The sequence below is a fragment of the Symphodus melops genome, assembly GCF_947650265.1.
Source record: "Symphodus melops genome assembly, chromosome: 6".
Lineage (NCBI taxonomy): Eukaryota > Metazoa > Chordata > Actinopteri > Labriformes > Labridae > Symphodus > Symphodus melops.
In genome coordinates this window covers 12,584,698-12,873,055 of record NC_136696.1, presented here as the reverse complement: position 1 = coordinate 12,873,055, position 288,358 = coordinate 12,584,698, and the positions used below count along the sequence as shown (strand labels likewise).

General features: G+C 38.7%; 1 protein-coding gene across 3 annotated transcripts; it reads right to left on the bottom strand.

Annotated features, from left to right (window-relative positions):
• Positions 1 to 58,450: 58,450 nt before the first annotated feature.
• On the bottom strand, positions 58,451 to 225,632 carry lrrc4ca (leucine rich repeat containing 4C-a). Of its 3 annotated transcripts, XM_079347034.1 has the most exons (6): positions 225,482 to 225,632; positions 179,669 to 179,771; positions 167,481 to 167,556; positions 116,862 to 116,998; positions 79,034 to 79,107; positions 58,451 to 63,955 (listed from the first exon to the last, which is right to left on the bottom strand). In XM_079347034.1, the coding sequence occupies exon 6, from the start codon at positions 63,902 to 63,904 to the stop codon at positions 61,958 to 61,960; it is 1,947 nt and encodes a 648-aa protein (XP_079203160.1). In that variant the 5' UTR covers positions 63,905 to 63,955; positions 79,034 to 79,107; positions 116,862 to 116,998; positions 167,481 to 167,556; positions 179,669 to 179,771; positions 225,482 to 225,632; the 3' UTR covers positions 58,451 to 61,957. The 3 variants fall into 3 exon arrangements, with proteins under 3 accessions (XP_079203160.1, XP_079203161.1, XP_079203159.1); XM_079347035.1 differs by lacking the exons at positions 179,669 to 179,771; positions 225,482 to 225,632 and adding an exon at positions 221,335 to 222,190; XM_079347033.1 differs by lacking the exons at positions 116,862 to 116,998; positions 167,481 to 167,556; positions 179,669 to 179,771; positions 225,482 to 225,632 and adding an exon at positions 108,273 to 109,964.
• Positions 225,633 to 288,358: the final 62,726 nt, after the last annotated feature.

The window sequence follows — 288,358 nt, the reverse complement described above, 5'->3', positions numbered from 1 at the left end:
TAATCAGACTCTGTCATCTTCTCAAAGCTCTATGTAACCCCAAATATATTGTGGACTACACTTAAATATGTAATCCAAAGTCACTTTGTCCCTTTTTATTACGCAGAGCTCCACTGAGCTAGTCCATTTTAGCTTCACACTACCCTTCAGCAAAATTGCATCTGAGCCTGGACTGTTATAATAACTGGACTCTGTTCAATGTGACATCAAGTGGATTTACTCCGAGCCCCTGATAGATGTTGAGAGATATTTTCATTGTGATGCTTTGGGTTGACTAAAACAACCGCTCAATTTTACAGATAGTGTCTGAGTGGTAGGTCACTGCTTTCCTTCCAATCACAATGTGGCAACCACATTCCTATAATCAAGACCTCGGCCAGTCATCGACAGTTTAAGTAAATTTGCTTTCTCAGCAGCATAGAGTATGTCGATATGTACCATTCCTTAGCTCAAATGTGTTTCAGCAGAGCTGATTGCTGATAGCCTATTGCCCTAAAGCTGCAGCTGGTGTAATAAAAAAAAGCCTCCTGGAGGAGTCTCCAGAACATTACCTAGCAACTTCAAGCAACTGTCCTCCTGAGAAACAGGGAGACAAAAACACTTGTCTTTTCAGTGATTTCTTAGTCTATTTCTTGCTGCTTCAACAGATATGTTTTCAGTTTCATCATATAAAACAACATGGAAAGACTTACCAATAGAAAGCTACGCTGGAGGCATTTTCCTTTCATTTTCAGTATTGATTTTTTAAAGGTGGAGTACAAACAAGAGGGTCTTGGCAGTAATAATAGTGGGGCCAAGGGGACAATGGTAGATTGATAAAACATATAACTCACACATATCACTACAGGACGATTATGTAATAATAATAATCATCATCATCACCAGCATAAAGTTCTGAACCCTATTCTGCAACATTAGTTTGAAATGCCCTTCATTAATGGCTCTAAGAAAAAAGAAATGAACTTTTCTTTTTGGTCTTAACCTTTTCATACAGACAAAACTATGATTTCAGAGTTGTTCTCAAACTAGGGTATGGTTGCAAATGTATGACATCATGTTATGCAAATGTTAAGGTTTGAGATTTAAATCTTGCAACGTGCACATTTGAAAAGAGCATTGTGACTAGAAGGATACAATTCGATAAAAAAAAAAAGAAAAAAAAAAGGTCTGGAGCAGTTTTTATGACGCTATTAAAATGCAATACAAAACTCAGAAAGAACTACTGTGTATGAACATACAAAAATTGGACTGAGTGGTTTCCACTGCATGGGCATGTCAAATCACTGGCTCAAATGTATGCCTGACTTAGCTGTGTTCATTTTTGAGGTACTAGGAATGGAGTAGCAGATATCTGGACACTTACATACAAAGATGGAGACAATGGGTTTTCTAATATGTATAATAAAACATGTAATTAGTTTATGAGTCCACGTGATGCTGTTTGTGAAGTCTTTGGCCATTTTTGGCTCTGGAGACTCTGATTAAACTGTCTGCAAGTGTTAAATTAACTGACTCATATAGGCACAGACAAAGTGTTTCTGTTTGAGTATTAAATAATATGGACAGTTTTCTTTTTTGAACAAAATATTGACTCAGGGGTCTGAATATTTGATTTTTTCAATTAGACCTTCAGCCTTTTACACACAGCTGACAATCACATTTATAAAAAAAACAAACAAATGACAAAATAACGTTTTCAGCACAAATGAACAGTTTTGGGTTTGTTACCAGTTAGTCTACATGACTAGAATCTTTTTTGAGTAAATTTCAAGATTTTTTTGTTCTCCTTCACTGTTGATCGTGGTATTTGAAGCACTGCGGATCCATCGACCAGGCTCCCACTCCATGCAGAGCTAAAAACAAATACTCCTCTGCACTGACGCCAGCAAGACCATCTACTGCTACATTTTCTGCAGAGGAGACAACAAATAATTTGTAAGAGAGCATAGCTATGGTTAGCTTGACTTTTGTAATATTCTTTATTGAAAAAAAAAATGTTTCACATCTTTGAAAATGTTTATTTGGTCAAATCTCCCTTTTTTGAAGTTGAATCAATAGGCCAGTAGGCCAAAGATAAACAGAAATGTTTATAAGCTTGTGTCAAATCTAATCTGTCAGATATCTTCTGATTTACCATTAAAATGACTGACAATATCATCAGACATTAAGGATACATGCTATGTTGAAGTGCTGGCTTCTGTGACAACAATATGGCAGCCAGTATGTCCTGCTTCTAAGTTTTGATTGGTCCAGAATTGTCTACATTTGTTGACCAGAGAAGGTAGGCGTTATTAAGGCCTCCTCACATGGCCATTTTATTTTCCCCTCACCTTGGCCAGGCAAACTGCAAACCAACAAATGTTGCAACAATGGAAGCAGGCAAGCAAACTGGTTCAAATATAACTAAATCTGAAAGCCTCTGCAAAAAGGTTCCAAGACCATAAACATCTTGAAACTAATAGATAGATAGATAGATAGATACTTTATTATAATATAAATATTGATGATTTGAAAAATCGAAAAAGGTTAGAACTGACTCAACTTGGAATGCAGGAAAGTTTTAAGACCAATTTCGAGCTGGTTAAACACTGAAGCTTCCTTGTCCGCGACATTGAAACCTGCATGCACATTGACAAAGGGAAGAGGGTTTGGGAGCTGGTTTGGGGGAAACAGCGCTCACCAATATTTTGGATTTGGACTGCAACCCTCATTTTATATGCTTGGTGGCAGTGTTACATGTTGCTCCTTTAATGTCATATCACAAAATGCAATGTATATTATTCTGTACTGTGATAGTAGGAAAATGTGCTAATTGACAGGGAAAAGTGAGTGTATATTGTTTTAAGGATTTCTCTGTCTCTCTTTTTTCCATGCAGAACTAAACAATATGGACTTGAATAATAAGTTGAGTGCTTGTGGTTATATAACCGTTTTTTGAAACTTTACCAGTTATACAAAGACTCGAGGAAAAACAAAATATTTTATTGGGAATCATCTTGGGATAATGTACAAAACCTTTGCACAAACCAGCCAATAAACAAACAACGAATAAAGAAAACAAATAGTGATATCACTCTTTCACTAGCAATAATGATTAAACTTTGACATCAATCAAGAGGGGTTGAGAAATATGTCAACCAGAAATGAAGGAATATGTTGGTCAGTCAACCAGTTAAGCTTCTCATGTTTTTCCTGGCCAAGAGATAGGCTGCTTTGTTGGAGCAGGCTTTGCAGGTTCAATGTATTTTTTCTTTTTTGCAGATACTGCTACCGGCTCATTAAAGCCGGGGCTCCAGCCGGCGTGAATACTCCTGAGGAGGGAGGCACTGGAGCAGAGGCCTGACAAGAACACTATATTATTGGGGGAATAAAGAGCCTGTAGTTTTGAGATCATCACGGAACAAGATTTTTTTACGCTTTTATAAAAGAAAAATGGCATTTTACATAATATGACACAAATTCGATTTAAAAATTGAAAAAGGCTGCTTTTCTGTCACAATATATTATGTAAACATAACTTAATTTATCTCAGTGTTAGATGCCTGCCATTAAATATCAACCAGATGCCTTCATCCACAGTGAAGTGTATTTATTTTTGTAATGTCTTAAAGGTTAGTTCTCTACAGTGGAAATGACCACATGTTAAGTTGATTTTACCTGCTAGCACATGTGTATTGATTACATATCATATAGGTTACAGACCAAGCAACTACAGACCAGCCATAATATTTCAGCTTTTAAAAGAAACCAAAACCAGATGTATTGATCTATAACAGCAGTTCCACACACTGGTGGAACATGTTTATGTTTCCTACCCGAATGGAAACAGGCTATTTCACCTGTGTGTTAGGCCTATGAGTTATTAAACTTTCATGCTGCAAAGAGGATGAAGAAAACTACAATTCATACCTCAGTGCTCGGATAGAAGTTGTAGTTTAGAGCCTCTTTTAGTGCGCAAACAAGCCTTTCACTCAGTCTTCAATCCAGTCAGTCCCACTGAGTAGTTGCACACATTAGGGAAGACTAAAAGGTTTGATCCCCCAAGCAGTTGTGTCCTATTTAACAGAAGCGCTGACAGGGCATAAACGTTGACAACTGCTATTTTTTTCCCAGCAGGAGACTTTTCAGGTGTTATATCACCATCTTAGCAGCAGAATCACTTTGAACGGAAACTGGTTTTACCCAGGAGATTTGCCTTGCCTCTATTTTCCCACATTAGTTTCTTAAAATATGTACAAGCTCTTGAAGTGTGACTAAATGGAAATCTGAATACACATCAGCTTTGCGATTGCAACCTTGCTTTGCAGACAGTAAGACATCTCAATCATGTGAGATCAAATAGGCATGTAGGCTAACTGCCCCTTTAGAATAACAATCACCAAAGAAGATGTTTAAAATAATCTCACTGAATGATTTGAAATGGAGAACACCAACGCCTGATATCAGTATTAAGATGATAGTGTCTGAGGCTAGGGTTTCTAATGATTCCTTATGACTCTGGAATACCATCTATTTCTTTTTATGACAAGTTGCAAAAGATTCATTTTGGTATCCTTGAGTGTTAATGGTGAAAATGCTTTAAACGGATAGACATTCAAGGGAACTGAAATAGCACGTTTCTTTTTTCTTTGCTCATGAGCCAAATGCTTGTAGAACCAAATGTCCTGTGGAGTTAGACAAATATGCCCAGAAGCTGACCTCAGGCTGTCTGGAAATGATCTACCGAGGGGTACCAGGGACCTAAATGTCACAGACAGTCATGGGTCATGGGTGCTGTCACTGTGAGCCACAAGGGGCTGCCTCTTCTTCATTTCAACAACCTCCCCGCAAGGTGTCACTTGGGTGGTGCTTTGTGTGAGTAATCATGCCCTGCTACAGGTTTTGTTTACACACAGCTTGTCTTGTCTCATTACATCATACCCCCAAAAGTTATCCCAATGTGGTTCACAATATGCATGGAAAAGTATCCCCCATTTTTTGATATTGAGTGCTTGCTTCTGGTTTCATGAAACTTGACATGGGAACAAAATGCATGGAATAATTACTAAATAATAGCACAGTTGTAATCTCTAATCTTATTTCCAAAAGCCCTCAAATCATGAGCATAGTCTTAATTCAAATGTTTGTTCTCTGACACTGACGGAGCATAAAGCACTCCATAGTGATTAATGTTGTGTTTTCTTGTCCTCATTTGTCTTGTTAGAGTGTGAGAGTTTTGATGGTTTTCCTGGAATGCCTAAATGTGCACATTCAATATTCATTGCATGTCCTCAAACCCCTGTCACATTAAAAATGAACACACAAATCAAAGCAAGTAATGCGTGATTATTACTTTCATACATCTTAATCCTCCCAGAGCATGATGACTGATAATGTCTTTGAAACATTTAGCAATACAGAAATATGAAAGAGAAAGTATTCATTTGGATTATGTATTGTGAAACAGGAAAACAGATCATTAGCACAAGACTGTGTCTTCAGATTCCTTTATTTCATTTTGAAGGATGGATGGATGGATCAATAGATGGGTAGGAGTTAGGAAATACCTTGATATTGATGGGGTGGATCTGGGGTCGTTCACAGTTGTTGACACAGCAGAGTATAAATGCCACTTATCCCACAAACAAGGATCCCCAGTGAGAATTTGCACTCTACTGTGCCCACCCTCTGTGCATTTAGTCACTTCCTTTGGGTCTTCAATAAAGTGTGAAATATTCATGAACAAAATGTAAATGTTTTGAAAACTGGGTGCAGATGATTGAAATAGTCCTTAATAATTAAGATTAAGGACTAAGGATTAAGGAAATCCAAGCAATTGTTTGTTAAGTTTGTTATTTATTACTCAAGACATAATTCTCATGCTTTTACGCTAAACATCCTATGTGTATCAGTATTGAAGCTGGTAGGATAAACCCACTACACCCTACTTCTTCTGGAAGAACCCTACAGTAGCTTCACAACCTGGCTGTTAAGCTTCTGCCCCTCAAACTGCATTTCTCAGCCTTTTCCTTTCATATGCCGTGAGTTATATGAATTAAACATTCAACAACAAGACTCCCACACCAGAACACTTTGTCAGGCCTTAAGTTAGTGCAAACTATTTCCTGTGGCTCAAAAACATTGCCCTCCCAGATATACCTGCATCTCTCAGTCATTAGAGCTCTTTAGAATGTCTGACTTCTGTCTCCTGATAGATCCACCTCCTTTGCATTTCTCTCCCTCACGGACAAACAGAATTACTACATCCCTTTGCTGATTTTGTTCTGAATTCACTTGTCGTCTTTACCTTTCTATTCCTGTGGCTCAGCTTTTCAACACCTGGGGCCTGTACTACAAAGCAGGATTTGGAGTTAGCAAGGTAACTCCAAACCTGGGTTTTTAATCCTACAAAGGTTGTTCACTTCTTACGGTAACTTACACTGCACACCTAACCAGCTCCAGAGCAGGTTATGTTGGAAATAAGAGCTCAACCTCTTCAAATCTCTGCCCACTGACCAATCAGATTTTGGAGATCGTGGAGCTTCCGGAGCTGATCAAGAGGGGGACGAGACTTCATCTGTCCAACATGATTTTACATTATAGTCCAATAAGTTAAGTGTTAAGCAGACTCTCTCAGGATTGTGATAGGTTAAATGAAGCTAACATCACCCTTTTATGTGAACACGCTCTTATAAACTCTGAGTTCACCGAGCAGGTTGATAACCATTTTTATGTGACTGTTAAACACCATCCCTTTTGTTTGGGTTAGTGAAGCCAGATTAGATAATTTGGCTACCCTAGATAACATCTAGGTAACATTTAGGGTAGCCAAAGATACCCTAGATGTTAAACTCGCTTGGTTATGTCGCCATGTATAACAGACTAATCTGACAACCTGACAGAATATGCCTCAATTTGCATGATGGGTCCCTATCTATCCAATGTTTCAGTTGCTTGATTGATGGCAGCACCATGTAAGTGAGGACTATTACCAGCTACCCATACATTGCTCCCTATTGGCAACAATTGTGCCCTGACTTTCGCACACTTGAATTCCTCTGTTAGACTTCTAATAGAGTATGTCTTTCCCATACAATGCCACACTACTCAAGCAACCCTAGCCATTTATTTATGAATACATTATTCCACCTATGATATCAGTGCTTCATTAACTGTCAGTGGCCACATTCTGTATGTGCTTTAAACAAATGGTCACATTAAGGATACATTTAGAAAATGAATGACAAATTGTTCTTTCAAGGAACAATACTGATTTAACCTTTGCAACTCAATTCGTTCAGACCATGATACTGATGATTAATTGATAAACTTGTGGAGACAACAGTGAAAGATGTACTCTGACCACCACGACAGCTTGTACAATTCTTGTCTGACTCTATTTTTAAACTCTTTGCTTTCAGTAACCTTCTTGTCTTTTCATGCCGTCTACCACACATAAAGTAAGCCAGAAGCAGAAAAGAGCATCTGGCAGAGTTGTCGAAATATGCCAAGCAGTCCCCAGTGCCTCCGCAATAAGTAAAGAGATTGTTCAAAGAGTAAAATCACAAACAGGATGAATCATTGTTTAATGATAACCAGTGCACAGGATGCTGTTGAAAAAGTGAACAAATGTGAAGGGTTGAAATTAAAAGCACAAAGATATACTTTAATGCAGATGCATACAAATAAATACAATCTAACGTGGGCAAATGTAGAACACATTTAAACTCTAAATCTCCCATGCCCCTTTTTAAAGATGGCAGAGACAATTGTCAAACTTGATCATGAAATATTCATTTCAATGAAGCCTTTTAACCTCCACCCTTTGGCCGTTTATGACCACCAATCATCCAGTCAATTGTTTGAATCTAAGTGGTGAGCAGGAGGTGTCCAAGGAAGAGGTTTCAAGGCTCTCACTATAACGTACACATGACAAATGAACTGCAGCATTTTATGTGACTTTCATGAATCAAACAATAATATCTACGGGGGCATAGCTTTGCAGAACGTAATACATGATGCACTGATGCTTTTTTCTTTATGCTCTTAGTGACACTTAAATAGGAACACGTTATTCATTATTCTTGAATGCATTGTCCTTCAGCTTCTTTCTCTCACTACTAGTCCTTTTAAATTTACATTATTGTTTATAAAAAGATCAAAATGATAAACTGAGTAAATGTGAACTATTACTAGCGGAGAAATGTGTGTGAAGAGAATGCAAAACAGTAAAGCAACAAACAAAAAAAATCCAATCTGGACGATTACTGAGGAAACTTCTTTTTTTTTTTAAGCTGCACTCACCTCTTGGGTTGGTGTAAAAGAGCTATCTCAAATTGCTCTAAATTTCATCAAAAAGCCTCCATAAAAGAAAAATACTGTCATTGTAAAATGTAGTAATGCAGCTTATACCAATAATTAAGTGAAGCACCTCTGTAACAGTCTTTCCTGTGCATACAAATGACCACGTTATTGTCTTCTTTTGATCAATTACTGTTTTTAGTTAATTTATTCAAGCATGGCCATATTTTATGCATATTTATGCAATTAGCATATAAGGAGAATCAGAATATATTTAAAAAGGGTTTAAACATGCCTGCTTGTATAACATTTCAGTTTATGACCTTTGTTATATTAACACCACTAATCCTACAAACATGGATTCCTGTTAATAATCTAGTCAACTCTGACCTCCCCCTGTGCACCCAGTCATTTTCCTTATCAGTTTTCAATAAAGTATGCACAATTAATAACACATTGCTTTTAGCAAAGAGCTCTCAACAAGGAAGTGCTGGATACAGGTGAAAAAGCAATACAGTTTTACGTGATTGGGAAAAACTTAGGGCTAGGCTTATGGCTAAGGTTATTAACACTTACTGTATCATTCAAAGGACCAATATGATAAATATATAGAAGTAATTCATTAAATCACCTTACCACCATCGGACATTAATGTTAATATTGGAGATTCTTTTGAAAAATTGGAAGAGGTTTGGACTGGCTAACCACTGAAGCTACCATGTTCATAATTTCTAATATGGATAGTATTGGAAACAGCTCACCACTATTATGTAGTTTCATAATGGAAGATATAATAGTTTTTTAACTGTAATTTAGTATGTATTTAACAGTGGCTGTTAAAATGTATTTTGCATTTATTTGCTCATTTCCTTTTGTTTATTGCAAGCACAGATTAAGGTGTTTATTTCCTTCCTACATTAAACTAGCGATAATTTGTCCACAGCATCACTTCTAGATCTTACATATAAATTGGTGAAGAACAGTGTAGTGTTGTTAATAGTTAGGAAATAAAATCTTTAATAAGACTCTCATGAAGTTTAAACTTCTTGGAACACTAAACACAACCCACCACCCATCTGATGGAACACATGCTCAATATGTGCTTTAGAATTAACTTGAAAACAAGCTCTGTCAGCAGTCTCTCCACTTGTGTATTCAGATCAGCTTAGCCATTCTGTATGCATACCTTCAAAACTTCAGACAAGCAGATCATGGAGAGGCCCTCAGCCAGGCATAACAAGGAAGAGCTGTCATACACCTGACACTGATGTGCCTGTTGCCCTGCCAGTTGGGTCTCTTGTAATCTCTGACGCTCCAAAGGGAGTTTACTGTCCAACAGAAGAAAACAGTGAAAGAAAGGCACTGTTGTTAAATGCAGAAAGGTTGAATCAAGTGGCTTTGCACTGAAGATAGCAGCGCTGCGAAACAATATTTCTCTCATCTCTTTTTTCAAATTGGATGGTATTCAACTATGGAGGAATGCTTTAAATTGCACATTGCATACATGTCCAAATACCTCTCTTGCTTGTCCGTGTGGGTTTTTTTTAATTTTTTTTATTTCTATAGGTCATGAAAAGATAACTTTTTTTTTATTTTTTTAAATTTTGATTACATCAACGTACATTTTCTATTTTCACATGTATACACCACTTTTATACTTACCTTCTTGTACTGGTTGAGGCTGGGAGATTTCATGTTGTTGCTTGTTCCTCCTCTGGCTACTCACTGGTCAAGCCATGAAATCCTATCATTGAAGCATCTTGTTTCCATGCCATCAAAACAACCAGACAGATTTATTTATCAATTTCTGTTTTCATTCCTGGCTTGTCATTGTTCCCTATCTTCATCAAGAGATGGAATTAGAAGGACACACATTGTCTTCTCAGAAGATTGAAGTTAGGTGTCTTAGTAGTCTTTCATTGATCTTTGTGTCAACATTCCACCATATACCAGTCTTTGATAACTGCCATATAGGAATAGAAACTCCTGAGCTTTGACCCATGTTTTCATTTCATTTCATTGCTGTCTTTTGTGTACTGCTGTGCAGGTTTCACAGACTTCCCAAGGGCTTGGGAATCCCATGTCAAAGGAGCATTTTAAATGTTGTCAAGACCATGACAGAAAGCATGACTGTGCTGGGCCCCAGGGACATTACTAGCTCTGATGTCAGTGATTAAATCTACTGTCTTTTTTATTTGCTTCTCGACCAAGCTTTGTATTTCAATCAGGAGAGACTTAATTAAGAATGAACAATTATTTATTACAATGAAATGTGCAACAATTGTAGAATGAAATGTGCAAAGTCTTTTGGGGGCTAGACTCCGTCATGACGACTTCATGAGCTCCGAGGGGTAGTGAGGCCGACGCGGGATAGGATGCCCCCCTGTGGAGTCTAGACACTGGTGGTGGTGAAAAGGATGGAGGCTGAGAAGAGGAGTGGGTTTCAGCCGGGGCCTGGACTCTGCTGAGCTGGAAGGAGGTGACTGGGGTGGAGGAGGGTTGCGGCGTATGCCTGCAGCTACGGGATGACTGGAAGAGAGAGAGTTTTTAAACTATTGACAGCAAGCCATTGATTGGTAGAGAAAGTTCGTGGCAGAGTCTGGTTGGTTAATTCCAGGATGATACACGCCCATGATCACCTGCTTGCCAGAGAGAGATACAGGTGGTAGTAGGGGGTGTGGTTTAAGAATGAATGAAGAGGTGAATGAATGAAAGAATAACACCAGTCTTCCTGTCTGAACTTACGCTGAGCTCCATTTCAATCAGGAGAGACTTAATTAAGAATGAACAATTATTTATTACAATGAAATGTGCAACAATTGTAGAATGAAATGTGCAAAGTCTTTTGGGGGCTAGACTCCGTCATGACGACTTCATGAGCTCCGAGGGGTAGTGAGGCCGACGCGGGATAGGATGCCCCCCAAAATAAAGTGAGAAAGACAAAGGTAGAATCATTATAGGTTTTACCTTATGGCTGCCTGGAGTCTGTGGGAAACATTTATGAGTTAGATGATGAACATTGATTAATTGTTAAATACGATCAGAGAGTATTCACCCTGTGTAGTTATTGTATGGTGACTTACCTGATCATGCGCCAGTCTAGGTTCTCACCTGACGTGGCTTTGCATGACCCTTTTAAGCTGCCCTATAGTCGTGTGGCACGCATGTTGGGCTCGCCGGCCGCAGACAAGTAGCCCGGCACGACTACTGTACCTGACCTATAGCCATCTGGCCCGGCGTGTATTGGATCTGACAGACCCGACACGTGGCCAGCATGACTGCTAATCTGCCCTGTAATCGTGTGACCTGCATGTAGGGTTCAGCGACCGCTGACATGTTGTCCGGCACGAAAACGAGGACTGACCAGCCGCCAACCGACCTGCGCATCTAGGTCCGTTTGACCGACACGTGGCCTAGAAGACTGCTAGCCGCCCTTAGTCATGTGGCCCGGCACGTAGGGTTCAGCGACCGCTGACGTGTGGCCCGGCATGACTCTTAAGCCTACCCTGTAGCCATCTGGCCCGGCGTATCCGGGGTCTGCCGAGACCCGATACGTGGCCAGCATGACTACTAAGCTGCCCTGTGGTCATGTGGCCCGGCATGTTTGGTTCGGGACCGCAGACATGTGGCCTGGCATGACTCTCTAATGGTCTGACATAGTAGCCATCTGGCCCGGCGTGTATTGGATCTGTTAGACCCGACACGTGGCCAGCATGACTGTGAGAAGAATGAAGACTGTAAATGTGACGCCCGTGATTTAGAAGGAAGTTAGACTTAACCTTATAAAACATCATGAAATACACCACCACCAGTTATATGTTTTCTTACCATTTGATAGCGCTTTAGTCATCTTTGGCTTACCGAACCGCCAGATATCTGGACGAATATAGGACTGGAAGTCAGGGGAAGATCATCATCCGAGTTGTCGAGGAGAAAAGAACACCTGGATTGACTGCTGATGTGGAGCCGACTATTCTAATGGAATTAGCTGAATAGCCATGAACTTAACTTAGTGCAATGTGATTCAATCAGCCAGCGCAAGCAAGCTAACCAGAGCTTCATGAGCGAGGCAGCATACTCAGAAATTCTTTTAGGTGCTACCATGGCAACATGCGTGGAAAAATAGCTGTAGATGTTAAAGTCATGAAGAAGTGATTATGAAACATTTGTAATCGTTAATGATGTAGAATAAAGAAATACAAGATGCATAAAAATAGGAGTCGAATCTTGATGCTCAGGAACCTGTGATGACAAGGTTGAGATGCTGCAAAAAGCAAACCATGTTAGCATCCTTGGTACACATGTAACTGCTGACGAAGTTTGCAGGTCCAGGAAGGTCTGAACGAATTTAAAACCAAGATATGGAATTTCAGTTTTATGATGGATGATTAGGATTGTATTGGACATGACTTATAGCAATGAATGACCGTCCTGCTGCCATGATGACTGAGTTCTCGTTGCTGTTGCGATTGAACGATTAGGATGCATTGTACAACTGAATAGTTGTAACCTGATTTATGACAAAACAGACGAGTTCATCAACAAGCGTTTACTCGGATTAATAACAGTTTACAAATCTGCAGTCCATGCTGAAGCTGAGACAGATTTGACTGAGACAGAATTTTCGTAATGTGCAGACCCACCGAGTCATCCGATTTGTGTTCTGATTAACCTAAATGTAAATGGCCTGTAGACAATCATGCCGATGCAGAGTGTAGTTCCCCCCAAAACCTAGAGGGATGCACTGAAATAAGATGAAGGTTTAGCATTGACTTTATGAGTAGACACAGCCCGCTGGAATTGATGTTAGAGAGACGCGATTGTAATGCGACCCGCTGAATGAGGTCAAATTACCATGACTAGTATGAAGGGGCTAAAGTACCTTTTGCTTAAATAGTAAGTTAGTGATTTCTGATTTACTTCGGGATTACATATTCTTGCATGAGTTCATCGGTCTGCGGAAGTTGCTTCCGACCACGTGCCAAATAGTGTGCCTTAACTGGACGACCACCTACTGTTCGTACTTGCAACGCTTATAATTGTGATGCAGGTCAATTGAGCTGCTGGTTGGTATATGTGGAGAAGCCAGAGCTGGGAGCCATGAGCAGAATCCTATATGGCTGGTTAACTACTCCTTGTTGACTGACAATATAGTGAGAACTCCATGTGTGCTTTAATCTATGATTATCATCACCTAAATTAGGTTCAACACGCATGCTAAATCACTTATACTTTAGCAGTAGTAAACTACTCTGTGCGGACTCATTGCTGAATTAGAGAGAGCTCTCACAGGTTTATCTGCCAGCCGGACAACTGCCGGAGTGAAATGACATTCAATTATAACACAACTATTTTTGAATTACCGCGATATCTGGCCATTACCTGGTTTAAAGACTGAATTAGAACATTTTTAGAGTGCATATAGCAGAGATCGAGTATATCCTGTGTACTTGTCTCTCTTAGTCTTGCTGTCCTCCAAGAGAGCAACGCCTGAGTCCCGCTAACTCTGACGATGACTGAGCTGTAATTACAGGATCTACATTTGGTTTACAAGGGCTGCCCAGCCTCTAGTCCCTTTGTGCATGAAGTTGTTAAACTGCAGATTTATAGACAGAAAAACACTACGCTCGCCATTAAATTTGAATGTCTTGAAACATTTAAGATTATGGTAATGTACAGAATTATGCAAAGTGGGGCTATAAGCCTACTCGGGTGCAACTGCTAGCCTGTTAATGTGACGATGCAGTTTGAGTTGTTTTGGATTCATGCTAATGCCCGATGGCGACATCTAGTGGATTAGAGTGACCATCCTTCTTCTGAACGAAGCACTTGAAAGTCTGTAGAGACTTCTTTGTCTGCATTTACATTTTATCTGCATTTACGTTTTGAAGTATTTCAGCATATCCCATTCAAGTCCATTCTAATTGATAGTGTTTGCATGAACTAGTCAAGCTGCGTCAAGTTTGACCCTCCTTTAGCAACATGTATTCGAATACATGTTCCGTAACTTGAAATCAGATTTAATTTGGGTGACAAACGAGGTAAATGATCATGCCAAGTATGGCTTGTTAGATCAAACAGATTACTCATAATTGATTAAATATGAATTAATTCCAGACGTCATAATGCAAATCCTCACAAGTATTTATGCCGCCCTAGTATGACTAAATCTGATGAACGTTGAAAAGACACAGCAATATGTTGAATATACCCAGGCATAAGTAAAATAAAAATAAAATGGACTACTAGCCTGTTCATGCTGGAAACATATTCTTGAATGACTGGCATCCGTGCTATAAATAAATTAATAACACCCTGAGTAAACGAAAAGTCTAACATCTGAGGACAAATCCCGTTGTGCAGTGATTAAAGGGGACTTTTAAAGAGCTTTTCTGACAGATCTGAGTTTAAATGGTTAAAGGAATAGAGCATGAAAATTGGTTCACGAGAATTACGCTTATTGTGTAACATATATGATTATTCTTACTGCTAAGATGCCATTAGTTCACTACTCCGACCGTTTATTTAAATAATTGAAAATCGTTTAAAACGAGAGAGGAATGCATTTGTAATTGATGCCACGAGCCCCGACGCACGTGAAGCTGAGCAATTAACTGATGAGCAGATTGATCAGCCGATCTAGCAGAATTTCATACATGACTTATTGGGCCGAGTGGCTGACTGACGTGATACTGTGTGAGACATTACATGAAAAGAAAGTAGTCTTTCTCAGCTGATGAGAAAAACGGAGGAATATGCGCTGTGGCTGCAGCTCGTTGTAACCGGGCATTCCTGAGTATGCAGGCTGATCACCTGCGCTGTCACACACGTGAATTGCGTAAGGGGCCGGGTCGTGATGAACCCATTAACGCATATAAACAGTTTTGATTAGTTAACCACGGTTTAAGGATTAACCCGACAATGTAATTATGTGTTTTCTCAAGTTATTGTGACACAAACAAGCTTAGTCGTGCCAACCATGATGCCCGCTTCTTTACGAAATAAAAGTTAACAAGGATGTGCCTGAGACCGCTGTAAACATGATGATGTTTTTACTCTGCCTTTGACACCAAGCTGCGGGGGCCAGCAGCTGCGTGGATTAATGCAGCATGAACATTATTCTTGAAGCAGGCTGTATTTTGAGTGAGAATGCCGTCACTGTGAAATGAAATATAAGCGACTGTGAGAGACATGATGCAGCTTTGAGGTAGTTACCGAACTTCACAGATTTTGGATGATGAGGTTGCTTCCTGCTCCTGCGTGTCCTTTCATTGCCCGTGAGGCTGAGGTCATTCGAGTGGAGATGACTTTCTCCTTTTTGAGTTGCATCTGATTTAGGCAGCGTCTCTCGCTACCCGCAAATTCAGCATGAAGAGCGTATTGCGGCGTATGCCTGCAGCTACGGGATGACTGGAAGAGAGAGAGTTTTTAAACTATTGACAGCAAGCCATTGATTGGTAGAGAAAGTTCGTGGCAGAGTCTGGTTGGTTAATTCCAGGATGATACACGCCCATGATCACCTGCTTGCCAGAGAGAGATACAGGTGGTAGTAGGGGGTGTGGTTTAAGAATGAATGAAGAGGTGAATGAATGAAAGAATAACACCAGTCTTCCTGTCTGAACTTACGCTGAGCTCCATTTCACAGTCAGAACATGTAACACCTCCCATTAAAACTGAAACAATGTGCTTGTATATTATGTAACATTAGTAGTTACAGTTTGAGAAACATAACACATGATACAAAAAATTTATATTGCTATTTTTTCTCTAAATCAACAACATAAAATGCACTAGATCTATAGTCACAACGTTGCATAGACACATTTGTTTTATTAAAGGTTCAACAACAACTGTTCAGTAGGGATGTATGTCCACATTATTGAAAAAAAGTCTCAGTAAATCAATTATGCAAAACACTTAATATGGTAAATATATATTACGTTAAACTCTTAAGCACATATGTATGCTATGACATCTATAAATTTGGAGGCCCAGATTTAATACTAAGAAACTTTGACGCTGCTTTGCAATTGTGAGACTATGCATTCTTTGTCAAACAACAAATGAGTACAAGGTAGCCTCTGGCCTGGTTATCAGCAAAGAATGCATCACTCCTGTAGAAATTTTCTTCCAGTAGTCACTGGACTACACTATTACAACCCAATAACTGCTACCACCAACATGCAACCTGCCAGATTGGGTTGTTCATATCATCACAGAAATAAATACATAAAAATCTGATCTGCTCAGCTGTCCATATAATGATTATATAAGCTCCATTACAACATCATGATGAAACATTGGGTTGGTAATTGGGTGAAATAGGACAACAAATGAACAGAATGCTATAGAGTATGTGTTATGTGGCAAGGAGGAGATCACAGTAACACAGATGGCAGCAGAACAGAATTATTTCTCTATAGCTCCTTGTCTATAACACCAGACTTGTGACATAAAGTGGCCAACACCGAGGCAAGGGAGGGAGAGCAAGAGTAAAAGAGCATGAATAATCTCAAATACAGGGTCAAGCTAGAGCAGAAATTCACTGGTGCTCATCACTTACATGTTCACCGCAGAGACGGCAGTCCCCAACTATGATGTTTGGAAGGTCCATATCAGAGGGAGCATCTGTTAAAGTAAGTAGCACAGAACTGCTGCAATTATGGATCCTATCCATTCAGATATGTGACATGGGAGAGCGCCATTACAACGATGTGTCCAACGTATGGCACCAAGACGAGGGGTTGCAGCCGTGTCAGGATGAAATCGATTCACATCGGGGGAATAAATGGGCCAATCACTCAGACGGTCAGTCATATTGAGCGGGTGGCAACTGTCCACGGGCTCATAACAGTTAAGAGACACATGAGAGAGTGCAGATTATATGACATATAAGTCCACATGGAGGCCGCTGTGCATTACAGGTGTGGGTCTCAGTGTGCATGAAGCATGTGAGTTGGAGTTCCATTACTTGAACGGGTGTCTCCCTGTAGTAGGTACATCAAAAGGACAATCTTTAGATGTCATTCCTCACACGTTTATTTCATTCAATAAGCATCCATATTTTTGTAAATTCTTCACATGTGCAGAGATGCTTACGTGAAGACATTACTTAAACTTCCTATATTGTGATTTTATCAAGGTTATATGCCTAAGTAATCGGCCATTAATCTAAATGAAAGGTAATCAAAGGCATAAGTAAAGACATTGTCAAAGTTTGACCTTCTAGAATCCCGGGTGACGCTTTTAATCATTATGTTATTGGATTGCCTGCTTTATTCCTTTTCAATAAGTAGATTTTTCTTACAAACACATTTTCCTCCACTCCCTCCCACCAGCCCTCCTGTCACAGGGAACAAACGGACTCTGAAAACTGATTACAAGAATCAAAATACAATAAGTCTCCCTACTCATAAAAGTCCAGGTGATACATGTATCATTATTTATTTGCTCAAGTGCTGTGGTTGTAGGGGTTAATTTGATGAATAATGAGCCCGGTTAAGCACAGTTACTGATAACAAATTACCTGCGTGAGTAAACATAAATGGCCAAAAAAGCTCATTCTGATAATGGAATGTCAAGATCATTTCAAATACTTCCTTCCTTGAAAATAAATAGGACGACAAACAAGAGGACATAATCACTCCCTGAGGAGAAATTCTTTATTTTTTTTTAACTCTGTCAGAGGACGTGCTACTTAGGGCTTTTCACACTACAGTATAGCACGTCCTGATATTACAGGAAGAGGTGTATGTGTGAATGCAAACAGCCAGATTTTTAGTTTTGATCTCACCCTGTTTATCTTGCCAGATCCCGAGTATTTGTTTTTATTCCACAAAAAGTCTGAGTGAGCTGATGTGAGGATGAAGCATGGTATTCTCCAGGGAACTCACCTTGATCTAATGGGAGGTGGGAGAGACGTTTACATACTATCTGGTGTTTGGTACATCGAGTGCAAGCATGTGATTGCTTCGATCTCCGCGCATGTAATTAAATGGCTCTATTATAATGTTTTGTTTGTCAGTATGTTGTTCTTCACTGCTCTGTTGATGGTGTGATTTGGTTTAACTACATGTAGCATTAATCTAAAGGCAAACATTGTCACTATGGCGCTGTAAATGAATCTGTTCCTTTGTTGGCTAGTCTGCGTCTTTTTTGTTTTACATCGTGAATCCTGTCTTACCTAAGGAGACCCCTCACCCCCCTCCTGTCTGACAGGGATAGTCTCTAACTGTGAGGTGCATATGTAAACAGAAAGCTAGGAGAATGTCTGGAGCAGTCCTCCTGAAATTATTTAGATGTTTTCAGGAGTGCTAATGTAAATATGGCTATGTACAGTTAAACAGGGCAGGAATACACAAACACAATGCTATACACATGGACTAATAGAAAGAAAAGCCACAATGTACAAAAAACAAACAAACATGCTCAGACCTCTTCCTGTTGCCTATTAAGCAGGTGTAATCACACCGACTTGATGTCAGCCAACAAATAGAGCTATTTATTATAAAATGTTTATCTTAGCACTACAAGCGTGCAAAAACCCTTTTTTTTGGTCATTTAATGCTTTCCAGGTCAAAGCCTGGAATGGCCTTCTGGTATTTTTTTTTTTTTTGGGGGGGGGGGGTTATTTATAGTGGTATTGGTTAAACTGAACGCTAGCTTACTAAATTTTTTTTTGATTTTTTAAAATCCCATTCCATACATACAATTTGTAAAACAAATTCCCTATCATTCACAGCAGTTACATGAGAATTTATAGAAACTCTCCTTGTTGCCTTTGAGGCTGTTTCTTGAACTCAGTCACAGCAAACAGACTCCTTTTGAAAAGTAGCATTTAAGAACTACAGTGGGATGCTTCGATGCATACAGATTAAAGTCAATGGTAGTGGTACGCCTTGACTGTGAGTACACTCTCTGTATCAGGTCTGCCAATATGCTAACAGCTTTCAGAGGGGGCCATTGAATCATGCAACACCTGTTTTGGATTGAGAAAGGGCAGCTACTGCTCTGTTAGACATTTGCCTGCTGAGACTCAGATTTTCTGGAAGACTGACGGTAAGATATGAATGCAGTTTTCTTATTTATATATCAAGCACATTCATATCACAAAGCAGTCTTTAGAGATATCAGAAAGAATCAGTAAGCCAAACATGATATTTCAAACCACTGCTGCCTATTCACTTATCAAATAAATAACATTCCTGCCAGAAACAGTTTTTTTAAGTACTGAACAATGGTGAACACATCGAGGCTGTTGTAATCCTTTCCTTCAAAAATGTTGTCTTGACAATCACATTTCTTTTTCAAACAATAAGTGCTGTGAAATAGGAGTGCATTGCATCCCACAGCACAATCTCATTGCTTTGTGGCAAGGAAAGGTGCAATCGGGATAGAATTGATGGATTCGTGGATCTCTCTCGTTTCAGTTTGTCTCTGCAGAACACAAAACTAGACTTGGTGCCAGCATGTTTTAGCTAATGATCACCTCTGCAACGTGGACCCCACACTGTAAATTTCTACTGATGGCCTCTCGAGCAAGAAAAAACTAATATGTTGAGACAAGATGCACTGATTAAAACAGAAAAGCAAAAAAAGCAGCACAAACAAAAGGTCATCAAATAAAACCAAGGTCCGAATAGGATGGTACCTGGGTCTAGATCAGGACCATGGTCTGTCCTTTGTTAATGCCCATTCTAAAGAAACAAGGAATTGTTATGTTTAAGTTATATAGAATCAGTGTCCAAGCATTTATTTTATCTTAGAAACCAACAGTTAACTTTTTTTCCATTAATCTTTAAAATATTTCAACAATTACATGGATTATGAGAACATTAGTACACAGTGTGTGGCAGACAAGTTATCCCTAATAATCTGTGATCTTTGACTTGCTTGCAATGACACCACAAGGTTAATTGTGTACGTTGGTGATTTTAGACTCCATAAGGACCCCATGCAATATCAAATGGAGTCCCCTTCAACCAGTATTCATTACTATTAAGTCTGCCAGTATCTTGATACCTACTCCTCTGGCTCTTTCTGTTCCAACCCCCCCGGACTGATAATTACTTTTCATTTTCCATCACTGAATGTTATTAAAAAACTTTGTTTTTTCAATAAAAAGCTGTATGCAACACATAGCAGAGCGGTGAGATGGGTACCCACTTCAAAATGTGTATATTTTGAGCCACTGCTGCCGTCATCATTGGTATCCCTACTAGCCTGGGGCCCCAAGCAGTTGCCTACATTGCCTGTTGACAAGCAGTGCCTCTTCATGTGTCATGGATTTGAATTGACATATATTTTAATCAATCTACTATTTATATCTCAAATTAGTCATGTCTTCCATGGGCTTAGGCCCTGGTTTATTTTTTGAGAAATATGGTTCAAACTTGCTAAAAGTTAGAATGACCATTATCTGACCTGTTTGGTCTGTGAAACAATGAATATGAATTCAATTGGTTTAATTTTCTCATCTGCCAAGCCAGAAATGAAACAGAGACATGTGACACAGTCATTTTGTTGGCCACTTTATAGTCTCTGAGTAATACAATTAAGATTACAGTAATTAAAAGGGAAGGTATTCACCAAAAATACTGGCACTGCAAGGGATGTAGGCAGGAAGAAACCTGTGGCATGTAACAATTAAACAGCTCTACATCTAACATTAGTGGTAGAATGGACTGACAAGAGTGAAGAAAAAGGAAGGATGAATGATTAACAAGCAGTGCCCACACACTCATTAGATAGTTGAGTAACCTTGTATCTCAAGATCTTGGCAGGAGGCACTCAAGACTGCCTCTATGGATAAAATAAATATAGCCAGCACATCTACATTTTGACATCTAAGGAGGAAGATTAAGATGCTTTAACTCTCTCCACTTTGGGCATAACAAAATCAAACTTTACAATTGTTTAATAATAATCCAGGAATCTTCAATCAAATACTTGAGAATGCATGCAGGGTTGAATCCCACAGTGAACACAACTTGGATTTGAACCAGGAACAATCTCTCTATGAGGTTACAAAACACTGCAGCACCATGCAGCCTTTCCTCAATACTGGAAGTACTGTATATAAAATCCCTTAATTATATGCTGGAGTTTCTTTTAAAAGATCCTTACATTGCTGGATCTTACTTAATCAAAGTTAAACAAACAAGAAATCTGCACATGAAAAGCATTACATGGATTATTTTGAACTGTTTTGCATTGCAATTAATTAAACACATACAGGAGCTGCATTCCTCAGTCTATGCCCTGGGATCTAAAGCAACAATATTAAGATGATGCATTCAGCTTTCTTGATAAAAACTCAAAGTCAACAACAAGGCTATTGCATTGAGACAGTTGTAGCCTAAATATTTGATATTGGACTCAAAATTCCATCTCTCTCAGTTATCCACTGATTCTTAACTTCAGATAGATTACCGCTGAGAGTTTTACGAAGTCCTGTTGGGAGGCACATCCAAACCACAGAGGCGTCTCCTATAACTCTCTTGTGGGGACACTGAACTGAGAGTTACAATTCAGTTCTTTGATCCTTCACCTCCACATAAGACAATTGACTGAGACCAGGTCAGAAGACCTCCTTTCTGTGAATTAATCAACATTGACAAAAATCGTAAAATCTCTGGGAAGGAACCTCGTCTTTGGACCTGGACATCTTCAAGAAGCCATAAAACTGATAAGAAACGTTTGGGTTCATCAAAGTCAAAAGACTTTAGTTTGTGTATCAAATAAATGTCCATTTAATTTCTGGTTTTCATATCTGTTTGTCTGTTGAAAGTGACAGTTTGATATGACTTATGTGTTCATACGATCTATATTTCTCAAGTTAAGTATTTAAGAATTGTTTAAAACTTAGTTCTTGGATTTAACCCTCCTGTTGTCCTCATTTTCTGTATACACCCCGTGTCCTCCGGGTCAAAATGACCCGTCTTCACTAAACCCCTAATATAAGCAGCTTAATTGAATTTAAACACCAAATTTCATCTTGTTTGAAGAAACAACTTGTCATTCACCACAAAATGTGTGAATACCTGAGTTTTCCCCCTTCACTTCATTTCTATAGGTTATGAAAAGAAAAGAAAATGTGCAAAAAGGAGTTTTGAATGAAGTTTTATTCATCCCAATGACTCAGTTTCTTAATTTTCTCTTTCTTTCTTTTTTTTTTCTTCAGTGAACAATTTAAGACAATATACAATACAAAAATATGAAAAATAACATAACCCATTGAACTAATTGCCACATGTAGGGCAGTATGCAAGTGCGCAGCCTTTGCAGATATATTTCTTACACCTGCAGCACACAGTATGTGTTTTACAGTCCTTCTTTTGAAGGCAGAACTGACATCTCTTCCTCTTACTTGCCCTAGCTGGGGAAGTGGCTGTGGTAGCTAGATCCTCAGGTTGATCAGGAGCTCCAGCACTCTGAATAGCCTTCACAACTGCTGCTGAGGCTTCTGTGCGAGGGACATGCTTCCTTCTTTCAATGAGTGGAATTACAAGTGCCTTTCCCAGCTGCTCCAGGAACACCCTCCTCTTGTTCTACTTACAAGACATCCAGGTCGGGTTGATCTCCCTCCAAATCACAAAGGCATTGTAGGAGGAAACATCAATGATGTTGTGGAAGATGACCAGGGGCCAGCGGGCAGTCATCCTTCTGCAGCTGTATGTTCCAATCACCTTATCTAAGTTGTCCACACCTCCCTTGTTGCGGTTGTAGTCTAGGATGATGACTGGTGGGAGCTCAGGCTTGTTCTTTCGAACTGTACCAACCATGGTGATCTTCCTCTTCAGGAGCTGCTGTCCAAGTTCATAAGATGTGAAGAAGTTGTCACATGTGACATTGTGACCCCTCAGTCCCTCTGTCACATCAAGCACAACTCGCATCCCCTGGTTCTTCTCTGGGCATCCACTAGCCGTCTTCCCGGTATAGATTTGCATTTTCCAAGCATAGCTTGATTTGGCATCGCAATCATCTTTATGGTATTTTGTTCTGCATGCCTGCCGTGTTGGTCATATGCTGCTGAGGACCATGTTATTTTGCCATTTTTTGAAAGGAAGGTCTCTCTTTCAGCTTCAGGGTTTTCTTCTTCTTCTGAAGATGATTCATCATGCTCTGGGTTGTATTCCTCCCCATCTTCTTCTTCTGATACATCCTCCACTTCTTCTTCTGAATCAGAGTTGTCTTGCTGGACATCTGAAAAAATCAGCTCTAGAGCCTCTTCAACGTTATATCGCACACTCATGGCTTCGGCACAGACAGAATTCGGGGCCCTGTCATCTGCAGCACCTTTATAATCTCTGGAAATCCACAGAGAAAGAGCTCTGCAGTCTGCGAGAACGCCTTTGTGTCATTTACTTCTGCTACTGTCTTGTTCACGTTTACTGCTAATTGATCTGAGACTGATCAAAGGCACAGTAGTCCGCGAGAAGACCACTTCTGCAACTGCTTGACGAAAACAACTAAACATTGTAACATTCTGTGGCGTGTAAATAACTCTGTGACCTTGATTTCAACTCTTTTTGTCTCACGGGTCATTTTGACCCGAATACCATCTTTGTACCTTTTTTTGTACAGCTTACATGGAAATGTGAATAAAAGCAACATTTCACTTTTTCTACTGTTGGTGCCAATCTAGGCAAAGTCATAAAATTTCAAGTTAAAAAAATATCGTTAAGAGGATTTTTTGGGGGGTTTTAACACAGTGGCGGGTCATTTTGACCCGAAGACAACAGGAGGGTTAAACTGAACATCTTCCTCCCATCTTGTGCTCAGTATTTTCTAAGGCACATACAACTTTAAACATATTTAAACTCTGTATTATCTTATTGCACGTTATATAGAGGGTAACATTATCTTTTCTATGTTTTCATATGATTGATCTATGATGCATTTCTTCTGATCAATTGATTAACAGTGTACTTTGAATTACAGATTTCAAGAATATTTTCCTTAATGTTCAGAGATGACTCTCACAGTGTCTAAAAACTCAGAATATTCATATTTAGTTAAATATGGTGACATCATAAAGCATTTTATTTACTTTTATTCTTCTTTGAGTTTAGTTATAAGTAATTCAACTCTTGAGCTGTTGGATCCTTGTCTCACTATGGGTGGAGCAAAGCCCCCCCTTTTCTGCCTGCTACAAAGGATGAGACAAGAGGGGTTGAAAAGAGTTCTGTCTAAGTTTTTGTTGGTGTGTTGCGTCTTGTTTATGTCTTCTTTTTTTTTTTTTTTTTTTTTTTTTCGTCTTTCTGATTCTCAAGAAAGTGAACTGCTGGTCTGATCACTTCTCTCAAGATATCAGTGTTTTTGTGTTTTTATTTTTAAGCCACAGGTAACTTCACATCGTTTTTATTTTTGAAGTATTTTCATTCATCATCTTTTCTCACTCAGTCCAACTAGGTTTGGCCAACAATTGATTTCGGGTCAGTTAATTTTTGCAAGAGTTGAATCCATTTTTAATCCACTGCTGAGCTGCTGAGTGAGACCCTCATTGGCATAGTCAGTCACAACATTGGTTTTATATCACTTCTGAGTATAAATGACCAACAAAGCCATTGGAGATGGGAAATAAGACAGACATTTGCTAAGTTAAGAAATAGACTCAGTACCTTAATGGAAATAATATAGAGCCAAATTGTTAATACAGTTGCAGGAAAACATAAAACTGCCATTTTAGCACAAGAAAAAATAAATAAAACCTCTTGAGCTGGTGATAACAAGTGACAGCAATCTGGTCGGTCTTGAGTGTCCCATACTGTAGCCCTTATGTGTCCATCTGGCTCCTCCTGTTTGGGTGAACATGTTGTCGTGATTTTGACAGCAGAGCTTAAGCTGCAGCCAGTCATTCATACATATCTCTTACTTAGCTGTAAATTGGAAACTGTGTTTAGATAGACACAGTTCTTGATCCGGATCAAGCATCATGGCAATGATGAAGTACATCAGAGATCCAAAAACGGACAGCACAAAATATGAGTTATGTTCTTTAAGTTTGTTTTAAAGACAACAAACTTGGAAGGTTAATAAAATATGTAATCGTTTTGTCTCTTAACAGAAAGACAGATGGCAAGAGCTTTATTTTTTAAGCGATTTACATTTAAGACGGAACAAATTTGGTATTTGTCTCTAAGGATTTGCAGAAGTGCTTGCATATGGTAAGAAAGCTTCAGTTTAAATGGCCAGTCACAGTACAGTTCTCTTTCAAAGAAACATCAACTCGATGTATTCCCAGCAGGGCTTTTACAACTCCCGCTCCCACTTCATACGGTGCAAATATTTATATGCTAATGTTTTATATACTGCTAAAATTACATTTCATACAGTGCAAATCTTTATATTTCTATATCCTGCTATGGCTTACATTTCATACTGTGCAATAGCTATTCTGATATTTCTGCTATATCCATTCATTTTCATTTAGCTGCTAACTGTAAATGAGTCCTACAGTACCACACATCCCACCATACCTTAACAAGAGTCACTTTTTTATCTGTGTGCACTTGAAAGTGAAGCCAAGAAATCTTGTTGTACAATTTGTATAATGACAATAAAGGCATTCTATTCTATTATTATTCTCATAGAATAATCTCCATTAAGTAACATATTATTGAAATAATAATGCTTTAAAACAAGGCTCAAATAAATGGTTACTATTGAACAAAAAGAAAAGAAACTGTTTCAGAGGTCTTGCTCAGGCAATAACTTCTCCAAAGAATGAGTCTTTTTCTTGGACTACTTGTGTAAAACACAAATGTAAAGACTTAATGTTTTCATTAATGTTGATCTTGGTTTACTGTTTGCATTAAGCCTTTTAGCCTGTACATTTGTATTTGATTGCTTTATCTTTTTTTCATCCTAATATTTGGTCATTGTCAAGCTTTGTGACTTTCTCAGTGCTTTGTTTTCTCACTGATTTTGAAAGTCCATTGGAAATTGTTCCTGAACTTGGACATATTTGAATATATACAAAAAAAAGGAGTAACATATTGTGCACTGCAGAGTAGAAAATAATTAAGCACCAAAAGGAGAAATGGTTTCAGTATATAACCCCCCCCCCCCCCCCCCCAAAAAAAAAAACAAAAAAAAAAAACACTGTATTGTGCCATGAGTCTGGATTCCCCGAAGAAGTGAGGTTATGTATTGTCATTATGAAATGGTTTTATATCAAGAAGGTATTTCTCGTTTTTTTTAAATTGTCTTTGCATTTTGGTCACATCCTCCTTTCTTTTTTAATATTCTACTGATGAAAGTAAGTGTGTCATGGAGCCTATACAAGATAAAACAGATGCCAGAACCAATTATCAAGATTTACATTTACATGTTATTGACATTTTAAATGACATTTTAAATGGTATAGGCCATCTGTCAGGAGGATATGTTCCATAATGTGCATCAATACATTCATTGTTGCTCCATGTGATGACTTGCACTGAAATTCTACCAAGTTCCGTCCTCAAGATTCTTTTAAACCACTTATTGTGTATAAGAAGACTTGTTACTTTTACCAACATGTATGCATCGCCATTGGCTACATTGTCAGATGTTGATGAGCCTCTTGCTACATGGAGCTGCTTAATTTTTCTGCTTGGTTGCTGTGAAACAGGGTTGCCTACAATTTCTGTAATTGTAGATTTACAAAGATACAGTAAACTTTTGTACTGATCGTTAAAATTGTATTGTTGGTTGGGCCACAGTAATATTAATAAGAGGCCTATAATTTTTCTGGGGTTCTTTGTGTTAGTCACTTGCTCATGTACAAAACCTTGATGTGATGTTGTTTGTCCATGAATTGCAAATTGAGCACCAATCATGCAATTGCCCTCCCAGCCTTTAACCGCTCAGTCACACTTTATCTTGTCTGAATGTTTTAACTACCTCATAACTGCCTGTCTACTTCATCAAACTGAAAGACGTGGGGTGTTATTGATGTCCACAAACGCTTTCATCCATCACCCACTGAACATATGTGCATTTGTCAGTGAATCAGTTGCTGAATATTTACATTTCCCAAGAATTAAGGAATATGCCACCTAACAATCCTTAGAAGTAGAGGCAAGTTTTAATCTTATATTCAAATTATTTTCTTAAAAAAACTCAGAATGTTTTAGTTTCTGTCCATGAAATGGAGCTTAGCATAAGTTCAGACCGGAAGACTGGTGTTACTCTTTGATTCATCCTCTTCACCACCACCAGTGTCCAGACTCCATATGGGGCATCCTACCCTGCATCGGCCTCGTTACCCCTCAGAGCTCATGAAGTCGTTATGATGGACTCGAGCCCCCAAAAGACTTTGCACATTTCATTCTACAATTGTTGCACATTTCATTGTTAATAAATAATTGTTCATTCTTAATTAAGTCTCTCCTGAACTGTTTTCATGTGCAACAGAATGAAATTAAACTTTATTTTATCTGAGACTACTATAAATTGATCAACAGTTTCCTGTTCATTAGCATGGAATTAGTAACAGCAGCAGTCTATTTGTGTATTTAACCCCCTCAGGGGAAGTAATACTTTTGGTTATTGTTGATATGGATCTGACATATCAATTTGTAACTATAACTTTCTGTATATTTGGGTAAAATATGTTTCAATGCATAAAACATGTAGAAACCTACAATGACTGAACCAATGGCGTTATTAAAGTTCTGTCAATGTGTCAATATATTAATTGCATTCCTACATGCCACTGAACACCCACTCCATTTTGTTAGCTTTGTTTGCCATTATTGTTTTCACTCTGCAATAGCAAATGTAGATTCAGCTCAATTATGTAGACTAGCTCCTTATATCAATGCTCCATATGTCCTTTTGCTCAAACTTGAAATCTGATATGTACTGTCGGTGGCAGAAGAATGACTGACACTGAGTAAAGACAGCAAAGGCTACAGAAAAAGCCTGCATGACTTGCACTGAATATTTTTGATTCCAACAAACTGTAATTTTTCAAAATGTATTCATCATTTTATAAGTTAGGGCAATCAACAGTTATAAAGCAGTTGTATTGTTTGTGGATTGAGAAAATACAAATGTCACTGCCTTGTAGTGTAGTTCTGATGTGTTTGTCCTTTCTATTAATCAAAATAATTATTAAAAGAGACTTTTAATTTGTGATAACAGTCAGCCAAAAATGTCTGCTCATAACAGTCCTGCATTGAAAGAATATGAAAACCTTGTGTCACTGACATAGAAGACTGTTGCTTTAGGACACATGAACGAGGCTTAAAGAGTTTTTTCAACTGTGTCCTATAATGCCTTGTTCGATAAATTGCTTCAGAATTCCCATGACCCCTGACCAATTGACAGATTGACCCATACTGGCAGCTGGTCTCGAATAAAACTCTTTCACTCTCTTGTTACGCTTATGCAGTCAAATCTCCCCCTCCAGCTTACTCCTTCTGGCCAGTGTTGTCTCAAGTTTCTGTTTCACTTCATCTCTCTTCCCAGAATTTTACTCTACCAGTAATAATTGCCCCGGACAAAATCCCTTGAAAATCTGTGAAAAGTGTAGCGATAAAAGCAACGCTGGTGTTGATGCAGTGAAACCTTGCTTGCATGATGCCTGGAAAAGCCATTTTACAGCATTTCTGGCACATATTTCAAGCACACAATTATTTTGCTTTGTACTGCAGCTGCACAATGTATATCTTAAACAAGGGCTCAATCAGATGCCATAAATACTACTGACTTTCTTTTCATGAACCTATAATATGGCAGTATGATCAACCTAATTTAAAAACATTGGGGTCGCCGGTAGCGCAGCGGCAGTGTTCGCGACCCCACGTATTGAGGCTCAGTCCTCGCGCGCGGGCGGCCCGGGTTCGCGTCCGGCCTGTGGCCCATTTCCCGCATGTCTCTCCCCACTCTCTCCCCCCTTCCGACTCTATCCACCTTCCTCCATCTATAATAAAGGCATGAAAAAGCCAAAAACAAATCTTTAAAAAAAAAAAAAAACATTAAGTGCATTATGTTTATAAAATGCTTTACATGGTCTGATGCAGTATTCACACTGGATACTGTGGAAGGTAGATACATTAAATTTAGTACACATTATCACAGCCCAAATGATTTTACCAGTGCAGAAATAAAGGCTTAAATGTTTCTTGTAAAAAATAAAAAATAATAATAAAATCAAGAAAAACCCTTCTATTAGTAGGGTTGCACTAGATACAGATTATTATTATGTACAAGTTCACAGTATTATTATAATAATATTGTTACTGTTGTGTGCAAATGGTAGATGTATATGTATTATTGTATGACTGTCAGTAGCTCATCTCAATAGCTAAAGATTGAAATAATTCTTCATTTTTTCATGACTTGAAAAATTGCATTCTTGTCCCTTTATCAAGACATCTTTTTGATGTTTTTTCTCCGCTCAATGCATCACATTGTGTGGCACCTGTTTTATTATGCTGAATAAACATACAGTAGATGGTTAATTCTCAACTGATTTTTTTTATTGATGAGACAAATAGATGATCACAATTAGTAGAAACCTGATACTATTTGTAAACATTATCCTTTATATTATTATTTATTGTTTTCTTTTTTTCTTTTTTTTTACCGTTTAAAAGTGAAGTTCATCCTTCACAGATATTGTTAATACCTTGAGTGATTATGATAAGGAATGAAGAAGGGAGGACAGCAAAAGCCATGAGAAACCTCAAGATTAACCATTAGCCTACATTTGCTTCACTTGAATCCCAAAAGCAATGGCTATTTTGAGCCAACTCCTCTGACATTGTTGAGAACCATTTATAAAACAGTCCTAGGTCATCTTTAGTATGAATTATATTAAGGTAAGCGTTTATTAGATAGTAAGCCAGCCAGAGTGAAGAATCTTACCCATTTGCTGGAGTTCCCAGTATTCTTGAGGCCTTTCAGTGACAGCTGTGAACTGTTCAGAATGTGATAAAATGCTGTGGCTCAGCTGTTCTGCATTAAAACTGCAAAAAACAACAACAACTGAGTGCACCACCATGAAAAATAAAGCACTAAGGGCCTGATTTATTAAGATCCCTCATAAAGTGTACTAAATTGCGTGTTCACTCCAAAAAATTGCACGATTGGTTTGTGAGCATTTTGAGGGTGATCTTAGAATATTTGCGTCAATGACAACCGGTACAACCCTTGTGGAGGTGGCAGTCGGCCTATTTAAGTTAGGCTTTTATGTGTTCTATTAGTTTGCGTCACGTGAAGTTTGATTGAAAAGGATAAAGTAGGTATTAGTGGGAGAGCCAAAAGAGCATACTTTAGAGGTATAGCAGATAAATCAGAATATTAATAAAAACAAAATTGGCTTGGGGTTGCAAGCTATGTCCTCTGTGGCACAGGCGCACCACTTGGGCCATTGTTGCGAACCAGACAGCTGGCCAGCACTATGTCTGATCGGATGTAAATGCCCTGGCAAGAAGTATCGAAGCAGTGGTGAGGTCCGTAGCAGCAAGGGGCTGTAGAGGGAAGAGACGAGTGCAAACTCATCAGCAGGGCGAGAGACAGGCAACCAAAGAAAAAGTAAATCCCTCATTTAAAATAATGTTGCTAAAATGAGGGAAATATGTATATTATTTATTTCTCTGTCTTTTGAGACATGTTAACACGTGTGTCTATGTGGGGGGGAGCAATCCCTATGCCTTCTTTTACTGTGCCTGTATCTCCTCCTAACTGCACCATGGTGTGCATAACAGATGGATAAGACACTGTCACAATCACCTTCATTTTTGCCTTCCTTGGTAAATCACAATTCATGTACTAACTGAACTTCTTTTCATTTTCTCCTCCCAGTATTTTTCACGGTATAGGGCAGAAACACCCCATATTGCATATGCATTATTGCAAACATACTAAATGGACAACACGTGTTGTTTTGCTCATATGAAAGACACAGTCCTCACTGCGTGCCATTAATAGATCACATTTTTTGCTGGAGGTATGAAGTTTGCATGTTTTAAGACACACAAACCTTAAGTAAATCAGATCCTAAGTGGACTGTGGCGCTTACTGAGGGATCTAAGAAAGAAGAATCATAACACGGGACATGATGGAAAACTGTCCATTGTGCCAATGGGTGGTATACACATGAGGTTTGCTTTGATGTTGAGAGTCATGTGAGATATGTAGCTCAGATGTAAATCTTGGGACACATCATCAGTGGTGTACCTTTGAATCAGGGGGTGATTGGGCCTTTTAAAACCAAAAGAGGTGAGACGGTTCATACAAGCAAACACTGAGTCAAGTCAAATCAAGCTTATATAGCACATTTAAAAACAGCTTCAGCTGACAAAAGTGTTCAGTTTGAGATCAGTATCAGAACTAAAGATGCACTGATACCACTCCTTTACAAACCAAGTACAAGTACTTACATTTGGGTACTCATCGATAGCGAGTACAGATACCAGTACTTATTAATGCCAATAAAATGGAGGCATAATTTTGTTTTTAAGGCAAAAAAACAACTGGCTGGTTGGTCTGCTTCACATTGAAAGGAGCCAGTTGAGTTTGCTGGCCTTTTGGGTTTGGTTAACCCAGGGTTCTCTGGAAGCAGCTGACATGTACCAGGTGACTCGAAAGGCTGTGGCTTCGAGGGTTTCAAGCAAAAATCCAGATGTGGGAGGAGTTCGGGGAGGCCTTGGAGAAGGACTTTAGGTTGGCCACAAGGATATTCTGGCAAACCATCCGATGGCTCAGGTAGTTAAAGTGGTCCTCACAGTAGTAATGCGCCAGGTGTGGATGAGATTTGTCCTGAGATGATAAAGGCTCGAGATATTGTTGGGCTGTCATGGCGGACATGCCTCTTCAATGTGGTGTGGAAATCTGAGACAGTGCCTGTGGAGTGGCAGACTTGTTGGCGGTTCCCCTTTTCAAAAATGTTGCAGACGAGGGTGTCCTTTCCGGGAAAAGCTTACTCTATCTCCAATGTAAATTTTGTCCTGGCCGTGGGGCAGTGGGCCAGCTCTTCACCCTTGAAGGGCTCCATGGGGGGCACTGGAATTTGCCCATCTAGTCTACATGTGTTTTGTAGATTTGGAGAAGCCTTTTGACCATGTCTCTCCAGAGATGATGTGGGGGTTACTGTGGGAGTATGGGGTCCAAAGTGGAAGCTGTGTCCGCATCCTCAGAGCATATTGGTTTCCGCCAGGGTTTCCTCTTGCTACCGGTCCTGTTTGTGATTTTCACTGACGATGGCTTGGCTCAGCCTTAGAGATATGGTGAGGAGCTCAGACATTTGGAGGGAGCTCAGATCGGAGCCGCTGCTTCTTTGCATTGAAAGGAGCCAGTTGAGGTGGTTTAGGCACCTGTTAAGGATGCCTCCTGGACGCCTTCCTGGGTTGATTTACTGTGTCTGCTGCCACTTGACTTGAACTTGAATAAGCGGTGGGAAATGGATGGATGGATAGGTTCCTGTTTAATGTTAAAGGTTGTAGAGTATCATTGCAAATGATAGTACACAACAGGCTGTTGTAGTACATGACAGTCTACAGGGTTGTACATATTGATATTCTTGCTCAACAAATTGCACCCTCTTTTTTCCTTGGATTACTGTTGGGAGTTTACTTAGCAGCTATTATTTTGAAACCTCCCAATTATGTGAAAACCGAAACAGTAATTAATTTTTATTTAAACCATTAGTCTGTAAAGAAAATCACCTTTCTGCTTTTTGAAAGTAACAGCTCTTTCTTTTGCCTATACATCATACTGCAGATTGAGCTATAATGCATTCTGTTTTTGTGAGATGGGATATCTGCCTAAATCTTTACCATGAGGTCTAGATGTGTGGGAGATATGGAGACTCCAATCAGCACCACTTGTCTTTGACTGCATCTGCAGTTGGATATATCACCCTCCTTGAAAAGCACTCTGCCTAAAAAAATCGCAATTAAACTTCTTATTTTTTTTTTTTTTTGCGAAGTTGAAAGAACCAGCACCTTCAAGTGGTTTTTAGGCTCTAATACAGGCTTTTCCAATCCTGTCGTCCTGATCCCACAAAGGGTTGCATGGAATTCAAATGGGGACACCCAAAATTGTTGTTTTGGGTGAAAAAAAATATAGTTCATTAAAATATATTGAACATAGGCTACAGTGTTTGTTTTGTAACAATTTTGTGTTATTTTCTGGTTACAAATGTTGGAACATACAGATATGTCTGTCTGAAGTTTATAATCTGTGGGGTGGGCAACCACTTTTCCCTTAGGGCCATACTGAGTTAGATCAATCGGCAAAAGGCCACACATTGGACAAATTAATTGAAACGTGAAACGCTTGTACACGTTTCTGAATTAGGTTAAACAGCATGAATTTGGTTTTTGCTTTATTTACATTGTATGAAATTGAGTGAGTAGTGAGACATTTTACGAGTTTAACTGTGTTGTTTGTCTTCCACATAGCGTCACACAAGTTTAATGTTAGCATGCATGTGTGTAAGCATGTAAAGATGTTTAGTTAAGTACTATAAGATAAATAATGAGAGTTTACGATAATAGTCATGATTAAGTTTTACCTGTTTATTCATCTTATCTAATACTTGTGCATTTGTATGTCAGAAAGTAGTTGTTTTTACATTAAAAAAAGAGAAATAATATGAATGTTTTAGTGCTGTGGTTTTGTCGAAAACCTGACTAGAAGACATAGAAACAGTTTCTCAATGTCAAGAAGTTACTTAACTGCTGGAAAACTGCTTTTTTTAAATTTTACTTAACAGGATACTTCACCCATTTGCATTAAGCTTTGTATCAGTTGGAAGCTACTGTATGCTAACAAGCTCTGTAGAGAAAACTGATAAGTCTCTTACAGTAGACTTGATTGAAGCATGCTTCTCCTGTAAAGAACAGGGACTATGATTACACAGAAAATCCGCCGTGAAAGGAAAGCTGACAACATAGGAAAGTCTGTGCGACAGCTTGGAGAGACAGCTGGAGAGAATAGACCCCACTGGGGCGGTCATAGGCTAGCTACCCATGGCAGTAGTCTCCAACACTTTAGTTTGTTGGAGTTTAGTTTGACAAGGACCAAGTGCTGTTAGACATCACCAACAGTCTGGAAAACATCCACAAGACCCTTCTATCAGGGAAGCTCTGGGGCCTGCAATTTGGACTTTTCCTTTGGCCACTCACTATATATGAACTCCCAGTAATGACTGTAGAGAAGATGGAGCAAACCATGACATCATACATGAAGAAATGGCTTGGCGTCCTATGCTCTATAACTAACATCAGCGGGTCCTTGAACTGCCTATCACAAGACGCATCGCAAAGTACAAGTGGTCTAAAGTAAGACTTCAGATGACTTTAAAGGAATCCAGAGACCAAATCATCAGCAACGCTGCTCCACTACTGTTGACTGGACAGAAATAGACACCATTCAAAGTGGTGAATCATGCTACGTCAGCCCTGAGGCACAGCAATATTGTAGGGCTGACCAGTTGGGAAGAGGAGGCTTTGGCCTTACAGCAAGTAAGCCAACTTGGCGTAAGGCCTCAACATCATAGAGGAGGAAAATGGTGGTCGACGAGGTGCGCCATCAAGAGGAGGCAGAAAAAGAGCAAAGGCTGTCTCTCTTGTCAAGCATGGACAATGGATGAGGTGGGAAGCCCTGTAAAGGAGAACGCTCAGCTGGAGGGAGCTCTGAGAAATGGAGGCAAGCAACATCAGCTTCATCATCAGAGCCTGACTCTTTCTTATGGAGAGTCTTATAAATTTATAAGAATGGTTGCTTCTAATCCCTTTTGATGATTTGTATTTATTAGAATGGTTGTTTCTTATGATGACTTGTATCTATTTGAATGGTTGTTTTTTACCCTTTTGATGACTTGTATCTATTTGAATGGTTGTTTCTTACCCTTTTGATGACTTGTATCTATTTGAATGGTTGTTTCTTATCCTTTTGATTATTTGAGTCCCTGGCCATTTGTAGTCAAAGTAAGTATTGGTTTGTGTGCATGTAAAGCACTTTGGTCAGCTGAAGCTGTTGTAAATGTGCTATATAAACTTGATTTGACTTGACTTTTGCTTGGATTCCCAAGATTTACATCTTTCCCATGTCTGAGATGCAGCTCTCACGCCACTCTCAACATCAAGGCAAACCTCATGTGTTTTACCACCCATTAGCACAGTTTTCCATCATGTCCCGTGTTTCATGATTCTCCATTTTAAAAGAAAAACAAATGAAGTACATTCAGAAGTCTTCATGAATCTGCCAACTAGCTAGTGTGTGACAGCTTTGTAGCCTGAAGCACTTGCTCTGGTGAGCTGTATTCTCTAGATCAGTGGGAGTGGCCTGCAGTGCTGTGCCTTCTGGGAGTTGATGTATTTGATTTAAATCAGTTTAAAATACTTTTTGTACTATTTTTCGGTCAAGAAGGCACCCACATAAAAAAATAAAATAAAATAAAATTCTACGACATAAATGACCGAATTGCACTACAGATTCATGTTTCAATATGTGAAATGTCCCATTAAAAGTAAAATATTTGATATAGGGCCTGTAATTGTTAATTAGTGTCTTGGCCAGAATGTTTTTTTTTAGTTGTGGCTTGATGACTGCTAGTAAATTTTTGCATACTGTCCTCCTTGATTTTAAGGTTGGTCGGATTAAATTGTGTCATGGGGCTTTTGTTGGATTTGGACACATCTTATATCCTGGTATAGAGTAACTAATATTTTGTTTACTTGTCTGTTTTTTTTCTTAGTTTTTTTTTTTCAGTAAAGAAGGTGGAAATTCATTACTGGCCATGGTAGAATTAAATTAAGATGCTACTGACACAGGAGGGTTTGTTAGTCCCTCAACATTCGCAAACGGGGCACATGCATTATTATTGTTTGCTAACTACAGATACGAGAAAAACACAACACTATTTCAATTCATTTCATTCCTGACTAACGAACTAAATATTTAAATGTATATGTAAATCCATTAACCAATTTGAATAGATGTCTACAGCAGCAATGATACACTCCTAAGATTTACATTTTATAAACTCAAGGTATACTGCATGATTTCTTGTGGTTGCATGGTTTTGGTGTGAATAGATGCTTAGCTGATACTCCGAATCACCTAAAGTGTCTTATTTAGATTACCTTTACAATCTCACTGAAACAGGCTGAAAGTAAAACTAAGCCCATCCATCTTATTACAAATCTATAGCTTTCAACATTAATAGGTTTAGCTCAGTGTAATCCAGATTTTTCATCTGTGCCTCCTAAAACATGCAAATCCTGTTTTGACCGAAAAACAACAACTAGGGTTAAGTTAGGGTCTTGTAAACAAGGAATGCATTGCAAAGCTAGATTATGAAGTGCATAACACTTGCTATGCTGAAAGAGTACAGGTTTTAATGTTCAGCTGTAGAGTTGTCTTCACATGGCTTTACAGTAGAACAGCATTGACCAACTTGAGGTGTCTTTGATGAAGTTAATTGGTGATAACAACCCTCCTGACACAACAGCCTCACAATACATTGTGTATTATGTGATTCTTTGTTGATTTCTTTGTTTGATGTAAAAATAGAAAAGATTTTTCCTCTTTACTCAGACATTATCCCATCATTTCCCTTTAGCTGGTTGTTGTCGAGTAGCTATCGGATAATATTTTGGGAATAAAATAAATTATCAATTGATTAAAAAAAAATGTATATAAAAAAATTATTGTCAGCATGCAAGCGACCATCAGCTGACCTGGCAAGGGCCCCAATGCCAACCAATCATTATCACACACACAAAGGCGGTTTATTTAACCACTATACCTCTCACTCCTCATCACATCCACTCTGCTACTAGACACTGCTGTGCAATTCTCCTTCCACCACCACAGCCTCCACAGGTTTCAGTCAGCGCATTTTATATTCAAGGATGAATGGCTTGCTTGTTATGTCTGCAAGATGTCAGTATCATTACATGCACATTCAGGTTCTTTTCTGCATGTCCCCATGGGGGAAATTAAAGAGTTGCACTCTCAGCAAAATATGTAGTTTGCTGCACTGATACTGCTAAAAGTTAAGAGCAAAACCAATTCCACCAAATACAACTATAATTCAGTCAGGACCACTTTGTCAAGGAGAATACTTTGACGCAATTACGTATATTTGGCGGTATGGCTCTGAGGGATCTCCCTGCCCTTCAACGTGCTTACGTTGGAAGGCATTAGGCAGGAATAGCACACATCCCTGCCATTCCCGCGCATGCAAGGAACGCCATAAGGCAGGGAGATAAGCCGCAACCCCCAAAACACCATATCAAGCCAACGACCCTGGCCTTCCAGGACTGTGTGGAAGAGCCAGCAGGAGGTGATAAATACAAGTTAAAGTGAAATAAATTAACCAATGAGTACGAGCTACCTTCTAATTGAATACATTTGAGAAAGCCTAAAGTGTTGGATAAGTCGATCATATGCTTCAACACTTATTTAAAGCTAGCCGATGAAAGCGCATGCATTGCTTTGAACATCTAAATAGCGTGATACTCCGGCGGGAGATAGCGTGGCTTTGAGCGACACAGTTGCTATGCGAAGCATTTGACACACCACTAAACACCTTTAAATGGGTTTTTAACTTAAATACCTCTGATTAGTCTTTCAATCGAGGAGAGCTGCATTATTAACTTAGAACATTTGGCCTTTTGCTATTGAAAACCCCCAAAACCAATGGAGGAGGCAGCATCTGTATATAGCTTAATGGCGGATGAAGATTCAAGCTTGTCATCAAAGAATGAGAGCCATCCCAACTGCACAGAAGGGACCTGAAAAGCAGCTTGGACCTGCTGCCTGCATGAATTTAACCACATCCAAGAGTTTCTCTACAACGCCTTTGCAACGCTTTTATCCAAGCAACTTCAATCAGAGTTGAAGTACGGTGCAAGCAAGAACCTAGAAAGAGGAAACAATGTTAGTAATTGAATACTACAGCTTACAGTCTGAACGGACACAGAGACGACACAGGTGCTATATGAAGCAGCCGTTTCTGCTCCTGTACGAATGTAGTGAGCAGAATGGTCATCTGGGTGAAGCCCACATAATTGGCCAAGGAGGCCAAGAGTGAACCTAGCTCTGGATAGCAATTTCCCATTAACTGTGGCAAAGAGTTGCTCAAAATAGCTGGAATGGCTTCTTTAAGCAATCTGGCAGATGAAGATTCAAGCTTGTTATCATAGAAGAATGAGAGCATCCCAACTGCACAGAACGGACCGGATGCTTTTTGTACGATAATCATGATTTTTACAAATGATTATGTTTCCAAGAGGCATAATGTTGCTGCATAAAGTACTGCCCAAAAGCTCCTTGAACCAGACCTGTAATTAATAAAACAATAATTAGGAGCAAAGCAGCTCAAGCTGGGGGAATTGCAGCATGGAATTGACCCCTGATGCAATGTGGACTGCATATCCCAGAAATGTCCTCTGATTCGTGAGGTCATCCACCGTGTGGGAGTGACGTCATCGAACCGCGACTTTGCCGACCGATTCTGCCTCGAAGTTGAGGCAAAAGATGGAGAGGATTCTAGGGCCTGGATCCTGAAGTTCATGCCGGCAAGTGACAGTGCTGGATGCTGGCTGCCCTGACAGGACTGGAGTCCCTTCAGGACTGGAGAATTAGAGCTGAAGTCCGGGAGACGAGCCCCTGTGGACGGCGGAGCGGCTACCGGAAATGAGATGGCAGCGGAGTTGCGGGTGCAGTTCTTTTTCTTAGTGGATATTTAAACCCACAAGTGCTAGAGCAAATGGAGCTGGCTCTCTTCAAGAATGGCTCCCTCAAACTCAGAAAGCAACAAGCAGATAGAGCAATTTTCAAAATTCGAGACAGTCAAAATAATAGAACAGTAACTAAGCAAGATAGAATACAATCAACATTTGAATCTTTCTACAAGAAATTATTCTCTAAAATGGCAGAAGATAAAGAAAATGAAATCAACTCTTTCCTAGACACACTGGACCTTCCTGTAATGACTGAAGAGCAAAATAACCAACTAGGAGCTGAAATTACCATGGTCGAAATCCAAAATGCAATTAAGAGGCTAAAAAACAACAAGTCCCCGGGCAGCGACGGATTCACCTCAGAGTGGTATAAAGCTCTCAGGGAGGTGCTCGCCCCCCTACTTCGAACAACCTTTAACTGGGCACTCAAAAAAGCCGAGACCCCCCCAAGTTGGAAGGAAGCAATTATATCATTAATACCTAAAGAAAATAAGGATAGACTTGAATGCGGATCATACAGACCTATCTCAATCCTTAATGTTGACTATCGTATCTACACCTCAATAATGTCCAAAAGAATGGAAAATATTCTTCCAAATATTATAAATAACGACCAAACAGGATTTATTAACAGACGACAAACTCAAGACAACATTAAACGTACCCTGCATATAATGAGTCATATACAAAAATATAAAGAGAAGGCAATGATTATTAGTTTAGACGCCGAAAAGGCATTTGATTCAGTTAGCTGGTTCTATCTGTTCAAAGTGATGAAAAAATTTCAATTCAGTGATTTAATAATAAATAGCATCAAGGCCCTTTATAGCAACCCAACATCAAGAATAAGAATAAACGGCTATCTGACAGACCCATTGACACTAGAGAGAGGAGTACGGCAGGGCTGTGCTTGGTCCCCGCTCCTCTTTGCCTTGTATTTGGAGCCATTAACCCAACATATCAGACAAGCAAAAATGATTAGTGGTATCACAATTAACAAAGTGGAACATAAAATTGCTTGCTACGCGGATGATATAATTTTATTTTTAACCAGACCTGAAAAATCTATACCAGAACTTATGCATTTTTTAGATAAAATTGGCCCAATGTCTGGTTATAAATTAAATATTGAAAAAACTGAAATTCTCTCCTATTGGCACCCACCTGAAAATTTCAAAAAGAAGTATCCATTCAAATGGCAAACAGAATCCCTTAAATATTTAGGTGTAACCCTGCACAAGGACCTATCGAAGATTTTAGAGAAAAATTATAACCCCCTTTACTCAAATGTGAAGAAGGATCTTGAAAGGTGGAATCTCATCCCACATCTCAGTCTAACAGCAAGGATTGAAACCATAAAAATGAACGTTCTACCCAGGTATTTATACCTATTCCAAACTCTCCCAGTTTCTATCCCAAACCGTTTATTTGCTGAATGGGACAAAGCAATTTCAAGATTTATATGGCAAGGACAGAAACCTCGTATTCGTTTCAAAACATTACAATTATCAAAAGAGAGGGGAGGCTGGGGCCTTCCCTGCCTCAAAAACTACTTCATTTCTGCTCAAGTTCGCACATTACTCTATTGGTGTGACCTGGAATATGTAGCCAAATGGAAGGATATAGAATGCAGTGTGGTTACAGAAGTCCCCCTACAAGCGATACTGGCAGATGACAAACGACTTGAATCAATAGATAACTTGGAAAACACATGGATAAAATCCGTATTTACAATTTGGAAAGGACTGATAAAAACATATAAATTGAATAAAGAAATTAAAGTACTGAGCTGGTTAGCATACGACCGAAATTTCATACCTAACAGTATTGATTCCAGATTTAGGATTTGGATCACAAAAGGTATAAGGGCCTTTTTCCAGATTGTAAAGGATAACCAACTTGAAAGTTTTGACACACTACAGAATAAATTTAATTTGGAGAAGGAAGATTTTTATAGGTATTTACAAACAAGGAATTATTATAATCAGGCTATTAGGCAAAACACAGATCAATACAATCCACTAATTGAACTTTTTGTAAAAGCATACAAATCAGAACTTACAAGAGGAATAATATCAAAGCTATACAAGAGTATTACTAACCTTAACAGGTATTCATCAAAATATATTAAAGACACATGGGAAAAGGAAGCAGGACTTGTTATAATGGATGAGGAATGGGAACAAATATGTACATCTCAGTGGAGAAGCACAAAATCACATGTTTGGAAAGAATTTTGTTGGAAAAGTGTCTCACGTTACTTTATAACACCATGTCAAAGTGCACATTTCTCACAGGGAAACAGTCAATGTTGGAGAAATTGTGGTTGCCAGAGAGCACATCATTACCATGTATTTTGGGAATGTCAGATTCTTCAAAAATATTGGTGTGATATTAACAATGCCTTAAAGCATATTTTCCAAGTTTATATACCTATGGATTTTAAAACTATGTTTTTTGGTAACAAAACTCAAGCAATGCAAACAATAGATGGATATCTCTGGAATATACTTTTGGCAGCAGGCAAAAAAGCTATCACAAAGAAGTGGAAGGTGCAAAGAGAACCAACTCTCCAGGACTGGGCCCAAATAATGGCGGACATTTACACAATGGAAAAGATTACCTTCACAGTGAATCTAAAGATGGACCTTTTCGATAAACATTGGAACAAGTGGGAAAAATATGTTAAACGGTATATGCCTGACATTGTATAGAACATATTTTTCAGGTTTCAACTGACAGAGCTACCTAACCTTGATATAAATGTTTTGATTTGGTATTTTCTATCTATCCTCTTTCTTTATATAGATATTTCAAATATTCACCTGAACTACTCCCAATTTATGACATACAATGCTACACTTGTTCTGTTCACTCTCTGGATGTTTGTTTATAGTTTTTATTTCTTCATACAAAAAATGGGAAAGAGACACAAAAGGAAATGGAACATTTTCACATTTGTCATTCTCTGAGAATTATTATTATTAACTCAGTATTCACTGTAAATGGCAACTAAGATTTGTTAATGTCTCTTATCTTTCAATAAAAACATAATTAAAAAAAAAAAAGAATGGCTCCCTCTGCTTCAGATCGTGGATTTTGTGAGTCATAGAAACAGTGGATCTGTTATGGATCCTGATCGTGGACGGGGACCAACATGACGAGCAGCTAGGTGAGTAGCAGGGTCTTCACTGACGGCTTCAGTGTTGCAAATGCGGTTGCAAATGCGGCATGTAGAGGGAGCAGAGAAGTGTAGGCGGGCTAGAGCAGTTTAAATAAGGCGGCGTAAGAACTATTTAGCCAATAGGGTGCTTCAGCAGATCAGCTGGCCATCAGCTGATTAGGCTTGAGTGAGATCAGCTGACACGAATTCTAGCACAATATTAAAGCGTGACTCCGTGACCTGCCGGAACTTACGTGATACTTCATTAAGTGGTTAAATCTATGACAAGAGTTTTTTGTGACTGAAAATCTGTTTGCAGCCTGGTACCAACATTTAGATTTTTGTCTTTGTGGCCATACACTGTGGTGAACTGTACCTGTCGTAACAAATGGCTGACTTTACTCAAGTGTGATATTTTTTGAATTACAAACTACTATCAAATCAGTGTTTAAAAGGCGAAAAGTCAATTACGATCTTAACACATTTTAAATTGAATGTTCATGAATTTAAAGGTGCGAACTCATTAACATGAAGCTTGATGATTATGTCTAGTTCATGTGGGAGGCACAGACTCTGTGTTAATGGATTTGAAAACACGAGCAGTGTCGCGCTTCATTACTAATTCATGTGCTTTTCACTGTGAAAAAATAATAATATTCAGATAACTTGTAAGCAAATGTGCTGCATTTCTTACTTGATAGACCGGGACACATCAATTTAGCCAGCTGACCCTCTGCACTCCTTTTGGTTGCGTATAAACTCCTGACTTTAGGGCGCAGGACCGAATGCCCAGGATGAGGACTAAAAGAAGCATTATATCCTTTATGTCACACAGTATCCCGCTGCTTAATAACCTCTGATTATACAGAATGAACTCTGCACTTTATTTAACTTGCTACTAAAATACCTCTTTTAATCATGTGAATGCTTTAGTTTGTTTGTATGTGCTATCCTGTAAATATTTGTTTGTATAGTGTTTTTGCTCTCTGTGCAAGACAAATTCCCCTGGGGGCAACAAAGGTTTCATTCAAATATAAACTGATTCCCCATATCGGAAGTGATGTGTGGTAAGAGCCAACATTGTGCAGTTGTATTCAGTGATTTAGGTTTAAGCTAAAAAGGGCAGTGATTACACAGAATGCCTGATTACATTTAGCATTTAGATGAATAAAACAGATATTGCTTCATAAAATGTGATACTTATTGCCAACTAATAAACTTACTGGAATGCTATTTTCAGTAAAATGTCAGACATGGATAAAAGACGATGCAGTTGGAGGGTTACAGTCTGATTAAATCGCTTAAATGGCATAAACCCAATCATCTGTGAATCGTGAAGAAGTACTTTGCAACTTGCTCAGACAGTATAAGTCATGGAACATAAAAAAAGAGTTACTTAGAAATAGAGTCCTTATTAGTAAGGAAAAGTTCTTCTGAGTGAGCCAGATCATTTGGCTCAGCTAACCAAGAAGAGCTCTTTTGTCTTCCAAACGGCTCTTCATCTTTCCACATATCACTTTTATAATTCAGCCAAATTGAGTGCTGTTTTGACTAAGGGTTTGTATGTGCACACATGTATCACTTCAATGATTCAGTTCATCCTTTGGACTGAAGCATGCAAAAGTAATTGCTGTGGTCAATAGTTGTTGTATTAACTCCCTCCTGTTCAGCATACCTGTCTATGAGTGCGCTGCTATGCTGCCCCTCCCTGCTGGTGGTATGATCCTTTTCTATCCTCACATGATTGGTTGCACAGCATGCACATGAAATTCAGTCGCTGCATGCATCTAGCACCTGTAGCGTAGAGATCATATCATTCTACCTTTTATTACTTCACAAAATAAAGACTTGTAGGTGGTAGCTGGCTCCCATTGTTCACTTTGAACTGGCTCATTTGCATACAGCACTCGTCCAATGTGAAACCTGCTATAGGCAAAATATAGCTATAGCTAAGGTATAAATGACAACAAATAAAGTTGAGTAGAACTCTAAAGGGAAATGTTTTGTAAAGAGCTGTGATTATTAACATGAAAAAAAAAAACATGACACTGATGTGCTGCACAGACAGTTTATAGCTATTTCTAATATCCAACTCTTTTCCCTTGTATGGTCTTTAAGTAAAGAGTCTATACAGTATAATATACTGGATAATATTTGATAACATAGAACACAGGTTGGTAGCAACTGAAAATAAAAAACAGCTCAATGTCTCATAGTAAGGTGTAATGACAAAGGCTGCTAAAGCAGATTAGTGCTCCTTCGAAAAAAGACAAAAACAAAAAAAAAAAAACAGGAAACTACTTACTGCGTATACTGAACTATTTAACCTACTTTTGGTGCTGTTATTTATAAAGCCAGACACGATTGTTGTTACGCATGTCAGAAGTTTCTTGTTGCGTACACAAGAATTCCTACAGCAAACTTTCTCACTTTTAGGTCTGCCCTTGAGGCCCACACACCCAGCTCTAAATGATAGAAGCAATTTTAATCTACAACACTGGAGAAATTATGATATTTTTTTTTGTTGACACAGAAGCACTTGCTTCAAATAAGGATTTGAAAAAACGTTGTATTGCTGAGAAAGGGCATATTCATTGATGGTTTGTTTGCACTTTGATAAGGAAAATCATCTGAAATCTGATAAAATACTGAAGGATAAACACTGTTTTTTTCTTCTTCTTTGACATGTTAATGATTTTATTTGTTGTCCATTTTGCAATATGTCAAACGATGTATTGAACAGTTAAGTGACATTTCTGCTCTTGGTCGTTCGTCTGTAATCTTGATTAAAGTTCTGCTCTAAATCAGCTGTTAATTTTGGTTATACTTAGTTGACTTTTGTTTAATTCCTTTTTCAATCAAAGGATCAGCGTGCAAGTGTAAAGGCCTCGACACATCAAGGAGATCTTCGGCAGTCAGTCCTAATTGGTATGTCGCTGAGTGATTGTTGCCCTAGTTTTTCTGGTCTGTCCGCCATTGCTACTTGACATTCCTTGTCTGCTTCTTGTCGAATCAGCATTTTAACTTTTCAACAGACATCGTTGTTGTTTTGAAGTACCTATATTTCAAGTGGGGACTGACAGCAGTGTGAAAAAGGTCTTCTCGTGTCACAACAACTGACAAGCGATGCCTGCTGGCAAGGAGATAACATGTCGTGGTTGGCCATTGGTTATATTCTGCGGTGTGTTCAAGTGTAACTTTTCGGCCAAGGCAAAAGGCGACATGAGGCAAGGCCTAAGGAGGAAGCCTCTTGACCCATCAAAGGGGAAGAATTAAAGGTTAAAAGGCATGGTAATGGTAGGTAATGGATGCAGTAAAAAAGACCACCTAATAAGTCCAAAAATATCCACCAAGTACATAACTTCAGATTTAGATTTAAGATTTGCCAAAGTGAGTTTTCCTCTCTGTATTAGTGGACACTTACTGGCCATTCTGAGCATCATCACCTCTGAGGGAAGGCCAAAGTAACAGTCATGATTATGATCTTGTTGATGATTTTCTGTCCCATGTCTTGAAGGCCTGTGTGTTTCGAGACCACTTTTACGGAAGTATCCTCCTGAGTAAAACCTCTTCACTCATTGGCTTTCTGGCCCTTACTATAAAAGATAACACAAATATAAGCAGTTTATGATTGGGAATGACATATAGTCTGTCTGAAAGAAAACTCACCTTACCAAATAACATACATTGCATTAATAAGAACAGTTAGAGGTTTATGTCGGTTTAATTTCATACCTTTAGGAGAGCAAAAGCCTATTACCTTGACATTCATCTTCCAAATACTTTTTGTTCCTGCACTGATCCTTAGATTAATGAATTGGCAAAGTAAGGAAGTTTTTACCCTGCAAGACCTGACCTTCAAATATGTGCTTTCCATTTGCAGAAGTCTCACAGTTTTACAGCAGCATGAATGCTAAACAAATACTTGTTTATCTTATAAATAGACCACACAGGGATGACCTGATGTTCGGTTAACTGAAAATACTTGTCAGTTCAAATGGCTTAAAATACATGCGATATCTTCTTTTTTAAAATATGGTTACACAATGGTTAATTAATGGTTACTGAACTCCAACTTGACCTATTAGTTAATGGGTAGATGGTGATCAATCCATAGTGCTTGTAAAACAAGGAACTAATGGTTAACTTAATGGTTTTAAAGGTACTTAATGATTAGTTAGTTGTTACTTCATGGTTAATTAAAAGTTACTTAGTGGTTACTTAATGATTAATTAAAGGTTACTTAATGGTTACTTAATGGTTACTTAATGGTTACTTAGTGGTTACTTAGTGGCTACTTATAGATTAATTAATGGTTACTTAATGGTTACTTAGTGGTTACTTAATGGTTACTTAGGGGTTACTTAATGGATACTTAGTGGTTACTTAAGAGAGAGTTGTTATGTTTGATGGGTTCCGGGTTAGCGGGACATTGCGTTTTGACCTCACTTGCTGTACAGTGTAATGAATGAAAGAAAGTGGAGATGTGACGGATCTCTGTCTCTTGTCTCCTCACTCACGCACACCACAATACCAAGTAAATAATAAATGTTTGACATGCAGTACTAGTTGTGGATCTTAGCATAAGTTTTAACCACAATAAATGTTATACAATGGAATTTACCACTTTTTTAAAGATAAGTAGCCACACAAAATACATACAGGTGCAGGAGAAAAAAAAGTATGAACTGCAGAAAAAGAGGAAGGTTTATAAACTGTTCAGCTCCCAATGAGCAACTTTATTGAGGGCAACAATTCGATCCAAAGACCTTGAGATTCTTTGAATCGATAAGTTGCCCTTAATAAAATTGCCCATTGGGAGTTCAACAGTGTGTTTATTTCTCAGTCTCATGACATATGGTCTAGATTTATGGTGGGTCAAAAATGTGTATTTGTAAGCTTTAAAAAAACAGCTTTTTACTACTGTGTGTCACTTTCACTTTTCTTGCCAGCTAGTTAGAGACTCATAATAATTCCTACCACATTCCTAGCACCAAAAAGCAGACAGAAAATGTGGGTTTTAGGCTGAATACATTGGAACATATAGTAGCTGCGGTGTGCTAACAAGTTTGTCATGTCATCAGATTCAAAGTTGATAATTGCATGACTATGGTTAATCAATTTCCCTAACATTTCTTCATCCCCCTCACCTATCTTATAAAGGAACTTCCAAGTAAGTAAGCATGAGCATGGTCATATTTTTTATTTGACTATCCCAGCTGCCAGGAAAAAAAGAAGAGTCTTGAATGAGACTAAGCATCTCATTTACCAGTCATTATAGCAGGCTATAAAATCGCTATCCCACTATAGCCTTAGATTGACAATAAGCTCCAGCAGCATCAAATCACTCAATGTGTAACATTATGCAAGAGTATTATACGCACATATATTTAGAATCCCTTAAGTTGAATTTATAACCCTTGAATAATTCAACACTGTACAAATGGTCATCATTGTCAGTGTGCAATACTCAAAAGATTTACATGACTAATAAATTCATTTTTTTCAGTCATACAGGGTAACAGAGACATTGTTACGCGTATAAGCTCCAATGAGGAAATCATGCAAAAAAACACAGCTCTCAGTGGGATTTGGAGAATGTATGACTGTCTTATAAAATCACGTTTTAGATCTGAGAGTGTAAGTGAGAGGGTAATGGTGGTATGCTCGCACAGTGCATGCATCAATTTATGAACAAAATCAATGGAATGTTTTAATAGGCAATAGTGGAAGCGGAAGGACTGCCAGTACCCTATAAACCGTCTCGGAATAAAACCAGATCACAGAAAACCCTGAAATCTGGATGAATTTGAAACATTTAGCAACAGTGTTGGACAATATGAAACTGTAAACCTGTTCTTTCAAGCACAGTTTAAGGATCAACATTAGTATGCGTTAGGCATGGTTTGGCTGTTGTTAGGGAATCCAATGCTGTGTTCAAAAGCCCTCAGTCATTCCCTTCTCGCTGTCTCGAGTTATATGTCGACTAATCTCAGTGATAACTTACATTATACTGAGTGTATTTTCACAAATCATTCATAAACAATGAATAAATATAAAATATGGAATTCTTCATAAATGATGAAACATACAGTTACTCGCTACAAAACTCATGTTCACATGTTCACAGACTCTTGGCTCATGACTAACCTTTCATCACTGACAATCTTTTACTCTTACAGATCGTGTTTGCCTGAGAGCAAGGAAGTCAAACACCACTTTCTGTTTGTGAATATCTTTAAACCACAATGCATGATGGTAAGTATTGCTTGGATGGTGACAATCAGATACAATTAATGAACTATATAGAGTAGGTTTTTGGACATAGATAGTTTTAAAAGGTGTTTAAAAAAATAAATAAAATCAAAGAGTTTTACAGACTTAGCACTCATCAAGTTAGCTAAATTGTTTACAGTTTTTAATTGCCATGACTGAAAGTGGACGACATGATGTCTAAGTCCAAAACTCTTTCATTAGCAAAACCCTATTTGCTGACAAGCCATTAAAAATGTACATATTTTCAAAACTGTGAACGTAGTTTTAAAAGAATTAGAAATAGCTCGGGACATGTGGTTGTATCTTAACTCAGATTAAATATAATCCCCTTGGTTTGATATTTTTTCAATTTGTCCTGGAAGGGTTGCAAAATCGATGGCCCCTGTCTTTTCAAGTGTTCTTATTTTGTGTTAAGATGAAGAAACGTGTTACCTCTCCCTATTAGAGTACAAGATGTAACTATCCAAAGCATTATAATCTACAATGAGACAAAGAGAAGATACCACCCACAATCTGCTAATCACCTGATTAGTGAAAGTTGTGTCTTGTAGCTCCCTCACTGGGACCATGACATTGATTTTTAAAGCTATACAGCTTACATGCAGCTGTGCATTTCCATACCACCCAAAGATCTCCGCCGTATGTGGTTCAACTTATTGATCGCATCAATTGTGAATGTCAAGGAAATCTTGTCAGCTGCACTGAGGTAAGTTGCATGTTGGTATTATAGCTGTGTGAGGTTTAGAAAGACAACATGTCAATCAAAAAACTCCAAGAGCAGACTCTCATACTGATCAGAGTTCTGTTTAAAATACAATAAAAGAGGGAATATTCTAACTTTTTTCTCCTACTAGCACACTTAGGGCCTGATTTACTAAACTTTTGCGTGTATTAAAATGTGTGCAAACTTGATACCACCAGCAAAAAATGTGCTATCTGATCTACTAACAGCGTGCAGTGAGGATTGCGTCTTTCATATGAGCAAAACACGTATTGTCCAAATAGTACGTTTGCCTTAATGAATATGCAACACGAGGCGTTTCTGCCTCCGCGTGCAAAATACTGGGAGGAGAATATGCAAAGAAGTTAAGTTAGTACACGCAATGTGAATGTGAAGCCAGGCAAAAATTGCGGTGATTGTGACGATGTCTAAATTTAACACCTTTGAAAAGAACGTGCTAATCCAAGAGCCCCAGTGCACTGCAGGCTGCAGTTAGGAGGAGACATAGGCACAATAAAAGACGTGTTAACATGTTTAAATGACAGAAAAATCAATGGAATACACTTTTATTTTTTTATCTTGCTTCAATAAAGAAACGCACAGCGTCTGCATTCTAAAGAATTTCAACATTGACACTTATGTCATCCTATTTCCCTCTTCTTGCCAACATTACATTTTAAACGGGGCATTTCATTTTCTCGGTTTGCCTGTCTCTGGTGCGCTCTGGAGCGCGCTCGTCTCTTCACTCTACAGCCCCCTCCCCTGCTGCTGCGCTGTGAGACGCTTGAATGGGGGGCTCACCATGCTTGTACCCCCAACTTCAGTACTTGTGGCATTTATGTCCGATCAGACAGCGCTGACTAGCTTCTAGTGCGCAACGATGGCACGAGTGGCACACACAATGAGCGCCAGTGCCACAGAGGAGTCACACCTCGTGCGCAATGTATGACAATTAATTCAAAAGAGGGAGGGAAGAAAAGAGAGGCTGTGTTTAATACCGAGGTTTTCTTTTCAGCCACTTTTTCCTTTTGTTATATTCACATTTATCTCCTATTACTTGAAAATACTGGACGTTCATTTGCCCTTTAACTAACACCTATTTTGCGCTTGCAGTCGTCCAGCTTTCCAGCCAAACTCTCTGTGACGTAAACCAGTAGAACGCGCAAAAGCCTGACAGATATACTACCGCCTCCACAAAGTTTGCGCCTGACGTCACTCACACAAATGTTCTTAGTAAATCACCCGCAAAACGGCCACAAGCCAAACGTGACAACTTTTGCAATGAACACGCAATTTAGTACTCTTTAAATGAGATCTTAGTAAATCAGGCCCATTGAGTGATGTTTTGCACCATTTCACCACCAGCAGGAAAAAAAACATTGTGCAATTATTTGCTATTATGCAATAGCTAGTTGCTGAATTTATTGATGCCCCTTAGCTTTCCAATAGAACCAATATTAATTTAAGGGTCATATTTCAGGTTGTTTCTCAAAAAGATAACATGAGTTTAAGGTTTGTTTGTTTTTTAGTTTGTTTTGTTCAAATGAAAGGCATTGACCTGACAAAGATGAGTAAGCAAGTGGCGCACATCAGTTGAAAAATGTATCAGTGTTCCCCACACCCCTTTCACTAACAAAGACCACAGGAAATTTTTTTTGATTAAGAGTAGTTTTTTGTAATATTCCTGGCAGAGATTGATAATTTGGATAAGTTTGGATAATGATCGAAGGTGGATAGGTGAAGGGGGTGGAGAGATAAAGGTATGGACTGAGGAATAAAGGTGGTGGTTGAGGGTGAGAGGGTTGGTTAAAGGTGGAGAGTTGAACTTACTAAGGTAGGGGGCTAAGGTTTGAGAGATGACATTTGAGGGATAAAGAGATTGAGGTAAGGGCCCAAAAATGAAGGGATGAAGGTAAGGGTCCAGAGATGTGGGAGGGGTTTAAGGGTCGGGGGTTGAATGGAAAAAGAAGGATAATGAACTGGTGTCGGCCAATTCAGGTACAACGTGAAGAAACCTGAGGGGTCGAGACTAAGGGTGTGGGAACCAGGTTTTTGTTGCTCTCTTTATGGACCCCCATGGTTTATGTATTTATCGAAAAAAGAAGAACTGGATAAACATGGAGGGTTTTGTGAGGAGGGATGTAAAATCAGCATCAGAGAAATAGAAGTGGATAAGGCATTCTTAGAATACATATAAAATGAAAATGGGTTGTGTTTGAAGCGTGATATGTTCATGAACCAAGTTTTAAAAATCGTATTCAAAAACCGATCTCAATCAGTACCATTTTCAAAAAAACTATTAGAATAGTCAAGGATGATTGATGTGTAAAGTAAAACTAAATCAGAGCAACACATTAACTCTGTTATTCCTTTCGCGGTTTATACTGTGCTGCTTTAATTGAGCCCTTTTTAGTTTAAATTAAAATATGTTATCTTTTCATCAGTCCATAATTTATTGTCTTCCTTGAAAATGTTTTACTTTTCTTTTTTTTCCCTGGATAGTGCCATGCATATAAATGTCTCTTTGATTAAATGAATAAAAGGACTGTCACCCATAGCTGCAGATCTGGTGAAAATGTTAAAGAAAAGGTTTCCGTGCATGGCTAATTCTCGGCATGCTAAACAGGGTTAGTCAGTGCATCCCTCTATCTGCAGTTTCCACGGGAACACAGACACAGAGCACTGCAGCAGCTGACGGCGCCTCCAGTTATCGCCCACACACAACAAGGCCTAGGCATTATGAATGTGTTTTGTGTTCATGTGTGCATATGTGGATGCAAAAAAAAAAAAAAAACATCCGAAGGGGCAGTAGGAGTTTATATGCCTGGTTACCCACGCTGGGTGGTCACTTAGTTCAGCACACATGTTGAACACATCCTCAGGATTTATTTTCTCAGAAAAGGGAGGTTCAATGATAGAGAGCAAGGGATGATGACAGCAGCAGAAAAAAACCAACAACAAAAAAACCAACAAACTTTGAATTGGGGCAGAATCGGCTGTAAGAGAGACAATGGCCTTGATGAACTTGAAAGCCAAAATGAAGTGAAAGTTGAGATGTGTAAAAACAGAACGTTATAGTAGGCGACAATAATGCTTTAACTACAATTTAAAACCAAAGCGCTTCCTAGCCCAAACTGCTTGAATCTGGCTTAAGCTTGAACAAAAACACATACTACTTTTCACTTTCCCTTCAGTTAAAGAAGAAACACTGTCTAATTAGAAATGAGTTGCACAGCCATTTCTTTGCATTAGAATGTTCTGCAATGCAATGAAGGATTTTTCAAAGAGACCCGTTGTCAATGATGCCAATCAACCTCTGTACTGTAAAGAGGATTACATTTCCGATTTCTTTCACAAATCCTTCATTATTATTTAGCATGGCATATGTCCATGTATATTCATTCTTTATTGTTTCCCCTCCCCGCCTGAAGGAGGAGTTTTTATTGGTTTCCCAAAATACAATTCAACTTGTTAAAACTCAGTTTAGCGGTTTTCTTGTAACCTAAATTTGCATGCCCTTCATATGATTAAGTTATACACATATATTTTTATCATTAAAATAGCCTATTTCCTCATGTTTTATAGCACAGACTTTAAGTGACTCACAGGCTAGGATGTGAAACACTGTGTGTCTGAAATTTGCACGTGAGTTAAGCACGGATGACGTCAATAACCCTGCACAACTGGCTGTAAAAATAACTCCCATACCATACATAACCCCACTTGCACTTTGTTTAGGTGACTTAAAGAGCAGCCTAGCTAATGAAGTGATCAGGTGCTGGTCGTGGGGCCTCTTCTCCTCGTCCCTGATGTGATTCCACCTCTCCTGCTTTGGTCTAGTTTAAATGGTAACCATTTTTGCGGTTTGTGGAACAGCTTGGTAGTCATTATTGAATGTGTACAGTATGCCATCAGATTACAGCACAGAGTGTGCTTAGCATCATGCAAAAGTGCATCATCTGAAACTGTCAGAAGCCATACTCTGCCTAACTCACTTTTGGCATCAAGCGCCCTAAAATCTGCTTTTCAAATATTTTTAGTCAGCCATCAGACACTGCCTTGCTGCTTTTTAGGTACCATTTATACATCTGCCTGATATGATTAGAATAACTTCAGGACATACTGACACACTATGTGTAGAAAAAGGAGGCTACTGAAGAATCGTCATGTCAAGAAATCTTTGCTCTAATTGTTGGGCCAGAGGAAGCAGTCAATCAGGGACACATAAAATGTCATTTTATTTAATCTTATATCTATAGGTTTCTGTACCGTCATTACGCCACCAAATGTTTGTCATATAATCCTCTGATTATTGTGTGTTTCACATCAGCTAACACAGGCAGCTCTGTGACCTTTTTTAAACTGAAATTATGTTCTACATATACTCATTTTCACTAGCCATAGCATTTGGTATTTTCAAATGTTTTTCCTTCTCTCTATTTGGATCTAATCTTTTCTCAAGAATTTTCTTATTAAAATGTCTTTTTAAGGGCCATCTTGACTCACATCACAGTGACGATAACATCTCTATAGATGTGAGGTAATCAGCTAACTGAGAGATGTTACTAACTCGTTATTAACGTTGTCTTTGTCTGTGACATACTTTTCCTGCATTGCTTTTTTTTGGTAATGTAAGAGAAAAAACAGCACAAATAGCGAACTGGCATAAAGCACCCATTAAATGACTCCAGCCTGAGGAGCAGAATAAATAAGAAAATGAGGAGTTTAATTGCGCATTAGTGAGGAGCCAGTGGAACTGGCTCTGGGCTGTGTTCTGAATAAGGAACTATTATGAAAACTAACCTGTCACACGCTTGAAAGAGCAGACCAGTTGGCATACATGTATACATTGTAATGTCTCCTTTTTGGCCTCAAGGAGTAGACTGAAAGCTGCAATTTGTTTATTACTGGCTGGCACAAAAGTGATAGAGATGAAAAATGAAAAATGACCTTTTAATAGACGTTTAAGCAAACTATAACAGAAGTTTCTCAGTGTTTTTTTTTCATGTCAACGCTGGCTTCCTGTCATGACAAAATCATGATATGGGTAAACAATGGTCGGTGTTATCCGAAAAATAACAACAACTTTTTCACAACAGGTGCAAAGGAGAGCGATGTGTCCAATGAAAAATCCTGCACATCTTGTCTAACTTACAAACAAACGTTTATTGGCATCATTTTGGTACTAGAACTTCATCAGATGAACACTTTGTCAAAATGGGCACGAGATCTTACCCTTTTCTAACAGTTTAGATCTACAATTTTCACAATGAGAAGAATGTGGAAACAACATATTTCTTTGTCTCTCTGAGGATGATTTGTTGTTCATTCTGTTCCTGTTTAAACGTAATGTTGATGCAGCATACTCTTGACTGGTAGAGTATTTGAGACGGTGCAGAGTGTAGTTGCGCTGCATGCTCTGGAGACGGATCCTGGCACTCCCGCTGTGTGAACACACTGATTGACTTGATTGCGCAGTGCTGATGGGAGGAGCATGTGTATTGTGTATGTGTATGTATGATGACATGAGGCCTGAATCTATAAATTAACAAACAAACATTAGCTTACTTGTTGAGACTGTGCCCATTTTGACTAACTGTTCTCCTGATGAAGTTCTAATATAGAAACATTCCCAATAAATGTTTATAAATGCATATTTTTCGAGGTCTTTAACTATTGTTTTGGATGCATATTTTACTAGCTCTTTAATTATTGGTTTTGATATTTTACTACCTCTTTAAGTATTGTTTCTGATGCATAGTTTTTTTCTACACTCACATCTATTTTAATTTTCTTCTGCTATCCTGCTTTGCTGTTGTAACACTTTAAATGTTATTTTATCTTATCTTTGCAAGTTAAGACAATGTGCAAGAGTTTATCTTTAAATATTCTCCTGCAAACAATTTAACAACATTTGCAACAAGTGGTTTGTCACCACTTGCTGGTTAATAAATATGATCATAGGAGCATATTACTGTTCATCATTTGTCTATGCAGGAAATTGCCCTCAATTAACTTATTGTGTGGATGTTGACAGCTTTGTATTCCCACATCACACAAGCATTTTAAATGTTAATATTCCTTTTGATTTATGATGTGTGATGCAGCTTTAACCCTGATGAATACAGCTAATCAAAGCACTCTATTGTGGAAACAAAGCCATAACTTAATTTCAACCTCTCTTTTCATTCTTACACAATTACAATCAAACAAAAATGCCAAACTGAAAACGATGACAATATTAATGATACAGAGTAAAGGCAGAGTTGTGGGGCTTGTGATATTCCAGCAGATATGATGGATTGGTTCTGTGATTGAAGGGTGTAGTAACCTGAAAGCTGTCTCTCCTCTCTTTCTGTATTTGTTGCAGTTAAGCCATTATAGATTCTATTATTAAACCTATGCTTAGAAGTAATCCTGAGGCTTTGATACCTAAATTAGTAAGAAAGTAATCCCACTAATTCACAAAAAAAAAAAACATTTAACACTATAAACTTGTTTTGTCTCATTGAAAACATAATGATTAAAAAACAACATTTTATTTAACTTATGAATGGAAAAGTTCATTTATTTTCAATCATATTGGTTTGTCTTGTGCTTAAATCTGATCAGAATCAACTCATTACACTTCCTGATACAGTTTCATCAATTCTCCTCAAGCTAACACACTAGTATAGTCTTTAACTTCTACTGGTTTCTGGATAGATAGATACATTATTGATACCAAGGAAAATTCAAGGCTTCCAGTAGCAGTACACAAGACATGCATGACATTTTTTACAATAACCAACAACAACAGTTTGCTAGAACACGTTTGCGCGAGCAGACTTTGGATCGTCGTAATTTGAGTGTTGTGCAATAAGAAACATTTCATTTTGTTGACGATGACACACTCGTGTGAAAGGGTTAACAGACGGAAATCTTCAGCAGACCCGGGCTCATGATGAAACAGGCTTAAAATGGGATAGGGGGAGATGGGACAAGATGCAGAAAGAAGGATAGGCTAGGAAAGGGAGGGAGAGATTGGTTGTTTGTTCAGGCCTTCCTTACCAATAGTCCTGAGAATCCTAAGAGAGCTCAGGAGCTCCCAGAAAAAGGAGAGGTTAGTAACTTGAATTTAAAGATAGTGACATGCAGTAATAAGATATGAAAGCAGAGAGAGAAGAGTTCAAGGTGCCAGTTTCCCCAGTAGTCTTTGCGTATAGCAGCATGAGTTGGTCTGCACCAAAAGTTTTAAGTCTATTCTTGAAAGTACATATTGTGTCTGCCTCCTGGACCCTGACTGGTAGAGGGCTCCAGAGGAGCGGCGCCTGATAACTGAAAGCTTTACCTCCTATAGCACATTCAGAAACTGTAAGTACCACGAGCAGGCCTGCATTTTGGGGGTGCAATGTTCTCGACGGGTAGTACGGCACAATTAACTCTTTAAGATATAATTGGTACCTGACAGTGTGATGGAGTCACAGTGTGCTTTTTCCCTGCCATAACAGTGACGTGATTGCAGCAGACTGCGACTGAACACACCTCTCTGCCTGGTGAAGGTGCTGTGCAGACGGTAGTGGGCCCTTGTCTGTTCTGTTCAGGGTCCTTCACTCTGCCACCGTCACTGGAGAGTCCAGTTCTAGTCCAGGTGTCAAGGCAAGGCAAGTTTATTTATATTGCACATTTCAACAACTAGGTAATTGAAAGTGCTTTACACCAGACATCCAAATTGCATCATGCCAGGATTGAAGAACAGTTACAAGACAAACATACATCACTGAATGAAATGTTATTAATTCATGTAGTACCTCACTTTTGCTGCTGCTTTGCATTTCACGATCCAAAGATGAATAGTAGTGGTTGAGTTACTAAATGAGTAGGTAAACAAACACTACTGCAGGTGGAATCCTTTTCAATTCGATGTTAGCCAAACAAGTACTTACCTGTCTAGTAGAGGGTGTATGTGTAGTCAGCTTGGCACAAAATCCTGCGTCTTGTAAATGCTGTCATAATATATTCTCCAATTTTACCTATATCATCATATGCCTTAAAATTCTGTTATTTGGTCAATTGTATGTAGAGTTTTACTTTGTCCAGCAAAAGTCAATGAATAATCATGATATATGATAGGGCGGCAGAAGCTCAGTCTGGAGCAACTTAGGTCTCTTCATTAGTGTTTATAGGATCCTGTCTGTGCATGTTTCTGCGTTTCAGCCTGTGTGTGTAGCATGTTCAACAACAGAGTGTAAAATTTTATTTTCTCCTCGCAGGCTACATGAATAATATCTTCTTCTTCTGAATGCAGAATGCAGACTTCCTGCATCTATGCATACATACAAAAGGTTAATTGTATTTAATAATATGGCAGAATTAACACGTTACCGTGAATGAAGTAATTGTCCTATCAACCCTGTAAGCTGCTGGTTATGAATATTAATATGTCACGACCAGTGACAGTACATTAATGGTACTTGCTGCAAATTAATTTCATTTAACACCAATTTGATCTAAAATCAAATATTGTACAGCTACACGTTAAGAACATGTCATCACTTTATTTCACCATATAAACAAAAGAAAGCATGACCACCATGTATCAATAACAAGCATGGAAAGGTAAATACTAGGGGTGGGACTTGATTAAAAAAAAAATGTAATTGAACTCAGGGCTTTCTAATTAAGTAATTGAAATTAATCGCATTTTAAGTGCATCAACATATTTGCCATGAAAAAAGCAACACTTCTCAATCTAAATGGATTTTGGTGGATGAATGAATGCAATGCATCCAATTTTACTTGCTTCTCAGTTTCATAAAGCTGTTCCTGTTTGAAATAGTTGTTCTGCATAGCAGCAGGAAAGTTGGATCACACGTTGCTATCTGTAGCACATTTTCTAACCCCTTATCTTCTACCACTAATAGTGGTCCATAGTCTCGAGCAATCAATTTAGGGAGTGAATTTGTAAGTTTATCAGAGGTTGAATTTTGGTCCTGAAGCCAGTCATTTGGTCTAGTTTGGGCTGACCAAACTAGACCAAACTTTCTTGTTTGTACATTTGGCGGCGCGAGCGCGGGGCTAGTGCAGGCAATGACAAACAGTTCTGCACTGTTTATGAGGCAAACTGTGATTAAATGCGTTAAAAAAATGTAACACGTTATTTTGTTGTAATTAATTAATCAAATAACCATTAAAGTCCCACCCCTAGTAAATAATAATAATAATAATAAACCACTAATGTGAGCTTATTAATTAAACAAGGTATGTTGTTCTCACGTGTATGGAAGTGAAATTTGTTATATGCATTAAATTCAAAGTTTGAGAAATGTGTAGATGCTGCTACATACAGTTCTTGTGTTCTGATGTTGTGCTGTTTTATCTTGATGTGTACTGTATACCCTCATCGCTGGATGAAAACAAGAATCAGACAATACAGAAAAACAACAATAGTTTATTTGAACCATATTTTGTGTATGAACTACAAACTCTGGTCTCTATAAGCGATCTCCATATCTTTTAAAGGTCATTAAAGAATGCTTACATGAAAATCAGTCTGGTGTTCTTTAACATCATGTTTCTCTTGTTGCACTTTTTAGAACAGGTTGTTGGCACATGTAAAATTTATTTTTTTTTCTTTTGTTTTATCCTCAAAATGTGTTTTTATATAAATCTACCACTAAAACGGCATTCAATCTCTGAAACAAAACCAAAAAAGAAATTGGGAAAACAAATCAAAAAATATTGACCAAAATATTTAGATATCTTACATACATGAGACAGCTCGACTAAGATGCAACAAATTTACGACTTGAAATTTTCAGACAATTTACCTCCAACTAAAGGCGGAAAGGGAAGATGGTTAACTTTCTTACATAAACTGAGTAAAACTGTGATCCACATCCCACCACTAGGGACCCAAACACAGACTAAATGACACACACCCCGGTCAGTCTATGTTTACAAATGAACCAAACTCTACAGAAGTGCAATTACAAACAGAACAGTGTATAGATGACAATTAAAGTATAGTATGAGGTAATCACGAACCTTGTTTTGCCTGGACTAATTATACTGGAGGACCTCATAATTAGGACTCTACTAACCACAGCTTTGATGTGAGAAGGACATTCAAAGTAAAAACAAGGCGTGTGTTTCTCTTTGATTTACTGAACAATTGTCAGAGTTATTGTAATTATCAATTTATCTTGTAACATACAGGTGTGCTCCAAACTGACAGTTATTGTCCTGCATTTGTATCCCAAGTGATGATGGAAGTCCAATGTATGGTTTTTGCTTCAGCCACAATGAAGTCATAATCCTGAAAATATACAGGAAAAAAATAAATAAAATAAAGAATCCAAATTATCTCTGTATGGCATAGCATAAAAGGAGGTAATTTTCTGCAGAGTTTTTAGATTACCGCCATGGATCATTGATAAGAATAACATATGCAGTGTTTGTGTTACATACGACAGAAACCCCCCGGTGATACAGCTCCTGTGTGAATAGGGCTTAAAACTATAATTTTGTTGCTTCATTTAAATGTATTTTCAAATCCTAGTAATGGGATCAATATTTACCTTCTCATTCATTGCACCTGCATAGGAGTTGTACTATTAGCAGATGGGAGGGTGCCTGTTTTGGAGGTTAAACTGTTTTTATTTCATCCGTGAAAACTTCAAAGATGTCTGTACGAGGTCCATGGCTAATTCCACCTGACCACATTTTCTTAATGAATCTTCATTATTGAATGTGAAATGTTACATATATTATTAAGCTTTAACTGAACTGTAACAGAAACTTGCAGGTAGGAACTGTAACAAAAACATCAAAGCTTATGAGACCCTCATGTCAGACAGACATAGTACAGGTTGGCGGCAGTAATGGTGTGTTTACAGTTGAAGAAGGTTAGGTAAATTATTCAAATGTATCATTTAATTCAGCTATGTAACTGTCTTTGAAATCCACTGAATCCACAAATCCAATAGGATCACAACCTCTGTAAATGTCAAATGTTGCACCAACCCTTTTTCAGTCTTTAGGAAATTAACGTTTTAAACTTACAACATAGTTTATCCTTTAAAAGACCATGCCGCCATTTACATCAGTAGTTGTATGTGGCATTCTGCTCAGTCTAATTGATGTCCAAAACTCCTTCTTAAATGGCCAATTAAAATGTTATTGAGCTGACCTCTTTCTGCATTTTGAGAGGAGTAAAACTTACTCAGAAGCCAAATTTATACCCAACACCCCCCAAATTGTTGGATCCACCAAATGCCTGCCTAACTTCTGCTTTTGATCAGATGCCTGTTTTTTTTTGTTGATGTTCTTTTTAGTCATGGTAGGTGACTGTAATGGTTTCGAGGGTATGGGTGTCTGGAGAGCTGTGTCCACCCACAGCCTGCGGGCACATCAATTAAAATGTAAATTGTGATGTCGCTAAGGGAGAGAAGCAGGTGCATCCTAAACATCTGGTTAATGCCAGATCCCACACATTCACCTCTAAAGCCTCCCACTGCAGTTAAGGGCCAAGTTTTGTGACTGGCTGGGGCAGGGTGTGAATATGGGGCCGCCAGAAAATGCCCATGTCGTGTGAGAATGTGACATGCAAATGACAAGCGATGTGATCAGACAGCTGCATAAAGGGGTTTATACTCTTTTTTCAGTTCATCGGAGGGATTCTGATAGGACTCGATCCTGCAGTACTGCAGATGAGGTACAGGCTGCCAGTGTGAATAGGTGGCTTCAAAGCAATCATCTTTGTATGCAACAGTACAAAGAATTGTAAGGTAAAGGTGAGGCATGGTATAGCTGGTGGGCTTTTTCAACACTTTAGATGTACAATTTTCAGTTTTACAGTTTTCTGAACTTTATATGTGTCTCAATTTCAATAAGAATAATGTAGACTTGCAATTAAATCATTTTAAACCCAATTCTGTCTGAATTCCATCAGTGTGTTCGGGGATATCAGAATAATTTGTAACTGAACTGAAAATGAGTTAATATTTGGTATCAAGTCATTTTTAACATATCCACTTGAAAGACACAGACAAATATGAGCTTCTTTCATAGTTAATCAACAGAAACAGAATTTCATTTTTAACTTAAATGTTCTTATAGTGCGCCTCAACACTTACAATAGCAAAAGGCAGGACATTTTATCCTCGCTAAAGATTCTCAGTCCATAGAAAACAGAGCAGGAGTGTCTCATATGTATGTGACAGATATAATCAAAGAGTGAGTTGTGATCAAATCTACTGACTGACAGTTGTGTAAAATAATGAACATGCGTTCATTCATCTCCGTTACAGATGGTAGCAAAAAGATCTCATCACTTAATCCACAGCTGGAGAAAATCACTAATGTGCTCTAGATTCCTTTGATTGACATGGGCAGAATGAGGTTACTCTCTCATCTGATCCCAAGTCTGCAATTTCCAAAGATTAACATTTGCTTCAGGAGTTCTTCTTCGACAGATGTCTTCACAAAGAGTTTGAAGGCATATTAGTAAACCGTTACTTTGATATAACAAAAAAAGAAGAGTGACTTAAATGCTGGAAAAATAATGCAGAATACAGTTTTTTTCTTGATTTAACCACAATAGTTTTTTTTTCTTAAATAAATAACTTCTGTTTTGTAAAGACACTTTTTGAAACAGTAGACATACCCTAATTCCCAAAGTCAATGAACAAATATCACCAGCCCCTGATTTGCCAAACACACGATTATGTTCCTTTATTTTGGGCCATAGTCCTCACAAACAATCATCTATAAAGTGTGTTCACCAATGTCTTTATGCTATTCCTTCAGTTTTATATTGTCTCGTTTTGAAAAAAAAGAGTGTTAGATTTGGGTCTCTTGTACGTTGTCTTTTGAACTGGCCCGAATTAACAAAGGTTCGTGCACTGAGCTGTGTATGGAGTTGAGAGTTGCATGGTTGTATGCAGTCTTATAAGTGTTATAGTGGTTGAGGTGCTCGTGCTCAAGAGGAGGCAGTGTCAGGTGGCCCTCCATGCCTGGGCCTCCTGTTACACAGTCCTCATCCACATTGATGATCTCGATAGTGCGTGTGGGTGCATGATGGTTTTGCTGGTGGTGCTGTTTGCGCATCTTGTAGAAAATGATCAGCATGACAGCTGCCATAAGTGTGATTGCAACAAAGCAGCCAATGATGATCTTAGTCGTCTTCATTACCTCATCCAAGCCGTTCAGTGAGCCCTCCCCACCAAGCTCCGTCACAGGGATTGTGTAAGTCTTCTCTGTGGCACGAGTGGAAAATGGGGTCCGCACTGTGGTAGTGGTGGTTGTAGAAGTGGGCGAAACAGAATCCCATGTACCAGCAGAGGGAGTGGGGGCCACCTTCTGTTGCACTATTGTGGTGTAGCCTTCATTATGCGGCGTCTCTATGGTCTCCACTGTGACGGTGGTGAAGTAGCTGAAACCGCTGTTCTCTGTGGACGACACATTGAGCGTTGCAGATGCTGTTGTGTTACCAGCAGAATTACTGACCATACATGTATATGTGCCAGTGTCCTGCATGGTAACATTGGTGAAGTTCAGAGTGCCATCGTTCAGAACAGAGATTCTGATCTTGTATGCGCCATGTGTCATGATGGAACCATTGGGCGTAATCCAGCTAACAGAAGTCAAGGAGCTTGCTCTGCATCTCAACTCCGCAGCACTTCCCTCTGTCACATTTAGATCCGTGGGAGGCTCCACAATAACAGGAGCATAACAGTGAAAGTAGTTCTGGTCCAGCTCACCGATGTATCGTCCCTTATGGTGGGATGGTGAACTGCAGCGGGCACAGCAGCTTGTGTTCGCAGGTACCATCTCCTTAAGCCACCAGCTTAACCAAAGAATGTCACAGTTACAATTCCACGGGTTGTGGTGCAAGTGCACCCTCTCAAGACGGTGCAAAGGAGTGAAGAGATCATGGGGCAAGAGGGTAAGGTTGTTATGGGCCAGATTGAGCTCCACTAGCGACTGCAGGTCATCAAAAGAGTTTCTTTCTATGGTCTGGATCTGGGCATGCATCATCCATAGCTTTTGCAAATGGATAAGCCCTTTGAAGGAACCCGGTCGAATGACAGATAACTGGTTACCCGACATCTCCAGCTCATCCAGCTTCACCAGGGGAATAAGGTTAGGGATTTCCTTCAGATTGCACATTCCCAGATTTAAGTACCGCAGATTGCTCAGTCCTTCAAATGCTCCCTCAGAGATGTAAGAGAGCCGTTTGAGCTCCCCAAGGTCCAACCGCCGCAATGAAGTCACTCTGTTGAAAGCATAGGAGGGAATGCTCTCTATGGGGTTATTTCTCAGCCAAAGCTCCTTTAGTTTGGACAGGTACTCAAACGCCCCATTTGGGATAGTAGTGAGGCGATTATCAAAAAGCTCCAGAGTGTTGAGGCTAGCCAGCCCATTGAAAGCTCCCAGCTCAATTTTGCGTATGTGGTTTTTGCTCAGTTGCAAAATCTCCAAATGTCTTAGGTGCTTGAAGCTGTCCACCTTTATGACCTGAATGAGATTTTCTTGTAGATTCAGGTAGCGTGTGTTGGTTGAGATGCCATCAGGGACTTCCCGTAGGCCTCTTCTGGTGCAGATGACTTTGCTGAACTGGTTGCTGCAGGAGCAGACGGAAGGGCACGTCTGAGCACGTACCAGCCCTGCCACCACGAGCAGCTGGAGGGCCAGGAGCAGCACAAATAAAGGGTCGGACAAGGCCCGGTTCCACCTAGGACCTCGCATCATCTGCTGCTGCTGAGAGGAGGTCATTTTGTTTAACATTCATAATTCATTGGCAGGTCTTTCACTCTTTGGAAAGAGGATTCTGGCACACTGTAATAAAAAGAAAGAAGAGACAGAGATATATTAGTTTCTGGAATTGTAATTGTTGATGCTGCAAAAAAAGGCAATTAAAAAGCATTAAAAGATTAACAAGTAACTGAATCTGTTGCACTTACATATCACAAATACATGTTCTACATCTATGCAGTCATTCTTTTTCCTTTTTTTGTTTCTGCGTTTATGTGTCCTCATCAGTCTCTCAATCTTTGTCACATTAAATGAAATTGTGATGAAGCCACAGCAATCTGTGCTGTTTCATTGCGTGAGGAAGAATGTAGGAAAGAAAAGCAGCCAGGATTGCCGTGTAGTGTGATTTATATTTTAGACTGGGGGGTTCATAAATAATAAGAAAGCACGCCATCCGCCAGACCTTCAATTGAGTCAAGATATCTGAAAATGTCTGATTACAATCCACAGTTCCTCAAAGGCAAATACGTATGAGACTGGGATGTCAAATAAACCAGCCAAAACGGGGGCAGAGAATTTGTTTGAGCAGTTTTTTAAGTATCAGTCAGAGGAAGTTGAGGTAACACAATAATGCATCATTGATTGAGAATTGTAGGAAAGATGATTGCTATGGCAGTTTCGGAGTTTGACTAAATAACAGATGTTTAACTGTTGTGAATGTTATCGCCCTGTCCCACTCAATCATTCCAGTGTTACCTAAACTGGATAAGTTTTTCATGTTTATGGTTGTACAGTAAGTCATGGTTTAGGGAGGTGCAAGTGATACATTATAAATGATAAGCAAATGTAAGAGACACCAACGAATCCCAACTACCTGGGAGGTAAACCATTAATAAAACCATTCTTTTGAGAGTACAAACTTAGAAATTCAAAAGTCATAAACAAAGTCATAGAAGTTGGATTTTTGAAGTGTGCATCAATTAAAACATACATACATAACATAACAAACATAACATGTATCTTAAAGTAGTTATTAAGATGGTCCTCAAGAGTAAATACTGTATATACTGTACATGTGGAGATTGGAGAGCGCAATGCAGCCTATTGGTTAGTGTGTGCAGGCCTCGTACCCAAACTATAGAAGCAGGGCAGCCCGATTTGTATCAGACCTGTATGTAATTACCTGCTGATTCCTGACCCTGTCCACTGTCAGATACAGCAGCCCAGTCCATCTTTAAAAATTAAAAAAAGTTTTTTATAGATGTGAACAATTAACATATATGTTCAGCTACAATTAAAGAGGGCAACATTTTAAAATTAGCATCCAAAGATACATATTCCACCAGTGCAATGACGTGCTTCCCAACCTTATGTTTTTCATATTGTTTTCAGAATACATCCCTACATATTCATTTTCATCACTGTCACAGAAAGCAGATTTCCCCCCCTTTCTAGGAAGCATTCTAGGCAGGTCGGTAGTGAGTCACAGAGCTAACACAGATATAGAGAAACATTTATAGAGTCTTTAATCTACCCGACCTGAATGTTTTGAATGTGGGAGGAATCTGGAGCACATTCAGAAAAATCAATGAGAACATGAAGAGAAAAAAAAGTAAACCGAATGCAGGAAAGGTCTGGAGTTTCATCTTGCAGTTAAATGACAGTGATAAACACTGCTGTCAGTGTGGTAGGGCTACAGATAGCTACAGTAGACTTTAAATTGTGTTATGAATAGAAGTATTAAAATAAAGGTTTTAATTCTTAAAACAGAGTAATCACAAGAGTGCTTCGAGACGAGAGTTATACTAGGAGCGTGATTGAGCACAGATCCAGCAAATAATGCACATACATTTCTGCATTAACATGAAGATTAACTCTCATATCTTTGCAATGTGACAGCATCAACATATCGGCTGATTTTGTCTGAATAGGAAAAATCAGATGCATGAATGCTATTGAGGGATTTCAGTATTTTATGGTGCTAAAATATTTTCAGTAGAGTCAGAAACTGACAGCTTTTGACTTCAAAATGAGCAACATTGTAACTCCTGATTAATAGCTTGATGACTGACTTAATTTATTCTCCTATTAATAAAATCTAATTCCAAGCATTTAGGGTGGAGCAAACATGCAGTTGAAAGACATCACACACCATTATTAGGGCAGCTCCTATATAAAATGGACTTTGGTATAGTTCCGAACAACATAAAAGTTTTCTGTTCACTTACTCAGAAGTAAGTTCCTCCAGGGCACATACTAAGTGAAATTCTGTTAACAATACAAACAAACAAACAAAAAAAAAAGAAAAAACCTGTTTGTAATATACCTGTTTTACTCAAAAGATGAAACTTTAAAAAAAATATAAAAATCAGCAAAACAGAATCTAAATCATGTCAGCCAAAAAGACCATTTGCAAAGTAAAACAATACCTCCTTCTGCTGACAACAAAAGGAGGGAAATTGAATTTATGCGCAGTGAAGGAATTAGATGAAGCGAGACAGGGAAAATACTCCTCTCCTAACAGACTATTAACTGCCTGTCTTTGTCAGGTAGAGAGTATTACAGTAAAGAATGGCCCAAGTTAACACAAAAACGAAGAGCGAGATCTGCAACATTTCTAAATGAACTCCTCATTTATGATGCTGAAGAACTTTTACACTAAATGCATAACTCTGCACATGGCTCTATACTTCTCCCACCACAGATGGCTGCAAGTTAAGCAGTTTACACATGTAACATTAAATAAGACATACAAATCTATCACATATTTTCTGGAACTCTGTTTTAGTTATAAGTTATTATTCCTGTCCTAATTTAATTGCCAGTTTGTAGGTGCTAAACCATAGTGTAGTATAAGGACATCACACATTCCCCAAAAATGTCCTCATCAAACAAACATAAACATTATGTCAATATTAGAAATTAAAAAAAATAAAGCGTATGTGATATCTAGGCCAAGGGCGGTATCAGTTTTGAGATTAGGGGTTGTAGTGCACAGCTCGCACCAGCAGGGGTTAGCTCCTATGTAGAACCCCGTTACCATGGCTACTATGACTGCAGAGCTGATAGTTCTGCTGGAAAAGTACCGGCTAACAGCAGAGTGGAGGGGAGACTTTTTTTTACACCTTTTCTTCCTCGAGGTCATAATCATGCATTTACAGAAAACGGGCATATATTGTTCCGTAAATGTACATTTTCAACTCAGGCAGCGAGCTCGCAAGCTCTTGGGTCAGTGCCTCTGGTTGCCTTCACAACATCACTGCAGAGACCTCAACTACCGTACTGTAGTTAGTAAGTGCAAACTGCTGAAAATAAAAACAAACAGAACTAAAAGTGCAACAAAACAAACAAACAAAACAGCTGCACACAAACCTAACGTTGTTCACATTACTGAACACAATAGAAATCATCATGCAGGAAGACAGATTTTACTTAATAACTTTTATCAAAACCTCATATACCATATACAGCAGTATAATTTCATATTTTACATTATGAAAAAACTATGAAAATAAAAATGAAATACTGCCCAAGCCTAGTGATAAGGATCCTTTCGTCCATTATCTTTACCACTTTTTCAGATCGGCGTCGGAGGGGAGCTGAAGCTAATTCCAGCTGTCATTGAAACTGTGGGAGGAAGCCGGAGTAGAGAGAACCCACGCATGGACAGGGAGAACATGCAAACTGCACACAGAGAGGCCTTTGTGTGACGGAGATTTTAAATAGGAGCCTCCTCACTGTGAGGCAACAGCGCTACCCAATGCACCCCTGTGCAGCCCCTATGTGATATACTGTCTCTCACTAATACTGAATGGGGACATAAATGGAGCCATAGTCCAAAGTCAGAGTGAAGCATTTGTGATGTTTTTTCTGCTCTTGAAAGGTGCTATATAAATGAACTTTTATTTACTTACTTACTTACTTACTTCATGTATAATGGGTTGCAATATTGTCTAGCACTATTTTAATATAATTGTCAGTCAACGACTGTGAATGTGTCCAGGTAAAATATGGACTCAAAACTGTTTCTCTACTGATAACAGTACATTTGTAACAAGCAGTAACAGTGTAGCCTGTATAATTCAAGTACTGTGCGGAAAGAACAAACAAATCTGCCAGTTTAGAATCTTGTGTACCATGTTACTCCTTGTATCAGGCTACAGTGACATTAATTTAGCTTTTCCAAGAGGTTCTGCCATTGGACCATTTAAAGTAAACTATTGGAAATTTCCTTTGGCAGCCATGGAAACAGAAATGTAATTCTTTGCTTGGCACTATGTTTAGCATTATTCTTGCCGCATAAATGCATCAGCTATCTTGTGAATATAGCTCATATATATCATCAAAAGTACACAATCGCTGTAATTGATAACAGTTTGAAAATAGATTTTGTTTCATCTTCAGTAACATGGTGATGTTTTTAAAATTGAATAAATCATCAGAAAACATTATAGTGTCCTTTCTCAAAGATGGTTTTAAGTCTGATAATAATCCAGCCAACTCATCTGGAGGGAACTTAAAGCAATTTAGCTGAATGGTTACTCAAAATGCATTCAACACTTGACCAACTCAAATTTTACATTGTACGCCTTATTTGTGAATTTTAACTCCGGTTAAAAATTGTTTTAACACATCAAAGTCAATCAACAACCTAACAATATCACCATGTCTCAACATTGTGCGTTCATAATTTTCCAAAATGCTTTGTACTAACAAAGATGAAAGTACTGCTGTCATTTTATGCTCACCTCTAATTTGGAAACAGTGAATCTGCATCTTTGACGAACATATGGGGTTGATGTGTGGATGCATTGTAGAAATGAATAAAAGCAGATCATCCTCCATCTGGCTTTTGATCATTTATAACGCAAACATGTGCATTCATAAGTTATAGAAATGAGGGGAAACTCAGTCTCTACTGATAACCAAAAGTGACAGTTCCATATTACAGCTCTACAAAAGCAGTTCTGTGATTCCGTGATTCCTTTACCTTCCTATTAAATAACAGAATTACATTGAACTCTTTGAATTCATTACCAAACTTTGCTGCTTGGTCTTAGCATGACACTGGGGTGATATGGTCTTATACTTTCATTTGCTAGCACCTCTTTGCAAATGACACACTGGCTGTGGGGCATCATCAGAACAAATGCAAACTTCAGGTAGTCAAGGTTATAGTTCCTCCTTTCTCCTCTTTCCAGTGCAGTTAGATCAATTCCCATACATCACAGAAGTTAGCAACCCAAATGTTTACACTTGTCCCTCTTTCATGCTGTGCTTCCCATGAAGTCCCCTGCAACTCCCTGAAGTGGTTCATCTCAGCAGTTGAAAACTACTGCCTTATACTGTGACAGGATTTCATTGGTGGCATCTCTCAACCATTGAACTGTGCTACCCTTTTATAATAAATGATTTTTCCTAGACATTATAAATTGCAGGTCTTTTATTATTTTATCAATCGTACAACATGAAGTAGGTCTAGTGACACCACTGACTGTCACAAAGCACTGAGTGATTATTTTCCTCCGCTCTTTTTGGGTCAACAAACATGCCCTGCCTTAGGTTTTTACAAACACATTCATGGCCTTATTTGAAAGGTGAAGGAAATAAGACAGAACTCGCCTCAGGTTTTTCTTCATTCAGTCGATGCTTTGGTGCATGTTGAATATGAACTTTATGGTGAGGGGTGGCTGACAGAAGCGTTGACATTCACACTGCATGGACAAGCAAGGCAGAGGGATGGATAATAAGAGATGTAGGCTACAGAGAAAGACATGTGTGAGACAAAGGAAGGTCTGCATGGTTGCCATTGCTAGAGATAGAAAGTAAGAGATATTAATTAGACTTAAATCAAATCAGGTCACTTCTTAATACTGCCAGGAATCTTACAACTGCTGCAAAGATAAACTAAAATTCTTCATTGATTCCAGTGTGTGAGGGATGCCCACCACTCCTTTCCTTCTCTCTCCAGCTTTCAAGAAACAGCTTACAGCACAAATCATTGATTGACTGCTTGAGCGTAGGCATTGATGTATTAATCATATGATACATGGAGTCATATTTAGCAGCTGCATTTTGCCACTGTTTGTCCCAGCCTCAGAGTTTAAACCGGGTTAGGACAGGACATCCTCCCCTTGGGCCAGTGTCAGATACTGCTGCTTGTTTGCTGAAAAGGTTGTGTAATGTGTAAAAGATGGAAACCTCGAGTCACCCTGTATAGTATCGTCCTGGATCCTTTAAATATAACACTTTTTTTTCGCCATAGTTCTGACTATTTGTCTTCATATATAATGTAATATTGATGTTATTCATATCTACGAAACCCAATCCCAATTATTCTCAAAGTATGTACGTATGTTTTTTTTTTCTGCTGATGGTCTTTCATTTATTTATTTGCTATTATCTCACAATTTTCAAATTCCCTACAGAACAGCTGAATTTATTTATTTTTACTCCCATTTTTAAGGATAAGCAAGGGGAATGAGGAACAAACACTGGTCTTTCAAACTAAAATGTTTGATTCTGAGGACCCTCCACATGAACCAGATAGGGAAGGCCCAGCAGACACTCCACTTCCTCAGGAAGCTGAGACAGGCTCACCTCTCACAAACCCTGCTGATCAATTTGCGTTGAGCCAACATCGAAAGTCTCTTGGTCTACACTGTGTGGTTCAGCAGCTGCACAGCAGAGAACAGGAGGGAACTACAGCTGGTTGTCAACGTGGCAGAGAGGGTGATTGGGACTAACCTCAAACAGGCCAGCTCCAAAGGAAAGCCAGCTGTATTATAATAGTTCCCACCCATCCTGGACAAAGTCCATTTTCCAACCTCTTCTGTGGAAGGAGATACATGAAAATTGAAACTACAGCCCAACCAATTAATCAGCCAGCCGATAAAATCGGCCATAATAGCATATCAGTATCACAAATGTTATGGCAGAATTGAGCTGATATTACTAGATTTATTCACCAGTTAAATAGCATTTCATTTGAGTTTTATTGAATTACACTAACAGTTCTCCCCCACCACAGGGAGTGTTATATAGAACACAAGCATTATCACTCTCCAGAGTGTCAAGCGTTGATGCAATGCTAAACAGGCAGCAGTCTATACTGTGCAAAAATAAATAAATTAACACCCAAGGTCCAGACATCACTGATATGATCGCCTCCCTCCGTTTCATAATGTTGTTAAATTATTGTTTCCATTATCACAACAGGTGAGCTTAGGGTTGAGATTCGTGTTAGTAACTTGCAAGAAAATCAAAGAAAAGAGAAAACACAGGCAGCATCCGTTGAAATAACAGGACTTTATCTCCCATCATTGATTGTTTGTCTTTGTTCTGTGACTCTTAGCAGACTGTTAACGTCTCTCAGGCTTGTTAAAACAGTTTGTTTCATCACTGTCCAAAGTCCAAATCTTAACTGTGCAAACTATGTAGACAACTTTTTTTTGCACCTTGTCTGTTTTTTGAAATATCTCAAACTGTTGCATATAAATGGAATGAATTTTTTTTTGCGGAGCAAATGGAGAGGGGGAGACCCGTCTCTGTCATTGGTCTGTGGAGGAGCATATACTGTTGCGTAGAATGAACACATTATCCCAGTTCGACAATCTCTTTGCTATGGCAAATCATCAACACACTCAAATCCTTCATGATATAAGATTGTTGTATCACACACCGATAGATCAACAAAATACATGTGTACCTCTATATCCTTCTCTATAGATCAAATAGAGATCGAAGAAAGATATTTGCCAAAAGATTGCTTTTTTTGACTACTTAAAATTGATAACAGTATCAGCCCCAAATACATTACATCAGTCAGACCCTAATTTAAAAGGACAAGAACAGACAGTTTTCTTTCCACTGGCAGTTAAATGGGCCAAACCTTTAATATTGTCTTTACAATATTATTATTACTATTATTATTGCTGTGCGTCTGTCTGCTGCTGCTGGCTAGAGCTGCTAGATGTTTTTTTATTATTATTATTGTTTTAATAGCATCTATTCTATTCTAACTCAAACTGATAATAATTGATGAACAATCTGCTGCAAATATAACCTCGTTCAACTCCTCTGCATGAACATTCTGGCAAACTGTGTGCGACAGACAAGTAATTAGGCAGATTATTTAACCTGTAAATCAGAATGCAGATTTATTCATGTATACGTACACTATTTAATAATGCATACAAAGGGACACTTTTGAATCCTATCCGACGGGGTGGAGGACAAAGGCTGAGCTACTGGAGCCTTAATTCCCAAAGCCTAAGACACAGATCAGTGCACTGCACATTTTTTAAGGCAGCATCAAATGAAGTGTTCACAAATGTTGAAAGAGAAAGAGAGAAAAAAACCTTAAGATGGTCACACTGTGGCTCTTTTCAGTATCTTTTGTTTTCGCCAGCCAAGTGAAACAGACAAGCCGAGTACTTTGAATTGGTGCTAACTAGCCAAGTGAGACAAACTGACAGCTGCTCCCCTGCCCACAGCCTGACATGCTTCCACTCACAGCTTGTCTGCCTCATCCATAACAAGATGGTGAAATTGATTTGATTCATCGAACAAACACTGATTTAAGCAGCGTTTGCTGCAAGACATTTTGTTAGGAAGTTACAACACAATAGAAGCCTACCCTTCTTCTTTTTTTTTGTGTTTTTTTTTTTAAATCGCTGGTAAAAAAGAAAATCAGTGTTGTTTCTTATGTCTGCTATATTTCTAACTGAAAAAGGTAATGAATGAACAGGATAGTACAATGTGTTTAAGTCTTAAAGGGTAGAAACAAACTCCCATTGTTTAATAAAGACAGGCATGAAATGAAAACACATCTAAACATGTGAATATCCAGAAAATATCATTAAAGCTCACTGTTCTAAGGAATGATTTCCCTTTGTTGGTTGATTTCAGTTATACCTGGGACAATCAAAGCTTTAAATCCCATATATGTGTGGATGAGTTTACGTGTGAGGTTCTGCGCTCCAGGGATTTGCAATGTTTCCCCTTATTTGCTTGAGTCTGTCACCTCACAAATTGAGTTTTGCATGACAATGGAAGGAGCAGAAAAGGTCTTAGCCAGCTCGTTAACATCAACATTCAGTTCTAATTGGAAAATACACAATAAAGGGGAAAAAAGCCATTAGGAAAGAGAGATGCAAGCTCATCTAATGAGCTGTTGTATAACCTCAGCTAGGAGTAAGCATCCTGTCTCAGCTGGACTGCCTAGAAGTGGATTTAACATGCAACTTAAAGTAAAAGCATTCACAGAATTGTGTTTAAATGTTTCATGTTACAATGAGAATGGAATGCAGAAGCCATACTTTAAAGGATATCAACTGAAAACACATTAACTACATCATCAACAGTGCAGTTTATTTGTTCTCCTTATGAATTTGGATTCCTTTGTAGAATGTTTTGTTTTTGTTTTACCAGAGAAGATAGGCAGTACCCCCCACAGGGCAGTTTTGCTCCTCTGTTTGCCTGACAAACAACAAACCCAACAGGTGTTGCAGCGATGAAAGCAGGCAAGCCATAACTTATTCTACTTGACCTAAAAAGCCTCTGACCACATGACCAGAAATGTGGTAAATCAAGGATGTATATTGGAGATGCTTTCCAAAAATAGAGAGAGGTTTGAAAGCAGAACGATTACAAGACTGATGCAGAGCTGGATAAACACTGCAGCTTCTGTATCCGCGACATAGCAACCTGTGTGCATATCTACTCTGGAAGGGGACAGCTCTCTTCAGTGTTTGGAATTTGGAATGGAATGCCAATGTTAAATGATATACATAGCCGAGCAAAACACAGTCACAACTCCATATAAAAAGAACTGAGTGTGACCCTTTATGAAAGATTTCAGTCAGTTTCTAACTCTGAACATTGCCTCTAACAAGGTTTCCACTGTACTCTCAGTTCATTTCAACACACCAAAGTGTAAAGCAAACTGTTTAAAAGACTGTGTTCATTAACAGCCTTAAATGAACGTATTTAGTTTTAAGGCTCGAAAACAAATCCTCATAAACCATTAGGACACTGATGGAGGTACATTTAACTGTTACTGTTAAAAGGAAAACCTCTTTACATTAGAGACAGTGAAGCTGCAGTTAATGGTCCCCAACAACAGGAAAAAAAACTTCATAAAATCTCCAATGTGCAAATAAATGCTGAAGCTAACTTTTGAACTTCAGTTACAACAAAAAAAAAAAAAAATAACTTATTCATGTTATGGTCTTTCTTTGTACAATTATTCTTATTACCTAGTGGAGGGGATTTTTTTTGTCCTTGTGTGCATATATTATGATAAAATTATTCCATTTATGTCTGCAAAATGTTTCCCTGCTCTTTAATTTAGGGTTAGTGTTAGGGTTTTCCCTTTCAAGCTCCAATGAATGAACTTCATTTCTTTAAATGTCTTCACCTATATTCTACTCAAAATCGGGCTTACTCTCAAGACCAGTCTTGAGACCACTTTTTAAAGGTCTCGGAATCATTTTTTCTTGTCTTGTACTCCATATTTTAAATCAAGACCATCACTTAGGATATTTTTCCATGTGATCATTACTGTTATTAGAATGAAAATACTGTATTCTAAAAGAACAAATCACTTCAATTCATTTCTAGTATCCCCTGTCACAGTCAAAGAGAATGACATACCTGCTAAAAACAAGTTGATGATTTTTCTTTGATATTTATGGTCTTGGGTCTTGTCTCGGTCTTGCCCTACCTGTGTCTTGGTCTTGGTCTTGGTCTTGACTAGGTCTCCGATCTCTTGTCTTGGTCCCAATTTATGTCGCTATAACACTTCCTACACTACCAATAGTTTTAAGTTAAGGTTGTCAGTCACAACCTGCTGTCATCTCAAAGTTACTGGAAACCTGTCATTTTTTTTGTCCCCACAGGGTCCCTTAGTGCTCCATAAAACAGACCATAAAAACCCTCACGGTTCACAATGACACATCTTTCTCTATTTCTGAGTGAGGCCAGCACTGGTGGTGATTCTTTACTTCTGACTCAACCTTCAAGTATCTGCTAGAGAGGCTGGTGTGTCATCAGATAAGGCAAAGATGAGGACAGAGTAAGATGACTGCAGGGCATCGCATTTTGGAATCAGGTATACGTGCCAGTTCTGCACAGAGACAAAGCAATTGGCCTCCCTCTCGGAGACAACATGACCCCTGGAGAACCACATTTTCCTGATAGATGAGCCGCAGTAATTTCAATTGGCCTCTTTGGACAGAATCAGCCCTCCAAAAGCTTGTTTATGGCTTCTGGCCTTGAGAGTATATGCAAGGATATATACACATGTGCATTAGCTGAAACACACACAAAAAACACCTGTACTAAAATACAGACTGAACATACATTCATTGACTTTCATGAACACATACAGTTTAACTTCAAATTGAGGAATCCATGCAATAACTGCTTACTAAAAACAACCATGGTGACTATGATTTCTGCATGATGTTAGTCCTTCCTGCCAATTTTTACATTGTTCTTTTATTTGTGGGGAAGTCCATACTAACTGCACAGATTTTTAACACTGTGCGTCCATGTGATGAGTGTGCTTTTCACAAGCCGCGTGTGATAGCCTCCTGGATTCACAACAAGCAGTTGTTGGTGGTGGGGGCTTGTGGGTGACAAGAGGTATTGATAAAATCATCCTTCACCCTGTGAACATTTCAGAGCGGCTGTGGGCAGAAAATGGCAGCTAACTACTCTTCAAGGATGTTACGATAGAGGAGTACGTCTGTAATACAGCTAGCTGTCACTCCGGTGTCTGTTTGAGGTCAGGGTTAGCATGCATCACTTTGAGTGTGACCGAGTCGTGCAGAGGTCATTCTGAGGCTGCGAACCCCCGAACATCGAGGCAGAAACGGTCTCCTTGTGATTGTGTTTGGTGCTGGAACATGTGAGATAAGAGGAGCATGACAAGCACACTGATGATATCGACAAACTAGAGGGAAAACTGGAGGCTATACAGTGTCAGCAAAGACAATAAAACAAAGAGCCTGTAAAGATTAAATGTGTGAATTTAGTCAGTGGGCTTTGAGTTTCATTCTTGCTGCTTCATAATCTGCATGGACTTGCAGTCCAGCAGGAGACTAATGACTGATGAATAGAATCAATACTGTTTCTGGGTTGTTTTTTTACACAAAACCACAGAGCTGAATTATACTACTCCACCGAGTCAATGAATTAAAAGAGAAGAACTAGAGGTCGGCACAAACAATACACCTCCATTTGCCTTCTCTGAACACCTGACTGCTCTTTACATCCGTTCACTGTTGACATGTTCAAGGACTCTCGCTTATAATATATTTCTGATTGATGTGTCAGTACACCTGAGTAACAGCAGCTACACTGAAGGTCAGCTCTACAGAGGATCTGCTGAGAGATGGTCAAGAGTCAGAAATTGCAGTATACACAGCAATAGTAACTATTGTTATAATAGTAAACAATAGGAGTGGGGGGACCTCTGGTGGTTTGGAAATAATGGATTATATAATGGATGCTTGATGGGAAGATTTATTTTATTTTATTTTTTTAATTTCAATAGACAAAACTACATTTAACCTGCAAACTCACACACACAAGGGAGAGCAATGCACATTTCACCTCACAACATTCACATTATTTGCTGCACTTTCTGCAATAATATTTCAAGACCACTAATTAATCCGGCTGACTCATTGCAAATGAAATAATGCAAGGGCAAAATTAACTAATAAAGAAGCTCAACATTCTAAAAAAAAACACAGAGGCCTTTAAAGCATATATTTAAAAGTTTCAGTTGTGATAGTCGTCTGATAAAGTCACGTTATGATAAAAAATGTTTCTCATTCAATCCAAGGTCTGTGACCCTCTGTTTTTCTTCAACGTGTTGCAGTATTAGTGAAAGCACAAACACAATCTTCTTTTCAGCTGGGCTGGATAAAATAAGGAAAACACACCATGAAAAGCAGCTATTCATGTGAGTCATTTCAAATGGGTTCTTATGCTTTTAAGCTCTGTGAGGGCATCTGACAGTCACCGCTTGTATATATTAGTTTCCAAAGCAACACGAGGAAACTGAAGAGTTATATAGACACCTGATAGACTGCGAAAAAAAACCCAAACTCATAACAACTCCAGAATAATTTACTATGACGGGGGATAATAGACAGAAAATTTACAACAACATATGTCCAATGCAGACATACTGCATCGTCAGCCTGGAGACGAATGCTAGCTGCAAAGAAAAGCAGCCTGACACTGCCACAGTATGGTTCACACCAAAAGTGGAACAGACATGTAGTGGAAGATACATGCATGAGTTGCAGCAGGACCGTTCACACCAGAGGCGTATTTCTCAGTGCACTTCAGTACCTCTCTATGAGATTTAAAAACAAAGTGTCTGACACAAAGGTGAAATGTCTTGTGAAACAGTGTGAGCAGAGGTACCAGTATCGAAGCACTGCTGAAAGTCATAAAGTTCCTCCTATTTTTCCTCTTCTATAACCTTATACCAGACTTTCTTTTTCATGTTCCTTTTACTCACTCGTGCATGAAAGTAGCCGCATGTCATTTCTCATTTACTGCTGTGCTGTGATTTGGCAAAGCCTATAAGACCCATGAAATATTTATCTGTCCTTGTCTATCAATCATACAATATTCACAACACTTTATTCTGAAGTTACAGAGAAGAGAGCTGTTTTGGAAATATGTTCCTATTCCTGGATATGCAGCAACGCAATAACTGCATATGTTGCACTGCATCCTGTTTGACAGTATGACTTCTGTCGTCATTGAATTTATATCGCTCCCTATCAGTCAACACAGTTGTGAAATGGCCTAACTTTTCGTCCGTATACAGTATCTCTTACCAAGAAAAGACACACTCATCAGTGAGGTGCAGAAAGGCTCGCCTTAAGAGGAGCCTGATCCCTGCAGTTATAGCGGCCCTAAACAAAAGGCCTTGCTGAACAGGCCAGAGTGGGAACTCCTGACTCTTGTGTAAATCTGTTTGTGTTATACTTTGTGTTTTGTGTATGTTCTTTGTGTGAATTGTCTGTTTGGTCAGTTATGGTGCTGTAAAAAAAAAAAGAATTTCCTCATTGTGGCAACAAAGTCAACAAAGTATTTTGACCAATTCTTCTGCAAAGGTTTTATATTGGTAAAGAGTCAAAGGATGCCAAAGTGATACCCAGAACAACATAGTCATTGGTTAACCATGGATGTGAATCTATAATAGTATGATGAGCCATTTCTTTGGAGTCATTGTGTTTATTAATCGGTGCACGATTAAGACATATCCAAAGAAAGTTAGGCTGGACCCAATGTGCAATATGGTGCTAATGCTTTCCCTTTATTTTCCAAAAAGATCATTAATCTAGACAAACTGCCAAGTCCTCTCAATGGATCATAAATTAATCACTTACGGATTGAACATGAAATAAATATATTTAGACTGTTGATGAAGCTCCTTTTGCTATAGTATGGTCAAACTATTCATTAGCGTTATACCCTGACTCCTGAGATGACATTTCAAAATGAATGTCGGAGTTGACTGCCCCTTCTTACTCTACATTTAAAGATGTATTTTCAGGTAGTAATTTAAAATGGACACAACATTATGTCCATAACAACTTGGAAGGTGGTTAAATCATTCGGTCCTTGAATAGCTTAAATAAATTGGAATAAATAAATAAAAGCGCACAGTTGTTTCCTTTAGCCATTCATTTACTTTTCTTGCAAAATCCCTTTCATGATCACAGGACGCAGGAGGCTTATCCCAGCCCACATGGGGCTGAAGACACGAAGCACAGTAGTGATTTATAGTTTCCAATCCACCAGAATTAGACACCTTTGGACTATGCTGTGTTCCCACACTTTAAGAAGTGTAGCAGCAGTAGTGTTCTGAGATAATAAGGATGATTTATATTGGCTGAAGGAGGCCGTTTTCAGGGAAAGACTGAGAGAAAAAAAAAAAAAAAACAGGACTAAAAAACTGTGGACTATGTTTCTTTCTCAAATGGTGGAAAATGATTTGGTGAAAAGAGTGATAGAGTATGCCATTTCTACTTCATGTCAACTAAAAAGGCTTAAGATTGTTTTTTCTTTTTCTTTTGCAGATGTGATCTCGGTTAACTTTTGAGTTCTATCTCATTCACTTCTTACCTGCCAATTCAATCACACTTCCAAAAGGTTCCTGTCATCCTCATGTTAACTTCCAATCCACCGTATCACTGTCCCTGAAAACACAAGAGTGAAAACTGTGAGAATACTTAACGGCAGATAACAGGTTTGCACTGATACAGTTCGTGGCCACTCTTGAGTGCAGCCCATGAATAATGCAGCATTTTGGAAAGATGATGATGCATCTACTTGGCTACCAAAAAAGACTTTTTTTTAAAACCCTAAGGAAAGAGTACATCTAATTCCAAATTCTCTTTACTGTTTCTAAATAATCATTGAGTCATCTTGTTAGTTTTCCTTTTAACTGCTTCCTCAGCAGTCTCTGCTTCTGCTGATCTTTTAGTGCAGTGGTTAACCTCAATCTCACAGGAGGGGCTTCACAGTATTCTACTGTACTGTAAATCCGAAGAGCTCGTTCCGGAGGGACAAGGGGACAGAGGAAACCATGAAGCCTTCCAAGCACTCCCTCGTAAGCACACAAATGTATCCTGTACACACAAAATCATGTACACATGACAGAGAGGACAGACCCTGCTGAATAAATTATAGAGGACAAAAGCTAACGGAAATAAAATTTCCCATCTCGCGTGCCCTCCATTAGTGCAGTGCTGCAACTAAGTGGATATAAGTGTGCCTTTCATTCATAGGAACACAGTTGTTTGGGCCTATCATGACCCCATCCTTTGGCTAATGATAAGGATTGTGTCTTATTCATTTACCCAGTGAATATTGTTTCATAGTAGAATGACAAGCATCTAGTAGTCACAACCATCCAGCAATACCCTACTCTGATGGCAACAAAATCTTTAAATTAGAAAATTAAAATTAAATCACGGTTGCTTTGAATGAACCTGTTAGAGAAAAAAAATAAACGTTTTGGGAAAAATGATTCAATAAAAAGTATTTGAAGTGCAATGATGTCACAGCTTTGGGACAGCTGTGGTTAAGTGGTAGTCTGTCATCTTTCAATAAGAAGGTCGGTAGTTCGATCCCCAGCTCCTGCAGCAACATGTTGATGTGTCCTCGGGCAAGACTGTTAACCCCAGTTGCTTCTGCTTCTGCATGTGTGTGTGTGTGTGTGTGTAGGTGTGTGTGTGTGTATGAATGGATTAGTTAATGGTGATGGACACTACATAGCAACCTCTGCAATCAGTGGTTGAATGTTTGTGAATGTGTAAATGTAACCTGCAGGGTAAAAAGTTCTTTGAGTACCCGGAGGACGAGCAAAGCTAAGCTATAGGAGCTTAAGGCCATTTACCATTTAAAGTCAGTGGAGACATCATGACTCTAAATGATGCAGTAACCTACTAATGCTTGGCCCACTCTTTATGTCTTTTTAAATAGTTTCTTTGCAGCAAGTACAACATAGAAAATATATTCTTCAGTCCGCTCCACAACTCTTCTGTATACATTTATAAATTCTACAGAATACTACAGAAAGATATACGGGAATATGATGGAACAATGACACTAACACAAATGAAAAAATAATTCCAAAGCTGTACGGGAAACATGTTTAGAAGATGACCTAGTTTATGTGATTGACAAAAGCTTTACAAATTGTCCAACAAAATGAAGTGCTGCACAACAAATTGAAAAAAAAAAAAAAAAAAAAGAAAAAACAAACTGCCCATCGCTCTGTGGCTGAAACTTCACAAAGAATAACAAATTATGCCCACAGATAGTGATGATGGATATGGGCTTTGCTGCTCTAATCATTATCATTGTTGTTATTATCAACAGCATCAATATTGCACCTCTCATACACACACAGGCACAAAACAGCCTCTGGCTTTCCTCCTACTTTGACAAAACACTTTATTATTCCATTTTTCAAAGCATGTCTGGAGCCAGTGTTGAACAATGTGTCTAAAAGATGTATGTTCTTTCTAATTAAAAGGAAAGAAGTGAAGCTACACTCAAACATTCAGGTAGTCGGGTCTGTTAGACACAGCTGCTGCTTCAATTTTATTCAATTATTTATACAATAAGGGAAGAGATGTGACAAAGTGTGATTCTATGTACAGTACATATTCTGTGTTTTATCATTTAACCACATCGTGACACTGTAGTACCATGGGATGACACAACTGATGACATGCATGACATGACATGTTTGTAGTGAACTAAAAGTGTTAAAATGATATAGAATGAGGCACTAGAAAATATATGGAATATGAAATATAGACACATTTTAGTAACTATATTTTCAAAATAAAATATACATTTCCATTGTGTAGCATCAGCAACACTACACTTTTTTCTTAGTCTTTTCACTTCTCAAGCATCCGTCCAATAAACTTCCTGTTCTATCCCTACAAGAACGAAAATCAAAGATCTACTGAGCCATTTGTTCTCCTCCTTTTTTTTTTTGTATCTCCGATGAACTCACAGCGATAAAGTCTCTCCCTTAAAGACTAGTGGTTCAACAAATCAAGACAAATGTTCATGCTTTATGCTCTAGATCACAGCTCTTTTTGACCCACAGGTCACACTTCATCACCTACTGGAAATGACCAGAAATGCACATCAGGCCAAATGATGTGGCTGCACGACCACAACATTCAATTAAGATCTTGGGTGGGGGGTGGTCAGTGTGGTTTGGCGGTGTGGTGAGTATAGGCTCCCAAAGGAGCAGTAAGTGCTGAAATCAGCTCAGCTGGGCCTGCCATTTGTCATTAACTAATGGCAAATCCATCTGTGTCTGGGAGAGGGTCCACACAAGACAGATACGGAAAAGGGGAACAAGGATGGATGTGTACAAACTGGTGAAATGTTAAATACTATTTCTATTGAAATAAACATTCGTTAAATGACTACACCATGATTCTTTAGTCCAACTGATTTTTCTGGTATAGTCAAAGAGATCACATCCAAAAGAAAAAAAACAAACATGAAATCTCAGATTTTTGCTTTTTCATGATGCGAATGCACAGAGAATTCAAGCCTTATTTTCCAATTATAAAAAAACAGTCATAGGAAGACGATGGCGACTCGATAAAACAAATTAACAGAATCTCACAGAGGCATTAAGATGGGATACAGTTATCTGGAACAAATAATTGCGATTTTGTAATTATCTCAATTACATGAACTGTGACTTAATTCAATTAGAATGCGGCTAAATCATTACTTTCATATGATTTTAATTAATACACGTCTAAGCTTTGTACGTCAATTGTGTGTAGACAATATGCGAGCTTACAGGGCTTTTCAAGCATATTCTGTTTATCTGTCTGTGTGAGTGTGTGTGCATGTTTGTCCATGGCAGCTTGTGTCTGCACTGTATTATAAATTTATATATCACTGTCTCACTGTGACTGACAACCAGACTTTATGGATTTTCAGACACATGGATCCATGTGTCATTTAGCTGAAACGATTCAGAAACAGTGGACTTTTTTTTTGCCAGATTTTGTTATTTGCAAACGACAAAATGGCATGAGGTGAGATTGATTTGAGTCTAACGTTAAACATTACAAAAGAAAAGAAATAGCCATTTGGATGGCTTACAACAGCAATGACTGATTCAAAGCAGTCTAACACATGTCGAATTGTGTTTAACTTAAAATCAGTCAGCTCTTGATCGTGTTCGTTTTTAACCAAGGCTTCTACAGCCTCAGACAGCACAACCATTTAAATGTGTGCTGCACCAAAGGGAAACTTAGAGAAACTCGCTGCAGAGTGGAATTAGTGCAATCAGGGGAGATATGGAATTAATATGTCTGATTAAGTGCCTGACTGAGTTAGCATTTAGAGTCCAAAGAGAGTTCAAACAGGGATATGAGATTATGCAGGATCTGTGCAAAGGAAGAAAGGCTGAACATTTCAACTATAAAGAGAAATATAGCAAAAAGCACTGAAAAGGAAGGAGGTAAAATGATGACAATTTTTGATTGGCTCTTTGATTTACTCAGGCCAGTCCCTTATCTTTGATTAATCATTCTTGACAAGAAAATGTCCCGCTATTCATCTGCCATTGAAATGGATTCTGGATGATCATGGTGAAATGATGTCTAAGGTTTCCAAATTTTACACACCATCTGTCAGTCGCTCATGATGGGTGAGGTAATTGGTTTGGCCCCATCAAAAATGTAAGCCTTTTTGACTCAGACATTGTGGTCTGCTTTCATCAAAACCTTGTCATGATGGATAAAAGACCTATAAGAAGATCCCTACATGGATGAGAGACTTTCAGAATGACACAAAAGAGGATCCATTCAGAGTGGAGGCAAATACGGACACAATATCGAACTCAAATGGAGGAGGGAGAGTCAGGCAAAAGGTAGCATGAGGAGAAGCATGGAAGATGAAAGACACAGAGTGCATGCTTATCCCCAGAGAGGGGAAGGAAGAGAAGTAAATTACCAATATCAAATCTCTACCTTGAAATATCTGACTCTTTTATGAAAGGCTGGCAAAAGCTTTAGAAGAAAACTTCATGAGAATGGATGTCATGCAACCATTTGGGGTAAAAAAAAAAAAATAGCCTACCATGCTGAGCAAAAAGCACATGTAATAGAATTTTACAAAAATACAGTATAACTTAGTCTGCTTATGAGGAACAAAACAAAATAAGTCCAAAAAAGAGAACATGTGAAATGGAAGAAGGCGAGATGAGGAGGAACAAACACAGTGCTGCAAAACCTTGGAGTGGCAAACAAGGAGAACCTGAATTAAGAAGAAAAGCCAAAGTGATATATGGAACTCTTTTTTCGTGGATTAGTGTGCTATGAGGTGAGAGAAACATGAGATAAATGAAAGAAGAGGAGATAGGATGGCTGGAGAATTCTTTTTTAGGGGGGGATTATCATTAATTTCATTTCCTGGTGTGATGGACATCATGGTGAGTCACTGGATATGTCTGTCTCCTTGAGATGAGTGCTGATGTGACTAGCATGCTGCACTTTCAAAGGAACATGGTAAACGAGATAAATATTTTTTTTCATTTCCACCCTGTGGTTCTCTCTTCAGACTTCACTCATTTGTCTCTATCTTCAGGAATAAAATACTGGGCTTCAAATGTTGGACACTTAAAGATTCATGCCTGTTTCTAATTATGCTATAAAACCAACTCTGAAAATCTGGATCATGAAGTATTTAAACACTAAGAGCATGCAACTCCATACAATATTAAATGGTCTGTTGTGTCAGAACAAGCATTGTCACTTCAGTCATTATCAAGAACGCCTGCAAAATCAAAATGTTGTTGAACAGGACCAATAACTCAACAACAACTGGATTTACAACACATTCCTTCATGGTTCAGGTGATGATCTCAGTTCTTTGGGGACATTTTCTTTACATCTTCGGAAGTTCAAATTTCACCCTGCATATTTTCAAAGGATGAACTCATTTTGGTAATCCAAAGAAGTTTTGCTTGTATTAATATCAAGCCCAAGTGTCAGGTGGTTCACCAAAAAAATACTTTAAAGTGTCCTCAAAACAGTTTTTTTTATTTTTATTTTTTTAACAAAGCCTTCCACAGAGGATAGACCTGTCCCATTTCAGATGCATCATAAGTGTTTTCCCTTCAAAGAAATCTCATTTTGAATATAAGATGCATTAAAATAAAAACACAATTTGACTTATTTTAAATGGCAGTAAATAATCGTGGTCTCTTGACTATGAATCTTGTTTAAAGATAACAGCATTTCTTTGTTACATCCTGAGAAATAAGGCTTAACTTGCAGGTGTGTCGTGGTTGCATGAAGGAAATAAACGTGAAACCATTCACCCCTTCTGAGCAAACTTGGACAACTTCTTAATAACTGCATCTTCTGACTTTAGTGATCCCATGAGCTTTCCTGTTCTGCCCTCCTTTAACCTAGAAAATGAAAAACATAGGATTCATACTGCAATATGCTAAATATATTCATGATTCCACAGAGATAAACCTATTTAGCTTTCATTATCCTGACATGTTTGCGACACAAGACCCCGAGGACAAACTCAACATTAAACATTTTCTTCACCAAGTTCTTTTAAGTTGTACGTTTTGATGACGATAGTTAACAGTTACCAGAGACAGCTGCGGGGCTTTAGACTTTGCTGTTTGTTTAATTAATGTGTGCATCTACACCATTGTCTTTACAGTATGCCTGCTTGTCATGTTTTTGATGATGATTCTGCTTTGAAGAAACTGACTCATCTCCTATCTTCTCATGCTACTATACTAGCTGAAAAAATGAAAAATAAATGGGTGCAACCAAAAGTGCATGCATCTCATTTTTACTCAAAATCCATCTGCACACATTTTTCGTGTGACGAAAATCGCAAAAGACATCATAACTCAGCTGTGAACCGTGCAAGAGGGATGGAAACAGACGTGTAGCTAGCTCATTCTTTGTTGGGCTCGACGCGTGGGACCTTAAGCGGATTTACAGCACGATATCAGTCCGAAGCAGAGCGTTCATTACAGGTATCAGGAGCTCAAGTTGATAACAGAGTTAAGAAAGAAAGTGCTGACATGCTACCAGAGAGAAGAGGTAATATAAAGTTCAGATTAAAAAGCTGAATATTATCATGCAAAACTCAGGCAAGGAAAAGAAGAGATAAATGGGAAGAAGAGAAACTGAGCATCTGTATCAGAATATAAATGTGTCTTCTTGAGCCATGTTATAAAACTGAAATGTAAGGGAGGAACCTGTTTCCAATTTTCCCCCAAGGGATTATGACAACATATGAATAAGTGAGGCACGGACTTAGCTGTTTGCTGCCTGCAACCATAGTGGAATTAGATTAAAAACAAAGTGGAGTTTTATTTTGACATGTGCAAAGTAGACATTCAAACCCTGACATACACATAAGAGACATCCTTTTTCCTCTGCTCATATTTTTGCATGAAAGCCCAGGGAGGAGCATCAGATAGCAACCATCGCTCGTCATGCTCAATCGGCCATGAGTATCTCTCTCTCCTGACGAGGCCATCAGCCTGACAGCACTTTCCAGAACAATCTTCCACCAGACCATTCTTAGGCTTCAGTGCCTGGTAGCACCAGCTGCTATGCTCCGCCAGTCGTGCTCGCACTCTGAGCAAATGCTCCGTGTGCGGAAGAGATAGATAAATAAATGTTCAAGTAAATGTCCAAATGTACAAAAGATTTACGTTACTGTGTATTTTGAGACAGGGTGATATCACATGATTGAGGTTGACATTTACTCCATGGATGAAAGTGGAATGACGAACCACTACCCTACCTCGGTTTGTGAGTCGCATTGTAGCCAATAGAGCGTAGATTGACAGAAATATAGATGAAGAACTTAACAAAGGGTAATTGATAGTCCTGTTTTTAAAGTTTGTTCACTTTACTGTTCACAAAGAGGGTTATTGTGCATTATCAGAATAAGCTATACGAAAATGTGCATAAAAAGTAAAACTCTTTCTTACTTCTTCTAAGAAGTAGTGGATCGAAATATGTGAAGGCCATGTGTACTCCACTGTTTTTACTGAGGGTTTTATATCAATACATGAATCATTTATGCATCCTTTCCTTGTGCAAAATCAGCATGTTGGTCATCATCATCCTCAGTAAATATGGACAAAGTGTGATGTATTTGGGGGAATAATATTGAGTTAAAGACGGGGGATAGAGAGATTAATACATGGAAAGCGAACACAGCTCTTGGGAAAGCGCTCTTTCTTTCTCAAAGGAGAGGGTGGCCATCTGAAGAGGTTATTTATTTTTCATCTGGAAATGGATACTGAAGAGCGGTAGGGGGAGAGCCCCAGTGGAATTACTGACTGGAGATGTAGCCTCCTGGGGGCGACTGTCTCTCTCGTCTCCCTCTTTCCCCTTCTCCCGCTCACTTTCCATCTCCCACCTTTCTGATCTTCACCGAAGAGCTGCCACTGTCTCTCTGGGAGAAGAAGAAAGATGAGAAGGAAAAAAAAAAAAAAAACACAAGAGCTGCTCATTCTCAATCCCATCTTTGCCTGCCTCACAGTCAAACTCGATTCTTCCCACATGCAGTCTTGCACAGCTCTGCTCTGCTGTGCTCAGCTGTAACTGTGTTGGGCAGGCTGAGCCGAGTTGTTCTACAGGCTCCTCCCAGGTTTGTGTGTCTCTACGTGGGATGCATAGCTTCTTATCCCAGCCCTCCTCATTAACAGCATTCCCATCACACTCCAGTCATTAAAAGAGCCACTTGTCCTCCCCCATCCCCTCTGGTGTTTTCCTTTCATCCTTCCTTTTTCTGTGCGCGGATGAACCCGTGACGTGAATGTCTTGGATGACACCTTTACTCCATCAGGACCGGAGTGAATTATTGGGAGGCAGAGAAGTGGGGCTCCGTAAGCTTTGTAAGGCTGCCTCTCCATGGCTTGTTCCAGGCACTCTTGTGTTGTCGTGGGAGCTCATGAAAGGCCGCCTTCCTGCTCCCTATTTCTCTTAATGAACAAAGGTGTCAAATGCATCCTTACATTCAGGCCGTTTGGGAGGTTCCCCGTGGCTGCAAAAAGTCAAGATGCTAAAAATATAGAGTGCCGGAGCAAATATGCAAGGGGGCTCATTCTTTCATTGGCCTATGTGAGGTAATCCTAGCATCCAGGGAGGGATCCAGCTCCTGTGTCAGCACAGGTTGTGAGGAAGCACATAATTAAGATGACACTGTTGCCCCAGTACAGTAAAGTGCTCCTCCGCAGATCAGCTCCTCTGTAAGAATCCTTACCTGGCGAGTGCGTGGTACCCCTGGAGTTCACCATTTCCACATGACTTCTTTCCAAAGTCAGACTGATGTGCTACAACACAAACACTATCTCCACTATCTCGTTTTAAAAGCGGCATAGAAGTAAATACAGTATTAGTGATGATTAAATTAACACATACTTTGACGATTCTACAAAGGGAAGACAAGTAAGAACCAGCATGTATAGTAGAGTAGGGTCTGTGAAGGGACGCTATCTTCATTATTTCTCAAATAGAAACAAGCCCAGCTGCTGCTAATCTCATTCACAACAGTAAGGAGAAAATGGACTTGCCGCCTCTCAATGCCACAAGCTAATAAGGGATGGAGAAGAAATCAAATTTGCCCCCGTTCCTCCAAACACCCCATGCAATAACCTCCTTATTTTCTCCCCCTTCTCCTTTTTTTTGTCTCTTCCTCCCCTCTAATTCCTTTTCACTCCATCCCCCTCCCAGTTAACTTCATTGGGTATGAAGTCAATGCTGAGGATGCAGGACTAAAGAGAAACCAGCATCAATTAGACTCTTAAGTACACTTTATGTTTTTGTCGCCCCACCTCCACCCATGCCAAATGTAATTACTCCATAAATAAAAACAAGAGCTATGGGAAAGCACTGAACTTTAATTATCGAAGCAAAACCTCAGCATGGGTCAGTGCTCTTTTCCCTCTCATTCACTGTGAGCTCACATGCAGCACACGTGCTGGCTTTGATCTGCTCGCTCACGGATGCAGATTTCATAAAATCAGTCTCTCTTTGAAATGAAAGCTGTATGCTTGTAAAAATCTTTTTTTTTAATTTTTTTTATTAAAACGTATTTTCTCGCACGTCCTTTTCTTTGCTTGGTTATCACTAACTGTATGCTAAAAAGAAAATGATCAAACTGCTTTGATAACTCAGCTGAACACTGGAGACACAGTGGGAAACAAATTAGACATGATAACTGCGATTGTGTTTCCCCTCTATGTCCCTTGGATAGATGGGGTGATGTGTGTCTGTGAGAGGGCAAGACAGAGTGAGACAGAGGGGGGAGAGAAAGTGTGAGACAGCAGCTGTGATTCTCCTCTTTTTCTTTTTTGGGAGGACTGCCAGGTCAGATGGCGTGGCACGACGTGACCTGTGTAAAATGTTGCTGTCGCTTGCCAGAGCTTTCTTTTTAAATTGCCATGGGTACATTTCCCAAGACCTGGACTCACAAATATGTGCACGATCTGGATGGAATACCCTCAGTATCCTTTAGTTTAAATCCATGTATCCCTTATCCAGAGTAAGCTTGAGAAATGTTTTTGCATAAAGCATTTCATGGCTGAATAATGGCAACAAAACGTCAAACTAGAAGTAAAGGTTATTAGCTTTTTATTCTGCTTTTTTCTTTCTTTTTTTTTTACAAGGCCTTTTTTCTCACTGTGCTGTTCCAATAAATAACAGGTCTCAGGAATCATTAAGGAAAACCTCTGATTATTCTCCATTATTTGTAGTGTCTCAACCAACGTTGCTGGGTTGTACACAAAGTGCATTCTTGAATCTAAATACAGTATTTAAACACTGAGCAAGGCTAGTTGGCTTCATCAGTAAAGAGCACTCCAGGATATCAAGGACATCAAGCAAAATGAGAGCGACGGTATGAAAAAGGAAGCGAGATGAGAGGATAAAGTAGGTCATCAGTCTGCTCTCACAGGTCACAAGATAAGCTCGCTGAAATATCCTTGTTTACACGCTGTGTTCAAATTCGGATATTGACGACCTTTACTTTCTAATGGAGTTGAGTTTTTAATTATTTATGGGTCCAGGCAACAATATTTGATAACAGATTACTATGATAACTTCGTCTGTGAACATTACAGTTGATTTAAGTCTTTTGACGCTATCTTAAAAATGAGATAATATTTGATTTGATTCGATTTCAGGAGTATCGACTGTAGTTTGATTTCTTTCTGATTCAGGGTTTTGCTCCACAAGATTTTTTGCTTGGAGATACCATCAATAGAGGATTATTGCTAGAAATAAATATTCAAGTAAAACTTAGAAGACATGAAGAGGAGGTTTCAAAGACTAGATTATCTGAGTCATCCCAAAAATGTACGATTCCAAATAAGAAACGTCTCTTCCTTCTCCTTCCTCCACTCTGATTTGGTTAAAAATCCATTAGATTAATGGAACTATTCCTAAATGTTAACCCAACATGCGTGTTTGGCATGAAGGAAGGGGGCCGTAGTTGGGCATCAACAAAGCTGATAGTTTCCTAAACGTTACCATACTTTAGGGAAAAGAAATAAATCTTATTTGTTTTAATAATAATATAACATGATCTCTGAGCCCATGTGCTGAGGCTTTAGTCGCCTCCAGTTTGACTCCAAACCCCCAAACATTGACGCTTGTCACTTCCTATTTTCTCCTCTGTGTCCTACTCTATCCTGTCCTCCTCTGTGTTAAAAAAGAATATATTTAACATGTTGACAATCATCTAACTGGGAATTAAAATGAACCTTTCTTGGTTCCAGTTGCTTAGAACAATACACAAGAGCATTTGATGACTTCTCCTGATTGGACTTTTTTTTTTAACTCTTTATTCTTTTCATGTCTTCTCACCATTCTTTAAATACTAATTTACTTTTTAAAAGTTAATGGTTGCGGTTCAGTGTGGATGAGGTACAGCTTTTGATTGAGTATGAGTTAGTTGAGTATGTGGTACTTAGCTTTGAACCACTTCAGTGACAAATAGTCTCTGGATGAACCAAAGAGATACATCCTAACATGTGGAAACATTCGTTCTTCCATCTCTCATAGAGTCTCATAGTGTCCTTTGATTACTTAGAGCAGGAAATGACGCATGCAAAATATTCTCACACATGCACCATCCTCTGATTTTCTTGTTGAAAATGGCCTGTTATACAATTGAACTACAGTGAATCATTATACGTCGGTGTCGTCTCCTGGCAGTTTACATAACCAAGATTTAATAATAGAACAAGTGCACGGATGCTCTCCCACAATACTACTGGTGCTCTCTGACCAAGAATTGTACTCAGGTTTGTAGCTCTATTTCCAGAATGATTCAGGTGGAGAGCCATAGAAAACCACTGAGAAATAAATACAGTGAGAGAGAAAGAGAGAGAGAGAGAGAAAGAGAGAGAGAGAGAGAGAGAGAGAGAGAGAGAGATGAAACGAACTGAGGAAGTACATTTCCCCTGCCACATGCCTGCCGCTCACCCTGCCGAGTCACAAGCGTCTTGGCCTCTGTGGTTTTACAGATGCAGAAATGTCCCAGGGGCTTGTGAATTTAATTTGGCATCAAAAAGCATGAATCAAAACAACACAGTACACAGCTTTGTTTCAGATTTGCTCATGAGACAGGGTGCTGGTTCAGTCTGAACTTGAACACAGATCCCATTACAGAAGAAGCCCGAGCACTCAGTGATACAAGCTGTACACAGCACTCAGAACTGCGCCTGCAACAAAGCGTCGTTAGAGAGTGTGACTTCAGCCAGTTATCTTACATACTGCGTGTTGTGAAGAGAACAAACTGACACACACACAAACACACCAGCACACGCAGTATAACTATGTGACTGGTTTACAAATGAACAGGAAGGCATTACAGATTCCAGTGTGCCTTTAGATCTCAGCCCACGCTCTAAGTTTAAATTCACAAATGATTTGCCTTTCTTGACCAGCCTTTCACGAATAAAAGATCTGTTATATGTATGACGGTTCAAATGTTCAAAGGGTGTGTTTTTGTGTAGGACTTGGCAACGGTTTACCTTGTTTCCTGGCAAATTACTGGCGGACAAATTACAGAGCTTCAGCTGGAGACGAACAAAAGCCTGACTGAGGGACACGCTCAGCTGGCAGACATTTAACTTTAGCTGGAGAACCCGACAGTGCATGCGTTTGTGTGTGTGCATGTGTGTAAGAGCGAGCCGAAGAAAGAGACTTCATGTTAGCAGTCACATCACATCACAGTTTGCAACCACATTGATTAAGAGAGCCACCATGCAGACTAATTTGGGCATGGAGCAGACTAAACGATCACTTTCAGCTGCTGATTTTGTGAGAGACTTAATTGTTTTCCTGCACGTAAACACAAGAAGACAGAGTGTTCGTTTTTTCTATGCGGCTCTAATACTTCTATTGATGTTGTTCATGTTGGCATTGGCTGAATAACGTATGCAGCATGCATGTGTGGTTACAACCCTGTAGACATGTATAGTAATGTGTGTGTGTGTGTGTGTGTGTGTGCGTGTGTGTGTGTGTGTGTGTATGCCTGCCTATCTCTGTGTTGTTAAAGAAATGTCGAATTACATGTTGCTGTGTTTGTGTGCGTGTGTGTGTGTGGGGGGGTTATTTATCTCTCTCTATTTGAGGATGCAGTCCTTTGAGAGACTGCAAGCAAATTCTATTGTAAACTCAGAGCTACTGAGGGATTGCAAGAGCCAAAGCCATCCATCAGAGCTGGACATCTCCCCCATATGCAAACAAATAAATTAGTGCACTTGCCTCCCACCGGGCCCTCGACACTGCAGAGTAAAATAGGGTGCACTGATGTAAGCAGAGAGGTGAAGGAACGCTGTATAATAAGATGAAGATTAGAAAACCCTCTTGTGGCCCCGGAAGGAAAACGACAGGCAAATGTAAGGATAAATGAAGAATAAGGTCAAGTGAATTGGATCTGTGAAAATGAGAGAAGGCCGGGACAGAGCGTTAAAACTCTTCACCTCTTTTGAAGTGTATCGTGCTGAAGACAGTGTCGCTCGTAAGATCTGTGGTTATCCTTTAAAGGGTCTGTAATCACTGGAAGTGGGTGCATGAGAACCACACAGCTGTGTGATGCTTTTTCTTCTTTGCGACAGCGCACTGCTGTCGGCCTCTAGGAATGATTAACCCAGAAGGGCTTAATATAGAAAGAGAGGAAGGAATAGATGGGAGAGAAGGATGTGCAGGGAAGAGAGGAGGGCGTAGAGGACGTTATTGTTTTCTGTGGAGAGTGTACTCTTTACCTCTGCACATGCAAGCATCGGTCGCCACCATTAAGCAATCTGTGTGCTAATTAATCATGCACTATAATCAGTCAAAGGGGGTGATTCACTGTGTGTTTGTGTGTGCATCATGTGTGTTAGGAAGAAGGAAAGCACTAAGAATGAAAGAGACAGACTGTATGTTATTTGCTGTTGCAGTGTTATTGTCTGTGGTTACAATGTTCATGCAATCAGGTTTGACATTTAGAGTATCCAGTGCATCTGCTTTCCAAATTGCTTCTTTGCAAAACACAATACAGAGTTCAATGTATGTTTTTTTGCCTTTTTAGTTATTATTTTATCTCTTCTATAAACTAGTTTTATTGATTACATCCATCTGGATAACTGAATCCATTTCTTGAAATGGTTAGTCGTTGAAATCAGAGCAATGACCAAAGCATAGTACATGTCTGGTCTCTGGCTGAGCATAAAAATCTACAGGGTTGCAGTTAAAAAATGAGTAGTAGCATTCACAGTGATTGGAGAAGGATTGCCTGCATTGCCACCAAGAAGAACAATCAGGATCTGCAGCTATTCAGGCTAATTGTGACACGGTGGCAATGGCAGCAGGGGTGGGCCGGGTTAGCATCTGACACAGAACACCAGCCAAGCACACTAGCTCACATACAGCCATCAGCACTAATCTCCTGCTATGTGCTAACAATAGCACTGATGTGCTTGCGTTCTGCAGTAGCTTTGCTCTCCCCCAAGCCTGCCTTGTTTGTGCGATGCCCCAGCAGCCAGCCGTCTTTAGCCTTCCCATTACCAAGGAACAGTGGAGCTGAAATCAGCCAGGGTATTGTCACCCTCCTGCAATGGCTGAGTGATTGAAGGCACACACATGTTACTGGATTTAGCAGCACATGAGCTGGGAAATGTGGTGAATGTGGCTAAACCAATTACTTTTCATAAAGGACACTGAGATTAGCAAAAGAGAAAAAAAAAGTAAGGTAGGATAATGGAGAGAAGAGGGTAAGATTTAGAGCTTACTCAGTGGACAGGATGTAAGACTAAAAAAGAGGGGGACGAAAATAAAGACAAAGAGAGAGGGGGGAGAAAAAAGCAACCTTTAAACACATTATTTTTCAATCATTACTGTAACAGTAATGATTCAGATGGTTCAATGGTTCAAAATGCATGCCCTCTTTATCATTGCTTTGTTTCTTACTGTATTATACACAGGAGCTCCATATTGGAGGACCAATATCTTTTACTTTAACAATTCAACTTTTGGAGAGAACATTGTTTTTTGTAAAGGGTACACACATCATACAACAAGAGCTTCCATAGATGAAGTTGGACTGATGTTTGTGTCTCTTTTGACCCGTTTTTTAAATAAATTGACAATATGAACTGAGACGCCTGACCTGTTGCCCTCGGCATCAACACGTTGTTTCTTTGTACCAAAATATACTAGTTGAAACAGTTTATGATAACAATAAGCCGCTACATATAATTCATTGGGAACATTTGGCTGTAATGGTTAAGTGCATAATGTATTACGCACTCAACTTTATTAATCCCATCCTAATAGATGAGCTAGAAGTGCTTTCGCTTATTTGAAAAATAAAAACATTAATGAATAAATGTAGGACATCCCCCCCCCCCCCCCCCCCCCCCCCCACCCCACCCCCCCCACCCCCCCACATGCTTTTCTGCAGTTAAATGATTTCTTTAACTGGCATAATAAATGTGTTTGTATTATTGTGGCTCTACTGTTTATGTACTTTATGCTACCCAGGATCACTCTTTTACCATACCTGCACTGTTGGACCAAATTTATAAGTATATGTAGTCTAGCACATTTGTTAAGGTCTTTAATTCATGTAACAGCCCTTGGGCCTTGAGCCGAAAACATGGCAAATTACACTGAACCTCAGAGGCACTATAAAAGGGGAGGGCTCCCCCCACGCTATGTCAAAGTGTAATTCTCAATTTTAACACACTCCCTCGAGCTTTCTTTATTTTTCCCTCTGTATTTTTTTTTTATCCTGCACCTTAAAGACAGAATCTGGGTTTAATGTTTGAGATCTAGAGGCTGCTGCAAATTTCATCTAGCATTATAAAAACAGAAACTGTCACTCAAAGAGCTGCTAAGTCCAGAAGCAGGAGCTACATTGTGCCAGACAGCTCAGGACAGAGACAGATTCCCATTCCTGCTGAGCTGATTGACAGCCAAAGACACATTTAAGGAAACTGGAACAGCGATGCCACTAAGGTTGCCACCTTCCAAGCAGAAAAATAAAGGACACCCCCACAGCAGTACACCACTCAGCAGGGCCCGATTACCACTGGCCCAACGGTGGGGTGGGGGTTGTTTTAATAAAGTATTAAGAGTCATAAGCTACTTGCAGTGCTTTACTGACATTTAAAAAAAAACGTCAGTGTAAAGGCAGATACAAAACATGCACAATTAAATGCACATGACACGATTGTTTTTGTAGTTTTCTAATGAAATCATGAATAATACTATCAATATGGTTTTAAACTATTTTATTATTGTATTAATGAAGTGTCTATTGTTGATATACAGATGTTGTATTGATAGTGTATCGCCCAGGCCATAGTGTGTCATGGGTTGGCTTTGTATGTGATATATTTCAGAGTTTTGAGTTCCGTTTTATTTATTTACTAGTGTTGTTACTTTGTGTCCTCATGCCCTTCTATGTTGTCTGTAATATTGTAGCCTGTTTTCGTGTTTATATTTCTTAGTTCAGTCTTTAGTGTTTCCTGAGTTTTAAGTTGCATTCTAGTCTTCAGTGTTTCTTTGTATCTTTGTGTCCTACTGTTAGTATCGATACTTTTTTTTGACTAGCCTCAGCCAGACATTTCAATGGTACACGGTGCGGGGTGTCAGAGGCAGCCGCAAATATGTTTCCTACTGACTTCTATGACTTTCTCTCACCTAATCACTGACAAGCTCTCATTGTTCATGCCTAAAACAAACCAAATAGCCTAAACCAACGGCCGCTATGAGTAGGCGGTAAATAACCGTAAGAGTCTGAATGTGGCAGAATGATGCTGAGTTCAAGGAAACTTAGAAATACAGGACAAACTGCAACATTTCAGTGCAAAATATGGGACGATTCCGTATTTTACGGTATGGGTGGAAACCCTATGTTATATATGACAGTAGGTTAGCAAGCATCTGGAAAGTGGACATTAACCAGTTGTCTGATATTAAAAGCAAGTCTAAAACACCAACAGCCATAGTACCACTTTGATTCAGTTTGATTAATTTCACATTATTTATAAAAGGACTTGCTACTGGATGACTTGCCGGCATCGGACCAGAGTATAGACCAGTTAAGTGCTATGCTTGATAAACTTCTTAAAAAATGTTTTATAATAATGATAGGACACATTCCTTAAATTACAAATTATATAGGGGTCGCCGGTGGCGCAGCGGCAGTGCGCGCGACTCCACGTATTGAGGCTCAGTCCTCGCGCGGGCGGCCCGGGTTCGCGTCCGGCCTGTGGCCATTTCCCGCATGTCTCTCCCCACTCTCTCTCCCCCTTTCCGACTCTATCCACTGTCCTCCCTCTATCAATAAAGGCAAAAAGGCCAAAAACAAAATTTAAAAAAAAAAAAAAAAAAAAAATTACAAATTATACTGAGATTGAAATTGACATCAGAGACACTCTGTTGACCTAAATACCCCAGAGATTGTATAACCCATGTCAAGGATAACTAACTTCAAATGCTCATACTACTGTTTCATGCTTTAGGTATTGCCACTCATACATTGTCCCATTTTGATGGTCACTTTTATATTAATTGAAATAGCTAAACCATACCATACTTTACTTTTACTACTACATTGTATGAATATATTTGTACACGTAGTAATGCAATTAAAATGTATTTTTATATGTTTTGAAATTCTGTACTTTAAATTTACATTAGCCAATTGGGTTATATGATTAGCTAATAAAGATTGCATAATTAGCCAGATAGCATGACTGTTGTTTTGGAGCCCTATGTAAGATTGGGCCATACCAACTGTAAAGGTATAGATGACAAGTGTTTTTTCCTTACTGAAACAGTTTGTCAATATTTTAAACATCTTTTTTGACAAAGTCATACTTTACATGACTACAAAACGACTCATCTATGGGACAAACAGAAGGAGGTTAAAATGTTTTTATATGTAAAAGTAATGTAAAGAAAAGGATCATAAAGGATGAAAAGCTTATAAAAAAATACAACAATAATATATGAGCGATTTTCATTCCACTTCAATAATTTGAGCTGAACTTCCCCATTGAAGCATAGAAAACAATGCAGTGCTTGTTAGCATGTTCTAGCATTGCTCTATCCATTTATCTGGATTAGGGTCCACTTTGCAGAGGCTGTAGTCACAATACAGCAGATCCTTTGATGTCTGAAAGAATGAGCACTAAAATGGCAGAACCATCTTATGAAGATTTGTTCCCCCATTTCACCACTGAGAACACTAGATCTCCCCTAAGTCAGTGAATCTCTCTTCCTTCACAATGATGAAATCCTCCATTGTCGGGTTAGATGAGGATGGAGGATTCTCTCTTTTTGGGGAGATATTACCGTCCTCATACGCTTCCTCTATTTGCCCTGCAATCCATTTAAGTCTATTTGCATTTTTTGACATTTATGAGGGTGCTCCCTGTGCTTGCCGTTTAATTTATTTGACTTCTACAGCTCATTTACAGATTGATAGCTGCCATTCTTAAATGGCTTTAATGAATGCCTCATCATGGACACAAAAAGTTACTGTGCTGGATCTGTGAGAAACTTCACAGAGCCTCTTTCATTCTTCATTAAAATCTCATTTGTCTTTGGCAGACAGAAGCCAGTGCAACACCCTCTGCTTTTTTTATGCATCGCTTTACTTGGTACAAGGAAACACAATTTTCCATTAAGGTTCATCATTCAAAACTGAACACCAAAGGGAAACAAAAAGAAGAAGAATAGGGAAGAAAGATTAAGAAATTGAAGGGGGGAAGGGCTTGGTCAATTGTTCTCACTTGACACACTGAAAAGAAAATAGTGGGACAGCAGGTCCTACACATTGCACAATCAGGATGTGACACTCGTTTGTCCTTCAAAAGACCTTTCTCTGCTTTTTCAGCTGTATCCATTGTCATCCTGTCCACACTACATCAGGAAGAACTTGTTCGGTTTCTGCTTCTATACTGACATGGTTTTATCCCTTTTAGCTGTAAGGGACACCTCACATTCATTTGACCTCTTTTAACTACCAAACTCCATATTCCAATTCAGGAACTGCTTTTAAAAAAATGGTGCGGCAGAATTGTGCCTAGGAGCAGAGACATGAAATATGATGTTGAGGACATTATAAAGCCCTTTAAAGATTGAAACACAGAGACATGACGCTAATGCATACAAAAGACTCTGTTTTATGCTCTGATTAGTGTTATGCAAATGCGGAGCACACTGGATGGGGGTGGAGGAAGAGGAAGGATTGTTTGCCAGTGACCATAGGGGTCCCACCTGTTTCATCAGGCACAGAGGACCCCTTTAACCTGTCCACTCTGGTCTAGAAAAAGAGAGCACACACTCACACGCACATCTCCCAAAGGGCTTAGTCATCCTCTGCAACAACAGCTCATTGTGAATTTGAAACGGGCAATTTAAGATCGGCCACCTTGTTTCAAGTCTTTTTTTTTCCTTCTCTTTTTCAATTTGATGTTACAGACATTTGGCGGCAGATTACCCCACAAAACTTGCCTGCAGATCAGATGCACATTTACAAAACCCCTTTTCATATCAATGGCATTGGCAAAAGGGAGGGATACACATCAGTGTTTCCCCTATGTTTTCTTCTGGGGGGGTGGTTGGCCTCCCAGGACTACTAATGTCGCGGAGCGCACTTGTCAATGCTGACAACGCTGGTGGTTGTTAGTTTGGACACATTTATCTATACTGAGCTGAAACTAGACAACGTCCGTAGAAACGCTGCTTCTCCTACTTCCTCCTGTTAGCAGTATAGCCACATCAAATACTTGGTTCCTAGCCCCCCCTAGCGTCACTGATCCAAGCCCATTGGCTCGTTGTAACAAGCACAAGCTCCCCTCAGTAAGACTGCTTTATTCCTAATATGGTAAAAGAGGCGGAAAATATCAGAGAACAAAGCGGAACAGCTGACCAATTACGAACCAATACGAATGAACAGAGAAAAGTCAAACAGACATTAGAGGTCTGTGTGCTGAGGTACGGTAAGTTAAAGGGGGCCGTACTGCGTGTGGTGGCTGGCGCTCCAGTGTGTGTGTGCGTTTGCGCTGAAACGTATGTTGGTGTGTCCCAGCCTGCTCCGCGATGCTCACATTCATGACAGCAGAGAGAGGAGCAGTGAACAGTAGCTGCAGCTACATAAAAGATGCTTGTAGCTCCTTTTTTGCTCCGTGACGCCTGAATTTGTTTCCAAGTATTAAAACATTTTTTAAATGTGTTTCTGCTTTCAAGTAGATGCTAAATTAAGTTGAGAAAAGTTTATTTGAAAACAGCACATGCATAGATATTACATAAAAATAGCACATACATAGCACATCAAACGGATGTTGTTTTCTGTCACCGACTGGTCCTATGAAAATCAAATGCTTGCAAAAGTTTCCTAGGTATGTATTGAAAGTGCATCAACCGGTAGAGGAATAAGGACGCTATTTTGGCTGAATTTGGAGTGGAAGCGGTTTGATGCAAATTCGCGAAAATAGGCGTCAAGAGGTTAATACTCAAAGCATATTGATGACTTTTTGGTAAAACGAGGCAATGATAAAGGAAACACTGCACACATCATAGAACAAGCAAAACCTGCTTTTCAGGAACATAAAAGGATACATTGAAGTAGAGCTGTCCACAGTGATGAACCTTTATTCCCAGCACCCACGCGTTCCTGCATGCACACACACACACACACACACACACACACACACACATCATACACACTAATAAACTTCTGCACCATACAGTCCCAGAGAGAGGCAATCCTCACAGCTCATGAATATTACACTGAGCTGGATCTGGGTCATTAATATGACACAGTCGTTACACTGGAGCCCAATTAGCAGTCAACATAAAGCCTGGAATGTTCCCCTGTTATAATACATAATCACTGTATCACTGCTATAGACTCCAGAGCAGGGAAGGATCAAACCACACAATCAAATACAAGAAATATCAAGGACTCTTCTTTAGAAAGCTTGAATACATGTAGAGGTCACGGCTGCTCATGAATAATGCTCAAAAAACATTTGAAGTGTTACTTTATTCACTCGCTTCCACACAGCGTGAAATGCTCAGCTAAAACCCAACATTATGTAATGTTTTGGAAACAGACTTGTTAGACCACTGACCCTGCAGCCAGAAAAATCCATCAAGCTAAATAACTTCTTAATGGGTATTCAAACATGACTACACATTTTTGGCAAACTGTACCAACAGAAAATCTGACCACCGCTAAACACTAACCAGAATTTATGCAAGCAGACTAAGACAACTTTTTTTAATGCAGCAATGTCATTTACGAAACCAAGGAGGATACCTGTCAGGGTTAAGCGTTCAAATTCAGCTAAGTTGAGGAATGACAGAAACTCAATCAAATCTAAAGGGGTTTGATGATGAATTTATTTGAACTAGTTCATATCTCATATCAGACAATCATGGCTAGTTCATGTTAGCCTCATCAAGAGGTTGTATGCAGTGTCTAATATATATGTTTCCTTGCTGACTTTCAAACCCCTGAAAAATAAATAAACTAAAAATCATAAGCTGCAGGTGGATGAAATCCTGTTGCACTTGTGTTCCACGTGATTTCTAAAGATATTCAGTTAAATATTTACGTGCCTTTGAAAGAAGGCACATTTGTCTTGTTTCATAAATTTTGTAAAATCAAGTGTGATATTTTTTGATTCCCGTCCAAGAACTTTGCCTTCCAGAAACAAAGAAAATCCTGGAAAATGTAGATTTGAATATTAAATTAAATGACCCAAGCTTCCCTCTGAAAATGAAAACTATTTGTAACTCATAAAGACAGCATTACTTTATAGGATACTTGTGTGGTAATAACCATGCAGTAGATTTTAAGCTTAATGGGCCAAGTATGGGTACACATCAGAAAAATATTCACACTTTTATTTTATTCGTAAATAAATCAATCAGTAAATCTGCCTCAAGGAAAAAAAGTGTAAACAACACAATGAAGACGTGTTGAACTAAGTGATACTGTCAGATGACCCTTTAATTCGCATGTTTGTGTTTCATGCACTCACACAATTCAGCAAACTTCCATCAGTTTTGTTTAATTTAGTTTAATACTCTGACGTAGGTTAATCCATTTTTTTTATTTTTTGCTGCCAGTGATTCAATTATGTTAATTTATTCACTAAAAGGAAATACATTTTGACGAGGCCTTGAATGTTCCCATTATCTCTCCTCAGCGACAGACGGGCTGCAGCCAAAATGCTGTGGAGTCTGGCAAAGGCTGCAGGAGGCTAGCCACTGGGCTGTGCTAATGCAAACAACACACACACACACACACACACACACACACACACACACACACACACACACACACACACACACACGTTTCACTCCTCCCATCAAGTATAATTTGCAATCTCCCTACTGACTCCTTTGAATGCTTATATGCATCAATTAAAAGTTATTTTGAAATCAAAAGAAGTATAACTAGCTGACATACTGATTATCATTTGTTGTATATTAAGAACTTTCACCATCTGGTTTGTAAAAAAATATGGTTAATTGTACTATTTGTATTTATTTCTTTGGTTTTCATTTTACACAGCCACATTATTAGAACTCAATTATTAGCAAATGTAACATACGTTTGAAAATTAAAAAGGCTGTGACATCCAAACTTTTTTATTTAATTGTCAACAATATGAAAAAAAACATCTTTTGTTTTGGCTTTTTTTAATTTTCCTCGCCCTGATTCCTGACAAGCTGCCTGTTTGGAAACACGAGCGAGCGTTTCATTACATGAGGGCAGCATCTGTTCAAGATTAATTTGTGTTGTGTTGGTGGGAGATTACCCATTAACAAGGCATGCACGAGCTCTCTCAGGGCCCTTCTCCTGCAGCTAGAGCATCTCAGTGCCCAAAGTGTGTCTTCTCCTCCCTCACAGTAAAAACAGCCAACTGACAGCCTCTGTCACAGGGCCCTGACCTGAGCAGAGAAACATACTGGTACCTCGGCAGACTCCACGGAGACAACTAGGATTAAATCAAGTGTAAGTCTATCCTTCTCCGATCAAAACTATCATCGTAGGGCAGCCTTGCCTACATGCAGGTGCCAGGATGAGTGACACATTAGGGTCAGAGACTAACAAAGTGAGTGGGTAGTGAGAAAAAAAAATGAAGAGGCCGACACTCGCAATGATGCATGCTCAGACAAGCACATATTATGTTCACATGCATGCACAAGTGCCCATGAGTGAAAACAGATAAATAATTGTAAGCAAAGAGCACTGTGTGCAGCATACCCAGAAATCAGGACATATTTTTAAGGGTTTTTTTTAGATGTTCTAACAGTGGGAGACGTTCCTTGCGTAGGTATTGGAAATCTGTAGTCTAAGACACCTTTTTTTTTTTTACACAGAATGATCAAATATTCAATGTGGTTACAACTCGCAGTCTGTAAATGTATGACTCCTGACCGGAGTGTGAGCATGCTGTGGGACCGCTGTGGAACTCCGACTGATGACCAGACTAATGCTATAAAGCCGAACGGAGCTACTGTGTCATTGGCAGCCTGATGAGCCTTATGAGCTAAGAAGCAGATCTGAGAAACAGACGGCAAAATTTCGACCCAGATGTCAAGATCCCAGACACTTTCTCTTCGCCCGTGGGTCTGCAGAAGGCAAAGGTTTAGGAGGGCCAAAGCACGCGCCTTTAAGACACAGACATAGAAACATACACACTTAATTCCTGTCATTACAGTTTGGGGTTTTGGGGGCCTTTTCTGTTTTGATCGTTGCACTTTATTCGTTGTCACATTATTGCAATGCACATACTCTAATAAACAAAAGCATCTTAAAAATAAAGTGCAATAATGAGACCGAAGCCAACATTTTAATTTCCTCTTGTACTCACTATGAAGGTGATTTAATTATCTTCTGTTACCTGTTTTTGAATATTTCCCTTTATCTGTATTGCTGTCTTTAGCAGAGCTTACCATGTTTTCTTTTGAAAGAAATGCTACGAGATAATAGTTTGTTTTTCCCTAACCAATGAACCTCCTATCACCTGTCACAGCATTTTAAGACTGGTGTACCGCTGCTTTGTCAACCTTGCTCAGGGTCAAACCTCGATGAATACAACTGAAATGCATTGTTTTTCACTATTGCAGCTTTAAGAAATAGTCTCTAAAGGCAACTGAATATGTAATTTCATTTTTTTTTCCTGCTAAATTTGATTCATGCACATTTAAAGAGCTATGAGGTTGGGACTGATTTCTTGCTCTTCTGTTTCCACCCTCTTCCAAGGTTTCCTGTACTCAGATATTTTCACCTGCAGAAAACAGAGTGCTGATAATTAAGTGGATCCTCGCTAAAATTTTATTTCATTTTTTCGTTGCTAAGCCAAGTACAGAATCTTTGCAACTCCCCCTGCAGATAAAACTTGCAATTTAATATGGACAAAACAGCAAAACAAAGAAATGCTTCTTCTCCTCTGGGAGAAGCCCATCAGCTCGAGCAGGTCAAGTATCCCTCTACAGCTGCAGGGCATTTTCTTTCATCTCAAAAATATTCCACAGGATAAAAGGTAAGGAGTGCATCCTATTACCTGCACATCCGCATGCCTGTGTCTACTACTGTGTTACACGGCTCCTCTTTGTCTCCCCTCTCAGATGGAGAATGTGACTAATGTAGTTGACAGGAAACCAGCTAAGAGTGATGAAAATTCAAATTACTGAAGCAAGTTAAGAGTGTCATTTCCGAGGGACTAACAGTCGGTGCAATTTTTAAAATAGCCTTACGTATTAAATACAGATTTCTTTCTTGTTTTGTAACAGAAGGCATTGACAATCTCTAATTTTGCTAGAGGCTCATGCGCTGCTGGGTAATGCTTCATGCATGGCTCTGTTGCTATGCGACCACTTAAAACCTATCTGAAATGTCTCTTGTTAAAATGTTTTAACTTTTGAGTTTTTGAAGCACGGAGCACCCAGCATTCACAGCTTACTCTAAATTCAAATGTCAACAATAAAAGATTGAGAAGTCAGCACTGGAAAGGATGGTCTTATATCTCATATCCTGCCTTCAATTTTCTTTTTATTGTCCTTTGTTTTTGTGCCATATGAAATATGAAAGGAGGACATTCATATTGAACACCTACAAGGAAGAATTCAAGAAAGACTGAAGGAAGGCAGTAAGTGATGACCTGCCACATTTTTTCCAGCCAGTTTAACCTTTTAATTTAATTTGGTGGGGGGATTCCTGTGGTCGGCAGAGCTGGTATCACTTGAAACAGATTCAGATCTCAGATAAAGCATGAAAATCTTGCAATGTGTTTTTGTAAATGCGTGTGCGAGAGGGAGAATGTGTTCGCGAGTTTTAGCCTTGTACTTATGCAAGCTGTTGTTAAAGGAGCCGTGAAATCGTCCCTTCATTGTGTGCTGCCACTTTCATTTTAGCACCATGTGACTTTACAGTGAGGTCAAGGGAAAGAAAAAAAAATGAAGGTGAGGACTACTAAGTCAGAAAGACAACCTCTTCATGACTGGCAAGGTGGGTGATGCAAGGCAAGTGGTGAGTAATGATGCACCTAGAATTCAGGTTGACGCCCTAAGCTGAATTTTACGAAGGAGGCGAGGAAACAGGGGGAAGGCAATGGAGTTAGAAAATTCTTTTCTAGAACTGAGTCATAGCAGCAAAACATATTTCAAGGTGTATTGTTCTAAAATAGCAAAAACACAAGCACAGATCTTGTATTGTTGCCGTGCAGAACATTTATCCACATTGCATTTAATCCACTCCTGTTCCTTCGATAAGAGTGCCAGTCGAGAGAGAGAAGCAGAAAAAAAAAAAAAAAGAGCTCCCTGGCCACTAGAATGACAGAATGGCACTTTTATGATGTCTCCCAGATTATTCCCCTAGATGGATGGGCCGAGTTGGAACGCCAATTGATTAATCCATCGACTGACGGAATGTGCTGCGGCCGTCCCTGTGCTCAGCTGTTCTTTCCCTGGACGCAGGATTTGGCCAGACATGCTGGAAAGGATGACTAATGAAGGAGGCTTCTGAAGAAACCGTCCATGACTGTCTGTGTATATTTTCTGGGCCCAAGATGCATGCTTGTGTCTGACTGATAGACTAAATTAGATTAGAAAAGAATAACAAAATAGACTCAGCAGACTGGAAAATGAACCCTCCCTTTTTTCAACTAAAGACTACAAATGGATGCTTTTGTAACAAATTGCTGCGTGTTTTACAGCCAACCAACCTGACCACAACACTGTCTTGATCTCTTCAAAGCAGTGTCTGCGTCATCGACCAGCAGCACAGTTGAAAAGAGGTGAGATGGGTTTTTTTTTTCTCTCTTTTCACATTCATAATGACTGCCTGTGATGCACATCAACAACACTATGTTAGTTATCATCCTTTCAAAGCTTACTCACTCTTGGCTTATGACATATCTTCACAAGGTCAGTCCCCTGAGGATGACTCTCGTTTTCCAGCAAATGTGAATGACTGACAACAAGCAGACCGAACTCGTGTTCAGAAGCAGCAATCGTCATAGTCTATGCACTTTTCTTATTTTCAGCGAAACTCACCGTTGCTTCTGTCCTGTCCTCAAACTCCATCTACTTGAAGAATCTGGGCTGTGAGAGTCGACTACGCTGAATGACTTACACTGTGTAGAGAGGGCAGGTTAACATAGCAGAATGGAAGCTTGACATTCAGCATTGTGACCCTTATTACAGGTGTCTACTCAAGAAATTATATCAACCAACCAACGTCGAATTTACCGGACGACTTTCTTCATGTTCACTGTTCTACTTTATGTGATTACACTAGGTTCCTTCGCAGTAGTCTGCTCTTCCAAACTATAGCCTGCTTTACAAAAATAGCAGACCTCAGAATGCTGCAATGACCTAAACAGAATTTATTATTTACCACAGTTGACAATAGAAAACTGTGTGCAATGTAAATGACATTAGTAAGCAAATTTATATTTTTTGACATTTGTTCTGTTCAATAAACTTTGTCGCTGAGCTCAAATAAAGTCAGGATTATGCTTCAACCCATCATCTCCCTATGACACTGGGTACTGGAATCAAAGTTCATGAATAAGCTAAAATACTTGGGAATCACAATTAATACAGAAATACTTTGTTATATTTATAATCCATTTAGCCATGCCTCCATATTTTTTTTTACAAAGGCTCACCTCCACCATTACAGGGCTTCCAGATCCTCCCTGGCCCACCACATCAGACTTCCTACATTGCACCATTGGTCTTCAATAACAATAGGCAAGAGAGTAGATAATGGATCGCTACAAATTCTCTCTTCTCTCATTGAATGAAACCCCCTGAGAGACTTTATACCCAGAAGAGAAGATGAGAAATGTAGAGGTAGCTCTATTATTGATACAAGACCCCAGCAGTGAAAGAAATGAATGCTAATAGTGTCCTAAGCCCGGCTTTACAGAGATTAATCCGATTTGAGGAATGAACATTTTATTAAAAAGGCATAAAGTTCTGGCCCTGATCTGGACTCAGTCACAGGCTGAGGAGAAGAAAAAAAATGACAAAAGGCAATGTGGGAAGTGGAGAACATGGGTATACAGGCTGTCGCTATGCACAACCCTGGCACCTCTTTGCAGTGGTGCCCTTTTCCAGCTGACAAGTTCATTAATTTTCTGACACAGCTTTTCAGAATGATTTGAAATAGATAAGTCAGACAACAATGGCTGGATAAATTGGACGTAAAACAGATGTCTGTGGAAGCAACATTATCAGCTGAAGACTGAAGCAGCAGGAAGTCCCTCTCAGTCCCTGTGCTGCACCTGCTCTCAGGCTGTTTCTCACTGCTTAGAGGGACTAATAGGGACACGCTGGGGATACAGCTGTTGTCACTCTAGCATAGTGGAATAAACAAACATTGATCCCTGAATAAGTTCCCTGTTGAATCAATCAGATTTAAAGTCTTTTTTATCCTTATACTTTTATGCAGCCTATGATTCCCAAAACCTACAGCCCACATTCATCCCCACGAGTATATCTACAGGGATAAGGTTTGAAAAGTGTTAAATGGGGAAGAGAAAAAAAGTCTCTCTACTTATAATTCCTATGAATCCCTCTGCACCAGTTGCCAACAAACAATCTGGGGACTATGTAGGGAGGATTTATCATGCCTCAGCCTCTGACAGGGCAGAAAAACATAAAAATCAGCGGTCTAATTTGGCTCCCCAAGGTGGTGTCACTCCATCATTTGGAGGGCTTTTCTTTCAGCGGGTGAATAATGTTTGCCATGTTTCCCACTTTCACAGGTGAGAGATGCAATCCATTGTTTGTCTGGAGAGTGACAGCTACCTCTATTTATGCTTTTTAACACCGGTACTGCTTCATCAGCAACATGACAGACATCTATTGTAAAGCTCACTTTTAAAATCCAACACTTGCGATATGTTTCAACTAGATAGATAGATAGATAGATAGATAGATAGATAGATAGATAGATAGATTGATAGATTTTTACAAACATCACTCTTCATGCATACTTAGAGAGGATTACATTTAGCAGAGGCTAAAATGGCTCAGATTTTTCGGTCCACGTTTCAGCACCACGTAAGAAGGACAGCTCCCTCCCATGCTTCCACTGGGGCCATGAACAAACAGCCTTCTGTGTTCACCATGCCAAGAAAAAGGAAAGAGGACTAGATCCATGTGTGAAGACTTAGTTATTAGCCATACATGCCATCCTTGAATTCTATATTCAGGACTAAATATTTTATCTGTCAGAAATTTCCCCATTTGGATCGCCATAGCATACACATATTGGTGCTAAATGTGGCAGATTTTCAGATACTGTAGTCTCTGGAGAATATGCAGTTAGGTAAGGGAAGGTGGATGGATTGAGTGTCTTATGCATGTGTAACGAATAGTTACGCACTTTTGCTGTACTTCCAATGAAACATCATGTACAAAACTCTTTTTTTTTTTTACTTATTCTTTTCTTAGTAGGCTCTTAATGACACGCACTCAAATCAAGGGCTGAAAAGCAAGCACGTGCACCGACGTGAGCGCGCCCATCTTTTCCAGCTCCAAATGAGCGCGTGATCAGAGATATTTTAGATAGAGGCCGCACTGTGAGTGACGATTAAAGCTTGGGTTAAATTTGCCCTGATGTGGATGTTGTCCCTGGAAAAACAAATTAGAGAAGATAAGGTACAACGGTTTGACAGCAAACTACAAGAACGAACAGAGAGTTGCAGTTGGTTTAGCCTACAGGGACCAGCAGACAATCAGACAAACACGTTTTTTTTCACATACAAACTTACATGTTCATAAAGACGCCTTGGTCTTCGGGATTTTTTCTGCTTCTGATGGAGACAGGTTCCTGCTCGCTCCCTCCACAAAACTGCATCCAAAAACATCCGCAATTCTTAGGCGATTTTGCATTGACGATATTTTCTTTTCAGACACATTGTGCTACTGCTCTCAGAACGACTTGGTATGTAATCCACACATCAGTCTGCATGAAATAGATTCAACTCACACAGCGACACAGCCGATATTTCCTCCTTTTTTCAGGATACACAGAACACAAAGGCGCCTACAAGTGCCATTGTTGAATTTACTCTCCCGATGCAAAGAGACACCCACTTGGGATTTAGATTTTCTCAAAGAGATCAGTTAGGTCAATGGGAATGGGTAATATTGTTTTTTTTTCTTCTTTGAAAATGTTAAAAAGAAGCCGAAGAGAACCTCCTCTGGTCAATTTCCAGCTGGATCCATCCTGAAAACCCCGTAAGCACACTGCAGAGTGAAGCAGACCACCATCCATACATAGAGGGGCAGCAGTGGGGTTATTTTAAAGTCCCATTCGTTTTTTTCTCCAAATGTAACTTTTCTTCAAGTCTCTTGTCTTAGTCATCAAGGCTACTGAATCTGATTAGATTTCACCTCACAACCCAGTGCGGATTCCAAGACGCTTATTTTTTATCTTCCCTCCTGGTTGTCTCGATGAAAACAGTCCCGCAACTGAGCGATTTAACTGTTATCCTATACATCGGGGGATTTGAAAACTTGCAAAAATTGATGAAAATCTCTTTTTTCAGCTTCAGCGTCTCCATTGTAAGAGAAAAATATGCCACATTCGAGATAAAAATCCAGCAGATATCCTCAATAAGCCTTTAAACCACCGAAGGAAGCAGTCCTTGATGCAAACAGTCGTTCCGTTTTTCTTTATTCCCACGTTTTTGCGCCGATTCGCGTTTTTTTAGACTATCTGGACGGGAGTTATAGTTTACCAAAGGTAGGCATCACTTCTGCGCCCTCGTTCCATCCACGTACGCTTTTCGCCGATTCAAAGTCTCGCGGAACCATCAATGAGACACACAAACGGGGGTAAAATGGGTTTGAAGGGTTATCATCCACAGATTTCTGTTCGTCCGAGTCCTGTCACCTCCTCTTCTGTCGATGCAGGCTGCTTGTGCTCACAGGTGATTTTGTTCCAATGCGCGCAGGCAGGCTTTGCCCTTCCGTGCGCTTTACCATACCTCAGTGCTTTCTTCATTTACGTACATCCCTCCGGAAAAAAAAACGCAGCAATAGATGGACACTGAATTGATAAGTACACGAGGGGGTCTTCATTTAGGTTACCTCCCACTGACAAGCTTGTTCACCGAGTGAGTCTGTTCATCCAGTCACTGCTGGTGCACCGGAGACGCAGTTTCCCCTCTTCAGTTTCAGACTTCACATTTCTTCACGGGAACTTCTGGGGCTGCCAAAAGATCTCTACTGCAGGGATCTCTCACGAAAGGCTCGCTTTTAATAATAAATATTTTGCCTTTGCCCTTCTATTTCGCTAGTCAGTTTTAAAGAGGCAAAAAAAAACTACAACAACAATGTAAATCGTTTTTTAAGCGCGCATCAATTTGTGTCCGTGTGCGCGAGAGGAGATAAAAGGAGAGAGGGGTGTCGACAGATAGACAAGAGACAAATTCTCTCTATGTGTCTTTTGCAAATGAGACACGACTGCCACCTACCGGCTTCCGTTGCCTGCTCGTTGCATGATAGTGGCCTCAGGCTGATTGTCGCATAGGATTACTCTCCCATGAGAGACTAAGTTGTGTTTATATAGGGTTATGCATACACCATATCTATTTCAGCTTGAAAACGCTGCAGGGTACAACATGAGACGTATAAGCCTACATAATTGTTTTATGGTGACGACATGGTAAGCACACCATCACAGTTAAATGAACACAAGCACATGAGAGAAGTGTGACCGTTTGACAGTCCAGAATAGTTAATATTAGTAGATATATCTACTTGGTGATGTGTGCTACTCAATATGAAATCACATGCTTATGTTATATAAGCACATATATTTTGAACATTGTGTCTAACACAGAAGACTTCAGCACTTCAGAGAGATTTTTGCATCCACTGGTCATGTCATAATAGATGCGAGAAAACATTTGAATGCCAGAGCAGGGATGTGTCCATCGAGCTGTCAACATCCCATCTCATTTCCCTCAGTGCATCATTCATCCATCTTCATAACTGTCGACCTGCCTGTCTGTGCATCTACCATATGGCAGTAAAGAGGACCAACCTAATTCTTTCCAGTTGAAGTAGACATCCTTAACCGCCAATTTTACACTCCATTCTTGCCTCAGATTTTTTTCCAAACCAGCAAATGAAACTTATTAAACCCACTTTGCTCTTTAAGATCATTGGGCAGTGTTTTTGTAAAACATCCTTTCGATCCATAGCCTTTCCATGCAATTGACATGTAACTGCCAGGGTCACTTCTGAGTGCTTACTTCCGTAATTGGTGTTATGTTGCTGTATGACGGCCTGGCCTAATGGTTTTGATTTAACGCTTTTTCTTCTCCTGCTGCTGGGAGTTAGTAGTTCTCTGATGATGCAACGTCGTATTTGCTGTGTGGGAACCATCAGCCAGCAGAGGTCCTTTATCTTGATTTATGTAGCTTCTGAGACCAGAGTCTTTGCTGGCCGATACACCTGCTTCCTTAAAGTGGAGCATTTGAATATACAGATTTTGTTGCCAGATTTCATCCCTAAACTAGTCATTAAGTCCCACTGTTCAGCTCATTAAACGTTGTTTAAAATTCAGCTGTGAGAGTCCTGACTGAAATCTAAGAAATACGACCACATTGCTTAAACTCTTGAATCTTTACACTGGCTACCTGTTACTTAGAGAATTGATTTCAGATATGTCTGCTTGTGTTTAAGTCTCACTGTGGTTAAGCTACCCTAATACATCTCTGACATGCTTGTGACATGTGAACAGGACTCCAAATAACATCTGGTGTTGGTGCACTGGCAGTCACAAGAGATAAAACAAAACACAGTGAAGGAGTGTTTAAAGATCAGATACTATTTGACTAGCCCTGACTCTGACCACCTTTAAATCCTTTACATTTAGAAATGTGACTGTTCTAGACTGCCAAACCTACCCTCTATGTCTTCTGTTATTATTAATGAATGATTCTAATCAATTTCTAGGAGATCTATTATACTCCCTTTTACCATTCATTATTTAAGTCTTTATGATTTATGAGATGCACAGCTTACAATCCTCCTTGTTTATCTTGTATTGGTGTCAGTCAAATTGCTAATTTCAGCCATTACAAACTGTTCATTTCAGGTTGTGTCACAAGGCCCTTCTCCCCAAGGGGCCCACTATCCTCCGATTGGCCAGCTCTGCTGTTAGTCGCAGAGAAATTTAAGTTGAGCTTCCACATGGGCATGCACTCAATGCTCAATGGTTTGAGTATGGAGAGCCAACATTGTAACATAGTATGTATATGTATATGTGTATATATATATATATATATATATATATATATATATATATATATATATATATATATATACACACACACACACACACACACACACACACACACATATATACATATACACATATACATGACGTATCATATATGTATCAGCATAGTATATGTCCTACAATTTGTTACTACTGCTCCATTTAATTGAAGATCTGTGTCTTCAATTTTGGTTTATTTCAATGTGAAGAACTTGAACATGACTTGAATTTATTCTGTATTGTCGGGATGATCCTATAGTACATATTTCTTTTTTTAAACATAACTCAGTTTGTTTATCGACTAATTCTGAGCACCAAACTGTTACCTGCATTTCAGTGCTGGTTTGACTGTAGTAAAAACTGAGAAAGAAAATAATCAGTGGCATTATATTCAAGTATTGATTTTTACCTTGGAGTTATTTATTCAGTGTTTTTTTAGGTTTTACACTACACTTTAGATTTTGAAATGTGGATTTTACTGGGGTGTAATTGCAGATTCCCAATGCCACATTTTGATGGCATTAGCGGTAGTATCTGATAGTGTTGTTGGTATTGGAACGTCTCTAGTTCATTGTAAAATTCTAAGCTTGCTTCACACATTAAATCAAAAGCCTTACTGAAGCAATCAGAGGTCACACTCACAATTGGACCGCGATAGCAAAGATCACCCTGTCCTTAGAGAAGCTTAAAGTGCTGTTGTGCTGCCATTGTAAACAATGTGACCTTGTTTCTGAAAGGGCAAGACACATACAAGACTCTTGAGGGCAGTTGTTCCTGGAGGAGCAAGGACAGGTAAAAAAGCTTACTTAAGGGAATTCTCCAGTATAGATTATTGGTTAAGCGCTCAGGATCCTCGTAAAAAATTAACAAAAAAATGATTGCCAGGACTTAATAACGAGAATCACAGAAGCAGAGGTGTTAGAATAAGCTCAACATGATTATATATTTTCCACATCATGCTCTTTAGAGTCACTTTAAGAAGGCCACCCGAGAAAAAAACATCTGTTTTGACAGAGAAGGAAGAAAAAGCAGCAAGATGCCATTCAGAGATGGTTTAAGGCACTCAGATCTCTTCCCTTCCCTGAGTATTTTGTTGTCAGGGTCTGAAAAATACAGGATTCAATTAGATAATGTAATAATCATGTTGGTTATGCCATGTAGATCTCATCCAGTAACCAAAGGAATATGTATGTAAACATGGCATGGGTTGATCAAATCCTTACAACATAAGCTTAATGTTAAATACATAGCCAGTTAGAATAAACCGTCCCTGGAAAAAACTCTGTCAAACTAAAACGCTGATAAATCATTTGAACACTTCAACACTTCACTTCACCCCTCTCTCTGGGTGATCTTCTCCCCAAAAATAGTCACCTGCTCGGAGACTGTGTGAGAAGGAGGTATTGTGGCACCTTCAGCCGCCCCGTTTTAAAGGAGGATGTGAATACATTAATAATGTGTGTGGTTTTTTTTATTTTTTTTTATTTTGAGATCTGGTATTTATTATTCATGATGTTGTTTTGGAGGGGTATGAGACATCACTACTGATATCCTGCAAGGCTCAGAGGCAACACAATAATGTAGTCAAGTGTGTATTGAGACGGAGAAGCGAGTCTGCAGGCCTGCAAATGTTTCACAAGTCGTTCCTTTCTATTCTGCTCCAACGAACTGAGTGGACTCTTGTGTTTGTAATGTTTAATTTCCATTGTACTCTCTATAAAAACATACTTTAACCTTCCAACATTGCTTATTTTATAAAGTCAGTGAAGGAAATTTAGCAAATAAATATGTGATTGTGTTCGCTGAGACTCAAAGCAATGCATCAGATTTCACAGGCTTCATAACTAGGTGCATCAATTTGTTTGCAGTCCTTTAATCTCCTCTTTGATCCAGACTCATCTCTTACTGTACTTCTTATTCAAGTCTATCTTTGGCCCAAAGGGCCCGCAATCGAAGAATTAATTCTTAGCATGCATTCCGCACTACTCCTGGCTCAGATTCTCCTGTAACAACCCTTGATCTTGGGTAAATTAAATAATTCAAAGCATGCTTCACCGTCGTAAAAGGCCCTAAGCAACTTCTATTGCATCATAGAAGAGTGGGAGAGGCAGGATGACTGGCAAAGTCTTGGATATTGGCTGTGGCTCAAAGCAGCTGTATCATAAGATGAGAAGGTCCACACACTCAAGAGGGAGGAATCAATCAACGATCATAAGGTGATCAAGATATAACTTATTATAGCATGGAGACTATCATCTATTATCATCTGACAGTGGTGTCCTTAAAATCTAACAACATGAGTAACACACACATTCTTAAAATCACATGCAAACAAATTTCCAACTGAATGCTTTAATGGCTGGTTAATATCCAATCAAGCACACATCCAATAAGGAAGTCTGCATCAGTACATAGAAACATCTCTTAATCTGACTGCTTGTGGGGTGCGGTAAGACGTGGTTTAATACAAAAGAGAGGATAGTGATAATTATCTTTATTATTGTCACAAACACTCCAGAGTTGATATGTGGCCTGATTATAGATATATTAATGCCTTGGCTCTCTCGCTTTGATTCATAAAAGAAAGGGTGTTCCCCTGAGAGTCTCATTCTGTTCCTGGATTCATTCTGTGGTGAAGACTGAATTAACAGTGTTTTGATGGTGTGGGTAGCAATAGTGGTTAGTGCAACTGGCCCTACAATAAAGTTGTGAGTGAAGCTGTAAATGATCAAGTTTTGAAAGAATGTAATTCAAATAAAGAGGCTGAGTGAAATGTTTCATTTTTTTCTTTGTTTTAAAGAATTTAACCTTTTAGGTCATTTATTTTCTCTAGTTTCTGCAGCTATTTACTGTAATTTGAACGCAACTCGCAGCTGGACAGTGCATTTATTGCAATCACAGTCATTCTAACCATATTTTTGATTTTTTTTTCCTTTGGCATTTCATGGGGTAATGTATCACAACTTGTCCTCTTACATCCCCCTGCTAGTGACAACTTTTGTTTTCTTAATTTACAGGAAGATATTTGGATTCATTCTCAAAAGGTCCCACGCAGGCTAAACAAGGAAGCGTTAAAACACACCACGTGATGCGTCTGAACGCATCACGTTATCAGAAACCAACACAAACCAATGAGATTACGTTCTTAGCAATAAACCTCCCCTTAAACTTTCACGATTGGTTGCTGGTAGAAAGGAAGAGTCCTTATTTGGATTACATAGTGTTGTGCAGGAAAGAGAGAGCTTTACAGAGATATCAGTCATGACGAGCAGCCGTGACACAGCACGTCCCGTTAGAATGCTAACTTTCGGACAAATTTACGCAAAATCTAACGCCACGACGAGACAAAATGTATTAAAATATACACATAAATGTATTATTTGGATATTTTCTTTATGGTAGTTTGAAAGATTACATGTTCAGTGACTGAATAAGTTCAACATCTCAAAAATGACCAGTGCATAAAAAATGGGTGTTTTTCCTGCCGTGTCTTGCCTTGAGAGAACATTTAAGGGCAAAGACTGAGCACCGTAGAAATATTGCCAAACATAAAGACATTAATGTATTTGCTCGTGTTTGGCCAAATGGTTAAAAACAGGTCTAACAACTATGGTCGTCAAAATTCAGGCATTTGGAAACATTTGTGGGAGGTTTGGTTTCTGTAATGCGTGGGCATTAAGCAAATATGTATTCCTTTCAGCCTGCGTGCAACTTCTTTGTGGGTCATGTCTGAGTGCAAGTATCACAATTTTGTGATGCAAAGATGATGTAGGCAGTTGAAATGTACTGTGTAAAATTTGATGGAGAGAGAACCAATACACAGAAATGATATTGGTGCTGCAGAGCATGATGAAATGTGGTTAACTACAATTAAAGTTTTATCCAAAAGATTTCATTCTGTATGAATGTCTGTTACTATGACAAGTCAACCTGAACATGGTCAAAATGGTGGAAAGGTTTTGTTTTCCAAGATATGTTCACATGTCCTGCAGGCTTATTTGAACACAAAGTTGATGTAAATATACACAATTCAGACCAATTCCCTTGCATTTAAGGATGAAATTGAACATTCATTAGACAGGCAAAGAGAAGGTGAAAGATTTGAACTCGTACAAGAAACACTATACTCCTCTTCATGAATTGAGATGCGTATTGCATAGACAAAGCCCTCTATGCTGTTTACTGTAAATAAAGAAAAGGTTTAGCATGGGTGATCGTATAATGCAGCGGTCTTAACAACCACAACCATTTTTTTATTCCAAAAATAAAGCCTGGATTCATAAATCATTAGCACTTTCCTCAATCACCCATCACACTTTTTACAACCGCCAACGATTTTTTTAACGTCCTCATCTCAAAATGTAGACCTCTGCCTGAACATTCATATAATGTTTTTATCTGCTGTACATCCATCAATACACATCTTAAAAACGTTTCTTTGCTGTGTCACAAGAAAGAAAGATGCTTTCGAACCTCCTTTGTGAAGGATGTTGCCAGTCAAGCATGACTGGCTGTTTCCTCCACTGGTAAACCGAAGCACAGGGAATTGTGCAATGCATGAAAAAAACTTCAGAGGGTACATAGCTGCTTGTTGTAGAAATTTGAAATTACTATTTCACATTGAACATGCATTTTGAGTTTAATTTATGATGGCATAAAAGCGAGACATCCTTGGATAGTTTACATATTAATTAACACACGAAATGCACTGCAAGGTTAACAGTGTTCTCACTCAGAGCCAACTCTGTGCCCATTTCCTGCAACTATCAAATGCAGTTCAGTCTGTGTCACCCTCCATTTAGAGCACAGAATTAGAATGCTGTCCATCGTTTAACAACTCTCTATTCCTGATAGAATTGTCTATTAATGCACAGCCATTAAAGGCTTACAAAGTTTGCTACTGAGAAAATCTTGACTGACAATCGGAGGATAAAGCTTTAAGCTTGACATAAACCTTGTAATCCCGTATCATAGCAGATTTAGACTGGGAGTAACCTCACTTTCAGCTTGTTTATCTCCTTGGCTGTTTCATGCAAAACAAGCGGTGCTCCAGACAATGGCGTACCTATTCACATGTGAGGCTGGGAGCAGATTTGCAGCATCTGGATGTGACAGCGGATCCCCTTTTCGTCTAATCCTCCGAGTGCTTGTCTTTCTGCTTTGACACATGGGGATGGAGTGGGCCATCCATTCACATCCTGCCTGCCATAGGGCAGATAAACAGAGAGAGAGAGAGAGGGAGAAAAACACTGAGTAAATGCCCATATAATCTACAAGAAACATTAGAAGGGACTGCATATTTTATCAGCTTTGTCTGCTGCCAATAATATACCGCTTGTACTTAGTGGCATGGAGGTTGATTAGCTCTTATATTAAGTGTCCATTTAGATTGGTATTGAACACACACACAATGAGAACAGCGTAATGCGTGGGAGCAAGAGAGCCTATGATGTGTTTTGGAGAGGGAAAACTGTTTTTTGTTCTTTTTTTTTTTGCTTTTACTGAATAAAAGCATATATATATATATATATATATATATGTACACACACACACAGATATATATACATGTGTGTATAAATAAGTATTTTCTAATGCTTTTATTTAGAGTGAGGACAGTGGATAGTGTTTGGAATTGCAGGGAGAAGGTGGGGGATGACCTTTGGGAAAGGAGCCACAGGGCAGATTCAAACCTTTGTCGTCCGCTCGGAGGACTTAAGCCTCTGTACCTGGGGAGTGCACAACAACCCCTTGGCCACTGGCGCACCAGTAGTATATAAAGTACAGTTTACCAGACAAAATATCCTTGAAGAAAAATAGTCCAAAAAGAGCTTTTTTGGCCTTGGCAACACATCCCCTTAAAAATGTTTGAACTCTTTTTTTGGAACTCCATGAGACTGACTCTGATTACTTCAATTATCTTTCTCCCAGAAAGGTAATTTAACAGTATGGTTAACTACAGACAATAGGAATCAGTGAGTGGTAAATGATGACATTCATAAGAGCTGCTTGTGCTAATGTCTTATGGGCAAGCTAACAGTATTTTAAAGAGATTAGCGAGATGAGCAATAGAATATGGAGCCAGATGTGACATAGCATGAAAAAGTGTGACCATTAAACACAGTGGCTGACTGGAGAGTAATTCCCCACCTCTGATCTTTCTGTGGCTACTAAATAGTCACTTCATTATTACTTTTTAACCTTGTTAACCATTCAAATAAATCTGACAAATCAGATGGTACGTGTAAAGTAACCCTTTCAAACTGCATCAGCAATAAAGAGTTTGGTATAATCACCACAGATGGCTGGTGTCATAAAAACTGTGTAGCTCAAGTTTGGATGGTTTTAAAAGCTTTCTATTGCCATGGAAACAATGTCAGGGTTGTGGTTAATTGAAGTATATCAGGTGCTTGTATTTATACAAACCTTCAAACTCACACTGACTGATAGACAAGTGTTTTGTTTTGTTTTTGCAAAGGAGGCCTCAGCAGTCATTGCATGTCATGCAGTTTTAACAAAGTGATTTTTGTCTGCAAGTATGAATATGATAATATATAAAATAAAACACCTAATTACTAGACAGTTGTAGCACAATTCTTTACAATAGGTAACACTTTATCTCCCTTAGCTTCATCTGAAGGACTTTAAGCACTTTGAACTCTGATGGTCACTTTATACTTGTATCAAACAGCCATTGTTTATACTGATATAAACAATGGCACACACACACACACACAAAATAAATCACCCCCTCACATTATGATAAAATTCAATCACACTGATCTGTTATTGTTCTGTCTTTAAAAACAATTTTGTATATCCAGCTATAAGGCAAATGTATTTCTGGAGTCCAATATATTCAAAGCGGCCTGTAATACATGTCCACACTCACATCTACTGAAGGGGTGTGTGCTTTTCAATCTGAATATACATTACTTCTGTAATGGACAATCAATATGAGGAATCTGACAAATACTTAATAAGGGCTGTGGGCATTTTGTATAGTGTTCCACATGAAATCATAGGCCTGCTTTTAAGCCTTTTCTTTGTAAACCTTAGCTGATGAACCCTTATATGCACCAAAAAAAGCTTCTGGCGAAAAAGAAAATAGAAAATAATAAAAAGAAAAACTTTTGATCTCTACCACTTGGAGCACATAAATAAAAAAATAAAGGAAATCAAACACTGTGTCTTTGCTTGGAAGAACACTAAAGCGGGCTGGGTAAACAGGTTTAGTGCCAACAAACTTTGAAACAAGAACAAAAAAGTGTGATGTGTAAACCAAACTTTTGGAGGTTTTTTTTTCCTGCCTTGCAAATTCATATCAGTTGGAAATACAGTATACTGTTCCACAGTCTTTGCATCATTATTAAAACATCAAGAGTTAAAAAAAGAAGAAGAAAAGAAAAAAAGTATTGCATATAGTGCACATTACTATGACATAATGTGCTATTTCTGTTGAGCACTGAAAACATTCTCTAATATTAAACTTTTACCAGATATGTGTGCATTGTGTGTCATCTCGCTCCAGCTGTCTGGTAGCACCACCGCTCAACTTGAGTCACGACAAAAAGAAGTTGAAGCTTATATTCAAAATCATGTAAAACAGCATGAGATTTTACTATATGTGCGGTATGAACATAATAAAAAAAAACACATAAGGTTGTTTTTGAAAACAACTAAGTTAAAGTTAAGGGGATTTGCTCGGGTTTAATGTTGGTTCAACACGTGACTTCCTGTCCCACTCGATCTGCTCTGTGGCAAACTGATGACATCTGACATCAGGCAAAAATAAAAGTTTTGCATACCTGCTGCAAAGCGCTCTGCGGCTGCTGGAGCTGGGACAGAGCTTAGACGCAACGGAGCCAGTAGAACCAGTGAAAGTACACACAATGACTGAAGTGAAACCTGCCGTGGTGCTGTGGAGTCATACAGTTGGTGAATTCGGTTGAATTTAACAGTAATGCAGGGACAACATTTCAAAGTCGCCCTGACAACATTGCACTCAAACATCAGCTAATGATTAGTTGAAGTAGGAAGAAAGTTATGAATCTAATAGTGACTACACGAAACATTAAAACCAAAAAAGGAATAAGCAACAGCAAATTAGAAAACAGTAACAAAGAAAAACACACAATCAGACAAACCATGTAAAAAATTATCTCTGAAATTCATCAGGCACAGCTTTGTTTTGCAGACACACAATGCAGGAGCAAGTAGTTTCTACTTTACATATAATCTAAGTGGATGAGCTTGAAATGACTGTGTGCACACCGGGTGAAAAACCTGTCGACACCGTGTGACATGCAGATACCCTGAACTGAAAACTGTGCCCTGTTGACAGTGTTATGCAAGCCAAATGCTTACCCAGCTACTAGCCAATGATGTTGTCCTCTTGTGATACTGCTGTTCCTCAATAACCATTTACTGTATTGTGAGATACATGTATAGCTCTTTTGTTCTATGCACAGCATTTTGGTCTGATGTTGTTCAAATAACCTGTGCTGCTTCTTATGTACACAAAAACACTTATTTATTCTGGTACAATTCAATGAGGCTATGAAGTCAGATCAGTTTGAATGGAGTAAGTAATAGTTGTACAGCTTGTGTGCAGTGTTAATCAGTATGTGTAGATACTTTCTGATGCTCCGTAACCAGTATCAACAGACTTGACCAGATTTTCTGCTGAATTACTGCAATAATTGTTGATTCTTTTCATCCAGTATTAATGTACCTACTAATCCAATGATACACTGAAAGCATTACAAGTCAAGTGTGCATCCTGTGCACTTCAGCTCATCAATAACTGCATCTCAGTTAAGGACTTACACCTCAATTTCATAATTTGTCGGTATCAAGTCAATAAATTAGAGAAGTAAAACTCAGGTAATATATTTCATTGTGCTTAGAAAAGCAGTGGAGACATCTTGGGGTGACATTCAGAGTCAATGTTTATCATTAGTGTTAGTCCTGGACTGTAGGAGCCGAATGTAAGTGTATTTTAATTGCCTTTAATTTGTAACAAATTTTTTGTGTGCGCCCTCCATAGGCAGAGTGGCGCGTCTATAAAGTGGAGCACAGAGCACACTTGGGAGAAGACGGGTCACAGCGCACACCGTCATTGACTGCAGGCTCAGCAGTCATGTTTAATGATAGGCATTACATGTTTTTTAGGTTCTTTGATTCAATTCATGTATATTTTTTGTTTGCTTTCATTTACAATAAAACAATAAAACTATCAGCAACAACTCTCACTGGATTTTTTTTTGGATCAAGTCTGTGCATTTGATGAACAGTTCCCGTTTCTTCCAAAGTGGTAAAAATAAGAAGATGTTGGAGAGGATACAGGACAAACCTGATTTTTTGAGTTTTTGCCACTTCATGGACAGAAGATTTTGATTAACGTTCAACTTATATTTCATAGTAGGACTTCAAGTGTCAAGGTGAGTGGCCCAATGCTCATAGAACATATACAATGAATTTGCTTCCTCTGCAGTCGGCCATCACCGCCAACACCATCACAACGTCTTTATGTGGCTCTAATGCATTATTTATGAACATCTTAAAACATCATTTGAAACAGCACTTTACCAAACTCTAAAGCAATACCATAAAAAAAAATCCCTCTATAAAAAAATAAAAATAAAAAGCAGGATAATGCTCGGCAAATTGAAAATAAAGCGACGTAAGAAGACCAAATGCCTTCATACATAAAGTTGTGTTAGTAGTGACAGAAAGGCTATGGCTTTATAAAACAATGAGACTGCACATAGATGAGGATTGGAAGGATGTGATGGGGGCTATAGCAGTAGAGTCAGCACCACAAACAACATTCTGATACAAGAATTGGGTGCATGTAGAAAGCTATGGTTTGTACTATAATGTAAGGAATGATGTTCCTTATGATAACTACAGGTTCATACCTCCTACTGTTGGCCTGCCTGGTTTGATGGGACAATGAATATAAATAGTTTAAAAAGTCTATTCTTCCCAAAAGTGTATCAACTAAGTACTACAACTGAAAACTGGTCCTCTGTTTAAACTATTCCTCTATTTGAATTCGACAGACTGCAGAATAATATAGATTTTCTCCCAGAATCAGCAGGCTCAAATACATTAAGGACCAGATATACACTCTATGGAGACAGTTCCAATGGCTGACTGCAGGTCAGTCAAACCTCTTCCTCTGTGGTTCTCTAGCCTCTCTTTCAATGATTTATCCACTGAAACACACACACACACACACACACACACACACACACACACACACACACTCGTTCAGTAAGTTTTTCACACTTAAGAAAGCAGATTTGTTTAATACTGTTGTCCCACAGCCACAGCTGCAGTCATGCAGGACTTTTATATAAAGCAAAGCAATGAAGTTAGATTTGCAAAGTCACAAGCTGAATCACTCCACCACAGAAGTCCCATACTCTTACAAGAATCCAGCAGCACTGCAATAGAAACACAGCCTCAGTAATCTCCAGTCTTCGTGGGTAATGTTCTTATTTCAGTTTGGTCTATGTGTCCTTATGTAACACAACCAGTTACACAAATTGAAGAACATTGAGTATTGAGCAAGTTAAGTAGCATGATGGGTCTCACAAGTATAATTGTATTTATCTGGGTTTCTCAATCTTAATCTGTTTGTGAATCCACTCCGTGATGTCACCTCCGCACGTCCATTAGGAGGATAGATAAGATCACAACCTGTGTCTCACTTTACTGAGCTCTAGTTTAAAGATAGAAAGGGACATTGGAGAGAAATCTTGTCTTTGTAAATACATGTCCAACAGTTTTGGCATACCAGTTGTGTTTAAAACAGCAGCAGAAGTGAGTGATGTGCTAGTGAAGCAGTTGTTATCGACCGGCATCTCCAGAAGCCTAAACTCTCCCAAATCCTGTCATGCCCTGAGCATTTCATGAACACACACCTTCTCCTCCTCCCTAGTATAACTACGATCAGGGTTTTCTTTTTATTAGAACAGATGTGTTCGGCTGTGGCAAAAGAAACTTTGGTGTTTTCCCTGACTATCGTGTTGTTCACCCAGCAACTTGCGGCACTGATTTGCATGCCCCTCCCGCTCTATGCCCTACCCCGTGGCAAGCTCAGTGCACACTGCATCTGATCTGAAAGGCCCTTTAAACAGCACACAGTACAAGAGAGTAAGGTACAATGTACAAAAGCGGGTGCATTTTGTTGGTAATCCTTCATTGGTCACAACATGAATGTTACCTTTTAACTCAAATTAAATTATTGCGCTGCAGCAGAAAGGATTAGTACATCTCCTCATATGTGAAATTGTTGCAGGATATAACGGACACCCACATGGCTTGAATCATTGACTGATCCCTGTTAACAGCAGGGGGCCCAGCAGGTGGATAAACAAAAACCTCTCATTGGATTTCTTGAACTTAGTCAAGAGGATGGGCCAGTAGAGATCTAATCCTGTGTGGGAGCGGTTTTTTTTTTTTTTTTTTTGCTTTATGGTCAAGAGATTGATCTGTTTAGGGTCTTCCCATAGACACTGTCCCATTGTTCCATTTAAAACCTTCTTGTAGATACTTCCTGATGTTCTGTCTCTGTATGAACAATGAAGCATCCTGTTCAGAGACCTTTACTGATGGTGGGGAAGGTCAGTGGATGGGATGATGAAGTTACAGGTGGTGTAGATAGTTTAATGTTGATGAAGAGGGCTTGAATGTCGGTTACATAAAAAATCTGCGGTTGAACTCAAATCAGTTGGTTCAAACTTTGCCCAAACTCACGATGAAGTTCCACATATTAGTTGTTCATTTTTAAAGAATCTTTTATTCCAAATTGTTTCTCCAAAAAAGTTATTTACAGGACATTTCACTGTGCAGGTGAAGGGGTCGGGGGGGGGGGGGGGGGGGGGGGGGGGTGAAATCTAAATATATATATATCGTTCTGATATTATTTCTTCCCTGAGGTGAAGCCAAACATATGGCTTCATTACATGCTACATTACTTCTTTATTTATTTGCCTCTTTCACTCCCGAACTAATAAACCTTTTGAAATATCCCTCATCATTCTCTCTGCTTCTCCTTGCTCAACACAAATAACCTCAAGAGATTCATAATGAGCCATAATAGCTTACCTGTAGTGTAGAAACTTAATTCCTATCTTGAACAACAATGTTGGCGGACTGATAATCACTACACGGTGTGGGGAGACACTCCACAGACATTATCTTGAGGGGCCAGTGCCTTGTGAGTAACAAGTAGTTCAAATCAATATCACCAAATGGCAGCTTGCAGATCCACATAATGAGACGGAGGCATGGGGAGACAAGTGAGCTCTACTTGCACAGACAGATGATCGGGAAGTGAGTGTTTTGAGCCTGCCTCTTGCCATGTTTCACCAACATTCATTGCTTTCTTATCGACTGGCAACCCTACTCTCAATGTGAGGATTGACTAGCAATTGCAGGTAATCCATGGTATAACAAAACAAAGCAGATTAAAGACAGCAAAGAGCAGAAGTGTAGCGTGGAATGCTAATGAGCGTTATCATCTTTTACTCCGTGCTTTTGTCTGCTCTGATTAAGAGTCCTCTCGCATACTGATGGCTCAGACGGCTGCATGTCGACAACTGTTTTATTAATTTTTTGCTTTTATTGTAACTGACCCTGGAAACCATCACATACAATGGAACCTAAAAATCATAATGGTGTATGTAAATATTACATAATGGGATGATTTAGTTTTTTGGACTTCAGAAAGTCAATGACCTTTTTTTTTTGTCTTGATTTTTAGTTAAATTGCAGTGTAAGAATTCTGTCTTCTGTGGACGGAAATAATTTCTATTTAAAATAATATTTAGCTCTGACAGTTACCAATGGGAAATCATTATCATCCTCTGTGTTGGGTTGTTCACGTTTTTGTTGTTTGCAACCTGGAATCGCAATGCAATTAGATTGAGAGAGAAATAAGGAATAAGGAATAAAGAATTGTCAATTTGTGCCCTGTCTATCCATCCATCGATCCAGACTTTCCTCTCCCCAGCAACGTGTTCCAGGGTGTTCCCAGACTAGATGGGATATATAATCCCTCCAACAAACTCTTGGCATACCCAGGGGTCTCCTTCCAGTTCCAGAAAACCTCCATACGTAGTAGCGGCCCTACTCTGAACTCCACCAAATTTGTCTGAGCTGCTCACGAGGGGTGTAATGGCAAACAAAAATGTTGGTTTTGGACAGTTCTCAGTTTTGAAGATTCGGTACAGTATAGGGACCTTTTTTTCTTTATTAGGAACTTTTAGAATTTTGCTTGCTGTCTGTGATGTGCTACTGCTTTTCCGCCTGTGTGGGAACAAAGATTAAAGCACTTTTGGTCCGTGTGTACTCGAATCGGTCCAAGTGCAGAAGCCCTGTACTGAAAATGTCCGCTCTGGTCCATTATGGCTTCATGCACCTTCGTCCGTCAACACAGAGCACGGCCGGACAGCTGTCGTGCTAAGACAAAGAAATTACTTAAGCAATTTAAAAGATTCCCTCATGACAGTGTGAGTTAATACGATGTATGTGGTATAAAACAACATGAACCTTGTAAACACAAACATAAACACCTATGGCCATTTTTCAGAAATGTCAAAACAGATTGTTTTATTCTGAAAACAAACCAGATGTTTTAATGTTGTTCTGGTGACTGACTTTCCATCCCCATTGTTGTTTTCTTTGCTAAATTGGTGCGCCGTTCTCCAGCATCCGGCAAAATTGGAGCCTTGCGTATATGCTACAAAGAGCTCTGGAGCTGAGACGGAACATTATTGTAGTTTGTAGGTTGCTGCCATGACAGGCACTGACGGTCACTGACTGCAACTCCCAGCAACCGCTTGTACAATGGAAGCTTTGAACATGGACCACTCCAACTCCATGTCCCCAGCTTCCCCCGGGATAGGAGAGAAGTTCTTCCAGAGGTGGGAAATGAAGACTTTTTTGACTAGGGATACCCTACCTAACACATTATTCCAGTAAGTTAAGCTGATACATTTTTGTTTCAACACACAAAACAGCATCCAGCACAAGTATGTAGAGGACACAGGTGCCTTAGATGTCATTGTGTGTTACTGTTTCCTTAACACCATCATGTTAGCATGGGGCTATTAAAATCACAGGAAACTTAAGAACAAAATACTGACACTGACAACACTCACATTGTGTGGTTTGTGACAAGAGGCAGTGGTTTTGCAGTGTTGTTTTCTTTATTCAATTATGTCTTCAAGTGGGGAGTATCAATTGATTAGTGTATATTGGCATTATGCCAAATGAAAACAAAAAAACACCCTCACTGTCTTATTTGAGCAAGTGCTCCTTTACACTTACCCCCAAATATGATGAGTGGACCATACATAGAGCTGATAGTACACATTGGCGCAGAGCAAACTAAGATGTGTCTTAAGTAGTGAATGAGGCACTTGGCTAAAAGGAAATACAGAAAGTATGAAAAAAATGCTGAAAATCAAAACAAAAAAAACGACCAAATACACATTGCACACAAAAAAGTCATTTCTTTTCTTGTTACTATGTTTATTTGATAAGATCAGAACTCTTAATTTAATCTGATTAGTTATATTCCGGAGAAATTATATCCATTTTATCACTAGATGTGGTACCTGTTATATGTAATGTTTGAGTAATCAGAGATTTATTTCATCAAAAGTGAGAACCTGTTAACGATGAAAAATTAAATGAAAAACAAAGCTGCAGAGCTAAATAACCTTCCTTCATTCAAGCGCTTTATCTGTACACTAATTACCTTAACATTAGTATTTGCACTTACAAAATAGCTGTACAGTAGCTCAACAATTAAAGCTACAACAAACATAATTTGTCTAAAGATAAAATAGATAAACCCTGCTGTAAAAGTGTGCTTATACCTTCTGTGTACCCTGAATCAGATCACATTTAACTGGAAACAAGCATGTTAGACTTGTTGTATTTGTTTCCAAACCAAAGGAACATGAAAATATAACACTGCAGAAACACAAAGAACAACAAATCACAACCTTAAGAGCTTTGCATTGTTTTGTTTAACGTGGTTTGGACATGTAGTTTTGGTTTGTTGAAAAAGAAAACAAATTGTCTAACAAAACAGCAGATGCTACTAATTTGTTGCCTATAATTGTTCCAAATAATTTTGGAACTGTAACAAGTCTCTTTCTATTAAGACTGCCAATTAGCTCTTTGTGTTAGCTTTCAGATGGCAGAAATACTTTTTGTAACTTTGAATCTATGCAGCTTAGAGTAATTGTCACAAAAATCAACAAAACCTTCCTGCTTCAGTCAGCTTGCTTCCATATAGGCTGTTAATGGGCCTTTTTTTTAACTTCTACTCAAGTGTTGTTGAATAAATCAGATAAGGTTTGATCACCGGGTATAAAGGAATGTTTGACATGCACAGTATAAAGGATTTTGTTTATGCTTACATTTACACCTGATACTTTATTAATATGTTCTACTTTAGGTGTGTGTGCTTTAATCTAATGGTCTGACTTTTTAGTTGAAGGTATTTTGTGAAGAGGGCTTGCAGGAGTGGTTGCACATTCCAACACGTTTGATGTGGCCCTTAACAGTCAATCGCTCACCAATTCTTACACAGGTTTAGTGAGCCTTGATAGTTAATCACCTAAATGGTCTTTTCCTTAATAGACTAGATGTCAGTTTATGATAAGAAAGGGGCCAGGTAAAAAGTGTCGTCCCCTACAGATTTGAGAAAGGATTCAGCAGTTTGATGCACCAATGAGAGAAGGGAGCATCAGGAGACACATCATTTGGAAAGATGCCCCAATCGGAGGAAGGAAACCGCACATTCTCAAATGCATAATTTGGTTAGATATTCTCTGTCTAGTGTATATAAGGGTTCATGGAAAGATAGTCGGGGCTCAGACTTCGTGGACTGATCCAGCATCTGTCTGTCGTCAGGGACACGTAGTGTTGAACCCAGAGACTCTGTAACTTGTATTCTTAATTCATTGGGTTAATAAACTCTGTTAACCTGAAAGAGACGTCTTTAGCCGTTCCTCTCATCCCATCAAAAGAATGCGGAGAGATTCGAGGTCATTATTTAAAGGAGTCAGATTTGTATTTACAACATTTAGGAAAACACTTTTTATCAAGCAACTTTTATCTAACACTGGTTAAAATCACTCTTAACACACCTTACACCACAGGAGAATTGTTCAAGATAATCTTTTGAAAAACAGATTATCAGGCTTTTGCTAACTTTGGTAGGAAGGGGGAGATCAGGCCCAATTATGTTGTAGTTTTTACCCTGCTTAAACTGTAAAAAAAAAAGTGCACTAGACAAGCTACACCATTTTTTGTAGATTGCCACAAATTATTTGAAGCTGCTGAAGCCAGTAGTATAAAAAAAAAAATCAGAATAAGTCAGTCTTAGTTTAAGCCTAACAATAAGAATTGTACTTTGTCCTCTGATTACAAACCAAGTTCATATGATTTGCTGCATTTGCATTTCTATTACATTATTGTCATTAAAAGGTCATATTATTCACCTTTTCAACTAGTTTAAATAGGTCTCAGTGCTCCCCAAAACATGCTTGTAAAGTTTATTGCTAATAATGTACTCTGCTCCAGTGTAGTGTAAAATATTCAATTGACTTAATATAACCTAGTCTTTTATAAAAAATATAAAAGGGGCACCACAAGAAAAAACTTAGTTTAATTAGTTTATTAATTATCAATCTCGGAATTTTGAATTCGGAAGCAACTTAAATCAAGAACGACATGGAGAGGTAGATGACCATGAAATGGTATAGTGCAGGGTTTCTTAACCATGGATAATATGTTTGCATCTGTGGGCCGTAAGGGCCGTGATCGTTGGCCTGCAATATACTCTCCGACCACCAGAGGCAGTATCATCAGTTAGAAGTACCGGTAGGCCTACATCACGAGCAAGTATTCGTTGCTCTTTCGGCGGCGACATACACGATGTATCATATCAAGGTTCTGTTTTAAAAGACGATACAACGCCAATAGCTGCTGAAGCACATAGCCGCCGTCATTGTTGTTTGTTCTCGACTACTGCGCATGTCCAAATGTTTCGTCTTACTGTCACAGCGTCTCCGTGTAAACGGGGCCTGAATCTGAATGGAAACGTAATTGAGAGGTTCTTAAAACGAAAAAATAATGACGGCAACGGGGGCAGCGCTACACAAAACAGAATGCTCTTTTTAATTTCACCAAATCTACCTAACTTCATTGAGCACCTAATTTTATTGCTTTTGTTGCTAAGTTTATATTGTGTTACTTATTTGACAAACATGCACTAAAACATGGTTTTATATGAGCAAAATTAATTAAATGATCTTAACTTGTGCAAGGTTTTATGCATAATTAGCCTATGTATAGGTTGATATATTGATTAAAAAACATACAAATGAAGAACAGTATTCATTATTACAACATAGTGACACAAATAGCTATTAAATAAAAATGACCGCAAAAGTTAAATCAGAACCATTCACTTGATTGGGCCCCAGACTACCTTGCCCTGAAAATGTTGGGCCCCAAGGTCAAAAAGGTTAAGAAACCCTGGTATAGTGTGTATTCTAACTCGTTAAGTATGGTATCCCTGTAAAACGTACGTATAATGTGAAAACTTAACACGGTTGTTAGGGGTAAAAAGGGGTTAGGATTTGGAGTTTGGATCCAACTTCCATTGTAGAGTTAACACTTTCAAACCATTGACTTAGACATCAAGTTTTTCTTGTAGCACACAGGAAAGGTTGTAAATGCTATGCTTGAGGTCAACCCAGAATATTCCCTTACACCTGTATTGTATAATGCCTAAAAACCCCTCTATTTCAGCCCAGGCTTAGAAAAAGCTGTTGTCTGTGTCTGTAGCTCGAAATGCAAATGAGCTGGGATTGACCAGGCCTATTACAAATGGCTTGTGTGGCTCAGGCTTTCTTGCACTATGCCCAATTGTTTACAATAAGGAAAAGCAGCATTAGAGGACAGAACATACACGCTGTGGGAGTGTCCCCCACCTATAGGATGGGTTACCTTTGTGACATCACAAAGGGAAAATCCCCTGTTTGTGCACATTTTTTCTATAAATAGGGGCAGGCAAAATATGCAGAGGACAGACTTTTCCTCAGAATTTAGGGTTTTGTAAATAGGCTAGAGGCACATGTTAGTGTTAGAAAACTATGGTGAAGGGCATTTTGCACAATGAACAATGCACATGAAATTTTAAGATTTCCTGAACTTTTCGTAGCAGCTGGAAAATCAATAAAAAGCATATTTATCCGTCTCTTGAGCCATATGGCTGTACAGACAGGCATGCATTTTATCATAGGATGCAGCCTGTGGTTTTTAGAGAATTGCAGCTCCATGTTTTTCTATTTTGACATTTTGGATCTTTTTTTACATTCTAATTTTTAATCATAATTGTGCTAGCAAAGACATGGAATGATGAAACATGTTAATCATCAATGGACAAAAAGCAAAACACGAACACTCTGACAAGAACTGAACTGTACATGATCAACATGAAATTGTTGGGCGATCTGAGATCTGATCAACATGACCCATCTGATGCAGCACGTCTGCAGGAAGGAAAAGTATTACTGCCAGATGGTAAAAGAAGAAACAGGGGACAAAAATAGGCGGTTTTACTTAACAAAGCATATAATTAAATAAGAAAAGGAGAACATACTCAACGATCTGGCCCCTGTCCCTGACAACACATCTTGCAGTGGATATCTGTTACACTCAGCATGTAAAACCAATTTCTTGGCATTCCCTTAGAATCCAAGAAGATCCATCTGTTTTAATTATTGGTTTTAAATTCAAGATGTGAGAGAAACTTTTGTATACTTGTTGGGTAGGACAGATAAACACTGTATGTGTTTATTCCTGCCTAGTTTGACAATAAATACAGTACAAGGTTGATTCAAAACAAACAATATCAGATTTAATAAGAAAATGGGAATTCATAAAGGAATTGTAATGATATATGGAACACAAGTAGAAGTGGGAAGTTTTATTGGCATTAGAGTCTAAAGAAAAGCGTCAGCGTTCCTTTAGTATTCATTCTATTCATTTAACAATGGTACAAATAATACTACAGCATGTTCAAATAATTTAAATGAAAACTAAAAGCTTTTCAGAATGCTTCCATGAAAACTTATGTCTAAATAGTCCTATTTTGTTTGTGATATTATCATAAATCGGTGCTTTTACAGCTCTTATAAAGTACTTTAGTGTTTTGTTCTGAAGCAGGTTGGTTTGTTCTAATTCATTTCTTACAAGATTTCCCAACAAATTAGCAAATGACTTTTGTTTGTTTTTTAAAGTTTTCTGGGAATTCCTTGTCTGTAAATGTAAATATCATCCAGGTCCTGTTTAATTCCTGTTATTACCATACCTCAACCTGATGAAATAAATATTTTTCCTGCTCTCAAGTTGTCCTTCTACGTTTGTGTCTGTCTTTAAAAAAAAAAAAAAGCTTTTAGCTCACGATACAGAAGTAAAATGTGACTTTTCTCCAGACCTGCATCAGCTTGTTCATACCTGCGTGATAAGATGAGAAAAATAAGAATCCTAAGTGAACAACAAAGTTCAAATATAGGGCACTTAACTCCAGGCCCTGGATGGTTGGAAAAAGTAATCCAATATATTCATTTCAAGAAATAAAACGACTGATTACTAAAAACTGATCAACACCAATAAAAGCTCCACCAGAATGTTTACTGAGTCTGTCAGTTGAACATTTGAACTTTGCTTTATTAGTTTTTTTCTTTTTTTTAATCTTACTATCGAGCTGACAGCAACGGACCGATCAATGCATGAGTGTAACTTTTTTACTTACTCACAGCACTTCACGAGCAAGGACCACGCCACAACCACGCAACAGGATTGATTTCAAAATTTTACTTCTGGCTTTTAAATGTTCATGCTCCATCCAGAGCACTAAGGTCCTCCAACCAGCTGCTACTGGACGTGCCCAAAATGAGGCTTAATACTCGGGGCGATCGAGTCTTTTCTGTGGCAGCTCCTACACTTTGGAATAAACTACCTTGGAATATAAGATCTGTCGCCACAACCAGACAGTTTAAGACATTTTATGCCTATGTTGCAGACGTTGTAATGATCGTAATGGAATGTGGGCTGCTTTGAGAATGAAGAGTTCATGGGTTGGTATTAACATTCATCTGAGCAGAATCTGCATGATTAGTGGGGAATGAGGACATCTTTGAAGCTAATTTGTGTAGAAGTGTGGATTTCTTTGACTGTTCATGCCCCCAAAAGTATGGCTGCGATGATGATCGTGTAGAGCCCAAATGGAGTATAGATTAAATCCTAGTCTTATTTCTTATGCATACATATCTAATTTCACAGGTATTGCTGAGGACTACAAAATCTTCGAGTGAGGCGACGCTGCGCTTGTCAGGAAGGAAAGGGGGAAGGATTTATTATCTTCAGTGATGTATGCATGTGCGTGGACAGGTCAACACACGTGATGACACTATTGATGCCTGTGATGTGTGAGACATGTGAGGCTGAGAAGAGGTCTATGATAAGCGTCTTTTTCGTAAGTACTTCCTTGTGGCCATGTCTGCCTGATTCAGGATTCTGGACATGGATCGAGAGTTTCCGTTTCTGTGAGAGCAGAGTGAAGATTGTGGCTATGTGAGGAGCTGTCAGCAAGTATGTCTCTGCTTGGATGAAGGCTATGAGTGAAGCCGTTCTTTTTTTTCTTTTCCTTTTTTCTCGATGCGATAAGAGTGCTGCAAGGTCTGTCTATGAATCATCGAAGAACTGAGACAAAAGGTGTAGAATAGGATAGCTTAGTATAAGCAGGCTTGTCTGATGATTGGAGGTGTGGTTTAGGCGTGCTACTGTAACCTAAGTTAATAAATAATTTACTCCCTTTGCATGTGTTGAATACATTATGATTCAATGAGTGGATGTTTGTTCGACAGTACATAAGATATTGCAATACAAATGAATTCTTGCTCAGTCCTTAGGGTAATGCCAGGGCACTTCCTGAGTACAGCTGAGGTACTCTTGAGCAAGGCACGAATCCCTCAGAATCACTCTAGTGTGCTCCCTGTGTAGCAGTGTGTAGCTGGCCCACTCTGACGTTTCTCCTTTAATCAGTCCCTTCAGGAAGTCGCGACGTTGCAATCACAACAATTCACCCGATTCAACCAATCCCCGCGATTTCTGAGCGAACTTGCAATTTTCTCCAATCACTCCAACTTTTCTGCACATTTGAACAATCAAAATAGTTTTCCCCGCAACTTTCACCAATCAGAGTAGTCCCCCGCGAAAACAGCGAGCTATACGTCGCCAAAGTTTAGTGACCACAGACCAAACTCACGTCCTTGTTCATATGCACTCAGGAGAGTGAGCATGAAGCGTTTGTGCACTGAAAAGAAAAGTGCTGCAGGTCCTGTCTCCATGACAACAGTTTGTTGACAAAGTGCCGCTGTGTAGCCGACACTGCTCCGTCACTTTTTACTGCATGTTTAATATTTTTAATCATTTTCTTTAACCCAGCAGACACGGAGCATAGACGATCTGGGTACATGATACAATCTCTAGGAAGATTTAAGATGCAGGTAATATCAGACATTTTGAAAAAGAGCACCTGTGAAGTCAACAGTGCCTCTCGGAAAAGATGAAAGAGCTTGGCGCGGCCACACAAAAATGACAGTGTCTGTGCGTGCGCGTGTATATGTGAGAGGGAGACGTCAGTGAGTGAGGCAGATGAATATGCTTCACCAAGTAAATCGCTCTGCTCAGGTTAAAATATCACTCAATCACATCAAAGTTTGTGCAAGAAAATTTAATTGCAAAAAAACAGCTAAAAACATTGCAATTTTTTTGGGAAAACTGCCGTGAATCCAGGCATTTTAGGCCACAAAAATCCCCCCAAAAGTCTGGGAAATCCTGAAGGGACTGTTTAATGCATGTACTCAGCTCCATTTTGTGAATGTGTGTGATTCGGGCCTATGTGTGTGAGAAGCATGTCTCTCAATAACAGAGTGTAAAACAAGATTACTTCATAAAAAAAGTGTGTTTTTTATATAAAGAATATAGACAACTTGAAATATTATTAAATATTACAAAAGTGATTTAGGATGATTTTAAGCTGTGAAAGGAATCCTGTCAGTATTTAAAAATCTGGTGGTGCTCTAGCCCACCACTTTGAATCTGCATTAACTGCAATCTCTGATTCCTATGAAAGTGTGTTTGACTCTTCAAATTTGTTGGGGCCTTTTAGTCTTTATTGGATATGCTGAAGAGAGACAGGGCATGTTGGGAGGAGAGAGCAGGGGAGGACATGCAGGAAAGTGCCGAACCTACGGCCGCTGTAAAAATGACTACAGTCTCTGTACATGGGACATGTGACATAAACGTTAGGCTATCCATTTACATTTTCAATGCACTTATTCATTTTCAAAGCACATTGACGCAAACTAAAGCTAACCACTGAAGCTATCGGGGATACATTTTCTGATAAAGCACAACAATTAAAACTTTTCAGCCTCCGGTGTTTGTCGGTTGATTCAGGTTTGGGTCTTTGTTTTTTTTTTGAGAAGAATGTGACTGAGACACAACAACAGCTGTGAGTCTAGTTGCAAAGGGCATGACCTACAGCCTAGCAGCTTGGTGGGATCTAGGGGAGGGAAAACAGCTTCTTCGTCTATGACATAAAACCCTGCAACACTCATGGAGGATTTTTTGAAAGATCAGAATTATGCAGTGGGAAAAAAATGTCATATCTTTGCAGAGACACATATTTGTTTAAAAATGACATATTTTCTTGTGTACTCTGTAAGCAAATTCCACCTCAGCAAAATTACTGAAACATTTGCCAGTGCATGAAAAAAATATCCATTCAACAGAGTATTGAATCCTTGAAAATAAACAACCACAGCAGCCAAGGATTAAACCTGCAGCCCATCTTAATAAAGAATAAAAAACAACATCCTGCAGATGTGAAAGAGCCCAGATGGCTGGGTCAAGTGGTTTTAAACCAAAAGCCCTGCTGTGTGTTGCTGAACCTCTTTTAGATGAAAGATCCTTATCTGCGGTTTCTTGTCGTGTTCTTAAGTCAATGTATCTAAATTAAAATCACTACTTTGAGAAGCAACATTGTGGAGCGTGATCTGTAAACCAATGCCAGGAAAAAGTTTAAAATATTAAAATTGCATCAAATCCTTAAATATTTGTATTTAGCATACACTAATTAATAAATGTATTATTATTATTAATAATAATAATATTATTATTATCATTATTATTATCTAAGCTTATCAAGTAGGAAAATGATAAACTGAGTAAGTCTGAACATTAACACTGAAATGAACAATGATGCAAGAAGCTTGCCAGAGGTTTTTTTTTTTTTTTCAGAGAAAAAATGACTTCGTTTCAAGGGTGGGATTTTGAATGCTAAAATGCCATACATCATTCAGAATATGCTCATGGTCAGTTTGAATTTGTGAAACTACACACCACATGTCTTCCTATAGTCAACTCTTGCTCACTGGATTGGAGCTTTGTTCAAAAAGATAGTCCAAATGAAAGGCATGAGTTTCAATGGCAGAAGGCCTTTAATACACTCACATTTTACACTTTATGAATACCATATTAACTCGTATAAACTTGTCTGAAGGATACTTCATGTATCTCAGGCGAAGCACAGTTCAGCAGTTTCCTTTCATTGCCGTTTAGAAAATGATTTTTGATTCCTAAGTTTTAGTATTATTATTTCTGACACACAACTTGAGTGCACACTGATAAAAATAAAAAAAATTAAAAAAAACGACTACAGTGCCTTGCCTCTTTGGGAAATAAAACATTGCAGAGAATTACATCTACAGTGTTGGCTTGGGGCTGTGTGCCACTTACAAGGGTTGTCAGGAAGACTTGATAGACAGTCTAATGCTCAAAACGTTGTCTGACCACTTTAGCGGGAACCAGCGTTGAAATCTGCTCTGCTCATTTGCAGCAGACAAGCCTGCTGTCATAGAAAGGAAGAGTCTAGAGAAAAGGTAAGAATAATAGCTCAAACTTGTGAACAATCTCTCTTTTAAAAGGCATTTTTATTGTTGCATCCATTTGGTAAAGTAGCCTAAAAAAAGATAGCTTGAGAGAGAACCCTAGACATACTGCTAGTTTTGATATTTTTTCATTGTCGTCAGCCTATGGACAATGTTACTACAAAGCTCATGACATGCAAACAAACTTTTTCATTTAACATAGTCTCTCAAGACAACACTGTGATCACTTGGGAAAGGCACTTAATTGCTGTCTTCCTGTTGATGAAACAATCAATGTCAGTTTCATTTCTGTTCAATCTGTGAGCAGATGCTTTGTTAGCTTAAAACAACAGGGAGCAAAAGGAAACTGCTAGCCTTGTAAAATGCCTGCCAACAACTCCAAAGCTTTGCCCTTGCAGACAGTTTGTCTGGTGTATTTAAATCAGAAAACAGTGTTCCTTAATTGTCTTGTAAGCTCTTGTAAAGACGGAGCAATGACTCAGCTGCTTTGTTTAGGTGTGTAAGTGAACTTCAAAAAATACAACTTTTGATAAATTAACCAATTGCACCAAGCTGGCTTTGATCAACAAATTAACCTAAAGGGACAATCACAAATGTGTCATCCCCACAACCACCACCATCCTTATTCATGTAGGGCCTGCTCCGACCTCCACCTCAGCGGCAAGGAAGTTTAGACAACAGGAACGTGTTGTTCATTTACTGCTCTGTGTGCCTTTGAATTGCCCCTCGGGGACAAATACAGTCTTTAGAATTTGAATTCCTGCATCTTATCCCATCTCCCCAAACCCATTGTTTTCTATTGTAACATAATAAAGTGTAAGGTATTTTACTTGCTTTTTTGTAAAGCGTCTTGAATTAACATTTGTTATGTATTGGCTCTTGTTGTTTTTTTTATTTGCAGCAAGCCTTTTAACATGTACTTATTTATACTGGACTATGTTTTTTTAGTATGCATATACCCTATATCTCCAGACTTTAGTTGTAGTCTTTACCTCTGAAGCGCCCCACCAAACAAATTGCTTTACTAGCAGTTACCAAGTTCCCAGCATCCTACATGTTAAGTGTTTTGGTTTGCTGTGAGCTAAAACGTGTGTCTGTTGGCTGTGTCTGTGTTAATAAGATGCCTTTCTCTTTCTGAGGCTCTTAGCCTGTTTCTGGTCAAGCCTGCGATGTCTTGGTAATTACTGTAAAACATCCTGTAGCTGTTCTTTGATTGGCCAACCAGAGCAGCGCTCCTGGCTGTCATTTCTTATTTGGGAACGAGACAATGTGCGTGCCCACAGACAGGACTAGATTTGATTGGAATAACACTGGTGTGTGCATGGGGCAGGCAGACATGTCTAACTTGACAGAGAGTGGAGAATGCTTGCTGAGATGCAACAGAAATAGAATCAAGCTACATGTGGGAGAAAAATCGAATCTTTCCGACCTATATTCATATTATAAACCGCATATAAAAACTGATATCGCTCACATGGGGCAAAGAATCAACAAATATAGATTTGAGTTTGCAAATAAAGACTCATGTAACACTTCTAAGGAATTTATTTTCTCATAAAAACCTAAATCCACTGATAATTCCTGTTATTTAAGGTGCATTCACATGTTTGTGTTGTAGATATGTAGAAATGAAAAAAATGTGTATATCTACAACATGACCAAGTCTCAAAGAGAGATGGCGTCGACAACAATTCTGCCTGCATCATTTATCTGATCCCTTGACAAACACGCTTTCTGAATCGCTGAATAATAACATTATTTCTGTTGTGTTAACTCACTGTGGTTCGCTGTGGTCACTTCAATGATCTACAGCATGTTTAACACTTTCCCCGATACAGAATTCTAGAATGGTTGCCAGGAAATTATACATAGTAGTGTAGTATCACAACAATCACATAATCGTGAGACAACTCGTTAACTTCACATATTTAAACTTTGTTCTTCAGTTATACATTCAGGAAGCCTTTTATAAACTTCTATTTAAAAAAACCCCACTTAAATATTGGTTGTTTTCAACAATAACATTTATTGAACAAAAACCTGAGAAAAGTGCATCATCGGGGTCACCAGGTACTTGGCCTCCACCATGCTGATGAGGACCACGTGTCCCACTTCTGCCTCTTTTGTGTGATCCACCTGTAAATAATTATATGAAGAATTAGGGGTAAAACATTTACATTTTTTATTCAACAGTTTGACATGCACAAAGAGAGAAACACTCTTTTTCAGCCTCTTCATCTCATATTTTACCTCGAGCAACTCCGCAAGGTATGAATCAGTTGTCCGAAATAATATTACAGCAACATATTATAACATAAAAAATGAGAAATAAATTATTTCAACTCCTCTCTTCTCACAGATGCTCTCATATTGTAGAATCTAATAATCCTACAATCTAAGATACTATCAAACTAAATACAACATTATGTTTTCATATCTCAACTATTCACCTCGCGGAGCTCTGAATCAAGGAGACCTGGAGCTCTGTTTGGAAAATGACAGTAAAATGTCATTGAAACATTGTTTAGATGTATGTAGAGGTTATCTTCTCTTCTTTTTCACTATATATATATTTTGCGGATGTTCTGATCGTCGAGCATCTAATTCCCTTACGATCTAAGTAACATGCTATCAAACTAAATTAAACACTAAGCCATCATAACTTACCTGTTGCACCTCACGTAGGTCTGAATGAAGGAGACCACCTGGATTCTGAATCCTTCAACTCCTTGTCTGAAGAATCATAGTCTGTAGTATTTACAGACGACTGGGTTTCCCAGAGACATAATATATGTAGACGCCTCATAGACTGATGCAGCATATTGGAGCTGATAAGTGCGGCCAATATCTTGGATGGGTCTCCAATGCAGCCACCCTGCATTTATTTCTACTGAGAAAGGTGTATCCCCAAATACAGTCATCATCAACTCCCCCAAGTTTTACCAGAGTGTCACACGGCTTGGTTACAAATGGCAGTAATGTAGTTATGATACAGGACACTGTCACACATATATACTTTCATGCAAAAATACTTTGTATTATGTTCTAACAAAGATATATGGTAGGCTATGGCATATTGATGAATGTATAAATGAATTAATTTTATATCTGAATAAAGAAACAACTTTGATTGTTCATTTGAATGTATTTCTTCCAGAAGACTCTTTCGTTCTCAGGCCTTTGCATTTTGCTTCTCCCACTCTAGACTCTCCACTCTAGCCAAAGCTTCTCTGAGTCTGACCCATAAACTGTAAATAATAGGCCTTTAGACGAGAAGGAAAATTGGGCAATGCATAGCAGTGGTCCTAGTAGAATGAAGGATGAAAATATTTTTCTTTGATATTCATATTATACCACCCACATTTGTTTGGTGCATAGCACTGCAGGCACACCGTCTTAATTTCTTACGCATACCCTTCTTACACCCAGCACCATGAGTATGAGAAAGAAAGAAAGGGTGCATGTGTGAGAAAGAGTGTCAGTGAAAGGACGTGTATATGTTAATAATTTAATACATTTTATTTATAAGTGCTTTTCAGGACACACAAGGACACTGTACAACAATCAAGTGTTCATGTGTGTTATTTATTTTGGCTATTTATTACATAAAACATTTATATGTGAGTATGTCCGAAAAGAGATGCAGAAAGCAAGGGAGAGATTTTGAAATGACCAGAGCCATGATGCTCACAGCTGTATGGTTAGGGACGTTAAACTAAATCAAACAGAGGCGTGTGGTCGGTCACAGCCTGCCGCTGGAATCTCACTTTCATTTTCTGATTTATAAATAACAGCAAATTAAGCAAGAGCTCAAGTGTTATCATACATGACCGTCAGTTACGATAACATAATATTATAAATGGTAAAATAACTAAAATTATTGTTCATTCTGACTTGCAAAAGGTAATCTCATGCGATCTGTTATCAAAATTGCACCGGTTATTACAACTTAAAGCTGCACAAAATAAAAAATTCGCTCTTCATTGATTCCTATTGACTCTGATGCTAGCTTTGACGGAGGAGACACATCCAATATGGCGCCGACGTTTGATGCATTCCAGCAGGTCATGAGGCACCGATGTATATTATATCTATGCTATATCCACTGTCTCTCATCTCTCAGCTTTCCTGCGGGTCCTCCTCTTTGTTTTTTTTGGGCCTGATAGTACTGCACTATTTCACAATATCTGTCAGAAAGCCCCCTATCGTATTTCAGTGAAAACACCTATTGACGGAAAATCTCGCCAATGGCAGAGAATGAGTTAAGATTGTCCAAACCTGTGCCAGCCTGACATTGTCAAGCGTCATATTGCAACACAAAAATTAGCCTATGATATCCCATTGTCCACATGCATTATAGAAATCGGTACTTGCTTTTGCTATAACATAGGAAAACTATTGTAGACAGACTGTGACACACTTCTCCAAAGGGCAAATACCCCATGACTTTGATTAATCAGTCTATTTGGAATGATGTCACATGTTCTTTATTTTCTCATACAGCGTACAAGCAGAACAGATGGTATCTGGGAGTAACATATTCTCATTAGGAGGTCCAGAATCTGCATATCTGAAAGGGAAACTGGGAGGGGGAAAAGGGAAGGGGGGTAAAATCCTCAGAGTTTTGGCACAGATCAACTCTCTGACCTTCTGTCCAGTCTGCTGGCCGACAGGCAGGAGTAAAAGGATGGAGCGAGGAAGGAAAGCTGACAACTTCTCAGTAGCAGCGAGCTCCTGATCAGAATTGGCCTAATCAGTAATCACTGACATGTTGCATTCACCTTTTGCCAGGCTTGTGTTATCACAGAAAAATCCATCTCCAGCGTAACATGTTGAATAAATGTAAGCCTAAATGAATGTCTATTGTTATACCACTGGTTGTGTATTGGTTTGTGAGGGCAAGGGTGTAGGTGGAAGAAAATTCTCCTGTTGTAACATCAAGAACACAGGAGAAGATCATAGACAATAAAATCAATGTGCTCATTACTGTCAGAAAATACATCACATAGAACCGCAGCCTGAATCCAGCTGCTTGGAAACCCTCATTCTTAGCACATATTGCAGAAAAATTGGATCTTTTGTCAGTGTTCACAATTGAAACATTGCTCTCAGCCTTTGTGATTGTGCATATGTGTATGGCTGTGATATTTCCAGGAGCACATGGTGCTCTTTTGTCTGTCTTACAGCACCTGGTGGCTAAAGGGCATAGCAGGTACCTTGACCTATGTGTCAAAACAGGAAGACAGCTGCCTGCTTCAATCACTGTCTCTGTTGTAATATCATGGTACACTAACAGAAGGTTAAGCAGGTTTTTTTTGTGTTAGTTTGTTGTTGTTTTTTTGGTAAATGACAAGAAGGTACAGTAGTGGCCCCTTGACTGTGACTGAATCATGACAATTTTGGTCATGTCCGCTTTCATTGGGAGTCTCTGCCAAGGTTGTGCTTGTGTGATTTGTTTGGTTTGCAGTCTGAGATAATTGAATCTGTTTATGCAGATGGTGTAGTCCTGCTGCCATCCCAAGTCCATCAATATCAGGTGCAGAAAGGGGCAGCTTTGTTTAAAAAATGTGGAAGAAAGGGTAAGACCTCGGAGCTAAGGGCAAGGTTTTCTACCTTAAAAAGGATGCATTTTTTTCTTTCCCATTTTGAGTTTGTCTGCCTCGAGTAAGCTTAAAATGAAGCTTGACAACAGGCAATGAAAGCTAAGCCAAGGTGCCAAGGAGCCAAGGTGGCTGAACATAAAGATAATGTTAGTTATTTTTACACATTTTCTTTTTATGCATGCACATTTTAAACACTTTGATTTGATCCCTAAGCAGATAACAAGTAGAAAAAGCAAGTATGTACAGTTTCTAGCAAGTTGTCAAAGTGTGGGCTTGGAAGAGGATCTCATACATCCTGAAATAGCTCAGAGAAGAGATTCTGCTCATTTGCGTTGAAAAGAGCCTGTAGTGGTGAATCCGCATTGATTAGGATGCCTTCCAGGCACCTCCCAACGGATGCATTCCAACAGAGCCAGACTGGCTTGGAAATATCCTCAAGTGGATGAGGCTTTAGTGTAAAGGATTTCTGAATTAATGAACTGTTACTTCAACCCAGATACTGGCAATGTGATTTAAAATAGATAAGTGGACAAACATATTGAAGTCAACATTGTTTCATGAGGTATGAATCTTACTCTTCTGTGTTAGTTTTTCAAACTGACACTGAATAGTTTTTGTGCCTCAAGGCAGACATTCAACTGTTTCATAGAGAACAATCAAAAGGGGACAGACTTCTTTTGTAACCTAAAGGTGCACAAAATCATAGTCCATATGCCTCCATTGAATCAGACCCATACTTTCTCCTAGTCTTAAGGGAACATCACTGAATGCAGCCTGTGTTTTGATTCATAACTTAAAAGCAGGAATCTTATTGAGACGGTGAAGATTTGACCCACTCAATTCATGTGAACATCATCTTTGATCATTTTATCAGGACAGGAGCTGAAGTCTGAAGTGACGTATGCATTATGACATTACAATACAAACGTTTCCCCTAACTGACAACAAGAGTTTAAATAGTGCTCAATGAACTAAAAATAACACACAGTATGCGGCCAGCACAAAGTCAAACATATTGCATACCAGCACGTTTCCACATATCCATGATTCAGGGACCACCTGCATCATGGATTCAGAAATCTGTAGAGAGAAGTAATGCAGCTTTATGCCCCAGGACCTGCCTGTGGGAAAGTGGCCTTACAAAGCCCATGTAGTTGAGTCTGACTCAATCTCTTACCACAGCCTCAACTACAGCCACAAACCTCAGGCTTTCTCAGGTAAAACTCAGTTGGAAGCTTTGATGCCAGAGGGCCATGGTATAAATACTGTCGTCGACTGCAGGAGAAAAGAGTAACCATTCCTACCCCTAATTAGAAAGTAACAAAATGAATGATAAAAAATAGCCCTCTCTGAGGGTAAAGATACATAAAAGTGAGAGAGCATGCAGTCTATGGCGGGTAGGTTTTATCAGTGTACTTTTTGAGGACTGTGCCTTTCTTGTTCAAGGGCAAAAGCCTCCACTTAGCAACATATGTTCATATGTGTTAACGCTTCCAGCTATGGAGAACACAAATCATTATCAGACAAGTCGTCACACAGGAATTGTCCAAATCAATAATCTGTGAAATTACTATATTCTTCTACCTGAGAAAACAGGGTATGGGAATTCCTTGCGAGTTAAAACATTCAAAACTTCACAGCAGAGTCATTATTGTTCAGAATAACAGAGTTTGAAAAGATCACGATGAGCTAAATATCTCAATTTTATTTTTTCTGCAGAATTCTCAACATTTAAATCACCTTGTCTTCATCGAGGAAGAACGTCTTAAGCACCATGCATTTTGTATTCCATACATCAACAGTCTTTCCCTGATTAAAGGTTTTGGACACGCTTCTGATACCACATAGTGTTAAACACTTAATATAACTTATGTTGCTTGCCTTCAATCTCTTGGCCTACCTCTTTATCATCGTTCAGAGTTTTAGAGAAAGACCTATCTGAAGAAAATCTACAGTTTCTAAGTCAGCCCTTCAGGCAATGCTGATCCTGGGGTGGTCTTTTAAGATAAGTCACTGCTGGACAATAATTGAATCTTTGTGAACCTGTGTGGAAATCAATAGAATCAAAACTCTATTTTGCCTCAGAACATTTTAGACTGGGGACCAAAAGGCTTCTTAAATTGTTTATGTCCCAGTTCACCAACAGAACTTCATACGCAGGCCTGACCGAAAAAAAAACTGTCTTCATTATCAACTAATACATTGCATTTGACACATTGGCCTTTCTATATAATCCGATTATCATCACACTCAATACAGTTTTCTTTTTTCCACATCTGCCCCATATCCTTGTTTAAAAGACAGAGAGACCAGGGAAGCATCTGGTGCTAAATTAAAGGTCCCTGGAAAGTAGTTTGAAGAGACTGAAATGAGAACAATTACTTGTTGACACAAGCAAGTCACAATTTCTGAAGCGTATATATGATCTGTCAGCTGTTTCATTCTTCCATTTGAGGAGCATGACCTAATCTATGTACAATAAATATTAACTTAATATTCTCAAAATCTTTTATTCTCTCCTTTGGAAGTTGGAAGCTGAGGATGTAATTTTACATATTCATGAAATATTTGTTTTAACTGTATCTGTTTGCATGCTATAACAGACCCTTTAATCGTTTTGGGGTTTAGTATTGTCTGTGGTTCAAGAAAGTGGAGAGAAAGCTGTAATCATATCAAATGATTTGAAACCTAAATTAATTATGCAGATGTGGTTTAAATGGCAACATTTTTTTTTAAAGTTAATTGATTAAGAAATGAATTTTAGTATCAAAAAACATATTTTCCAAATATGATACAGCCTCTTCATAAAATGACTTGGTACAGTGATCAAGGTAAAAGTGTGCCCCATTATTACCCAGTTTTTGCTTCTATGCTCCCCATATTTATGGACTGAACTGCTGACAGTGTTCATGCCAACCCCTTGCTTTTGAGTGGAAATTAGCACTGTGATAACTTTGCAGCTGACCAAAGCATGTTTGGCTTTGGTCATCACATATTTATATCTTAAAATCCTTGAATGAAGCTACATGCTTGCTGTGTGGGTTACCTATACTTGCATCTTTATATCTGAAAACAATGCCTCTGCAAACCATAACAACTGAAATCCTGCACTGCTGAGACTAGATACTATTACCTTGTTTGTCTTTCGGAGGCAGAAGGAAGAGGTAGCAGGAGCTCGCAGATTTTTATTATTTATTTATTTCCTTGTCAAGCCATTACTTACTGACTCTGGTATTTTGACAGCCACCCTTATTGGGGTATGACAAGTTTAATTTAAATAGATGTGGCCCGGTAATGTAAAAAATAAATAAATAAATAAGCGGCTCAATTGCACTGTCTGAACAGATGGAATAAGTTGGTGTCAGTTTCATATATAAAATGTTAAGGCTGCACTTTCCTTACGTCAAACATTTATACACAGCATGCAGATTTTCAAAATGAAGTGTGTGGTAGTTGTGATTCAACAAAATGCTGGTATTTGTGCTGAAAAGCTTGCCTCGGACAGAATAACTGGCCTGCCTCAGCTCATTTCATTCTACGTTTGTTGCGCACTTAATGCTGCTTAACCCTGAACTATACACCGTGGTATAGGAACTCATTGAATTGCACTATGGCTGAAGCTAATACTGACAGGTTTGGAGTGTGGAGTGACTGATTTCCCCTTACCTTCAGACTTTACATTATAAAAACTTTAAGAGGCTGAACTGACAGGTATGCTTTGCTCATCATGATATACAAGCTGTACAAGCTAAAGTTGCTGTTTAATGTGAAAGATGATTTACCTCTGCTTGCTCACTAAATAATTTCTTACATGCAAAGACTAAAAAACAAAAAAAGAAAATGCTTATTTGGCTACAGTGCAAGCTATTAAGTGTACTGAATTTCTATTTTATTCATGTTTATTTGTTATGGACACCTAGAGGATGTATGATGAGACTGCTAACTGCTTCCAGAAATAATGTAGCCACAAGAATATCATGGGTAATTACTTCCCGTGTGAGAGTAGCAAAGTCATGGACTGTATGCAGATTTTTGTATTGTCCCCACTAAGCACTTTGCCCTCATTCACTTAACAAGGGTCATTGTTTTCCTTTAAAGTTTTTTAATTCTGTGTTTGTGACGTTCACTTCTTCTCTTGTTTTATGTCTGCTCACAGTGACTTTGCAGTACAAACAGACAGTCCCCTTGTAACTTTTTAATGACAAAAAAACCGAACACTTGATGATAACTTAGAGAGCGGTCACACTGGCCATCCATATTGTGCCGTACTCAAGCACGATTCCCGCCCACTGTGCCATTCCCCCACTGGCTAGCACGATCCCCGGTCACACTGCATCAGGACTAACAGTGCTTGAGCACGAATAACTGTTGTACATTCCATCAAACAGGCGGACACAGAAAAAAAATGAAGGGACACGCAGTCGAGTCTGTGTCTGTACATTGGAGAGCAACACAGAGAGCATGACAGCTACTTCACTGACTTTGCGGCTTATTTTGAGTCACTTTAATTAGATTAAATTAATTAGAAAAATTAGAGATGTGCGGTCAAGTCAGTGTCTGCACATCAAGAACAACACAGAGTATATGACAGCTACCTTGTGACTTATTTTGAATCGTTTCAGTCAGATAACAGCATATTTCTCCATATGGAAGGCTGTCAGCATTTTGTACACGCGTGCTTGTGCACGAGTATGAAATGTACCTTGAGTACGGATTGGCCACACTAGCCAAACATATTGCACTTTGGGGTTTAAGCGTGCATGGGCACTGTATGGATTGACAGTATGAGCACACCCTTAGAGTCAATTTAGATGTACAATTTAAAAATCATTTCTTCATATACAGTTATGGTATGCCTAATAGCTGCAATTAGGAGTAGGAGTTGGAGCGTCTTCCTTTCTTTCTTTCCTTCTACCCTCACTGTGCAATAACACATGGACACTTTCACTCGTATGTGCAATAATAATCTCAACCAAGTGCAATAATTGCAACAATAATCACTGCCTTTTTTTGTATATTCTGCTTCCTCCATGCATATTTCTGGTATATTCCTTCCAAGGGAAGAGTGTTCTATTATTGATGCTATATTATTCTGTATATTGTTACTTACAATACATTTTTTGTATTTTGTGTTACATTTTTGATCTTTATTTTGTACTATTATTGTATATGCTGCTGGAACCTAAATTTCCTGAGGGAGTCATCCCAAAGGATCAATAAAGTTTAGTCTAAGTCTAAGTCTCTAAGTCTACCATCCAAACTTCTGAAGAAGGCTCAGGATATATTGCAAGCTTTGCCAAAGAACCAGATTCCAGCTTGTCACAAAAAAACATTTAGGGTGTAAATCTCTCCCATACAACACGTTCTTGACTGGTTCCAAAACACAAAAACAAAAAGTTTTTTATTACATAATATCAGAAGTGCAAATGACTATACTGAAAACAGAGCTTAGCCTACCATTTAAAGGTGTACATGACATTTTTCAGCAAAGGTCTTCTTCTACAGAGATTGTCCCCATTCCACAAAGTCTCTTTTTATCCCTCGTAGGGTCTTTGTATTTTAGTTACACCAGTGTCTTCAGGTCAATTTAACCCGGCTCGTGTTCAACCATTCTTAAATAGTTATAAACCCCAAAAAATCCTACTAATCATGATTGTTCTTTGATAACACTTTACACTACTGAACACACATTTTGCACAGTGGGTGGGAAACGAAAGGGAAACTAATGACTAGGTAACCACTAATTATTGGGTAGATATGGTACACATATTTTACAGGGGTAAAAAAAAAGGAGTCGTTGTCTCTCTATCAGAAGGTCGAGGGTTCGATCCCCAGCTCCTGCGACATGTCTGATGCGTCCTCTTAACCCCCCCTGCCCCCCACCCATGCATCCTGCCTGTCCCATCACCAAACTGGACCTGGAACACCTAGATCAATAAAGTAAATTGTCTTCCCCTTCTAGTAAGAGGGAAACAAATACGTAACAACCATCTGATCGCAAATCCCGGTGTAATTCTGATAACACTAATAATACTAGTAATAATGGCCATTATACAACAAACAAAACATGTCTTGCTTGATGCACATGTTTTGTAGAAGTTTGAAGATAAACATTTTCCAGGGACTGTGACATATACTGTATTTCACTTGCTGTGAATAACTGTATACCTACTGAAAAATATATTTCACAAACCGGAAAGGGTAGGTCCAAACTACTTGTTTTAGAATGGACTGAAGTTATATCAGTACAAACATGTGACCTTTCTTCTGCTGCACTGTCTCTGGTGTCTCATCTATGGTGCTAGTTTCTTAGACTCGCTTCAGGTGTTGACAGAAAGTTTGTTTTGTTGGTACACAGGATGTTTTAAAGTACATCTTCCAAATAATTGTATTCTTGTTGTGCAGCCAGAATTGTGTAGTCCAGTCTCGGATTGGAGCACCTTGAGATATGTAGGACCCTACCATGTATAAAGACACTTCAATAAAAGGAAAACATTTAACAACAACCGTAGGGATGGTTTTCAACCATATTGTCCTGATTTGGACCAATAAATACCTCCCAAGCCTCGGTGCTTACTTTACTGCTGTCCTTCTCAACCTTCTAACCTTATTCATTATGCACTTCACATATTCTTAATGTTTTTTTAAAGAAGCCTTAATGGCACTCATATTACTGTCTAATGGTTTCACTCACATTAAGATTCAATTCAAGTACCTTTCGAGAGCACTGCATGGCAAAGCATATGCCTACATGAGGTCTATTTCAACCAAGCATACATTTTAACATAACCAGCAGGCTTCCATACATCCTTTCCTTGATATAGGCTAAAATAAACTAAGAGAACTAAGTCTTTGAATTTGTTTCCTTGCCTGTATGGTATGTGTTTCTTTCTATATATATATAATGGACTGCATGTGTTTGTTTCTGTATTACCATTTTAAAGCACTTGGTGACAAATACGTTAACCCTAACCCTTTTTATATTTACATCACTTTTATACAGTCCTGTGCGCTTTTCAATACTAATTTGGTAAACCTATTGAAGTACATCTTAAAAGAGCAATGTAAAAGATATCTACTGAATGGAACCATGGATTAGGCCCTAGTGTGTTTTAATTAGCTCCACGACCAGAACCATGGTCAAGCTTGTGTTATGGGCTGCTGTATCTGCTGTCTCTTCCCCTCCCTCCCTAGTGAGTTGAGTGAAGACTGGGGTGCAGTTTATCAGATTGTTGTTCCAGTGGGATACAGACATGTGTTAGCATTAGCACATGAGCACCTGTGGGTTGGGAATCTGGGGGTTACAAAAATGTATGATTGTGTTCTTCTGGCCAGGTATGAAAGCTGATGTGGTGCAGTACTGTAGTACCTGTCACACTTGCCAGGTGGTGAGGAAACAGGTTGTACCGCCAGCCCCTCTACGTACTGTCCCTGTAGTGGGTGAGCCGTTGGATCATGCCATTGTGGACTGTGTGGGCCGTTTGCCGAGAACATAGTCGGGTCACCAGTTCATGTTAACGATTCTGTGTTGCAACCTGTTACCCTGAGGGTATCCCCTTGAGAAAAATCACTGCCACAGCCATCACTAAAGCTCTAGTTAAGTTTTTCACAACATTTGGCTTACCGAAACTCGTACAGATGGACCAAGAAACAAATTTACTCTCTAAAAGCTTCAAACAGACCTTGCAGTCTCTTAGGGTAACTCATTCAGTGTCCAGTGCATACCACCCTGAGTCACAAGGCGCCCTTGAACGCTGGCATCAAAATCAATGCTTAAAAAGTATTGTCATCCATCCATCCATCCATTTTCTGCCGCTTATTCGGGGCCGGGTCGCGGGGGCAGCAGTCTAAGCGTTCCCAAGCCAGCCGAGAGACATAGTCTCTCCAGCGTGTCCTGGGTCTACCCCGAGGCCTCCTCCCGGAGGGACATGCCCGGAACACCTCCCTAGGGAGGCGTCCAGGGGGCATCCGGACCAAATGCCCGAACCACCTCAACTGACTCCTCTCGATGTGAAGGAGTAACGGCTCTACTCCGAGCTCCTCCCCCTATCTCTAAGGGTGCGCCCAGCCACCCTACGGAGGAAGCCCATTTCGGCCGCTTGTATCCGAGATCTCGTTCTTTCGGTCATGACCCAGAGCTCATGACCATAGGTGAGGGTAGGAACGAAGATCGACCGGTAAATCGAGAGCTTCGCCTTTCGGCTTAGCTCCTTCTTCACCACGACGGACCGATACAGCGACCGCATGACTGCAGACGCCACACCGATCCGTCAGTATTGTCATGACACCAGAAAAGGTTGGGATGATTTGTTCTGTTTGCTAGTCGTGTTAGAGCATGACAGTGATGTAGGAAATGCTAAACCAATCAAGCAGCATGCATATTGCTGACCTATAGTGAAATTAGAGCTAATGAAGAAAGAGATAGATTACCTGGTAGCAAATGGTTCAGCAAAGCCCAGTCAAAGTCACTGGAGCTCTCCATGTTTTTTGGCATCTAAATCTGATGGTTCCCCTAGTTCTTGTACAGATTTCAGGAAGGTGAATGCTGTGACTGTACCTGACTCGTTTCCACTCCCTCGCATGGAACACTGCATCGATAGCATAGGCCCAGCTAAGTTCATCACCAAACTGGACCTGCTAAAAGGGTACTGGCAGGTACCGTTGGCTCCCAGAGCAACAGATATATCAGCTTTTGTCACCCAAGATCATTTCATGCAGTACACAGTAATGGCATTTGGGATGAGAAATGACCTGAGTTCCAGTGTTACCCCTGTGACGGTTTACACCGACCGTAACCCACTTGTCTTCCTGGGCCTGATGTGAAATCACAACCAGCCTGATGCACTGGGCACTACTGGTCCAGGGTTACAATATTGAAAGCTCAAGAAGGGCGCTGACAATGTGGTGGCTGATGCTCTCTCCCATGGTCGAGATGGAAACATTTTTGTGTGCAGTTTATGAGTGGATGCCAGCTTAATGTATATTGGCGAAGTAACCTTGTTTTTGGTCTTATGGGTGTTGGTGTTATGGGCTGCTGTCTCTCCCCCTCCTTCTCTCTGTTGCAGGTGGCCATGATTGGTGATAGCAGCTCACCTGCTGTAAATCAGGTTGCAGGGATATAACTGCTGTGTGTTGGAGCTGGAAGGTCTCTCTCTCTCTGATTTTCGGTTACAGGAGCTGGAGCTCTCTCTTTGTGCTGGGTCTGGAGGACTCCTTTAGTTTTTTTGTTCATAATTTAGCCTGGTGATAAAATCCTTTTCTTTTTAATTACAATTTTAAGTATGATTTTCCGAAGTGATCACATTAATTAAATTATTGTTCCTCCCCACATCCCCTAGCAATTCTGGAAACATAACACTTGAATAACTATTGGAGATGCTTTTGAAAATGAAGAGATAATAAAATGCAGAAAGGTTTCAAGACCTAGCATTACTGGCTTAACACTGAAGCTTCTGTGTCAGTGACATGTCAACTAATGTGCACATCGACTACAGGAATTAGGGGTCATGGGGTGACAGCTCTCTTCAATGTTTGGATTGCATTACCAATTTAAAATGTTCTGTGTGAGAGTTACCTATTGCTAATTTAAAGACTAAATATCCCCTTATCTCCTCTACTTTTGAAAGAAGGTAGGTAGGAAAGAATACATATTTCTGTCTGCTTTCATACTCATATTCCTGAGACCACATCATTGTTTTCTGTCACATTAACTACCTTGACGCATGAATATTGATGAGACCTCAAACCCTCTCAAACAACCTGAGTTCAGAGAGCAGCTGAGAAGAGGAATGACATCAGGGCTAAGTAAACGGACAGCCAACTTGTTATCTGGCAACATCAGAGGCCCCTATTTGAATTCCAAACAATTCCTCTTTTTGTTTTTCTATGTGCCTTGTTGATCTTTCACCAATGGATGTGTGAGATCACCCCAGGGACTGAGAGACATTTGGGTTTAATTGTATGTGATTGGCAGACTTGAGTGTTGATTTCCTCCTCTGTCTGTCTGAATTTGGGTTTCAGTGAGCAAGGGCCCATACAAAGTACCTTTGAAGAAACACAAAAAAAAACAAACAAACAGAAAAGGCTCAAATAATAGATGATGTTCTAAACTGAGAGGCCTTGAGATGAAGACTATTCCTGCAACCTCTTCAGTTTCAAAATGGTATACTGTTAGTGGTTTTGCTAGTTTTGAAACTTGTTTAAACTGGAAATAATATCTTAGCAGATAAATACAGGTCCATTCAAAAGTCAAGTAATTAATCTTCCAAAGAAAATAAGTCTTCCACTGGTTCTTTATATCAGTACCAGCACTTTATGCTAACAGACTAGAGTCAAAGTTAACCACACAAAAAACATCAAAATTCTTTATCAAATTAACTATTTATAAAAAATAGTCATCTGTATTATTCTCTGTATCCAAACCTTCTTTGAGGCATATTGTCTTGGTTCATTAACATGTTAAGCCATTACCTGCTCTTGATGAACAGCCCTATAGCGTTGAGTCGTTCTTAAAGAAAGACAGCCAGTTAAAGTGAAATTGAATCCAATAAAACCCTGGCATAGCTTATCTTATCTTCCGTAAAGAAAACAATTTTCCATTGCATTAGGGTTTGTTATCACAACAAATGTCCCAGGATAAGTGGTAAAAGTGACTCCCTGTTCTTTTCTGTTCTGATGTGCATGGTGCGATCATCTGCATTTAGCTTCTTTAAGTCACAGCAAGGAAGAGTGATTAATACTGACTTCAAGAATGAGTGCACAAGAGCCTGGAGAGTAAAGGGAAACATAAAGGGAATGTGTTACACTTGATCTCTTTTCTCAGACACTAAATGTCATTTCAAGCCCTGAAAGGCTTTACTTCAAACTGTTACTGCAAGAGGTGAAGTGTTGCAATAAAACTGCATGTCAACTAAAACTATTTAAGTGGACACTTCATAGAGAGCCCCATAAAGTTTTAATCCAACATAGAAAGACAATCGATGGCATTTGTGTGTAGTTTAAAGTCAGTCAGCAGTGACTGTCTGTCTGTCAATCAACAATGTCTCGCTTCCAACTGTATATATATAAAATCTTAAATCTCTAACTTTGACAATGTGTCACAGGATGAAAATTATGTAGCCTATTATGTTCTAAAAGCTGCTTAGCCTATATAAAGCTCCAGCTGTAGGAATTCTGCACGGCTGTCGAGCAGAAAAACACAAGAATTTGAAGTCTACCTGTTTTCAAATTAATGTATTATTATGTGAAAATATCTGATAAACACAAAAAGAGGACACATTATTCAATCATTAAAACCTAATCGAAGGAAACACATTTATTTTTCTAAAAATGTTCTGGGGTTCAGACCCCCACAAAGACTTTTTTCAAATAGACTAAACGTATTCATACAGTTTCTGTGCATTCGAAAACATTATATAGGGAAATACTGTAAGTTTGGTTGAACTGGTCAGTAACTTAGAAATTAGTCTTTAAGATCAATATGAAAAGTATAGTGATTGTCATTTTGCCATTTGGCCTACTCAACATGTGCTCACAAAAAAGTAACTGTCAAATTCACAATACAAATGAAGGAGATTAAATGCACCAATAACTGTGCTACAGTGCAAACAGCGTCTCTGTGATTCACTGATGGTTGTACATATAGTATGTCAACAAGCTTTCAATCAGTTAATTAGGGAAGAGTTGACCCCTTTTCTATGCAAATTAAGCCCTGTTTCCACACAGCAGTCCGGTACAGATCAGTACAGTTTGGTTTGATTAAGCCTGATCCCATTTGTGTTTCTACAACCACCCGTGCCCTATTTTGTAGGAAGCATGTAAGCCGGATGCCGATAGATACTACGTAATAGCATCACATGATTGCAGCTAACCGCTAACTAATAAATTCAACAATGGAGAAAAATGTGGCACAAACAAAACCAACAATGGAAGACATCCAGCAATTCCTTGACTCTGTCACTAGCATGTGACTCTTTATTACAAAAACTCAATCAAGCTTTGTTTCAGAGAAGGCTGTGTGCCACGAGGAGAAATACAGACGTAAACAATTGCCTGTGTGTTACAGTCAATGGTTTAAACACGGCGGGTTTTGTTTGCTGACGTCACACGGGATGTGACGATTCTTTCGACCAATCAGCAGAGTGCTGTGTTTAGCTCCACCTTTTCGGGTCGGCTCGATATTCTTGGCACCCTAGCGGAAGGGTCCCAAAAAGTAGGATGGTACAGATCAGTTATTTGGGAATCTTGCCCAGGATTAGTGTATGGAAACGCTGCAAAATGCACGCTGTACTGAGATGAACCGTTTCAAACCGCTCAGTGGAAATGGGGCTTAAGCCTCAAACTAAAAAAAGCTTTTCGCCATGCACAGATGGAATGGCGATATTAGGTTTAGGTGGTAACTGTACTGCAGTGTTGATAAGAAATGTCCAACAGAAGGGCTCCCCCATCCTATTTTTTTTTCAGATATCTTTAAGTCAGCCACTATATTATGACAGAAATATAAAAATATCCTCATACAATCAATACAAGAGTTGACTTAAGATAAACTTGTGCTGACAGGGTTGACAGTTTGTATTTACTTTAATTTAATTGCCAACTCATAGGATGGGAAGCACTTGGAGAGGAATACAAGGTCCCTGATGGTACCCTTAAGGGTAGTAACCATTATTATTATGGGCAAACAAACCCAGCAACCAGGTACAGTTGGGGCCCATATGGGCCTCACTTGGGCTGGTTGGGCTTTGGGTGGGCATGTGCTTAGAGTGGGCTTCGTTGTTGGGCCCCACATGGGCAGTAGACCCTGTCAACACACCCATGCGGGGCCCATGTGGGTCAAATATGGGCTGGTCAATGGGCCCCATCTGGGTGGCCCAGCTGGGTCCCGATGGAGAAACCTGGGTTGCCCATGTGGGTCTAAGCTAGGGCCCATGTAATGCCCACCTTGAGCTCATCTGAGCTTGCCCACATGGGGCCACCATGGAACCCCTTGGACAAAATTAACCAGGACCCAGCTGGGCCGCCCAGATATCTGACTCACATGGTCCCCGCATGGGTGTGATGACAGGGATAACATGCATTTTGTTAGTCTGTACTGTTTTATGAATTTCGCTTGTGTGTATTTATTTATATTCTCTGGATCGGGCACTCATGTTGAAGAAAATAAGGTTCAGTCCTGACAGGGGGGATGGATCAGGTATCTACAGTATATTTTTATACAGTGTTGCTGATTTTGCCCTCGGTTTGTAAGGATAAAAGCTCTATAATATGGTAGAGTCGTTACACACAAGGATGGAAGTTTTTCTGTCGTCGTCGTTTTGTGAAAAACTATTTGCAAAGTAGTTCTAAATCTACAGAAACATAAAGCAAAAGAAAGGGATGTTCAGATATAGCTGTAGACTGAAGATAGCGTCTTGCATTTGCAGAGAAGCTACTATGGCATGGCAAAAAGGAACCCTGCAATTTAATTTCAGCCAGAAATAAAAAGTTAATGCTTGAGTTTCTCTGTTATGAGGTCTTTTTGCAGCCAGAGGAAGAGTCAATCATGCATAATGAGGATGTACACACACTGCACATTGAGCAATTTGTCTGGTTTAGCAGACAGCCCAGTCTACTATAAATACACTGCTTTATGAGCTCAAAAAACATGCAAATCAACAATGGGATGTACGTCTAGGAAGGGAAAAGAACAACACTACTCCAGGGCTATAGGGGTAGCTACTGTATACTGTCACAAATTTATATAGCCCCAATAAAGTGCCGAAAACTGCCGTGCTGGACCATTTTTTAAACGGAAGAGAGCAGGTAGAAAATGAAAACCCAAATGAGTCAGACCCAAAGCTTATAAGTTACAGAGACTAATTTGTGGACATCTTTAAACTTTTAAACATGTACAGTATGTTACACTACCAGTATGCATCATACTGTATGAGTGCAGTCTTTCTTGCATACAGTAATTACATAGACTCACAAGACCAAGCCAAGAAACAGACAACATGACTCAGAAGGCTTCCCTGCCTGGCCATACACACAAAGAACCAAGGCTTTGGATGTTTAGAAGACCACACACTCTTTTGCACTTGATGAGATTTTTTGTCAAAGTCATTTGATGACTTTGAAGTCGACTTGACAAAATCATGAAAGACTTGCACTTTGACTTTCACACCAGTGACTTATGACTTCATTTGGACTTGAGCCTCATGACTTGTAAATACTTAAGGTTTTGATGTTATTTTAGGGCTCTATGATTTGTGCAATGCAGAAAACATGGACAATGATTAATGACAGTTAATAAAATATAATCGTATACCGAATACCGTAGGATTAGCCTCGACATTTCTTTGATTCATAAAAGAAGTTTTTCATACCAAGTGTTTTTACAAAAAAAACCCTGATGATTTTTAATCATGTTTGATGTACCTGCAGCTTCTCATGTCTGCTCCTCTGCTCTACACACACACACACACACACACACACACACACACACACACACGCAGAGGAACATCAACTGTCCATTTTAGCACAACAGAACACAGTTCATAATGCAGACCTAGTCTTTACAGTCGGAAACACACGTGATTCAATCAAACAGACGTTTCGCTTTTTTTTTTAAATGATTTTTGTAAATGTAACAGATGTTCACTGTTAAAATTTCATTTAATTTGGTGAAGAGAGCTGATGACTTGTTAACGGCTTGAAATTCAAAGGTTATGACTTTTGACTCGACTTGGACTTGTCCGAGAACTGGTTATTTATTTTTAGCACCCCCTTAGCACCACTACAGAATCAATGGTGCTGTGCCTGTCCAGGAATTAATTTACACTGTATAGATAAAAGCAGTGTGTTGAAGTGTGTGTTAAATTCAGCCTCTACAGGGTTTTATAACAAGAACTTGATCTTCAACACAGACAGGATTATTCCCAATCTTGCATCAGGACATGTTTTAAATTTGCTGCCTTCAAAGGTTTGTCTGGTTTTCCTTTTCTCCTGTTTCGCAGTAAATATGTAAGCTGTGATTGAAACCTATAATCATGTACATATATTCATTTCCAGCAGAGATAAGTAGCCCTGCAAGAAAGCAACAACAGCAATTTGAGCAAACCAGCAATTTGAGGAAAAATGTTGGTAACCAAACAGTGAGAAGCCGCTTAGATTTTAATCAATAATTCTGTTTTGTCACAAATCACAAAAATGTAACTGAGTAACATGCAAATGCAAATTTCAATAAGATGCACCATGCTCTGTTACTGGATTTGAAGCTGTGAAAAAATAAATATGGATTATTTTGGATGGATTTAAAATAGTTTGAGCCCTGCTGATATTACTGAGAAATACAGCTGAATAAACAATATGTACCGATTCATTCTTTTTTGGTTATGAGAAACTACAATTCCTACAGTTTAAATTAAAACACTGAATCTTGTTAAGAATGTATGGCTCACACTCTGTATAAGTATTAGGGTTTGGGATATGTTGGCCCAATAAACCTTGAGATATTACAGGAGCCTGAATGGAGGGGAACACATTTTAAACTCTATGGTATTGAAAAACTGGCTGCAGAGATGTAACGGAAATAAGAGTACAGGAAGTAAAACTCCAGAAACAATTTGTGCACATTTGAGAGCAGGTGAAGAGGATATAAGGACATATAGCTATACCAATGAGAACATCCCTTATTTAGCTCTTCTGCCAGATTTTTGATGTTCAAAAATGCATGTATGGGGATACAATTAGAAAGCTGTGGCTGGTGCACAAAACAAGATCCATGGTCAGCTATATGAAAATGTCAATAACCTGTCTCTCCTGTTTAGCATCGGCACTGACATTATTATTTTTTTAACCACAACAACCATTTTTATTTCACCCGATAGAAAGCCATTGGGAGCTGTCATTGTTTCTTTATTGAAAAAAGAGATAGGTGTTCTCCCTGCTTTTTCCAGTGTCTTCTAAACACCTGGGCCACACTAAGCACAGCTGAATCTTTGATCTGGTCTCAAGAAAGCATTTCTTTCTTTTTTTCATTGGAAACATGGAATAACTTCGAATTGAACAGGGCCAGTTGTTCAGATGGCTAAGTATGTCACATCGAAAGGGTAAGGAAGAGAGAGGCGGGAAACAAATTATCAAAATCATTCTTTAACTGTTATGGAATCACTATAAAGACACATTTTGGAAATACAAGTGACAATTTGAACGGAAGCCAAACTCTTCTCATCCAATTCAGGGTTTCACGCTTCAACAAAACTGATATGAAGATGCAATAGAAAAGTTCAAGCTTCTCCACAAGATCACATTAAAAAAAGGTCCACATTTACTCAAAAAATACATTAGCTTGGATGACTTCTGAAGAAAACAACCATAACCAATTCCACTATTTATAGACTAAAAGCTCAATTAGAGTGTTAATTAAATGACCAACAGTACATAAAGTAACAGTGCACACCCTTAGCACATTTTGGTTTGTATTAAATACATTAAATAAAATTCTCTCTCAGAATGACAACAATTCCCGCCCCCCCCCAGAAAGTCAGCCAAAACAGGACATAATTCTATGAAAACAGACATCATATAAGCCTTAAGCAAGACCCTTGAAGTGTAGCAGGGGTACCAAAAAAGCAATTTCTCCCTTGAGATTATTTACAGTATGTGCGCACACTGCTCTCTACATGCACAGTGTCCCCTCATCCCTGAATACTTAAATACATGGTTATACGCGAGGAATAACTCCTTGTTCTCATGTTCACTCTGCTCTGCCAGTTATTTGTTTTGGCATTTTTGCAGAATTGTGAGCTAATAACTAAATATAACAAATATGCTGATACACTGGTAAAAAAAGAATATGGCTATGCCAATGCAGTTTGTGCAGTTTCTCAGAATCAAATCAAGCAAGTTCTTATTTGACACAAATACTGTCTCATACTCCAATGACTTGGATGTATTATAAAAAAATTGAGCGTTTGTGCTCAGACGAGAACAAATCAGACATCAATAAGACTTGTTTAATGAGAGAGTGATCAGACTCTGAAGTGAGAGAGTAAATCTTACAGCTGAAGCAAGATACAGTCCATAAAGCTGTAGAGGTATTCCAATGCTGCAGTATTTAGGTCATTAAACAACTGAGATGAACATCTGGCTGTGCCTGGATTTAAACTTCATTTCTAGTGGATGTGTTAATGTTAAAAGACATCGGATAGCGTGGTAAACTGATGTGTTCCTGGTATTAGAATAGGAGCAACATTGTATTTATAGCCCTGCTCTCATGAACAGGTTACGTGATTTACAGCAGAAGATATACCAGCTGTTTGCTCCAGTTGTTTGATTTCTTGATTTATTTCAAAATCAAAGTGATGAGAACATTTGATTTCATCCTCATTTTCTATATCATATTTCTCAGAATAATTATAAAGCTGGAAATATTGTCCACTTATAAAGTTTGAGCTGGTAAAAACAAAGCCAGGCAAATGCCTCAAAATAGATTGTATTAAGTTTGACTTTTTATTTCAGTAGAAACCCTCCATGGTGCTCAAACTCCCTTCAGTACGATGATGATAGGGAAACATTGATTGACAAATTGTGTCCTGTTGTATTTAAAGCAAAGCACATCAGAGGTAATAGCAATGCCATAAAGCCTCTGCAAAGCTTGGAGCTCAAAATGTCACATGTACAGAGTCTGTGTTTGTTTACACGCTAACAATCTTCAGCTAATGGGGTGACTATGAGCAACTTGCTCTTGAGAAAGAAGAGCAAGTTGCTCTTACACAGCAGGAGTACAGAACTGCTGGTGTCATGTGCCCACTCACCAAAACCTCTCTCTAAAAGATGATCTCAGCTTTTCATTTTGTTAACCATGTTTATAATCTGAAATGACTTGGGATGCTTGCGTTGCTTTTAAATCAAACCCTGCAGAAGATATTTAACCTAGCTTCTCATTCAACAGTTATTGCGTCTCAACCTTCAGATGGAAGTGTGCGTTTTGTTTGCTTTCCTTTGTGATTCATTTCTGAAAGCATTTTAAATGAAATACTTGGATGGAGTAAAGCTAACAGGGTGATACATATTGTATTCTTTTCAGGTAAAGCAATTGCATGCCAAGTGGCTTGAGAAGGGAAATTAGAGTTACCTGTAATACTTTGAAAATATATTTCACTGTGACTCTATTATTTAAAGGACCGAAGCATATTCCTTTTGCATCCTCCTGCGTCATAACTGTAATCACTATAGTTTCAGAACCCCAGTCTATGACCCTTAAAAAAACTCCAAACATTGTGGAACAACTACAGACTGAGCACCGTTAAACAAGACTGGTAATCCTCACAAGCTCCTTGGTGACCTACAGAGCTCTATAAGACTTAAAGCTACATCTCTTGTAATGACATTGTCACTGTGGATGTGTTGCTGTATTGCTCTGGCTTTTTATTTTTATCTAGATTCTGCCAGTCTCTGAAGTTTTCAGGTGAGTTCTGAACAGCCTTTTATGGCAAAAACATAGCAGTAAGGAAACTAGTGTTGCAGAGTAAAAGTAACTCACCTAAGATTAGGAAGAATAAATATGTTATCCCACAGCTCACATCCCTCAGTGCCTGCTACATAGTCATCCCTTCTTCAAAAAGTTTGTAACATGAGAAGGATGCAAAATTTTTATATATATATATATATATATGCTTGTGCAGTGCTTTTTAGCAGGATACGTTAATTTCCTTCATCAAAAAAAGGGGAATACTACATGTATTCTGTAGATATTGTGGACTTTGCCTCAAAGTTGCAGGCAGCAAACTGCTCTTTGTCATAACACTTCATTCTTCCATTGAAAAAAACCCAGTAGTAGTTGAGTTTAAAATTGCCTTCATCTCTCAGAGAATCTAGTATAGTTACTGGATGTAACCCCAGTTCTGTGAGTATGTGCCTACTCTGTATCTTGTATCTCAGTGAAATTTCAAGCTGTAAAGATTTCATGAAGTTTCATTGAATGTTGAGTTAAGTAAAATAATGTTCTAAGTGAAAATCAAGTTGTTATATTTTTTTGAAGTAAATGTATTTATTTGTGAGCATAAGGTTTGCCAAAAAAAAACTAGATTAATCCCCGTGCAACAGCAAAATAATTTATTTCAGTGTCATCTCTCCTAAACAGACAGAGTTTAAAAATAGAATGACCCATGAGACCTACCCTCCCCCACCCCCAGCAGGATATCTTCTTTGTTGTCGATATTTGTTGATTTGTTGTACAGAATGTCATTTCATGTGTTTCAAACACTTTTAAGAAAACAGCTGAAGGAGTGAGGTGAAGACAAATGTCAGGTTAATGTTCATTGCATGTGTTTTTGTTGGAGCACACAATGTGCATACTCGGGCTTATGTTTGCACTAATGAGAGTGTGTTTGTTGGAGGAGGTGTGTCCACATTGATTTATGCTGCTGGGGACTTAATGTTGCAGGATAAAGAATCACTTACCAGCTCAAAAATAGAAGATGGTCAAATGTATAGGTGGAGGGTATATATGAGAAGTTTTAGAATACAGTAAATACATTAACAGCTGTACATTTTGCACAATTCTTTGGAACATAGAATTCTTCTCTGTGTATCAAAACTTTGTTGAAACAAAGTAAAGGTTTAACAGCAAGAAATGAAACCACTGCATGCGAGAATACAATATAATATCAATAAAGATCTACTATTATTTGCGAACAGTGAATTCCTTTAGAAAAGCATTATAAAACTGTAACGTTAATCTAAAGATGTCATGAGAAGAAATAAGGCTTTACTTTTAGTTTTAGGTACACACTGTGCAGAAGATGCTTGGTTTTGAAGAAGAAAAAAAAACTAAATCATTAAAAAAACAATATTAGTGTTTGCTTTCAAGTGTAGGGGATTGCTGTCTTTAGCTATGTTTACATGGACACACAATCTGAATAAAATCCTGCTTAGAATAAAAAAAATGTAAACACATCAATCATAAGTCATTTTTTAATTGGGTCGGGCTCATTCGGAATACGAGAGATGTGGTTCAAGCAGATCATTGTTTGGTTTAAAATTCTACACACATGCAAACGCACACACACGATCAGATCAAGCTTGTCTTCCAGGTTGGGGTGAAGCTAATCTCACTGGGCATCTCTCTTAACTGTGCATGTCTAAAAGTCCTGCTGTAGTCAGGGAAACTCCCTCTGTTAATTGATCAAGTATACTGCTGATAGTAGTACTTGCAAGACAACCAAAGTTACACACATGAAGGAGGAGGATATTAAATTGAATCACACAAAAGGGGGAAAATGTAGGAGCAATATCTGGAGTGACAGTGGTGTTTGTTTAAATTCACAGGTGGAGTCAACTTGCACGGCAACTCTTGTGTGCTTACCAAAACTAGACTGCAAATAATGAAAGTGAATTAAACACAGTTTGAGTTGTGCTTGAAATGTATCTCAATCTAGAAAAAAAAAACTTTTTTTTGAATACACCCATTAAATCGTTAATTTCTCACAAGTTAAATGGCATTTATTGTGCATGTTAACAGGAAGGAACAGCCACTTTTGCTGCTGTATCAGGGAGATCAGATCATGTGCAGGTCAGAATCGTTTCATCAGATAAATGCACACGCACGTCATATTCAGATAGTTAGTGTACATCAATCAGGATGATCTGAATTGGATTAAAGAAATGTTGTACGTGTAAATAATAATATAATAATAATAATTGTAATAATAAATGTTTCATGTCAAATTTTAGTCTAATCCGAGGGAGGTTACTGAAACCCAGTTCTTCTTTTTTTCTCAAAATTGTTCAGTAAACAACAGCACCAAAGTGATGTACTGTATGTGCTACTAAAATATAGTTTTCTCCATCACATCTTTCATCAGACTAAAGAGGAGCAGGGTGTGAAATGCACAATACAAAGAAAGACCCACTCTACTACTGGAAAAAAGATCCATGGTGCTAAGTAAGGACAACAACTCCACAGAAAAACTTAAATTTAACTTGTCCATCATAACTGTCAGGTCATATAAAAGTCATAAAAAGCATATAAATGCCTTAGAGACATGATGAACTTGTGGCACTGCACACAAATGTTGTATAGAGGCAGTCTGCAGCAGAACAACACAACACTGGCATCAACACAAGTCCTGCTCCAGATGGCCAGATCTTCCACTGCCCTTGCCACGTCTTTTGGCTTGTTTCCCTCTTGGAAGCCTGCAGTGGCTCCAGTAGAGGTGAAGCAACACTCAGCCCGTCTCTCTATATTCTCTCAGCCACTAAGTGCAACCAACTGAAAGGATGTAAACACAAGAGATAAAAATGACCATGTTTAGACTGGTATGTTGAAAGAAAGCCCAACCGTCCATTTGGTTGCTTCACACTGCCAGAAGGCAAAGAGAGATGTGCAGTGGGTATATGAGCTCTTGCATTAAAGCCAAGACAAACCAGTGAAGCAACAATTGAGAAAGACCCAAGAATAACGAAACACAGCATTAAGGAATCTGGCACATAGTGTCTCCCGACAGTATGTAGTTGCCAAATAGAAAATAGCTACCACCACATGGAAGAGTCAAGTTCAAGCATTTTCTAATGATGTTGATGATTGTCCTTTTAAGTTGGCTTTCTGTTCTTCTACAAATTATAGATCACAATAATACTAAATCTGAATTTGCCATTCCTTTTTTTTACGGCTTTGCCGCCTTTATTTGTAGAGAATTTAGAGTGTTGGAATGACTTTGGCCAAGTGCAAAGAGTTCGAGCTTTGAACAGTAATTCTTAGCCTGTATAGGATTTAGGACCCATCAACCAATTTTTTCAAAACGATCAACCACTCAAAGTAATTTAAAGAATAATGGGGCAGCTTGGACCTGACGAAGAACAACAAATTACAGTATGTCTACATAACAAAACTCAACAGTCATCTAAAGTACAAGTCAACACGCGCCTTTATAAGCAGACTGATTTGTTTCTAAATATCATTTCAGTTCGAATGGTTTCATCCTTTAACAAGCCAGCAATTTGCTGAACACGACACAGACATTCTGTCAAAACTTTTGCCATGCACACATGCTCCTAATAAAATGGTTCTGTGACACATTTTTGGGTCCTGACCAATCAGGTCAGAAGCCCCCCAGGCTTCAAGGACTACAGTCTGCACATGGGGCTTGCAATACAATCATTGCCATATCCCGTCAGCCTATTATTTAACTGCTCAGATTTTGATGATAAAACTTTATTTCCTAATAAAACTGAGGCTTTTACAGACTGATATTTAATTTATGCTTAATTTGAAAATTATCTCAGAAGAATGAGGAGAAACTGCGATACCTAGAATTGAGAACCATTTAAAATGCCAACAATTTTACTTGTGGCATTTGTGAATAAATTGAAAAAATTTATAACAACATTAAATCCATTTTTCTTTATTTATATTTGGGTTTTTTAAGTTCCATCCTCAAATTGTGAGTAAAGTCTCTATTTTATGAAGAGAGGAATGTCAGTGCAGGAAGCTGAATATTTTTAGCTAATACCGTCAACTCGTGTAACACAGACAGTGTCAACATAGTACCTGAGTGTGGAATGCTTCTCACGTCTGCCCTAAATTCAGTGCTGCAAAAGGGATTGGATGGGACATTGAGGAATAACTGAGAAAAATAAAATAATAAACTTCCTTTTACATATTCACAGCATGGTGTACGATCATATTCCTGCAGCTTATTTTGGGTTACTTTCCACAAGCAGAGAGTCATTATGTTCTGTATTTGGTGTTGGGGAAAAACTGGACGGGGTGGTGAAATATAGGGGAAAGATAACACTGGAGCTAATATGCAGTATTACTTATGCGATAGGCATTTTACTCTAAATGTACCTGACAAGATAAGAGCTCGGTCATTCATTTGAACAGTTATCTTATGTGCAAATGTACAGAATGCTCTGGAAAAAGAGGCATCTCATCCTTTTCGAGCTTTCACATTCAGCTGAGTACACATAAACAATGATGCTTTTATGATGGATGTCTGATGTTTCATGTATATTATGCAATGTCCTGTATTCACTTGTTGTTAAATAACCCTTAAGAAATAAAGCTTTCATTTATTCATTCATGTAACAATTAAGATAATGTTTATCTTTTTGTTTTATCTGTAGTGTGATTTGCTATATAGATTTTACTTGAACTGTGTTTAAGTATATAATATATTACTTACAATACAGTTTTTAGCATGTTGAGCAGAGCTGTTCTTTGGGCCTAAATTGTGATTGCCATTTGAACAGTGATGTGTAACTGCAGTGCAACCTTCACTACAACATCAATGCCACAATGAACCAATTGATCCATCTTCTAATTATTACCTTAAGATGTTCTGTGTGTGGCATCATACCAGTATCCAATCAAATCCAATTAACACTGGTGGCCCCCTAAAGAAAAGTGCATTGTAGAGGGATTACACAGCTATCTGTCCCGCTCTGATTAATGGCCGCAGTAATTAATGCTGAAGGGGTCTGTCCGAGTGCCTCAGTGTGGAGAAGCATACAGCAGCAGTGAGCCAGCTGCAGTGAACACAGCCTGCACTCACACACATGCACACAAGAGCGAACAAATCAAACACCTGGGTCCTCTAATGTTTGCATATGCCATACAAAGTAAAAGGCTTTTTTTATTTGGGAAAGTTGTGCTCATCTGATGCTCGTGGAGATTGGCAAGAAAATGAATTGATGACATATAGAAATCATAATCACAATACTGTTCTGCATGTTACTATTAGACTTTAAAGTTTCGACAAAATATTAACACAAAAAAGAGAATAAAGTCTGCAATTTCAAGGTCCATATTGGACAACCAGGTGAGGTTCGGATATTGACCGAGTTTGGAAATTGGGCTTGTAGATGAAGATGTGCAAGCTCTCTTCCTAAGCACAGCAGAAGTGCCCTTGAGAATAGCAACACATTCTAAACTGCCTTTGAGTCCCTCTGCAGCCTCCTCACTCTGAAATATCTTCACTAACACATTTCCATTTTGCTCTCAGGAGACAGGACTTATGCAATAGTGGACAAAGTAATAAAATCAATGCTGTGTTAACAGTTTCTACGTTCTACATTAAATTTGTACATCTACTTTGACAGTCAACATACCAACAAAATAACAGTCATATGAGTGAACAGTAAAAAATAATAAAGCAGTTTCAGTACATACACGGAGATCATTTATGCAGGTTGGTCGCAGGATATAAGCATCATCAACCCTACTATCACAGAGTTAATTTTCCTGAATATTTTCTGCTGTACTTCTCACAAAGGCCCATCAAGACTCTGCGTGTAAAATTGACCACATTTTCCGTGTGAAGCCAAAGAGAAAGGCGTGCCTGTTTGCAATCACACATGAAGCTTACCTTGACATTTTCCCGCCTTTTTTAGGAGTTTGTGAGTATTTGAATAGGGCTTATGTGAAAAACTTGAACCCAAGAAAACTGAATTTAACAGTTATGGTGAACCCTCTGCCATTTTAATAAGCAGCATGCTGTTTGACTTTGTTTCATACTTAAAATGTGCATACAGTCAAATAGAGTAGCAGTGTGTCTCACACTTTTTCAATCTAAGGAAGTTTCAGTGCTAAGATTGCATTTAAAAATACATTCAACTTGGTGATGTTTTATATATTTCTGAGCAATACCAAATTTGATCTCAATTACAGAAGACTAAAAAGACATATAACATTATGCTCCTTTATAAATAAGCTACTGCTGTTATCAATAAATCATGCTGTTGAATGCCAAAATTGCAAATCTCAGAGTTACAATTCAGGAGACAGGAGCATCCGCAACTAACACTCCACTAGAGATTTGTCAAGCAGATAAACTGCAATGTATAATTGAAGTGTAACAGTCCAAATAATTTATAAAGCAATCTACTTTCAACATCCTCTTCCCGGGATAACAATCATCTGGATCTTCAGTCTTGAATAATCACAGGTGGTTGAAGGCCTTAAACCTAATCTCCAGGATGTGACATGCAAATTCTGAAGGCTCTTCCTCTGCTTCGCTCAGCGTGCATCCATCAGTCTTTTTCAACATCAAAAGTTCTTTATCGTGCAATGTTATCTCATATTTCAAAGGCAGTGGTTGATATGGCATGACTTCGGCCCGATAAGAGCACAAACACCTGCTTGCTCTGCAAGCATGCAGCTTGGAGAACCCTTTTACTTTGTATTGACTCGGAATTGCTTTACCGAAATGTAAGGTCTAATCTCTCTGTTTTTCCACTCTCCAAATCCTGTCTGTGTCTTGGTTTTTATACTGATGTGTTGTAAAGTTCCACAGATTGCAGCTCAAAGCTTTGCAAACACCTGGGTGAAATTGCTTTGAGTTCCTGATAAAAAAATTTATGCATACTTTTGTCCTTTAGTTTTTCAATTTCGTATACACGTTTTTTCTTAGTTTTTTTTGTTTTTTTGGAGTCTGTGAATAAATGTTTTTGAATACACTTGTAGACGTTTGACTTCTGAAACGATACAAACTACTATCACGGCACTCTATTTTTCTCTGTTGGTTAACCATCATGACAGAAAAATTCACAATTCATGAGGTGCAAATACTCAACTCTGAGTATTCTCCAAAGGCCATTTGAAGGGGAGGTGAAATGACTCTCATGAATGATGAATACAAAACTGTTCCCAAAATAAAATGTTAATCAATGTTGTAGACTTCTGTCTTCAGTCTTTCAAAGCTCATACTTTCCATAAAGATTGCACATACTGGCTATAATGAAAAAAAAAAAAAAAAGTATATTCAGAAATATTAAAGGAGCAGCAAATGCAACGCATAACAAAAGCAAAGTGATCAGACATGACTAATCAAATCTGTCGAATCAGTGTTAGCCTTTCCCATAAATATTAATTTCATCAATACTCCTGTAATGTATACTCCATAGCGCAACAGATTAATTAAGATGACTTCAGGGTCATTGACAAGGCTGTCAGATAAAAAGAGTTGTTTTACCTAACAGCATTTTAGAATGAGAGAGTGATATAGCAAGCCAATGCAAAATATGAAAGGATAAACTTACTATTCCAAACTTTAAATATCTCCTTTGTCAGTGATAGTCCAAATGGATTTGCATCTCATTCTTCCACTTTAAGGGCCTGCAAAAAAAGAAAGCAAAAAAAATGTGAGTCTCTCAACACGAAGAACATAGAAGTAAAATTTTATTTTTTCTGCAAATTTCCTTTTACATGTATCCTATGACTTAGGATATGGCTTTAACTGTAAATGAAGTGTTACACAAAACAAAGGGAATAGCTGTAATTAAATAGTCAATTGACAACATTATAAACAAAAATGTGTGATATGTTATACTGATGTGTCTTTTTTTTAATTTTTTTTTAAATTACATGCCATTACAGAACAGCAACTTCTTACAGCCAAATTGTTTCTGAACAATATAAGTCTGGTGGACATAAAGGCCACTATGGCTGCATTAAGCCTTGATCCAATCTGAGCAAGGATAGTTTTGTTGCTGCTCTGGCTGAAAATTGGCACTAATAAGGATGTTTAAAGACATGCAGTGGAGACTATTGACGTCCACGCCTTTGAGACAAGCCTATAGATTTTTTTTTTTTTACTCGATTACTAGCTCCTCTTGCCTTTATTATTAAAGCTGTCTGCAGGCACCATGGAATACAAATAAACCAAACTCTGTAGCAATATATATATCACCAAGCAACCAGATTTGTGCAAGGATTTTTAGAGTTACTTGAATTTTCCCAAATGTCAACTACCCTTGCATTAAGACCATCATGCATGTGCATGCAGAGCCTCAGAGGAGCTCTAACATTTTCCCAAGAACATCTCTACCCATGTGTTCATGAACTGCATTCATGCTTTCAAAAACAAAGTATAATAAACAAATATCATAGGTAGGAATATTTTCTAACTGGTGCATACATCTGTATATTGATGAGATAGCACCAGGCAGAGTAAATCCGTTCAGTTTGCCACGTTTTATTATTCCTCCATTATGCAACCATTGCTAAATGTCATGTAAATGCTTCAATGGATTTCAATTTAATATAAAGCCACCAAGATCCAGTTTGTACTTTGAGTTGATAAAGTGAAATTGAGGGATGAGGAAAAAGTGGCACGGTAGAGAGAACTGCATGGGACACTTCCCTGAGAGTAGTATTATCCAAGCATGAAAACGGAATGTCACGAATGGTGAAGTAGAAAAAAAAAAGTTGTTTGTCAGCTGTATCAAGACTGTAAGTTTAATTAATGTAGCAACAGCACTGCTGCGATTAACCTTGCTGAACAACCAGGAGCTAGGAAGTGTTAAAGGCTGTGTTGATCTATAAGTGTTAAAGCTGACAATAATTGGTTATGTTGGTTTTATATGATGATGAAACACGATACAAATACAATATTAAGTAATTCAGATGCATAATTGGCCAAATTTTAATCAACATATTTCACTCTACTTTGCAAAGATGATAAAAATGTTGACATTAATCCAATCAGGATGGATGCCACAAAGTAATTAGTCCAGTCTTCACCAGGCAACCCCAACTAATTACACTGCATATTTTACTCAAATTGAGATAGCCTTTAGATAGATTTCAGCTTATAAAGTACACAAGTATACATATGTGCAAGTATATCTACAAACGTTGAAGTAAGGATGAAGGAAACATGAGAGTCAAAGCTGATGGGAGAGCAAATAGTTGTTTTCTTTTTTTAGTAATGTTATTGTTTTCTTCAGATTCTTGCAATGGTTTGCATTTTGGAATCGCCAGTGGTCAGACTGATATTTAAAGACTGAGTTTTATTATCCAGTAGTGTTCAAATAGCCACGGGTTGTAGGCCTATGCATGAAAAAAAGAGGGAAGTAGGAGTAGAAAATCAGCTCTTGAAACTTGCTTTTGCATATATCTTTAACAAGTTAACCAGTATTATTTTTTGTGATTGTTTAAAAAACAAAATCAACCACAGCTTTGGAGAAGTTGAATGTGATTTTGAACTTTGTGAAAGGGAATGGATCTGTTCCAAAGTTGGCCAGTCCTCTAGTTATGGATACACATCAGATATAGACGAACAAGGATACAAAGTTACATACAAGTCACATACACCCATTTGTAATGGGTGAAGCATTGGCCCAGAAGAGCGGTCTTCAGGTGGTCCCCAACTTTCACTGGGTGTTTCCAGCTTTAACCACAATTCTCTCCAGTTGGCGGGTTAGCAGTGACTGGCCAGGTCACTGCCCCTCTCCTTCAGGCTTCCAGCTTGTGTCCACTCTCTTATGACAGAGCCAACAGGAGGCTCTCTACGCTGCTTCCCCCAGTCTACGTATGGCTGCTTTTCTCAAGTGGCCTCTCAGCCCAATCTTTGTCATTAGATTCCACGCAGATTCAGCTGGGAATCCTCAACATCCAATTTCCACTTTCATCAGCCATGTTGTCCACCCCTTATCCCGGCAGTCTTGGGCAAGTTGCTGGCTTTTTTCCTCTCTGCAACTTCCTCACAGCCCTCCTCCCATAGCACTGTCAACTCCACCAGGATGATCTTCTTCCCCTCTGGAGACCAAGTGATGGTGTCAGGTTTTTGAGTGGTCGACAGGACTGCTTCTGGGAAGTGGAGTTTCCTCCCGAGGTCAACCTCCATTTCCCATCTCTGGGCTGACTGCAGAAGATTCTGCCTGGCTTGGTTGTGGAAAACCGGTCTATGGCCTTCTTTCACAAAGACGATGGTGCTAAACAGTGGTCTTGCTTTGGCTCGTTGCTTCTTCCTCCTCTCTTGCTCCAGGATGCCAGCTAGCACTGCCAGCACCTTATCATGATGCCATCTGTATCTCCCTTGTCAAGTCTTGCACCCTGACAGGATGTTTTCCATTGTTTCTTTTCCACCGCACAACCTGCACAGCGGGACCTCCCTCATCCCCCACCTGTGCAAATTGACTGGGGTTGGTAGGCTGTCATACACTGCTCGGAGTAGAAAGGATATCCAGAAGGGCTCCAGTTGCAAGCTCAATGGATTTTGCTCTTCTCCCTTCTTCTTCAAGGATTCAGACTGTCCTGGATCAGGGTTCTCCTCTCCCTAGGAGTTGACTTTGGCCACTGCTGGAAGTGTGCAGTTCATAGACCCTGTCTTCCAGTGCAAGGGTTACCAATGATGTCTTTGGTCCTGAGAGAACTTTCTGCCTGGTTAATTGCTGTGCTGGCAGCTCTCTTACAGCCAAATTTTTTATCTAACTCCTGCTTCCCTGGTGAGTTGGTCCTGAGAGTCTCTATATGTCAATGACAGTCTGCACTTGGCAACTTTAAACTCCTCCACCACTGATGATATGGGAGGCTGGAGCTGGCCCGACTTTATGTAAAGCCCCAAGGATGTAAAGCTCAGGGGTACTCCAAACCATCTTCGAAGGTGCTTGTTGAACTTCGTGTCCATTTCCTCAACAGCTGGAAGGGGTACCTCATACACAGAGAGATGCCACATGAGCCTTGGCAGCAGGCCATGTTGGTAGATCCAGCACTTGCATTTCCCAGGCAAGCCGGACTTGTCAATCTTCTTCAGCCATTCTTTAACTTGTTTTCCAGTGTTGGAGATGCTGTTCTTGTAAACTAGCATAGCAAGTACTACAAGTACTATAAATATATAAGCGTTATATAAGGTCTACCGCATTGTTTGCAAGTTTCTTGGTTATTGAACATTAATAGGAATTGAATATGAATGAGACTTTAGACTTTATTGTCCCCGAGGGGAAATTCTTTTTCACCAAAAAACAGTACAGTTTAAGGCACAGGTGTCAAACTCCAGTCCTGGAGGGCCGGCTTCCTCAGACTTTTAGATGTCTCCTTGCTCTAACCCACCTGCTTTAAACCAATGTGTTGTCATTAAGCTCTGCAGAAGCCTGATAACGAGTCACTCATTGGATTCAGCTGCGTCCGAGCAGGGAGACATCTAACAGTCTGAGGAAGCCGGCCCTCCAGGACTCGAGTTTGACACCCCTGGTTTAAGGGCTGCGCTGACAGCACAGGTACATTGGTGTTGTAGCAGCAGAGCATGTGCCAAGAGACCCAAGACAGTATCGGGAATAAACATTTAGATGATAAATAATGGATATCAACATGTGTCCATTAGTTGCTTGCAAAAATTTGTGACACCATAACAGCCTACTTGTATGAGCTGATCAAAATATTGCTGATTTATGCATTAATAATTACTCCATGTTGATTGATCACCAGTAAAAGCAAACAAGGTGAAGGACTGATTAAATTCTCTTGGTGGGTTGAGTAAACTATGTCCTTCATATCTCCCCAGGGGGATAAAGGCAAATAAATGCTGAAACAAAAAATGTTGACTTGAATTGTTTCAAAAGTGGTTCTTGTTAATTTGGTTGTGTCAGCAGAAATATTGTACTGCATGCCCTTGCCTTTGGGAGAGGAATAAGAAAGAGCCCAGAATCTACATCTGAATATTCAATTCTTTGCCCTGCACAACAATCCTTCAAATTAACGATCAATTTAAAGGATGAAGGCTGAAACTAAGAAGTAAACAACACTCAATGTAGGACATTTTTGGTAAACAACATTCCAATTACTGCTTCCCATGTCATACATTTGGTTTTGTTTTACTTGAACATCCGGTTTAAAGTCCAAGTCTTCAAAAGGCTGATATGAGGTCAGAGGTATTAAACATTGCATTTAGCTGTCTTTCATTAAGGCCATAAAGGGAATGCCAGCTGGCCACTGTCTGCTACCTGGCTCTTCATTTTACTGTCATTTCATCCCAGACTCCAAATGAGCACAATGAGCAGAATTTTAGTTACAGCAATTATGGAGGAACAATTAGTGCAATTACAGGATGAAATATTTGGCAGGAGCAAATGCAAGTGGATAATGATGTGAAACTCATTTGCAGGAATATTGTAGACACACAACAGAAGGACAGGCAAAAGACTTATGTGGTTCAGCCATTGTTAAGTTCCTGATTTTTTTTTATTTCGCCAATATACAGAAAATACACTGAATAAGCCTTACCCTTCCATGTTTTACAGATTCACAATTGTGCGTTATCAGCAAAGGTCTGCATATGCTTTAACCTCACAGTAATTGGAGCATAGACTGAGCAAAAAGTAATTAATAAGCTGTGTGATTTAATGTTAGAGCTTGGTTACCATAATAAGACTTTCTCTTGTTTTCACAACATTATTAAGTTTGTTGCCCCTCAGGTAACAAAACAAAATCACCTCCATAATTGAACTAAGGTGCTTAAAATGCCTTTATTACTGTAGGGTATTTGAGGTTTTTAAAGTATATTTCCGAAAAAGTAAATGAGAAAATGTCTATGTTGATATAATGCCCTGTTCCTTTGTCTCTTAAGCATTGAGATGTTGTCAAAGCAGTGGTTGTGAAACTGAGGGTTTTAGTTTGCTGAAATGTTTTACATTAGACCAGCTTGTGTCTTCCAAGGCAGTTTTGCAAAGCTAAAAGGCTTAAAGATGTCCAAGAAAAACATTTGGGTTTAATTTAGAAGGAAATTATACAAGCAAGTATAAAAGTTCTATAAAATTTAAGAACCTGTGAAGGCTGTAGATATTGAATGGCAGTGGTTTATGTTGAGATGGAAGCCATGAGCTTTCACCAACAGACTTTCCAACCAGCCTGTGTATTCTCAACAATCCATGCCCTCTTTTTAAAAATAACTTTTAGACCTTGTTAGCACTAAAAAGGTCTCTGAAAATGAAGTTCTGATAGTCAACAATAATGATCAGCAATGGTATAAAAACTTTTGCTAAGCTGTGAATGTCTTCTCACCCTGAATGCTGCCACAGGGAATACTTGTGCACCACTTCCTCCTTCAGGCCCTGATATATCTTCAACTTCTCATAATCATTCGTGTTGATGTTTCTGAGCCACATGGGACTGGAACTTCCATCAGCCTTACTTTCTGTTCCTTCTCCATCACAACAATGTCTGCTTGGTTTCCCTCAAAAGTTGTTTATCTGTCTGGATCAGACAGTCCCAAAGGATCGTACCTCTGCTGATCTCAACAAGCAATGGCAGACTTGGGCCCTGATGGATATTTTATATCAGCGTTACTAAAATAATTATGTTTCTGAAATAAACTTAACAGTGAAACATGCACAATACTAGAGCAGTAAAGAAAATAAAGCAGCGAAACTCTGCTTAATGTGAACAATGACATTGCCCAGCAGAGTCCTTTGTGGTGAATGGTGTTCACATATCAGCTGACCCTGACACGAACTCTGACGTCTTGCAGACCTACCACTAGAAAAGAAAGGAAAAATACCCCCCGGAAATCCAGCTGAACAGATTTGGACATGCACCCTCCCAAACAGAAAATTTTAACGATTGCAATGAATGTATGAAAGGGGTTTATGAGGTGACATTATAAAAGGAGAAAATAAGAGATTGATGCTAGTGTGTCTCGTGTATTTTTAGAGGAATTGTACACATGAGCATCCATCATTGATTCTCACTCTGGGAGCGGCGGCTGTGTATATGGGGGGGAACACATCGTGTTGGAGAGAATGGAGACAGGAGCAAAGGGGGTTCTTTTCTTTCAGAGGTAGCATGTGCTATTCCAAAAATGAATTCCTTCTAGTATGCATGCGTAAATCTCTTCAGCCCTCATGTCTCTCTCTCTTGGCGGGAAAAGCCGTTCAGAAAGACAGCTGAGATAAATCAGTGTGTGGGGCCCGACGGAGCCTGTGTGGGCTGGGACAGAGATGAAGCCACTGCAAGCGGCCTCTGGCTTTAATGATGTGCAGTGAGCCAACGGAGGCGTGTAAATCTGCAGCTGGCATCTTATTCTCTGCAGCCTCAATTCCTTCCCAACCTCGGAGATATCTCTGTCAAAGTCACCTCTGTGCACCTGTGTCAGCTTCAAGTGTAAAACATCTGTACAGTAGGAAGAGCACAGGCACTCACAGATTCTGCTGATGGACAGAAATTGTTTGGCCAAGTTGTAGCCTCACAAAGATATATTTCGTATAATTATAATCCTGCGTATAAGAGTTAAAGGGACCAAGTTTTGATGAGATGCTTAAAGTAACCTCAGGAGCTGTTAATCTAGTTGCATCTAGGAACAGCATGGGCGTGATAAATCACTTAATCATAACCGAAGCAACATGAAAACACATACAAACAGCAGAATGCCAGTGGCATACATCAAATATCTCTGTAAAAAATCCTCTCCCCTGGAAAAAAAAGGGGAGGCAAACACTCACTTATTTTAATTAAAACAAGTGATGGAAATAATGATGGGAATGACACAGTAATGTAATCAGGTTTGACATCTGTAAAGCCTAAAATCACGACATGTCATTCATCAAGCAAAGAGCTCACATCCTTCTAATAAGAGCCATGTTTTAGTGATTGTTTATTGGAACTTTCGCAAAAATGTGCAACCTTGTGATCAATTAGGTTACACAATGCCAATATCCCATTTCTGTAATCAACTATAAGAGATTTGTCTATAGATTGGAGAGTAATTAAATCCTGGAGGTCATTGATTTGGAAGCACGAGAACACTGTGCAGGATTGTTATGGTAAGCATGTGGATCAGGGATTCGCCTCTGTAAGCAATGGCATTAACAACTTTCAAATCATCACTAATAATATTCACACAGCTTATGAATCCATCACTTATTCTATCCATCTATGTGTCATTTATTACTGCTTTAAAACTGCTTTTCTTCTACACAGGGTCCGAGAAGGACAGAAGACTATTCACGCATGAACTCTGTGAGAAGCACAATCACAAACAGTGAGGTGGTTTATTGCCAGCAGCAGGCCCTGCATATTGACTGACACATTTACTCTCAACTCACATCTATCGGCTTTGACTGAATTTCACCTGACCTGCTTGCGTTGGGATAGCAGAGTCACAGCCACATTGGGAGAGCAAGCATGCTTCCAACCAGCCCACAAACACAGATATTACTAAGACGGTGTTCCCTTTTCTCTTTGATACTTCAGTGAGTTGCCTTTAATGCTCGCTGTCAGTTAAAGGAGACATAACAGTCGGTTTCATTTTAAACATGCTCACATCTAACATGCAACCTCTTGCAGCTGTTTAAGTAATGCCCTCCTTTCTAAAAAAAAAAGAAAATGGTGTGAGACTGGAAGTCTTTTTTATCATTTAGGCATTTTCTAGGATTTATTCCAAACTGTTGTTTTGCTGTATCTAACCATAAAATAACAACATATTTGACTCTACTGTAAAAAGGCTGGTATGTTCTTATCCAAATCTAACCATGTCCATAAACCATGGCATCAAGCTGTTAGTGTATGTTCATAAAGATCACTTTTACTTCTTACTGCCGAGTTTATGGTGTGTCACTTTAGTGTCCCTGAACCTTTGCCCATCAAGAACCTGATCTTCTCTTCAATAATTATGTCTTTTTCGGTCGTGTCACCTTGCGCTACATGTTAACTGAGCTTCATGGTCCTGTTGGATATTTTTGTGCTCTTAATTAGACCTTTTACTTGTGTTCTCTTTTGTCCAGATCTGCTGGTGTGCCTCAGTTTTCCTCGCCGGAGCTTCCAGAGTGACGTTGTGGAGTTTGTCTGGCCAGGCAGCTCCCTGCCTTCACTGCCTGCTCGTTTTTTGTTTAGCATTAAACAGGTGTTAAACCTTTTAGTCCCGTGTAAGTCTCTGCATTGTGGGGTTCAACTGACCTTAACACATGTTTCATTGACATATTAATAGTGGGCACTTCTAGCAACAATTTAAATGAATCAAATTGCATAGCTCATTTGAAAAAATGACACAAAGACTTACAATTCAGAAATAAGAAAAAAAAGTCAGTATGTAGTATCAGTATCTGAATCAGCAATTGGCAAATATTATTATAAGAATTTATGTCTGTATCAATCGTGATTTTCACAATTGTAGTAGCTGAAGTTTTTAAAAATCAGAATTATCAAGTTATCTTTTTGGATTAAATGTTAAATGTTGGAGTAATAACATCTTAACTTGTTACACTTTAGAAAATATTGAAGCAAAGAGGCATAAACACATTGAAGTTTTTCTTTGAACAAGCAAAGTCGAACCTTACAAATAATACAATTATCGAGCAGATTGTTGTAAAAGTCAGGGAGTCAAACTAAGTGACATATAAAGAGAACCGATACTTGCTAGATTGATGATTGTGACAATCCACTCACTCTTTGAAACAAGTTAGTGCTTATTTCTTGTTTGAAATAACACAGACGAACAATGCAGGCCTTATTGACAAAAATAATCAAACACATCACAGCCTATTCCTCCATAGTGTTATTGAGGCCAATTCAATGACAAAACAAAGCATGTGCATTGACGCTGAATGCAGTGCTTACCCCCAGTCTGGGGGTAAAGTCTATCGAGAGTTGAGCTCATTTTGGTGTGCACCGTCAGGAGAACAGTTAGTGAGAAGCAGAACCTGTTGTTTCAGTTTAACTGTTTCTTTTTGTTCCTTTCAGCTGTGTAGTGCATTTTCAGAAGACCAAATGGCCTCGGCTCATTAACAAACAGTAAACTAACTCAACAGTCATGGTTGTGTGTTTGATCAAGAAAGAAAACATTCATACAGCTCCTTACACCGGGGTACTATCCCTGTCAGATATCCTGAGGTCAGACGTGGTTTAAAAAACAACAACATGGAAGTAGCGGGTGAAACAATAAAGTCTAATATACGATGCTATAATGACAGTATTTGCCTTCATATCAATGCAACGTGTAGTTCAGAATGACACGATCAACAACATTGAGACAAACAGACAGCTGTTATGCAGCTATTTAATCACGTGCATGGAGATCGTAGTGGTTGCATGCATACAGTCTGTGCACCATGCAGCAGTGAATTCTCCTGATAACATCCTGCTGCGTTCTCACATCAGGCCCCTGTGACCTGCTGTGGAGAGAATACGAGAGGTCTGGCAGGAGAAACTCTGGGTGAAGTCTGAGAGAAAAAAGGCGGCTGTTTGCTTTCACACATACAGCTCCTCTGGCAAGTTTGAGTTTTTTCAGGAGTTTTCTGTGTGAAGGCTATGATGGAGAACAAACCAAGTGCATTTCTATTCCTTTCATTTGGTGCATTGCGGAATAAAATGTGATCCCATGCATGACCCTAAAGAAAGAAAAAAATGAATGAAAAAAAATAAATCTAAAATAGTATTGCCTCCTTAGTTTTCTTTGTTTTGTTTTTTTTAGTTTATGCCCTTGGAAAGAAAATCATACACCAAGAAAACACTGGAAAGAGAGGCCTGTAAATCTATTAAATTGTCATCAGAGCTTCTTTTATTGCTGTATTGTACATGCAGCAAAAAGCAGAGTTCAAGGACAAACAATGAGAGAGTGGTTCATGAACCGGCCATATTCTGTACCCTAATACCTCTTTAGATTTCACTTATCAAGCCCCCTGTAGTGTTTTTGTTTTTAGGTGCACAATGAAGTGCCCAATTAGAGTGCGATGCTCTGTAGCTGCCTACATCCTAACCAGAATTAAGATGAAGCTTAAAAAGATGTTTTCTTCCTTCTCTGAAAGTACAAGCACAAAGGATAGGGGAAAAGCAGCAGAAAGAGAGAAAGGGAAGAACAAACTGCTGCTGACACTAATGGGAATAATTAGAACAGCTGGAAGAAAAGGAGAAAATGAAGTAATTGACAGACAGACAATTGCCAAGGGAGAATAAAGATTAATAAAAGGGTGTTATGAATGCAAACATTTCCTTTGTCAGATCTTCCTTGCTCTCGAAATGAGGATGTTTGTCGAGAACAAAATTTGTCAGAACTTAGTTGTAAAGAGAATTAAATTCTGACTTAAATATCAGAAAATATTTAAATCTACATTGTAATATTATTTGAATTTACTGAATACTACTGAATTTATTGTTCATTTCTCAACTGACATCCTTGACATTCAAACTCCTAACCTGCAAGATTAGTTGAGCATTTGCTGAAAATGTGTGCACAATTATTCATGTTCTGCAAAGAACAGGTCCAAGCAAAGACAACCAGAGGCAAAACAGTTCTATTTTTCTCTTCATTAGGGAAACATCCAACAGGAAAAAACAAAACAAAACACTGACACAAAACACTTACTATCTCTTCATGTCAGATGTGAAATAGAACTGGAAATATTATCAAGGACTCCAGCTGGCCCCAAAAGATAAGGCAAGTGGCAAAATTCTTAGTCAGATTTGCTTTACCTGACACTTGCACAGACAATCAAGTTTTAGGGCTGATTTAAATATTGTATGCATCCAACATTGTCAGGATGGGCAAAATTGCACAACAGCGGTAAAGCGGTAAAGTTAATGCATGGATGGAAAATATTTTATGCATTTTAAAACCAGCAGGTTCATTTGAATAACTTATTTTGACTTTTGTGAATGACTCAGTAATGACTTTATTACTCGGAAACACACAGTTGAGTTTCTCCAAGCATCTACTTTGTTTTTGTTTTTTTGTTTTTTCTGTAAGAGACTGAATGCAGGTACATAAAAGGATTAACTAATGCACTTAATTTATCTGAGACTTTTATGAACACTTGCTGTGAAACCAGACGGCATTAGCCTGTTAGTCCCCTCTCTATGATCAGCACCGGGGGACTGCCAACATAGGTGTCCTGAAAACATAACAGACCCCTGTGGTGACCCAGAATCAATCAGGGCAGTTTTTTATCACTAATGCTTACGGATTCCTTTTCATCAGAGATGCAGGGCTTGAATGCTCCTCAATGACACTCACGGCAGGGAGTAAAACATCCTATCTGGTGGAGTTTTTATTCCTATTTTCAAAGAACTAACTAAAGCTCAGCAGCTCATAAAAAAAAATGTGTGATGTCATTTCTTCTCAAGGACAAACCGCAGTAAACTTTGTGCTGTAAGCTTTTTTTGTGCCTTATGATATCTCAAACAGAGAATGATCTGCTCTGCCCTCTGTTCTTTGTTTTACAATGTTTCCCAGACAAATGTGCATAAACCAGCAAAGGGAACCAGGTGAGAAGCCTTGTACCCACATGTGGAGGAGAGGCACATCTAATCCTGCTGTTTTTAGCTATGTGCTCTTATCACAATTCACAGCGCTAAGCTGGGAAAACAAAGCCGCAGTGGTATATAGATGCAAATGAAAGTCATTGCGTGACTTTCACTGGCTGAGCGTCGCTGAGGTATTGAGTGCAGTGTACTCCTGGTTAATCTCTTGAGGTCCCGTGCTAATGCAGTGCAATGAGACGGACGCTCTTGAAAATGCAACCTGATCTGCAAAGGACAGGCTCAGCAGAAGATGATTCAGACGTTAGACTCGGGTATGGTGATGAGCCACTACATTTCCAGCTGTCTGCAAAGATTTGACTCCTCTGTAAAAAAAAAAAAAAAAAAAAAAAGCAGGTATGTTGTTATTTAAATCTGACCTCAATTCAAGGATTGACTTTGATTTTATATTATTCTAAAAATGAAATACAGCTAAGTTGTTTGTTGGTGTAATCATTTTAAAAGAGAGCTCCTTTTGCCAATTCCTTTGATTCCTACAAAAGAAAGATCAGTATTTTAATTAAAATCTTGAATGATTTCCCACTTTTCAAATCTATTTTTTAATGCATCCCACGGGGCATTAATTCTTGTGAATGTGCAGTGAATCTGGGGGCAGGCAGAAACATATTTTGGGTAAATACAGCCACCTTACTTAATCCTGCATTGATTTTGCTCAAGTTGCTTAACAAAGTTGCAGCTGCTTGATTTATGCAGAGGTGGGCCTGGCTTTCTCAAAATGTTTTTTTTCTGCTTTATGCAATATTGAGGACAAAACAGAGGTGGGAGAAAGAAAATGGATTTTAAAGGAAACCAATGTCAAAAAAGGATTATAATTAATCTATAATTCAGGTTGTTTAAGTGTTATGAAACACTTTTGCACAGTGGTGTGCATAGTTTTAACAACAGTTTGGGCACAGAGATTGTACATAATTAAAATAACGTTAATTATAGAGTAGTTATCACAAGAGGTTTTACATTCTGGCTGGGAGAGAAGGAAGGACAGGAGGAGTGAGCCGGTCATAACATGCTTTGGCATTCACAGGCAGTGAGCAGTAACTTGGCGTAGACTGTTGATCTGCTGCACCTGTGTCGGCCTCCATTAGCGTACTCACACAAGAGCTAAGTCGACAGGCCAGAATGGGGGGGGGGGGTGGCAGAAATCCGACACTACTAATGACAATATCAGCAGTTCTGTATGAGGCAGAGGATGTGACTAAAGCGTCAAGCAAAGTGGATTTTATGAACATATCCAGAAAGCAGGTATGTGATTTGTGTTGTCTCTTCTGAGTCAGACACTGCTTGAAACATCGTTTGAGACCTTCTTGTCACAACTTGTTAAAAAAAGACTCCTCTCCAAGAAGGAAAAAAAAAAGACGTTTTTTTTCAGCTGTAAGAGGATAGCGTAAACGTTATTGATTAAAGCAAAGGCTATATGTTCCCTTTCAATGGATTAGCAGGAAAATGAGGGGAGTTTACGTAGTAGGGTGGCCATAACTTTCAAAGATAATCTGGTACTTTATCTCAGGCCAGCAGGAACATTTGCTTTTTCTGCATACTCGTACTACAAGTATTTATAGGGTTACTACAAAAATGATAACTATTTGCAAATACAAGTTAAGGATACAAAATACGAGTTCATGTTCACATATTAACTTAATCTGCCACAGCTAAATGTTTGCTCTGCCCTTTGAGTCAGCCGGGCATGAAACGTGCCACCCAAGCCTTTCCAGAGAGAGGCGTGGTCAAACACAGCTCATTTGCATTTAAAGTCACAGACACGGACTGAAGGGTAGAAGGGTTAACACTGTAAGCAAAGTAAAATACAGGCTCAGAGTGGATTTAAAAAAAATGACACTTCATACATGTTTTTGGGAGACTATGTGACCTCTAACAGTGAAGTCACAGTAGCAAAGTTTACATAGTGGCTTTTCCTTTAATGACTTTGAATGGGGTATTTTGATTAGTTAAAAGAACTCAACAATAGGGTAGACTACAAAAATTTTTAACTACTAGTCATATACTATATAAATTCTGTGATAATATCTCCTGGGTTGGAACGCTGCCTTAACAATAAAACGTTGTATTCATCTTGTTCGAGCATGTTTCTATGAAAGCTCTTTAATAAACCACTGGGAACAACAGAGTAATTGTTTGGGGTTGTATTCCTCAGCCAGCTAGGTGAATTAAGTTGAAGCTCAAAGCAGCGTTTCATCACAGAACGATAAAATGATAGTGGGACTGTGGCAAAGACGAAGGGCTATGGATGCATTTTGAATATTAAAAATATTTCAAAGAATATTTTACCCTGAGGTAACAACCACAGCTTTCATACAACAGTAGAGGTTAACCACATTCATTTACTGGGGAGCATTATACGAACATTACACAAATACTTAACAGACCTTAATTTCACCAAATGAGACCCCCCCCCCCAACACACAAATACAAACAGAAAACTGGATGTGACCATGTTCTCTGAAGTTGTTGTTGTTTTTTGTTCTCAAAACATGGACCATATCTCAAAGGGTAATCCAGCTGTATCAGCCTGCAGTTAATAACATGCGTGACTTATTTTTCTTAATCGGCAAGAGAGCACTTGAAGCACTCATTTGTACATAACAAATTGAAAGAGTAATGGCTTATAGTCTGAAAGTACATCCAAATAAAGACTGTTCTCTAACTGTCTCAATATTTCTGTTTAAAATATATGTATTTTCGCTCAAGTGTGGCTCCCTCCTTCGCTACATTTGAACAAACTAAAAAAAAAAGACTGTTGGGTAGAAAAGTTGAGGTGGTAAGAATGAGCTGGCACCATGTGTCAGTAGGTGTTTCTCTTTGGGTTGAACAGAAAAGCTTGAGTCACAATGGCAATATATAGCAGCTCCATCATTAGTTTGTAAAGCCAAAGCCTTTTTTTAGTAGACACTTATTTATGCTGTTGAATATTTATAACTAACTATAATACCCATCATGTGGTAAAGAGAGCATAAACACGAGTATATGACTGTTTGTTTCTTGTCATGCTACATGTTCTTTAACAGTATAGACAACCTCGTCAGCAATATTCATCAGTAACTCAGTTTCTTATAAAGAATGTAACTTCACTATTAACTGTTGAAAAGTGTAAATGAGGCAGTCCTTCTGTCAGTTTTAATTTATGTAATTTAATTTATGATATCTACAGACATGCTGCTGCTTCTCACCCTCAAATCCTTGGATTCATTTGTTCACTCTGCTCTTAGATTTGTAACCGGAGACCAGACACCTTTGTGGTGGAATGGTAGAACCTCCTTTGTTTGCAGGGAAAAAAATCCATAGAAATCATACCAGCCTTAAATAAGACTCTCCCTGTCATCTTTCCATCCCTCAGATTTAGTATTTTTAATTTCTAACTGCAATATTTTTCTTCTGCCTGTGAATCATGTTGCACCTTTAAGAGATGTCTCAAAAATATTGCTTAGCGTCTTTATTCTCCTCCCCTCCATTAAGACTTAATCTGCAGCACAGAATGTTACAGTCCATCCAGCACTTCAAGCATTTTTCAAATATCCCTGCATAGACTAAAAAATTAGTGGAATGATTTGTTGATTTTACACTTTCTTATAGTTAAAACTTTTTTTTTTCTCTTACTGTTTCAGTTATGACTAATTGGTGGACTTTATATGGCAGACAATAGTGGAAAATGGTGTGTACCACTAAACTCTCATATTTTCTCTGACCCAGGCCAGTACCACTCATAACAGCTCTGACCTCAGGACTGAAAAGTTCATGCCGATAGCAAAGCCTCTTGTGTCTCTGCTCCCATCCTTATCTAAGAGGGAGCGGCATATTGCCGTTGAAGAGCTCTGGGGCAGAGCAGAGCTGCATCAGGGGAATGGATGGTAGCCTCTGGGTCAAGTTTGTCTCAATGTGCTGCAGCTCTTTTTGAGGATGTAGATTTTACCTTACTGTCTAGCAGAGACAACTGATCTTTGTGTGTGTGAAAGGATGAAAACACCTGCTGCCAACAATAATGTAGACAAACCTCAAAGCCAGAGGTGTTATAAATGTTGAAAAATACATTGCACAACTTCAATAAGAAAACAATTAAACTTCAAATTAGTTAACAAGACAAGATATCTTAAAGGAAGAATGTGCAACATGTATGCATAAATATAGCAGAAATCCAGTTTATCCTCTTTAAATAACCCTCTGAGTCATGACTTTCTTCATGTGAGATGTGCTGGTTGTTAGAGGTCTGAGCAGTATTTACATCATGTTTACATGGATGGAAAGGCCGGCCAGCTTATCTGCTTGTGCATAAAAACTGTTTAAGTGGGGCACTAGAGAAAGAAAAAAAACATACTGCACTCACTGCTTATTTGAAGTCACGTAAGTGTTTTTAGATCAAGGTCACTGCGTGTAAATGTACATGTATTATGAAGTTACGAGCAAACTAAAGACCGCTAACATTAGTCTGCTAACACAACTATGGAGCCGGAGCCAAGGACACATTTGTCCGCCGCTTCCGCATAGTGCTTAATTATGGGGCTTTCCAATTTAATAACACCTTTCTTGAAGTCATGTGAAGGGGCGCAGGAGATTTGTTGCAATGATTCAAGATAGTTTCATGGTGGTGCTCAAGGGCGACATCTAATGGATCAAAAATTTGCACATTCTTCATTTTTGTGCAATTTTCAGGCAGAGAAAAGGGGACGCTGGGAGAAGGACATGTTGAAGCTGGTTATGCAAGAGAGTCAAATGTTTAACAGAGATTGTGATCTGCATCTTTCTACACAACATTTACACAATCTGAAATACAAGAAGACAGACTTTCAAATGAAGTTTTGGTTCCTCCACTTCTGTGGCACGCTACCCTAATCACATTCATCTGTCTGAGCGGCCTCTCGCCCTGGCTCTCTCTCTCTCTCAGAAGTTATTTCAAAGTTATCAAAAGAATGATGAATCCTCAATTATCTGACATGCGAAGTTATGTGTTTTCTGCTTTAAATCAGACAAAAGGCTAAAAATGCACATTGACTTATTGCTTAGTGCAGGATAACATGATTACATATAGTTTACTGGGAGAGAAACGGCCACTGGGCAGTCACTATTAATATCTGTGGGCTTGAGGGTTGGTGGTGCTCATAATTTTGCTTGACAATCATAGAAAATCTTGCGTGTGATTGCGTATTAGAGAGAGCACGGCGAGGAGCTTGCTGCATCCTACACAAACATCTAGTTATGTGGCAGGCTGATCAGACATCTTTGAATATGTTTACGGTCTCTCTGAATCACCTCAATGTGTGCCAACCTGCTGTGAGTCGAATCAATCTGCAGGATGCAAACAACAGACTTAATGAACAGACCTCACTAGCAAAAGTATCAAACTCCTTCTACATCGCTTAAACATACTGTATGTTTACCTCTTTATATAAGCTGATGGTTTTTAGTTGTGTCTGATTTCAGGGGATGCTGCTTCATCCCCTACATCTCCTACACCCTGCGTCCATGGCAGAGGATGAACCTTGTGACTGAAAATTAAGCGCTAGAAAGAAGTGTGCTCGGTCATCCTTTTATAATACATATACTACATACTCTTTTTATTGTCTGTGTAGGTTCTCAGTCATTCAGGTCATGGTGTATTTGAAGCTTGAGCCAAAGGCAACTGGACTGGTTAAAGATCTTGAAGCTGTTTCACCTCTCCTCCAAAAGGCTTCTTCAGTTCTAAACTATCTGGTGGATGGAGCTAGAGATGTGAGCCTGTGAGGATCATTAGCATGCTAGTCATCAAGGATGACTCACATCCGAGTCGTTAACCTAGTTTCGCCTAGAGTGGTGACCACCCCCAGTCGTCTGTGGGTCGTTGGAGTCACATGTTCCAAGGTGGAACAGGGGATTCTGTCGTTTTGGAGAGAATATAAACACCATTGTAGGTTGGTGAAAGACGATGTCTCAGACCACCACCTCCACCAGTTAAGACATGTTTTTGTCTTTTGATTGAAACTTTTCAAATGAATACAGTTTGTTTTTTTTACTGTCCTCAGTGGACTTGTCTGTGCAAATGTTTGGACTTGTTTGGCTGCTCCCCGGCAACCTCAGGGAGGATTTTGTCTTCCAAATCCCTGTAGGAAATCCTGGTGTATTCAAGCTTTACAACTCAGAAAGCAAGAAAAGGCTGGTGAACGAGCCACCAATTACAATGACCCACGGCTTGATACCGTACTAAAAAACAGTCTTCAACGCAGCAAAATATTATTCAGTCTGTGACAAAGGCTACAGTGAATAAATGGAATCTAGCTCTGGGAGATGTGGTGCTTTTTCATACTCAGCTCTCAACCAGTAGAGTTTGCAGGGCTGCAATCTGTAGGCAGCGTTGTACAGCTCTAACTTAATGCTATGCACTTTTAGTCCACTCCAGGGAGAAGCGAGGGAATACACTCACTGCCTCCATCAAAAGCCATTTGTCAATGTTTTTTAGTGCACATCAGTACACAGAGCTGAGAGGGTATAACCCACTGCCCCCTCACCAACTGCACACATACAGCATGAAGTAAAAAATGGGACTGAATTTTGCAGTGTGTATGTGCCAAAGTGTTTATCTATGGAGCTATTACTGTGGCAAAACTATTTGAAAATACGTACACAGATCCTCAAATGCGTGAATAGATCCCCTAATGCACAAACAGATATACATGAAAAGAGTGTGTGTACTGAGCTGCAAATATACCAATTGCAAAATGTTTACTGATTCCTGACTATACACACAAATCATTGCTTACAACTGAGGCAAGCATTTCCATTGGCTGTCATTTTACAGTTGACTTTTGCAACACTCCTGCCATGCAAGATTCACAAATGCATTGATATATCTTCAAATGCATGTCTGACCATCTGCAAACACAGAGGTAGGGGTTTGTTGCTCGGAGCTCAGGCTCACAGGTTAGGCTGCATACCGCCAAGTCAGGCATGACTGCAGCCTCTTGCTTCATGCCCTCTCGTCTGGTACCTCTTGTCTCATTTGGGGCTTCATGGCAGCAAGTAAGAGGGCACCCTGAAAATGACTATCAATATGATACATGGATATTTTAACAAACTCAAATGAGGCGAAAGTGCATGAGATGAGAGGCTGCAACCATGCCTGTCTCGGTGGAATGCAGCTTGGCAGCTTAGCCTAGCCTCAGTAAACATTTTGCAATTGGTATATTTGAAGATCAGTACACCAATTTGTGGATCTATTCACACATTTGTTGATCTGTGTAAATTTTTTAAAAGATTTTTGCCACAATAATAGCTCCATATTTATCTTAGCATTTTTGTTTTTCATCTCGATTAATATTTTTAAAAGCTTCAGTCAAAATTAAATAGAGTCATTAGACTTTATCAAATATTGAGTTTTCTGGTCCTGTCTTGATTTTGCTTCGGGTGATGAAAGAGACTCTTTTGATTGTTAAAGTTTTTATATTCTCAAGCACTTCAAGGAGGAGGAAATTTGAACCAAATGAGATTAAGAGGTCTATAAATTAGTGGCTGCCATATCTGATTTTAAACTGACCTCTACTTGTAAAACTCTAATGAGTCTTCATGCAAGCACAACGTCTCCGGTTACATAATGAGGATATCTGCTCAATTGATATTTCAAGCACAAGTACAAAACGCTTAAAACCTAAGGTGATTTTAATCAGATGCTGAAAAATATCTGCACACCTGAGTGTGTGACAGGTTAGGGTGCATTGGAGGAGGCCAAAGCGTAAAGACAATAAAGGCTCCTGAGTCTCGCTTTATGCTGATACATTTAGTGGATCTTACAACGATTAGTTCTAATCAACAAATCTGCTGAGATTAATGATAACCTTTATTGTTTGAATTTAGACTAAACAAAACAAGCATTCATACCTGAATTTACAGAGACAACCATTGCATTAAGTTGTATTTAGGTTACTCCTGTTGCTTCATCAGGGGCGTATGAAGGTGTGTGTGAATGGGATTAGCTAATATTGATGGACACTTTACATTGCAGCCTCTGCCCTCAGTGTGTGACTGGGTAGGTGTGACCTGCTTTGAGTAGTCAGAAGACTAGAAAGATGCTATCGAAGAACAAGTCCATTTACTCTACATTTGTATTGTCAACTCCATACATAAGATTTTCTACAAATGAAAACAAAATAGGGACCATATTTTGATTCAACAATTGTTTTCCCATATACAGCATTTGAATTTGAAAACTTAACTATTAACCACAAAAGAGGAATAAATGCAACTTTACTGTGAGTACTTTCTCCAGACATCAAGTGTTTTTATAAATGTGTTACCAGTTTTTGTGCCAACCCCCCCCCCCCCCCCCATTTTTTTTAAAAATCCTGCTTTATAAGCTTTATTCCACATTTTCATTTAAAAAATAAGACCGCAAAGAAAGATGTTCAATTAAAGGCACACTTCTATTATAAACAATGTTCAGGTTTATCCTCAAATGTCATTCCAACACTCTAGCAGACCACCAACATTAAGAGTAAGTGTATTCCCTTACCACTCCATACAAATCACCAATTGGTTCTACAAGGACCATTTGTATGGTGATAAGGCCATAATCAATGTGACCGCAAAGCAGTCTACATGTGTCCAATGATGTGTGTACTTGTGATCCTAAGTAATCATCAAAGAAGACTGTACTACCCATGCTGACAGATGAGGCAGAGAAGCTGGGTATACAGTGTCCTGACTGTAATAGACACTTTAAGTATTGCCTGGATGGCTCTGAAAGCAGAACCATCTCTTGAATGGTTATATGCAGAGCTACACCTTACTGCTGACATCTCCATCATCAAAGCAATGCTCAAACACTTCATCCTGGTGACAAGTGCTGCATCAGCCCAACAGGATGTCTGGATAACATTAGGGAATGTCTTAAGCCTGTCTGATGCAGCTTGTAATGGTAGTGAACAATAAATATTTGAAACATCAATGTAAAGAGTAACATAATCCAGTCAGAGTTTTTTCTTTAAATGTTTTATGCATGTTTGAATGAAAGCTTCAGGGTTTTATAGTGATGGGAAAAGGGGATGGTCCATGAGCAATTTTACTTAGTTTGACATTCACACCCTGTCTAGAAATTTAGTAGATGCATTACCTTCTCTGTTTCTGCTTGGAATAGTTTCAAATAGTGGTATGAAAATGTTACATTTTCTGGATGCTTTTTTTTGCTTCCAACTAATTGCTCAAGCCAAAAACTCAATTTCATCTTGTTGTGCATTCAGCCTTAGCAAAGCACATTTAAAATCCTCAGGTTTTTAAAGGTTTTAAATGTATTATTTGGGAAACATGAGCAGTGCCACATATCTAGTGAAAGTAGTTTTTGTCCTCAGTTTGACAAACGTGTGAGGCTTAGGTGAGTGTAACTTACGAAAAAAGTACCTACTACAGTTTTGCTTTTGAGTGAGTTGGTTGGTGTTCCATCTTAATGCATCAGCAGTCAACAATGGTGGTTGCAGTTATCCCAAAATGAAATGTCAATCATAAATGAGCAAGTGAACTTATAATAAATGTTACTCATTCAAATAATGTCATACAGGTATTATTGTTACCAGCATTTTTTGATGCCTGCTTGGACTATGATTAATATATTACTCAATGAATAAATCAATCTTTCAATCTTTATTTGTAAAGCATCAAAGACAAGGTAAAATTTCTCACTTATTGTCATACTACAAAGACCCAATGTAATCTATCACGAGCGCAGCATAGAACTTAAAAAAAGAGCAGAACAAATCATTGTTCAATCTAGATCAATGTTATGTTTTCTGGTAGGGGTGTAACAGTACATCAAAATTTTGGTTCGGTACAGACCTCGGTTTTGAAGCTTTGGTACGGTACATTTTCGGTACAACAGCCAACAGCAACACAAATGCTCTTTTATGAACATTTATTTAGATTTTTTGTTTCTTAAATGTAGCATCAACATGTTTCTTTTCAAATAACATTTTACATTAAGAATTGTAAAAAAAAAGAAAAAAAAAGAAGAAAGAAATGATATAATGCTGCAACCATCAACAACAATAATCTCAAATAAATAAATAAAAGTATGAACTAAAGCTTTTTAGAATAAAAATATAATTATTAAATCCAGACACATTATGGTTTTGGAAAGCAGTTTCTTGAATGTCCTTCTTTGCCCCCTACCTCCTTTTCCTTATTTCCAGTTATGTTAATGTTTGCGTGGTGCCTCTTCAGGTACTTCAATAAATGCGTTAGCAGCAGTGTAGCCGATGACCGTTGAACAATGTCGGGCACACTGCTTGTGTCTTTGTCCACTGTTGTTCTTAAATGGGAAACTAAAATGTTCCCATACAGGAGACCTCAAAGATAGCGGGTGTCATCCAGCTCTAGCTGCTGACTTGTTGCGGCTGCCATTCCTCGTGCCGTTTGTTGTGTGTTTCCGCTTTGTGGCCCATGTGGGAACACAGATTTAAGCTTTTTTTTCGTGTGTACTCGGACCACATACGACCGTAGGCCCTGTACCAAAACAGTCTGGTCCGAGTACGTGTACCGTTACACCCCAATTATCTGGTGGTTGTCGGAAGGCTGACTATTGAGACAGCATCCACATCCATACAATAACTTAAAATATCATTATAGGCATAAGCACAGCCGAGAGCAAAGTCAGCACTTGCTATATATTGCAAAATGAAACGTAAGTAAACACAAATGTCCTTCAGGTGTCTTAACTTGGATACGATACAGCTATCATTATACAAAAGCTGTTATCACCTTAGTAAAGAGTGCACACTTATTGTCTGGGAAAGCTAAAAGTTCAGTCTGAACACTGACTGCTAAAAGCACCAATTGAAGTTTAAAGGGAATAAAGGAGAATGTAAGATCAGCACCGTACAGTGCCTTTGTGTGTGTAATCTAAGACTGAAATACACTGAAGACAACAGCTTCTTTCTCTGCAACACTGCTGATAAACACCCTCCAAGGCCAGGAGGCATCTCATCTTTATATTTGTATTATATCAACAAAAAGTTCTCCTTTATGTAACCATAATATGAGAACATTTTGTCTCCTGCTCCAGTTCCTTCATCACCAATTACATACAGTGTGCTTGGCAATAAAAGAGGAATAAATTAACAGCTTTAAAACACAAAATGCAAGTGACAGGCAAGTACAAGAGTGACAGCGACAATGATAGGCACGGAGGAAGAGGAGTTGAGAGGATTGTTGCTTCCAGGCATTCAAAAGGGAGTGGAATTCAGTGACTTGGTGTGTTCATTGTGCAAACACCACCTGCTGAAATGAAAACTGTTTGGGTGCTGCAGTTTGCACTCCAGGCTGCTCAATCTTAGCAAGCACAACGTAAAAAACCCCCCAAAAAAACAACTTGTATCATGTTATTAAGCAAATGCATGCAGCTTTCCCAGCAGTGCCAAAGCTAATACTGTGGCAATAATATCCCCACCTGATGCTATGCTACCTCAGGTTCAGTCACACTTTCCACTTATCCAAACCATGATATGTCTGCTTCACACGTAAGTACGGGCCAGAGTGCAGCAGATGGCAAAAGGCTTACAGAGCACATGTGTTGCAAGTTTGTATGAGATGAGGGGCTATGAATTGAGTTATGGATGTGTTACTGTACGTGATGGGACACACATTCAATCACTTCATTTCCCAATGTAAATGTAAATTAGGTTACCTGAACAACAGGGACTGCAAAAGAGATACATTACGGGAACATAATCCTTTCAAGCTACAGTACACCTTAGTGTTTGAAATGTTGGCCTTGTTTTCAGCTGACTTGTACATGAGGCTGGACTAAACTATGGGAGAAAAATTAACTGTCCAGCTGCCAACCGATAATATTTAATATGCAGAAAATATGACAAGAAAGATTATTTACAGGTGCAGACATTGCCAATACATGAGCCTTGTGATGGCAGGTGATGTGCACTTTTTTAGCATTAAGAAGAAGAATTCACACATTTTTAAGTGGGATTTAACATGTTAAAAACCTTTATATATGGTCACAACTCTTTTCTAATTAGTTGTACGGACCAAAGATGAGCTGAAGATTGCCACCCATGTTTAGTCAAGTAGCCAAGTAGTATAGACACATGATGGGTACCACTAGGATATACAAACACATAGTATCATTGTTACTGGTTAATGTTATTGGAGATCTATCATAAAAAAAGTAAAATACATGACATGCATGACAATATATGCAGAAATATAGAACAATGTAACAGCTAAGAACCTTCAACCACTTAAAGCTGCTTGACAAATACAGTGTCAGCACTGTTAATGCATCTTTTCTATATTGAAGTTTTAGCACTGCTTTGCTCTCCGCTCCCTTTCATAAATGCACCACCCTTTGTATATTCATCTTTTGTAGCAACCACTTGGCAGCCAACTATGCATGACTGGTGCCAGCTAGCATGAGTTAACATTAATAAATATGTGCAAGCACTCGGGTAGGTATTGTTGACATTGAAATATGTGTTTCTCTGTATTTTATCCATAATAGATTAGGAAACAGCAGTACAAGTTTGTACAGTAATGTATATTTTATGGACATTTAATCAATGAATAATGCTGGATAACGTAAATGAATAAATGCCTTAATAAACACAGAAACCACTTTGCTTATAATTCAGCTTCTAAGAGTGAAAGTTCACACACTGAATGAATGCAGAGCGCATAAGCTATTTTTCTTCCAGGAAAGCCTAAAATCTTGATAACCTTGATTCAGAGGATTATATAAAAATAATATATATATATATATATATATATATATATATAATTAAACGTCAAAATAATTTATTCATAACTGCTATATCTGTTAGGGTTCTCTGGCTGTCTCTAATGGAGAAATTACAGATAAGACTGTGGGTATATTTTGGCCGAGGTCAGACAAGAATACAAAACAAACGTAGATTATTGCTAACTGATACATTTATTCAGTGATCACAGTTACTTATATGCAGTTGAAAAAGTACATCCCACAAATTCCTTTCTTCTTTGGGTACATCTGTATAAGGCACAAAGAACACGTCACCTCGACTCCTGAACATCAAACATCCATCCTTAGCAAAATCTCTTGTTACAACAGATAGCTGGCTCTGATCCAAATATAACTCTGCTTCTGTGAGATGCTTTACTTTGATATGGTCACAGTTACTCAACCCTGAAATAAGTAATCTTTGACGGTATACAGATTTGAATGATATATTCACAGAGTTTACCAAACTGAATGAATTCATAGAAATTCGTACAAACAATATCAAATACCACTGTTCTAATATGAGATAAAACAATATAAACTATGCTTGACACTGGTGTAGCAATACTTTTTTAACAACATTACATCCAAAAGATGAAGCTAATTTGGTTTTCTCTATAAAGAAACAAATTAAAATGAGCCTCAAACTACATCTAAATTATGCTTTACATTTCTATTCTCAGAATGTAGTTGTTTTGTGCTAACTGATTAAACACGTATGTGACACAACCTCAACAGTCAAGGCACATCAGTGATTAAGTACAAATCAAACGCAGCTTCTACTTAAACTAAACTTCTTGCAGACATTATGATATAGTTCAGACAGTGTGAAAATTCTGAGTTCTCCAGGAGTTTAGAATTATTAATTTGCTGCAGTCACATTTTGAGATGATTTTAGCTTTTCTAAATGGATCAAGTTTAATATTCATGCAGCCAATAAAGCATACTGTTGTCTTGTTTGTAATATTTAGGGATTAATTTTGTCAGACAGAGATACATATATAGTGTTTAGCATTTATCAAAACAAAAACGTATATTACTAAAAAACATATATTATATTTGCATGTGGACACTGCTATTTTGCTGTTTATTTTCAAACACCCACAGAAACAGCAGAATCTCTCTCATCAACCCAAACCCCCAGTTTCAGCAAAGCTCCTCTGACCTCATGCAGTCACTTTCTGCTGCCTCTCTGCTATCCAACCAAAGGAAATCCACTGTCGGGACAATAATCTCTATTCCCTTGGATATCAACGTGTTCTACAGAACCTTCTTATTGAACACCTGGAGACAAGGAATAAGCTGTTCATTGAAGGGCTTTCCTCCATTTCCTTTTAAATGAGCTATTTAACATATGCCAGCGCACACTTGGGCTGCATTTAAGTTCCATTGCATTCATCATGTAGCGAGTGCACGCATCATTAGCACCGCTGCTCCCAACAGGGATTACGTTTCTGACCCTCACAGTGTTGGTGCTTTGCTGTATCAACACAGCACATGCACACGCACAAAGACACACTAAGATAAGAAAGAATATTAACTGGGTGTATACACATGACCTTATGTATCTGTCCAAGCATGCTAGCCTTAGTCCATCATATTAATATGATCTTCTCTGGCATACTGCACAGAGATGCACATTCTTAAATTTATGCTAGTAGGAGATTGAACCAGGGGAGGAGGATCTGTGAAACTTGTATTATGGTATTAAACACATTAAGCACTGAAATCTGCTGAGGTATACTTGTCAAGTACGACGCATTAAGAAAAATCAGTAAGTATATTGAGAGAATATGTAATATTTAAATGTTATAGAAGTATTTTTTGTGCCCATTCAGTCCCGGTTTCACGATTTTGCCATGCTTTCCAAAGTGGTTTCATAAATTATGTGTGGTTTTGTTCATGTTTGCACATGGTGCAATCCCTCAACAGGGAAAAAAATGAACAAGAGAAGACCAGTTACCTCTTAGAGAAGCAATTACAGGAAGCAATAAAGGCGTAGAAGTGCATTGAAGAGAGGCAATTTTTGGTACCTCGCTCCCATGGCAGTCCACTTGTTCTCACTAGCACACAGACATATAGGGAGAGAGATTGGGGGAGCATGGGGGTTACAGTCTCTGAGGTCTCATCCCTCCTCTCTTTCCCTGCCTGCCATTTCTCATTGCAATACTGCATTGTTTACTCTCCACCGATGTGGGAAGAAAATAGTGAGACAAAGAGAAGTAATTTGGACTAACTAGATACTGCTGAGAGAGCACAACAAGTTCACCAATAAGGCCTGACGAACAGTGGCCCACTTTCAAGCTCTTCTAAGGCAGTCTGCCTTAGAAAAGGATAAGAGCTTTGTGTGGCAGAGTACATTATGAATTAGTTAAGAAGGAACTCTACTGTATTAGCATCATCAAATATGACAATGAGCTAACACGTTAGATGAGTTATTTCTGCTTATTGTGTGGGATTTATAATTTCCTTTTTGTTATTCAAAAAAGCATGGTATTGTGCTGAATCTTAACAGTTTGACAGCTTGAGATGTTCCACCTGTATTGTCTCGTAGTTTTTGTTTTTTTAAAGGATGTTGTTCTTTTTCTGTATAGGCTGGAAAAACAGCATGCTGCCTTTATAAATAAAGAAAATTAAATGATCCCAAAACTAACCAAATCTTGAATCAAGAGAATTTATTGTTTCAATCGATATCCTTTTTCTCTCTGGTCAAATCTTGTTTTCGAAAAATACCATGAACAGTTTAATGAAGTTCTAGCGTAAGTTCAGTAAGGAAGACTATAAGTGATCCACGATTCAGGTCTTTCTCATTCATCCTATCTCACGCTATCACATTCCCGCTGTCAGTCTGGGCTGTATTCGGGTTAATTATAGCTGTCCTGTCAGCGGACCTCATCTAACCAATGGCACGGCGTTCCTCCCTCATTTTCAGCCTATCATCGTTCTGCTCCCCTTTTAAATATGATTCTTATACCCTCATTCCTTCAAACCTCCCCATCACCGCCATCTTCAGCAGCAGAGTCATCCATCAATTCTTCATCCCACTCGGTCTCATCAAGTCTTCAGCTTCACCACCACCAGGGTCCGGACTCCATGTGGGGATTTATCCTAATGACGCTGAGAATTTCATTCTCCAAAATCATCATCAACCCCATAGAGTCCAAGCACCAAAGACTTTCTTTCTATTGTAATAAATAATTTTCTTAAGGTCACTTGTCTCTCCTGATTGAACTATTTTAAAAAGAGCTGAACATATTCTTTGCCTATGATACTGCATTCTAGCATGTACATTTTCTTCACAAATCACGTGTCCTATCTATGTCATATATCATCCTTTCCCCAGGATGATCTGACCATATGTTGTCATACCATGTAATACTGTAATGCATTATTTGTGAGATGACATTGTGTTCATTATTTTCCTGATCAGTCAGTTTGTCTGCACATGTTCAGAGCTGATCAGAGTCTTATCAGATCACAGGGAAGGAAGTTGAAATGTAGTGTTTATTCAAGTCCAGGGGAACAGTGATTCTTGTGTGGTAATATTTGGGAAGTGATCTGGCTTTTTTGTTTTTGTTTTTGTTTTTTTTGTGAATGTTTCTATGCAATATTTCATTACACATACAGATCCAAATAATTTAATTACACTATTGTAAGAAAAGGAACAGCTATAAATTGATAAATGCAATATTTGTGCATCATAAAAATGCACAAATGATCCTTTGTGGTGATGGCTGTAATGGTACCTACAATACATTCAAACAAATTTAAGGTGCATGGTTTAAAGAACCAATATGTAAGATATCTACTGATGTGAATCATAGAATGACCTTTCTACATCGTCAGACATTAAGGAAACATACTTACTGTCTGATGCAACAACACAACAATGCAGCAGCCAGTATGTTCTCCTTTTCAGTTTTAATTCAGGAATGTTTTGGGTTTTTTTGCTGTCCAGAGAAGGTTAGGTCTCCCCACAAGTTTGTTTTAGATGCCTGTCGGTTTTACAGACTAACAGCAAACCAACAGGTGTTGCAGCGATTGAAGCAGCAGGAAGAATTGGTTCAGATATAACTGAAGGTAAGGTAAAGGTAATCTTTGAAAACTAGCATGATTTTGAAAGTAGCATCCTCTCAATTCATGTATTCACTCAACCCCTCCCCTCTGTGTTCCCTCAAAAGCCACACCCTTCACTTACATGCCACTTGGTCCAGAAGCGGATTTTAGCTCATGCTTTGAGTGTGGGCTCGTGTATACATGGAGTAGAGAGGCTTGATTGGTTTGTCGAAGTTTTTACGAGTTTACAGCAACTACAAATGTAAAAGTTTTTCATTTCTTTTTCAGAGCACATGAATTATTCATTACTGTCAGGACCTAAAGACCATTTCAACCAAATCTTAAAAAGTATATCTGGAGAAAATTACCTACTCTACCTTTAACCCCTAATTTCACTCAGATCTGTGGCGTATGAATGGGATTAGTTACTTCTGATGGTCTCTACATAAACCACTGTAGCAACCAACATGTGGCTCCTTTCCTGCATGCTATTCCCAACTCTCTCTGTTCCTGATTAATGACTAGATCCACTGTCCTGTCTCCATAATAAAGCCATAAAATGCCCAAAATTAATCTTGACAAAAAAAAAAAAAAAAAAACTCTTCAAAATTGTGTTAAAGACAGCATGATAGTATTTTAGTCACGGATCCCTATGCTTTTATAGGACAAGATCAGCAAACATAAAATGTACAGCTTAGTCCACACAGGTTGCCAAGCTCAACACAAAGTTGAAGTTACTCACAGTAGTTTTTTAAAACCGATGGCTGAATAGTTTATTTAGGCAGGCACCAGCGCGCAGAAAGATAGGGTCTTGGCCTTTGTTCATTTATCTAGTTGAGCTGCCTCATTTTTAGTTGATCGCGTGCATACTGTAAATAGTTTATCAGTTAAAAAAAAGGGATGATGCTGTATGAAGGCTCTTGAACTCACATTTTTGACATTGTTTCATTATAGGTTTTCTCATTTTAATTTTTCCAGTGCTGACCAAAATAGATAGATAGATAGATAGATAGATAGATAGATAGATAGATAGATAGATAGATAGATAGATAGATAGATAGATAGATAGATAGATAGATAGATAGATAGATACTTTATTGATCCCGAGGGAAATTCAAGAAAAAAGGATGATCACAGGGGAAATAATAATTATGGTAAAAATAATAATTTGTTACAAGAAAAAAACAAAAAACATGCTGTTTTATCTAAACAAGATTTAGTTGACTCTACAGACTGTTCAAGTCTATTGTTGAAATGATTATGTTGAAGATGATAGTTTGTCAAGTCTGTGAATAAAAACAGAAAAAAATGATATATTGTGTTGAATGCAGCATTATACTTTGCACGTCCCCTCAGGCTTGTTTTTGTGAGAGATGGATGTTTGTACCTCTGCTTGCACTTTCCCTTTGGTAATATTCATCAGAAGTGCTGGCTGCATTCACTCCATAACCTCTCCCTCTATCTGGCTCTCTGTATCTTTCCTCTCCCTCCCTTCTCCTCTAATGGCTTAAGTCTTCCCTCGGGGAAAGATAGCCAGGGATGATGCTTCTGTGGATGGGTTTAGAGTTGCTGAAGGTCTTTCTTGTCATGGGAACAATATAAAAAATGATAAAGCTGGAATTTTATCAGGGCTTCCTTGATGTATTTCATTTTCTCAAAGCCAAAAGACTGCTTTCTGCTTGGATGTGGCCCTGGTCTGGTGTTGAATCATATTCACAGGCTGTCTCTCCTAGTTATCCTGTTCTTTATTACCTCTTCTGCATTAGCTCTTGCCTTCGCTGAATGCTCAGATGAAAATCACAGCTAAAGTCTTCGGAAGTGCATTTAACACATTGTACTTTTTGTTTTCTAGGGGCAGAGATGTTTTATTGTGTCTTACATTAAAATAATTAAGCAATATAAATCATTACCTTTTTAACATAATTCAATATGTGTTTCGTATCTATTTTCCAATTTATAACATCTCAATTACAAAGGGGACATATTTCATATTAGCTCTCCATAATGATTTACCTATGACTAAAACAAGTCTCTCATTAGCATATTTACATACTCGCATTACTTGATACATGAGTTGCAAATAATTAATTGAGACACTAATCAAGAAAAGATACTAAGGATGAAATGAAGGAGGATGAGGTTTTTAATTTAAGTTGGCAATCAACTGGGCGGTAAATGAGCAAGCATTCGTTATAGCTTCATGCAGTGCTGGTCCAAGACTCTAAACGAATTCTGCCATAACAAGTCAGATGCCAATAAGTCTGAGCCAATATTTGTACATTTGTTTTAAAACTTAAATATAAAAAAAAAAATCAGTACGGTTCTTCCAAAACATCAAGAACTCTTAGTGTCTTCTAATGATCAGCAACTACAGTACTGGACAACATAGATTGTTTTAATCTCAAATACATAGTGATTCCTCAACGTTTCCTCAAGTCAAATTTCAAGGCATTAAACCTGATTGATAAGAATACCAAAGCCACTGTATGAACTGATAAAGAAAACCAGACTGACTATCTACAAGCACCACAACCACTGTTAGAAGGGCATCACTTTTACCGCATTAGTTTACTTAGTTAACTTTTAATATCCCTGCAGAAAAGGGCGGTATGGGTATTGTGCACAAGCAGCATATCACTAACGTCACTAGGTTTTTAGTCATGCAGAGACCTTGCTGTACTAGTTATGATGGGAGTGAAGGTGAAGATCAGTTGCCAAAATACAAAGCACAACTGTTTGCATAGGACCTTGGTTGAGATGGTTTTAGGACTCAATTATCCACACTATTGACACCAAATAGAGGTTTGGGACCAGTGTGTAGCTCAACTAAAAGTCAACACTGTGTCGTGTTGTTCACAGTGGTATAAAAACCTAACTAATAAACCTCTTTAAACCAAAAGCTTCATTAAAAATAATCTGCATCCGTTTCACACAGGTACATTTCAAGTGTTGACCTTGTTCACCTCCAACTGATTTTGTTTTGGAGAACTTGCATTCCTGTAAGTTTGAACAATGCTATGTTAAATGTATGAAGTGTGCTTTTGACTCCGACACTTTCAAGAGTCAACTGGGGACGTTTTTATTTGTCCAGGCTTTTGGTTGGTCTCTTTTAGGGCTGCTATGGTCTCTGTACTGTCTGTTTGTTGCTTGTGATGTTTTAAACCCTGTTTGTGAAGCACTTTGTGGCCCCTGCCTGCGAAAAGTGCTATATAAATAAATTTTACTTTACTTTACTTACTTTACTTTTGGATGCTATCATTTTTGTGACATTTTGAGTACAGTGTAATGCAGTGGTGTCCAAACTTTTTTTCTTGCGGGCCAAAATTGTCGCGTTAGAATCGCTCACGGGCCACAGGGTTTTTTTGTTTGTTTTTTTTAAATATTAGGAGGAACTTTTTGTATTTTGTATTTTTGTCTTCAAAAAATAATGTAAATACACAATAACTAATTGCAGTGGGAAACTGTTGTGTTCTAATTTTTTGTAAAGAATAGTCAGGCTTTTATAGGTCTCCCTCGCTACCATGAAAAAGAAAAAAAGAACGAAATATGCCATCTGATGAGGCCTGGGGCCAAAATCTTCTAATTCTTTGATTTGAAGTCAAGGGCCACAAAAAATCCACTCAAGGGCCACAAATGGCCCCCGGGCCGCACTTTGGACACCCCTGGTGTAATGCATCAATTTGTTCATGTGACATATTTGTTTAACATACTCCAATTTCAAATTTGTGGTGACCACATGTGCGTACGTGTCCTGTGTGTAACTAACATGTTAATACCATATTTGACAGCAGTAACTGATCCAGACACCAACATGGTCAAAGCTATCTCTGCTGATTTGTCAAATGATGCACAATGTTAGATAGCAGCAGAGAAAATGAGATGTCACACTTTAAGTGTGAGTGAGACTGGCTCTCCCAGAATGCAATACGGTTTGATGGATGCGAGTCACACTGAAAAATACAGAATTAGCATAAATGTTAAGAGACTTGTCTTTCTCCTGAGCACTTTATTGGTGACAATATGAATCTCCTTGACTCACAGGACTTTTTAACTGTTGTAAGTTTCATTGATTCAAAGCACTGGTTATGATTCAATACATCTTGCTGCTCCCTGCTTTATGTGTTGCACTCTTACTTTTACTCTGAGTACAAATTCAACCTTGAGGCTCCTTGATAGGACTAAAGATTTTATATATTTTTTTATCCAGGGGTTCACACTAACATTTTGAGGTCATAAATGAATTGTTACATCAAATGTTCAAGGCTGGAGGAAAATGAAAGGAGTTCTATATATTTTCTCCAAAATTGTGAGAACATGAATTTTGTTTCATATGCCTTTCATGATGCTTGTACTGTCTCATCTTAATAAATGAACAACCACACATCAACATGTGAAAAAAGCACTAAGAGCTTTCCATTAGTTAGGTGTATTCTAAAACAAAAAGGAATAATTTACCTTATACCACATGTAAGCAACACGTACCGGCAAGTAACCAATGCCTTGCCTTTTTGAGTTTATAGGATTTACAAAAAACAAAACAAAAACAATCTTTGCGGTGTTACAGTCTGACTGAGAGACCTGCTATTTGATGATTTGTCATTGATATTCACGGCCTTAGTCTAGTCTCGGCCTCGCCCTGTTCTGGTCTTGACTCGGTTGTGATCCCTTAATGTCTTGGTCTTCTCGTGGTCTTGGAGCACTCTGGTTCAGGGAATTATTTAATGTGGTCTTGACTACAACAGCATTATACACACTGTGCAAACTCCCAAAGCTTTTGGCCTTCTGATACCTACCCATGCTTTATTAAGTTTAAATAAAATTAATGTACTATAAAATAGTAAGTTATTCCTTTTTCTGTGTTATGGACTGATTCTAAATATTCTCAGATTTTTTTTTATCATTATCGCCATCTTTATTCAGTGGTCATTTATTCTTGGCCATTTGGCAAATGGAAAAAATCGTTATCCCTTTCAGTGATTTGTGGTAGCTGTCACGATTCCTCTAAGCACATCTATACTAGTGTTCAGCTAGTTTATAACAGCTTGTGTTTGAAAAGTGACCAAATAAACTCCTAACCTATTGTTAACATAGAAGAGGGCAGATGGCTGTTCCGTCATGAGCCCGGGTCTGCTGAAGATTTCTGCCTGTTAAAAGGAAGTTTTTTCTTGCCACGCCATGACGGATTAAGCTGGGCTCTTGTAACATAGCCATAAGTAAGGTCCTTTACCTGCTTTTTGTAAACATAACAATGAGCATGGTCTTGTTACCTGCCCTTTTGTTAATGTTAACAGACAAACAGTAAGGTCCTTTACCTGCTTTTGTAAAGTGTCTTGAGATAACGCCTGTTATGAATTGACGCTATATAAATAAAGATTGATTGATTGATTGAACTATTTGAAAGGGGTTAAACCTGGTTTTATAAGTTCCACTAACACCCACTTTCTTCCTGACCAGACTAATTTCCTTATATCGTGTTTTCATTTTTGCGTGGCATAGCAGGCAATGAATAGTAACATAAAAATGCTTCATCTTATGGAAGAAAAAATCTTTTCTATTCACTTGCATTGCATTCCTTTCAGCGTTGGGTATCAAAAGGAAACCCATTTGCTCCTGAAAAGACTCTCACACAAGAAGGACAGAATGTCACAGGGACAATGACAAATGTAGGACATGTGATTCAGTTTGAAACATGTGAGGGCCTTATGGGAAATGAACAATCAAGGCGGCACAGTTACAGGGCAGAGCATCCCCTATAGAGCCATCTTATGATACTCCTGGGCAGTGGCTCCACCAAACCGCGCCTGTTTTCTTCACCACAGAAAGGTATAGCCTCCTAACCTTGCACACACAGCCTTAATCTTCCAAATGCTGCTCGAGCATTTGAATTTCTGCACATCAATCTCAGGTCCCCGTCCTGCTTTGATTAATGGTCCCCATCTATCACAGTACCATGTGGCGAGCAGGCCTTGCCCTGCCAGACAGCTTTGCTTTAGAATAATGGGTGCACTCCATCCCAGTCCCTACCATGCAATGATTGTGCATCTTTGAGATCTATCCGTCAAGCCGCTCTGTCAAGAGGGACAACAGGGGACAGGGAAGGTGGAGGCAATTGGGACGAGGTAGCATGACATTTATGTACAGTATATAACAGAATAACTATTGTGGCGAGCAGTGCCGACTGATCAACAGAACTATTTTCTCGCACAGACGATGGCGTCTCTCTGGTTCTGTCACACATGGGAGGGTGAAGCCTTGGAGACATTCTGCCTGCCATTAATAACGTTGGCAGGGAAAGGCAAGCCACTAATGGAGACTCCAGGTTCTATTCATGTATGGTCGATTTCTGTCTATTCCAATATTCAAACTATAATCTTCTGAAATCTATGAATGCCCAAACTGTCTCCTGAACACACAAGGCAGCTAAACAGTCTCCCTCCAACCATTGAGAAACATAATGTAAGACTTCTGTTTAGGAAGCACTTGTTTTCATTAATATTCTCAAAATAATTAGCTGCAATTATGCCTGTCTCACACCAAAGTAATTACATGCCACATGATCAAGCCACCTTATATGGGCAAAACGGTATTCAGTGGAGTCATGAGCTATTCATGCTTTTAAACAAGCCATTCATCATTGTCATAGGAAAATTCTCTACCCTTGACAGAGCTTTTGTGTGTCTTATTACAGGCAGACAGGAGAACAAAAACTCTCCGTCCTTATGGAAAACACACAAACCAGCTAAAAATTGCAAAGTCGCTGATAACAGCAGTAATTAAAATGCCATCGTATCACAGCATGTTGCTTGCCAAAGGAACATGTGTGACCATAGTTACTTGTTGGATCTAACTGGTACATCTTGGTAGCTTGATATTCTTCAGCATTGTTTTTAAATGTCGCAGCCCCATTGCATTGCCCACTGGGATCAGTGCCGATATGTGGGAGTATTGTGTTGCTGCCTGTTGCTGACATTTCGACCGGCTGGATATTGCTGCTGCATTCCCCAAACATCACGCTGGTCCACTGCTCATGTCAGTCTTTTTCAGGCATAAAAATAGTTCTTCCCCTTCACACCATCCATCCTCATGGATGATCAATGGAAACAAAGGTGAGGAAGAGTTGAGAAAAGAAAGTATAATTGTTATTATTTGAAAAATTTGTGATAGACTCTCGGTATACAGTGCAAAATTAAAACAGTATCTGAAATCCATTAAAATCATCATAGCATGTGGCTTGATTTAAATTAACTGAAATTAAAATCACATACACACATGCACACATGCAACGATATTAAAGCCAAATACACTACATTAAAATGCAATGTAGATTTGTTTATACTCGTTATAAAAATCATTTTAAATCAACAAAAGTACTCTAACCCTCGATTTTTCTGCAAGACTTAAAAAGTCACCGTGGCTTCTTGAGAATTCAAATCTATTGACACAGCTGATTTTTTTCTGTTGTTTTGACATTACGAAAAATTACAATTGTTACATTTTAATAAGTTGCTATCAAACATCCTCTTTGCTCGTCGGTAATTATCATATATGAATATTAAACCAACAATTTATTTGCTTTTTAGGCATGTAGACAGGCATAAAAGAGTATACCATACATGCACTCAGTTATAAAAAGCATCAGAAGATTATATGTTATTCTATATTGCGCAAGAACACAGCTCTTACAGCTCAAGTGAAACCAAAAGCATCTATGCATTCCCAGTTGACCTTGCCACGCTGAAGGGGGATGATGCAATATAAATCTTAAAATCTTGCACCGCCTTGGTGAATGAAAAGTCACTGGAATACTTTACGAGTGTGGGTTTAAACAAATATACAGCCACTGCACATCTGGAAAGTGAATTTTCCAGCTATGGTTTATGTATTGTGTGTATGATACTGGGTTCATCAAGTTCAAGAAAAAGTACAGGATATGATTTGGGGGTCATTAAGTACTGAATGCTGTGTTAATTCTTATGCAAGAAATTATGAATAGGGCAAAAGGAGTGAGCACGTTAATTTCTTTGTGGATCTTTATGGATGTTATGTGTCTGGATTAAATCTTTTGCTGGATTTGGATCATGGGGAATCTGGCTGATGAAGCAGGAGCCTGTTTCTTACATTATTATGGGCAGAAGAGTAAACTTCTGTATACATTCAAAGAGTAAGAAAATTTGATCATAAAGACACGTATGTTTGTCGGTGGTCCGACAGATAGATTGTAGCTGCTGTGTTGGTTGGCTCTTGAGACAGTTTAGATGGTTGGAATCACAATAATCAGAGCTGTCAAGCAATTGTGATAAACACAGATTAGAACATCAGTTGTTGAAGTGATGTAATAATGAGAAAACACACCTACTGTCCATTCTGCTGGCAGGCGGATGTCAGGAGCAGTGATATATGAAAAAAGCTATGCATTTCTCAGTCACCTCTTATTTAGAGGTTGGTCAGAATATTTTAATGACAATACGTAGCCATTACTATAACTTTGAAATGCTCTACCTTCTAACAGGCTGCATCAGAGGCACAGGATAAGGCCTGCCCTTACAATAAAGACACCAACATAATTAAGATTCCTGAAGAATATAAACTGTCTACTACACAAATCGTCAACTATTAAACTATCAAAATATACAAACTTAGTTACAAAGAAATGAGCAACAAAGTACAGAGTTAAGACTGCTTCTACACAACAAAACAATATTTCACTTTGGCTTATATTTTTTTAAGCTGAAAAGGGTTAAAAAAAAAAAAACTCATTAACTTTACGAGAAATTGGGGCAGGTAAACATTAAGCTCTACTGCCTAACTACTCGAAAATCATTTCTGATGTACTTGAGAAGGCAAACAAGGCTGAGGTTCAAAAGCAAGTCGGTAATTAACTGAATAACAACACTGATTGGTTGCCTTTAGACATCTGTTGTAAACTGTCTTAAGTGTTTTTTTCTTTTGTTTCATATATATATATATATATATATATATATATATATATATACACACACAAAAGTAGGACCTCTACAAACATAGACAGCTGTGATATTAAACTGCATTACAGATCATTGAATCTTCCAGGCATCTGTTTCTTTTTGTTCATAGCAGAAAAGAAGAGAAGGGAACCCTACTTTTCTCCCTTTTTGTGATCTTCTGTGGCCTTAAGCCACACGTGACTTCTAATTTCATTAAAAAGTGCTGCCTTCAGCAGCTTTTGAGCACTTTTACACTAGTGTTCTGGAACATTAACATTAGGATTAGCCTACAGCGCAACCATGCCGGAGTGCATGGCCGGAGCATGACACATCTGATTCTGATCAATTTTGAGAAAAGAAGAAGTCAGACACTGATACAACGTTAAAACCTGCCGGTTTATTTTCAGAATAAAACACTCAGTCTTGATGGTTTAGTAAAAAGACTGTAGGTGTGTTTGTTAATGTGTTTATAAGGTTAATACAGAGTATTATTCTCTGTAATCTCCCGCTGTAACAAGTTCATCTGTAAAATTACCGCTGCGGACTAAGGGTGCCGTAAGGGACTTTAGTGGACATGCAATTCACACCACACCACTTCTTTTTGGCCACTAGGTACATGTGAACCTATTCTACTGATCACTTGGCGTGAGAAAGCACTTATCTGAAAAGTAAAAAAAAAAAAAAAAAAAAAAAACTGAAAAAAGCTTTGGACACAGCTTTGTTATGAGCCATTTTAAAATGTGTCCTCCTTATTCCTATTTCTAAAAGGGTTGTATGTAAAAAAAGGTGCTGGCAGTTGGAAAAAGAGGTCAAGACCATGGCCTTAGAGTTCATCCTTTTTAAGTAGCTTTTTGTTAAAAAATGCACAAAGAATGCACTCCCTTAACAGCTTGTAAAGAGAATTTTGTCTCAGGCTTGAAGTGTGGAGCTCTCTGAGGTCCTGATTGTAAACTGGGAGAGAACTGTCCATGGTGCTTACTACAATCTCATAAGACATATACTTACTTAACATAGCCTGCTGTTACTCTAGGCGCAAAGTTTGGCTCTTTCTTAGAGTAAGAAGAAAACTTTGCATCTTACTTGCACTGTGGCTGAGTCACTGAATTTGAAATAAGGTTTGTATTCTTGTGTTTTCCGAGTTATTTTTGCTACATCTTTGTTGCAAGAAAAAAAATACTGTCTCGGCTCACAGGTTGAATTCTTTACTTCTTCCGCCACAATCACCCAATGGTTTATTCATGAGACATCAGTGAACTTTTGTCATTCTCTGAACTGAGGTCAGTATCACAACACCAGCTGTCAAGTGTAGTTTCTCAGACTGATGCTGCTGATGCCATGTTCACAGAAAGGAAGCAGAACGGGATGACAAAGTGTTTCATCTACACGTTACTCTATTTGGGATGTCAGAGGCTTAGGTGAAAAATAGGTGCAGGTCATGGAGTCATACAGTTCTATCTCAGCGGGATGAAAATAGTCGTTGTATCGAAGATTGAGAGAAAGAGTGCCAGCCAAACTTTAAGCAACCCTTCATCACTCGGCCTCGAGGTCTCCCCGCAGGCAGCAGGGGTGTCACAATCATTCTTCACTGTCTGGGGGTACTACAGACAAGTGCGCAGCTACACGCACAACAAGCAGCAGATGATCTCAACAACACCTCAAGTAAGTTGATTGACTCGCCACAGCAGGACTCTCAAATGTCAAAGCACAGTTGATTCATAACTTACAAGAAGGATGGAGGAGGAAGGACTGTGAAGTGTGCGGGGACACTGCTTTAAAAGATCCTGTAGATGTGGGTGACCTTTTTCAACCTTTCCTCATCAATAGAGGTGCTATCTGTTCAGCAATTTGAATCCCAGAGCTGCTTCAGTAATATTCTTAAGTGACATTCTTTGGGGTTTTTACGGAAGAATGAATGAATTCAGTGGAGTACTGCATATTTTCTCACTGCAGACTGAACTACATAAAACAGGAGATAACACTGTCTGTACCTTATCATAGCATTTTGTTCATTAGTCATTTGAAAAGGACACTTTCTAGAATATGCCTTCAATATTTTTGCTAAAAATGTCGGTTCATATAACAAACCAGTACTTGTCATAAAGAAACAAACTACCCAGCTGACTAAAACAAACAAAGCGCCACGTTAAAATATCTTCTGTTTGTGTGATTATGATGATGCAAGGAGGCCGTCTGTGGCTGATGCACAGAAACCCCATGGATTCCCTGGAGTGGGTCTGGCTCCAAATTCAGTGTGGAATTGGGTGCAGATTAAAGCATCATTAGTCAAGGTTTAAGCAGCTATGCTCTCCCTCCTACTCTGCATCTTTGTCTCACTCCCCCTACAAGTGTGTATTCTAACTGAACATATATCATACACATAAAAGGAACGGTGTTTCTCTGATAGAAAGACACTCTATCATGCACAATGAAGCTGTTTATATTACCTTGTTTTTTGGAACATCAGTATTTGTTTTGAACTAGGTTGTCTTGTGAATGTTGAATATTCAAAATGATCATTCTCAATTTTTTGATGCTATGAAAAAATTATTAACAGCACTGATGACAAACGGAAGCGCACCGGGAGTAGATCTGAGTTGCTGCCGGCAATGCACACCAGACTCCTGCTCCGGTCATACAGGGACCAGACAGCCTTTAGCAAAGGGCCCCGGATCCCATTCTTCCGGAGCACCCCACACAGGACGCCACAGGGGACACGGTCAAATGCCTTCTCCAAGTCCACAAAGCACATGTGGACTGGTTGGGCGAACTCCCATGAACCCTCGAGCACCCAATGGAGAGTGGAGAGCTGGTCCAGTGTTCCGTGGCTGGGACGAAAATCGTATCGTTCCTCTTGGATCCGAGGTTTAACTAACGGTGCGTTATTTTTATCAAACATCAAAGGTATTGCAGTGGAAATAGTAAACAATATGATTTGTTTAATTTATCCATAGACAAGGTAAATATTATGTCATGGTTCATGTCATCACACATGTTACAGATGTTAAAGTTAGATACTCCAATACGCTGTGTTTCCTGCTACAGGTCTTGTTCTAGTACTTTCAACTATTCGGTAAGATTAACTGAAAACTGATTCTCCAATCATTTGTCAAACATAACATTTAAAAGACATTTACAGATGAATCTAATTATTGAATCCAAATCAGGAGATGCCTTGTAGCAGTATTTGTGAAAAATGTTCTCCTGTCTTCTGGGCCCTGATGTTTGGAGTGTGCTGTTTTTACTTTCCTAAGGCATTTTGCTTAACATCACATACTCCTCCACGGGTGACAGAACATACCCTGTGGCACTGCAATTTTCCATGTATTTATTCTCTACCCACTCAGAAGCTAGAGATATTTAGCTTCCTGTTCATAGTGATACTTCTTCAAACTCTTGCATTTGACAGGGGGGCTTGAAGAGTAGGATGAGGCCATTTTTAAATCTGAGGCTGACTCCCACTACCTGCCAGTAACCTCCGTTATATGAAAACAGCCAGTGCACGCACAAACCCTACATCACACAAAGAGTGAGTTTGGATAGTGAGGACATACAGTAGCTAGCCAAGTGCTTGTGTCTTTGCATTTGCACTATATATATATATATATACACTACTATTTAATTGATTGATTTAATCGATTACAGATTAAGTTCCCTGTTCCAATTATGTCAGTTGGGAAATACAGATTTTTGAGCACACATTTTTTGAAAAGTGAAGCAGGCACAAGACGGAGTGGGTGAACTTTTATCATAATTGGTGGGTTTGTTGGCAGGCTGGGAATACGTGTTAGAAAAACACGTTTAAGTGGATGGTGCATGATATGTGACCTTTAAAGCTCCTTAATGTTTGAACATAGATACAGTATGCTGTTGCTAAAAATTCCCCAAATATATATATATTTTTTTATCTTCCAGTAATTAGATATTAATAATAGATAATGAAGTGCATCATTCTCTTAAGTTTTGTGAACTTTGTTTTTAGCCACCTATTTTAGTTACTATTCTCACAAAAGGTAACATAACAGTTATTTAATTTAAAAAAAATGCATGACTTGCACCAAGGATTTAATATTTGCATTTGGAGAAATAGGGGGAACATCAAAGGGAATGCAGACAGGCTACAAACAGCCCTGCGTGTTTAAAACATATGCGTTATACAAGACTTAAAGCCGGAGAAAAGATTGTTGGGTAATATTCAGGGTCAGGTTCAACACAAAACAGCATTCGAAAGCATAAGCATCCTCTGCGTCATGCTCACCTTCTTTTTTTGTTTGTGTGTGAGTGTGTTTTTGTGTGTGTGCGTAGGATATTTAAGGAGATGCAGCAGTGACAGGAGAAGCTTGTGCATAATACCTTTGTTTCTTTTGTCCACCAAATGTAGTCTTTTCCAAACATCTCGACTTTCAAACATCAACAGTGAACTGAGGGAAAATGTGGGAAGTGCTATTAAGAGTACGGTAATACAATCAAAGATGCTCAACGAAAATGACAAAATACACCTACATTTTCCAAGATCTGCTCAAAGTTGACAATTATTTGACTCATAGAAACTTTATCCTGTCCTATTTGTTTGACAAAACCAATAGAAGAGACTGACAGAACATTTGAAATGATAGAATAAGAGGGTTCAGTCAGAGTTTAAACTGGGGAGCTTGCAGATATGTTGTGACACTAATGTATAACTCCAGCTAATTTATGTAATAGCAGTTATATAAGAGAAAAGAAGTCCAGTAAGGATTGTGACATTGTTCACATAAATTGGCTCAGTTGCTTCATACATGAATGAGGAAGCTGGCTGAACTAAATACTGTAAGTATCCAACAGACAATCCATGCATTGTCTTCTTTAACAATGCCTCTGGTATTAGCTCTTGCAGATTGAGTGTCAGTCAGATGTCATATTGTCGCTTACCATCAGTCATGTGTTGTCTTCAGCTGTGTAAGTTCTGAATGTTTCTTATCAAATCAAAAGTGGGCCAGAATCAGCACAGATTGCGTGCTATCCTTTTTTTTCCTGAGAGGCTTTGTAACAGCGACAAAATAAACAGAGACTTGCTATTGCATGGGTTTTGTCTTTTTTCCAGAAAGCTTCAAAAAGAGGGGAAAAAAAGCACAAAACATACAAATGAGTGTGAGCCTCTGTAAAACATCCATTTTCCAGCTGTTGTAATATTTAGTCTTAATTAAAGTCTTAATAACAATGATAGTGGCTGGGCTGATTTTATTATCCAACAACAGCTGATAGTTCTTCTGTAAGTATGGGAAGAAGACCATATTTATATTTTTCTGCAAACAAAATGACCATGTTCATTGAAAAACTCTCTTTCAAGTTGCTTATTCGGTTGAAAAGTTTCTCTCAAAATCGACCTTTATAAGAAAACATTATCTAGTGTGGAGCACCATAATGATACATCTATGATATTTTATTATGGCTAAATGTTTTACTTAATAAATAATGGCGAAACATTATCTGCTAATTGCAAACTCTATGAAGTAAAATGTTTTGTTCCTTGAACCGGCTTCTGACAGATTATGACCATGATCAGTTAAGTGGATTCATATTCATCCCAGGCACAGTAGCGTGCAGTACCGGTAGAGGTTCTATATGAATCAGTGAACAATTGGCCCCATTCCAAATGCAGACTTTGCATATATTATAATATTCATGTATGCTGGTTGCCTTATATTCCAGTTTCATCACAGGCAAGGTGACATTAGTTTGCTCTTGCTGCTTAGGCCCTTGGTGTTTTTTTTTGGGGTATTTTCTGCTCGAGTTGCAGTTAATCATGCATTTTCTACCCCGTGATGTGTATAGCTCTGTGTCAGTATTTTATTTACTGAAACTCTCATGTGTTGCAGTCTATACACTCTTGCATGTAAGCACTTCATTTGCACTAGAAGGATCCATACTCAGGGATTCATATGGAGACTTATTTTGGTTCATTCTCAGATCCCTGAGGCAACTATTTGTTTTTTGAAGTTGTTTTTCATAAAAAAAAGAAGTTATTTTTGACCCAAGAACCGTTTTAAGAATTGCCACAAAACAATAAGTAATTCAGGCAACAAAAGCAATTTACGCTGTATTGTTGTCCCTATTTGACTCCTCAAAACAACAATTCGGTAATGTCAATCTCTTCCTGTGGTCTTTGAAGCTATAAGGCCACGTTTTATGCCCTCCCTCTCATGCATCAGGTTGGCCAGGAAAATAAAGGCATCCAAGCTCATTTCAACAACATAAATGAAGGTGACCTCTGCACAGCAGGATTCTCGCTGCAGAGGCAATGCTTAAGATACTGATTAACGAACATATGTGGTTGCTGCTTCAGTTCTTTCATCAAAGACTCTTTGTAGACACCAAGCTTTGGTTATTATCACACTACTGGTGTCTAAGGCCATTTCCTAGGATCTCACAGCTGCTGTGTATTTATTTTTTTTAAATCTAAGTCCATATGTCTCTTTAGTAATGTCACTTAAATATTTTTTTAAATAATGCTTTTTACTTCAGTTTATGGTCACTCTAAAAGGCAACCATTAGTCTGTACGTTTCTCCTCTGTAAAAAGTTTAGCTTTACAGTTTCTCGTTAATGACTCTTTTGTAATTGCTAATGATGGCAATTAGACAATGTCCTCTTCAGCGCTATTCAGATGCCACAACAAACCTCTTATATACTCTCATTGTATGCATGGCAGACAAAAAAAAAATGGATGAGAGTAGCACGGCACTTCATCTCCCTATCCGTCACTATTTATAGCCCAAACAATTAAGCCCAGAGAAAGACCTTCATTAGCCTGCTGCTATTCAACGAGACCCAGAGTCACCTTGCCAACAAGCCAGCCAAACAGGTGTTCTTTAATAATCACTGCTGAATTGCCAGCAACACTGGTTTGCATTTTTCCCTCCATATGTTTCAAGCTGTTAGCAGAGCTATGCTGAGAAATGAATGACTTTTGAGGCGTTATTTCAAGATCTTACAGTGCTTACAGGTGGTTGTTGGCTGGCTGTGTAACCCTGATTTATAAGGACCTGGCAATGTTTGTGATATCAGACACAGGAGATAAAGCAACACATAGCAGTGTGTTTTCTGCCGAGGTATGACAAGAGACAAGTATAATGATCAAAATAAGTTGTATTTATGTCTGGCTGCTATTGCAGAATCCAGCTTTATGTGTTGCCTTTGTTTGCCCACCTTAGAAGGCTGAAAATATTGTGTTGTCAAACAGGAATTGTATAAGCTTTAAAAAAGGAATACCAAATGTATTGCTCAGGTTGATCACTGTAATGTAAATGACATGTATGGGCCTTTTACATAGTGTGGATTAGCAAGCTGCAACTCTCCTGTGCAGTTTTGCCAAAAGCCAAGAGATGAGAGGCTGGTTTTGTAAATGCCACAGTGTCATGCCACCACTCGCTTCAGTTAGGCTGTGGTTCATTTGTTATCTGATCAAGCAGTGACAGAATATAATCACGAAGGGTTGAGTTTGGTTGGGGGTTGGTTTAGCTTTTTAGTTTCCATTTTTCACTCATTCATCCATTACAGCAAATACATTCAAATAGGTGTAAATATGAAAGCCCTGAAAATACATCAGTCTACTGTTTTCAATATTAAGAACCACCACAAATGCACACACGCTATTTCACAACTAACGCACAAATGAAAAACCATTGTTCTAGAACTATACTAATATAAATCGTTTTCCAATTTAGATATGGGTCGCTATTTTTTTATGTGACAGCAAGCAAGCAGGATAAAATAACCGATGCCTTCAAACTAAGAGTCAAAACTTGGTCTCTGAAAGGCTCACAGTAACAAGACATTTACACCAATACTATGCCAACCTTCATTTTTTTTTACATCTATCTTGTCCCACACAGGACAGTAAATTAATATTACACATATAAGAGAGCCGCCTTTTGCAATATATCTAAACATTACATGGCCTTCTGTGTATCTGTACTTTGCTTCTCTGCCATGCTAGTCTATCACACACTCCTCCTCTATAAGCTGCTCTGCACTCTCTGCCTGGTCCATTAGGAGGCTGTCTGTTGCCGTAAGGGGAATGAGAGGAGTTAATGTGATTGGACACTATGAAAGCCTGCCCCAACTTATCTGCTGATAATATATTCCTCCCACTTATAATGCATTCCCCCAGCTTCAGCCCTTTATCCAGAATGTGCCACACCATACCACCATCTCTGGTTACTACAATTACACAGTCACAACCAGTTAAACCTGTAGTTTGCGCTCGCCTTTTTTCCTTGTCATTGGCTTTATGTAGTGACTTTTTGATTGCTTGTTTGCTTCTTCTATGATCAACTTTACTTCACGTGTGTATGTCTACATTTTTTAGATTGACAACAGACCAAGAAAGAGTCAGTATTTTTGTTAAAATATAAATATAAATTAATGTCATATGCAAGCCCTATTAGTGCTTTTACCGTCATCAAATGGAGAACATTTTCTAGAGCGAATTCTGATGATGTTTTCCCTCTGACCCCAAGGCCCCCTTTCTGGCTATTTTTTACAAGCCAACTATGTTCTTTGTACTGTATTGCCATAGTAAACTACATTTACACCTCATTCGTCTTTGCTTTTCTTAAGGCGTATTACACTGAGCCAATCCAAAGCATCCGTGTGCATCATTTACTGTCATATTTAAAGAGCATCAAAGGTTTGCGTAAATGATGATACACGGTTAACTGTGCATAGAGGCAATATGATAAAAAGAAAGGTAACTACAACACCCTTGGCTGAACAATTTAGATACCGATGACACATCAATTCAATTGCTAATACCTTTAGCATCACCCACTAAATGAACCATTACAGGTTTAAAGTGATATTCCCCACTCTTCATTCACTATCTACTTGCAGCATTACACCCATTTAAATCGAGCTGTCAGTCTGCACTCATGGTGTAATTATGATGAAATACTAATTACCGCACACCTGACCTATGCTGACATGCCCACGCTCTCAAATGTCTGCTCCAGATGTTGGCAGGTACTAAGCATGCCGAGAGAAGAGACCTTTTTCAGGGCTGTCTGCATTAGCACAGGGAGAACCTGTCCTAATAGGCTACGATTCTAAACATGGCGAGTTTGTTTTGGTTATAATCCAATGGTAGGGCCAATGTGTGAGAAAAATGTGTCTGTTGGATAGAAATGAATAAGAGGTTTTATTTTCTGATCTCGTGGGTGCTTTGCATCCCCAATAAAAGGCTGCTGGTGTGGTACACGTTTATTTCTGGAGGTTGACAGCAGGTGATCAAAATCATCATAACAGAACATCTCAGAGGCCCGTATTACTGATCCAATCATCAATCAATTTTTGTAAATAAAGTTTCCACTCAGATCCAAAAACCTTGTGGAGTTTGAGTATTGTCTTGTATTTTAATGTTAGGGCTGCACCACCCCTAAAAAAAGAGTAGATATTGGATGAGGAAATAAAAATTAAAAAACAAATACAACAAGCAACTACATTCCCATTACATTAATAGTGAGGTTAGGTCAGCAAAATGGTTAAGGATGGGATAAGATCATGAACATGGTCCTGAGAATCATAGTTTCTTATAATGTGTTGCTACTTCAAGTTTCACAAGTGCACTTACAAAAAGCTTACAATTTGCTTGAGGGTCAAAATATGTTGTTAACATATTCCAAACTCATGGGCATGCTAGAGTACAAATTTGAGGATCACCAGTGATACCTTTTTCGCACCATCTGTTACAAATATGAATACATGCAGGAGGGTATGTAAATAAACATCAACATCTTTGGTAGCATGAAGGGGAATAACCAAAATATCTGGTATTACTGTATGAACAATAATATTCTTTGTAAAACACCATGACAATCCAACCCCAAATCATCCTTGTTTAAATATTTCAGTCCTGACCAAAGTCCTATGCACTGACAAGACTGTCACATCTGTCAATAGATTCAGAAGCCTATCTAGTTGCTATTGGTTTAGGGACCCCTTCATGGATGCAACATAGAGCATGCAGTCACATATAGTATGTGGTAAATTGCAAATGACATCACAACACGCGAGATGACAACTTTAAGTGGCTCCTGTTCCTCATTCACAAGATGCTTTCCTTGAAAATGCAGAGACCTATCTTTTATGATCCACAGAACACAGTTTCACATATGTCAACGTCTATCCTTATCCAGGCTCTTTGTAGCTTTTGAAACTATTGTACATGACAATACATTAAGGGACTTGTGATTAAATCAATCAATCAATTAAACTTTATTTGTACAGCACTTTTCATACAAGAGAGAAACTGTCGGACTCTGGTAATGTTCTTTAAGTGATAAAATTTCTTTTTTGTAACCTTCCTGAAGTGTGGCTGAAAGCTGAGGTCTGTGTCAAATACCACACCTACATTTTTGATCTGATCACAGGGATTAAAAGACAGTGCTTGTAGTTTGTCCTTCAGTTTCTCTCTCTGCACCCTTATACCAATAACTTAAACCTGAGTTTTGTCCTGGTTGAGCTGTAAAAAGTTCTCTGCCATACATAACTTAATATCTAAAATACATTTAAAAAGGGCATCAATTGGCCCCGTGTCATCAGGAGACACAGCAATGTAGAGCCTATGAAAATTGAAGCCGTGCCTCCTGATGACACTACCAAGAGGTAACATATAAAGGTTAAAAAGTGTCGGACCAAAAATGGAATCCTGGGGAACACCACATTTCATTCATGAACTCTAGATGAGCATTCACCCATACTAATATAAAATGTTCTGTCAGTGAGATGCAATTTAAACCAGTTAAAAACAGTACTAGAGATGCCAACAGCATTACGGAGTCTGTTTAAAAGAATTGTGTGGTTTACTGTATCAAAGGCTGCATTCAGGTAAAAGAGGACTTAGACAGAGGGCATTTTCTTATCCATGTTCGACCTGAGGTCACTCTATTTTGACCTGCGCTGTTTCTGTGCTGTGATTTTTCTAAAAAGCAGATTGAAACAGTTCACCCATGTTGCTGTTAAATTTTGATTTGATTTGATTGATCAATAAAATCAATTTTGCTTCTGAAGTGGACTGCTAAATCGTCACATGATAAGCCTGTAGACAGAGTGAAAGGTTGGTTAAAAGCAGGATTGATTAAATGGTCAGTGGTTGAGAAGATTGTTGTGATTATCATTGATAAATGTTGAGAAGTGAGCGGGTCAGCGACAAGAGGTTTATGTGTATGTGGGTTTAAGATTATTTAGATTTGCACCTGAGGACGGTTGTGCGCTGTGATTTTTAATATGCTCCCTGGAAGTCGTAATAACTGGAATAGATGCATTGTTACATGAATGATATGGTTCAAGTCCGTTAAAATGTGTAGGCCGCCTGTTAAAAGTGGAGCTGGAATAGTGACGAGGACTTAGTGGACATCAATCTGTAACAGACTTGTTGCAACGCTTGGAGGAATGAAGTACATGCTGAATGTTTGCTGACAGCATACGGCTACCCCACCTGTTGGGAGGAATCCCATTTTATTTAAAAAGTGGTGCACGGTCCCCAAACAAATCAAAGTTGTCTATAAAAAACATATTTCGGGAAGCACATGCGGATTGGAGCCAGGTATGCAAGACTGAGTATACAGCTGAAATGCTCACCTCCACAAGCAAGTGTGGGAATCAGTCCAGAAATAAAAACAGACTTTTCAGTGTCTTTTAAAACTGCAAAAAGGAAGTTAAAATCGGGAAGTGTCATTTGTCCCAAAATGCAGCACAATATTTGTGGTGGAGGATGGGAGAGAGGGAAGTAAGTGCTTCGGAGTCAGTACTTGTATGCATCGAGGCCATCCAGGGAAGCGTGGCTGCAGAGACCAAGACCAGCTGCGGGCCCAGGACAGAGGGCAAATGGGCCATTGTCGCAGCAAAGCTGGACTGCATATAGGAAATATCCTTTGACTGGGCAGCGACTATCTCTTCCTTTTTCCGGAGTTCTGATTTCAGGCGGAGGAGATCTTCTTTCAACAGTGAGTATTGGAGACTGCAGTCTCCACACACAGCCATTCATAATTATTTAGCCTATTGTCCAAAGGTAACTTATAAAAGCTGTAGTTCTTCCGAGTGGCCTCGGCAATGTTGGCTCTTGTGTATGCAGTATGTGTCAAACAACTTCGATTTCACAAAGTCTAAAAAGTCAGATTTCAGAAATCCTTAGCCTGGTTGAAACATAAGCTTCATAACAAGGATCTTACTAAGTTGATCAAAGAATGATAGCTCTAAAATAAATACAAATGCCAAATTTGGCAGCGCTTCTGGCAGCTTCGGTTAGCTAATCTCGAGGCAGCAGATCAGCTTCCTCCTGATCAGTAATAAGCCTTTTATTTCAGTCTTTAAAGGATACATTTTCCAACTTGACATCTTTCACAGCGACAACCAAAGCTTCCAGCAACAACCCAAACTTTTCTGCACCTGCTCCACACAAAAACTGATATGTTTTTGAGGAGAACATCATCAGTACGCTTAAAAAGAGAACTGAACAGGTCAGTTCTCTCTTCAGCTCTGTCTGTCTATCTACAGAGCCCTGACAGCCTGCGATAGTCACTATTTCCTTGTTAAACTGGGGGAGTGTAGTGCATAGATAAGCACTGAGATGCTCACAGGAACATCCACAAGTCTAAGGAGCCAGTTACTGAATAAATATTACAACCACTGGAACTCTTTTAAGATCTGGCTCAGTGACTCCATTACACGTTACCCATAGATATATTTCCATTTGGAATCCAATTGATACTTTTGGACAACTATATCACTGTAAGCAAAGAGGCAGCAAAAAGTTGCACACTGAACCATAGACACAATAAAATGTTCATATTGTGTGTGTGTGTAGGTGTGTGTGAGGGTGTAATGCATCATGGCTTAATACAAACTGTGACATATTTTTTGAGTCAGCTATTGTTGTTGTCACAAGCCAATTATTAGCTCAATTACATTTTTTTTTAATGTGGGCTATTGGACAATATACATGATAAAATCTCACTTCATAGAAATATTGAGAAAGCTTCTCACAATTTTGCAAAGCCTAAGAGGACACATTTCTACCCTAAACCAAACAACAGTCTGAAGGCATGAAATATTTATTTTTTTCGAAAAAAAAATATGAATACAAAATATCCTCATGTTGGGAAGACTGTACCTTTAGCATGCAATTATTTACATACCAAAAAAAGAAATTATTAAAAGGGCCGCAGTTAAAAAATGAAGTAGAATTTGGTGGTTCCGGACTGCAAAAGACTGTAAAGGGGCACTACATAGATTTGGTAGTGATTGACTTTATTGATCCCTTAAGGACAAATTATGATTTGGGGGATTGCTCAGGAACCTCTCTGGCTATACCAGATCAATTTCTAGATTTTTGGTCACGAACCCGTGACCCTCCGGTTCCCAACTCAGGTCCCCACGGAATGAACTACTGTAACCCCAAAAGTTGGAGAGGTGAAACAATTCTATGCTATATTTTGTGAAACAAATACACTAACTTTATTGAGTAGAAATGGATCCATGGAATACTGCTTGGAGCTAAAAAGCTACCAGGAGAGTTACGGTTTTACTGTTGCGGGCCCATCGACACAACTTTTTGTGTAACATTTCATTTTCAGTTCTCCAAGGACCAACATGTCATCTGAGGACATTTGAGTATAGACTTATGAACTTATATTGCCAAAGAATCTGTAGATTTCTCCAAAACTCTATCGTGCACATTTAACTGCTCCCAGTATGCTCATTGTTATAGTTTGGACCTATGAGGCAATGTTTTAGTTGTAGTTCTTGTTTTTTCCTCAATTCTGGGCTATTACTAAAACATGGCTGTTGAACATGGGAGGCTCCATGGCAGAGGGCCCTCTCACACAATGGATATAAAAGGCTCATATAAAAGGCAACCTTGGACTGGACCTATTTAATGATGTATTGTCTATTATCAGATTTTTTTTTTCTCCACATTTATTCTTTGGAGTATTCATTATTCTATTTTTGAGCAGATTACATCCCATCTAACCTCCCATGATTCAAGTAAATTTGAGCAATTTAAAGCCCAATATGAGCAATTAGAAAGTAGACAGTACTTGAAATACAGAATTCACAGTCATAGTAACCAATACAAATGCATACAGAAGAAACAAGCTCATTGTGCAGTTATTCACTGATATAACTGTGTTAATAAAGATGTGGTTTTCCCCCCATCTCTTTTAGGTATTTATTAGATTGTATTCCCTCTTTATAAAACAATTCTTAAAACCATCCTGGTTAGCTAAATGAAAAACTTGTTCAAGTCAAAATGTGTTTGAAATACTTGGATTGTAGTCATCAGTGTTGTCCTATGAGCACACATGTAGATTTAGGTAAAAGCCAGATGTGGCTAACGGCAGAGGTCTACTGGGACGCTCCCGTTTCTTGCTTGTTTTTGATGCTGTTCCTATTGTTTTCCTTGTTTAATAATATATGGCACATATGCTTGCTACTGAGACTAATGTACTTGGTGTGGGATTTGTGCTGGATTAAGCATCAAAACAATGGCTGACAGTCTATTGTTCAACACTGGCATGCTCAGCTCCCCATAGAGCTGCTGGTTTAGTGCAGTTTGGGTTAATGTGAGAAGAAAATAGAACCAATATTATGCAATCTAGTCGTATTTGCCATTGTGTGTAGAGTATGCAGTCGGAAGCATGCTGTCTGATGGCTTAACAGTGAAAGACAAAAAAACAACAATTCATGCATGCTGATTAAAATATGATGCTGCTCTGCTCCAATCATCCATGTATTCACTTCAGGCAGACATAGTGTTGTTTACCACAATGACACGCAACACAAACCCCACTCAAAATGAATGGTGAAAATGAATTCTGCTAATTTTTTCAAGTGATGCCATATCAATGGAAGGACTTCACCAATTACAGTAATTGAAGTATCTTTGCTCTGATTTTGATGAATCACTTGATTTTATTATGCATGGCTGAATGCCTTTTTAATGTCTTAATCAGGAGCAATTACCTTCTTTTTATCACTGTATTAAGTGTTTTGCACAGCTCTCTCAACAGTATTGAGCCTGTCCGGTATCGTATAAATTGCCTCCCTGATTGCATGCAAACAGATGACGGTGTGTTGTAGGCCTGTGAGCTACAGACACGTGTGATTGCAGTACCCCAACCCCCCACCCCCCCACCCCCCCACCACCACCACCACCACCAGCTCTCAAGTGTTTTACCACAGAGACCACCATCAAAGGCCATACTTGATTTTCAGTCTGTTTGGTACTTGACAAATGCAGCAATATGTAATTACAGTTGAGATGGTTGGATGTTAGACGAGAAGCAGGGATGTGTGATTGACATGAAGTCCCCTGGAAGATGATGTTGTGGCTTGTTTCATAAGTTAAAATAAAAGGGAGAATATGTTTTCCAAGCGGGAACAACATCTGTCCATTTAGTGGATTAGCAAAATTAACACAGCAGAAAATATCTCACACAGAAGGCTGAGCTTTTGCCACAAAAAAAATGTTTGCCTTTTATCAAAGACATCAAACATATTCCATGTTGACATTTGCATAGAGAGATAACTAATGTGACAGCGAAAAATAGACAGGGCCTCGTAATAGCAGAGAGCTCTGAAGGACAAGCTGAAAGGGTGTTTCCTCCCATTTCTGGACAGAACTGTTCACAAGCTCTCAGACCTGAGTAATGAATTATGCTGATGTCCATGTGGGGTAAATCATGTCATTACTGACAGGTAGCATGATTACTCTTGCTGAAGAGAACTGTAGCTTAGCAACAAAATTAAAAGAAAGTTGTTGTTGGTGGAGAAACCCTGCCGTTAGACTGTCAATTTTATGTGTTTCCTTGGAAGTATGGCTGTGAGCCATCAATCCTTCCCCGTCAGCAGCAAGGATAACAGAAGGGCTAGTATTTGTTGACATAAAGAGATATTGAAATGAATGCTGAATAAAACATGATGTTTGGTAAAATAAGGTGTTGCTACAATATTATTCTGAAACATGTGAGGTCAGAAGGTGAGCAACTTAACCCTGCTTATGCCGTATTTAAAGGTTTTGATGTTTCATGAACATATATTTTTACAGCCAAAAACATGTGAAGAAAAAAGAAGTTACTCACCAGAGTGCTTCAAGTCTTATTCCTGGGTGTCCCTCAAAGGAAATTCTCAAAATTCACCACGAGTGGAGAGAAAGCAAAAGGAAACTCTGTGGCCGTTTTATTTTACAATATAAGATACTTTTGCTCCCGTACTTTTCCTGTTTGTTTTTTCTCCTAACTTTGGCCAAGCCAACTGGTCAGCCATTCAGAAAAAAATGAAGTAAAAGTAGTGGCCCATTTGCGGAACAACTTCTCATATGCACCTCTTAATGCACACAACTCCCAGACTTCCGTCCACAAGATGAGACACAACGCTGTGATAAAAACCCCTGGAGATCTCAGAGAAAGTGCTCAGGAGATTTGCATAATGTGCAGAATGCCTCTTGAGTCTTCTGCTGGTATTATTGTCTGACCTGTATAGAGAGAGAGAGAGAGAGAGAGAGACCAGTCCTGATACTCATTCGAACAACGCTCTCCTTTGGCATGAATCCCCCTTCAAATCAAGATTTAGGAAAGGGTGACAGATGGGCTGAAGAGTGTCATCAGGAAAAGGGAACTGACAAGCTTCAAGGAAAACCTGGAAAAGCCAATAAAGTATTCCGGAAATCATTTTGCTGGTGGCATTAAAGAGGTTCTGTGCTCCCTGTGTGCATCCCCTGTGTCTCCGCCTCTTCTTGTCTACCTTGTCTACAGCTGTGGTGGAGTCACTGAGTGATAGAGCGGTGCTAAGCGCAGCCGCCGCTGTTGCTGCTGCTGCTGCCTCTGCGTCCTTCCTGCTACAGCAGCAGTCTCTGCCCAAATAAATGCCTGGTCTGTCACAGTTCTAATGCTGCAATGCATTAGATTCATCCTTCCTCTCTCTCAAACACTCCCTCCCCTCTTTCAGCTCTCTTCCCTACTTGCTCACTCTCCTTCGTTCACTTGCACTCAGTCACACGTGAGGAAACACGGTGGGAGCTCGGAATACAAATAGGCTGTCTACTTAAAGAAGTGATTGTGCTCCTTGACTGTGATGAATTTTTTTTTAAGCCAAGGTGAGGGGATGGATGGAGTAGATGGGATCTCTGATTCTGATTGACTGGCTGTCTTTGATCTCTCCTACCCACAACACAACTTAGAACTAGGATTTCTGTAATTCTGGAATATTTCTATTTAGCACATTTAATAAAAAAGAAAATGAGAAAGAGGTTTATTTTAAGAAGAACACAGCTGCTGAGTACTTCTGCTCATTGTGTCACTAGTTGTTCCAAAAGTGGCATATCTGTCCCCGCTGGGAGAAAAACAACTCAACATAGCACCAACCATAAAGTACCCGTAAAAGCCACATTCAATTAATATTTAATCCAGGAAATGGACTTGGAAGAGAACCCATATGCTATTTTCATTAAAATAAAATGCGGCAAAGAAGCCAGAAACAAAACTCTTTGAAATAAATTATTTTAAAGTTTTAAAGTTGTCATAGATATTTTTTTAAAGACATTTGTCAGTTAACACTTTAGAAATGGTGCACTTTGCCGCTTTTATTTGGGTTAAATAGAACTGAGTGTCTTTCATTTTAGTCATGAAAAGCAAAAAAAAATTCCACATATATACGAGACTTTTAAAAGAAATGTGACAGGCATTTTGCAATCGAAACTTTTTGAATACTATTTTACCAATAATGAGTTTTGTCATTGACAGAACTATTTTTTTGTCTTTGCCCCAACTACATAAGTGTTTTTTTTACACTTCCATGTATACATACATTAGGCTATACCCTCTGCAGCTATTTGATTGCAGCTTGACATTTCGCAAATTGTCATGGAACATTTCAAAAACATAAACTGCCACTGCAAATATGGAAACAAGCTCCAAGAATCTGAAAGAGTTGCATAACCAGTACAAGCACTGCACATTTTAAAACAATTACTCAAGTTAAAATACAAATACAAAAAGCACACACTGAAAGCAAGTAAATGTTTTTAAATCTTCGTCATTCCATGTGAATTTAGACAACATACAATGTGAAGCTACGAGCAAACTTAAGAGTGCTATCATTAGTCTTCTAACAAAATGATGCAGCTTGAGACAAGGACCAATTTGTCCCATGCTTGTGGTCACTGCTTAATTAAGCTGCATTCCAATTTGATAACTCCTTTGTACAAACACAAGGGGAGAGGGGTTGGAGGTATGTCGCTGTAGGAGAGCAGAGGTTTCAGTGTGGGAGAGGTGTTGACAAAGAGCAGGTTGTTTGTGGTTCATCCTGATGCTCAAAGTCGATATCTACTGGGTCAAAAAGACGTACATTCTTTTTTTTAGCAGGGTCACCAGATAGCTTTGCTTAAGTAACAGTGTCAAAGTGAAGCCTCATTAACCTAGAGATCTCAAGCTCTAAGTACTGTAAGCTGACGCTACCCAGCGCTAGAACTTAGAACCTTGGAGCAGTTGGTTTAAAGATAGACAGTAACTTTTTCCTAAGGAGTAAATGTAATTCAGAGATTAAATGAATACATCGGATATGGACGTAGCGGTAAAGAAGAATATAGTAATCATAGGGAGGAGAATCATTTTCCCAACCTTAGGTTGGCGCCCTGAACCTTGCGTTAGGTTTCACCCATGGACGCAGTGTTGGTCTATTTCATGTTGTAATGGGAGGTGCTCAATGTCCACGGTTCGCCTGTGCAAGCGTGCAGTGAAGGTATGAGTAAGAAACGTTCAGACTACACTCTGCTGTGGGTGTGTGTGCTCCTGGAGGTGATGAGCTTTGGCGGAAGGGCCCAGTTTGAATGTTGTGTGGACAAGCTGCAACGGACAATGCTACTGACTCCCTTCTGAAAGTTCAAAAGTTGACTCCACATAGCTATAGAGCATTTCTGACTCTGACACCAGGAATGACATGGACATGGCAGGAATATAAAAATGGGATATAAAGCCCCAGAATACCAAAAGCCAAAGCAGGTTGCTACCGTCTGCGCTGTCATTGAGTTGAATTTCATCGTTTCCTTGGACAGTGTTTGTCCAGTTAATGTCTACACATAGCCCCTCCCCCTTTCCTTGCCCGGAAGCCTGACAATGTCATCCCATCAAAATTTGTGGTCAAAATGACCTTGTGAATGACTCACTTTTTACAAAATTACTGACCCTACAGGATTAAAATTTAAATGTCATATAAGTGAATTTTGTTTATATCTGTGAGGACATTCCTGGGAGAAATATGGTGGTTGGTAAAATTTGCCTAAAAAGTTGCAGTGATTGGCTCTCGATGAATAGGGATTGATGGAGTTGGTGTGAATTCACAGATGCAGTCATCTCCAACAAGATTAAGCACTTTGTTACATGCTCTTTGTGTTTCATTAGGTTCATTGATATCTGATTTCAGTCCTGCCAATGCTCTCTTTCTGCCTGCTGATTCTACTGGACTTTGTTTTGTCAAATCATGTTTACAAACATTTCAGAAATATCTGTCCAGACTATGACTGTGATATAGAAAGGGTGTAATTTTAGGCCACTGATACTGTACATGGTCCAGCTTTAGACACAATGCTTAAAAGCTGTTGGTGAACTAAAGACATTTTCTAGTCAATAGTGCCAGTGTCATTTCCATTATCATAATGCCAATTCCATTATCAAGCTGTCAAAACGCGCAAGAAAATTGAATTGGCCTCTCAAGATTTGTTTTTGCATGCTGCAACATTCCATGCATGCCTGCTGGGTTAAAGTCTGAGATTTTGCCAGGTTCCATGGTTCAAACTGACTCCTCTGAGCCACAGTCGACCCTTGTTGATTGAAGCCTTCTTACAATAACCATCTTATCAAGCAATATGGTCTTACAGAAACTACTGCCTTGCAATTGACTGCTAGTCAGGTAAAAGAGAATGGTAATTGTTTACAATGTAGTATCATGCACTGACTTTTATTTTTGGTTGATGCTTCGAGAATTCAATTATCATCAACATGATGGTAAAAATGACATACGTTTTTTTTCAAACTGAAATTATTAAGCTGTTGAAACACGCAACCAAATTGAATAGGCCTCTCCAGATTTGTTTTTCATTCTGTACTTAAACTACTACTTCAAAATATCATTTTTCTGTTCTCTCTGTCACGTTGCGATGTACGAAAACAGGGGAGGAGGACCCAAGTGCAGATAAACCAAAATGTAATAAACAAAAGTCAAAACCAAACTTACTCAAAAAATACAAAACCTCCAAAAAGCCATAAGAAGAAAAACAAAGCCCAAAAATCCAGAGAGCATAGAGACAACCCACCTAACACTACAAAAGACAATGATCCGACAGGGGACTGAGGAAAAACACAGAGACTAAATAGACATGGGGTAATCAAACGCAGGTGAGACTAACAAGACAGGTGAGGACAATCAGGGTAAACACCAGACTATGACATATTAAAACACACTAAAGACTAACGTAAACACCAGACTATGAAGTATTAAAACACACAAGGGAAACACTTACAACAAGACTAAATATAAAAATCAGAAAACACTTGGACACAGGGAAACACTAGGGAACAAGGCAACCACACCAGGTATCACATACAAGTAAACACAGGAAACAATACAGAACACTAAGGATAGAAAACTAAAACAAGACAAAACACAGAACCAAACCAAATCATGACACTCGTTTTTTTCTTTCAAAATAAACTATTTGACAATTAAATTGTTGCTCCTTAGCAACAAACTAAATGGGCTTTCTTGAATCTAAGTAGAGGCATTCACAGAGGCAGGTCAAAAATCAGAGACCACAGGGGTCAGAAACCTGAAGGACTTTCAGATCATGTTTTCCAGATGGTACAGTTGATTTTCTCAACTCTGACCAGTTCTTCCTCCAATTATCTGACATTGTTTCCATGACAACTGAAGGGAAAGTGTTTCTATATACGTTCATTAACTGTTTCTCTGTTATAGCCCGTTGTGCTGTCATTCCACAATGGAAGCAGCCTTGTTTTTCAAGTTGTGTTTTTCTTTAGTAAAATTTAATTTCTTACATGATGCATTCTTAAACAAGTTTGTTTTAAAAATTCACAAACCCTGAAGCCCGGAGGCCACCTGGCCAAGCAGTGCGCTCAGGAGTGCTTGCATGAAGAAAAGTGCTGCGCATCCGTCTGGTCTCTATGACAACAGTCTGTTAAAAAGGACGCTGAATGACCGATCAGACACAGAGCAAAGAGGATGTGAGCACAGCGATTCGTATGCGTAATACGACAGGGAATATCATGCTCATTTGAAAAAAATTGGCAGTGACATCAATTTTGTTTTCTGAGAGGTTCAAAGATTTTCAACTTCAACACATGGAGTGGCCGTACGAAAAAAGGGAGAGCTATTGCGCTTTTTTCCCTCGGCGGCTGCCTGTTGCTGCAAATGCTCTCATGTCATTGAAAACAGCTGGAAAAAAAGAAGCTGGCGCTAACAAAAGAAATGATACAAGGCCTTACAGTAGTGCTTTTGTGTATACATTGGGTTCTTAAGTTTCAAACTGTGAGTCTTTCAACACATACACAGCCAAGTGGTAATGCAACAGGCTTCAGAATATGTGTTTGCACAGTTCATTAAGCATCCCTTGCATTGAAGAAAAAAAAACAAAAAACAAAAAAACAGGTGTTAAAGCTCGAAATGTAACAACTATCTGAAATGTAACAACGACCCGAAATGTTATAAAAGAATGTAACAAAACCCAAAATGTAGTAACTGGTCAATAATGTGACCAAATGCTGAGCCCATAATGTAGTAACTTTTTGCCCAAAATGTAACAAGTTGTTACATTCTGGGTCAGTTATTTATCTCTTAAAAATCTAACAACTTTTCACATTGAGGTAAACAGATTGACAACCCAATATGAAAGATCAGTCAATTGGCCAGAGCTTTAACCCTCACAGATTCATAGCATATGATCTGCACATTTTAAGCATCAACACTCACTGCAGTGAAAACAGTCAGTGAACTGAACTGAAGGTAAGACATTTTTTAAGCGAACATAAAAGTTACAGGTTGAGGATCCAGAATGTGGATTTTTGAATGAACAATGTTGGTAGGCCAACATTTCAAAAACAATTTTCAATGTTGTTCATTACTTTCAAACCTCCTTTCCAAAGATGGATTCTTTCTTTAATAGGCTTTTTTTTCTATTCAGTTTCATATGTAAGTTTAGTATTTAATTCAGATTCTATTGCTAGATGAGAGATGAGTAATTGTTGAGGGTCAGTTTTAGCTTCGTTTGCACCTGTTAATAGTCGAGCGAAGTGAATGTGGGATTTTGTACCGTCCTACCACACTGGCATTTTCAAGGAAGAGATGAGGGAATGATTGACAAGGTCTAATGCTGGCTGTCCATCTTCTTCATCAAGAAGAGAGTCCAGTATCTAAAATCCAGGGCCATTCAGGGGATCTCTGAAAAGCTGCAGGGATAATATTTCAGTCTATTCACTCCAGGGACTGCTTATCAAGGCCCTGACACATCAAGGAGATCGTCAGACGTAGTTGGACCGTTGGTGGGCAGTCGTCGCCCTTGCGGTGTGTGTGTGGGTCCATCGCGACATGTTGACCTCTGTCGCTGTTTAATTGAAGAAAAAAGGCAAGAGGAATCTCTCTGGTTGGGCTGTTTGGAGGTTTATTTATATCCAGTTCTCAAGGTGTGGAAAGGCCCCTTGAAGATGCCATTGTAGTGTTGATGCTTTTCCCCATTAGTTCAATTTTTCCTCATGTGTCGTGATGTGTTTTAGTGCAACTATAGTTCTTTGCCGTCTGCTTGGTGTCAGGGCTGTTAAAAGGCATGTAAAGTCTTGGATCTCTTAAAGTTTTAATCACTAATCTAACATTAAGATTGCTTGGCTATATACAACTGTCTTTGGAAGATCATATGCCCACCTCAGATTCAATTTCTACCACATAAAAGGTTTAAGGTTGTGTGTACCACTCTATTGCTTCAGTTTTTCTTTTAGGTCTGGGAAATGAGGAAGCCAATTGCTGGATTTTTAAAATGGAATCCTGAGCCATTGTTGCCTAATACAGAATTTCAGCATTTCAACAGTTAATGGTCTACTTTTTCTTGTTTTGAGCTTTGATATGCTCTAAAACTTTTAAATTTGATGACATGATGAGATTACAGGAAGGCTGTTTTTTCCCCCTGGACTCTTACTACTTGGCCATGTATACGACAGGGTTTGGAATTGTCTTGCTGAAATAATCAAGGCCTTCTCTAAAAAAGTAGTGGTCTATTTAGCAGCATATGTTGCTCCAAATTGTATTTATGGTTCAGCCATAATGGGGCCCACAATTGCAGGTGCCCTTTGCCATATGCACTCGTGTACCCTTATACCATCACGGATGCTGGCTTTTGAACTGTGCCCTGATAATAAGCCGAATGGTCCCTCTCCTCTGTAGCCCAGAGAATGGTATGTTCTTTGAATTCAAACAGAAAATCAAAGATGGACTTGTCAGACCTCAGAACAGTTTATCAACTTACTTCAGTCTACTTAAAATGAGCCAGGACCCAGACATGACAGCAGCAATTCTGGATTGTTTTATTTTTTACATGGTGTTTAAGGTAACATTTGTGAATGCATCTTACTCCCTGAAGATCACAGCAATAATTTGGTTGTTTTTGCCCTATATCCCCCTGCATAGAAAGGTTCATCAGCAGTTGCACTTTTTTCCTACACATTCTTTCAAAGAGCACAGAACCGTTTTCCATAACTACTTCAATAAGACTCAGCCTCAGGTGTTTTTTTTAAGCATTTCACAACTCTTCCAGTTGTTTGTTGCCACTGCCCCCCCCCCCCCCCCCCCCCCCCCCTTTTTTGAAACATGCTTTGAGCACTGGATCATTTAAATCGTTATTCTTTTATGATGTTTTCCATCAAATATGTGTTTTCAATTGTATTTTTTTAAAATGCACACCATTTTTAATTTTTTTTTTTTTGGTTTGAGGTTATACACATCTAACATTCTAAATATTCTTAATTTTAACTTGACATTGACTTTTATTCTTTGCAGTTGATTTTTAGGCAGATTATACTGATTGGCTTATTTTATAGTGTAATGGAAGGATCAAGTGTTTGTACTAGTTAGCTATTTGAAAAAATCACAACTTGTCTTAACTTCAGAGACTGCTGCTGTTTATTATCTGATTCCAATGATTTTAAGCAGTACCTTTTTTTAATTACTAAGACATGGGGAAACTAAGACAGTCTTTAACCTATAATTAGAAAAAACATTTCTCAGTTCTCGAGCAGCAGCTATCTAATCATGACCAGAATAGGTCGCCTATTTTTACCCTTCCAGCCTTTTCTTGCAGTTTTCAAATCCCCTGATGCACATTGCTTGGTGCATGTGCCAAAACTTTTATCAAAAACGGTACAACAATATAATTTTAGTTAATAGTTTCTTTTGTCATAAAAAAAGTTGATCCAAAAATAACAATAAGGAAGGTGAGCCTATTTTTATCTGTAAATCTGTTTTCCTCCTTTTAAAGCCATTACTGTATGGTATTATTAACCTCAAGAATGATTTATTTAGGTTAATGTTATGCATGTAGGTTCTAGAAGTAGGAATAAAAATGCTTGTCTGCTGCACTCATTTTTAGTTTCCCTTGGAAGAAAGAAAATAACCAAATTATCAAGATTTCCTATATTAATGTAAGCTTGATGTCAGTGAACCAGTTTGACATAATTCCTGATCCCAACCTGGACTCACATTTATCAGAATCACTCCAAGGAATCACAGCTGAGGTCTGAATCAGGATAAAAATAATATAGGCTCCCTCTGCGTATTTGTTGCCTCAGAACTTGATGACATGAAAGCAGTCACTAAAATATAGCTTATAAAACTCTCTCAAAATTGGTATTCTACCAAAAAGGAATTTGTTCTGATTATACTTACATTTCTATTTGAACTGACACTTTTAATTCAGCACAGTTCTTTCCATTTGCTTCTGCATGAGCATTTCTGGACAGTGTTTCTAGTCAATAATTTTGGCAGAAGAGCTTCTCCTCCACCAATTAGATAAAATAAATTTCTTTTGGATTAAAAAAAGATGAGACAGACTAAACATACTTTTTGACTATACTTACTGTGTTGTAAGACATCAATAATACATAAATTGAATTAAGTAAGTTAACAAATGTCCTTTCTCATTGTGATGTTTTGTAGATGTGTTTTTGCTAGTAATCAAAGTTTGGTTAAAGCCCTTTGAATGCTTCACATTAAAAGATCAATTCCCGGATCATTCGATTGAACTTTAAACTGGTTTCAAACTTGTTTTCTATCTTTATATTCTATTTATGTTAAATCAGTGAAGAAAAAGCTCCAGTAAATGAGTTGTCTTTCAATTACAGATAATTGTTGATTCATCAAAATAAGGTAACATAAAACCATAAAAACTATTGCTTAATTAAAAATTATAATAATAATAATAATTATATATATATATATATATATATATATATACAGACATCAATTATTGTGGAAGTACTTTTCATCTGTGGAATTATGTAAATGTATTTGTCTTTAAATATTTCTTTTTTCTTTTCTTCATGTTTATTAACTATTAGAAGGACACATGTTTTCTCTGAAGTAGTTAATGCATCATTCCCCCCATTTTCCTAATGAATTACATGGGAGGTGTAGAGAAATGGTGAAAACGGTAATGTGGCCCCACTGACTGCAGGAGCAGCAGTATTCAGGTCAGAGGCGATGAATTCTTGAGGCACTATATCCAGAGTCTTTCTGTTTGTGTTGGTGGAGTGCAAATCAAGCCTTTATGCTTGTGCAGCGCCAGATAAGATCATTAACACTAAAATGCATCTGCCTTTGACATCATCTTGCAAACTAAACAAATTACCCTCATTACTTCCCATTTTTTTATGGTCAATAGCCTACAGTGGATAATGTTCAAGACAGGATTTCCGTTCTTATTGGGGCTTAAGTGCAATTAAAACCCAACACTTCAGTGTGTCACAATAACTAGAGTGAAATAAAAAGCTTGGAAGAATTGTACAAAACAGAGCACAAAGTAATATTTGAGCTGCTTCACTTGTTTTCAGACATTTAGAGATATAAAAACAAAGCCTTTTACTTTTGGATGTGGCAAATACCCCCAAAGGCTCTGGATGTGCAGCCATCAAGATTGTCTCACTGTAACAGCATGACAATGTATTAATCACATGTTGTGTCCTGCAAGTAACATCGAGGGACTTCGCTGAGTGAAACCATGCCCTCGGTGGGGATTTGCCAGTGGGCTGGTCGCTTCAAATGGCATGTGATGATAACCTTCTTGTCTTCTGCTCGGAGATTAACAAGCAGGCGAGCTGTATGGATGGATATGCTCTGGTGGCGAGCGAGGACTTGAGAGACAAAGAGGTCAGAGTCTATCTAAACAGCAGATGGTTTGTCTGGGCTCTTTGGGAGCATGCTGAGTTGGACTGAATACACAAATCAAAGAATGCATATGAGCACTCTCATTAACTGTTATAGAGGCTCGTCATAGAATTACAGCAATACATTGGAAGGAGATTTCCAGGACTTTTCAACTTCACCTAAACATGAATTAAAAAGTAGACACGTTTCACTTAACTCCCTTAAATACTTAGAAAAACAAAAGAGGGAGTTTATATATGTTGAGTCCGTTGCAGCAGCAGTGCTAATTAAACAGACGAAAGCCATAAACAGCACTGCAACACACAAAATTGCAGTTTTACTTCCAACAACAGCTAACATTAAGCCAAGAGCAATGTGGCCCTTCTCCTATACCAATAAAGCCCTGGTACTATTATAATAGATAGATTATAAGCATGGCCTTGAACAGAAATGCAAGGCAGCACCTGCCACCTCATTGCAGTTTGAGTTGTGGCAGATGTTGCTTCCTAAAGCAGCTAAAGGATTCCATTAGGGGGGGATCAAAATACAGCTGAGTTTTTAAAATGAAATGCTCCTATGAGCTTCATATTTCCAACATCTGGAGTCTAAGCAACCATATCAGACAAGGCAATTATTACAGAAGGGACCAATAATGGGTATCATTTGCACAGAATGGAAGTTCAATGATTTCAGATGCAAGTAACACAAGCACATGCTCCCACAGTAAACTGACACTCATTGTAGAACATTGCACATTCATATGCACAGACACAGTGATGTAGTGTGCAGTATTTTTTCAGCTTATTTTTCAGTCTCCATAGGGTGTACCCACTTGTAAATCCCCTCTGATTCACATCATTAATTGATTGACTATAATCAGTGGTATGCTGTAATTGTCTCTCTTGCCTGGTAAAGGGATGACCCTCCCCACTGTCTCTTTTTGGCTAGTACACTCTGACTAAATATGCAAAAGCAGTCTTCCATGTTACTGTTGATGATATAGGACATTCACACTCTGCTGGATGGGCCACATACACATTTGGGGTAAAATAAGGGCCTAATTTACTAAGATCCTGATTAAAGAGTACTAAATTGCATTTTCATAATTGCACATTTAGTTTGTGGGCGTTTTGCGGGTGATCTACCAAGAATGTTTGCATGAATGACAACAGGTGCAAACCTTGTGGAGGTGGTAGTATTTAAGTCTGGCTTTTTGTGTGTTCTGCTGGTTTATGTCACAGAGAGTTTGGACAGAAAACAGGAGGACTGCAAGCAAAAAATAAGTATTATTGGGAATGCCAATTGAACAAACAATATTTTTCAGTTATAGCAGATTAATCTGAATATAACAAAAAGAGAAAAAAAAGAGCTTATAAGAAAACCTCTGCATTAAACAGGGCTTCTTTTTTCTTCCCTCCATCTTTTGAATGAATTGTCAGACATTGCGCAGGAGGTGCAGCTGTGTCCTCTGTCCACTCGGGCCATTTTTGCGAATCCTGACAAGAGGTATCGAAGCAGTGGCGCGGTCCTACAGTGTAGCAGCAGGGGGCTTTAGAGGGAGGAGACAAGTACAATATGGAGAGGGATGTACCGAAAGGGGTGAGCAGGGGGAGAGATGTGCAATCCGAGAAATAATGCCCAGTTATAAATGTAATTATGGCAAAAAGAGGGAAATAGGACAACATAACATTTAAATTCTTTCAAATACAGAGGCTGTGAATGTTCAGTTATATGAGTTTAATCATGGTGTTTCTCTTTGTTAACTATTATTAAAGCCAAAAAAATAAATAAATGCATTGGCTACCATTTTTTTCTTGTCATTCGAAAAGGGAAGAAAAGCGGTGTTAAATTTAGACACCGTCACAATCACTGCAATTTTTGCCTGGCTTGGTAAATCACAATGCGTGTAGTAAACACAAGCCTTTAGTAAATCAGGCCCTGAGAGTATACTCATTTATTCAGGCACCACGACACATAGCTAAAGAACAAGTGTTACCAAAACTAGAATGTTGCTTTAACTTGGAACTATACACTACACAATCAGTGTTAAAAAAAAAAAAACTTATGTTGGAAAATGTCTTTTAATCAAAACATATTTGGCCAAATAAATGACTGCGAAGTGATACAGAATTGTGTTAGCAGTGCAGCTAGTGTTAAAGTAAATTGACTCTGGCAGGTGTCAGGCCCTCTAAAATCAGGGCAAGTGTGAGTTTTTACACCTCAAACTAGCACAAGAGCTTTGAACCTCTAGGAGATGTTGCACAGTCACTCATTTTTAGTGAAAGTTTGTTCTCTTTAATATACTGTAAACATACATGTCATTACAAACACTGTTTTCTTGATCATAATCCAAACTGTTATTCGATAACTCCTGTTATGATTTAGCACGAGACACATTACAAACATCACATTGATTTATTGATAATGTTATTTTCGTCATTGTAAAAGATACTTTGTTTATGAGTATATATATACTTTGTTTGTTGGTTTATTTACTTTAAAACAAATGTAAATACCAATTATTCAAAACAACAGTGCTAATAGACACCTTTTGAAGAGGGTCGACGGGGCGAAATCAGAGGTGGGACAAAGTCATTGGTTTGCAAGTCACATATAAGTCTCAAGTCTTTGATCTCAAGTCCCGAGTCAAGTCCCAAGTAATGACGGGCTAGTCTCGAGTCGAGTCACAAGTAAACACAGGCAACCTTTGAATTTCGAGTCCTCAGCAAGTCATAAGCTCTCTTTACCAGATAAAATGCCCTTTTAACAGAGTCATAATCTGTTGCAGATACACAAATCATGATTTCTAATATGGTTTCATTTAGCCTACTTCTTAAAATAAAATAACATCAGTGTAACTGACTCTGTTTTATTTATTTATTTCTGCTTAATTCTTTTTCTTCCATTTTTATTAGTCTGAATTCTGTGTTGAACAATTTGTTCCACTGAATCAGATCACTGAATCAGATACTGCAGTATCCCGTTTTCTGAGAAACCGGGTTTTGCTACCTAACTCCGATAGAAAACGGGATACTGTGGCATCTGTACGCCTTATCCGGCACGCGTCCTGGTGAGATCGCTTCGTTTTTATTCTGGTATAGCAGTGATTGACCTTTGTTGGATTGCTTATTTTTTTACTCTGTGGATGGACAGAGTTTGTTTTGGATGAGCAAACGGCCGCGTTGGCGGATGTCTTCCTTCTTTTTCTGTGGATAAAAATGACAATTTAAACTTTCAAAGATCATTTTATGTTTGTTTATTATTATTTATTTTGGATTCATAAAGGCATAAATGGAAGTGATATTTTTATTACAAGCCACAAGTGTTTTCATGTCTTTTATATTTCTAAATGTCCACGGTGTTGTGTTGTAAAAAATAAACATGTGCGCCTGCACAAATAAGATGCAGAAACCGGGATACTATTTTTGATCATGTATACAGGAATATAAATAACCAGGTTTCTTTGTGAGCATGTAAACGTCATATCCCGAATATGATCAAAACTGGGATAAGGCTCATAACCGGGATACTCAAGTCCATGTAAACGCACTCACTGATTTGGATCATTTTAGATCAAGTCATGAAATTGTAAAATGTATGTATTTTTTGCTGGCAAAACTTAGTAGTGCCTATGCCACCCTTGCCAGGCTGAAAACATTAGTCTACTGTTTTTAAGGTGCTGATTGTTGATAAATGCAGACACGGTGAGAGTGAATGGAGAAAAGTCGAAATGACCGTCTGACCTGATTATGTACATTCCTAAACATAAAGACTTGGTCCTTACCATGCACAGACCGTTACTATTAAAGTCCATACTGATCACGGTGCGCATGATGGCTGGCGCTCTGGTGTGTGTGCATGCGTTTCAGCTCGCAAAACAAAACATGCTGGCAGCAGAGGAGCAGCAGCGAGAAGCTGCAGGTCCACCAAACTGGCGTAAAAGCCATAATATTAATAAAAAAAACACTTGATATGAAAAGTGTAGGTTTTTTTTAAATAAATCACACCCATCCCATAATATTCTAAGCACCATTGATTATATTTTCAGTAAAACTGTGAATACGTCAGTGTTTTATGCATCGTGGAAATCAAAGGGACCTAAAATAATAACACATTTAATCCTCAAGTATTGTCGAGTCATTAGGCTCAAGTCCAAGTGAAGTCACGAGTCACTAGTATCAAAGTCCAAGTCGAGTTGCAAGTCTTTCACAATTTTGTCAAGTTGAGTCCAAAGTCATCAAATCCGTGACTCGAGTCTGACTCAAGTCCAAGTCATGTGACTCGAGTCCACACCTCGGGCAAAACTCTTTACCTGCACTGTTTAGAAAACTGTTAAAGGCAGGGCAGGTTATTTTCGAAAACTACCATGATTTCGAAAGTAGCATCCTCTCCGTTCTCCGTATTCACCCACCACCTCCCCTCTGTGCTCCCTCAAAAGCCGTGCCCTCTCACTTACATGCGCCATTGGTCCAGAAGTGGATTTCAGCTCATGCTTTGAGTGTGGGCTCATGCACGCATGGGGTAGAGGGGCTTGCATGGTCGAGTGCTGACATTGGTCAAAGTTTTTATGTGTTGCAACAGATTTTCGTTGGTCGGGATCTTAAAAAGTCTATCTGGAGAAAATTACCTGTCTTTAAGTTAACAATTATCGTTAAAGAAAATCTGTCCTTAATAAAGCTCAGCAGGCTGAGAAATCTCAGAAAATGTAGATGATAAAGGGCATTCTGTAGATTTACATGTTTAGAGCAACATCGGTTGCTATGATTAAGTTTTACACCGAGTTCTATGGAATGTAATAGCTACTGATGCATTGAGAAGCTTTAAATGCATACACAATCGAAACCCAATCTAAATTGAATTAAACACCTTCTAGCTCGATGGGTTGTTCCTCCAACAAACAGCGATTTTAATGTTCTTAGGGTGGATCAAGTTCTGAGCTTCAGAAGTATGAAAAGGGCATCAATGGAATATTGTCCTTTGAGTTACTTAAAGGTCACATATTATATTAAAAAAAGGTCATGCTTTTCAAAGAACAATATTTGTCACTGGCCTGTCTCCAAACCCCCCAAATTATGAGAAAAGACCATCCTGTCTGTCTTTTGTCCTCTCGACAGTTTTCAGAAAATGTGTGCTCAAACAGGTAGATTTTCCCTTTGTGACCTGGCAAAGGATAGTAACCCCTTGCCCAGGTGCGTAACACTACCACAGCTGTTTGTTCTGCCCTCTGAGTCTGCCTTCCCTCTGTAAACAATCAGCCATGGAGCAAGAAAGCAAGCGTCATCCCCTTCCAGAGGGGTGTGATCAAACATGGCTCACTTGTATTTAAAGGCTTTACAGGCATGGTCAATTTCAGGATCAGAGTCAGTATTGGCAAGAAACTTCACAGAAATTTTTTCTGGAGACAGGTATGGCTGCAATCTGGAGCCCTCTCGTCTCATGCCTTTTTGCATTACACCTACTCACTCTTGCCTTAGCATATCCAACGGAACATGCAGATCGTCAAAAATGTGAAAACGCAAGTAATTTTTTTAAAATGGTGAGCAAGTCTGTTGTTAGCTATTCATGTAGTTTATTTAGTATATTTATTGTCATTTTCAAAAAAACTGATTTACCATTTTTTATAAAACAAGTCCACAATTTAGCAAAATAAATAAAATTATGTTAGGGATCTTTTTTTAACAGTAGGCCTATGCAGTTTACATGTAATGCACACATTTGTTAAATATTGTTCTAATGTATTAACACTCTGTCTACCAGAATTCCGCAACTACTAGAACTACCATAGCACTGCTCGAACATAATGTATATATAATTTGGATTATCAATAAAAAGATCAAAGAATTAATTGGTGGAATAGGTAAATCAGGACATTTAATGAAAACTATAATGATTGAGTGTTTTATTTATTTTGTTTATTTACACCAAGAGACATCACTCTCTGAACCTGCTCCTCCGTCGGAATCTTCCTCATCAAGGCTCTGAAGCAAGGCTAAAGCCTCCATAACTGTCATTCTCTTTCTACGTGTAATTTGTGTCTCTCTTGGGGTTAAAGTAAAACTATAACTAGGTTTAAGGTTCACAGAGCATAAAGGACAAACAACAACAGAGCCTTAATAAACCATTTATAAACCACTAATAAGTCATTAATAAACTATTAATAAACTATTCATAGACCATTTATAGACCATTATCCATCCATTCCATCCATTTTCTGCCGCTTATCCGGGGCCGGGTCGCGGGGGCAGCAGTCTAAGCAGAAGACACCCAGACTTTCCTCACCCCAGACACCTCCTCCAGCTCTTCCGGTGGGACCCCGAGGCGTTCCCAAGCCAGCCGAGAGACATAGTCTCTCCAGCGTGTCCTGGGTCTACCCCGAGGCCTCCTCCCGGAGGGACATGCCCGGAACACCTCCCTAGGGAGGCGTCCAGGGGGCATCCGGACCAGATGCCCGAACCACCTCAACTGACTCCTCTCGATGTGGAGGAGTAACGGCTCTACTCCGAGCTCCTCCCTGGTGACCGAGCTCCTCACCCTATCTCTAAGGGTGCGCCCAGCCACCCTACGGAAGAAGCCCATTTTGGCCGCTTGTATCCGAGATCTCGTTCTTTCGGTCATGACCCAGAGCTCATGACCATAGGTGCGGGTAGGAACGAAGATCGACTGGTAGCCCAAGCAGCGCGTGGAGGTGAGCCCGACTATATCTAGCCGGTACCTCACAACCTCCTGCACAAGCTCAGGCTCCTTCCCCCCCAGTGAGGTGACGTTCCACGTCCCAAACGCCAGAAGCTGCGTCCGGGGATCGGGTCGCCGAGGCCCCCGCCGTCGACTGCCGCCCGATCCACATTGCACCCGACCCCTACGGCTTCCTCTGCGGGTGGTGAGTCCACAGGAGGACGGGCCCGCATCATCCTTTCGGGCTGAGCCCGGCCGGGCCCCACGGGCAAAAGCCCGGCCACCAGGCGCTCTCCTGCAGGCCCCAACCCCAGGCCTGGCTCCAGGGTGGGGCCCCGGCTCCGCCATGCCGGGCGACGTCACTGTCCTTGATCTTATTCCTGTCATAGGGGTTTTGTGAACTGCTTTTGGTCTGACACGTCACCTAGGACCTGTTTGCCTTGGGTGACCCTGCTGACAACATAGCTCCTAGGGTCATTCGGGTGCTCAAACTCCCCCACCACGATAAGGTAGCAGTTCAGGGGGGAGACCATTATAGACCATTAATAAACCATTAATACACCATCAATAAACTATTAATAAATCATTTATAAGCCATTAATAAGCCATTTATAAACATTAATAATCCATTTATAGACCATTTTATAAACCATTAATAAACCATCAATAAACTATTAATAAACCATTTCTAAGCCATTAATAAACCATCTATAAACATTAATAAACATTAACAAACTATTAATAAACCATTTGTAAACCATTAATAAACTTAATAAACCATTTATAGACTATTCATAAACCATTAATCAGATCGCCAGCTATAGGGACATGGCATGCGAGACAAACAAAAGACCTAAAACTCCACTTAAACCTTTACAACTGACAATGATTCATACATTAAATGTTTCAGAAGAAGTTGACATTGTAGAGATGTAGAGTCTAAAGAACATTTTCAGGCTCACCATTCATTAGATTTAAATCAAATATAATAGTTTCATCTCAGAATCCATTGTCTCCTCTATTGTGTATTGGATCTGATTTTGCCATTGCTATTAAGCTGTTTGTTTATAGGTTTTGTTAAAAAGCATATATAGTTTTATTCTTGCAAGTTAAATGTCTTTATAGGTCTAATTTAATTGCAGAGGTTTCAATTGTTAATGTAGAGGATTCCTAAGTCTTTATTCGGGTTAATATTTACATAAGGAGGGGGTTGTTGTTTGAAAGTAAACACTGTTTCATGACATTTGTTTCTTTGTCAGCTACCACTGGATGCTTTGAATTTCCCTTGGGATCAATACAGTATTCATCTATCAATGCATAGATCTATTAAAAAAATGTTAACAGAACTAAAATCTTGTAACATTGTAATGTTCTGAAATGTCTCTTTTCTTAGAAGCAGAGAGAACATTCCCTCTGGAACACTCCTGCAAAGACAGACAGACAGCCTAGTGCTTCGAAACACAATCCTGATATTTCCTCAATTAAAGACAGTCTCTAAATGTTTTAATTTAGTGAGAAGATGTGACCAAAGCTTCAGTTTATGCATCATGAGTGGCAAGTGGGTGTTTTATTTTAGAAGAACATTTTCTATTTAACACACTGAATACACATCAAATGTTCTACTACCACAACTACTTACTACAACGCTTAACTTCGAATAATATAAAACCAAAAAAATGTGAAAGCAAGTCATGAAGATGTGACCTCTATTTCTGATACCCACATTGTGTGTATGCTTTTGTATGGCTTAATTCAATGAATGAAATTTTAGTTCAGTGCTGCAGAACACGTTATTTCAGTTATTTCAAAAAGCAGAAGCATGTCATTATGCTATGTAGTTACAATTTTTTTTTTTTTTTTTTTTTGTTCCCTTCAGGAAATTCAAGTCATGTAATGTTTAGCCATGTATCTTTCTGTTTGGGCTTAGAGAGTTCCTTGCCAAAAAAGACTGTCCCTTAGGCAATAACCACTTGCATAGGCTAAGCTGGACTGGCCTTGCAAATTTCAGTAGTCTTTAGCACGCCAGCAGAGTGAGTGCTCAGCGCATGAGCTTTGAATTATGAATGAAATGAAAAAATCAGGGCCATGTTAGCATCATCATGTAGAAACTTTAGAAACCAGTAAAACAATCTTCCATCTTTGGGCTTTGATCAGCTGTGTTACCCATGTAACCATGTAATCATCTTTAGACCAAATGTACTTCATGTTTCAAGATGTTGTTTCCTCTGTCAGTTAACCTCTTTATCCATGGATAAATGAATGTTCAGAATAGTTGAGAGGACAAAAAGATATGGAGCTTTCTCTAAAATGTAAACCCATGCACAAACCTACACAAACAGATCCACACACACAGATTACCTTTCCAAAGCAGATATTGACATAGCACTGTCCTATTGTCCTCTTTGAGCCTCTGTCTGAATCCTCTGTCTGTATTTATTTACAATTGTACTCTTCTAGCATGCGCTTCCATGGCAGGGCATTACTTGTATTTCCCTTTATGATTTACTTTATGCTGGAATATGCTGAATTACACACAATTAAACGTTTAGGCTGAGTTTTGTTGAATAACTGGATAAACTGACTGCTGTTGTGGTACACGTGTTTAAGAAAGTAAAAGGAGGTGTACTACACGCCTCCTTTGGTTCAGTGAATGAATGTGTGTTGTTTGTGTGTTCACAATTGATCGGCAGGATACCACAGAAGGTCAGGAACCTCTCTCTTTAAATCTCTGTTAGGCATTGGTCGATTTGACTAATTAATCAGATACACATGCTGTTTAAACGTTGCATAATTACACATGCTGCATACTTCAAATTAGAGATTGCAGATGTAGCGCATATGTTAATTCTCCTGCTGTATGACGACAGGTATTTAATCATCTCAGTGGAGACAACAATGCACCTCTTAAAAACGTCTCTGAATTGAACTTACTTGGAAGACTTGAACATTAAAGAGGACATATTATCCCCTTTTCCACATGTCCAAACAGTCCCTTGTGGTCTAAATGAAATAGTTGCATTGTTGTTGTTCCTTTAGACTCCTAAGTGGAGCATAGGGCAACAGCCACACCCTCAGTAGTGCGTTTGCTGTTTCTATAGAAGTGTGGGTTTTACAGGTTGGAGTTGCTAGCTCCCCCCCCCCCCCCACCTTCCACAATTTTTGGCTTCTGGTCTGTTTTGGAGTGGTTTGTTTGTCCTCTTCCCTAGCCTATTGCCTTCCTGGTACTGGATTACAGTCTCACACCACATCAGGCCAGACAGGCTTTTGGGTTGTGTACCAGCTGTCTCGGCACGTCAAGCCCAACCAACTCCTGTTACTGTGTATTGAAGATACACCTGTGCTGTGTTTTGGTCAAATCAAGCACCAGAGAACTCTTGTGGCCCTGTATAAACCAGCTTTCTCAGAATGCTCTGTTTTGGTGTGTGTGTCTCTTTAAATGCAATGAGCGCCCCCAGAGTGTCCCAGTGGACATTATTCCTCTGCACTTAGAATAGAAATGGCAGACCTGTGCTAAAGTTTATCTTCAGGCTCGGGGTGGAGTTCATAGGTTGAGATACCAGGGGAGTGGGGGGTATTTTGCTTTTTATCAGAATCTAACTTGTGATGCCACAAACTGAATTTTTTTTTTAAATGGAGCACTTTCCTCTGCATTGTAAGACTTATGCAGATGGGTTTTTTTCAAATTGCGTGGGTCGATAGACCCTCCAAAATATATGTTCAAAAACACTGAAGTGGATTTTCATAGTATTTCCCCTTTCATCAAAACCTGCATTGCAGCTGCCTAAATTGTATTTATTTAAATATGCAACCATAAAGAGAAAAAAAACAAAACATAATTTGTATTGCACTGCATTACATTCTAAACGGATACATTCAATTTATGAACAATTATTCCACAAAGATGGATACAATAACTGCATCATTACTTAGGAGTCATGCAATAACTTATGAGCCAAAACACATTTACAGAGAGCTGAGACAATAAAAATATCAATAAATAAATAAAGGTGGCGTTTGATGATAGATAGATAGATAGATGATAGATAGACTTTATTGATCCCGAGGGAAATTCAAGCAATTCATATTTAAATCCCTAAATTGTTTTCACCATGCAGCACAAAAAATAGAGCACTGGTCATGAGCATCATGCAGTTGGCTTACGCATATAGTTTAACCCTTGTGTAATGTTCATATTGTTGTTACTCAGCCAGTGTTTGTGGGTCTGATGGACCCGTTGCATTTTGTGGCTTTTAATGCGAGGTAAAAAAAATTGTCGCATGTGATGTTGTGTCCACTGAGTCCCTGAGACATGTCGAGGACAACTCTCATTCCTTGTTTTTTCTCGGGGGCTCCTCCATCAGGCTTCCCTGTGTAGACTTGTAAGTTCCAAGCATATGAGGAAGTGGCATCACAGGCAGCCCAGATCTTTATACCATACTTTGCAGTTTTGCAGGTCTGCTTCTGTTGTGTTTCTGCACCTGTGGTTCCCACACAAGGTTGCAACATAGTTTGTCAACACTGTCTGCTCTCATTTTCTCGCAAATTTGACCCTCTGTGTGGTACACAGAACATCAATTTCCACACTTCTATTAGCCCCGGGTCCAGTGGACCCGGACATCTTATATGTAATAGAAATGCGTAGGGGGGGTGTATGGTGTATGGTCATTAAATATGTATTCTGATATATGTTATTCACAGAAAATGAGCCAAAGTCAGTGAGTCTCAGTTTAAAAAAATAATTAATTGTATCATTTTTCTTTTAATAAAAAATGAAAACGGGTCCCACAGACCCGAACACCACACAAGGGTTAATGACCAAGCTAGGTTGAAAGTTATATGGTGAAAGTGTCCAGAAGGATTTTTCTTACAATCACTGAATGCATATGCTAACAAGAAAGCATTAAGAAAACAGAAGTTACTTTCATTTCGTAGAGTTATGAAAGTGAAACCCAGAAACAAAATAGCTACTCATCTGGCAGTTTAGGAGTAGTCTGGCTTAGGTGTCTTCTTGCCTGCAGCAAGGACAGATACTGTCAATGCAACCGATTACAGATTGCTGGGCCGACACTGACCGTCTACAAGTACAAAGCAAGGCTCTCGTCAAGGTCTTTTTGAGCTTTGTGGCTTCAGGATATACATTTGCATTAAAATTGTATATTTAATGATCAGTTAGACAAGTTGCTATACATAAACAAAAGCCAATATTTTTTGAGGGATCATTTTCATATTTTTTGCTTTCGTCATTTATACACTTCACTGCAGCTGACGAATGGTTAAAGAATTGTACATTTTAACATTCTTTTTTTTTTTTTTTAAATGGAAGTCACATAATGCTTTACTAAAATCAATTAAAATGTATCAAGGTAAGACAATGAAAACAATCCAACGTGACATTTGAGACCACACTCAGGACAGAATGTTATGATGAGTCTGACAGCTGAGGGTGAGCTTCTATTTGTCTCGATGGTAGAAGGTTTTACCACCTAATGACCACTGTGCATAGTAATGATTAACTCAAGCTCCTGTGGTGAGGGGTGTGGACTTGTGTGCCATTCTTGAGTGGCACTTTAAAGACAGAAGGGATTATTTAATCCAACAATGCTTGCAGAATGTGTGTTAGTGAAGCGTTCACATTCATCATCTTCCAGTTGGGGAAAGCAGTTCAGTGGTTACCTTTTCTAAATTACTTTCAAGCTTGAAATCATGACGTTTCATGACAAAAAAGAGATTTATGAGACATTATCTCGCTGCAATTCTATTTCTAAGGTGACGCCTGAAGGAGGATTAATGTTATTAGGACACGTGGTAATGACTTTGCAACATGTAGGTATAGATAAATATGTATAGAATCATGGTAGTAAAAAAAAGAGAGGGGGAAAATGAGATTTTGAGAGATTTAGATTATCTCCATTTTCTCTGTCTGTAAAATGCAAACATAGTATGAAATGAATAAAACACACAGGACATGTTGAATGAATATGCATGCGCTGGATCACAAAAACAAGCACATTACGTCTTAAAATGTCTTTTCACTGTCAACAGTTGTGCTCTTTGTGCGCTAACTGCATTTGCTTGATTGCTTTTTCTGTTTGTGAATGGTTTGTTTGGAGAGAGGCCTTTGCATGGGGTTTTGTAAGGCGTCACATAATCCTCTGGAAATGGAAAAGAAAGGATAAGAAACAATGTGAATGCATGGCAGAATAGGCATGCAAGGATGCTTCTCAATGGAGATCATTCTGGCTTGCTCATTGGATTTTATGGTTTTGCCATATCTTTGAGTTGGAGCCAAAAAGCCAACCAATGTGACCTTTATTGAAGATAGTTGCATTTCTGGTCTTTTCAGACTTTTGTGGGGTTGTTTTTGGGAAGGTTGGCACAAAGAGGCAACGCAAGAACAGAACAATTGTGCATGTGTCATTTCTTTTGTTGGACTAGATTAGACTGGATTGGAAATTCTTGGCAATTTGGTTTACAACAGCAGTTCACACAGGCAATGCACGATGAAATAATAACAATACATTAGAACAGAAAAACAGATAAATACTCTACTCCCATAGATCCTCATTATAGATCAGTCCACAGTGAAACCCACATGAAATCAGCAAAGCACAAACCTGCACATGTTTCAGAGAATTATGAATGAAACACAAGATCCAGCAATGTTTCCATGGCATCCTCTACCCCTTCCTTGCTTAATAAGACAATCAAAGTGGGTCAGTTATAAGCCTGAACATAGTAAGAAAGCTGCTTTTCACAATCGACTAAGGCCCTTTATAACTAAAGAGGTAAGCATGATAGGGTAATAATCATTAGTCCTATTTCGACTGCCGTTCTAAGGTGCAACATTTAAGTCTGTGAAGTTTCCATCTGAATGTCATAGAGGGGTAATGGGGAGGGGGTGTCTTCGGAGGTACGTAATTCATTAGGCGTTTACACCGGTTCAGTGGAGCCTATAGGGGAGCACAGCACTAACATGTCTGACTGTGAGGAAATGGTGAGCTCCTCCTGTGCTGTTCTTCTGCAATGCCTGAACGGAATGTGAAATTAAATTTATAGACTGGGACAGCAAAATCACACCATATTGGAATCAATGTAAATGTATATGAACGTTATGACAGCTGAGCATATTTACAGTGCTTTGCGAAAAACAGAGAGAATTCAACATCTCTGGGATGGAAACCCAAGTTTGGGATTCTCAAGCAGGCACTCAGGCATGTAATAATAGTTCAGCTTCACAAGCAACATTAACGTTGCTGGATTTGTATCCTGGCCTGATCTAAAGAGTTCTGGTACCAGGTTAACATACTGTTTAAACCACCCTTTGTTTCCAACCCATTACACAAACAATAGTGCAATGACAGAACACCTGTTAGTTACAGTCTGCACAGGATTTTTCTTCCACTCAAATCCCTTTCAGATTTATCTAGGTTTCCACACCAGTATTTATTTTGGAATGTGGTTTTGGTCGTGTAGAAACAGATGCTACTAAATACACTATTTTTCAGGGAAGGCCTTGGCTATTTCAACAAGACAATGTATAACCAGATATGAAACTGAAAAACAGCATGGCTCTGCAGTAAAAGACTTCTGGTGATTAACTGACCTTCCTTCTGTCCTGACGTGTCACCCATTGAACAATTTTGGAGCATTATGAAGTGTAAAGTAAGACAAAGGAGAGCATGAACTGTTGAACAGCTGAAATCCTACATTAGGCAAAAATGGAATAGCATTCTACTTTCAAAATTACATGAACTGGTCTGTGCAGTTCCCAAAACACAGACAGGGAGTAGCTTAAAAACAAAAACATTATGCCACAGAGCTTAAAACATGACCCTATTTTCCTGGAATCAAATTCAAAATAATGTTCCTTGAAATAAAGACATTTCTCAGTTTGAACATTTGTTATCTTTGTGCTATGTTGAATCAAATATAAGGTCTTAATGTTTTGCAATTCTTGTGGTTTTTTAACAACCATTTTACACAACTTCCAATCTTTTAAGGAGTAGGGGTAGTGGTATTTTATGTTATGTAGGACAAGACCTACTTCTGTCAAAAAGAAGAACAGAGAATCATTAAAGGACTATGTTATATCTAAGGGAACTTAAGTTAGAACCGCCACCAAATGAGGTTCATTTTGTGACCCGAAATGCTTGAGTTGGATTTTAGGCTTTTAAAGACTGACGTTTAGGGTTTCAGATGGCCATTTCATGTCCTGAATAAAATAACAACTGAAGCAGTCTCTTCTTAGTTTGGTATTGTGAGAACACACCATACATAGGCAAACCAAAGTGATAACCCATCACAAATTGAAAACAGTTTACAGCAAAGCTTGATAACAAACCATGCAACCAGTATTGTAGTAGATTTTCCTAGTTACTTCAAAATGAATGGACTTTTTTCCCTAAGATTTCTGAGCCTACAGATGAAAAGAGATCCCTTCAACATGTCCACAGCTGTGATATACTGTGGGCTAGAATTGTTCCTGGTGCTTTTACAAGTATACTCTCCATCATTTCATCATTTCGAACATTGTTGTTTAGTTTAGGAACAGTATCAAAGCTACCCATATTCAGATAGGTTGCCTCCAGCTGTATCTGCCTCCTCTGCCCTTCACGTCCATGTTCTGCATATTTAATCCTCCACTCACCCCCTCACTTTGCCTTTTCACAACACTTTCCTCTTCTCTTACTGTCAAGAGCGCCTCTGAGTGTGAATTTTACAGGTTCAGAGATCAAAGCGGAGAATACCAATGGAGATAAAGACAGAAAATGAAAGCAAAGATAAAGACAGTTTCAAATCCCCTCCAGTCACCATATTGCAGTGTTTGTCATTGCTTTTTGTGTTACCCTGCAACCGTATTTTCTTTAAAGACTGCAAAGGTTTCGCACCCTGCAGCCCTACTCGGACTGTAACTTGAAAGCTACCTAGTCATGACAGAGTATCAACAACTGTGTCCCTATGTAGCATCTGTTTGTAACAATTAAGTAACAAACACTTGTTGACAGTGTAAAAACCTTGGTCTTTGCGGCTACAGTCGACATTACTAGATATGAAAGAATACTGTCCCAGTAAATTACTTTCATAAAGAAAACAACAGCCTTAGATCCTAAGGAGATTTTTATTAAAATAAATGGTTTCTCTTTTGCCTTTCCTCCAAGGTTATCAGTAATGTGCAGTTTCTGGCATCCCCAGTGGTTGCTGTTTCGCGAGTGAACAGAGTAAATGGAAAAGATCAAATCAGATATCACACCACATCTAGTGCATTCAAAACACAGCTGTCAGGTCACCAGATTGGTCAAATTGAATGAGATTCTATCCAGTTACTGTATAATTGACTAGATCATTATTGAATGCATAGGTTAATATTTCCAATTGATTCCAGTCAAAACTATAAAGCAATGTAAATTAAGTTCAAATGCTGGTATATACTTTTCATGTTACAGGCAAAACTAGATATCGCTATGTTTTTTTCCCCTTTTTTAAGAGGTAACAGTACTGAAGGTCGTATGTAAAAGGCACAAAAAAGGGCACTTTAGCTCATTGCAATTTCTGTCCTTATGTTCGGCCTGCTTGAATCTGTTCGGCTGGCTCTGCACAGCAGATGGTGCAGAGGAATGGGCAGGGAACAGTTGCTCTTAATTAACCTTTCTATTCTGTAGTGTCATTAACGTCAATCGGGTGCTGTCACCAGAGATGAGCTCTGTCTGAAGAGATTGGGTCAGGGTGCAAATGGAGAGCTGAGCAGAGAAGAGACTATGAGGGTCAGTGAAGTAGACAAGTGAACAGTGGTACAGCTAGAAGACAGAACAGGGTGGAAGGGCAGAGCAGAGGAAGGGGAATGTGTAGGGCAAGGGGAACATACCCTGTGACATTCCTGTGTGAATGACAGATGAAGGGAGGGAATTGGTTCTGGGTAAGTTGTTTTTTCCAACTTTAACAATTCTACTGCCGCGCTGTGGTTGTCACAAGCCAGGCCAGACCAAATGTTTTACCCGCAACAAAAACTGTTGTTTTGTAACAAGACAAAGAGAAAAGATTCGGCAACAACTATATCGAAGTTTCTGAAATGTCATGCTCTTGTTTTCTCTTATATCTCTCCAAAGTAGGGCAGACAGTGTTAATAGCTTTTCTTAAAATGGGCTACTGAAGTGTTTGTCAGCTTCTCAGGCCAAATCCTAGGGTAAAAAAAACTTATATTAGAATGTGAGCGTGCCAGCTCTAGCATCAAAGTAAATCACAGCTTCCCAAAAACTACATTAAAAAATGTTGCTTCAAAAGAATACATTCACAGTTCTGTGCTCATCGTTCAATACAGCCTCCACCAAAACAGACTCTGATTTAAATATATATTAGAAAACAGTAAGGTGTTGCAGAGATTTCAACTTTTAAATAAACTTCTGAAACACTCCATTAAGGAAAGATCACAGTTGTAAAGAGGAGGGGATTTATTATCATGATTCATGTGTAATTGGTAGAACGGAATTAAAACTTCAAGTCACCGACCACAAAAAAATTGATGATCAGTAATGAATAGACAGCAAAAACTAACTGGATCAGGACATCTCTCTATATAGTCTTATAGCAAAGGAACAATTTCCCCATTTAGATAACTGGTGAACTTGAAGTGTATGGACTTATTGTTACAATTATCTAAAGTGCTAGAAGCTGGGAGCACATTTTCTTTGTTTAAATGTGGTATCTCCCCCTGATATACTGATGAGGTGCCCTCTTAGCAAGATCTACTCAACCTCAGCTGATTTCTCAGAAGGCTGCTGTAAAGTCTGTCCATTTGAGTTTGAATTAAAACAAGCTTCAAAAGTAAAAGATGTCAAAGGGATGAATGAGGCACAAAATAAACAAGGTTGGCTTAACATAATTGGCTTTTTGAAATCAGTCAATTTCCAGAATGATTATCATCCTAAAGTTATAGCTCAGCAAAATCCTGTTATGGGGCTGACAAGAACACTGCAACGTATCCGTCCTTAGTATGAAAAGAATCATAATTACACAGTGATACTAGGATTGACATTTTCCTCGTTATGCTCTATTTATTGTTTTCTAATTCCTTCTGTTGTGATACTTGAATTAGATTTTGAGTCTGCCATTGTGAAGTAGTCGTAACCTTAAATTTAAAATTGGACATGTAGCTGTAAAAAATAGGGACATCTTTATTAATTACGTATCTCGTCACACCAATGCCACCCAGGTCATATTGGCGTTAGTCATCAGTTAAGCGACAGGTTAAAACTATTTCAATTTTGCTGCAGGCAGATATGAATAGACGTGCTGCTTGCAGTGTTCTCTCGCAGTGGTAATAGTGACAGATTGATCTGCAAGACATGCTCAACAATTAATTCATGAATGGATTTTCTGCTCTGGGATTAGTATTGCTGCAGTCTCTCAGAGAAGCCTTGGTGTCTCAGGCCTGGAGCAAATTTTGTTGACTGATAAGCCAAACAGAAAGGACATGAAGGTCAGGAAGTGCTCAACAGAGCCTGGGTGACGGAAATGAGGGGCAGATGGAGCAGATGTTGAAGAGAGGAAAGCATGTTTTATAACTAATCCAATCGGCAAGAAGCACCGATGGGAAACATCAAATAATAATGCAAGTGTTTAAACATCCTTTACATTTTCACTGTCAAGGTTACGCCTTTAATACTGAGCTGCAACACTTCACAATGTTTTTTCCTTTAAACTTACATCAGACTTTTTGATTCACATGTTGATTTGTGACTCAGTTGAAATGTATATCATGTGATGCAGCAGCACCTGTAGCACTGGTGGTGCTAAATCAAGTCTGTATGCAGCCCTTTTTATGGTCCCATCTCCATAAAATGGAGTGGTGATAATGTTGTTTCCCATAGTCAGCGAAGTAGAATCCATCCATTACTCTGTGGCATTGAAGGCCCTTGCATCCTCCAACTGGTTACCAACGTTTAATTAGTTGTACATGAAACACATTTCCCAACATCACAGATTAATTTGTTCTAATTCGTTCTCCATGCCTCATTGAAGCTCAGGCCTTATGGACTAAGGAGCCATATTTCATTTTCCCTGATCAAAACACACTTTTTGTGGATTGCATATCTCCCTCTGAAAAAGGAAACCCTAACAGCAAGCATATTCTCTAAATCCTGACATATACAAAGATGGATGATAATGACCAGCCTTTACGTAGCTGTAAATTATGCAGCTGCATGGTGCGCCCTCTCCTTATGGCGAGTCATTAAGAGTGCATCACTAGGGTCTTCCTTCACACCTGGAGAAGCAGGTGCAGGGCCATGACCTCGTAATGGAGTACAAGGTGAGATCCAATAGTAGACAACTCCCCGTTTGGGAAGTCCAGGAAATAGTAGCCGTAGAAGTGTGTGAGGTTGTATATAAATGTTTGCAAAGCACCTTTCAAATCAAACATTCTTTTTGCTGTCCAAATGTAAAAGCAAACAAACACTGCAATGCAGAATTCTTGCCAATTAAAAAAAAGCAGCTTGGAACCGTATCCACTTGAAATACGATTTCAAGGGAATACCACATCCTACCAATCAGGTGATATTTCGCATACAAAGTGTTATTGCCTCTCATACAACTATAAATCATTTATTTAATTACCAGTTTGAAGGAGAGGCTTAGATTAAAGAACTCATTTGCATTATTGAGCATCAGACCACTCTTCTGGAAAATATACGTACTCTGTCACCGAGATAATGACTCAGTCTGAGGAGAGGCACAACAAGATGGTGCTGCATTTTACTGTACGTCATAAAATGAATCAAGGGCATAGATTAAGTTGCTCTAAAACAGGATACTCCCATGAGGACAGATTGGGGATGTAATGACATCTACGTTTTTACGTGACGAGACAAGTAATGGCTGTTGATTCTCAAGTGTCTGTTTGACAGTGGTTGCGACCTTTAAGAACAAAGCACAATACTTACACAAAGCACTAATCACGAAGTATCAACATTCCCCATGCCAGTCTTACTTAAGTGCTTTCTTGGCATATGTCGAGGCGTACTGTGTTTGTATGTGTGTGATTCAGAAATAGTAAATATGCCATAAGATCAAGTTATATCACTTGGCACCTGCATTGAGCGACCGCTCCCAATACTCCACTATCTTTACATGAACAGCAGACCCGTGTCTGTAATCTCAAGCCAGCCATTTGCCATGGCATCTGTGAGGTTAATGGGAGAGGACAAGAGGGGGTGGGGATGCAACAATCATTGCATGCACCTCTGGCTATGGCTGGCATGCCCGAATAGGTATGTGAAAGTGTACTGATTCAGGCTGCTTAGACGGGCGATCGTACGTCACACCTGTGGCAAAGTAAATTTGAGAGAAATGGGCTCTTATAGATGGTGTATTGGTCCTGACTGCAGGCAGTCAGCATCTATTTATGGTATTAATGAGGAACACAAACCAAGGAGCCTGCCTGCAGTCCTTACTTTTGTTCCTTTTTCTTGCACTTTTGCTGTGTGCTAAACCACTCTTAAAGGATTCTCTTTATCCTTATTTTAATCCCAGATATTACTGACTGTCCAAACTTTTTGGTATGTATCTTGAGTGATGGCTGTTGCAAGACTTTTAATCAGTCCACGCCCTTTAAGTTCATCTTCTCCCCCCCCCCCATTAAACTGCTTCCACTGCTCTAAGTCTCCCACGTGTGATTTATGAGGATATTTGACTAAATCTGATCTAATTCTGCAATGTTGAAACATGACCTGCGGGTTAACTTCACAAGTTAATATTTCATTCTCCCCCGCTGTAACTTTGGTCATTGAGTCAGTGTTGATAGGCCATTATTAGTGAGTGATGGAGTGATTGCTAATGAGGAGGATAGAGTGCGAAGCCAAGCCCTATTTGATGAAGTATGATAGATAAAGGAAGAAATTGTCCTACAAATGTGTAATTGAGTTTGAAAAGAAATCATCATTCTGAGGTGAGAGAATATTATAGATGACCCCGCTATTATTTTATTATTGCAGTAACTTCACATATATTATAATTTTAATGATTTTCATGTCATATCCCTTTGCCGTTAATGATGCGCTTACTGGCTATGACATGCAAAGAGGTTAATTTCCTCCTTTTTTAATGTTTTTACATCCATTAAGAGAATTTGACAGACAGGTTGATAATGCCATATCGTGAACGACTTAATGATAGGTGGATCATATATCTTGGTCCAGAGCAGGACCATAAGACAATTGAGTTAAAGTAGGTTTACTGTTCACATTCACAAGAATACATATCAGATAGAAAGAAAAAAAAAAAACCTTAAAGGCTGGATGCATTTCTTGAAAGAGGTCTTTCCTACTCTTTAAACACTATTTATTTAGTATTTGCAGTTAATTCACATAAGTAGTGACCTCACCTCTCTCTTTCTTCATAAATAGCCACTTAGCTTGATTACCTCCCACTCAGCGCTCTCAAACACCAGCAGGACTGTCACAGCCTTTTTTTTCAACAACAGTGTCCCACTTGCTCTGCTGTGACACTGTCTGGAAGATTAAATGTATAGATCACAGTTTCCCAGGCAGACCAACTGAGTGGCAATGAGTTGAGGATAGCATCACCTCCCTATCTGGGCCATGCCACAGTGGAATCAGGTTCCAGACCAGCAGGAGTTGATCAGTCAGCGAGCATGGCATTAATCTGCTGTGACACACTGACTCTGTCTCCCCTTGGAGGACGTCCGGCACTGGGAACAGGTCCAACAGCAGCGCCTATTGCTGCTAGAGTAATGCAGGGTGTCAGAGGAGCTGGCATGGATGGACGGACGTAGTGCGGAGGGATGGAGGTGGACAGACAGAAGGATGGACAGAAGATGCTGGATCAGCGGAAGAGGGAAGAAATGAACAAGGTGGTATGAGAGGGAGGAAATGTAGCACAGAGCAGATCGGGAGCCGAGTGCACCAGCTGGGTGTAAAAAAAACAGGTATTATCTCTGGTGTTCGACTTAGCTATGACTGACTTCATGACTTAAATTTATTGAGTTTAACTGTGAGCGGTCATAGCTACCTTCATGTGTGAACAACATTGACAGAGTGGTTAGGGTTGCCATTTAACACACTTCCATCCTATCTAAAAACTCATCCCAAATGCTGTCATATGACATGGAATAACACAAACCAAAGACAAGACAAATCATTGTACTGATAGTTTAGATTACTGACAGAGTCGCCCGCAGAACATAATGTTCCCACTCCAAAACTGAACAACACCAACACATGATCCCTGTCATTGCATCCAATATCAGGCGAACATGATTTTAAATAGATTTCCTGCTTGGTCTCTGCTGCCTGCTAATATGCTTAAAAGTGGAAGAAGTTTCATTGGAGGCTGTGTTGCGCCATGGAAACACCTCCTATGACCCCATATGCCGTTGGCTGATGAACATTAGTCATGTCTCCACACAGTGTTTTGAAATGCCCTCACGTCCACTTTGCTCTGCTGTCCTGGTTTTTTTCCCTGAGTGTTTTCAATCACAGACAGGCACACATAAGTTTTGTTTAGGCTCCTATTATAAAAGCCTTTATCACAGTTTCTCTATAAATGTATGAGTATGTTATCGGTGTGCTGCCATTGTGCTTTCATATCATGTCTTGTCTGTTACTTGTTTGCATTCATGTTCTATCATGGATACCAGTCTAATTTTCTGACTTACACCTGGGACCCAGATAACACAAAAAGGGCTGAAGACCAACTGGTGTACTTTGAGTTACTTTGGAAAGGAGCTGAGTTAAGCTTGAAAAAATAGTGAAATCTTTATTGGAATACTTTTTTATGTTTTGTCTTCAAGTTTGTGGATGTGATTTTATATCTTTACAGATATCAGCATCTTTCAATTGTAGTATTTTAGTGTTGCGCTTATACAGTGATTTATTAAATTCCACAGAGGCTTTTCTTCAAAATGTGTATACAGTATGTATCAAACTGACAGATTGACACTGAAAAATTGAAAATAATTGTATAAATATGTCAATGTTTGTTCTGATTCTGTGAGAGTTATTGCTTAGTTTGTATTTTGATTTATTGGAAGCTTTATACTGTATTATTAATTCAGGTTAGAATATTTTTTTCAAAGCAAACGCCTGTGTCCATTGTTTCATACATTTATTTATGGTTGGGCAGTGGTGTGAATAATGTAGCCATCACTTCCTAAAATGGCTGTAATAGGTATTTCTGTACAAGAACAATGTATTCACAACACTACGAAAACAATGTTTCTACATAAAAGGGGTCTTTTGTAAGCCTACAGAGAATACGCACCTGAATCTGCATCTGCCCTCAGTTTCACAGAGCTTCATGGAGAATTTCAGGTCATCGTGTAGCTGTCTGGCCTGCAGCTTTATTCTTTTGGTTCATTCTGTTTGCTCACACTGTTTTCAGGAATTTCCAGCAGCAGTTTTGACTTTGAAAAATAATAATAAAAAAAACAAAGTGTACAACTGTATGCAAACTACGAAAAGACATGCTTGGCTAAAGGTCAGCAATAGTGTAGATAAGACATAAACTAAATTAAAAAGGCAATTATTTGTACAATAATCTAACCGTGTAATATTGTAACTTAACTGGATAATTTCTATAGTCAAACTGTGCAATATGATCTTAATAATTCACTGTCCTGTACTGTTTATTGAAACTTGGGACTTGGACCTTTTTAAGAATAAAAACTTAAATATTCAGGGTAAATACCATCGACTGTGGTATTTATCCTGACTGTTACAATATTGATGCTCAAATGTTTTTTGTTTTTTTTCAAAAAATGTATTTTGAATCATATCATAAGCTTTTCACTTTGCACACCAACAATCAGGTCATTACATACCCTAACAAAGTTACTTCTTTATGGAGAGAAGTCAACCAGATGTATTATGTGGCATCATTCACTTCACCAAGGTATCAGGGAGTTGAAATACATGTACTAATTATATTGTGAAATTATTAAAAAAAACCCAATGGAAGCCTTTTATTTTACCAAATATGATACTAAAATAATTTACTAAAATAAACTGTTAGAACAGTTAAGCAAAGAGCAATGTTAAGTTCCTCCCCAGTGTAGTATCACAGGCCTTTTTAGATGTGCTACTTTCATTTAGCATGTAAAAACTTTCTAAAGACACTAAGAACAGATAATTAACTTGTTAAATTTAAATATTAACATGAAAACATCTGTTGAATATTGATGCATTAACCAGATAACTGTTGAGTCAAGCAGCTCTAAGTACCATATTGAGCTGTCGGATAAGCAGTGACTCACCACTACAGATCAAAGCATATCCACATGTATATACATGGATGGGTAGGCAGAGAGATGCAAACACACAAGCACACACACATACAGTCCAAAGAATACTAATGCATCTTATATTTAAAATAAACTCTACTCCAATAATGTATTGTATATGTTTACTTCTAAAAGGTTGTTAAAATGTTCTTCTAAGGGATCGAAGTTGTATTAATGCTATGCTGCGCTAATGGGGTAAATCAAATAGCTCTTGTCTCTCGAGCCCTTTCTTCCCACACCGCCCAGTTTGTCTCTAAGGAATGCCATGCATAAATATCAAAGCAGAAATTACATTAATATTGCACTCTGATGTTGAACTTTCTTGTAGAAAGTTTCTTTGAAAATACAGAAGGAGATCCTATGGTTCCCTGCAAGCTAATGGTCCCAGCCTTTAGTTTACATAATCAGTGTCCTGCACTGGTGCAGTGACATCAGTGGCAGGGTGGGAGAGTAATGGACCATTGCATATGCCATACAGGGGATCAGGTGCATTGAAGTCACAGTTGCTGCACTCCCCCAGGGCTTAAAAGACAAAGGCTGAAGACCCGCCCCACATATGTCAGATAGAGCACCTGCTGCAATGAATAACTACAGAGATAACAGAGACAGGACACATGCCCACCTGCTGGGAGGGCATGCACAGGCTAGAGAGCTTCACAGAAGAGTGAGGACATACAGGGAAACAAACACATACACAGCATGGTGGTTAATTACCATAATATATTAGAACTAAACATAATGGGGTTTTATGTTCTAAGTAACTGCTTTAAAGTAGAAGTAGATACCGTAGACTCAATTTTATGCTGACACAGATTACAATACAGACACTAAAATAACATGTCAGAGGAAACATTTTTGAAAGATTTTTTATTTAAATTTGTCTGTTTGATGGCCATGTCTGGTCCATGTATTTGAAACACAAGAACTTTGGAGGTTGGAGTTCATTATATAGTTTAGCTGTCTCATTTAATGTAGCGTGTGTCACACTTTGCACCTGCTAAATTGAACGGAAAAGTGCTTCAGACTACCTAAACATATCTTAGAGAGATAAGGAAGATATAAATCCAATTCTTACTTAATTAGAAAATGTTATTACATAAACTGAAAACTTAGAAAAAAAATAAAATTCAATCAATCAAGATTTATTTATTTAGCCCCTTTCATACAAATTCTGTGAAGGCTACTCTTACTTTCATTTTTCTGATGCGTCCTTTCATTATGAGTAATATAAAGAGACTTTAGACGGATTTAGTTGGCCACATTTCAAAACAAACACACACACACACACACACACACACACATGCACATCGACGTGTTAGCCTTTAGGGGGATTGCAGGTCTATATATCTATATATATATATATAGATATAGATATATATATAGATATATAAAAATGGACTTTATAAGGTAGAAGTCAGAAAAAGTATATTAAGGATCATAATTCATGTCAACAGCAATGACCGAAAGAGTAACGACAATACAATATGAGGACTTTGTTATATTCTTCCTATGATACTAGAAATACAGTTAAGAACAGGTCTCAAATTAAACACCAACAAGGGTATTTTTTTGTCTTTGGTATTCAACTATGCAATGTTTTGGCTGCCAAGGCTTTGCTGGAAACAAAAAAATGTTTTCCTGGAAGCAAAAAAAAAAAAAAAAAAAAAGGTTTGTAAGGAAACAGCTTGGCAGAGGCAGATATTCTTGGCAGCAGACTTGAGATTTTATACTGCTGCCACTACAGTACTCCCACTACTGCTAATCTAAAACCTTAAAGAACATAGTTTCAAACCATTAATTATTTGTTTTTAGCAAAAATCGAAACGCTGTTCTTCCCTTTCTTATAGTCGTCTTTTTTCAAAATCACAGTTGTTAAAGAAGATTAGTGGCTTTGATGGGTAGCATCAAAATAAATAAATGAGTTAAGAAAGTTCAGAAAATAGGACTTAATCTTCTACCAAAAGCCAGTATGCCAAAAAGTTTTACCCCTAATACCGCATTGACTTTAAACTTTGAAACTCAATGTGAATGGTGGGTTGCAGCAGAAGTTGGGCGATAATGAAAAGTCCATGTTGACCTTAGAAGAGAGTGGTGTCTTTGCTGAGTAAATTACAAAGCACATCTCCACAGCATCTACCTGCTTGTGAAATCTCCACTGCATTATTTCCAACTGAACACTACCATGCATGTTCCTCTCTAAGAGAAATAAATTAGATTGTGAAACATTGGTCAGAGAGTGAAAACCTTGAAGAAAGTCTCGAGTTGTACAAAAAACAAGCAGCTGAAGAACGTGGTAAAGAGTGCATAAATAAATGTTCTGTTTAAATAACATGAGAAAAAGAAATACAAACGCATTATTCAAGGAACAAGGTCATGTTTGAAAAAAAGTTTTTCAAGTCAAAGTAAGATTTTTGTTAAAGTAACGTGTTCTTTCCAGGAATTATTAGATTGCAATTGAAAACTTTCTTAAAGCCCAGGAGAGAACTGATTAACCACCTGTTGAGTCATACACACACAGCCATGACTAACAGCACACAAGTAAATAAATAACAAACAGTGAAACTATTTGAGACATCATTCACAGCCATGAGTCAGAGTGACAACTCCACATGTAAAGGATTGCCTTCAGAGATCAAAACTGTTTTCAGTTTGGTCTTCATTCTTTCATCAAAGGTAACCTCAAGTAAGTCTGGGGTAATGCCAATCACAGAGCCAGCCTTCTTGATCAGTGTATTAATGTTTTTTATCATCCAAACAGATGCTGTCCCAATAATATAATTGTGCAAAGATACTTGTATACCGCATATATTTCAAAGGATGTGTTGATGTCTGAGGATACACCTGTAAAGTATTCAACAACAAAAGAAAATCTGCTTGGTTGGTCCAACCTTGGGCCATGACGTTCACATGAAAATGGAGGCATATCTCTAATAAAACCAAACCTGACCCAATCATCAAACTTCTGTCCCTCGTGTTGTTTTGTTGTTTCTTATGGCAAAGTTCAACTCACAGACATCTGTCTTTTCCAACTGACTCTGCCTCGTCTGTCTGCCTTAATAATACACCAGTCAGTGCTGCACCTGGCTTCAGAACAGAGAAGGGTTTTGTTTGTTTTTATATCTGCCCACCACAAGTGGGTGGTTTGCTGATGAGTGTTCAGTGCTCATTTGAGGATACAGCGTTTACCAAATTCTGCAGGCCAGAGGCTGGGTCTTAGCTCTGTCTTTAAAAAGATGAATAGAAAATAACCGAGAATCACTGGACGCAACATTAATGGGTCATACATTTGAAGAATATCAATTCATAATGCACAAACTGTCAAATAAATGTACAGAAACATAAGAGGTTCACCACATTGTTATCCAAGTGCGAACCCTATAAGCATGTGATCATTGAAAAGAAGTGTATGGGTGGTTGGTGCTTCATATTGAGTACAAACTTTCCAAATGGCGTCTGATGGGGAAGACAGATAGCAGTACAGAGGGCAAGAGGGGCATCATAAATCAACATCTATGTGGGCTGCCACATTTGGTTTGGAGTGATGTCTCTTCAGGATCCCAGAGGCACCAGCTTCAGCCCTCATAGCACTTCTTCTACTCTGTGACAGTGGGCATGATTGCATGTTTCACAACAACACTGCTCATACAAAAGATACATCATTTATCTCTGTCATATTGTTGTTGTGTTTTTTTTTTTTTTTTTTTTGGGGGGGGGGGGGGGGGGTTGAATTAACTCATAGCCAATACTGACTTTCTGGCCTCAGCATTGCAGACAGTGGTACCATGCCTGGAAGTTTTCTTCATGTGATGCAATATGACGCTTTTTGCATCACATGAAGAAAACTTTCAAGCAACGAAAAACACATTTTTCTCGTCTCAGGGCAAAATGAGAGTTGGATTCACGACCATTCAACACTACTACCATGTTTCTAATGATACACAGCTTCATGCAAATGGGTGAAGTATCCCTTTAACTTTAGGCTAAAAGGGAAACACTCTAAAATTGGTAAATCAACCATTTCTCTGGGTTTTAAGGTTCTCTAAGAGATTTGCGTTTGTTCCATAAGGCTGAAGGCCATTGCACACTTGATGCACAGTATAAACACTACAATCTCATGTTATGTCAATCGTGTATGCACAATATCTCCGAATCTTTCATCCATTTTTATTTCTTTTGGAACAGGTTTGATTTTCTTTGTTGTATCAAATCCAGCCTGCGTGTTTGTGTGTGTTTCGGTGGGTGTCTGCAGTCAAACATCCTGCCAGCCACTGTTAAGGATGAAGTCCTTCGCAAAGTCTGCATCTTCAGTGCATAACAGTTAGTTTTATTTTGTATAACAAATCCAAAAAACAGATCTGAAAAAAAGAAATAAATAAATAAAACAATCTCAGTGTGCAAAGAGGCCTGTAGAGTCATGTTAGGATCACAGAAGTTGTAGTTGGATCCAAACAAAGTATTCCCAAGGTGGGAGAAATATGAAATATTCAGGAATTGGTTGTGCTGTTCATAAAGGTCAATCGTACCATAGCTGTTTGAATTTTAATTTTTTGAATGTTTTATCATCATATCGCACAAATTACTCTCACAATAAAGTTATTGAACCTTTTTAACAGGTGAGATGTGTCTGTATTTAGGGTTTTTTTCCATAGCTGAAGCCATAGGTGCCAATTTATCTTCATGCTATGGTACTCAACACCAAATGCCACTTTTTTTTTTTTTTAAACATTAAACACATACATTTTGATACCTCCATATAGGCTACAGTTGCGACTGACATGAATGAACGTACGCACACACCCACTCTGCAGGACACGAAAAGTATGGAAGCACTGGCACTGGAGGGAACTTTAACAGTGCTAGATTTATTGATTATTTATTTATTCATTAAACTTTATTTAACCAGGAATAATCCCATTGAGATTCAGAATCTCTTTTACAAGGGGGTCCTGGCCAAGAAAGCAGCACAGCATGGTCCGCATGATGTTTTTTTTTTTTTTAAACAGTTGTAAGACAAAAATATATCTATTCTGATTTCTGTATTTTCCCCTCCTGCTTCATGTACATGTGGTGAGGAAGAATGAAACTGTAATTAGTACATGCTGGCATATGTCGGTGCTAGGCTTTCTAAGTGGGTGCTTGGGCCCCGAAGCACACAAAATCTGCGCCTATGGTTGAAGTTGTGCTTAGCAAAACAACTTGATGAACTGCAAGTTTCATTTGGTCTCCTTTTCCTTTTTAAGTTGCTTCATTACACATATCTCACATATCTGGTTGAGTTGCCGAGAACAACAGGAATACTAAATAACTTAAAGCTCATATTCAAATTAAAACTGCTTTACAATCTTCCTCTTTCATTAAAAAGACAGAATGGTGTCGGCACTGATTTAAGCTGTACACATGTATATTTTAATCCTGGTTGTGATTGGTCTATTGTTCAGAGCCCAGTGAATAATAGCTGCTGCTGTGATATACAGAGTTTGGTGAGTGCCAACTCCTCCTTAATTTGACTTACAAAAGAAGATACATGCTGACAGAAAACTGTGGGTGTGTTTTTATGCGAGATCTAAGTTTGTGTTTATTTATCTGTGTGAGGGAGAGAGAGCGAGAACATTTCTCTTTAACCTCCCTCAAAATAATACGTGCACTTTAAATATTGTACTTTTTCTTCGGGAAGATTGTTTTTGGAGGACAATTCACTTGGTTCACTGTGGCTCAATAAATAGACATACCTGAACTATAAATTGTTGTTTCCCATGTGCCAATTAGCTTAACCATTTAACAATACACTTGAGTCAAACTATCAGCCATGTGCAATCAATTTGAACAAAACAAAGAGGAACCATGACACACGCATGCATTTTTGCTAATTCAACAAGAAAACATAAACTACATTGACAGTTTTGTTAACTTGGCTCAAAATACTTGTAATAGTAAAGCTCTCTTTTTTCCCCATATGTGTCAAAATGATGATTGATTACATTTTTGTACCTTTTCTTGCATATTAATGAAAAAAAAAGTCTCTTATTTCTTCATGTCAGTCTCATTGGGAGTTGAAAAAGCTTGTTGTGACTGAAGGCAATCTAAAGTAACATAGTGCAGTCAGGGAATGCAGCCCAAGCTCTTTGTCATGAGGAATTAGCAGCAGCTTGTTTAATGTCTTTAGGATTATGATGATGTGAATAGTAATTACGATCATGGTAATGATGATTAAAATATGGATGCCTCCAAGGTAAAACAAAATGGGAGAGAAAAATAGGCAGTAAATGAATTGGTATTTAAAATGATTGACTGCTGACTATTGGGATAGTAGACAAGCTGAAGAGCGATTATGTTTGGTTAATTCACCACAATTGACTACACATGTGGTGGTTGCATGCCCTCAGCCTGCAGTATGATCCCTCATTCATCAAAAAAGCTTTTTGTCTTCCTATTCCTACCATGCTTATATGTCCTTGACTTTGCTCCACAGACCTACCATTCTTCACTTTTTCCATCTCTGTATGTGGGTCATCTCACATTTCCTGTGATGTTTAAATATTGTATGTGTCACATGAATTACCCTTATGAAACACTTCTATTGTACTTAACACCAAAGACTAAGGTTATAGCTGCTTAGTTGATTAAGAAAACATGTTTATAGTTGTGGAGATTAAAAAAAAAAAAAAAAAAAAAAAAAGCATTTCATAGATCAAACCCTATATGGCTATAATGAGGATATATTAAAAACATCTAATCAGGAACTTATACGGTCAAGTTGCACTGGTTACATGGACACAATGTGTAAAAGGGTTTGTATTACATGTATGGCTTAGGTTTGTGTAATTTAGACAGATTGTCTGTCCGAGCCAATGGTTTTCCCCAAATAAATGGAAACTGATATGTTCACCAGATGGCTGTCACAAGCTTTAGTCAATCTCAAATGCTGACAATGTATTACACACACCCAACAGATACTCCACTTGTTTACCAACCTCAGATCTATTATATTGTTTACTGACTCAGAAGGAACACAGTATAAATTTGCATCATATTTGAGACTCCAGCAGGGAAATATAATTGATTGATCTATTTTATGAGAATTACTGATTTGTATTTCTTAACTAAAACTAACTTCACTAAAAGTAGTGCACTCAGCACAATCCTTGGTTGACCAACATTGTGTTTAAATAAACGGCTTATTTTTCCAATACATATCTGCAAGCTCGCACATTTTGTGAGGATTTGATCAGTGATATGGAATTCAAAACAACATCATTCGACAGCTCTTGCTCTGTTTTTCATAACGTCACATCACTTATCTCTTTAGGATGAAGCATATGAGGCATTTAAGTAGTGTGCCAGCTCATTAATAAACACATCTGTTGGAGTGCTACACTTAGTCTACTTAACGCCAAGGCCTTCAGTCTTCCTTTCTTCCTTCCCTGTCATATCTTTTATACATCCATCACAACTTTCACATTCCCCTTTAAGTTCCCGAGGCTTTGAACATGGGCTTGTCTTCTGTTTACGTACAATGAATCACTCCAAATTTGGACATTATGGTATATTATTATAATAGTCAAGGAAGGGATTTTGTTGGACAATTAGCAATCTCTATTCCTGTAAGACTGAAATTGTTCTTTTAAGTTTTTTCCTTTCCTTGTGCAAATGATCTTCAGTGTAATAATATAATTCAGGTTTAGAGGACTTACTAACTGAAACATACATCGTTGATATACTGTCATCGCATACTTAACAGGTTTAAAAACAAGTCACAAATTGTACCACAGGAGATTTCTATTCAAGTTTTTCAAAACATTACATTTTGGCTGCAACAGCTGTTACCAGATTACCAATTTCTGTTGGGGTTTTCCTTTCATTAATAGTAAGTCTTAAATAATAATAACACATGTTATTTATAAGCACTTCTGAAAAACTCAAAGACACTGTACATGTTAAAATAAAACTAAATAAAATAACACACATTGCAACATTACACATAAATCATAAAGGCAAAAAAAAAGGTAAAGCAACAGATAAGGCAGAACACGTATCACAATCATACATTAAAAGCGAAATTGAAAAGGTGAGTCTTGATCAGTGATTTGAATGTAGGGGGTCAGTGCAGTGTTGAATGTGTGTGGGGAGTGAGTTGCAGAGGAAGGGGGCAGCTACTGCATGGGGTTTGGTGCTTGGTTTGAAGTGGGCGAGTCAGGAGGTTGGCATTTGAAGAATGGAGGCTATGTGCAGGAGTGTTAGGGTGAAGGAGAACTGTGAAGTAAGAGGGGGGCCGGGTATTTGAGGGCTTTATGTGTAAGAAGCAGGATTTTGAATTGGATGTGATATGGGACTAGTGGAGATTTTGCAGGACAGGGGTGATGTGTTCACAGGATCGGGTATGGATGAGAAGGCGTACAGCGCAGTTCTGGATGTATTGGAGTTTATTAAGGACTATGGACAGTGTGCCGAAAAAGGATGCTATTGTAATAATTGAGTCTGGATGTGATAAATGTGTGGATTAACGTTTTGGCAGCAGAAAATGAGGTAATTGGTGTTCATTCATGTTTTTATTTAATTGAGTCAGTTAGTTAGGGTGGAGCGGGTTTCAGTGGCGATTGTATTGGAGATGTAAAGCTGGATGTCATCAGTATAACATTGGAAAGGGAGATCATGCTGGTGGGTAACCAAGGGGGAGCAATTATATGATGAACTTATTTTTTCATTATATTAAGACTTATTTAAATTCTGACTGTATTTCATTTTATATGAAAATCACTCTTTTAGATCCAACGAGTCCACACCACTCCAATCCATGAAAATAAAAAGTACATGTTTTTTGCATACAGCAGTCTATATCAAAGCATTATTTACCATCCCTATTCATGCACCAGATTATTTCAAATACCATACTTCCTCTCACTTGGCAGAATGTAACTCAACAAAGCAAACACTGATGTTGCCTGGCCTGGGAGAAAAAGCAAGCAGATGTTGGGGAACTCTGCCAGAAGCAACAAGAAGGTGTGACAGTAAAGTCTATCAGGACGATGCAGCAGGGAATGGATCAAGAGCTCTTTTAGCAGGCGGACAATGACGCTTTCCAAGTAAAGTTATGATTTTTATATTTCCATTTATATCAAGGTCTTTTGTTTTTATTTTAGGAGTTAAAACATTTTTTGTTTTCAAATTAGATTTAATGAACTAGACTAGAGCAAAGGTGGTAATCAACATGCAGACATAATGTTTATACATAACATTTGTTTTGCTCTTCAGATTCCTGTGCAATTAGCTAAACATATCATATCTAGACATATGGTTACAAAGGTTCATGCTATTCTTGAACTGTGTGAATTACAAGCCCAAATAAGGTCTCCTTTGCAAGCTCACAATCTGTACTCAGAAAAAGTAGTGAACAGCAGCTGATAGATATGAAGCTTCGTCCCAGACTCTAGTCTATTTGGTTAAAAAAATAAAATAAAAATCCTCTTCCTGCTTTCAGGATACAAAGTATTGATCGATGCAACATATGCATGTGCTGCGTTGTCAGTGTCTAAAAAAAAATGTCAGTCATCAGCACAGTCGCAACTGGCTTGGATTAAAGACATCAGAAAAGGGGTGGACATCTCCTTTCAAGTTAGGCTCTGATTGGCTATTATAGGATGGGAACAGTGAATTGAAGCTTGTAGTTGGCCAAATGATGTGCTATTCGAGAGTTCTGAGTGCAGTAGACATGTTAATGTCTTGGAAGTAAAAAATAAAAAAAAGTTTAATCATGAACAATTGACTAAATACAATGATAGCAGCTGCAAATATGAATTAATGTGAAGACCTATGGATGTAATGTGTTTGGATTAAATTTAACTGAATATGGATCATTGGGACTCTTTGAGTTGCAGCACGGTGGTTTTTGTTAAAGTATTATGCCAAGAAAAGCGACAGATATCACTATAAACGTAGCTTTCATATGTATATGGCATGAGTTACACACAGCTGTTGTGTGCACAAATGTGTTTAAGAACACACAGCGTGCACGGCACATGTCCAGCGGGCGAGTTGTCTGATCTCTTACAGGTTTAAACAGACTTCATTTGGATAATATCTGCTGCATGTTCCATTTTTAAACACATGCTAATGAATCTGAGAAAACACACTTAAATTTAAGGATGAAAACGTTGTGAGGCTTGTTACACTGTCTTGTGTGTCAGTGTTTTTCTATTTTGTTCTTTGTAATGATGAGGTCCTCATTATTTCCAGAAGTTGCAAATCTTTATAAATGTAACTAATTGTATGCCAAGCTCTGTGTACCAAGCAACCTGCAATTATGAGGTGTTATTTGTGTCCTGATAAATGTCTTACCATATGAACCAGCTGTTCAAGGCTCATTCCCGACTCAAAGCAGAGACCAAGCACAGCTAATGTGAAATGGATAGAAGCCTGTAATTGTGAACCCTGTTCCAGCTGGCATCTTGCCCTGGAAGAAGACACATCCCCTGCCACTGTTCGGGTTCTCAACCAGATCTGCCTGTTTCCCCTCTGCACATAGCTAAACGTTTAACCTCTTCAATGACTTCTCTGTTTGGAAGAAAAAAACACATTCTGGGCATTGCTGGCACTGCAGTGGCGCTACTCCAGGCAGGATCAGTGGCTGTCGCTCATGCTCACACAGATCAGTAAGAACCAAGGCCTGTCAGTCTGTGACGGCACAGGAGCTCAAGGGGACAGAGGGCACATTGGCATAGGCTTCTTTTATTTTTTACTTTTTTTTTTCCCCATGCCAAAAACCAGCAAAACAAATCATATGTCTCAGATCTGTGTGACCTACAAATGAACTTTTTCTTTCCCATATGATCCTTCAAGTAAACTTTGCAAAAAGTAGAATGCCATTGAATAATGTGTATTGAACCTATGACTGTTTTAATCCTCTTTGTTCTTTCTATCTTAAAATCATGGCATACAGAACTAAAACAACAGCTCGTGACAGTACTTTCAATTGTATTATATGCATTTATGTGTCAGCTACTGTGCTCTTGTGTTTGTAATACTTTTCATGTATTGATTTTGGATTTTTCCAAACACGATGCAGGTCTAACCCTTTGTCAAGCAGCAGTTTTATGTTCAGTATATAATGTCTTTACTTATATTTATATTTCACATATATTTATTTAATATATTAAATACAATTATTTAATATTTAAAATGTAGGATGTGTTGTGTTAAGCCTGTCTCCAGACTCAAGAGAACTGGCATGATAAGATGGCACCAGCTCAGCCTTCCTCAACTTAGGGACAACAGTGCCTCCTAGGGTAACACGTTGCAGTGTATAATCTTATGCCTTCCTTTTCCCTCCCTCCTTTTCCAACCTCATTCCTTTGTTTCTCATATTTTTGGGGCAGAGCCTTCGGGCTTTTTGTGAGACACATGATGCAGCTCAGGTTTTGCAAATGTGTAGGAGGCTTTCACACAACAGTTTCTGTGCAAAGTTGTACCAAGTAAATAGAGCAAAGAAATGTGGTTACTTTGTTGGAAGATTAAAAAGAAAGTGACACTGCAATGAGATTGGCGTAAGAATTTTGAGCAAGTTGACAGATATAGGAAGGCATGCAATTAGAATTTTTTTCTTTTTATTTCACGAGCATTTATCTGGCAACATAAATTAAGGCCAGCCTGTTAATCATCTAAACTCAAGCAACCAGGCTAATATAACAATTTCAGGAGATTTTGTGGATGCATTATGATCCTACTTGACTAAAATATTGTTGTTAACTTTTTTATTTAAAATGTAAAGAGCCGCTATTTTTGTTGCAATGTTTTAATTGTTGTATTTACTTCCCTCACTACCAGCCAACATCCTGTTCACATAGTGAGTTTGGGACTTCATGTGGAGGGCCTCATAAATGCAGTAACTATCAATTAGGTTCTTGATTTGAGTACCACATGGGGTACTTTGAGTGAGTTGGTTTGGGATCTTGAAAGTAAAACTCTTAATCACAACTCCTTGCACTGCCAAACCTTTCAGGTCGGTCTCTTGCCCAGAGAGCATTTTTAGAGGCTTTTCTGTTCCTCACATGTCTCCTTTTCTTTTTTTCTTTGACAGTTTGCACTGTTGGTGTTATTGCTTCCTCAATCTTGCAGAGAATTGCCTGGTTATTTGTTTTCCCCACCTTCAGAATTTCCTGAAAGGTTTCCAGAATATCTCAGGCTGACTGATGTAAGCCCTCTTTCCAAACCCCTGCCTCTCCAAGGATTTTGCTTCCAACCTATATGCTATACAGAAAAGACAGACTCCCCCAAACCAATGTCAAAAAGCAGCCTATTTGGTCGCCTGCTTAGCAAGATCTCTAGCCATAAATCTAAATCTTGAGATGTTACACAATGTTTAACATCACTCTCTAAGCACATTTAACCGTGTAGGACCCACATATGCAAAAATGGAGCAACATATTTTTTACCTTCAAAACGCTGCTCTGGAAGGCCTCTAGTGCAGGGATGAAGCTTTTTTAATACTCATGTTCCTAACTGTAATTTTGGGCTAACCTTGCATGTTGTGTGCCATGTATGACACACAGTTCAAATACTATAGAAATACACAACTTTTCTTAAGCATTAGTGATGGTAAGTTCAGCTCTTTTTAGAGAGTCGGCTCTTTTGCTTCAGCTCCCATAGAGCAGCTCTTTCGACCCCCAGATGGCTCTTATTTTAGGATGTTTTGAAGCCTATTTTTTTCCCCCTTAACTTTGGAAAAATAAATGGTTTTTGTGTTGAAAATCCTTTTCTGTTCTTTTTTTATGAGAAAGCCTTTAATTGCCTCATTCTGTGCAGTTATGTTACAAAAGCATTCTTACCGTGGTTTAATATGTTAATCGAACATTTAAATTGCACAAATGCAAATCCAACATAAATAGAAGAAACTGCAAACAAATCCACAGAACAGAACCAGAACTCTTTAATCAATCATCTGCTGTCTCACTCACATGCCGCCTTGCTGCCCAATGAGCTGGGCTAACCCACTGTTAGAGCTAAGCAGCGAAAAGAAAGATTGTGAGCCATCTCTCACTTGATGAAAGTTGGCTCTTCTGATTCACTGCAAAGCATCGGCCCTTAGAGCTGCATCTTTTGATTATGACACATCACTAATGCAGTATAGGCATAATAAGCTCTGCAGAAAATGTGAGGATTTTTTTTTCATACAATATATCTAAGTCTTAACAACCTACTCAAGGACTAAAACTAGTATGAAAAATGTCAAGACAATTAAACTCTTGGCTTATCCAAAATCTTCCATGGATAGAAGAAAAGTTTCAAATGTTATTTTCCACTTCTATCACACACAGCAACAACACATGCTTCGCTAAAATCAATAATAAAAAAATCTATCTTCGGCCTCCATAACCCTTCTCTTAAAGAAAGGCAAAGACCCTGCATCATGTGCATCATACAGACCTCTGTCTTTGTTGAATGTTGATGTTAAAATTTTAGCCAAAGCCCTAGCCCTGGCCTTGAGAAGATTCTCCCTTTCATTTTCTCAGAAGAACAAACTGGTTTTATTAGAAAGCTCTTCCACTGATCCTGAAGTTGTCATTTCTATAGATGCAAATAAAGCATTCAACCGCGTTGAGTGGAATCATCTTTTTGCCCTCTCTCCCCCATTACCATTATCTTTAGCCATTGAACCTCTGTCAATGGCATTAAATCCAGAGTCCCCCGAGCTGATGTCGAACTCAAATTGTCATTTTATGCAGATGACCTGCTTCTTTATGTATCAGACCCACTGACTAGCATAGCTTCAAATTCTGGATTTATTCAATAAGTTTGGCTCTTTCTCCGACTATTAAGTAAATTTTATCCCATAAACCCATCTGCGCTATCACTCAAACAATCTGACATTCCTTTTTAATTTAGTGTGTCTGGGTTTAGGGACTAATGTTTTTTTTATTTTTGCTGCTGTTTGTTGCCCTTCTACCACGTTTATGAAACCTATATACGTGTCTATACACTCATTTCATAATAATTATATTCATTTTTTTTAATCATTGCTATTTTTATGTATTTGTTCATGTTTTAAATGTATTTGTTGTAGCTATTTATTTATTTATTTATTTTCTTTTGTGTTGTTCATTTTATTAGTATTTTATTATCAATATTGTTGTCGGAGACAGTGTTCTATCGTTATTGCTATTCTTAAAAAAATTGAATGATATGTACAATATTTTATTTGTGCAATAATGCATTTCCAAAAAGTGAAAATAAGGCTTATTGGACTCAGCACTGTGCCTCTGAGAGAAGAACACTCTCAGCCAAGTATGAAAAATGTTCACTGCTCTGAAATAACTGTCTGTTTCTTGAAGGAGAGCGCCACTTAAAGGCATGTAGAAAGATGAGAGGCAAACTACTCAAGGAGAAAATAGAACTTTTGCAAGGCAAAGAGCTGTGGTGTTTGAAGCATGGCCATGTGAGTTAAGGTTGCGCAGAGAAACTGTGCTGACAGGTGTGTTCCCGGATGTCTCCTGCTGTTTCGCACATGACAAAAGGAGATGATGGAGGTGATCAGATGGGCAACGATAACGGTCAGAGGCAATCAGTCACTGCTGCTTTGTTCTGTGCATAAAGTGAGGGTTGTGGATGTGCATTGGGGATGGTGCATGTGAAAAAGATAAGCAGAACTGAAGGATATCTTCAATGTGAATTCATTGCATATGTTTAATTTTTTTAACTTTTAAAACACTGACTTACTTAAGTTACAAAAATGATAAATATACATATGTAACCATTAACAGTGGTAACAGTGCCTGATGGAGAGCTTGGTGGCTGTGTCAGTAGGAATTTTTATTCCACGCAGACATTGAGTAAGCTCCTTGTGGAGAAAGAGGGCATCTAAGAGGTAGCGGTGAGCGTTTTTTGTTTAAACATCACAGAACCCATTGTGCATCCTTAATAGCAAAAGACAACATCTGTGTGTGCGACCACATTTTGTTTTAAGGCTAAAACACCCAAGGGTGCAAACAGAGGGGCATTTGCTTTTCACACATTAGAGACAACCACATGGGGTGGTAAAGGAATAACACCAAGGCATTGCATTCATGGATTGATTTCAACACCCCTAGACAGTACAATTTCTCATGTGATATAAAATCTGACAGTCAGACTATTTATGGTTTTCTCAAGTTGTGAGTTACAAACATTCTGATTGTCCATTTTGGTTTGTCTTTGTGGGGGGGGGGGGGGGGGGGAATCTATCAAGACATAACTTAATTTGTTTCCTCTTCCAAGATCAATCCTTGCCACACAACACATGGAAAACGTGTGTCTGCAAATTCAACCATTGGCAAAAAAAGGCTTACGTTGCAAACACACCTGCAGTCAACACTGTCACTGTTGTCGAAGAGGTAAGAGGAATGGGGATATAAGATAATGGGGAATGGACAGAACTTCAGATAGCTATGACAATGACTTAATTCTCTTTGTGTCTCAGCCCTGCTCTCCCTGACCTTTCTTGGTAATCCATTTTGCTGCAGCCCAGTATTTGCCAAATGCCTTCGTCCAGATGCAGCCTAGCTGTGCCGAGGTGAATGAGTATCATTATGCTCTTGAATGTTTAAGCTTAAATGTGTATTTTCAGATCACACCTGATGTCTTTTTGTCTGAACATACACTATTTTTAGTTCCCCCCGCCTTATAGCTATACCCGCCTGTTGCTTTAAAATTTAAATGAGGTCCATATGGAAATGTAAGCAAGCTTCAAGTGTATGTAATGTGCATTGAAGGGTTTCTGGCATCCCTTAGGTGCCTGCCCTCTACTATCTTGTCCCCAAACACATGGAAGCAGGTGGAAGTGGGTGTATGTGAAAAGGGGGAGGAGGGGTTTCGAGGGCGATAATGTACTCTGCATTATTTATTGCTTCTCATCCATGTCACTGCTTTGTGCTCATTTCCCAGCAACATTTTAGAGGTTGAGGAAATAAGCAAGAAAACAATGTAATGGAGAGAAAGACCTTCATCACTGTACAACAGGGCAAGAAGAAGTGTGACAAATGAAGCAAATGCCTCGATTAACACTCACAGCTACCTCTCTTGATACCCGTATTTGCAACCCAGTGTGTGGATCACATGTACAAGAGTCTTAAATCTCAACAGCCAACCAGGGCTACAAGAACTATTCATAATCATATGGGAGATACATTATGTTGGAGCCGCTCTCATCTTCTTTATCCCACCCTCATTGGCTTCTCTTTCATCTGTCAAGTCTAATGAACAGATGTTGCTCAGCTGCTGGAGTCAACATGATGGACTGAGTCGCTGGCAGGCACATCCTTCCGCTGAGAGAAAGTGAGAGGGGTCATCTGGACAGTGAATAGCATGCCAGGGTGCTGCAAATCTTCTGTGTTTCACACCTTATTTCTTCCTTGCCGCTGTCCTCATCCATGACATTCAGGAGTCTTTCTACACCGAGCTGTACTTTCAGCACTATACCTCCCACTGTTCTGTCCGGTCTGAGGCCCTGTCAGCTATTCTGTTCACTGCATCTATCTGTAATATGTCCTCAATCAGAGTAGCTGTCCAATATAAAAGGTCAAAATATTTGTAAAAAGGTCAATATGTGGAGGAAGGGAGGAACGTGTGAACAGTGGTCAAATAAGTGTGACAGAAAGAAGGTTGCATGAAAAGTCTTTCAATATGTCTGATACCAAAAAATGATGTACACAACTGGTACAATGCAGAATCCAAAGCGTTATCACACTTTTTTTCTGATATGGATGGGTCTGATTGGATAATTCAATATACAATATATGCAAACAGAAGCATGTCTCAGGCAACTCCTACCATCCCTGGCTGCTGGACTTAATATGAAAAAGTGATGCAGTATGCACATGCTAAAAGCACAAGACTGGTGGCATGTTTAGACACAATGCTGCACATGCTCACACTTTGTTAACTTAAGCCCCATTTCCACCAAGCGGTCTGGTATGAATCAGTACATTTTGGTATGGATTGATTCAGTAAAGTCTGATCCCGTTTCCGTTTCCGCCGCCAACTGTCTAATATTTGGTAGGCGGCATGTGAGGCGGATGCCGATAGCTGTGTCAGCTACCTAATAGCTTAGCATCATAGCAGCTAACCTGCGGGAAAAAAATCAAAAAGGAGAAAAACATGACATAGTCAACAAAACTAACGATGGAAGACATCCAGCCGTTCATCTACTCTGTCATTGGCAGGTGGCTCTGTTACAAACTGCAAACAAGCTTTGTTTCGGAGAAGGCTGAGGGCTGTGCCGTGCTGAGAAATACAGACGAATAAACAATCGACTGTATATTTAAACACAGCGGGGTTGTGTTTGCTGCTGTCGCACGGGAAGTGACGATTCATTCAACCAATCAACTGACTGCAGTGTTTAGCTCCACCTTTTAGAGTCGGATTGATATTCTTGGCACCCCAACAGAGCGGTCCCAAAAAGTAGGACAGTAAAGGTTGGTAATTTCGGAATCTTTCCTGGCTTTAATCTAAGGAAACACCACAAAATGTGTGCCATACTGAGACAAACCAAACTGGCCTATAAACATCTGCTTCAACAAGCTGATTCCAAATTATCAGAGGGCTTCTTTTATCACCTTATTTCTACAGCATTTCTACATTCAGGATAGTCTGAAGGTAGTCTTTATCTACCCTCAATTTGCTATTTGCTGTTTTCTCCTTAAATAGAAGTAGCTTCTCATGTGTGTCCAAAGGAAGATCAGTCGATGTACAGTGCAGTTATGTCATCAAGCAAGTGGCCTGTTGTAGATCCCTAGGCATGTTTGAATTATGACCATTACAGGCAGCTATTTGTGGTTAAAGACTTAGGCACAAGTGTTTGGAATAAAAACCCTTTTCATTTGAAAACATTGCGGTAGGCAGTTTGCTTTTGTTTTGGGTAAATGCTTTTTTCAATCACAATTTTCGTGACAGAAAGCATTCAAAGGTACTTACCTTAACCTCTTTAACATTTACTCATCGGGTGATATTACCACCATGCCTATTAAATGTATTAGTTCCTTTTAAGTAGTTGGTTGCCGATAGTTTTATCAATTTCCCTGCTGGAACATCGTGCCCAGGAAAGTAAAAGCCTTGCTGGACTCACATTTCCGAGTTAAGTCAACCGTTCCCCAAGACAATCAGTCAAACATCTTCACTTATGTTGCTGTACCCGTTTTGTTGTCTTCCCCAGGACTACACAAATCACTCTCTGTGCTCAGTCAGTGTAACTGTGTAACTACAGGGCACATCTTGTTAGTCATCATTGGTTTCAGAATGTCCTCAACCCTAACTCATTCTGACTGTTACCATCCAACAACACTCATATTTCCCTGTTAGTGAACTTTTGATAGTGTATTGCAGACTAGATAGATAGATAGATAGATAGATAGATAGATAGATAGATAGATAGATAGATAGATAGATAGATAGATAGATAGATAGATAGATAGATAGATAGATAGATAGATAGATAGATAGATAGATAGATAGATAGATAGATAGATAGATAGATAGATAGATAGATAGATAGATCAGATAGTTCAGGAACAAGTGAGGAATCTAGTCTGGAAATTGAGCAGAATGGTATGATTATTATTTAACAATGCTGACAAAGGGTCAGTATGTACAATAGCATTTAAGTTACTTAAGTTTTTTTTTGGTTTTTTTTTAACAGATTAGAGCTGTGGGCTTCTTTCAATTCATGTTATATATGAACACAAGTTACATCAAATATAGTGCACCTTTTGTTTTACATTACTACTTTACCCAAACAGAGCCCTTTAATTGCCAAACTAATGCTGAAAAGGCTCAGACTATGCTGTAGTATTGAATGTTTTGGTCGTGAAAACACATTTAAATCAAGCAAATACAGAGCTTTTCTTCTAAGGAAGCAGAGTTGACTCGAAAACAGTCGAAAGTTGAAACACAGAGCCTATATGCAATGCCCTGTATGGCAAACTGCATGCAATGAAATTCCCAGTGTAATGGCAGATGTCGCGCTGAGGAGATCACAAAGCCCTGTTTCTGTCCCATCCCTGTCCCTGACAGTCTCTTGCCACCCATGACAGATGTGATCCAGAAAGAGGAGCCACACAGAAGCTGTGCTGTGGGAAATAGAACTAGATCACAGCAGGCATAAGGAGTTGACAGAACAACAGAGGTGAGAAGAAGGAAGTTTTAACCATTCAATTATAAAATGTTAAAGGGTAACTACTTTACACAACATAATCAGTTTCTCCTGATGTTTTTCTGTCTCATTCAGGGCTCTTAAATGTTTTTAGTTTGACTTGTAACCTACTAAGACAGCCATAGCATCATTTAATTGACTGGAGATTCCTTATTATTCCTTGCCCATTGCACAATTTCAATCTGTTTCAGTCTATTTCAGTTTATTTTGTACATTCTAAATTGCCTATGTACCTGATTTCTTTCTCTTTCTAATAAGTCCATTTTTGAGAGTTTTTTTATTTTTATTAATCCATCTAATGTGTCTAAATCCCCTAGTTTGTTTCCTTAAATTGATATTTTTAAACCATATACAATACAATAACATGACCTCAGACAGTATTGTGTTGTTGTTCAGCTATAACACTGCATGAGATCAAAGCTGTCATGAGTAGATTCAGTCGTATGACAGCTTCAATGTCAGCTCGAGTGCAATGGGATGAAAATGTTGTTAATGTACAGCACTGACATAATTTATACGTAGTGGTAGGTCAAACACAAATCTCTTAATCCATGCATAGTTGCAGAATCAATTGCTTTTAAGCTATGCATTCTTCAAGTCAGAAGTGAAACGACACAGCAAAAAACAAAAAGGAATTCAATGACCTGGAAGACAGACAGGCTCAGTTACATGTGTGCCTATCAGACTTACTGATATGGCCTCTCACTTTCCTTTTGGATTTTTCCTGGGTTTCTGCATGACGTCCAAACGATGAGGGGTGTGCAGGGGCAACCCATGTTGTCCCTTATTCCCAATTCAATATGAAATGCAATTGCTTTGTCTCACATTTTACTCCCAATATGCCACACTCGACCACCTAACTCCCTTAATCTTATTTCCCAGCAAAGGGCTCCCATGATATGGAGAAGAAGATATGGCTCTATTGTTGAATAAAATAGATGTGGGCATCTTTACAATAATTTCTCTGTAAAACACTGTAGAGTTACAGTCTCAACTGTTCATACTGCTCCAAACAGATAACATGACTATTAAAGCATATTATATATATATATATATATATATATATATATATATATATATATATATATATATATATATACACAGTGCACCTTTTGTTGATTTTATAAAATAGGTTTAGCTTTTCCATCATTATAATACTACAATCCTAAAAAGAGGCTGAGAAAGTTGAAATGTCTTTGAGTTAAGTTATCATTTAAAGAGCATTTCTAAGAAAACCAACATGCTGAAGACAATGAACACCAATTTGACATGTGGCATGTGACAGCCATGAGGCAGGTATAAGGAAATGAAAACAAGATCTACCTTCACTAAAACCATGGTTGACCAAAATTGAGCGAATTTTAGACACCAACAAGTTAACATACTACTGTATCCTTAAAGATGACTTCAAAGTAATCAGGATATACCTTACATACAGACCTGGTGGACTGCCTAACTGACCCCAAAACAAACACAGTTATGGCCTAACATCGTGATTGTGGGCACCAGGAATTTCTTAAATTATTACTGTTTGAAGAAGACTTCCCTTACAGCAGTTTGTCGCACTGGAAACATCTCAAACATGCCTGCAAGTGGAGAATGTAGGTTGCTATATAGACAATGACAAGAACTGTGCATTTAAAACACAGTTGTTGCTTATATGGATTCATATCACTCATTTCAAGATTGATCAGAGCCTTATTTGTACTTATCAATACATCAAAGTGCACAACAAACATATAGTGGGGCGAAGTCCTGAACGCACTGGTCACTGCTTTCAAACTTCCAGACTCCCAAACTGTGACCATTTGGTGCAGGTAATCCGTACTGTATTTTAAAGCTACAGACACAAAGACCCGCGGTTTTGAGCAGAGCTGAGGTAGAGGGCTATAGGCATGCTAAAATACAGGACCAGAGTGGATTTAGAACAAGACACTTAACAGATGTGTTTTGGGGAGCTAAACTTATTTAAATTGGTTGAAAAGGAGTATGTGACCTTAAAATGTAAACCCAGGTGATTCACAACAATCCTACAATATAATAAATAATTCCACAATGCTGCACACTGTGGTTTCAGTAGTCACAACAAATATCTAATAGGATAAGCTTCACAGTGGTAGAATTGCAACATGCACATATAAATGTACTTTTGCAGATGTGTAGGCCATTCCCTATCCTTGTGCTGTCCAAGTTTGAGCAGTGATCCAGAAGGTCACTCCCCTGATAAGGATTTTGCGCCTGCTAATTTGGGATGACAGCCCATGTCATCGAGAATGTTTTTTTTAGGGCCTGATTATCATCAGAGCTGCCCATGCAAATGACAGGGAGACCTTAAGGGATATCATTTTCTATTAAAATATGTAAGAGTCTAATTACAGATAAATGTCACATTAGCTGTGTGAGATATAGAGACCTGGAGTGAATAGGTAGTTGTGGAGAGGGGTTGAAGGGGCCAAGCACCCTCATAAAGTGATGTGTGAAAGAAAGCAGGGTGAATCAGTGGATCTAATAACACTGCCCAACACCATTAATACACTTTAGTTGGTGGATTTTACAGGTAGCATAATGAGAATGTGAAGGCAGAATAAAAGCAGGCAATACAAATGTCATACAGAAATAGGTTTGGATTGTGGAAAGCTACAGGAAGATGGCAGCTTCTTAACTCACAGCTTTATTTGTCAGATATTTCATTGTAGTAAAATCAATCACTGTTTGACAATTTTCTCTCAAATAAGATCAATAGACAATTAAACAGCCTTGTTCATATGATTTTAAAAAACTCTTCATGAAATTAGTCAAAGCACTACATTTTATGGAAAAATAATCACAAACAGTTTTGAGTAATTCAGTCAACTAACTATTGCTTATGGTAAAAAACCTTAAGGTCATGGGCCAGACAAGATTTAGCCAGTAACGTCACCCTTCACTCAGTTCAGGGAAAGAACGTGATGCGTTTTTTTTTTTTTTTTATGTGGAATGATACAGAGCCAATTTAATCTTGAAACCTTCACGAGTAAAGCTTGTTTATTTAAAGAAGGGAAATGTGCACCCACAACAATGCTTCCATAAAAAGAGAGCGAGAAGGTTGTTCGAAGAATAAGCTGTTCTGCTCAAAATGGAAAGTGTGGCACAATGTGCCATTATTGACTTTAAAATTTGAGGTGACTGAAAGCTAAACTCTGAAAACATAAGCAAGCTACTGTTTATTATTATTTCTGATGTCTGATCACTTCTCTCAAGATAGTGTTTTTGTTTTTTTGTTTAAGCCACACGTCACTTCACATCGTTTTTATTTTTAAAGTATTTTCATTCCTCATCTTTTCTGATTCAATCTAACTTGGTTTGGCCAACAAGATTGATTTTGAGTTAGTTAATTTTTGCAAGAGTTGAATCCATTTTTAATCCACTGCTGAGCCGCTGAGACCAACACCCTGCTTCAGCTGTTGAAATCCTTGCACTGCTGTGTGACATCACTTCTACCAGGTTGCTGCGACAATCAGGCCGGCATGATTTCTGGAGGACACAACGGTACTTTTTAATTGCTGGACCACGCGGGGAAGTTTGATATTTGATTAATATATTCAGGTTATAGTATATTTTCTTTATACCTAACTGAATATCATTTTGTTTAAAATGTCGGGCGAAAAAATGAAGCTACTGCATTTGAAACTGTACAGGAAAACAGATTATGAGTTTACAAACTTGATACCTGATAAGTTAGCAGGAACAACAAAAAGACAGAGTATAACTGGGATTACATTTCAAGGTCTCTTCATCTTGTCTTTGACTACTTAGAAGAGAGAGAGGTAAGTGAAAAGGATGAATAAAAAGTATGTGTTCTTAAAAGCGCAGTGAAGATACTTGAAAAGCTCTAACATCCTTTTCTTGACTGAATGTCCATGTAGAGTCCTTGAGCTGTAATGTTGTCGGTAAAATTAATCTGATCGTAAAGGTGAATGATAAATCATTCAAGGTAATATCACTGCATGTTTGTATTTGGCATTACAGTACATCTGATTTCCCCTCCTCATGAAATTCTCTCCATACTTTATAAGTAAATTGCTAAATATTTAATGAACAAACTCATTAAAAATGGGGTTATTTTCAGAAATATCCCCGTTGGATTCCACACACCAGATTGAAACCTCTTTTCAATTACCATCTAGCCCCAAAGAGACAGCTTTTAAGGCCCTCTCTGAAGACACATCATTAAAAAGGAATGAGAGCCTGTCCAAGTCAGCTCTTGTGTTATGGTAGGACACTGTTCCTGTAATGGTGAATGATACCATGCAAAGGAATATTCACTATTTCGTATTTGTATCTCTTTATTTTTGTTTATTTAAGAAAACACTGGCCCTCCTTTCTGCTGTATGGACTTGTGTTATTCTCTTGCTCATTTGGAAGATTAATATTTAGAATTTAGATTTGTAAACTGCTTAAGATATAGAAAATGAGGGGATGCATCTTATGACTTGGACATTTATTTTCAACTAAGTGGTTTGAGTGGTTAGCACGTTTATTTGCAAATGCCCTCCAGAAGGACATGCACAGTGCTTTCACACTTTAAGAAAAATCCTGATATTAACAGGAGGAGCGGTATGAGTGGATGCAAACAACCACACTTTTTACTCAAACTTTACCTAGAGTTTCTCCTGCCAGCCCCCCGAGTATTTTTATCGCAGAAAATCCAAGTGAGCTGATGTGAGAATGCAGCAGGATAGTATCCGAAGAATTCACCTCGGGTCAGTGGGAGAGTCTGATGACATTAATCAATCAATCAAACTTTGTTTGTATCCCACTTTTCAGACAATGTAACAGGAAGTGTTTTACATGGAAATAGATCAAACAGCAACAACATGTATCCCTCCCAATCCCCTACTCCACAATCCATAAACAAGGTAAGATATGTATATTGTATCCTGTGACTGGAGTTAGAACAAACATTATGTTTTCTGTTCACCAGTATTCTTCTTCTCTTTTGTTGTGAGTGTGCTTCAGTCAAAATACAGCAATGATACAAAGGCAAATATTCTCAATATAGCATCGTAAAGCAGACTCCTTTGCTTTGTCCGCTACTTTCCGCTTCATTTTTTTTATGTCACTTCTTTCTTCAGAAGACCCCTTGCCCCCTCATGTCTGACAGAGGCTCCCGCTGTGACGTGCATATGTGAACAGCTAGTTCAAGAGAACATCCAAAGCAGACCTCCTAAAATATCTAGATTTTTCCAGAAGTGCATTTGTGAATACATCTTCTGTCGTCTAATTTTTAATTGATATTGGAAAAACCCACTCAATGTCCTTCTCCTAACTTTGTGTTGTTGTTCAGTATGCATTGAAATATATTTTTTAATAATCATACAGTAATTCATCCTCTTCATACTTGTTTTATGTACAAGTCATGGATAGTAATCAGAAACCATAAAAAAGGACTTTAGAATGAAGAAATTAATGTATCTTTGTCTGTATCCGATGCAATGTTTAATAGATTGGTGATTTGTTTGTCTTGTTGTGATTATATCTGGTTTTGCATTATTTATTTATCACTTCATAAGGCAACCAAAAGGGTTTTCTAAATCAGGAAATTCCAGAAAAGATACAAACACTGTTACACGTGTTGGACATGTATGTGTTAAACACACATGTAAAAACACTTGTTTTACTTTGATTCAGCAATGCAACTAAATCATGACTTAATGTGACAGAAAACAAGAAACGATTTTTTTTAATTTTAGTATAACCAAAAAAAAGGACAGGATTGATGTTGAAGCTCTTAAGTCTCTGAACAGCAAAACACAAAAAACGGATGTCTTAAATGGATGTCCATTGTATTCAATAACAGGCTTTTAACGATGATCGAGAAACTGCAAGCGCAATAACTTTATAAAAAATGTCCATGGAAAAATGCTCTTTTTGAGTCAAATTAAAATGGCCACAGATGGGGAGGAAATCTCCATTGCAGCAGGATTCCATGGAGGTTTGTCCAATCCTTCAACAGTATGTGGACATAGTACACAGAAAGAAGCTCCCAAATCCTGCATCAGGCTCCTCTGAGACCACTGATGCTGCACAGCAAGATCCTCTCCTCTTAGCAATGCCTCAGTTCTTCATAGCTGTATCCTGATGCTTTAGCGCCATTTTGGCATAACAACAACTTCACAAAGTTTTCAGTTCAACTCAACATAACATTGATGCGAAACAAGAATGAAGTAAGGAAATAGGTCATATTAATCATCTTCTCAAGCAGTCACTCTGCAGGAGCATTAAGTGCCTTTATGTTTTTACTTGCTATTATTCTGACCTGACAAAAGTTTTTCACCAACAATTTCTGCAGAAATATTAACATTTACATCTGCTGCGATCATAATGGAAGGATCCTAGGATCATTTGGGTAATCAAACTTCCCCACCGTGATAAGGTAGGAGTTCAGGGGGGTTAAATCCAAAGAAATAATTCTGATTGATATACATTGTTCATGTAAGACATCTATTAGAACAGGTTCCTTAAATAAATAATGTAAATGGTTTCTAGACTCCAGTTTGTGTTGCCCTTTTATTGTCTTCTGACTACTTCAAGCACTTTCACACCTCAGGGAGAGGCTGCTATATATAGTGTCCATCAGTTTTAACTAATTTCAATCATACATATGTATATGCCGCCGGCGAAGCAGTGCGAACAAATACATGTTAAGTGTTTTGTCCATGGACACATTGGACATGTGACTGCAAGGAATTGGGATAAAACCCCCTAACCTTCTGATTGAAAGATGACCCAATTTTACAAATGAGCCACAGCCACCTCCAATAAATAAAGAACCATTAGGACATATGATGTAATGTTATAACCAAATATTAAGATCAAGCTGTTCTTTTTTTTTTTTTTACTTCAGACATTAGACAACAACAAAGTGAATGTGGGTGTTAAAAAAAGAAGAAATTCATAAGTAAATCTTCACAGAGTTGTATTACTCATAGTGCTTCCAGTTGAAGGGCTTGGAGAGTATTACTTATTGTCATACAAGTTTAAGGGCCATTTTTTTCCATGTGAGGTATTTTATCGTGGTAAAAAAGCATAAAGCATATTATCTGAAAATAAAGTACATCAATGAGTGTTCATGGGTAATTAAGATATATATATATATATATATATATATATATATATATTCTTCAATGTCATGATCTTGGGTTTTTACCGATGGAATAATTCAAATGAACTGTTGTGAATGTGATTAAGAGGGACAGCCGATAAGCCAAGTTTGTCTGCAAGTGGATGACCTACAATATTTAGTATAATCAGAAAAAATGGGATTATATAAGGACATGTTCTTCCACTAACCTTAGAGAGTGGGTCAGGGGGTATAAACATTCAAATAAAGACAACAAAGACAGAATCATAATGACACTTTAAGAAGGTGGGTGTAAAAAAAACATTAAAGTAGCCGTAGCAGGGATGACATCAAGGGTACACCAATGCATTTTCCAGCCAGGGCACACACAACTCTGTGTCTATCAGCTGGAAATGCTCCCTAACTTGGAAGGACAACAGGGGTCAGGATTTGGACATCAAGAGTACAAGCTGTCAGTGTTCTCCCTTATTCGGTCCCTTGGTTCCCTTCAGTAAATCCCTGAGTTTGACATCAAGGCCATTGTGATCTGATTTCATCCTATTTATCTAGTTCACCATACCCTATTTTGACAGTTGGAATACTCCTGTTGTTCCAGTTGCTCGGAAAAATAGAGGCTGCAAAAAGTGAGTGTTTGTCAGCCATATTATTAGGTGAAAAAAATCTGTTGTTCCTTTCTTATTTTGACTTTTTTTTCCAAAGCACAGGATTAATATGGATAAAACTAAGACAGACAGAGACAGACACCTTTTATTGTTCAATGTATATTTATGTGTTGGCAGAAATGCCTTGTGGATATTTCACTGAATGCTTCACAAGTGCCCCATATTGTACAATTGCAAATGCTCAACTGGGAAAATAAACCACCAGATGGGGATGGAAGGTGTAAGTGCTAAAAAAAGGACTGGAGGAAAAGCTGTCTCTGAAATATGTTACTTTTTATTTTTTGTACTTGGGGCTGAGCTCCAAATGCGAGTCATTGAACATGTAGCTATAACCATGTCAGACAGGACATCAACAAGTCACAGCTGTCTCTAAAAAATACCCCCAAAAAAGAAAAAAAGTAGAGAAAAACCGTTCAGTGTCTTTTCATAGGGTGGTTATACTAACACTGGGAATGTAAGACATGTTTACACAGAAAATGGGTTTATCGGGATGGAAGACTGCATTTTCTAAATCAGGGGTACTCAAATACAAATCTAAAAAGGGCCAATAAGAAATTTTTTTAATGATTCAAAGGACCATTTTTTGAGGTCGGTCAGGCCAAATGCAATAATAAAATGTCCTTTAAATTAAAAGCAAAAATACAAACTAAAATCATCATGTCCATTATTGTTGTGTCACAGGGCCCGATTTACTAAAGGTCTTAAAACGTGTGCAAACTTGATACCAACCACAAAAAAGTGTTATCTGATGTACTAACAGCCAGCAGTGAGGATTGTTTCTATCATATAAGTAAAACAACACATATTGTCCCTTTAGTACGTTTGCCTAAATGTGCAATATGGGGCATTTCTGCCCTGGAGTGCAAAATACAGGGAGGAGAAAATGCAAAGTTAATTTAGTACATGCATTGTAATTTAGCAAGCCTGGCAAGAACTGGGATTGCGACGGTTTCTGAATTTAGCACCTTTGAAAGGAACGTGCTAATCCAGCAGCCCAGTGTTACACACAACAGGCTGCAGTTAGGAGGAGACATAGAGACAATAAAAGAATGTATGAAGATCGTTTTCCCCCCAACATGTTAAATTGTTTCAAATGACAAAAAAATAAATGGCATGCATTTATTTTTTTTTATTTCAATTCAATATTAAAGAGAAACACTATGATTACATTAATATAACTGAACATGCAGCCTCTGCATTCTAAATAATTTCAATATTGCCCGTTATGTCTCCCTATTTCCCTCTTCTCACCAACATTACCTTTTAAACTGGGCATTTCCTTTTTCCCAGGTCTTGTGACTCCCCCAGCTCATCCTCTCCGGTGCACTTTTCTCTCTATTGAACTCTTGTCGTCCCTCTATAGCCGCCTGCTGCTATGCTCTAAAATGCTTGGATTGGGGGACCTGACCACTGCTTGTACCCCCCTTATTAGATAACTCTTGTCAGGGCATACATGTCCCATCAGACAGTGCTGGACAGCTGTCTGGTGCGCAACAATGGGCGGAGTGGTGCGCCTTTACGCCCATGCCACAGAGGAAGTACAGCTCGCACCTCCTGTACAATGTAAACAATAGAGGACAGAAAAGAGAGGCCCTGTTTTATACCGTGCTTTTCAGATAAGCCAAATGTTGTTTTTCTTACATTCAGATTTATCTGCTATAACTTGAAAATACTGTATGTTCATTTGCCTCTCCCACTAATACCTATTTTTCGCTTGCAGTCCTCCTGCTTTCCGTCCAAACTCTGTGACCTAAACCAGTAGAACACGTAAAAACCTAACTTAAATACTGTGTAAAAGCTACAGACTGAGGACTCAATTTAGTATGTTAGTAGTCTTTAATTAGCAGGTAAATCCGGCCCTTCAATATGTGAACTGCTTCAAAAATGAACGTTAAAAATTGTGCTTGCAGCAGTCACTGACCCAGTAAAAGGCTATCTGTGTATCATTGTTGTCAATATTACATGTATACGTGTGTCCACATGTCCCAACCAAAACATGTAGTCAAGAAATAGCAGTTCGCCTGCCACAAATAGATAGACGGCTGGCGGCCACAAGAGCGGAAACTTTAGCACAAGCTGTCCTATATAATGTTCAGCTCAGTATAAGTTGAAGAAATGTGAAACAACACCATCCATTACATGTGAAAACGGTGCCTAGACCCATCTGATAATTTCATGGCCCTCAGTCACATCACACCCACATATCCTTCTCTAAACTCACTTAAACCTCTTATATGCAAGTTATGGATGCTTGTTTCACTTTGATATATATTCAGTGCTGGGAAAAAGAAATGTAGCCTATATATAGACCTGCCCTAGAAGAAAGAAAGTGCATCTCCCCTGATTTGAATATGTATGTTTACACCAATAAGTTCATGCAACAGCAACAGCATTTCCATACTTGTTTAGTCCTTTGAGCAGATGACAGAGAAGGGCCTTTAGTTCTGGTCCATCAGCCTTTGTAAAATCCATGATATTGATAGCCAGGAGGGTAGGTATGAAGATCATCAAGAATGTGTTCAAATTGTGCATGTGCTTGATGTAAATGCAGACCAGACTAAAGCAAAAAAAAACTAAAAAAACATGCTTGATGCTGAACCCATTTAAACCAGCTTGGCATTTATTGATGCCTTCCGTCATGATGAAAAATCTCAAATGTATTCTGTAATGATGGGTTTGTTCCTTGTTTGGTATTTTGTTTTAGTTATAAGTACATTAAGACTACATCCAGGAGGGGTGCCACCACAGTCATAAGCATCATATAGCACTCCTTTCCCATTACTCAAAACCGTTTCTCATCTACAAATAAGAAGCTGTTGGTCTCCAGAGCAACAACTCTCAGTGGGATGTCATCACAGTGATGACAGCACGTCATTTTAGTATGTAGTTCAGGAAGTAGCAACAGAACAAAAACATTTGTAGATAGAAAATATTACCAAGATAATGAATGATGGAACAAACCGAACATGAAAAATGTTTTTAACAAAAAATGTATACTTTTTGGGGAGCGGAGAGTATAGATTTCATTAGCAGTACAACACAGCATCTTGGATATTTAGTTAACTGTAGTTCACTTCATTGGGAGAGGTAAAGATAGTTGATTTGTTTTGCTGTCACAATTTAAAAAAAGAAAAAAAACTTGCCATGAGTGCAAACTTGATAAAATCAAATTGTCAATTGACATTCTTTTTACAAATTTACAAATTTAGCCTTCCATGACTAACTAGTTAACATCTCTTCTTCAAAGATAACATTTTTAGGTCTTTATGTAGCTTGGCTACATGTCTATAACCTGACCTTGCTGTTGTGTCTCACTAACACACTGTTACGCTGCATGCTGGTTCCTTTGACATCTGTGTGTCAGTGGTGTGAAGGCAGAGCAGCATGAATCTTTGTTGTCTAAGGTCATCTATTAATCCTACCATACAAGGGATATCTACACTGCAAAGTGTCTCGTGAGGTTATTTCATGGATACCTTTTTAAGGTTTTTTATCTGGCCTACTGTTCAATAGAAACATCCTGTATTTATTACGGCCCCCTGTTAGCCAAATATAAATCAACAAAGCAACTCTATAAAAGGCTCACTCATCATATGCTTTGTATTGTTGCTTATTGGTACACCTTCCACATGTAAACATTGTAAATATTTGTATTAGACGTATGTTTATATTTTTTATTTGGATAAAACAAGGAATTCTATGTCAAATTAGGAACAATAAAAAAGTGTATCCTGTAATTTCTACACACACAAACACACAACGCACTCTCACACTAGGCCCTTGTCCTTATCCCGGCTTGAGAACAATTGCCCCCCCTCCACATTCCCCTGTTGGCAGGCACTCATAGTGCGTGGCAGAGGTAGTATGTGGAGGTTGGCACTATCTCTTCCCTGGTCTGATAATCATACAGTATATTTGTGATAAGTTAAAGGTAGCCATTGTTGAGTGATGCAACACCATCACGAAAGGGTGACGATGAGCATTTCTTGCTTGAAAGTAAAGAAGCATGAATTAAAAACATAAGGAGATCATTAGTTAGATAATACCTTGGACTTCTGCCTGTTGGAACCGCAGTGCCATAACAGAACCTGGCAGAAGAATGACAGCTGTGTGCACATGTGATGACGAGTCATGTTGAACTATGGGGGTTAATAATACAACATTTAGGGAATACTTTTTAGGAATAAATATCTATAATAAATTATACCTCTAAAATGCATTAACATATGCATAATGCATTGAATACATGCATAATGTATATTTCGAGTTCCTAGAAAAGTCTATAAAGCATCTCAACCATATATCGTTTAAAAGTCATAAGGGTAATACAAGTCAAGTAGTTGTTGCATAATTGAACCAGCTTGTCCTATCCCTGCCATGTCATCTGATTGTCAGCTTCAAGTTAGATAAAAGTGTAGGAACAATAGCAGCATTCTGAAAGAGGAAAGTGCATGCCTTAAAAAAGTCCTGACACAGAGTGTGTGGCATACAGAAACCTGAGATAAAGCCTTGTTGCATTTGTGCCCTGTACGGTGCTGTAGCACAATCTCCCCCTTAATGATGTGTATTGTGATACAAAACAGCAATTATACTCCAGAAACTCACTTTCAATACAAATAGACATGAAAACACATGTTACTTTATATTTTTTGACACAAGTTAAACCCATAGACTGTGAATAATAGGGTCACACCGCAATTTTGTCTACACTTGCTGTCCGTCACCTGTGTATTGTGTGTTTGGGGGCTGTAAGGAGAAAAGGGAGGGGCTGGTGTAACCATAGGAACGGGGTTGTGGACACATCTTGTACCAGGACAAACTATTGTGTTTAGCTTTATTGAAGATAGCTTGGAGAGAAACAGTAGAGGGTCATACAGGAAGCAAGGAATATCTACTAAATTAACTGCACTTAAAAAAAAAAGCCAGAAAATCCACAGCCTGCGTCTGACAATATTTGTAAGCGCTTTTACAGAAAAAGAAGCACAAAGTCACTTTAAATAAGCACACTTAAAAAACACTGGAGCTCATGCATGAACAACTGTACTGAAACACATCTCAAGGATCTGTACCATTATACCTTTTTGGTACCTCTCTGTTAGGGTGCTAAGTGTGCTGATCTGACTTCAAAGGGTCCCTTCTGTTTACCAAACTTCTTCTTCATGGAACTTAATTAACCGCGGCTTACACTGTGTTGGGTTGCTACGATGTCACACTTTTACATAGCTGACGTGGTTATCTTAGTCTGGCTTACACTCTGTTAAATAAATCAGTGTACGGTTGGCTGTGGAAACACAAGCAAGATCAGGGTTCACCCTACCAAACTGAACTGAACCAAACCAGACTGCTTAGCGCTTAAGATTAACAGGTACCTCATCGCACTGTGTACGTGCATGTTGTACTCAACACCTTGAGATCAGTGTCACACAATGTGGCCAACAATAAATTTATAAGGTTGCAAAAATGGCACAGTCTGCAAGACAGGCACTATCCACAGCTATCCTAGGAAGTTGACTTGGTACTGCAATGTTGAGAAAAGAAGCAGTTCCTTTTAAACACTGACTCAGGCAAAGTTTGAGAGGGTGATATACTAGCAGTCAAAACTGTGCCTCAAAGATTGACATAGGTTTGTATCTAAAAGAAGCTTTTTCAGGAATGTCAATGCTTTGTCCTGTTCTTCTTTCAGTATGAGCTCTCCTCTTACAAAAGTAAATTAATACCCTTCAGGATATACAGTACTAGACCAAAATGTGACAAAGCCTTAAAACGAAGTAAA

Coding starts and splice junctions, on each gene's coding strand:
- lrrc4ca (XM_079347034.1), bottom strand. CDS start 63,904: ATGTTAAACAAAATGACCTCCTCTCAGCAGCAGCAGATGATGCGAGGT.